Below are 288,358 nucleotides of genomic sequence, written 5' to 3'. Positions count from 1 at the left end.
ACGTCAGATTCAGTCTATTACGATTATTACATGTCACACTGTGTGATGTTAACAAATTAAAATCATAATATCAACTTGGCCAGATTGTACGATTTGCTTCAGTTCTGTCGAGGAAGTCTGCGATGGCTAAAATTGCAGAAAGGCTATGACAATGTTCTGGCAGTATGAGTGTTTGGCTGAAAATCTCCCTCCTGACAGAATTCTCCTCCACGCACATACTCAATTCTTCATTGCTGAGACTTCCTTGCTAGTTGAGATTTCACTAGTAATGTCTGCAGTTTTCGGGTTTGGCTATTTGTTTCAAGTGTATTAATTTTTTTTTAAATCTCTTTGCCAAAATCTGTCATCTCTCGCATGTCTATACTTTTAATATAACACACATTCATTTCGGTTGCCTATCCTGACATGAAGTTTGTTCCATAGAAAGTATGTGACTCTGATGTGTGCCACAGAAAGTATTTGACTGTAGTGACAAAATTAAGGAAATTAGAAGGGGGGGAGGATTTTGGCCAAAATCCCTCACCCCCTTTCTATCTTGGGACTGCAAGGCCTGACACACTTCATAATCATTTTGGTAGCTCATGTTGACCAGTAGTGTGTGCCACAGAAAGCCAAATTCGAGTATAAATAAACATTTATTTTATAAGCATTTTGTAATGTTTAAGAAAATAAAGATAATACTAGCACACAATAACACAAAAACATGGAACATTTATAATTAAAAGATAATGTATGCCTACCACGCTGCACCTTGGTCTTTATTTAACAACGGACGCAACACCTGTTGCATCATTTGAGGTAAAATACATTTAGAAATAAGGACAGAGGAGAATAAAGAGGATCAGGGGAGAATCAGTGTAACTTAAGCAAATCAAATGTATTTTTAAGTTATCAATTTGTACAATATATGCTGAAACGATACATACATGTTATGGTAAATGTCGTATTTCATGATGGAATCTACCATATTCTAAAATGTAACATATACAGTATATTATATGCCATATGACAAGTAGAAAACTGCTACCTAACCTGTTCACTGCTAGAGCCAAAGCACAACAAACATATGTTGTTATTATAAACAGAGCAACAGGTAGAAGTGTATTCAGCATTTACAAACAGCAAGGGACTTGGCAGTTATGATGCCTGCAGCTCAACTCATTCAACCAATTAGGCAACAGTACACAGCCAAGTCTTGGTGATTGTCCACTGAATCCTTAAAGAGAAGACAACTTCAAGAATGACACAATTGTAGATCACAGAGAAAGAACAACAGTACAGCACTTTATCCAGGCCGAGGGGTATTAAGGAGCTGGTCATTTTCTGGCCCTGTAGACTAGAATTAGAATCCTGAACATAATGTGAGCTGCAATAGGGAGCCCGTCCAGGGTGCAAATCAGTGGAGGGGAATCTGAGAATGCAGGCAGTCCAGCAGGGTGTGAGTTGAAGTTGTCAATTCTGGAGCTGACAACGCTCTGATTTAGCATCTTGGGGGCATCGCTGGGTGGTATGGAGGAAGAAGCAGAACGTTCAGGTTAGGGCAGGAATGTAAATGACGTGATCATCTCGGATTATCTAACATCTGAGAACGGGCAGGCATTCCCTCGGATGAAGAGCATCGCCGTCTTGCTGATTATGTGCTGTCATCCAGGTGGAAATCATCCATATCTGATGTAGGAAAATAGATACGTTGAGTGTCCCGTGAATAAGTTGATGTATATGTACTGTAATTGTGTATGTGTATATATCTCTTGGTATATATTTTATTTTAATTTTTATTATCATTATTGTGTTGAGGGGTGGGGGGTGGGGGGAGGTTGATGGGTATGGTGGAGGTGCTGGGGGTGTCCTATTGAGGGTTGATGGGGATGGTGGAGGTGCTGGGGGTGTCCTATTGAGGGTTGATGGGGATGGTGGAGGTGCTGGGGGTGTCCTATTGAGGGTTGATGGGCATGGTGGAGGTGCTGGGGGTGTCCTATTGAGGGTTGATGGCGATGGTGGAGGTGCTGGGGGTGTCTTATTGAGGGTTGATGGGGATGGTGAAGGTGCTGGGGTTGTAATATTGAGGGTTGATGGCGATGGTGGAGGTGCTGGGGGTGTCCTATTGAGGGTTGATGGGGATGGTGGAGGTGCTGGGGGGGTGATCAACAGAAATTGAATAATGTGTCCCTGAACAAATGGGGGGGTCAAAATCAAAAGTAACAGTCAGTATCTGATGTTTTAATCTTAGTAAAAATTCCCTGTCTTAGGTCAGTTAGGATCACCACAACATTTTTAAAAAATGTGAAATGTCAGAATAATAGTAGAGAGAATGATTGATTTCAGCTTTTATTTCTTTCATCACATTCCCAGTGGGCCAAAAGTTTACATACACTCAATTAGTATTTGGTAGCATTGCCTATAAATTGTTTAACTTGGGTTAAACGTTTTGGGTAGCCTTCCACAAGCTTCCCACAATAAGTTGGGTGAATTTTGGCACATTCCTCCTGAAAGAGCTGGTGTAACGGAGTCAGGATGTAGGCCTCCTTGCTCGCACACGATTTTTCAGTTCTGCCTACAAATGTTCTACAGGATTGAGGTCAGGGATTTGTGATGGCCACTCCAATACCTTGACTTTGTTGACCTTAAGCCATTTTGCCACAACTTTGGAAGTATTCTTGGGGTCATTGTCCATTTGGAAGACCCATTTGTGACAAAGATTTAACTTCCGGACTGATGTCTTGAGATGTTGCTTCAATATATCCACATAATTTTCCTCCCTCATGAAGCCATCTATTTTGTGAAGTGCACCAGTCCCTCCTGCAGCAAAGCACCCCCACGACATGATGCTGCCACCCCTGTGCTTCACGGTTGGGATGGTGTTCTTTGGCTTGCAAGCTTCCCCCTTTTTCCTCCAAACATAACGATGGTCATTATGGCCAAGCAGTTCTATTTTTGTTTCATCAGACCAGAGGATATTTCTCCAAAAAGTATGATTTTTGTCACCATGTGCAGTTGCAAACCGTAGTCTCGCTTTTTTATGATGGTTTTGGAGCAGTGGCTTCTTCCTTCCTGAGCGGCCTTTTGGGTTATGTTGATATAGGACTCGTTTTACTGTGGATATAGATACTTTTGTACCTGTTTCCTCCAGCCTCTTCACAGGGTCCTTGTTCTGGGATTGATTTGCACTTTTCACACCAACGTACGTTCATCTCTAGGAGACAGAACGCGTCTCCTTCCTGAGCGGTATGACGGCTGATTGGTCCCATGGTGTTTATACTTGCGTACCATTGTTTGTACAGATGAACGTGGTACCTTCAGGCATTTGGAAATTGCTCCCAAGGATGAACCAGAGTTGTGGTGTCTTTAAAAAAAATTCTGAGGTCTAGGCTGATTTCTTTTTAATTCCCCATAATGTCAAGCAAATAGGCACTGAGTTTGAAGGTAGGCCTTGAAATACATCCACAGGTACACCTCCAATTGACTCAAATTAGCCTATCAGAAGCTTCTAAAGCCATGACATCATTTTCTGGAATTGTCCAAGCTGTTTATAGGCACAGTCAATTCAGTGTATGTAAACTTCTGACCAACTGGAATTGTGATACAGTGAGTTATAAGTGAAATAATCTGTCTGTAAACAATTGTTGGAAAAAGTACTTGTGTCATGCACAAAGTAGATGTCCTAACAGACTTGACAAAACTATAGTTTGCTAACAAGAAATGTGTGGAGTGGTTGAAAAACTAGTTTTAATGACTCCAACCTAAGTGTACGCAAACTTCTGAATTCTGTACATGTAGGCAAGTAAAATGTAGGTAAGCAATAAACATTTCAGAACAACTACTAGTCGAATAAGACATGGGAGTTATTACGAATTTTGGCAAAGAGATTTATTTGTAGACTAATACACTTGAAACAAATAGCCAAACAGAAAACTGCAGAAATTACTAGTGAAATCGCAACTGGCAAGCAAGCAATCCTCGGCACTGAAGAGTGTGTGCGCGTTCACGCGAAGGGTTGCAGATTGCTGGCAGGGGGGAGATTTTCGGCACAACACCTGCCTACGCAATGAAACGTTGACCTTCAATTAATATTTAGTTTTACTGGAAGGCTATCCAACTACTACGTGGTTGGTGTCTCTTTTTGATCAAAATTAAACTGATATCTTGTAATTGAACAGAATAGTGAGGTGGCAAATAACTGGTATGCCGATAATACGGGACCTATTATTTTTGCTGAACGGTTTATCAAAAAGTTGATTGTAGGCCTAGTAGTATTTCCACTGAAATGTCAATCGTGCTAATTGCGAACCCGTTAGCAAATTTTTACGACCCCAATAATCTCAAAACATTGATGGCTTGATCACAAGATAACACTGTTGAAGGTAATATATTTCTGAAACGCTGTTGAATAGCCGATAATACGGGGCGCTCCACTATAGGATTTCAATCAAAAAAATCCTGAATCCAAAAGAAAATCCTATCAGATTTTGGAACCAGTCCTATTGGACTCCCAAAAGGATACAATCTGATCTGATATATCTTTCTTTTGGATTCTAATATAATTGTTTTATTGGAATACTATATGATTTTTTTTTATATTAGGGATAGCGATCTCATTCACCCGATCTCAACCCAATTAAACACTTATGGGAGATTCTGGTGCTGCGCCTGATACAGCGTTTTCCTCCACCATCAACAAAACACCAAATTGTGGAAGAATGGTGTAGCATCCCTCCAATAGAGTTCTAGACAAGTGTAGAATCTATGCCAAGTGCATTGAAGCTGTTGGGTCATCGGCTGCATTTCCACCTGAAACCAATCAGATCAGCTCTGAAAAACATATTTTGTGATTGGTTTTAAATACCGATTAGTGGTAAAACAATGTTTATCAGAACTGGGCTGTCTAAACACACCAAAGATCTACTAAGACGGTTTATGTTGACGTTTCCTTTATTTGGGCAGTTACCTGTACCTGGTGCAGAAGGGAGTCGCCCACACAGTCATTTTATCCACCACAATCTACGGAAGCGCGTTGTCACTTTATCGCTGAGCAACCTCTTGATACCAGCCGCTAACAACAAGCATAAACGTTTATTTATTATTACACACCAGGTAGGTTACTTTGTTTTTAATTCAGATTTGCGTTGACATGAAACGTTTACAACTTTAGAATCGCTTATGTTCTCCAATTCTCTTGATTGCCTTCCTCATTGAAAGTCGAAAACAACAATGATATCGTTGTGGATTTTTGTTTTTGTTAAAACAAAGTTAAGATGTTCTAATAGGATGTTGAATAAATGTGACAATTTAAATTGTATACAGTTGTTCTCTACATTAGAAAATATTTCCTAATTGAATTCCTTATCTTCTCAAATGTTAATTTACGAGATGTTGGGTAGTCATGAGTCACTCCCTCAAGTATTACCTTATCTCATGAGAGGTTTCCTGGGCCGTTTATAAACTGGAAGATAAGCCTTAGTCATGATATAGGGCCAGTTTCCCGGACAAAGATTACGTTTAGTCCTGGACTAAGAAGGGTTTAAAATGGAGATTCTCCATTTTAAAGTGTTTTTCTGTCCAGGACTAGGCTTAATTTGTGTCCATTCGTTTTCTGAGAAGTGTAAAGGAAAAGTAGGTTAACCCACGAAGGCTATAACTAGTATCTGTTAATTAAACCAGGGCAAAATAATGTTTTATCAGCTGACATGAGGACATCATCCATGCAGAAGGTTGTTTTATTGTAGGAGGGGGAAAATCTTGCCTGATGACTCATACTGAATGTAATTTGACTGCTCTATTGGTCATCATGGAGAAGAAATGTTAGTGGGTGAGGCATTTGGCCAGAGTGAGGTGGATTGGTAGCCAGGCAAGAAACAAATGTTTACCAGCTGAAACAATGGGCCAGTGTTTTGCATGGCAGGGCGCCCTGGTTGGGTGGAGATTTCACTTAAGGACAAATGGAATGGTCTAAAATGTTTAAACTCTGCCCAGCCGGGCACCGGCCCATACAAAACGAACTCCCTCACCCCTCTTTATTTTTGGGAGGCAACTAGCCTAGTGTATCACGTGGGGGAGGATAATGGAGAAAGCCCTTGGGCAAGATGAGACTGATGCTACTGATTGGCTGGAGATAGGAGGGCACTCCCTCATCTCTTTCTCTGCTCAGACAAGTTATTTGCAAATAAAGGCTAAATAAATAGAATAAACATTTGCGAGCGAGTGGTGAAATCAAAACCTGTATCAACATTAGAGAACATCTCTGGTTTAACTGCTGTGTCTCTCCACAGACCTCATTTGAACTATTAAACTGACACATGATCCCTAACTCTATCAATTTGGAGTGGAACGTTATCACAAACAGGTCAAGATTCCAGGCTATCCTAGGGACACGTATCGTAAGTTGAATGGCAAGTTTTTCCTGCCCCATATCTTTCTAGCATGGCGCACCACCCTGAGTTTAAGAGGGCCGGGAAGAAGCCTGGCCTCCAGGTGTGGAGAGTTGAGAGTCTGGACCTGGTGGCCGTGCCAGAGAGTCTGTATGGCGGGTTCTACTCAGGGGACGCATACCTTGTTCTTAATACCATTAAGCAACGTTCTGGGCATCTACAGTATGACCTTCACTTCTGGCTAGGTAAAACTTGATCTGGTGGAAATTACTGTATTTCTTGAAATGCTGTACAGTGTTTGTACACTTCAGTCCACTGATTGAAATCCATTCCATTATTTGTGAAAATAATGTTGGAAATCATTATTCCTCTGGTCCTGCAGGAGATGACTGTACACAAGATGAGAGTGGAGCAGCAGCCATTTTTACCATCCAAATAGATGACTACCTGGGTGGCAAACCTATTCAGTACCGTGAGGTGCAGGGTTACGAGTCAAGAACATTTTCAGGCTACTTCAAAACTGGACTGAAGTACATGGTAATGTTTCAAAACGAGTTAAAAGAAACAAAGGAAGTCTCACAGTCTGCGTATGCTCCCAACAATTTAATGGGTAAATCAACATTTTGGCACACAGTCTCTTCTTCAGTGTTCACAGTACCTTCTACGCAAAAAGGAACTGTGTGCTGGGTAGAAGGTACTGTGAACCAAAACGTTGGTTTTACCTGTTAAATTGTTGGGAGCATACTGTATGGATAGAGCATGTGATAATGTATTTATTTTTACAGTTTACTATTCCGTTAGCCAGCACCTCCACCATCATTTTGGGGTGTGCGTCAGCTCACGCTTTTTACTGGAATGTTGAAAGACATTCAATGAGTTTGTTAAATGTATTTACTTACCTCAAAATCTCCTCCACTTATCTTGTTGATTATCTTCCCAATATTTACCTTAGAAAGGGGGTGTGTCTTCAGGGTTCAAGCACGTGGTGTCCAATGAGGTTAAGGTGCAGCGTGTGCTCCAGGTCAGGGGTCGGCGTGTGGTTCGAGCCACAGAGGTTGCAGTCAGTTGGGACAGCTTCAACCTGGGAGACATTTTTATCCTCGACCTGGGCAACGTGAGTTCACTGAAATCTATAAGAGTTTCTACAGTATGTACAAATCAAGGAAACATATACTGGTTTAATTTAGTGACATTATTTGCAGATTTTAGTGAAATTGTCTTTGTATGTAGGCTAAGGGTGTATAGTCATTGCTCATGTTAGTAAGCTGTTATTGTAAGTAATCCACTTTGAAACCAATACTGTTTTGGTCATGAATAATGTAAAATATAATTTGTATACGTATGCTTTAACATAGTCAACAGGCAGAGGAGTTAGAGCTACACTATTACACTTGGTCCACTGTACTGATAGTCTTCACTTGTCTGTATTACAGGAGATTTATCAATGGTGTGGTTCCAAGGCCAATAACTTTGAGAAGCTGAAGGCCACTCAGGTGTCAAAGGATATCCGTGACAATGAACGATGTGGGCGGGCTGAGTTGTACATATGTGACGAGGGGGCAGAATGTGAGAAGATGTTGAAGGTGAGTCTTTCAATGAGGAGGAAGGGATGAAAAAAATAGTTCATTCCTATACACTTCAAATCATGCCATTGTTTATATGCTCCCAATAAACATCTATAGTTAGTTACCTTTTTAACATAAATGATGATCATTTTCTTTGAGATGCCTGACTCGTGGTCTCGTTCCAGATTCTTGGACCCAAACCCGAGTTGCCTGAGGCAAATGCAGACGACACAAATACAGACGTGTCCAATAGGAAGCTGGCAAAATTATACAAGGTCAGATCCATTTTCTAATTAAACAATTTAATCGTTAATTATTATGTAATAAGCAGTTTTTGAGCACACCTTCAAATACTAATATTACATTGAAATGTTTTTCCAAAAGGTGTCTAATGCCAGTGGGGATATGGGCATTGATATGGTAGCATCGGAGAACCCGTTTTCACAGAATGCCCTGGAGTCAAGTGACTGCTTTATCTTGGACAATGGCCCCAATGGCATGATCTTTGTCTGGAAAGGTATTGGTTTCTTCTCAGCAGCTGGTCTCTATGAATTATTTTGACTGTAAAACCCCAAGCTTTAATCTTCCCTTAGATTATAAACTACTTTTGAATACTGTTGTGCCTGGAAGTCACTTAGTTCTTCTGCCTTTGGAGTTTAATCATGAGTTTATTTGGAATAAAAACAGGTAAGGATGCTAACAAAGAGGAGAGAAGTGCGGTGATGAGTGCTGCCGAACAGTTTATCACAAAGATGGGCTACCCGAAACACACCCAGGTCCAGATCCTACCTGAGAATGGGGAGACCCCTCTGTTCAAGCAGTTCTTCAAAATCTGGCGTGACGCGGACCATACAGTGGGGTTGGGAACCGCCTACGTGTCCAACAAAATCGCCAAGATCAAGAAGGTTCCCTTCGATGCCTCCACTCTCCATCACTCGGATGCCATGGCGGCTCAGCATGGGATGGTGGACGAGGGGAATGGAGAGAAGCAGGTTTTTTGGCGGGGATTCTGGGGTTTTCTCAATAAACACCATATAGTATGATGGTAGTTACCCTTAAATATTGTGTTTCAAGGTTTAGGGTAGTCATGTGTCCTCAGTAAAGGGATACATACAGCCCCTAAGGGTTACCACCGTGGGCCTGCACACCCACCAAAAAGGTGTCACAATTTCACAAACAAGCCTTTGAGAAAAGAGCTGCAAGGGGTGTTACCTTTTTTCCATTCATTGACTACTACTACTAGCAAGAGCTGTGTTTACCTGTTAACCTCCGTAGATCTGGCGTATTGAGGGCGCTGACAAGGTGCCCGTGGAGCCCTCCACTTATGGACGATTCTATGGGGGAGACAGCTACATCATCCTCTACAACTACCAGCATGGAGGGCGTAACGGACAGGTCATCTACATATGGTAAGACAATGGAGATTATCCTTCTGGAAGCAACAGCAGGAAGCTTTGTGTGTTATTACATAGTTTGACAGCAAAAACTGCTAGCGTCCTTCTATCGTTACAGTAGGCTTCATCATTTATGAGCACCAGGGCTTTTGTTACATACTGTATTAGACACATCTAAAACAACTATATACTGTATGATATAACCTAAGCATAAATGTATGTTAATAGCACTTGAAAAGTACTCCTTCTTCACAGGCAAGGAGTGGATTCTAGCCAGGATGAAATTGGCGCCTCGGCATTCTTAGCTGCTCAGCTGGATGACGAGTTGGGAGGAGGAGCAGTACAGGTGACTGGATAGTTTTGATTTATCGCAGTCTGCCCCGCATAATACGGTCCAAATCATTTTTAATCAAGACGCACTGGAGTACAGAATTGAACCCTATTAGTCAGTTGTTTTGTCTGCAGACGCTGAACCTATAGGAATACGTTTCCATGGTCATGGATATCAACAGGGTCAGAGAGTTGGTCTGTAAAATGAAATGGAAATGAGGGAAGGTTAGGTTTAAAGCCAGGTATCTGACTCGCTCTGATTTTCTGTCTGTTTCTACCGTGATGAAGGTGCGGGTGATCCAGGGTAAGGAGCCTGCCCACCTCATGAGTCTTTTTGGGGGGCAGCCGATGGTAGTGCACCAAGGTGGTACCTCCAGAGAGGGTGGCCAGGCCCAGGCTGCAGACACACAGCTGTTCCAGGTGCGGTCCAACCCTGCTGGCTGCACACGTGCCATAGAGGTGAGTAACAGGAGATGGAAGGTGAGGTGGGAAAATCTCAATAAAATATGTTTTGTAGGTACATCTATTTGGTTACTTTTTGGCTGTATTCACTAGAATCCAAATGGACGCAAACAAGCCGAAACGGGGAAGGACTAATTTGAACTTGTCCAATAAGAAAGGCATCACAAAATGTCTTTGCTACAGTGTACACTAATACACCCCAGTAGATGGAGTAGCCAACCATTGTGATGTATGGTTGGTTTGTTGGTGACGCTGACTACAGTCCGTTTGCTACTGCTGAACTGTAGTTAGTACCTCCAGTGTACAGTATTTTTAACTGCCTCCTTTCTTCCTCTCTCCACTCAAGGTTGATGCTGCTGCCTCAAATCTGAACTCCAACGATGTGTTTGTGCTGGTGACCCCGGCATCCTCCTTCATATGGGTGGGAAAGGGGACAAGTGACAGTGAGAAGCATGGAGCTCAAAAGCTAAGTGACCTTCTAGGGGTCTCAGCCTCAGAGCTGGCCGAGGGTGAAGAAGCAGGTATGTTCCCTGTCAACAGTCTAATTCACTAGGAAATGGTGTTTAGCCAATAGCCACAGAATGTTACTTATTATGAAGATACAAGGCAAAGCTTTTCCAACCGCTCCATCTTCTTCCAGATCCACAATTGTATGTATGTGTTTGTGTGTCAAGATGACTTCTGGGATGCTCTGGGAGGTAAAGCGGACTACCGTACCTCAGCCAGACTGAAAAACAAAATGGATGTTCATCCACCACGCCTGTTTGCCTGCTCCAACAAAACTGGGCAGTTCATTGTGAGTCTGCCCTGTTATAACTGTAGTATAGCACTCTGCTGCATTCCTGTTTTCAGGTTTGACATGATTTGAATATCCATTTGGATAAATTCAGTTTCCTCTGCTAATGAAATAGCCTTTGATCCACATTTTATACAGAAGTGTGGGAAACTATTTCCATGTCCTCCTGAATGTGCAGTGACCTGGCCTGTTGTCAAAATACCACAATACTATTTATTTCCACAGATTGAAGAGGTGCCTGGGGAGATGACACAAGAAGACCTGGCCCCAGATGATGTCATGCTCTTGGACACCTGGGAACAGGTGACTAGTAGAGGGATTGTCAAGGTGCAACCAGGGCCACGTTCAGCAGCCGAACGTTGTAGAAATGCCAATAGAACAAACGCAATTCCTCATTCCACATGTCAGAGGGGCATGTATGTTCTACATAGCATATTTTGATCTGAACGTTCTGAAACGTTGCACCCTGCTGAACGTGCCTCAGGTTTTTTGCTAATAATGCACACCTATTGATTTGCTTAACACTTTCCATGTACCCTTCAGATCTTTGTTTGGATCGGAGGTGAAGCTCATGAGGAGGAGAAGACAGAGGGTATTGCCTCAGGTAAGCAATGGTGGTTTTAAAACAAGATCACATAATTACCTGATAAAAGTGCCGACGGGAACTTAAATATGCCGATTCATTAAATGAACTGTTCTTTCTTTCCTCACTGCTCCTGCCTATTTCCTGTTCTGTGGTCAGCCATTCGTTACATAGAGACAGACCCTACCAAGCGGGACAGCAGTACGCCCATAGTGAAGTTAAAGCAAGGTCATGAGCCTCCCACGTTCACTGGCTGGTTCTTGGGCTGGGATCATGGGTACTGGAGCAGTAATCCCATGGAACGGGCCATGGTTGGACTCCGTGTCTGAACTACTCCAGGGTGACGTTTCCCCTAGGGGCAACTTCACCCAAAGCCTCATGTGTGCAACTAACTGGGTATCTATCCCCTTTCCTTTCAACTGTTAGACTGCCCATGGATACCAATTTGTGATGGATAATATACTCTCTTCACACTATTGCTGTTTTGATCTTATGGTTTTCTTGAAGAGAGAATAGTCATGTAATCACACTACAGTTTAGTAATTTCCTTTTCTTACACACTAATACTGTTAGCCCATGTTTTTTTTAGCAGTATCTTACTACATTTGCAATAAATGCAATATCAGTTTTTTCGCTTCTGTACCATGCCATGTTGGGCAGAGTTCAGATATTCCTGTTTGAGAATCTTGTGCAGACTGAGTTTCCATAACGACCCAAAGGATATGTCATGTCTGACAGTGGATGGAAAAGCTTCAACAAAGCACAACTGGAAGTAGTCAAATACATTCACATAACTAAATAAACTGTATGATGCCCGATATGTTAATTGTAGTCAATAGCTAAGAGGCTTTGGTTTAGTGATTATCATGAAAACATGAATGAAGACCGGCCAATCAAGGCAGAGCAACTTGAAGCCAAGAGACATTTATTCTCAAAAATAAAATGGGATTCTATAAAAATGTCACCTGTCAGATTTTGCAAACATAATACAACTCTCATCTGAGTATTTACCAGATGCATTAAATCAAAGTGAATCATTATGGGGGGATGACATTGTAGCGTCTTACAGAAATCCAAATGAACATTTAGTTACAAATAAGTTGATCATCATTAACCACCTACATGAATCTTTAATTGTGAGACAGAGGGGCACACAGGGGCCTTAAGCCAGGCCCACGTGCTGTTTTCTTCAGCTGTTCTGAACGTCGCTGTAGTAGTCGCCATCATTATCAAATATCTCAGAGAGTAGGAAGAGCTTTTGAGGATCATTTCTGGACACCACCTCTCCTGACTTTATCAGAACTTTGAGGCGCTCTTCACAATTGGGGAGAACTCTACTGTTGAGGAAGTCAATGATTTCTGAAAAGAAAATACAGAAATAAAATCTGTAAACGGTTCCAGCAAACAAGGTGCGTGCCAAACGGCACCCTAGTCCCTATATAGTGTGCTATTTTTGACCAGGGCCCATGGTCAAAAGGAGTGCACTTTATAGGGAATAGGTGTGATTTGGGACTAGATCAAAGCTCTCTTCCCCAAAGCACCATTATATTTAAATAGTACGGTCAAGGAGGACCAAGCGACATTTGTCGTCACTGATCCACAACTATTCTAACGAAATGCTAAAAACCTAGCGATAGAGCATTTTGGGTGGTCGCCTGGGGTTGTACAGTGGTCTAAGCTGCTGCCTCAGGCTCACAGGTACTGTGTACTACCACTGTGAGCATGGGTTTGAATCTGACCCAGTCCTCCAGCACTCTCTCTATCCTGTCCAATAAACAAGAAATACAAAAGGAGTGGGACTGCCCTACTCTTTAAAATAAGAGGATAGTGTTTGTATGACAGTAGCTTACACCTACCACAGAAGGACATGCTCTGCCACAACGGAACGTTGGCTACCTTTAGCCTGTAGTAGTGTGTCTGTACGTAGCGTGGAGTAACATCCCTTAAAAATTATAGAAATGTTAGCACATAGCAATGCATTACATCACACTGACATGCACAATTGCATTACACACTCCTAGAAGATGGAAAACATTTGTAAAGGCTTTGTCATGCATTGATCTAATTCAATGACATCTCAGCGTTCTATTGAGAGACTTGCCAATGCTAAAAGTTAACACTGACACAATACAAACCTCCCTTAGTGAAAATGTCACAAACGCAACAAGGCAACATGACACATTGTCCAAAACATCTGTGTTCAATAACAACCTCTTACCCAATTGTGTGAGCAATTTCTTCCCAGTTGATATCTGCAACATCTTCCACCTGCATTGCATTCAAGCTGAAAATGCAACAGTTTCACATGCTGATATCAGGACCAAAAGTCTACCTTTTGTCCTGTGTATCAGGACAGTGCAGAAAGGTCCGAGTAACATCACTAGACCGGGCTAATAAATCTTAAACAAAGAATCAAAAAACAGATTCACCATCGCATAGATTGAATGGAAATCAACACACTTACGCTTTGATCAAATCCACTTTGCCCTGTAATGATTTCGTGTGTCCACTGAATACTGGTTGTCCATATACCATTTTGTGCTTCAAAACACCCAACCTGGAAAAGTTGTATCAAAGATACAGCCTCAAAAGTCAGACAAAAGTTCTGAATCAATGTTTGTGTAAACAATTCAATGACAATGGTTTTATTTTGTAACAGCTACCCCTGAAACTCCCCGCCCACCATTTTATTCGACACTGGGACCAGTGGCGCGTTTCAACCGTCTGGCACACATCTGTCCAGGGGATGTTGTTGTACAGCTGGTCTTTCCTGACGGTGGCCGGTCCACTGCCAGGCTCTGCCTGTCCCACCAGGTGCTTCCGCACAGCTTCCATTAGTCTTTTCAGTTCTTCCTCGGTCCACGCACCTTTGTTTGCGGCTGAGAAATACACACCAAACAAAGCGTGAACATTGTCCCACGTCAAACAACACGAACAACCATTTCCCCAAAAGATGAGTGGAGCAGAATGTCCGGCAAGGATGTCAGAGTCAATATATTAAAGCTGTAATCTGTACTTGGTGAAACTGCCACATTTGTTTGGGATATTACAACAAAGAAGTTACTTCCAACATCAGTTATTTTCCTTCGGCCATCCTTGCACACGTGATAGAACTGCAGAATATGTACTGTGATTATATTTTGTACCACGATGCTGGACATTCCTCTCTTCCATTTCATCAACAAGACAAAAACAATAACTAAGGCGCTGGGGGGGGGGGGGGGGGGGGGGGGGGGGGGGGCAGTGGCGATGAGTCACCTTATGCGGATTCCAGTTCCCAACGACTTACACATTTGAGCAAAACGTTTCTCTAGGGCCGATTCGCTTCGGCCAGTCAACGCCGAGATCTTCGCCCACTTGTTGCCGTGCAACGTCTGTAGTTTTTTCAAAGTGTGAAGCTCTTCTTCGGTGAACCTTCGGTAAGGAAATCAAGGAAATAAGCATTCAAAGTGCCTCAATGTCTGCAAATATTAGCAAACCATAAAGTGGTTCATATCAGAACAATAGCACAGTTGTGAACACTAATTCAAGAAAATGTCAATTCAATATTACTATACTTTCGTACACTGTATTTTGAGGCAACATAACGTAAGCCGGGATAGCCGTTTATAACCGTGAAGGTCATTTCCTTATAGTAACTAGCCCTGTCTTACCTGCCCTTGTAGTTGCTGCCATCAAACATTTTCCTCCCACGTATATAGACTTGATGCCAAGACCTGGGTATTCCTTCACCTGGAACAACAGGTTAGGAAGAGGTGAGATCAGTTTTCTGGGAAATTGCTTAGCATATTTTTGGGCCACTGTAGACAATGCTGAAGAACAGGGATGTAATGTGGATAAAAACTTCGTCAAAGTTTTCTAATCGAATGAACCTGGCTACAAGACGACACACCTATTCTTTCATGGAATCTGTGCTGCCTCTTCAATTTCTTGATATTCGCTTCTTCCTCTTTGAAGCGCTGTGGATGGAAGAGCTCAGAGCCACTCTGAATCCCAGTGAGAGACAGGAAGTCGTAGACGTTACTCCTGAGTCGTTCGTTCTCCTGCGCATTGAATCTTCCACTTCGCAGGGAAAGGCCTGGGAACAACAGAAGATTCCACATGGGCTTAAATGACTGGGTCTAAAATGCTAAAATATATGATAATACAATCAGTCACATCTCTAAACACAGTAACATCTTACATATCATTGCTACAATGTTACATGATGCTGCGATAAACACTTAAAAATATTGAACCATGAGTGACTGAAGAAGAAGCTTACCTTGTCTTCGGAATTCCTTGAATCGATCAAGATCATACTTTATCATCTTCTGGATCTCGTCAACAGACTTTGACTCAACGTTGGGAATGAACTCTTTGAGATCCTTCAGAGCCTGCCAGTCGTCCACACTGTAGCATAGTGAGGGGAGAGAATCATACACATGACGTCTAAACACACTTCTGAGTCGACAGAGCAAGAGAGACATGCCTTCCTCTCTCCACAGGAAGAGGCTCCAGATGAAATTCTGGTACACAGCATTCACAAAATGTCTGGTTTTCCCCCAGCAAATGCAACTGGGCGACTCCACAGTAACAGAGTGATGCAGGGACTCAAATTTCACTTTAAAATGTATGTCAAACAAGTTTTAACAAGTTCCACAGAAAATATTACAAACATACATTTATTTGAAAAACATTGCAGATGCAAAGATTGGTAACAGAATGAGGGTTTGTGCAGCTGGTGCACTCATTTGCATCTGCAATGTTCAACAAGTAGCTTAAATGTGTGTTTGTAAAATATTCAGTGGAAATGGTTAAACGTCATTGTTGTGCCTAGAGTTGTATGGATTGTTGAACTTTGCAATCATTGGTTTTTGTTGGGCATACATTACAATTATTGTGGATTTGCCCCACTGTCAATGGTTGTGTTCATTTGGGAAATCACTCTTAAAAAACACGCTAGATTCACACTTCAATACAAGTGAACCAGGTCTCCTACTCACAGGAGAGTTTCTTCCTTTAGGCAGGGTTTGTTGTGTTGGGTCCCTGTCTCAACCATGGTTGAATGGGCGCCCTCTGTCTCACCGTTTGCTCCAGCATCATGAGTCCTGTTGTCATTTGGAACAGCTAAATCCAAAACATCTGCTGCAGAGTGGACACTGGCCATTCCCTTGTCTGACACTCTGCGGTGTTTTTTCTTTCTCCCGCTGACCTCCACAGCGGCAGACCCTCCATCTGTTTTTGGCCTCTTTGACTTCAATTTTCTTTCAGTTTGTTCTTTTATACCTGGACGGTCTGCTTTATCTGGACAATCATTCAGTTCACTCTCTGTGTGTTTTTTCTTATTTTGTTTCCTTTTTTTTACATTCTCCTCTGCCTCAGTTACCACATTTTTACCTCTCTTGACCATTTCAGGGTGCAGTTCTATGATTTTTGGATCATCTGCTGTTCTTGAAACTGTCCGACAGCTTTCCGCTCCCTCCTCAAGTTCTGTTTGTCTGTTCTTGTGTTTCTTCTTACTCCTTCTGGTTTCATCTGGCGCAGTTACAGCTGAAACGTCTACTGCAGCCTTTGAGAGGACACTGTCTATCACCCGTTCTGGCTCAATGTCATTATGTTTTCTCTTATTCTTCCGGCTATTCCTATTATTCTCATCAGCAATCACTAAATCCACTCCCACCTGTTGTGTTTGAAGATTCTTTGACTTTTTCTTTGTTTTCCCTCCAGTTTGTTCCTCGGGATCTGGTACCTCCATTTCATCTTGAATAACATTTGGCTGCTTCTCTTCGTTTCCTTTTTTAAGTTTCTTCCTCTCTTTCTCCACCACTTCCAGCTCAGTCACTGTTTGCTCTTTATGTTTAGGGTCTTTACCTCTTTTCTCGACTGTCAACCGGTGACCATCCTTTTGATTATGCTCAATTGCCGGTTCTTCTGGTCCCTGTTCAGATAGTGCTTTATTCTTTTTGGCTTTTATGAATCCCTCGACTGTATCAGGTGCCACTGATGAGATTAATTCAGGAGTGTCTTCAAATTTAAGAGGGGATATTCGACACATCTCAAGCACTATGGGATTCTCCCTAGCCCCCTGTTCAGTGGATGTTGAAGTCCCCAGCATGGTGGCTACAGCATAACCTGTTTTCTCTATCTGTAACAGAAAGACAATATTCATGTTTTTCCATTGTTTCCTAAATGTGACAGCATGGATAGGCATGAACTTTAGCAGCTATGTAACGTTAACTAGCTACCATAATTCGATTAGCAAAATACGTTCATATTAAAACACAAGTTCACTTTTTTCGTACATACGCGCACAAGTGTGATCAATGTTGGGATAACGAGCTAGCTAGTGATAGTCCATTCAAATAGACTAGCTAGCTGTGTAAATCAAACATGATAAAACTCGTAAAGAAAAATAAATTCACCAGGTTGAACAAGTGGGGAAAGTAACACCGTAACTTCTTTGTTGACAAAAGCGACATAGCCGGAGATGTAAATATCTTCTTTTGTGTTAGCAATGTGTGTGACTGACCAAAGCTAGCTACTGCCACTCTGTGGTGGATGTATCGTAGAAATATAACATATTGAACGACTTTGGAACATCTCGCCCTGGCAATTTGACTGGTAAACTAAACTCGCAATGGCTGCCTGCCTGGTATTCTGATCACGAGTCTCCCATCTGCATTCCCGTGTAATTCCCAACAATTAGGATTTGTAGGTCTAGATTAATATTCCGCTATGCAGTTGTGGAAAAAGTACCCAAATGTTACACTTGAGTAAAAGTATAGATACCTTAATATTAAGTTACTCAAGTAAAAGTGAAAATCAGCCAGTAAAATACTACTTGAGTAAAAGTCTACAATTATTTGGTTTTAGATATACTTAAGTATCAAAAGTAAATGTAATTGCTAAAATATACTTAAGTATCAAAAGTAAAAGTAACATTTTAAATCAATTAAAATTCCTTATAACTTTAACTATTACTTCACTACATTCCTAAAGAAAATATTGTACTCTATACATTTTCTCTGACAACCAAAAGTTATTATTAATGTATCTATACTTTTACACAAGTGTGACAATTGGGTACTTTTTCCACAACTGCATAAATTCATGCCTATCCATGCTGTCACATTTAGGAAACAATGGAGAAAAAAGCTATTTAAGCAAAAGCAGATGGCACAATTTCCTTTAAAAAAATGTATACCCCAAAAAATTACTTAAGTAGTACATTAAAGTATATTGACTTCAGTACTTTACACCACTGCTGCTATGACAACACTATAGTTAGGCAGATCATATTTTGAAGATTTCAGATATCTGTTAATTGTGCTTCTCTTGATAAAATATTTGAGATTGGAGAACTTTTATGTGGTGATTTTAAGACGCTAAATACAGTCAGCAATGGCCAGCGATGAGTGGTGTGTGTTATAGACGGATATAAATAGATTTTGGTATGCTATTTCTATAGGCTTAACTCAGGTATAAGTCATTATAATAGCCTATATTTTTGTTCTAAAGTAAATGTAGATATACTTTACAGTATTAGTCTACACAGCCTGAAATTGGTTTGGATTGAAAAATCACACTTGACTCAAGTCATTAATAGCTCAGGTCTTGAAAATATGAGCCAAAAGCAGCACCAACCTTTTTCCCCTCAGTATCCAATGTGTATAAATGACCCTGTGAGCACCGCCTGACACCGATGGACGTCAAATGATTTGGTCATTTTGCTCACAGGGGAGACTCATATATATATACGATTTGCTTGTCAGTTTTTCCTCCCTGTACTTTCTTTCATTCAGTTTATTCTTCACATAGACAAAGAATGACTCCATGTTTCAGAAATGTTACAAAGCCTACTATCAATCCTTTCCACTGCATCCTCCTCCTATCCCACAACAAGTGAGAAGGGTGCAATTGCAACCCGCAATGTGGGCATTCCGGCATCTGCAGGAACCCCTCTTTATACTTCTATTGGTCCATTTTTAAATTAGGACAGGCGGGAGGCGGGGGTGCTCCAGTACAGAAGGTGCTGTTAATGCACAATAATGTTGGATGCCAACAGCCTATAAACCCCACAGAAGGGGGCAAAAATGGTAGCTAGCACCGGTAGACAGTGTCCTTCGCACCCGTCTGCCAGGCACTGTTTTCCCGCAGTTCTGTTAACAACGCTGAAGGCAGGTGTTCGGCAGGCGGGAGCGAAAGACACTGTGCTAACTTTGCCCATACAAAAAAAGATTGCAGTCATAGTGCAGTGTAACTGCAGTACACTGCAGTAAAACTGCAGAATGCTGCAAATACTGCATCCTGTACTGCAGTAATTATGCAGTGTAACTGCAGATACAGTGCATTACAACTGTCGATTGCAGTTATTGCATTTTTACTGCAGTTTCAATACTTTTTTTGTCAAGGAGCCAGCTAGCCTTAAAGACTCCATTACACAGCAGATGGGAGGCGATGCCGGGTGATAGCTAGCTAATTAGCAAGCACACAATGTCATTAACTATCAAGCTAGACAGTACCCAGTGTCGCCCTAGCCTCCGGCCTGCTGTGACACTGTGTGCCAGCTAGCTAACTATCAAGCTAGCACATGGTGCCGCTAACTATCAAGCTAGCTATTGCACTCTGTCACCCCAGCCTCCCGCCTGCTGTGTTAGCGGGAGGCGGGGACGACCGGTAGACAGGTGTGGAATCATGTAGTAACCAAAGAAGTATTAAACAAATCAAAATATATTTTATATTTGAGATTCTTCAAAGTAGCCACCCTTTACCTTGATGACAGCTTTGCACACTCTTGGTTTCAGAACCTCACGTTACAAAGCCTACTACCACTCCTTCCGCTGCATGTTTACCACTGTACATAGGCTACTTTGAAGAATCGCAAATATAAGCATCAGCATTAGTCCACAGGATATAATCAGTATGTGTCACGTTCTGAGTTCTTTTGTTATGTCTTTGTTTTAGTATGGTCAGGGCGTGAGTTGGGTGGGTTGTCTATGTTAGTTTTACTATGATTTGCTATTTGTGTGTTTGGCCTGGTATGGTTCTCAATCAGAGGCAGCTGTCAATCGTTGTCCCTGATTGAGAACCATATTTAGGGAGCCTGTTTTCTATTGTGTTTCGTGGGTGATTATTTTCTGTTTTCTGTTGTGTGTCTGCACCAGCCAGAACTGTTTTCGGTCGTTCTCTTTGTTAGTTTTGTTATTTCCGTGTTCATTTAATAAATATGGACACATACCACGCTGCACCTTGGTCCTCACCTTCTTCCACCATCAACGGCCGTTACAGTATGAGGTTGTTTGTCTATCTGTGTCTGCCTTTGCTGTGTGTTTTTGGATCCATGTGAATGTGTGTTTTTTTGATCTGTGCTGGGGACTTGCGATTGTGTCTTTTTAAATTTTCCATGGGAGGCAGGCTTCTGTGTCAGGTCCCCAGTAATACAGAGAGCAGAGAGGCTGTTGAACTGCTGCAGAGAGCTCTGGACTTGTACATCTGCTTCCTGGGGTCTGATCACACACTGACCAGAGACTTACAACAGTAAGACCCAGTGCAGGATTGAAAGTTTAGCCACACCTCAAACAGCAACTGGGTTGGTAAGAGAATAGCTGACCGATGCAATCGCTTGCCAAATGATCAACACTGCATATTGAACATAAACTATAGCAAACTGCAAAACATGGGGTCTAGACTGGAGTTGCTTGTTGTGTCCCAGGACCTCAAGTAAAGAATCTTAAACTAACAGAGTTGAACCTAGTCCATTTAGGGTTTTAAAAATAGAATCAAGGAGAACTTTGACTACTTGTGTCTTCAAGTCCAGACCCCTCTCCCACCTCTCCACTAGGAGACTAAGCAGGGGGACCAGACCCAACACAGCCACACCCCTCCACTCCCACCTGGCCTGGTAAAGGGGTACCACACACACCCCTCTGGACCCCTCCTTAAACAGATCCCTGTCAGCCCCATCCAACAAGACCCTCCACAGATCCAGAACAGGAACCAGTCAAGAACCACTGACAGAACCACCTGTCTTCTCTAAGACCCTGGCCTGCCTTCCAGACCAAAGTGTTCAGGCTACAGACTCAGAAACTTGATCTTAGAACTCAAACTCAGACCTGCTTCAGCACCGGGCCTTCGTTCTATAGACAGGACCCGGGTGCTGCATAGGGCAGGCTGGTGCCACCAACCAGGCAGGTACGTTCTAGAGGAACGGACAGTCATAACATTGAAAAGAGAGATTCGATTCCCTCTGTACATAGAGAAGCACACCGCTGGTGAGACAGACAGGACAGGGAGGAGAGACAGTCTTATTCCACCAGGTGGCACTAGAGACAAGGGAAAGAGTCAGAGCGAAGAAGACCACACTTTCATCATGACCACTGTTTTTCATGTATATTTAACTAGGCAAGTCAGTTAAGAACACATTTTTATTTACAATGACTGCCTACCAAGGAACAGTGGGTTAACTGCCTTGTTCGGGAGCAGAACAACAGATTTTTACCTTGTCAGCTCTGGGATTCAATCCAGCAACCTTTCGGTTACAGCCCAACACGCTAACCACAAGGCTACCTGCCGCCCCAATTTCTTTGAACCGCTATTGTTTAAATACATTCCTCTGATAAATGTCCCTATATGGACAATTGATTATTTCAAGATATCGAATCAAATCAATTCACATTTTATTTGTCACGAATACAACCGGTGTAGACCTTACAGGGAAATGCTTACTTACAAGCCTTTAACCAACAATGCCGGTTTAAAAATACCTATAATAAAAAATAAAAGTAACAAATAATTAAAGAGCAGCAGTAAAATAACAATATAAACTACAGGGGGTACTAGTCAATATCACCGGTTAGTCGAGGTAATATGTATATGTAGGTATAGTTATTAGAGTGACTATGCATGGATAATAAACAGGAAGTAGCAGCAGCATAAAGATGAGGGGGGGGGGGGGGGCAATGCAAATAGTCTGGGTAGCCATTTGAATAGATGTTCAGGAGTCTTATAGCTTGGGGGTAGAAGCTTTTTAGAAGCCTCTTGGACCTAGACTTGGCGCAGTGAGAACAGTCTATAACTAGGGTGGCTGGAGTCTTTGACAATTTCTGACACCGCCTGGTATAGATGTCCTGGATAGCAGGGAGCTTGGCCCCAGTGATGTACTGGGCCGTACGAACTACCCTCTGTAGTTGCCATACCAGGCAGTAATGCTCTCTGGTGCAGCTGTAGAACCTTTTGAGGATCTGAGGACCCATGACAAATCTTTTCAGTCTCCTGAGGGGGAATAGGTTTTGTTGTGCCCTCTTCACAACTGTCTTGGTTTGCTTGGACCATGTTAGTTTGTTGGTGATGTGGACACCAAGAAACTTGAAGCTCTCAACCTGCTCCACTACAGCCCCGTCGATGAGAACTATGAAATAACACATATGGAATTATGTAGTAACCAAAAAAGTGGTAAACAAATCAAAATATATTTTATATTTGCGATTCTTCAAAGTAGTTTGCCTTGATGACAGCTTTATTTATTTATTGAGTAGGGTATTGGAGGCTATTTTGTAAATGACATCGCCGAAGTCAAGGATCGGTAGGATGGTCAGTTTTACAAGGGTATGTTTGGCAGCATGAGTGAAGGATGCTTTGTTGCGAAATAGGAAGCCAATTCTAGATTTAACTTTGGATTGGAGATGTTTGATGTGAGTCTGGAAGGAGAGTTTACAGTCTAACCAGACACTTAGGTATTTGTAGTTGTCCACATATTCTAAGTCAGATCCGTCCAGAGTAGTGATGTTGAACAAGCGGGCAGGTGCAGGCAGCAATCGGTTGAAGAGCATGCATTTAGTTTTACTTGTATTTAAGAGCAATTGGAGGCCATGGAAGGAGAGTTGTATGGCATTGAAGCTCGCCTGGAGGGTTGCTAACACAGTGTCCAAAGAAGGGCCAGAAGTATACAGAATGGTGTCGTCTGCGTAGAGGTGGATCAGAGACTCACCAGCAGCAAGCGTGACATCATTGATGTATACAGAGAAGAGAGTCGGTCCAAGAATTTAACCCTGTGGCACCCCCATAGAGACTGCCAGAGGCCCGGACAACAGACCCTCCGATTTGACACACTGAATTCTATCAGAGAAGTAGTTGGTGAACCAGGCGAGGCAGTCATTTGAGAAACCAAGGCTGTCGAGTCTGCCGATGAGGATGTGGTGATTGACAGAGTCGAAAGCCTTGGCCAGGTCAATGAATACGGCTGCACAGTATTGTTTCTTATCGATGGCGGTTAAGATATCGTTTAGGACCTTGAGCGTGGCTGAGGTGCACCCATGACCAGCTCTGAAACCAGATTGCATAGCGGAGAAGGTATGGTGGGATTCGAAATGGTCGGTAATCTGTTTGTTGACTTGGCTTTCGAAGACCTTAGAAAGGCAGGGTAGGATAGAAATAGGTCTGCAGCAGTTTGGGTCAAGAGTGTCCCCCCCTTTGAAGAGGGGGATGACCACAGCTGCTTTCCAATCTTTGGGAATCTCAGACGACACGAAAGAGAGGTTGAACAGGCTAGTAATAGGGGTGTCAACAATTTCGGAAGATCATTTTAGAAAGAAAGGGTCCAGATTGTCTAGCCCGGCTGATTTGTTGGGGTCCAGATTTTGCAGCCCTTTCAGAACATCAGCTGACTGGATTTGAGAGAAGGAGAAATGGGGAAGGCTTGGGCGAGTTGCTGTGGGGGGTGCAGTGCTGTTGCCCGGAGTAGGGGTAGCCAGGTGGAAAGCATGGCCAGCCGTAGAAAAATGCTTATTGAAATTCTCAATTATAGTGTATTTATTGGTGGTGACAGTGTTTCCTATCTTCAGTGCAGAGGGCAGCTGGGAGGAGGTGTTCTTATTCTCCATGGACTTTACAGTGTCCCAGAACTTATTTGAGTTTGTGTTGCAGAATGCAAATTTCTGCTTGAAAAAGCTAGCCTTGGCTTTTCTAATTGCCTGTGTATATTGGTTTCTAGCTTCCCTAAAAAGTTGCATATCACGGGGGCTGTTCGATGCTAATGCAGAACGCCATAGAATGTTTTTGTGTTGGTTAAGGGCAGTCAGGTCTGGAGAGAACCAAGGGCTATATCTGTTCCTGGTCATAATTTCTTGAATGCTTATTTAAGATGGTGAGGAAGGCATTAAAAAAAAACAGGCATCCTCTATTGGATACCCGGCCAGGTCAATTAGAAAGGCCTGCTTGCTGAAGTGTTTCAGGGAGCGTTTGACAGTGATGAGTGGAGGTCGTTTGACCGCTGACCCATTACGGATGCAGGCAGTGATCGCTGAGATCTTGGTTGAAAACAGCAGAGGTGTTTTAGAGGGCAAGTTGGTTAGGATGATATCTATGAGGTTGCCCGTGTTTACGGCTTTGGGGTGGTACCTGGTAGGTTCATTGATACTTTGTGTGAGATTGAGGGCATCAAGCTTAGATTGTAGGATGGCTATGTGGGAACTCCTTCAAGACTGTACAACCAAATATAACTCTCTTTCTCTCTAACGCTCTCTCTCTCTCCCTCTCTTTCTTGCTTCTCCTTAATTTTGGAAGAAATGTATTTGTTAAAAACTGTTCAACTATTGTCTTTCTAGCTGTAGCTTATGCTTTCAGTGCTAGATTAATTCTCTTATATTTTGATTGGGTGGACAACATGTCAGTTCATGCTGCAAGAGCTCTGATAGGTCCGGAAGTTGTCATAATTACTGTGTAAGTCTATGGAAGGGGGTGATAACCATTAGCCTCATAGGTTTTGTATTGAAGTCAATGTACCCAGAGGAGGACAGAAGCTAGCTGTCCTCCGGCTACACCATGGTGATAACCTGCAGAGTGCTGCTAAGGCTACTGTAGACCTTCATTGCGAAACAGTGTGTTTTAATCAAATATTTGGTGACGTGAGCACATTTAGTATAGTTTTATCTAAAAAGGATACGTTTCTTAAGGTTTCAGTATTTTCACTTTTAAGAAATTCACTGAGGTGGATGGTCCTCCCGTTACTCCTCTGAGGAGCCTCTGCTGCTTTGAACGTGTCAATGGTGAATTGCATGTCCTTGGGTAAGTTTTTGTAGTTGTATTGTTGAACTGTTACATCAATTTGGTATAATGCCAACAAAAACATGACAAATGTTTCCTGCCATCATTTGAGAAAAATATGATGTTGAAGCATGTACATTCAGAGCATTTTAAGTGTTTAAACGGAAAAGGACGGAAATCATTTCTCATCAGTCATGCCAGAGGTTCATGTGACATAAAATAAAATCTGGATAGATATTTAGCATAACCTCTATTTACAAGGCCAAACCTAGCTAATCCAAATACACATTGCATAATAACATAATGATTATAATTGATCTGTATTAAATTATAATCTCGTGTGGCAGGGTAGTAATAGCATTGCCTATAATCATTCAGGTCATCTTTTCCATTTTCAGTGGGTGAAGAGGTTGCTTGAGGAGAAATACTATGTGTGAGACGGCACGTATACTACTACACCCAGGTTTGGAGATCACGAGTTCAGGAGAGGGTAGAGGAACTGACAGTGTGTGTGTGTGTGTGTGTGAGTAGCCAGTGTGGTTTTAGAATAGTGAATGCTGTGTCACAGACAGAGAGACAGAGTGTGTGTGTCTGCATGTGCAAATGTGTGTGTGTGTGTGTGTGTGTGTGTGTGTGTGTGTGTGTGTGTGTGTGTGTGTGTGTGTTAGAGCAAGAGTGCGGGAGAGCTGAAAATGTGAGACATGGTACGGAGTCACGTTCCTCTGTGGCTGCTGATGCCTGTGGAGTGAATGAACTCACAGACCAGCTGAGCTCTTCTCCATACCTCTCTATTTCATCTCTATGACTGAGGCTAAAATGACCCCACTTATTAATACCTAACAGCTGCTTTTTAACACACACACACACACACACACACACACACACACACACTACTGTTTATCCATTAATAATGAAATGGCGACTACTTTGAATGTCACTCCTAGTCTATCTTAAAAGTGTATTGGTTACAGTACACACACAGTACATGTCAATAACATTATTCCTCAGGGCTGCTAGCATGAGCCTTCTCACCCATTTACTCCCAACATGGCCTATTGTGTGTCATGTAATAGACATAAGTTGGCAACACTTACGCTCAATTATGACTCCAGATTCGAATGACCCCATACTTCCATGTAATGCAAACTTCAATGTGGCCGGCTCCATGCGTTTTACATGTAATGAAGTGGCCGAGACAGGACGTCTAAATTGACATCACCCACACATTACAGTCAATCGTCTTTCTGTCCTGCAGGAATCTGAGGCAACTATGATCTAGTGAGTTACCTCCATGGTAATAAAAAGAGAACCAGGGCAATCTCCCAGAAGCTTGGCTGGTGTGTAAGAGGGTGTGGTACTGCATGGTATCCAGAGGGTGTTACAGTAGTTAGTGAACATTGCCAGACACATGAGGTATGTGACATCATGGAACTGTAGCTTTCAGACATTCAGAGAGAAATGCAAGGGTGTTTCCCAATCACATGAGACCTAATGACTTCACAGCACCATTGATTCTGTACATGAATACATTAAACCATACTTTAGTTTTCCCACAAGTGAGAAAAGCGCAGCTGCTGATTTTCCAGGGCCTTTGAGCCTCTCGGTCTCTCACATTTGTTTCCACACTAGAGTCCAGGGATTATGTGTGATTACAGGAGTTAAACGATGTTTTTACTTAAGGCTTAAAGCAGGCCGTATATCCATCTCCCACCCATGAGTGCTTATTATGATAGTCATAGCCTGCTTCCAGAAGATTCAGACAAACGAGATTTGACACGATGAGTCTTGATGTGTGCGTGCGTGTGTGTGCATGCGCTGTACTTGTTACACTTTCTTCAACTATCCACTGCAACAAAGTTGCTGAATGCATGTCAGTGGCACTCCAAATCAAAACCTCTAGTAATCTTCAAGCCTGATAAAGTGAGTTACACCGAGCTACTGTATGTGTGTGTATGTGTGTGTATGTAACCATTTAATCTCAGTTGACCAGAGTTACCATCTCACTCAACCTCTCCCTCTCCGTCGCTCTCTTTTCTCTCTCTTTAACAGATTCCGAACCTCCCTGCCCTCTCAGACGATGGCCTGTCTCTCATCATTGTGAAAGAATTCCTGACCACAGAGATCGACGTGATCCTTGCAAGGTACAGAGTCTGCCCAGAAAATAACCCATGACACCTCTATGAGTGAATCACAAGGTTTAAAAACTACAAAGATGCATTTGGGTTGGCAATTAAGCAATACTTTCAACCTTGAGACCAATCTCTGTTCCTTGGTTATCTGTAGTGCTGAGTTCAAATAGAGCTTGAGACCAAGATTAGAAACCGAACTCTACTGCCAGCTGACCGATTAGAATTGACAACGTCTACTGTATATCAATGAAGTCAGTGTGAGAAGAAGTCTGTGCTCACACGCACAGACACACGAACATAGACATAGACACAAGCTGTAATAAACCATAGCAGCACTGTGATAGTGTGGGACCATAATCGGAGGACTTTTATTTTGATACCGGATGCTGGGGCTCTGGGGTGTAAAGAGCAGGGGTTAGCTCGAGTTAAGAGTTTGATGCCTTTGCAGGTTCCAGCTCTCTCTTCATAGGATTTCATCATTTATTTATCCCCTGAAGTCGTGTAGTTGCTCTAAGTAAACCTTGAGTCTATATCTAAAGTTGCAGTGTCCGTGGATAATCATCCTTTACCCTGGCCTTTACCCTGCCCCCCCCAAAAAAAACAAGCAGGGTGACAAGCAAAACAGCAAACTGAGACTAGTAAAGGAGTTTTATACAGTGTCTTCAGAAAGTATTCCTACCCCTTGACATATTCCACATTCTGATGTGTTACAGCCTGAATTCAAAATTGATTAAATATAACCACACAACACCCCATAATGACAAAGTGAAAATGTTTTTGCACATTTACATGAATATTCTCACCCGAGTCAATACTTTGTAGAAGCACCTTTGGCAGTGATTAAAGCTGTGAGTCTTTCGGGGTAAGTCTCTAAGCGCTTTGCACACCTGGATTATACAATATTTGCCCATTATTCCTTTTAAAATTCTTCAAGATCAGTCAAGTTGATTGTTGACCATTGCTTGACAGCCATTTTCAAGTCTTGCCATAGATTTTCATGCCGGTTTAAGTCAAAACTGTAACTAGACCACTCAAGAACATTCAATGTAATCTTGGTAAGCAACTCCAATGTAGATTTGGCCAGTTTTAGGTTATGGTCCTGCTGAATGGTGAATTCATCTCCCAGTGTCTTTTGGAAAGCAGACTGATCCAGGTTTTCCTCTAGGATTTTGCCTGTGTGTATATACTGAAGACAAATATAAACGCAACATGTAAAGCTATGGTCCCATGTTTTATGAGCTTAAATAAAAGATCCCAGACCTTTTCCATACGTACAAAAAGCGTATTTCTCTCAAATTTTGTTCCCAAATTTGTTTACATCACTCTTAGTGAGCATTTCTACTTTGCCAAGAAAATACATCCACCTGACAGGCGTGGCATATCAAGAAGCTGAGGAGTATTTCTGTCTGTAATAAAGCCCTTTTGTGAGGAAAAACTCATTCTGATTGGCTGGACCTGGCTCCTCAGTGGGTAGGCCTGGCTCCCAAGTGGGTGGGCCTATGCCCACCCATGGCCGCGCCCCTGCCCAGTCATGTGAATTCCATAGGCATGCCTGGTCTTTGTGGTTAAATCTGTGCTTGAAAGTCACTACTCGATTGAGGGACCTTACAGATAATGGTATGTGTGGGGTACAGAGTTGGGTTAGTCATTCAAAAATAATGTTAACAATTATTATTGAATGGTTTGTCCTCTGACAAATCAACTGTAAATGTCGGTGTTCCTCAAGGTACCGTTATAGGACCGCTATTGTTTTCACTATATATTTTACCTCTTGGGGATGTCATTTGAAAACATAATGTTAACTTTCACTGCTATGCGGATGACACACAGCTGTACATTTCAATGAAACATGGTGAAGCCCCAAAATTGCCCTCGCTAGAAGCCTGTGTTTCAGACATAAGGAAGTGGATGGCTGCAAACTTTCTACTTTTAAACTCGGACAAAACAGAGATGCTTGTTCTAGGTCCCAAGAAACAAAGAGATCTTCTGTTGAATCTGACAATTAATCTTGATGGTTGTACAGTCGTCTCAAATAAAACTGTGAAGGACCTCGGCGTTACTCTGGACCCTGATCTCTCTTTCGACGAACATATCAAGACGTAACATTGCAAAAATCAGAAACTTTCTTTCCAAAAATGACGCAGAAAAATGTATCCATGCTTTTGTTACTTCTAGGTTAGAGTACTGCAATGCTCTATTTTCCGGCTACCCGGATAAAGCACTTAATAAACTTCAGTTAGTGCTAAATACGGCTGCTAGAATCCTGACTAGAACCAAAACATTTGATCATATTACTCCAGTGCTAGCCTCCCTACACTGGCTTCCTGTTAAGGCAAGGGCTAATTTCAAGGTTTTACTGCTAACCTACAAAGCATTACATGGGCTTGCTCCTACCTATCTTTCTGATTTGGTCCTGCCGTACATACCTACACGTACGCTACGGTCACAAGACGCAGGCCTCCTAATTGTCCCTAGAATTTCTAAGCAAACAGCTGGAGGCAGGGCTTTCTCCTATAGAGCTCCATTTTTATGGAATGGTCTGCCTACCCATGTGAGAGACGCAGACTCGGTCTCAACCTTTTAAGTCTTTACTGAAAACTCATCTCTTCAGTGGGTCATATGATTGAGTGTAGTATGGCCCAGGAGTGTGAAGGTGAATGGAAAGGCTCTGGAGCAACGAACCGCCCTTGCTGTCTCTGCCTGGCCTGTTCCCCTCTCTACACTGGGATTTTCTGCCTCTAACCCTGTTACAGGGGCTGAGTCACTGGCTTACTGGTGCTCTTTCATGTCGTCCCTAGGAGGGTGCGTCACTTGAGTGGGTTGAGTCACTAACGTGATCTTCCTGTATGGGTTGGCGCCCGCCCCCCCCCCCCCCCCCCTTGGTTTGTTCCGAGGCGGAGATCTTTGTGGGCTATACTCAGCCTTGTCTCAGGATGGTAAGTTGGTGGTTGAAGATATCCCTCTAGTGGTGTGGGGGCTGTGCTTTGGCAAAGTGGGTGTGGTTATATCCTTCCTGTTTGGCCCTGTCCGGGGGTATTTATTCCAGTATTTATTCTGCAATAGTTTGTGTCGGGGAGCTAGGGTCAGTTTGTTATATCTGGAGTACTTCTCCTGTCTTATCCGGTGTCCTGTGGGAATTTAAGTATGCTCTCTCTAATTCTCTCTTTCTCTCTTTCTCTCTGAGAACCTGAGCCCTAGGACCATGCCTCAGGACTACCTGGCATGATGACTCCTTGCTGTCCCCAGTCCACCTGGCCGTGCTGCTGCTCCAGTTTCAACTGTTCTGCCTGCGGCTATGGAATCCTGACCTGTTCACCGGACGTGTTACCTGTCCCAGACCTGCTGTTTTCAACTCTCTAGAGACAGCAGGAGTGGTAGAGATAGTCTGAATGATCGGCTATGAAAAGCCAACTGACATTTACTCCTGAGGTGCTGACTTGCTGTACACTCGACAACTATTTTGATTATTATTATTTGACCATGCTGGTCATTTATGAATGTTCTGTGCCATGTTCTGTTATAATCTCCACCCGGCACAGCCAGAAGAGGACTGGTCACCCCTCATAGCCTGGTTCCTCTCTAGGTTTCTTCCTAGGTTCTGGCCTTTCTAGGGAGTTTTTCCTAGCCACCGTGCTTCTGCACCTGCATTGCTTGCTGTTTGGGGTTTTAGGCTGGGTTTCTGTACAGCACTTTGAGATATCAGCTGATGTACGAAGAGCTATATAAATAAATGTGATTTGATTTTGATTTGATTTATTGAAAACATAATGAGTCTATGCAACTTATTGTGCAATTTGTTAAGCACATTTTTACTCCTGAACTTATTTAGGCTTGCCATACCAAAGGGGTTGAATACTTATTGACTCAAGACATTTCAGCTTTAGATTTGTTTTTAATTTCTAAAATGTTCTACAAACAAAACTCCACTTTGACATTATGAGGTATTGTGTGTAGATCAGTGAAACAAAATCTCAGTTGTAAATACTTTCTGAAGGCACTGTATCTGGGTTGCATGATTCTACAGATTTTAGGATTTACTTAGCATTTCTTTAAAACAAGCGTTTTATTGGAAGGCAAAACACACACACAAATGTACATGTAGAAACCCCAATGAAAGTGGCTGACAGAGTCCTGCAAATAATTATAATGCATGAATTATCTTTCATGTGCAAACCTATACACTTTCACATTACTTTTCAGCCTGATAGTGTGTGTGTTGCTACACAACTCCTATGTGATGGAATGTAAATGTTATGACAGGGGAAGAGGGTGAACCCTGACACTTGGGGTTCTGGTCAAGTGTGTGAGGAAAGAAGAGTTCTGGGTTCTGTCAGTTTATCACCTGACCAGCAGCGATTGACATACTATAGATCTCTCCGATTTGTAGCTTTCTTGTCTCTTTCCCACAATCTCCAATGGACCCCTTTACACTATAAGACACACTGACATCAAGCACAGATACACACAACTTTTGGCAGCAGTAAGAAAGCCATCTCCATCTGTGCCCAATCAACATAGCCTGGATTTACGTTTTTATTACTTCTAAACAAAATCATTTTGGGGGGTTCTCATATGCTTACAATGATGTTTTGGTTATTGCTTGAACAGTCGCTAAGATTATATTTTGTGGTGATCTTTGCAAAATAACAGTTGCTAGCTAGAATGCTGAAGCTCATTGACACACGTTGTAGCAAACGCTTGCCAAAGAGCCATTTTACTGGTTGAAGTGTTTTTTTTAAGTGTAATGTAGTTGATTTGCAATGATGATGTGAACATTAAATTAAGCAGGACATTCACACGAGCCTTAAAATCCAATTACAATCCTAAAATAGTGTGAAACACACTCATAAGCAACATGTGAATTGAGACTTTTTTTGCTGGTATTGAGCACTTGCACGCATCGCCCCCGTGTGGCAATGTTTGCAAACACAGAAAGGGGTCTATACTCTCCATATGTGCATCTTTCCACGTCCTCCTATCTCTTCCCAGCTCCCTCTCTTACTCCCTCCTCTCTTCGATATTCCAAACCCTGCCTCTCTCCCCATCTATCTTGTTCCACCTCTCTCGTGTTAGTGGTTGACATCGACCCATAGCTGATTTACACCAAGCAAGCTGTATTTGTGAGATGCATACCATGGTAGTGAGAGGAAGATGAATTCTATGGACTAAGTACAGTTTTACATCTCTCCCGCTGACCTGTCCTGCGGCGTGTAAATGTTAATGTGTTATACTGTATAGACTGACAACAAAAACCAGACCAACACACTGACACTGTCTGATCCCATCACAGATTCCACTACGCTGTTAAAATGAAGTGCTTTGTAACACCAAAACTAGTGGCAATTGAGCTGCCACCAACTTAAAGGAGACAACCTTATCTGTGGTTCCAATTCCAAAGAAATGTATCATCTTACTGACCCTCCTGTTTCCAATCTGTCTAAATAAAGGACTGCAAAAATGAAGGTGGAATTCCACAAAAAAATACATGTCTCTTATCACAATATTTAGGCTATAAATAATTTGTATTTATAAGCCATTCTGTCACACCCTGATTTGTTTCACCTGTCTTTGTGATTGTCTCCACCCCCCTCCAGGTGCCGACCATCTTCCCCATTATCCCATGTGTAATTATATCTGTGTTCTCTGTTTGTCTGTTGCCAGTTTGTCTTGTTTGTCAAGTCAACCAGCATTTTTGTCTCAGCTCCTGCATTTCCCAATCTCTCTTTTTCTCACCCTCCTGGTTTTGACCCTTGCCTGTCCTGACTCTGAGCCCGCCTGCCTGACCACTCTGCCTGCCCCTGAGCCTGCCTGTCGATCTGTACTTTTGTCCCACCTCTAGATTATTGACCTCTGCCTATTCTGAGCCTGCCTGCCGTTGCCCCACTTCTGGTTTACTGACCCCTGCTTGCCTAGACCTGTCTATTGCCTGGGACTGTTGGATTATTAAACCATTGTTAATTCAATGTTGTCTGCATCTGAGTCTTACCTTCATACCTGATAGTACGAACTGGCCATGACTGACCCAGCAGACCCGGGCCAGCTGAGCAACGCCATCTCGTCCCAAGGAGCCTCCATTGGTAGGCACGAGGAAGTGCTTCTTGGTCTTATGGAGGAGGTTCAAACGTTGGCAGAGCGCCATGACCGGGCGTTAGACATGCTGCTGGAGTAATTCCGCTGGTTGTCTGGGGGGCAGCCTGCCACAGTGGTAACCCAACCAGCCCTCAGGAACTCGGCGGTTAGCAGTGCCACCCCACCCACTTCACCTTCCCGGGAGACCCATTTCCCTCCCCCGGAACATTTGAATTGAGAGCCGATCACCTGTCAGCGTTTTCAGCTCCGTGTGCCCTCATTTCTGAGCTTCAGCCCTCCTCCTTCCCCTCAGAGTGCTCCAAGATAGCCTATCTCATCACGCTGATGTCTGGGAGGGCTCTCCTCCGGGCTACCGCCATATGGGAACAACAGCCAGCCATGTGCGTGAGTCTGGATGGGTTCGTAGGAGAGGTAGGTTTTTGATGCCCCATTCTCTGGGAGAGAAGCTGCCTGGAAGCTAATCCAGCTCCGGGCAGGACGCCCGCAGAGTGGCCGACTATGCGGTGGATTTCCACAATTTGGCAGCGGAGAGTGTATGGAACCAGGAAGCACTGTTCCACATGTTCCTGCACGGTGTCTCAGAGGAGATTAAGGACGAGTTTGCTGCTCGGGAGTTACCCATGGATCTTGACTCCCTCATTGCTTAGACCATCTGCATTGATGAGTGATTGCAGGAATGATGGATGGAGAGGAAATTCGATTTCGTTCGCACGCCCAGGGATTCCACCTCACCTCTGAGTCATCCCGGAAGTCCCCAACGGTCCCGTTGCCGAGAGGACCCGAGGTTTCCCGACCTTCCTCGAGAGTCCCCCGAAGACGGCCGATGCACTTTTTCCCGAGCCTATGCAACTAGGCAGAGCTGGGCTGACGCCAGTGGAATGGCAACACAGATCAACACAAGGAGCTGTCTGTATTTTGGTCATTTTGTGTCCTCTTGCCCAGTAAAAGACCAGGCTCACCGGTAGGAGCGAGTACTCTGGTGGGCCATATGGAGAACTTTTCTGCTTCCCTTACTCGCACCCCTTTGCATGTCATTCTGCTGCTGGGAAACCAGTCCAAATCTCTCTGCGTCCTCATTGACTCTGGGGCCGATGAGAGATTTTTGGATGCCACACCTGCTTCCGAGCAGAACATCCCCACTCAGCTCCTCTCCATTCCCATGGATGTTAGAGCGCTGGACGGGCGCTCTATAGATCGGGTCACCCATAACACCACTCCCATAAACCTACATGTGTCAGGGAATCACAGCAAGACCATTCAATTCCTGCTCATCAAGTCCCCCAGATTCCTCTGGTTTTGGGATTCTCCTGGTTCCAGCGACACAATCCCCTTCATCAACTGGTCTTTGGGTGCTATCATGGGCTGGAGTCCGTTCTGCCAAGCCCCTTGTCTGAAGTCGGTGCAACAGACCCCTGGACGTCTTCCTGGGGGCTCGGAAGTTGCTCCGGACCTCTCTGCCATTCCCGCGGAGTACCAGGACCTCCGGGAGGTGTTCAGAAAGTCCACTTCCCTTCCGCTGCACCACCCCTATGACTGCAGGATTGACCTTCTCCCTAGCACCACGCTGCCCTGGGGAAGTCTGTACTCTCTGTCGGGACCAGAGACCAAGGCTATGGAGACCTACATTGGGGACACCCTAGCTACAGTATTTATCCGTCCCTCTTCCTCTCAGGTTTCAGGTTTCTTCTTCGCGGAGAAAAAGGACAAGACCCTGCGCCTGTGCATTGCCTATCGGGGACTCAATGACATTATTGTGAAGAACCATTATCCACTACCACTAATTTCCTCTGCCTTAGAGCTGCTCCAGGGGGCCACTGTTTTCTCCAGGCTGGATCTACGGAATGTATGCCACCTGGTGCTGATATGAGAGGGGGACGAGTGGAAGACCACCTTCAACGCGGCCAGCGGCCACTATGAATATCTGAATATCTATGAATACCCTTTGGCCTCACCAACACCCCTGCCTTGTTCCAGGCTCTGGTGAATGATGTTCTCCGCGACATGCTGAACCGGTTCGTTTTCGTCTATATTGATGACATCCTCGTCTTCCCCCGCTCCCCCCAAGAACACGTGCCCCACGACCGACAGGTTCTCTATCGCCTTCTGGAGAACCAGTTGTTTGTTAAAGCAGAAAAGTGTGAGTTCCGTCACTCCACCATTCCTTTTCTGGGCTGCATCATCTTTGCTGGGAGTGTCCAGATGGATCCCGAGAAGGTGAGAGCGGTGGTGGATTGGCCGCAGCCTACATCCAGGGTGCAGCTGCAACGCTTGCTGGGGTTCGCCAACTTTTATTGCAGCTTTATCCAGGGTTACAGCACTCTGGCCTCCCCCTGTCTCCACTCACCTCTACCAAGGTTTAGTTCACTTGGTCATCTACCGATGATCAGGCGTTCCAGGACCTTAAACACCGCTTCACCACTGCTCCTATCCTGGTTCATCCTGACCCTTCCCATCAGTTCATGGTGGAGGCTGCTTCGGATGTCGGAGTGGGGGCTGTCCTCTCCCAAAGTTCTGCCCTGGACCTTAAGCTGCATCCCTGCACCCTCTTTTCCCACTACGATGTGGGGAATCGGAAGCTCCTTGCGGTGAAGACGGCATTGGAGGAATGGAGGCACTGGCTAGAAGGGGCAGAACATCCGTTCAATGTGTGGACCGACCACAAAAACCTGGAGTATCTCCGCACCGCCAAGCACCTCAACTCCATCGAAACGAGATGAGCCCTGCTGTTGACCCGGTTCAACTTTTACCTCTCCTACCGGCCAGGGTCCAAGAACGTTAAGCCGGATGCCCTGTCTCGCCGCTATAACCACACGGTTACCTCCCCAGAGGCCGAGACCATCCTTTCACCTCGTGCCTGGCAACGGCACTCAGCTGGGGTATAGGGAAACAGGTCCCTTGAGGCGCAGCGGTCCCAGCCGAACCCGGGGGGAGCTCAGATAACCGGATATTTGTGCCTGACGCTGTCCTCTCAGGTCCTGGAGTGGGCCCATTCCTCCAGGCTTGCCTGTCACCGGGGCTCTCGCCGGACCCTGGCCTTCGTGCAACAACACTTTTGGTGGCCTACTATGGTTCCGGATGATGCCGTGTTTGTTGCCGCCTGCACGGTCTGCACACAGAACAAGACTCCTCGGCAAGCTCCAGCTGGTCTTCTCCAACTACTGCCTGTCCCTCACCGTTCCTGGTCCCATATATCCCTGGATTTCGTCACGGGTCTCCCCTTGTCTGAGGGCAACACTGCCATCCTGACTGTGGTCGACCGGTTTTCCAAAGCCACCCACTTCATTCCTCTCCCCAAACTACCCTCAGCCAAGGAGACGGCCCAGCTTATGGTGCAACACGCTCATTGGGTTGTCAGAAAGCCTGTCCTCCGGATTCCACCCCCAGTCCAACGGCCAGTCGGAGAGAGCCAACTAGGACTTAGAGACGGGGGGGGGGGGGGGGGCACTGTCACACCCTGATTTGTTTCACCTGTCTTTGTGATTGTCTCCACCCCTCACTAGGTGTCGACCCATCTTCCCCATCATCCCCTGTTTATTTATACCTGTGTTCTCTGTTTGTCTGCTGCCAGTTCATCTTCTTTGTCAAGTCAACCAGTGTTTTTGTGTCTCAGCTCCTGCTTTTCCCAGTCTCTTTTTCTCGCCCTCCTGGTTTTGATCCTTGCCTGTCCTAACTCTGAGCCCGCCTGTCTGACCTCTCTGCCTTCCCCTGACCCTGAGCCTGTCTGACCACTCTGCCTGCCCCTGAGCCTGCCTGACCACTCTGCCTTCCCCTGACCTTGAGCCTGCCTGCCGACCTGTACCTTTTGTCCCACCTCTGGATTATTGATCTCTGCCTACCCTGAATCTGCCTGCCATCCGGTACCGTTGCCCCACCTCCGGTTTACCTACCCCTGCCTGCCTTGAACTGTCTATTGCCTGCCCCTGTTGGATTATTATACCATTGTGAATTCGACATTGTCTGCATCTGGGTCTTACCTTCATACCTGACATTCATTATCTGAGAAACACATTTTTTGTGTTTTGATGCTGCCTTTTAAATGCACTGAAACCCCAAAAAGTGTTTTCACAACACTCTCTTAAGAACACCAATATTCAGGTTGAAGAACCACTTTGGGTGTTTCAGAGTCCTTGATTTTTTGTTTTTAAACACATTCTGTATATTAAAACACTTACATTGGGTTTACATTCAAACACCCTCCAAACACCAGATCTCAGGTTAGGGGCACTACTTGTCATGGTTTCATTACATAATCATGGTGTTTTGAGATTTTCTATTTTTACAGTGTAGGTTAGAGATGTTTGCAGCTACATTCTGTCACTAGAAGTTTTACAAACATGGTCTTAGTGGATAGATTGCTGTACTGCACTGTATCAGTCAATGACACTGAACAGTCAGTTGAATACACAACGAGGCCCCCAGAAATGTTCGCACAAGACCCAGAAACCCAGAAAGACAAATTGGATTTATCAGAACAATGTACTGGACTGAACTGGGGTGCTGCAGACTTGATATGTCTGATACAGGGCTAATAGATCTCTGTCACCATTTAGGCACTTGTGTATGATGCAACACCCTTGGGGGTTTTAACAGACACACACTGTCTCCCAAGTTAAGATTCCACAAGTCCTGTGACTTGATCTCCACGTGTCCGGGGACTCTTGATGTGTGTGACACAGTTTTAGCTGACTTGGGAACTCATATCAGGAAAGACGGCTGTAACATACTGAAACTACTCCTCGGATGTCACACATACTCTGAATAGACTGTGGGCATGGTCGGGTGTCCTGCACTCTGTAGAGGTTTGGATTTCTCTAGTTCAGTGGTAGGACTAGTCCCCTTTCCCCCCACCCCCCTTGCCCACCAACCAGCTGCCTTTTAGGTGGGCAGACAGCCCAGGAATGTGGCTGATTGCATGTGCCTTCTAGTTACTCATTAACTCTCCCTGTTAGGCACAACCTTTCGGATATTACATGAATCTAAATCATGTGATGTCGAGTATGAATTTTGCTCCATTCATTGGGACGAATAATGATTAACTAGCTGTTAGGAGTAGTAGAGTGAAGGACATTGGATCAATGCTGATGCATCATGGTCAAGAGAACTTTCACCCATCTATTTTTCCACTATGATGTCACCTTTGCCCAGGTTTACCAGATTCGAGGAAGGGGTGTTTTTTTCCCACATATTTCTCTTCCTTTAAGGAAATATTGAGTAATATGTATGATCTTGATACCTCTAGTTATATTTATTTTAAAATGTAGTAATATCGAAGACTGCTGGCAACTGTCATGTGGAGAGTAGATTTAATTCTGATTATAACTTCATTATTTTTCGTTTTGACAATGGCATCGATGTTGTTAACAATAACTGTTGTGAAGAGTTTCTCATACTGTACTCACACACACGTGAAGGTAAACATGCATACACACACACGCGCGCACACAAACATGCACGCACACACACACTTTCACAAATTAGAGGCACACACTAGACTTTATCTCACTACAATGTAGTTCTTTATTTTTTTACAGAGAATGAAAGACATTGTCTGACATTAACATTTAGGATTTATTTTTCTTTCCTAACAAAAGGTCACCTTTTAGGAGCATGGGAAATACGAGATAAATAGTGTCTTTGGTGACGTACATATATAAACATACAAAGATAACTTAAATATATTACTTTTCTTACATAGTACCGCTAATAATATATAATATGCACAAGTGCGCATGATATCATCTTCACTCCACTCATACTCATACAGATCTTTATCAAATGCAACATATACAATAACTCTCATCTGTCATTAAAAATAGACTTGCAATGTTTGAAATTCAAGTTGTGAGGAACTAACAACATTAAAGTGCTTTGCTCAGTTTGCTGTGACCCTAAAAGAGGCTTCTGACCTTAAGTATAATTAAACATTGAATGAGGAAAAACAGACTGGGATTGTGATGTGTCAGATCCCTGGCTAGGACGACTATACTATAAGTACCTACACATACACACTCACATATAGTCACATACACACTCACATACAGTCACATACACACTCACATACAGTCACATACACACTCACATACAGACGTGAACACACAACACAATCTCCTGCATCTCTTTACAACATAGGTTAAGTTAACAATGGCAGGCGATGGCAGCGTTACTTTTGATGTAAGACTGATGGAGAGTGTTTGTCTTAACACACAAGGGGAGGTATTAGTGGTCAAAGGTCGTAAATAATCTGGTGGTACGCAGTTTACCCAGACAAAACACTCAGCTATGCTTCTAGGAAAGGCTACGGACCCGCCAGTGACACAACACTGACGTGTAATTACAACACAGAGAAAAAGTACAGCAAAAACAACATGGCTTCAACAATAATCCAACAAACACGAGATTGGTTCCTGATCCTATATGTGGCCGTTCAGACACAAACACACACCTGTGACTGTGGTGGTTAAGAAGTCGAGAGATTCACCAAGGTTTTTAGCATTTGAAAAGCCTTTTAATGGTCTGTCACGAGACATTTATTAGCTCCATTACAGCAGAGACAATGGCATGTGTGTTTCACAACGCCTTTGAACAGATTAGACTTAAAGAACCAATGAACCACTGATTATGACCTGCGACCTGGCGCAGGTCATAATCTGAGATAGAAGCTGAGAGAGTGGTAGAGGGAGAGATGGTGAGAGAGCGAGTGAGACAGAGAATCACTCCACGATTAAATGAGCTAACTCTAAAATAAAATAAAGCCCCAGTTTTGATTAAGACGATTCAGTCCAAAAAGACAAAAATAAGTCAAACAAAATGAAAGGGGGATATGGATGGAGGAATATAAGACCACACTATAGTATGATGTAGATCACACAAAAAAACAAAATGACTGTCAAGTATTGTCAGATATTTGGTGAATTTAAACCACTTGCCCAACTAACTTAAATAGTTCTAGAATGACTTCATTGAGGCAACGCTGTGGTCAAAACAAAACAGTAAAAACCTGGACCCTAAAAGACTCTAAGCTAATTTTGGGAACTCCTGTGACTGTATAATTATGTCACGTTAACCTAATATTTACATAGTTATAGTCATAAATACATGAATGTGTGACTAATGGCTGACCTGGTTTATAACAGCAACATCAGCAAGTTTGGATCAGTTATTGGAAATCTAATAGTCTGAACGTTGAGGATGATTTAAACTATTCTAATCCTCTGACATTGAGGATATGAAACATTTGAATGTGTTGCAAAGAGCCAGGCTGCATGATTATTATGGGTATTAAAGTTGTCACGGAGACGTTGTGGCTTGTTTTTTCAGGTCGACAGACTCTGCACCTTTTGAAGGTTAGGCTAGTTTTTTGCATGCATGCTGAGTTGAGATTGTTTTTGGTTATTTCTAGTGAGGGCATCCGGCCCACCATTTCAGAGACAGTTATAACAAGGGGAAATGGGAATCTCAGGGCATATCTTTTTTTTAATGATATTTCGTGTTCAGATTTAAAATGTGGCACTCTGCCTCCCTTACTTTTGCTATCCGTGGTCTGTCATTACAAAGCCACAATGTAACAGTAGAGCACTTTGCTGTTGACTGTGCTAATTTAGACTCATTCGACATACTACAAGCATACAACGTAATGTATTGGTGTATACACACTAAACTACTAGCGTTTTTAGGATCTCAGTATTCATAACTGACCGGATTATTATTGATAATGACAAAGTAAGCCTCGAAATATTCCTGGTCAGTACTATTAATAGCAGATTTTGGGTTTGGGTTGGCAACTTGTGATGCTTTAGTTATACGGTCCCCTGGGCAAGGCACGGTCAAGGTTTCTTTTGTTTATAAATACAGCAGACTATGTGTACCGTGGCGGTACAACTAAAGAGATTAGGTCTGATTGGTTAAATTGCCGTAAACATAAAGTCGAGACTTAGTGGGAGAACTTAAGAATCACGTGAAGGGGATCATATTTCCCACTCAGACCCTGGGATAATGGCAGCAGGACTGTTCACTGTGTTCAAGAGCCAACCAATAGATATCACTGCTAAAATAGATCCGCAATGATTCATAATAAAAACATTGAAAATCTCCATCTTGTATAGGAACTGAGTCATTGAAATGTTTACCCTCTTCTTTCTCTTTCTATAAACAGTCTCTACTAGACAAGTCCAGAAGCAGATCTCCATCCAGCCACTGCTGAACTTGACTATTATGCCTGAATGCGGCTGTCAAGGCTGTGGTCTGTTGAAACATATACTTCACAGAACCACAGACTGCTTCTGTCGGGAACATCATTGGCTGCAAATGAGAAAGGACTTACAGTAGGTTCTTGTCTGTAAGGTCAGTGTCTGTCTGTGAGGTCAGTGTCTGTGTATGTCCACAAATGGTTGCTGGTGGTCTGTAAAATAGAGGATTACCCCAGATAGGTCAAACATGGTCCCTCAAATTGTTCTGGCAGATCTAAGGGGGCAGGGTTTAGGGTGGGGTAAAAGGGTTCATCGGGTCGTTTTGACGGGTCTTCGGGAATATATTCCCTCTGACAGGGATCTGATCCTAGCCCTGGTAGAAATCCACATGAGAGGCTTAAGTGTTTGATCAATGGGGCCAGAGCTAACTGCTGCTGTGGAGGTCATCAGGCATTATACAGACACGTCCAGTTGCGTTGGCTTGTGTTAAGTAGAAAGACAGGTGGACGGGAGCATTTATTCTTACATTAACAGGATTAGGAAGTCAAACTGAGCCCCTTGCAGCTCTTTGACTAGTCAGGAGGCCGGGAGAAACACAAAGACTTTGACGAGACCCAAATGTTCAGAGGATTTCTGGGTGACAGGTATTCGTTCCCAGGGGTGGTTGGTGGTGGGAAGCGTCGGCTATGAGGCTTTCATTCATGTCAGATTCCTTCTTCTTAAACAGCATGATGCGTTTTTGAGGTGTACAGAGGAGTAAGGCAAATGTCATTCAAAAAGTACATAAATTGTAATTTCAGGATCTAAAAAAGGTGTGGACTACATCTAATACTAATGCAAAGGCTATCTGTGATTCGTAAAATAGAGATAAATGTCTATATATTGAAGTTTGCTGGGGTGTTTATGTTTTCAGGGAAGAGAGGGAGAAGTATCTGTCAGTCGCTCATCCGTAACTATGCGGACTCCGGGGGTTAATGGGGGAGGAGTCTTCCCGTCCGCTCTGGCCAATCAGCTGATAGAGCCGGTGGCTGAGGTTCTGAACCTGGCAGGTTCCCAGGGCGCACCCCACTCTCATCAGCTGGGGGTGGTGGTGACCCCCGCGTGACCCTGAGTGGGCATGGCGACGACCTCTTGACCCCATCCGTTGTGGCTCCACGCCCTCCTCACGCCTCGCCCGTACCAGAGCTTCAAGATGGGCTGTGTTCATGACAGTGGGTGGTGTGTCTCTGCGGAGGTAGCCATGCAGCCATTTTGGAGATCTGATGGAGGACTGGAGGTCTGATGAAGGGCTGGAGTCTGTTGGGCTGGCGAGTTCGATGCCAGTTTCTGGAGTGAAGATCTCCTTCTCTCTCAGCGCATGAAGCTTCTTAAGCAGCTCCAACCTAGGAAGACAGAAAACAAATAAGACGTCGTTAAGATTGATGTCTGTATCTTTCCACTCTGGTTCAATGCTGACAATTGAATCAGAGAAGTCATTTTAGTTATTCTCAGACTAATGTGAAGCACACTTCCAACAGCATTTTATGTCGACACACACTGACAGTAAATGTTACACATATGGAATGGGCATGGTGAGGGTTGATGTGTCACCATCCTGCCTTAATGCATTTTAGAAGACTAATGGCCTTTCAGCACAGGAACAAAACAGCATGGGGACCTGGCTGCAGTCCATTTATTATGGTAATTTCAACATACTGGACGTCACAACTATTGAGACTTCATGTTCACTTTAGCTAAAGCAAACAGACAGAGTGGCTCTGGAGATTTACTGACTATTCCCTCAAGGGTCCACAGGACGGAGGCATCACTAAGTTTCAGGAACAGCCTGTTTAGCAAACACATCTCAGATTGACTCTGGCTTTAGCACTGAGGAGGAGGAGGCCCTGCCATCTGTTCTCTTCTTGATGATGACACTAGCTGCTCAACTCAAACTTGGCACTGGGGATGCTATTCTCTGAACTGTTGTGGGTGTGTTTGCTCAGAGGGCTTGAATTTGTGTCTCTGTGTCTTAGTTTGTTACAGATGCCATAAATAGGTAGAGGCTTGTGCACCTGGCGGATGTCATATTGACGAAGCACTGGCCACAGTGAGTCAGGGAATTTCATTCTCAAAATGGCGCCAGTGGGTGTAGGTATATTAAGCCTAAATTATTTTAAGTAGTAAGTATGACTTTTGTGTGCTAAATGTCCTCCCATAATAAAGTTAGAACAAGGAAGAGAAAACGTCCCTTTTGTATCCTTTTTCCGTTTTAAAGAGACACAGAAACATTTCCACAGCATCAGGTTCTGACCGGCTTCCAACTGCTCTTTAGGAGAAGCAGTAATGATAGTTGGCATACAGCGTAATTATAAAAAGAGCAGCGCTCTCCGTGTAAAATGCTGACTGGATTGTGAGAAATAACAGGGTAGGCCTACTGTAGAATGCCACTATGCCAATGGTAACCAACCAATCTCTGTACAGACACAGCGAGAAGTGGCTATATTAATGAACAGGGTTCCAAACCCTTCTCTGCCTCCTCAAGGCGGTCTCTTAGTTAATGTGTTCAGTGCCTTGGCCAGGCTCTTGCCAAACATGTTGTTCGTGGTCAAAATTCTGCATGACTGAGCATTTATGGGTTTGTTCAACCAATTTAACCTCAAACTGAGTTTTGTGTTGCGGGCTTGAAGCCTAACATAACTAGCCAATCTAGCTACTTCACAAACAAAAACATAGTGCTATTCCAGCAACAGCACCATGACTGGTCAGTCAGTGAAAGTTTCAAGGTATCATATTTGACATGTACACAGAGTTCCAACACAAAGAAAACACTGAATCACCTGTGTCTCCCTGCCATCCAGCCTGTTTGCCCATACGGGGCAGGGCCCTGGTGCCTGGTGATGGTGGGTGTCACTGGTAACCACTGTGGTAATGTCGAGGGAGCACTATTTCCAGGAGCACCTAGTCATTCAGCTCTGTCCTGTGGCCATGGCATTTCCCAGTCACACACGCCTTCTGTGCCAAACACCATGCTGCCAGACAGGCACAAATTGTATTTGACTGCGCGGAAGAAGCTACATTCATACAGTATACCGCATAAATACTGCAATGTGGTTGTTATAGAGATTTGGATAGTCTATATTCATTACAGTAAACTTGACCTTTCTGTACACAAAATGGCTGAAATACAATATTCTGTACAGGCTCATTCTTCTTCTGTGTTTGGAATCCATGGTGGAAAATGTGTTTCTCACACAGGAGGAAGGAGGAAACTTAATCCGTTCGGAAAGAAGAGATGGTGAATAAACAAAACAAAGGTAACACAGCTCCAGAACAGCTTCCTTTGGGAGTCCCTGGACAAAAACAGGACTGATGGGGTGTGTAGACTGCCAGTACCAAACAATGCCCACTGAGCACACACTGGTTGAATCAATGTTGTTTGAAATGACGTTCAACCAACATGGAATAGGTGTTGAATTGATGTCTGTGATCAGTGGGTGTGCTGTACCAAGCTTCACATCCATAGAAAAATTGATAGATTTTATTGTACACCGGATAGGTGTAGTCAAATGTGTTGTTTTACAGGGTCAGCCATAGTAGTACAGTGCCCCTGGAGCAAATTAGGATTAAGTGCCTTGCGCAAGGGCACATCAACAGATTTTCCACCTTGTCAGCTCAGGTATTTGAAACACCGACCTTTCGGTTAGTGGCTCAACACTCTAACCGCTAGTCTTCCTGCTGCCCTAAGACATTGTGTCAGTCCCAATCCACCCCATTGACCAAGTAGTTTGTGTGTTTGTGTGTGTGTGTGTGTGTGTGTGTGTGTGTGTGTGTGTGGTGTGTGGTGTGTGTGTGTGTGTGTGTTTCTAATGCCTATTTCCACCCCTGGTAGAGCAGTAGTGGACTTTGTGGCTCACTCAGCGCTGGAATCTCCCATAACACACCATGTCGCCCCGAGCCCGACCCAACGCAGCAGACAATGGCTGCTTCGCTAGTCAGGCTATTCTGGGCTGGCAGACAGCCATAAAGACCCTGTGATGTCGTTAAAAAACAATTTTCTTGGAGAATTAGTAACTGGACAGAGGCGGAGAAGGAGAAAAAAAGAAGAAAGAATGAGTCTGCTGTTTAAAGGAGGTTAACCGTGTTTGGGTTTCTGTGGGGTTCACCTCCCACCTAGGGAGTTTGTGGCATGTCCTTTTGTCCTCCTCTCCTCTCTGTTACACCATCTGACCGGACCGCCTTACTTCCACCTGACACTGATGCCCTTAGACTTTTATATAGCTTTTATATAATGGCTTCACAAGCAAGTTTGAACTTGTCTGTTTTGTCCCTTGGGCCAACCAGGACCCATTTGTATGTATCTGTGCTGAAGGGATCGGATGGATCTGAAGGGAGCGTTTTGGCCAAAGACTTTGGACCGGAGGTGTGACTGTGAGTCAGTGTGCCCAGAACACATGCTCCTCTCCAGTTTCGTTGGGATGTTGTTCTGATCCCACAATAAGCCTTTTGGCCACCGTGTTCTAGCCCACAGCCAGAAGGCAGCAGCACCATGTACTGTAGGCCGGCCCAATGTGGGAACTCTCTCACTGGATCACATCTGATCTGACAGCCCGTCTAATTTGGCTATTGAGAAAGTAATCCTGCAAATTGACAGTAATGGAGGTCTTTGTGATTGGGAGACGATCAAAGATATCAAGAGCTTCACATTCTTGGAAACATTCACTCACTCAACACTCGTTTTCAGCACCATCTGATCTGTGGACGATTATTTTTAAAAATATATTGTAACAAATCCACCTACTTGTTCTGTAAAAGTCACATTTTCATTGGAGTGCATTAAGCTAAAACTCACTCAGCCTGGGGAACTTTATTTATTTATTTTACCTTTATTTAACTAGGCAAGTCAGTTAAGAACAAATTCTTATTTTCAATGACAGCCTAGGAACAGTGCCTGGTCAGGGGCAGAACGACAGATTTGTACCTTGTCAGCTCGGGTATTTGAACTTGCAACCTTCCGGTTACTAGTCCAATGCTCTAACCACTAGGCTACCCTGGAATGGGCGGAGGGAGGGGGTTTTGAGGGTTCGATAAAAGGGTAAGCTGATCCCAACTCCTTTGTGCTGCAGTGTGGTGTTGTTCTTTCGTATTACTCCCACAGTTCAGACTGAGGTTTAGGTCTGGAATCACAACTGAGACCCACCAGTGGAACCACCACAATAGGGTGATTCCACACCAGCGGGAGTGGGAAATATTTTTGGTATTTACATTTGAGTCATTTGGTCATATCCAGAGCGACTTACAGGAGCAATTAGGTTTCTCAGGTTGTTCTGACAATTCTCACATAGAAACTTGATTGGGGGGCAGGATGTTTAACACAATTTTTTTTTTCTATCACAAGCCATTTTTTTGAAAATCATGATGAAATTAGCCATTTTATACCCTTTTTAGTATACATGCCTCCTATAAGACCCTATGATCTGTGAACTGTACAACATCTGTCATTATAGGCCTTATAGTGTTCTCTCTGAAATACACATTTTAAAAATGAATTTATTCAACATTAAAAATATTAATATTAATCTCAAAACTATCCTTTTTAGGCATTCTCTTCAAATACGTAACATTTCCAGAGTGGGTTCTCTGGTACCTTTAATGATATGACCAATTGTATACATATAAATGGACATGATAGGTCATTAACCAATCACAGCCTCATGTAGGATTGCACATTCAGCAAATCACCAGCAGAGGGAGTTCCCTTTGAATCCATTTTCCCATTCACTGTGTTAGTGGTGCTCAAAAAATTGATCATAACTTCAGAATTAGCAGAAAGCCCACACTGGAAATGTTATATACTTATATATATTGCTCCCAAAAAAATCATAAAATAAACTATATCAAAAAAGGTCAATTTGAGATATTAATATTTGAATGTTGAATAAATGAATGTGATAATTTTTTTATTTCAGAATCTAGACATACACTACTGGGAAAAAGTTTTAGAACACCTACTCATTCAAGGTTTTTCTTTATTTGTACTATTTTCTATATTGTAGAATAATAGTGAAGACATCAAAACTATGAAGTAACGCGTGAAACATGTAGTAACCAAAAAAGTGTAAAACAAATCAAAATATATTTGAGATTTGAGATTCTTCAAATAGCCACCCTTTGCCTTGATGACAGCTTTGCACACTCTTGGCATTCTCCAACCAGCTTCACCTGGAATGCTATTCCAATAGTCTTGAAGGAGTTCCCACATATGCTGAGCACTAAGTTTTAAAAAATAAAGAAAAACCCTTGAATGAGTAGGTGTTCTAAAACTTTTGACCGGTAGTGTACTCCATATTTTAGAGCACACTATAAGGAGTATAATGACGCCGAGATGTTATCTTTTCCATGTACAGTTCACAGATCATAGGGTCTTACAGGAGGTATGTTTAGGTCTAAAAAGGGCCTAAAATGGCTACTTTCATCATGATTTTCTCAAACATTGCTTGTGGTACAAATGTAAAAAGCAGTTCAAACATCTTTTCCCCAATGAAGTTTCAATGTGAGAATTGCCAAAACAATATGAGATACCAGAAATATGTTCCGCTGGCGTGGAATCGCCGATGTCCCACCAGCCCCAGCCTGATGCCCTCCTCTGCCCCAGTAAGGCCCCCTCAGAGAAGGGTAAGCCTTGGCCAGCACCAGACCCTTCATACATGCTTATACCCAGGGGGCTGGGCCTACCATGGGGTGCCTTAATCAACAGTAAATGTGGCACATTCATGCATAATCCTCGCCAGGCCCCATGCAGCTAACTGAGGACAGATTGTGGAGACAGAAATAAGCAAAAGGCGATTTATTTGTGAATGAACCATTGCCGACGCTTGTTCTCCATGCATTGGTGGTTTTATAACCTCTTGTGTTGACGATAAGTACGTGCTGAGGCGTGATTTAGCACTTTCCTCATCATGCACTGCATTGGGTGAAAGTGTACACAGTTGCTAAAGTCCATGGCTTGAAAGAACGACTGCCACATATCCACTTAAGTGTGGACTTAAGTGTGTAGTGGTTTGGGAATTGGGAGACGGACTTCAAACCACACAGTGGTTCCAATTGTACTGAGGCGGCCACTCACAGCTGCAGTGCTGACTCCTGATTGAGGCCTGATCTCCATCGGTACTGTAGGTATCCAGCCACACTACAAATGACTGTACTTAGCTAGAATAACACCTACATTTTCCTCAACCACCAACAAGAGTTTAGTCCTTCTCTCCTCAGACCTCAGAGCTCCATCTGTGTTCCTTCTTCAGCCTTTATCCTGTGTTATTTCTTTAACACTGACAGTATACACAGAGACAGACAGATATACTGTACAAGGATTGTCACGATTCCAGTACTGCGATTGTCAGAAGTATCGTGGCAAGTCACATTAGTTAATTTTGCAATCTATAGCACTCAAAATTTCACGTAAAGTAGGTTTTTATTGTACCATAGAGTTTTGTCTAATTCATGTTTTCTTCATTGCCATGGAAAATCTGGTATCGTAGTATCTCAAGACTGGTATCGTGACAACCTTAATCCATACATACACACACACACACACACACACACACACACAAGCATTTTGCCATGGTCAGGATATCAGTGCAGAGTGGAAGCATTTTCTTTATAGATGTGGACGGTGGAATTTAGGTCTTAGCCACTAATCCACTGTGGAATTCTGAGCTGCCTGGTGGGAGACTGGTCCCCCCTCTTCTTTAGGCCTGGTCATAATGACCCCCACGGAGCACAGAGAGAGAAGGAGAAAGAGAGAGAGAGAGAGAGAGGGAGGGAGGGTCATGGTAGTGTTTATGTGGTAGATACATTACATCTCCATACATCGACCTCTGTTTACAGTGTGGCCCACATCAGAGCAGCCATGCTTCCTCAGAGCAGAGGTCTAACCACAGAGTCATACTTACTGCCTCTCACAGAGCAATCTACAGGGCCAGCTGGGGTTATATCAGACTGTGAGGCACGCAAAGTGTATTTAAGTACATAAAAGATAACTGGAGTAAAGTTTAAGTATTTATGAGCCATATTAGTCAAGGTAATGTTCATGTTATGTCTTTGATATTGTATAAGCATATCTATAAATCTATATAAAGTTAATGTATATAGAGTTATACAATCTATCACCATCTAATGGATGCAAAGAGCATCTGATATATTACTCAGAAGACAACAGTATGTCCTCTGGGTGGTGGATGATGATGCAATGTGCCTGATTCTGGGGTAAATATTGTGTTGGGACAATGGATGGGTGTTGACGTCTGAATTACATGCAGGGGGCTTGGCCCTGACACTTGCCCCATATGGGGTGACAGAGGGAGTTAATGATTTAGGACGAGGATGGACAGACGGGAAAAACATTGTTTTTTTTCTGTCCATCCTGAGCAAATTCACACCCACAATACACACAGACTCAAATACAGACAGTCTCAAATACACACAACCTCAAATACACACAGCCTCAAATACACACAGACAGACCAGTAGTCGACACATACACAGCCCCTCTTTCTAAAGAGAATATGCTTTACACTAACACACACGCTCAATACACAAACTGTGTTCATCCTGTCCGGGATGTCTGACATGTCATATCATTGACCTCTGTCCCAGACTGTGTGGAAGTAGTGGGTCGTCATGACAACAAGCACATAACAGCACATCAGCTCCAGTAACATGCCTCTCTCTGGGGCGCCTTGCACCCCAGAGCTGGAATCCACAACGTAAAACTGCTTCGTCTCTAAAGCCATAATTAAGCCATATTGGTTTGGCTCTGGCCTTCAACTATTTTCTCTCAAGCTGTTACTATATGCACAATGAAGGGTATACTTTGTATTGTGAATGGCCATGATCAGGACATAAAGCGCTTTATCGGTACAGAGAAACAATGACCAAACACACCCATCACACCTCAGTCTGAAAAGGGGAAAGAGAGGAGGAGCAATGAGGCCTGTGTTATTGTTATCAGCCTGTGATGGGATCATCATGTGTGATGGGAAGGACAGAGCGTTTGGTATGGAGGGAAGAAAAAGTGGGACATTTACTGAGTAAATAAATAGATAAAAGGAGGGAAGAAAGCAGAGGGAGAAACCAGAATGAAAGAGGGAGAGAGAAGAGAGAAAACAGAATTGGAGAGAGAGTGAGGAAAAAGAGAGAGGACATTATGAATCGCCTTTCCATCACCAAGGGAACATCCCGAGGGGATTTCTAGGAACGATAACCCCTCACACAGCCACAGCTTGGACAAGACAAACAGACTCCCTCTTATTGAACTGTTTGTTTTTGAAAAGCTGCTGTGTTCACTCAAACACACTGATAGAGAGCACTGATGCAACCACAACCACATCCACCATTACCCACAAATTCTGTCCCTGCTGTTTTAAATGGAAAGTTAGTTCTGAGAGATTGAAGTCTTAACAACCATTGGGAAGCAGAAATAGCCCAACCCTGCTGGGAGCTCAGACTGACATAAACAGAGAGGTGTTTGAGTCATGTTTCCCTTTGCTTCGATTTGATTTCAGCAGCAGGTGTTTGTCCAATGCGCAGACACACAGGCACACAGACACACACGCGCACACACACCTGTAGACAGAGGTTGTTGAGCTAAGTCCGAACCTCCAGCGTTGGGGCCCTCCTGTCAGAATAGGGTCACCTTATAATGAGACTGTTGTCTGGCACATCCATCTCAGCCCTGCCAATCTAGTCCATGCAGGGTAAAAACAACCCCCTTTTTCCACATACTCATAAGTCAATAACCTCAATTATGGTCCATAAAGACTTGCCAGTCCATTCATGAATGCACGTCAGCAAAACGTGACATTTATCACTTTTCTGTTGAATGTTGATTCCCCTACAATGTCTGAGTGCAGATACAGTGCCTTCGGAAAGTATTCAGACCCCTTGACTTTTTCCACATTTTGTTACGTTACAGCCTTATTCTAAAATTGACTTAAAAAATAATAATCCTCAGCAATCTGCACACAACACCCCATAATGACAAAGTGAAAAAAGGGTTTTAGACATTTTTGCAAATATATATATAAATATATAAAACGTATTTACAGGAGTATTCAGACCCTTTGCTATGAGACATGAAATTGTGCTCAGGTGCATACTGTTTCCATTGATCATCCTTGAGATGTTTCTTGATTTAAGTCCACCTGTGATAAATTAAATTGATTGGACATGATTTCGAAAGGCACACACCTGTCTTTATAAGGTCTCACAGTTGACAGTGCATGTCAGAGCAAAAACCAAGCCACGAGGTCAAAGGAATTGTCCGTAGAGCTCCGAGACAGGATGTGTCGAGGCACAGATCTGGGGAAGTGTACCAAAAAATGTCTACAGCATTGAAGGCTCTTTCTAGAGCTGGCCGCCTGGCCAAACTGAGAAATTGGGGGAGAAGGGCCTTGGTCAGGGAGGTGACCAAGAACCTGATGGTCACTCTGACAGAGCTCTAGACTTCTTCTATGGAGATGGGAGAACCTTTCAGAAGGACAACCATCTCTGCAGCACTCCACCAATAAGGCCTTTATGGTAGAGTGGCCAGACAGAAGCCACTCCTCAGTAAAAAGGCACATGACAGCCCGCTTGGAGTTTGCCAAAAGGCACATTAAAGACTCTCAGACCATGAGAAACAATATTTTCTGGTCTGATGTAACCAAGATTGAACTCTTTGGCCTCAATGGCAAGTGTCACGTCTGCAGGAAACCTGGCACCATCCCTACGGTGAAGCATGGTGATGGCAGCATCATGCTGTGGGGATGTTTTTCAGCGGCAGGGACAAGGAGACAAGTCAGGATAGAGTCAAAAATGAACGGAGCAAAGTACAGAGAGATCCTTGATGAAAACCTGCTCCAGAGGACTCAGGATCTCAGACTGGGGCAAAGATTCACCTTGCAACAGGACAACGACCCTAAGGAGACAGCCAAGGGTCAGCAGGTAGCCTAGTGGTTAGAACGTTGGACTAATTACCGAAAGGTTGGACTAGTAACCGAAAGGTTGAAAGATCGAATCCCTGAGCTGACAAGGTAAAAATCTGTCGTTCTGCCCCTGAACAGGGCATTTAACCCACTGTTCCTAGGCCATCATTGAAAATAAGAATTTGTTCGTAACTGACTTGCCTAGTTAAATAAAGGTTTTTAAAAAATTTAAAAGACAATGCAGGAGTGGCTTCGGGACAAGTCTCTGAATGTCCTTGAGTGGCCTAGGCAGAGCCCGGATTTGAACCTCAGGAGAGACCTGAAAATAGCTGTGCAGCAATGCTTCCCGTCCAACCTGACAGAGCTTGAGAGGATCTGCAAAGAAAAATGGGAGAAACTCCCAAAATACAGGTGTGCCAAGCTTGTAGTGTCATACCCAAGAAGACTTGAGGCTGTAATCACTGCCAAAGGTGCTTCAACAAAGTTGAAAGGGTCTGAATACTTATGTAAATGTGATATTTCCATTTTTTAAAATAAATTTGCAAGGGGGTATTGTGTGTAGATTGATGAGGGGAAAAAACAATTTAATACATTTTAGAATAATGTGGTAACCTAACAAAATGTGGAAAAAGTCAAGGGGTCTGAATACTTTCCGAAGGCACTGTATAAAGCAAGATAACAGTGGTGTCACTGACCTAATATGAATAAGTCTCAACAAATGATCCTCTCCAGATCCCTTGGTTGATCATGTCTGAGTTACCAGGCCAACAACACAACTCATGGACATTTTTTGGAACCTGTCAGTGTGTCCTACAGTGCTAACCCACATTAGAGGAACATTCTAGATACAACCAAGTGCCTTACTTCACTTGCCCCAAAAAATGACTATCAGGTGAAAATGTTCCACTTTTAGCTTTGAACATCCCAGATTTCTATGTAAAGGCATAGCTCTTGGGGAAGGTAATCATGTGTTATAATTGGTTTCTCTCATTGATAGAGTCCAGGTTCCTGTCAGTCTCCCACCAGAAGAGGGCATGCAGACACTGACTCTACCCTCTGCTCTAGTTCTCACTGCACTAAAACACACCAGAGACTGGAGTCTTCTCCTTCACTTTGAACAGGCCCTTCTGCCCACCCAATGAAACAGGAAATGGGTATTATTGACCAATTCCCTGTGATCTTGGGATTTTACTACCACGTCACACATAGAAGAATAGCAGAGTGGGAAAATACAAGTGCCACTCATTACAGTATTACAGTACAGTAGCCAATGGCTAAAACGTGGCAGGAGTTCAGCTAAATGCCAACATGAGGAGGACTGTTTTTTCCACCTCTGCTATCATATGTCCCACATGAGGTCATATCCCACATGAGGTCATATATACTGCTGTGTTAGGAATATGACCTCATGTGACCTCAAACTACTTAAACCAAATCTAATTGGTAAGACAAACACACAACCATATATATATATATATATCTGTTGCATTCCAAAATATAGTCACACGTGAATAAGATAAAGTAGATGGTTTGGCGCAATAAACCTTGACTTTGAACGCTGACACAAGTAGCTAGCACTTTCGTTTAGGGACCTATAAAGAACTGTATTAAAGTATTTCATGACAACGGCCAGATTTGATGTAACATGTATCTACATGGGTAATATATCAATCAAATACTAACAGTGTGTAATGACGCGCCTAACCTGCGCTTCAGTTTGTGTTTGTAGCGCAGTGTGGAAAAATATGATGCAATGACGGTCGTATTGTCCTCTGTCCCATTAGTTAATGTGAGTTTTTGGACTAAATTCAGTTGCATCATATAAGAACACACATTCTGAAGAGTACGCTTTATTATGCAGATGGAATAAATGCGTAATTTCGTCAAGGTGCCCATTTTTCAACATAGTGGTCATGGATAAGATAGCACTCGTTAGCCTACACTATCATGAACTTTAAGTCAACACAAGTGTTTAAATCCCATAACAGACCTAGCCCAATGGAGAGAGCAGTGCAAACCAGAGACTGCGCAAGGCGCGCATGGATGAACTCTCAATCCATTCTAAAAACACGGATTCCCCTCAAACTTTACCACATTGTCATATCATAACTACAGAGTCCCCTGGTTATCTGAGCGGGAGCGCATGTTCCCTGTATTACGTTTGTCTTGCTCTGACCTTGCCCGCCAGGACTACTCTCTATCCGTTATCTCCCCGAAACAAACACTTCAGCGTACTTTATGCCATTAACCTCGACATTATATATTAAGTGGTTCATCGGTTTGTGGTTTGACAGTGTGATTTAATTTAAAAAAAACAGTAGGCTAAAAAAAAGGTGCACGTCAATTCACCAAACACCGGCAGAGTCATTGGACATTCAAGAATTATCAATTTCATAATACTGCATCTCATCCATCACTGTATTTTCCGAATCGTGGAATAAAATAAGACTACATGTGGCCTATATTTGAATTAGACCTCCAGATTTCCTATCGAAATAGCATCAGCTTTTATATATCCAATGTGCCCTCCAGAAGAAAATTTCTGTTCAATAATCATCACTTCCAGAAAGGATCACTCGTAGAAAGTGAAAGAGAAGGAACTGGAACGCACGTTCAATATTGGAAGGTAATGTAATGTCTTTCTTCCTACCTGCTTCTCTCCAGACGGTCTGCGACCGGGAGAGCCAGGAGCTGCTGGAGGGAGAGTAGGCTGATGCAATACACAGTAACCGGCAGAAGTGAACGCATCTCGGGACGAGTTCTCACACACACCCCTTGGGAAGGAGGGTGTTCCCAAACCACCTGGACGATGTTCAACTCCCGGGGAAGAAAAATTCCTAAATGTTTTGGTATTTAAGCTAGTACTGATATCCAGGCCACAATGCGTGAGACAGTCAAATGATCCTGTGATAAACAGAGAATAAAAAAAGGAAAGAAAAGTAAATACAATTGTCTAATTTGATCAGGATATTGATTAGGTTATATTATCGAAATATGCACGAAATACAGTTATTTTGCAACAAATATTCAAGAGTGCCTGTGGGACACCTGCAAGTGCATTATTCACTCACTATTCAGTAGCCTAATCATGCGTACAAAGTGTACGAACCACTCTATGTGTGGCCAATTGAAAGCTATGCATAAAGAAACCTCAAGCACTAAAGAAAACTTTTTTATATATATATCCAGCTAGACCCATTTTTTCATATTTTACACAACAATTATATTGCATTTCAAATTATAGCTATAATAACTCATATAAAATAGTACATTTTATGAATGTTAGTAATATCTTACGTATATGAGGATTTTCAGAAATATTCTCGTAGGTCTAAGTACTTTCCCACGGATCTAACAAGTGTTGGTCAAGATGAAATTCTCAGATTCAACTTCTGAAGTTGAGCGAGACGACATTGTGCGTATAAATACTGAGTGGGCGGGACTCATTCTGAACCGGTGTACCTGGTAGGCTCCGTGGTTTGGTCGGACAACTTATTCCTCATTCACTAAATGACATGGATGTGTGCATGTTGAAGTGTGCCATTTACAACGATGTTGTTGGTTTTGGTGGGAAATGCCAACTGAAATGCCAAAATGATGATGGTTCTTGACTGGTCAAAGACCTTCCAAGAACTTAGTTATAGATATGAATATTTAAGATAGATTTTTAAGAAAGATCCATACTAATCCTTAACCAACCATTGATCCAAATGTTGTTTTATTAACAATTTCCCATACTATATGTCATGCAAACAAATGGTGGCATATTCTCAAAATGATTTTCTCAGACTTCTATCATGTATTTTTCACCCCCTCCCTTTCCCTTCTCTCTTATCTTTGCCTTCAACACCAAGTGAGCCTGAGGGATAGGTATAGATAGTTCTCTTTCAAATTCCTCTGAATTTTGGACAGACACACCCATGGCTACACATTCTAAGTACTGCCCAATGTGCTATTGATACGTTAGATTGCTTCCTGATTATGCCACAAACATGTATTTATTCTACATTTTCCAGAACTATAAGGAAATATGACCTCACAAAGAGTACCATGTGACCTATGATAATGAGTGGTTACAGTGGCTATCATACAGATTGATGCCACCAGGGCTATAAAGATCACGTGCAGCTAATTTGTTTAGGACATTTTCTTCCTGTATACAATGAGGATGTTGTCATTTGTGTTTAGTAACCTTACTACGGCGTTGTAGATGTGTCAGTCACATGTTTATCCTAAAACGGACTCACACGAGTCATATTCCACTCAGTGTCCGTTGGGAAAGTGGGTGAGTCTGTATTGTCTCCCGAGCTTAGCAAGCATGAACACCTGCGCTCTATCCTGGTTGTGACATGTTTTATTAATTAGGCTGCATAGTCATAATGTACATACCTGATCCACACAAAACACAGAGGAGAGTTACGAAGTTATGCAACCATCATTTCAGAGAAAACTGACCAAATGTGTTGCCAAAGGTTGAGTGTCTTTCCTAGTTTAGGAGAGCCCCCTTGAGCTTCAGCTTGGGTTAATATAAACTATAGAGTGGGGAAAGTAAATGTAGGGAATATAGGTCTGAAACAGAGCACCCCTGAAGAATTACATACATTTTGTTTGTTAAGTCAGTCAGACAATTTTCCACATTTTGAAATTCTCTCTCCCCCCTCTCTGTTATGAATTGTGTTTTTAAGCCATGTTCATTACTCGCCAAATCGTCTGACTGCTGCCAATTTCCCAATTTCTCACCCTCCACTGTTGTCACTGTGTTTATTCCAGCAGTGTTGACGGCTTTGAAGTCCTCCATTAGTCTCTCATAATCATTATAATAACATTAGTATCAGTGCCCACACAGGTAATAGCCGCTAGCAGCTTAATCCAGCCTGGTCTGAAATTAAAGGATCCACCCTACAATCTACTATAATCTCTGGTTTGGTGTTATTTTCCCAGGGGGGGATCATAACAATGACACAGTAAACCAATCAGGAAGTCAACTCACCTTCTTCTTGACCTCGAAAGGCATCAGACAGGTCTGGCCTGTTACAGTGTTTAGTAAAAATGTACATTATACCATACATTACCCATCCATAAGCATGTTATAAACATGGCATTATAGCTACATAGAGCATTGTGATGTTCTGACCCTAATGAATGAGACATGTAATTCTCCTACTCTGTAGACGGCAATTAAAATTTGACCAAAGGTGAGTTCCCAATCAAGATTTGTTTTAAGTGACAAAAAGTCCAATAGTATATAACTTCACCCTTGCAAAACCAAGAGATGAATATCAACCGCAAGGATTCGGCAATGCATTACAGGTATCTGAATTGGTAACTGATTCAAACTGAGGTTAGGATGTATTGGATATCAAAACTGGACAGCTTTACCAGGATTTTGACCCATTTATGTAGCAATGAGCAGGCGTCATGTGACATCAGGCCTGTGAAGCAGTGCCCTCAGTGTACTGATGAACAGAGGGGTTACCGCCTGGTTTGATCTCTCAGTCTGTCACGACTCCCGCCGAAGTTGGCTCCCCTGCCTGTTCGGGCGGTGCTCGGCGGTCGTCGTCACCGGCCTACTAGCCGCCACCGATCCTTTTCCCTTTTCTGTTAGTTTAGTCTTATTAGTTGCACCTGTTCCTATTTGTGGTTTCTTGATTTGCTTACCTATTTAAGCTTGTGAAGCCCGCTCTTGTTTGTGCGGGATTATTTTGTGTTCACGGTTAGAGTTGGAGGTGTTGTTGTGCTCCGGGCCGTGTTACCCTGTGTTTTGGGTTGGTCAGTGTTTTTCGCCCGGTGTTTGGGCATGACCATTTTGTGCCGGAATAAATTGCCATTTTTCCTTGAACCCTCTGCTCTCTGCACCTGATTCCTACCTTCCACTCCTAGTCATCCGTGACACAGTCATGCACTGGCGTTACTGGTTGTGTAATTGAGTAAGTGCTCTGTGCAGCACACACTGTGCTTGAAAAGATCCTCCAACTTTTACTCACTCTGGCTTTGAAATGGACCGACAGAGTGCCATGATGTCCTGTCGAAACAATGTCTTGGTCAAGCAATCAAAGGACATGGATCTGTGATTGTGCGACCCTGCTTTCTTTTTATATATGTATATAATTTAAAACAGGGTACACATACAAAATTATGCACTTGATTAAGAATCATCAAGGATGAACACCAAAAAGTCTACGACTTATTCCCATTGTGGTCCTCATTTTCATGATAGCACGTAGAAAGTTTGGCATGTACCAGGATAAAAAAAAAACAGAAGCTAAAATTTAAGGCAAATTGGTTATTTAGTCATAACAACACAACATATCCATACTATACACAAAGGAATGTTATTTAGCCATCATCAATGGGCGTGGAGGGAATTCTCACAGAGGCACACTATCCAATAACTGGGATTTCACCTTCCTTTAAAAGTTACACAGATTGGGAATAGTTTTAACAGAGGCCGACTGTTCCACTCAGCGGCTCCTTAGTATAAACAAGTACCTTTCTCTGTCAGGCTTCTGAATATATACACACACACACACGCACACACACACAATCCTAGCTTTAGTGTTATGGTTGTGTGAGTCTCTAACATGGGGAAAGTAGTCAGACAAATACCTTGGGGCTGCCCCATGGATGATCCTATGTACCAGACTAAGCCAAGTCTGTGTGACCTTTGACTCAACGGGCAGCCAGTTGAGCTCCTGAAACTGGCTTCTACCAATATGAGTACGTGGGCTCAGATTCAACACCAGCCTAATCAACTTGTTCTGGGCTCTCTGAAGCTTGCTTTTTAGTCGATTAGTTAAGCCTACGAACCATGAAGTGCCATTGTAACGTGGGGGAAATGCACAGAAATATTTAATTCCTGTAGTCGTACTACGCGAGGTAGATCCTTGGGACTAAGCTAAACATAACAGGTTCTTTGCATCAAAAGGGGGAGCATGGGAATCAGACAACAACAATGTATTTTCATTGTCACAAGAAATGCACAATCTCCTGGCCTACGTAATGTCCATATACTATCATCAGCTCCAGGAGCGCCGTACAACTGTACTACAAGACAGATTTCAATATCACACAAATAACACTAGGTTTATACATTCCATTCACATACTCAAACAGACAATAATAATGTGTTGCCACGGTCACGGGGGCGTGCCCAGGGAGAAGGAGAGCAAGTCTAGGTGAAATATGGACGCCAGTGCCTAAACACACTACATGTACAATAATTCCTATTTCTCATACTTTATTAAAAACCACCATCACCGCTCCCGCCCTCACAAGGCAAGCCAACCAGCACATAGTGAGGGGATTCCCTGAATGACACAAACAGGAAGGGTTTTATACAAAAGGCCACACCCTTAAATAACAATCACACACACCTGGCGCAGGCAGACCAACAAGCGTGCGTTCAAAATAGGTAGACGGTTCTAACCCTTTACACTAGCATAGTCAAAATGAGTGCATTAGCTAGCCCTTTCTTAACACGTACCTTAGTGACCATATACTCCCCCTCCGATGTTGCCATCTAGTGTACATTCTAAGTAATTGCCGACTGTTTTGGCTGTGAGTACCTCTCCTGCTAGCTGTACCCTGATGCCCGAGGACTTATTTAGTTTCAATTTAGACCCCAACAGAATTGCTTCTGTTTTGCCAAGGTGCAGAGATAACTTGTTGTCTATGAGCCATGCATGGATGTTAGTGAGCTCTATATTCATTCTGCAGTGTGGTTGAGTTTTTGTGAGACACCAGGAGTGCAGAATCCTCTTCATACAGAAACAGGTTACATGAGCAAGCATCCTTTTTTATCATTAATGTACAGCAGGAATAACAGAGGCCCTAGCATGCTCCCCTGTGGCACGCCACAGTTTATGGATAGCCTTGGAGGGAAAACCATTTCCTTCTACCACTTGTTCCCTCCCCAACAAGTAGGACTCCCCCCATTCAAGAGTGGTACTGCCCAACCTCCTCTCTTCTTGTCACAGCCGATGTGACATTTTTGGGGTCACAGACTGGCTGATTGGTTGTGTAAACGTTCTGAAATTGCAAAATGTTTTACTATAATTTTACTGGAGCCCTTATAAACAGAGGCCCCCCAGGGGCGAAACAGAACATATTACACACCATAATCTGTGTAGAAATCATCTGTGCTGTCTAATGTTGTGTACATAGGGGGGTCAGGGGATATGTCTGCTTATGGTTTCTGAACAGGATGCACCACATAAACAAATTACAGAGCTGAAGTGTTCTGATCATTTCTCTCAAAGTAGGTGGCTTCGTTGCGAAACAACTTAATCGTTTTAGTTCCAGTAATGTGCAGTCAAATGGCAGAGAAGATGTGCATACAAACAAACAACACCTGTGGGCTGGGGGAAGATTTATGGAGTCTCCCAGAGTCCAAAAGTTCCCCCCAGTTTCTGAGAAAACCTCTTGATAGATCCCTAAAAAATGTTTTCTACGGATATTGTACTTCATTTTCCGTATGTACTGCAAACAGTTACAGTATAACCCACTAGGCACAGACATCAATTCAACGTCTATTCCACGTTGGGTAAACATAATTTCATTGAAATGATGAGGAAACAGCGTTGATTCAATTTCCCAGTGGGTACCCAATATCTGCTTTTCTTCCTTACACAGCAACTTGATCATAACTCAAGAATGATTTATCAAATATTAATTTCTACTTTATCCATCTTCCAAAAAAATTCCATTCATTCATTCATCAATTCACTCATTTATTAATTTACTTCCTGCTTTTTCTGTCGTTTCACTTAGTTAGTGCAGTTCACTGTTTGTAAGTGTCTGCACAGTACCAGAAACCTCACTGTATCTGGTTATCTTACAATTGCTGCCCCCTAGTGAACCTCCTATCAGTCGAATGTTCTTCAGCAGAGGACAGTTACTGAGGCCAGCTGCAGAGGCACACATAGCTGAGCCCAGTGGAGCTTTGCCAAGCACAAAGGCTTTGACCTCCAATGGGGCTGGGGACAGACCAGATTATGTCCCAGATAGAAGATAAACATAATTTGTCAGCATTTTTTAAAACACAAGAAAACAAACATGATCAAATTAGGACTTTTTGTAATGTCAAGCAGACCCTTGAACCCTAAGTATGAGGCACCATTAAATCCTCCGTGAGAAATCATTTTGGAGACATGGTCTTTCCCACTGGGATGAGCATCTCCGTCTCCCCTGTGTGCTCACAGGCATAGTGGCTCCCCCCATCAAATTTGTTTACACCGCTAGTTTGTAGGGGATTGGGGCACAACCAAGATTGTTTGCGTGGCTAGTCGTCTCTCTGACAGCTCACAGTCAAGTTTGTTTGTATGGCTCTTGTTACCAGCGAGGGGCCGAAGGTGACGGGGGTTGGAGGAGATGGCCTGATTGAGTTAGGGTTTTGCCCAGTGTGCCCATTTCATGGGCAAATGAGGGATCACTCCTATGTGTGGTGAAAGATGTTAGCACAGTGCTTGTTGCTCGGTGGGACAGTGGAGGCAGACAATAGTGGTGCTTCCAGAACTGACAGCGCCTGACTGGGCCCTTTTTAACTGGCGGCAGGAGAACAGGAGATCACAGTATCAAATAGCCAAACAAATAAAAGATTGATGATAGTATCATGGCTATGTACACTGAGTTTACAAAACATTAAGAACACCTGCTCTTTCCATTGGTATAGACTGACCAGGTGAATCCAGGTGGAACCTATAATCCCTTATTGGTGTCACTTGTTAAATATAAAGGGTTAAAGAAGATTATTAAGACTTGAGACAATTGAGACGTGGATTATGTATGTCTGCCATTCAGAGGGTGAATGGGCTAGACAAAACAATTAAGTGACTTTGAACGGGTTATGATAGTAGGTGCTTGGCACACCGGTTTGTGTCAAGAACTGCAATGCTGCTGGGTTTTTCACACTCAACAGTTTCCTGTGTGTATCAAGAATGGTCCACCACCCAAAGGACATCCAGCCAATTTGACACAACTGTGGGAAGCATTAGAGTCAACATGGGCCAGCATCCCTGTGGAATGCTTTCGACACCTTGTAGAGTCCATGCCCGGACACATTTAGGCTGTTCTGAGGACAAAAGGGCAACTCAATATTAGGAAGGTTTTCCTAATCCTTGGTATACTCAGTGTAGAATAAAACAAGGTTTAACCTACTGCAGTTAACCTACCTCATGCATTCTCTCAGAGGCATGCTTGGTTCATTAATACATTTACTTACAGACCTGGCAACGACCATGGGCAGGTGTTAAGTTTCTTTCAACTCCTTGAATGTACAGGAATTTTCAAAATACAACTTGCTTATAATATTTTTTTTATATACAGTAAATTCATGTGACCTTTAATTCACTTTAAATAAATGAACAGAAGAGTTCTTGCACCAAAGAGCTCAGGAGAGACATCTCTGACATATCTACCAGCCTTGAAGCTTTTTCTCTGTTATGAGTGAAAACACTAATAGTTACATAGCAGGAATATAGAGTTTACTGTACACAAAGCCCTTTTCTACATTTCCCATCGCCTGCGGGTGTGTGCGTGCTCCAGGCACCTGGGTACCATGGGGACTCTGTGGATCTCTGACCCCAGGGAAGTAGTGAGGAGCCTGAGCCTTGCAGCCTTGCAGGGCCTCTCCTATCAACCACAGACTGGTCCAATGACCACTTCATACAGGCTTCAGTCTGTCCAACACATGCATTTGGTTTGTTTTCTCAAATAGTAAATTCCCACGGCAGATAAACATCATAGGCTCAATTACTATTGTGTTTATGTACACTTAGATGGTATCTGCCTCCTTGAGAGGAAACATTCTGGATTATTGCAGCACTATAGACGTCAGTTGGATTGACATCCTGAACTATCTCTCTTCCTTCCACATTGGCAGCACTGCAGTATATATAGACCAGATTTGACCTTTACCAGAAAATCATAAAACAGTTCCCCTTATCACTTCTATTGTCAGATACAGTACAGTTTGAGACACTTGGGGAAGTGAAACCTTTTGATCTCTACTCTTCTTGTCCTCATTAAGGACATTTTCACGCTTGATTTATCTCAGAGGATGAGCAATTGAACGCTTGATGCCCCACGAGAGCTATGATTTGTAAGAGGCCTTCAACCCACTTCCTGTCTGTTGATTTGTTAGCAGGAAGTCAGGTGACTCGTCGCATCCGGCCTGACAGTTCTTCTCTTTGTGTTCTGAGTGGGCTGTGTGTCATGAGTTACAGAGAATCAGTGACAGGAGGAGCTGGCCCTCTCTGTCGCTGTTTCTGTCTCTGTCTTTTTCTCTGTTTGACAATTATAATTGATGTAGGAACTGAGACCAGGAACAAATACTGTAGCCAATTCTCTCTGCTTAAAAGTCTGTTTTCACACGCTAATGGCACTTTCAAGTGTAACTCAAAATATTAACTTATTAATTTTGCTTAGTAATATTAGCAACACACAACATAATAACAGTGTATGTATGCCAATCTGAGATGTTGCTATCTGTGCTGTCTACCCAGGGCATGGATGCTCCTAACAGGGGAGACACATGAGCAGTGAAAAGGACCAGGAATGTCAGCATCGCTGGGCTGGGTCTTCTTCAGAGGGGAACTGGAACTGGATGTGGAGATGAAACAGCTGCAACGGACAACTTCATTAGTTTGGACTATGGGAAAAGAAGGACCGAGCACGCCCCCATTCTCATCGACGGGGCTGTAGTTGAGCAGGTTGAGAGCTTCAAGTTCCCTGATGTCCACATCAACAACAAACTATCATGGTCCAAACACACCAAGACAGTCGTGAAGAGGTCACAACAAAGCCTATTCCCCTCAGGAGAATGAAAATTTTGCATGGACTTTCAGATCCTCAAAAAGTTCTACAGCTGCACCATCAAGAGCATGGTTACATCACTGCCTGGTATGGCAACTGCTCGGCCTCCAACCGCAAGGCACAACAGAGGGTAGTGCCTACGGCCCAGTACATCACTGGGCCAAGCTTCCTGCCATCCAGGACCTCTATACCAGGCGTTGTCAGAGGAAGGCCCTAACAATTGTCAGACTCCAGCCACCCTAGTCATAGATTGCTCTCTCTGCTACCGCATGGCAAGCGGTACCGGAGCGCTAAGTCTAGGTCCAAAAAACTTATTGTACAGTTTCTACCCCCAAGCCAAAAGACTACTGAACAGCTAATCAAATGGCTACCCAGACTATTTGCATTGCCCCTCCCCCCACACTTTTACGCTGCTGCTACTCTCTGGTCATTATCTATGCATAGTCACTTTAACTCTACCTACATGAACATATTACCTCAATTACCTCGACTAACCGGTGCCCCCGCACATTGACTCTGTACTGGTACCCCCTGTATATAGCCTCGCTATTGATATTTTACTGCTGCTCTTTAATTATTTGTTATTTTAATTTCAAATGTTTTAGTTATCTATTTTTTATTTACCACTTAGTTTTCTTAAAACTGCATTGTTGGTTAAGGGAATGTAAGTAAGCATTTCACTGTAAGGTCTAAGATACCTGTTGTATTTGGCACGTGACAAATACAATTTAATTAGATTTGTCTTTCTCAAGGCACTTGATCAGTGTATCCATTGTAACTAAGGCCAGAAGGCTCTAGGTCTTTCTCTCAGGTCTCTCTGTATCTACAACACCTTTATTTAAGCACCAGCAGGGTTACTGCAGTTAACAGGGCAGTGAATATTGCTACCTTAAAACCTAGTGCTCAACCAGGAAAGCCAAGGAGATGGATATTGTGTGTTTCCCTCCCTCCTGCCTACTGGCAGTTTGTCAATTGAAGTTCAAGGCCATGTGTCCCGTCAGCTGTAAGAAGCATAGACCATCCCCCTTGACCTGACTCACTACAGGCATAGGAAAATAGCATCACACTATTGTCAACAATGATTTATCTACAGTATATGCTATCGGGTTGACACTGTGCTCACTGAAGGGGGAAGGTATAGGGTGTTTCTTGACATACATGTTTTTGCCAACCACCCACAGTGACAGTCTATCATTCTAAGTCAAGGGGGGATACCAAGTGCAGTAAGAGAGAAGGCTATACAAAACAAAAACAAAAAACAAAAATGCTTAAGAGCCATGCCTGATTTTTAATCCTGGAGTGTTAAGTACTTTGGGTCAAAGGTCACAGTGCAGGAAGTGTTGGAATTTTCTCAGTGGTGTTATGGTGCCAGCAGCCAAGGACAGCAGGCTGCACGAAACAGGGCCTCTGTTTCAGAGGATGGATAAATGTCATGTAACAATGTCAAGTGCTCTGCAGTTTTACGCTGGAATTTGACATAGGCATGAATGTATTGTGTAACAGGTACTTTAGTTCTGTTCAGGCGATCATGAGGAGACAATGCGAGTGACGCTTGTGGTTAGGATCACACTGGCTATTCAACTGCACACAGAGGTGATGTTCTATTTAATCTCCCTCTCTCTCATACAAGCATACTGCGGAAAACTGAACATTTATAAATCCAATTTAATACAGATTATTTTCTGTATAGTCCAAGATTACATTTCAACTAAATGGGCTACCATCTGTTTTGACCACACACACACTGCGAAAGCAGGCATTCCTGTGGGCTGTCCTCTGATCAGTTCTGGCAGACCCTCTGATTCCAGAGTAATTTCAGCAATGACATGCGGGCTGGGGAACACTTGTGACAGATATGAGGAAGATCTGGTCTCTAGTTTAGATAACCAAAAGATTGACAGTGAGTGCACAGAAAGGTTATGATACAGTTTTGTCATTTTCACTGTAAAAAGTCAATTTGGGCTGTCAAAGACTTGTTTCAACGTGTTTATTTGATATGTTGTTGTGCATTGGTAGACTACATAAGTACCTTGCCTTGTAGCCAAGATGTTATTGATGCATGCTAAATACACTAATTGTTCAGAATCATTCTACCGCAAATATTGCATGTTTTCAGTAACATAATTGTCAGCATCTAGCTAGCAACGTGTTGCATTTCTAGGCAATAGTGGTTATAGTTTTTTTGCAAGAGATCTACACCCAACTACATTCATTAATGGGACGTCGTGGGACATTCTTGCCGTGCGCCCCTCCCTGTAACCCAGTGCGCAGACTCATCACACTCCGCTGTCAGCTCAAGGCATACTGACGGTATGGCGGTAGGATACAGCAGGAAGGATGCTACTGTCGCCCGTGATGTGTCTTTCGCCAACAGAATGTGAATGGAATATCGACGGTAAAGGGAAAGGATACCGCAATAAAGGCCTGTCTCCGTGAACTCCGAGATGGCCAGGCTCGCCGACTACTTCGTGGTGGTCGGTTACGACCTCGATAAGAGAGGTGAGTTTTGGGCTAGCTATTTTCCTAAGTGCTAGCTAGCTAATGCTGGCGTATTAGCCGCGGTTCAGCCCTGGTAAACATGAGGAGGCGGAGGAAAGGGAGGCGGGGACGGGCCGGGACAAAACGGCGTCCCACAGTAGTGGGGTGTCTTATCCGGCAGAGCACTGAACTATAAATCGCGGATGTCAAAGGCCTCTCGTTTGGTGTCATTTCAAACCACGAGGAAAGAGTTTGAGTGAATGTCTGCATTCCATTTTTTTTTGCTGTCATTCATCATTTTCATAGTCATATCTAGCAAACGAATAATTGAAGTGAAATTGCCAGCTAACTAGCTTGGTGAAGGATTCTTGTTAGCTTGCTAGCTAACGACTTGTTGGCGGCGTTGGTTAGAGTAGACTTCTAGTTAATACGGATTTATTAAATCAACTTGTTAACTAAAGCAAAACCATTTTCTGTCACCTCGCCAAGCTAACAGGAATGAGCTAGTAAAGCAAACGTCACACATTCGTGTCGATATTTTACATGATGAGGTCGAAATTATAAGGACCAGTTGGTCATTCTGAGAAGCAAAGCAAATCTTTGCTTGATAAGCGTACTATTTTGTATTATTTTTTATTGCCAATGCTTGTGAAAAACTAACGTATGTTTTAGAAATGAAAGTATTGTTGGTTGTTTTCTTTGTCTGTTTTTGTTTGTGGACTAACCTAGATGGCTTTGCCCCTCCCCAAGCCACTTGAACCAGAGTGGCCGGAACCGAGCCCAGTAGATGCTCAGTTTTCTTCCTGTTGTGTTTCGGACGCTGAGCGTTTGGGACCGTTATCTGACGCTCCCCCGGTTTGTGCGGTGTCCTAGATCTGTGCGGTATAATGGCCTGTTCACCATGAAATATTAAAGCCGCTTTATCCGATGAATATATTAAGCTATTTGGAAACTTGTAACGTCTTTTATTTATAGAATGGATTCTGTTTATGACTTATTTAGATGGAGCATGCGGAAACATCGTAGCATGACAAGTTCTCAGCGTCTAAAATCAAGCAAGAACTGGCTTGTGTACTTATTTCTTGGTTGGAAGGTTGAGGTTGGACAACGAACATTTAGTTTTTCTTTGCATACATTTAATGCATGTCTGTCTTTGAAGGGGCCAATCCCTGCAAGGTTGAGTGGCAGGATGTTATGATGTGGATGTTGCACACACTGCAGAATGTCTCTCCTTCCTGTATCTACCCTGCTGTTCTTGCTGCTGAATGCAGACTAGGCCTGTAAAGCATCTGGGAAGCAGACAGTAAAACCCCAAGTGCTGAGGTGATCAAGGAGAAACGAGGCCTCCGTACCCAATAAAAAAAACAAGACTCGGGATTATGATTTGTCTGTCGTTGAAACCCTTTTACAGCAGCCCAATGCTTAATAAATACATGCATAGTAAATAGCTTGCTGCAACATATGCATCTGACATTTTATTCTTTAAAGTATGCATTTTACTTTTCAGCAACACAAGCTTATTTTAGTCTTACCCCCTGTTCCTGAACACTGACCCCATACTCATTACCTAAAGTGGCTACCCACTCTTCTGCAATCAGATCGATACTCCAGTTTGATACTCTTTATTCTGTTAGGCTGACGCATGCTCCCAGGGGCAATGACATTGTCTTCTGACATCATTCTCGCATACCAGAGAGAGCTTGGTGCTCCCTGACATTTTGACAGAGCTGTAGTCCTGCCATGTCCTGAAAGCACAGATGTGGAGGTGTTGCTTCATCTGTGTTTTGACTGACACATTTACACAGGCCTGGAATGTTTCACAACTGCTGACTAACAGGTTGGGTGTGTGAGCTCATCTGTGTTTGCAAGTTACTTCCACTGTCTGAGTTGTTGAAATATCACTGTATTTCTAGAGAAGATGCTTCCTGGGGGGTTACATCATCAACATAACATTCAGTGATGGAGAAAAGCTTTTACCTGCAAACACCCATCCTTTTAATTGCATGTGACCATGCTTAGAATTAGAGTCGACAGTGTACAATGTAAAGCATTCATCAGTTGAATTATTAGAAGAGGATATCCAGAGAAACAAAACCTCTCTGCACCCTGTGGGGCAGGTTTTGTTACTGTACTGTTTACAGTCAATGTTGTGGTTGTAGGGCACGCCCCTGCCCTGATGACCACTGCCTACAGCTCCCATTCACACACCCCATTAGTCACTAAGGTGTCAGGTAGCTTGATAGTTGTGCTCAACCCAAACTCTCATCGATCAGATAGACTTCACATGGGGAGCCAAAATGGCCGGGATATGGTCAGCCTGACTGGGGCTTCTTGTGTAGCTCTGTTTTGACAGCCGTCCCCTTTTGTGCTGAGAACACTGCGGCGAATCGGATACTCCGTCCGCGGGGCTCCCGGCCCAAACAGGAAATAGGAGAGAGGACTCTTGGGAGATGTGTTTAGAGCGAGAATCCAGGTTGTCCCTCTGTTGTGTGTCTGTGTTCTATGAAAACTGGGAGAGGAGGGGGGGGGGTTGTTTTCTCATGTGGGTGGGGAGCTGTATGTAATTTTGTGGAAGCCAAGGTCTCATTCCATGATCAGCCGCAACACACTCTGCTCTCCGTTCTGACCCCTTTTCTACTTCCCTCCCAGGCAGTTGGAGGAGTGTTACTGTTTGTGTATGCAGCAGTGGGGGACTAGACAGAATGCACAGCAGTTATTTTTCACCCAGGAGTGACAACTCTGGCACTGTGAGAGAGCCTGGACCAGAGCTCAGCGTTGTGCCTCCGCTCCCTTTACAACAGCATGCAGCTCAGCTAGAGGTACACAGATCTGTATAGAGGAGAGAAACATGAAGAATGCCACCTACTGTAGTATTGTCTAATTCATTATAAAACAAAATACCTATCATCGACAAGTGAGCAGCATTCTTGTCATTGACAGCCAGGAGATTCACCCAATGCTTCTTTAGGTCAGGTGCATAGATATGCCTATGTTTTGCTGGACGATTTGAATCAGCTTTACATTTAGAGACCGCCAGAGTGAGACTGAAACACCACAACAACCATTGCAGCGGAAAAGGACATGAGAGAGAGGAGTGCTGGGATCTTGCCAGCACTCCTCTCGTCTCGATCTGTGGCTACCACTTCCCCCCCCTGGTTCTAGAGCAGGCCAGGGTGCAGCCACTCAGGGCTTCCAGAAATAGACCTCACAATCTGTCTTTCATAGGGGACGGGGGTGCTGCTGGAAGGGGGACAGAGCTGTGTGTGTGTCAGAATGTCTCTACCATGGGACTCGTCATGCCATGGTATCTTGGTAACGTTACTGCTTCCCTGTCTGTTAGGCTGTAAACAAACACTGCTTGTCTCGGTGTGAAACTACACTGAATAATGGCTGGTCTGGTGTCTCTCAGGGCTTGGGTCGGATACTTCTCTACCTGCAGACATGATGTAAAGTGACTCTCTGGTCCCTGCTCTGACCTGGATGTAAGCCTACTGCTCTTCTAGTGAAGGACTTTTGTTTATGTCCCTGCCCCAGCCCGGGGCTGTGTGTGCGTGTGTGCGTGTGACTGTTTCATCGCTGTCTGTCTGCTGAAATGAATGCTCCTTGTTCAGGAGGCAGACGAGTGCCCCAGGGCCCTGCAGCCTGACCCCAGTGACCCATTTCTAGAAGCTAGTGATGGGGATAAAAATGAATACAGTTACATATTGGGATATTATTTGACGATACATCTTATTGCTTTGCAAATTTCACAATATTATTTTTGCGCTAGTAGGCTGTACCTGCACCAATACTCCAGTATTTTTCCTTCATAGCTTGTTCTCAATCTACTTTTTAAATAGGGAGTCAATTGTTTAGAATCGCATTACATATTGTATTGGTACCTAAATATTGTGATACTATTCTATCGTGAGGTCTCTGGCAATTCCCAGCCCTGCTTTGCTTTGATGGTCTTCCATGGAATTTGGAGAATTTATCCCCCTCACCCTTCCTCTCCTCCTGCTGTTACCCCTCAGGGCAGGACTGGGGCAATCCTGTTCCCAGTCAGCCTGGGATTAGAGGAGTAATCGTTCCAATCCCCCCCAGGGTATATCAGCGGTGGGACTAGATTGTCTCTTAGGCCAGTACAGTTTTATCTATGACCAAGACCCCCTCCCCTTCTTCATCGTTGCCATCAAAGAAAGGAATTATAATCTGGTGGCCCACTGTGTTTGGCCTAATCCCGCACACAGCATCTGATTGGTTGAAAGGGACAGAGGAAGCAATGCTGATTGGTCCTGGGCCAGAAAAGGTTGATCCTGATTGATGATTATTCATCTCTGGTGAATGGATGATTACATTTTATTTTATTTTTTTAACAGTTGTCAACCCCACCCCCTTCCCTCTCCCAGGGAAAGCTGTTTGATTTCTGGGTTCCAGGTTATTACTGTGTGTTGTTCACCCCCCACCCCTGCTGTTTTTTGTATGCACCCATCCTTGTAGGTCACTCCAGATATGATTGTCTATTAATATGCAAATGTACTGTGTTCCTCAAAGTGTGGTCCACTGGCTCATTTCTCTGTGTCTCTGTACCCGTCTGTCTACTTGGCAGCATTTTCCAGTAGCGCCGGCCGGCGGCTAATCAGCGGGTTACAGACTCATTTTCAGCAGGCTGTTTGTGCGTTTGTCCGTACGTTAGTCACACGTGATAGCTGACACGATTTTGACGAAACTTGGTGAATGATGCGTCTTGCCATATAGATATGGCATTTACAAAATTACACACATTTTCCAGGTGGTGATGCTATAATGATATTGAAAATGCAAACTTTGAAAGGACCTAAACTCATGAAATTTGGTACAGATGTCCTTCTCACAAGGAACACATTTATCCCAATGTCCCATAAGGTCTGCCATTATGGTTCAGAATTTCTTGAAAAACACTTAAAACACTACTCTTCTGGCACCTAATGACCGATCTGCACCAAACTTGATATGTGGCATCTATGGACAACGGTCTCTCGACGCAATATTTTCCAGACTAGTACCTAAAGAATGATGCATCATGCCATAGAGATTTGTAATTTACCAAATTACAAGGATTGTCCCGAAGGGGGCCGTTGCATCATTCGTGGGGGACGACCTGTTTACTGTTGCCATTGTATTAAGTAGGCTACTTTTCATTTAAGTTTCAATTCTCTAGTCCGTCAAGCCATCGCCCGCTAGAAAGAAAGATCTGCATCTTCTAGTGATCTAATGATAGGATAGGTGCCTGTCAGTCACAAAGCAAGCGATGACAGGGAAATGCAGTCTGTTTTCTGTCCTGCCTCCTGGTACAATTTGTGTGTGCTGTGTTTGGTTGCAGTCAAATTTCTTTACACAGAGAAGGGAGAGAGCATGATGCTCGTGAATTTGCACGTCCCCATGTAATGTAAGCAGTAACGATGAGAGAAGTGACCATATGCACGTGGATAGGTATACGCCCACTAAAAACCACTTAGCTCCTCGAGTGATGGAGTAGCCACTATTAACCACAAAAAATGAGTGATGTAGGCGAAAACAGTGGCAGTGATAGTCATGGAGAAAAAAACAGCTTCCAACGAAGAAATGATTGATTAAAAGGGTTAAACTGTTTCAGTAATTTGGAAGTGGTTTGGCTTTTTGAAGTCCGTCAAAGAGCAGAGCAATCAATGTTCGATGTAAATTGTTCCGTAGACAGGTGGCTACAAAGTCTGGTAATACGTCAAACCTTTTTCAACATCTGAAGCAAAATCACTCTTTGGAACATGCAGAAAGTTTGAGTTTGCGCCTTGGTATTTATAAACGCCCATCAAGCACCAGCCAATCTAGGGATGTTTGCAAGCAAACCTTGAAAAGACAAAGACATCACAAATGCTATTATGCATTGCATTGGACATGCTACCAATTAGCACAGTCGAAAAGGAAGGTTTCAAGATGCTTATCAATTTAATTGACCCCAGGTACGTGCTCCCTGGCCGCAAATATGGACAATTTTTCCTTGAAGTATAATTTTATGTGTAGCTCACATAATTAAAAAAATGTCACCTTTATTTAACTAGGCAAGTTAGTTAAGAACAACTTCTTATTTACAATGACGGCCTATCGGGGAACAGTGGGTTAACTGCCTTGTTCAGGGGTAGAAGGATAGATTTTGTCAGCTCGGGGATTCGATCTGGCATCCTTTCGGTTACTGGCCCAACGCTAATTATCGTTATTGAATGAAAAAATATAAAGATATTGTGATAATTTATTTGCCATATCGCCCAGCCCTAGTTACATATCGCAATATTGTTATGGATGCTATATCCTGCCCTTCGTCACCACAAATGACTTCACATCATAGACCTCAATACAATAGAATTGTGAGAATTGCAATACATATCGCATCGGCACTTATTTAGTGATAATATCGTATCGTGAGGTCCCTGGCAATTCCCAGCCCTAATGAGTGAATCTTCTATCCCTCAGTTTACTTGCTTTAAGTGAAGGGTAGGGAGAGGGGTTTGATAAGTTTGATTGCTGTAAATCTATTGTTTGAATTTTCTGAGCCATCCACCCCTGTCCCACTCATTGGGAGACGGACGACAACATGGGCATTAAGCCATAGGCCTTCTATCTGTTGTGGCCAATCTCCGTGGTCAATGCCCTGTGTAACAGCTCTCCCCATAGTCACTCTGTTCTCTGTTAACTTAGGGCCAGGCGTCCTGTGAGCGGGACACCTGTCGTCAACTTCCGGTGAAATTGGAGGGCGCACAATTCAAATAAATAATCATAAAAATTATGGATATTAAACATCTAGGTACATACAAGTGTCTTATATCGGTTAAAAGCTTACATTCTTGTTAATCTAACTGCATTGTCTGATTTACAATAGGCTTTACAGTGAAAGCATGCCATGCGATTGTTTGAGGACGGTGGCCCACATCAAAATATTTTTCAACCAGCACAGGCTTTGTAAAATCACAAATGGCGATTAAAATATTTACTCACTTTTTGAAAATCTTCCTCTGATTTGCAATCCCAAGGTTCCCAGCTACAACATGCATGGTCGTTTTGTTAGATAAAATTCTTCTTTATACCACAAAAAGTCTGTTTAGTTGGTGCCATCGATTTGAGTAATCCACTCGTTCAACATGCAGAGAAAGGAATCCAAAAAGCTACCGCTAAACTTTGTTAACCTCTCTGGCGCAGGCGTTCTGCAAGCGACTCACCTCAACAACATCTGGTGAAATTGCAGAGCGCCAAATTCAAAATACAGAAATGGTCATACTAAACATAAATAAAAAATACAAGTGTTATACATCGGTTTAAAGATGAACTTCTTGTTAATCCAGCCGCAGATTTCAAAAAGGCTTTACGGCGAAAGCATACCATGCGATTATCTGAGCACAGCGCCCCGCTTACAAAAGCATACAAGCATTTTACAACCAAGTAAAGGAATTACAAAAGTCAGAAATAATCACTTACCTTTGAAGATCTTCATATTGTTGCAGTCACGAGTCCCAGCTACACAAATGTTTGTTTTGTCCCTCTTTTATATCCCAAAAACTCAGGTAGGTTTGCACGTTTTGTTCAGTAATCCACTGAACAAAACGGCGGTCAAAACATGCAGACGAATACATTCTAATAGTACCGGTAAAGTTCGTTGAAACATGTCAATGTTTATAATTAATCCTCAGGTTGTCAATTGTCTAAATAATCTATAATATTTCAACTGAACAATAGCGTATTCAATAGAAAGGAAAAACCAGCTCTGCATTCTTCCTCAATCCACTGACAGAAAAGTCTCATTCTTCTTCATTTTTCAGAAAACAAGCCAGAAACAATGTCTAAAGACTGTTGACATCTAGTGGAAGCCATAGGAACTGCAATCTGGGTCCGAACCCATTAGGTTCTCTATAGGCATTAAATTGAAAAGTACCCGCATAAAAACAAAAATCCCACTTCCTGGATGGATTTTCCTCAGGTTTTTGCCCGCCATATTAGTTATGTTATACTCACAGATATTATTTGAACAGTTTTGGAAACTTTAGAGTGTTTTCTATCCACTTCTACCATATGCATATCCTAGCTTCTGGGCCTGACTAATAGGCAGTTTACTTTTGGCACACTTCTCATCCAGATGTCGAAATACTGCCCCCAAGCCATAAGAAGTTAAAACAAGTCAAAATACATTTCTATTCAATCCTCGGGTACCCTAAAATGTAATTAAACTATAGTATTTCATACGGAAAGAAGTATGTTCAATAGAAAAGCTAAATTAGCAAGTGTGCATCCTCTTCATCGCGCGTGCGCACAAGACTGATTTCCAACTCTGACTCCATGTACCAAAACTCAAAAAGAAACAAGCTTGAAACCTTGAACAAAGACTATTGATATCTAGTGGAAGCCATAGGAATTGCAATCTGGGAGCTGGAATTGCATAGGACCCATAGCTTTCCAATGAAAGAGCATGGGCTCTCAAAAAAACAAAACAATTCTGGTTGGTGATATGCATATCCTGGCTTCTGGGCCTGAGTAACAGACAACAGTTTACTATGAGCATGTCAGTCAGACAGGAAGTGGAGGAAAAATAGACCCTAGCCTGAAGTTTTAAAGACCGCACCAATAAATATATACATTTATTAAACTTCACAAAGAGATTGAAAAACCATCCTGTCACTTTTTCAAAATACCTCGGTATAGGGTATATATGGTATACCGCCCTAGCCTTGTTGATGATCCCTGCTCTAGAAGTCACTGACCACTACAGGCCTAAAAACTGTAGGCTATTGCCGTTAGCATAGCATAGCACTGTGCTAACATGCTGAAGATTGTCACTGATTAAAGTTGGAGATATTTGGATCCTTTCCCCCCTAGTCTGTCTGCATACAGCTGTGATGTAAATGTGCTATGTGGGCAACACTAGTTTAGTAGCTTGTCACCTAACAGACTGTGCTGCTGCTGCTGGCTGGCCAGGAGTGTGTTGTGCGTGAGTAGTTCAATGTGTGTGTGTGTGCCATGCTCCACAAGGAATGTGACGCTTATGAACTGTTGCATGATCAGTTCTCCCCAAACCTGACCCCGTCCAAGATAAGTGAAAGCCAAAACACTCTTTCTATACCAGGGCACTAAGGGCTTTGAGACAGGGCAGGTAGATACTGTAGGCTGCTGTATTTCCATACCGGTAATGTAGAAAAGACAGGGGATCAAATGGAGAAGTCTGATACAGAACAGGCACTTAGTTTGGTATTAGAAAAAAGTCTGACCTCTGACATCACAGTGCTTAGATTCATTGGAAAGTTTACACGTGTGTGTGTGTTGGTGGTCATTGCCAGAAAGTAGTAGAGTAGGAGGAGAAGGAAATAGACCTCAGAGACAAGCGCAGACGACTGCAAAGAAAGCGAGTAATTAAAAAAAATATATATGTTTATCAGTTGACCATATTTGGAGGTGAACAGTGACTGTTTTGCTGCAAAACAAAAAGGGAAAAGTTAAAGTGAATACTTGTTGGCCACATCTCTCTTGTCTGAATGGTACCATATTCTCTATGTAGTGCACAACTTTTGACCAGGACGTGCATTTCGGGTTACCTACATAGGGTGCCATTTGGGGGACAACCTTCTCTCTCGCTCTCGTATTTCCTCTCCTTGAAAGGCTGTGTTTTTGTTTTGGGGGTTTGGGGAGGGGGCTGACAGAGAGGGCTATAAGTTTAGCATGAAGGATGTGTTTTTTCCCACAAAGAAATGGCGGTTTCCCTTTTTGGTCTGTCTGCAAGCCAGTGTTGGTTGCTGGTAGAGATTGCTTTAAAATGGATTGGGCTAATCTTTTTTTTGCCTAGTGATTATTTTTTTTCCCTGCTGACTACTATTTACAAATTCTGGGAAAAAACAAAACATTATAGAGATATTTGGATTCGATTTATTTATTTATTTATTTATTTGTTGCCATACTCTCCAGTGACCAGTCACATTGCATCCCACCCAGTGTCTCTGAGCCAAGTAGAGGTCTGGGCCTGCACTGCTGCTTTTAATCAGAGAGAGTGACTCTCACTTATTCATATTACACATCAACACAGTGTGTGTGTGTGTGCAGCATAGAGAGAGGACAGTGTGAGTGGGTGTGGTGATAGGCTTGAAAATGATATCATGTTGTTTATGTGTGCGAGGGAGAAAGAGTGCATTGTGCATCGGGCCTGTAATGGATCCACTTCTCTGGCCATGTGTGGTTTGGCCTCAGGAGCCTGAAAAATGCAGAGCTGCACAGTGCAGTAACCATGTCACGCTAACCTTGTTAGTGTCCTGCTGTCTTTTTTTAAAATCGGGTCGATACATATTTGATGTTGAAACTATGAAGATTAGATAAAATCATGACCTATGTGCTAAGGATAAGTGATGTAATGTGAAGGCAGGCACCAGAGCAGCTCCCCTCCTGTCACCATGCAGACACACACACAGTGTGTTAATTTAACCTGTCAGTTGCAGTAACCATGGTAACGAGCTGTCACATCATGGTGGTTTGGAGACGAAAGCGAGAAGCTGTTGTCTGTTCTGATGCCAAGAACACAACACGCACAGAGAGCCGTTATCAGCCTTCCATCAAATCTAATTTGATTGGTCATTCACATTTAGTAGATGTTATCGCGGGTGTAGCAAAATGCTTATGTTCCTAGCTCCAATAGTGCAGTAATACCCTTGACTGTCCATCCAAGACCATGATCATTTTCAGTCTACAGCCAGTCACTATTCCAACTTGTATATCCTCCAAGATCACTCGGTGTTTCATGGTCATCTAAGACCAGGTTTTCCAAACTCAGTCCTAGGCCCCCCCGGTGCACATTTTGGCTTTTGCCCTAGCACTACGCAGCTTATTCAAATAACCAGCACATCGTCAAGCTTTGATTAATTGACTCAGCTGTGTGGTGCTAGGGCTAAAACAAAGGGTCCTGGGGCAGTTTGGGAAACCCTGATCTAAGGCCACCATCTCAGCACCTTGTCAGCATAGGACCCCTTCCCAACTTCAACTCCGTCCCTGCTTCACCAGTTTCTTACCTCTCACCTTTCTCCACCTATCTACCCCACTCCCTTCCTCTCTTTCTCCACCTCCAGTAGTTTTTACCCAACAGCATGTCCTGCTGATAGTAGTGTGTCTGATATTCCCTCACGCTGCTCGGCTCAGTTCACATTCCAGTCACACTCCAGTCTGAATGCTCTGCAAGGAAACCCTGCTCTTACATCAGACTCTGTTACTTCGTCACCCAAAAGACAACTAAAGTCTAGTCTACCTGACTGTCCACGTTGGCCCAGACTCACTCTGCTGAGGTTTCACTGTTGATAAGCTCACATAGTTGTGCCCGAGCCAAGACAATCAGGGTCTCTCACCATATCTAATTTAGGCCCAAGAGCCCAGTTTTGAGAGTTCCTGCCTGTAACACACCTGATTCAATGAATCAACTGGGCTTTTGATGATTAGTGGAATCAGTTGTGTTAGTGCAATGCTGGAACAAAAGCCTGCACAGTCCCTGTGGGTACCCTGGAGTTAGGACCAGGAGTTAGAACTCAGGTTACTATGATGTCTATACAGGTTACTATGGTCTCTACAGGTTACTATGGTCTCTATACAGGCAATCTCCATGTCAGCTTTCTTTCTAAGGGGGAGGTCTAAAGAACTTAGAACTATGGTCAGGGCTGCTACCAACACGTCAGGTGTCAAGAGGTTACTTCTACCTTGGGACGCTAGGGGAAGCATTACAGTACCGTCTAGTGGATACTTCTACCTTGTGATGCTAGGGGAAGCGCTACAGTACTGTCTAGTGGCTACTTCTACCTTGTGATGCTAGGGGAAGTGCTAGAGTACTGTCTAGTGGCTACTTCTACCTTGTGATGCTAGGGGAAGCGCTACAGTACTGTGTGAGACATTTCCTCTTCTCTGGAAGAGCAGAACCACCCGGTCAACACCTAACATCCGCTAACTTTCTCACCTTGTGACCACGGACCAAAATAAACATCACCTGCTCATAGTTTCACTTCACCTCCACCGTGTCACACTTAGTGTGTCACTGGGCCTCTCGCAGGTGGGACCTACTGATCAATGGCCTGCAAACCTCACTCATGAAAATATCTGCATGTTAAAAGTTCACCAGGCATAGGCAAACTTTAATTTTGACATGCTGCTGCCAACTGCCTCTCCAGAACTGTAGCTATGATTCATATTTCAAATCATCATAATTTTGTTTGTGTTTGCAGTTAACACCCTCTACTGTAAATGTTGATAGTACCTCCAGGGCCTTCTTTTCCCATCAACCATACTCTAAATGGTTCAACTTTCACCTACAGGAGAATTAACTAAGGATTATGCAAGGGCTCCTGTTGTGCCACCGCTCACCAAAAATGTAGGTTTTGAGAATAACAGTAGCAAAATCATAGGTAAATGCCAAAACCAATAGCAACAGCCACTTTAAAGGGGTAATCTGCAGTTGCTACATGATTTTTTGATTAACAAATGAATTATATACTTAGTACCAATTGATTCGTGAAGAATGTAACTTATAAAAGACTCATAAGCTTAGTTAAACTGTCGTACCCCATCAGAACCCCAAATATATGCTTGTTTTACGCCAGTGTTTGTAAACAAAGTAAAACACTATATATCCTCAACATGGTTGTAACTATAATGTTGATATCACAGATGGTCAGTCCTTCCATATCTGTCTATGAATTTGAGAGCGGTTGCATTTTTTTCAGCCCCATCCCGCATATTATTACCGAAAAAACTATTGTTTCAACTGCTGATTGTCACTGTAAGGCAAACCGTAATGTTTAATCATTCATCTGACCATGTCATTGACATTGCTCTAGTACCTGGTGCCACCCTGTGCTGGCCAAGCCTGGTACACCTTTGTAGCACAGACCTTTCTAGGGACCAGGTCCCTTTGAATGTTTTAGACTTGCAGACAGTTGCCTGCCTATTGTTTCCTGGTTAAAAAATGTTGTCCATTAAAATAACATAAAATTGATCAGAAATACAGTGTCGACATTGTTAATCTTGTAAATGACTATTGTAGCTGGAAACAGCAGATTCTTTATGGAATATCTACATAGGCGTACAAAGGCCCATTATCATCAACCATCACTCTTGTGTTTCAATGGCACGTTGTGTTAGCTAATCCAAGTTTATCATTTTAAAAGGCTAATTGATCATTAGAAAACCCTTTTGCAATTATGTTATCACAGCTGAATTTTTTTTTTCTGATTAAAGAAGCAATAACACTGGCCTTTAGACTAGTTGAGTATCTGGAGCATCAGCATTTGTGGGTTCGATTACAGGCTCAAAATGGCCAGCAACAAAGTACTTTATTCTATAACTCGTCAGACTATTCTTGTTCTGAGAAATGAAGGCTATTCCATGCGAGAAATTACCAAGAAACTGAAGATATCGTACAACGCTGTGTACTACTCCCTTCACAGAACAGCACAAACTGTCTCTAACCAGAATGGAAAGAGTGGGAGGCCCGGTGCACAACTGAGCAAGAGGGCAAGTACATTAGTGTCTAGTTTTAGAAACAGACACCTCACAAGTCCTCAACTGGCAGCTTTGTTAAATAGTACCCGCAAAACACCAGTATCAACCTCAAACGTGAAGAGGTGACTCCGGGAGGAAGCTGCCATTTGAGGACTTGTGAGGTGTCTGTTTCTAAAACTAGACACTCTAATGTACTTGCCCTCTTGCTCAGTTGTGCACCGGGCCTCCCACTCTTTCCATTCTGGTTAGAGACAGTTTGTGCTGTTCTGTGAAGGGAGTAGTACTCTTAGTCCTCTTGCTCAGTTGTGCACCGAATATCTACCTATGTAGATATTCCGTTTAAAAATCTGCCGTTTCCAGCTACAAGAGTCAATTACAACATTAACAATGTCTACACTGTATTTCTGATCAATTTGATGTTATTTTAATGGACAAAAAAAAGTGCTTTTCTTTCAAACACAAGGACATTTCTAAGTGACCCCAATCTTTTGAACGGTAGTGTATATTGTCATGGTAAGCTTCATTACATTGCAGGCTTCTAGGCTCTGTTGTCCAGTACATAGAGACTATTGTTATGACAACCATGTTTATTTGAACAGTGGTTTGTTTTTGTGCAGTGGGTGTGTGCATACATGCTCTTCCATGATTCTCTATGCAATACTGTAGTGAAAGGCCTCTTTTTTTTATTTTTTAAATGAAGTGAAGGAGCCAATGACTTGAGTGTTGTAAAGTGTTTTAAAGCGGTGATATCCCACATAGACAGAACAAGCAGCAGAGAGGAGATCCATTAGCAATACCTCTGAAACACTATAAGCATCCCTAAACGTGTGTGTGTGTGTGTGTGGTCGGTCCTCCATGCCATGTATTAATGGAAATCCTAAGAGCCTGTTCTGTTTCACTAACTCAGCAACATAAATTTCCTGAAATGGCACCTGGGAATGTTGGAACCAGAGTGAGACTTTAGTATTCCACCATCAGCACTCAGGGAGTCAAGGAAGTCAGCTTGCGTGTCCCGTTCAGGATGGCTGGCTGAGCACACAGCCACTGACAATTCATCACATGGTCTCTGATAGGCTGAGGGAGAGTGGGGGACGGAAATAAGAAGAGGGACAGTATGATGGAAAGGAGGAGGAGAGACACTGGAAGTGATGGGTAGGATGACTCTGGTACACTGACGGAATGTACACTGACAGACTAACCGTGCACTTTCCACCAGACGCGGTGTTGGCAGGAGAATTTTGGGGGGACCTTAATTAACAATATGCAAACAATGTGTGTTTAGCTTTTCTATGCTTCAGATGTACAATGACAAGGGTGCGTTGCACATGCCCGTAAGGCCACTAATGCCATCATACTGTGGGCCTATGGCTGACAGCCCTGACTATTATGTTGCTATCACAGGAGGTTGGTGGCATCTTAATTGGGGAGGACGGGCTCGTGATAATGACTGGAGCAGAATGGGTGGAATGCTACCATACATTAAACACATGGTTTGCAGGTGTTTGATGCCATTCCATTAGCTCCGTTCTCCCCTCCACAGCCTGTTGTGGTTCCTGTTGACTCTGTCGGTCTTCATAATTTTCCCCTCTAGGAGAAATAATGACCTCCCGTAAAATCTAACTAGCTAGTAGACTACTCTCTCCCTTTCTGGCTGCTGAAGAGGCAAATCTGTTTGACCTCCTCCATGCCTGTTATCTACACATGCATTTGCAGCATGCATGTGTTTTTAATTTACAATGAAAAATACATCAAGATAACAAGCTAAAATGAAGTTAGCTAGCTGATGATATTTATCTTTGCTATACAGTATGTCAGGTTGGCTAGCTAGCTAGCACCTCATTGGCCTAAACACAGTTGCCTGCTGTAGCCAGCTAGCTACTAGGCGACATTCTGTTAGCTGTCTGAAAGCGCTTAAGAAACCATACTTCGGTGCGATGTGTTGTGCTGTTTGTCTGCCACAAATGTTTGCTTGCTGACTACACAGTGTATTTAAGGGACCACCCGCCTGGGCGTCTGACTGCTGCCATTTTTGTCCGTTTTGCAAATTATAGCCGCCACTTTGTTCAGAAGTGCTAAGTACTCTCGGCCGGCAAACACTTGAATTGTGTCTGTGTCTTAAGGCAGACTCCTTCCCTCAGCTCTGCTTGGTAATATCACCTTTACCAGATGCAGGATGTCCTGCACCCTGGCTTTGTACTCAGTGCCATAAACCAGCTTATCTGCACTATATAGCCAAGTTAACGTTATTCATTGTGTATTTATTCCTTGTGTTTTTTTTAATGGGGGCTGGGTCAGCTTTAATATTGCAGATTGTGGTTTTCCTTCTGTTACTTTTTTTCTACTATTTCTCACGTTTCTCTGCATTGCTGGGAAGGGCCCGTAATGAAGCATTTCACTGTTAGTCGACACCTGTTTTACGAAGCATGTGACAAATACAATTTAGATTTTATTCTATCCACCCCAATCACTGCCCAAGGCTAATAGCATATCTCAACCTTGTGGCAGAGGAATCACTCTGCCAGGGTGTGTACCTGACTGTGTCTGTTATGGTAACTGTAGTCTATTGTGAAACGTTATTATTATCAAAGGTCATTTTAGGTCACTAAGTTTGTATGGAGGGAAATGTTACTACTGGGCCCAGTTACTCCATTTCCACTGAAGATTTACCCTGATTTATCCTGGCTCCTGGGACTCACTGGGCCATGGTCTCAGTTGACCTGCTCTGACTTGGGGCCAAGGAAGCCCTAGCTTTGTAAATACAATTTCCCTAGTATAACATCAGGATGTCTGCGTTATTAGAGGTCGACCGATTAATCGGAATGGCCGATTAATTAGGGCCGATTTCAAGTTTTCATAGCAATCAGAAATCGGTATTTTTGGACACCGGTTTGGGCGATTTTTAATTATGTATATTTTTTTACACCTTTATTTAACTAGGCAAGTCAGTTAAGAACACATTCTTATTTTCAATGATGGCCTAGGAACGGTGGGTTAACTGCCTTGTTCAGGGGCAGAACGACAGATTTTTACCTTGTCAGCTCGGGGATTCAATCTTGCAACCTTACAGTTAACTAGTCCAACGCTCTAACCACCTGATTACATTGCACTCCACGAGGAAACTGCCTGTTACGCGAATGCAGTAGGAAGCCAAGGTAAGTTGCTAGCTAGCATTAAACTTAATCAATCATAATCACTAGTTATAACTACACATGGATGATATTACTAGTTTATCTAGCCTGTCCTGCGTTGCATATAATCGATGCAGTGCATATTCGCGAAAAAGGACTGTCTTGCTCCAATGTGTACCTAACCATAAACACCAAAGCCTTTCTTAAAATCAATACATAAGTATATATTTTTAAACCTGCATATTTAGTTAATATTGCCTGCTAACCTGGCTTGTTGCGAACTCTGCTAAGACTATATTTCTTCCCAACAAAGACAGCCAACAATCCCGCCAAACACGGGATGATTTAACAAAAGCGCATTTGTGAAAAAAGCACAAGCGTTGCACGACTGTACCTAACCATAAACATCAATGCCTTTCTTAAAATCAATACACAGAAGTGTATATACACTGCTCAAAAAAATAAAGGGAACACTAAAATAACACATCCTAGATCTGAATGAATGAAATATTCTTATTAAATACTTTTTTCTTTACATAGTTGAATGTGCTGACAACAAAATCACACAAATGATCAATGGAAATCAAATTTATCAACCCATGGAGGTCTGGATTTGGAGTCACACTCAAAATTAAAGTGGAAAACCACACTACAGGCTGATCCAACTTTGATGTAATGTCCTTAAAAAAGTCAAAATGAGGCTCAGTAGTGTGTGTGGCCTCCACGTGCCTGTATGACCTCCTTACAACACCTGGGCATGCTCCTGATGAGGTGGCGGATGGTCTCCTGAGGGATCTCCTCCCAGACCTGGACTAAAGCATCCGCCAACTCCTGGATAGTCTGTGGTGCAACGTGGCGTTGTTGGTTGGAGCGAGACATGATGTCCCAGATGTGCTCAATTGGATTCAGGTCTGGGGAACGGGCGGGCCAGTCCATAGAATCAATGCCTTCCTCTTGCAGGAACTGCTGACACACTCCAGCCACATGAGGTCTAGCATTGTCTGGCATTAGGAGGAACCCAGGGCCAACCGCACCAGCATATGGTCTCATAATGGGTCTGAGGATCTCATCTCGGTACCTAATGGCAGTCAGGCTACCTCTGGCGAGCACATGGAGGGCTGAGCGGCCCCCCAAAGAAATGCCACCCCACACCATGGCTGACCCACCGCCAAACCGGTCATGCTGGAGGATGTTGCAGGCAGCAGAACGTTCTCCACTGTGTATCCAGACTCTGTCATATGTGTTTAGTGTGAACCTGCTTTCATCTGTGAAGAGTGGCAAATTTGCCAATCTTGGTGTTCTCTGGCAAATGCCAAACGTCTTGCACAGCCCAACCCCCACCTGTGGACGTCGGGCCCTCATACCACCCTCATGGAGTCTGTTTCTGACCGTTTGAGCAGACACATGCACATTTGTGGCCTGCTGGAGGTCATTTTGCAGGGCTCTGGCAGTGCTCCTCCTGCTCCTCCTTGCACAAAGGCGGAGGTAGCGGTCCTGCTGCTGGGTTGTTGCCCTCCTACGGCCTCCTCCACGTCTCCTGGTGTACTGGCCTGTCTCCTGGTAGCGCCTCCATGCTCTGGACACTACACTGATAGACACAGCAAACCTTCTTGCCACATCTCGCATTGATGTGCCATCCTGGATGAGCTGCACTACCTGAGCCACTTGTGTGGGTTGTAGACTCCGTCTCATGCTACCACTAGAGTGAAAGCACCGCCAGCATTCAAAAGTGACCAAAACACCAGCCAGGAAGCATAGGAACTGAGAAGTGGTCTGTGGTCATCACCTGCAGAACCATTCCTTTATTGGGGGTGTCTTGCTAATTGCCTATTTCCAACTGTTGTCTATTCCATTTGCACAACAGCATGTGAGATGTATTGTCAATCAGTGTTGCTTCCTAAGTGGACAGTTTGATTTCACAGAAGTGTGATTGACTTGGAGTTACATTGTGTTGTTTAAGTGTTCCCTTTATTTTTTTGAGCAGTTTATTTTTAAACCTGCATATTTTGCTAAAAGAAATCCAGGGTAGCAGGCAATATTAACCAGGTGAAATTGTGTCACTTCTCTTGCGTTCATGGCACGCAGAGTCAGTGTATATGCAACAGTTTGGGCCACCTAATTTGCCAGAATTTTACGTAAGTATGACATAACATTGAAGGTTGTGCAATGTAACAGCAATATTTAGACTTATGGAACGGTTCCGTATTTCACAAAGAATAAACGTCTTGTTTTCGAGATGATAGTTTCCGTATTCGACCATATTAATGACCTAAGGCTTGTATTTTTGTGTGTTATTGTGTTATAACTAAGTCTATGATTTGATAGAGCAGTCTGACTGAGCGATGGTATGCACCAGCAGGCTCGTAAGCATTCATTCAAACAGCACTTTTGTACGTTTTACCAGCAGCTCGTCACTGTGCTTCAAGCATTGAGCTGTTTATTACTTCAAGCCTATAAACTCCTGAGATTAGGCTGGTGTAACCGATGTGAAATGGCTAGCTAGTTAGTGAGGTGCGCGCTAATAGCGTTTCAAACGTCACTCGCTCTGAGACTTGGAGTGGTTTTTCCCCTTGCTCTGCATGGGTAACGCTGCTTCGAGGGTGGCTGTTGTCGATGTGTTCCTGGTTCGAGCCCAGGTAGGGGCAAGGAGAGGGACGGAAGCTATACTGTTACACTGGCAATACTAAAGTGCCTATAAGAACACCCAATAGTCAAAAGGTATATGAAATAAAAATCGTAAGTCGAGAGAAATTGTCCTATAATTCCTATAATAACTACAACCTAAAACTTCTTACCTGGGAATATTGAAGACTCTTGTTAAAAGGAACCACCGGCTTTAATATGTTCTCATGTTCTGAGCAAGGAACTTAAACGTTAGCTTTTTTACATGGCACATATTGCACTTTTACTTTCTTCTCCAACACTTTGTTTTTGCATTATTTAAACCAAATTGAACATGCTTCATTATTTATTTGAGGCTAAATTGATTTTATTGATGTATTATATTAAGTGTTCATTCAGTATGGTTGTAATTGTCATTATTACAAATAAATGTAATAAATGTACACGGTTTACAAAACATTATGAACACCTGTTCTTTCCATGACAGACTGACCAGGTGAACGCTATGATCGCTTATTGATGTCACTTGTTAAATCTTCTCTCAATCTGTTGAGATGAAGGGGAGGAGACGGGTTAAAGAATACTGTTTACGCCTTGAGACAATTGAGACATGGATTGTGTGTGTGTGTGTGTGCCATTCAGAGGGTGGATGGGTAAGACAAAACACTTTAAGTGCCTTTTGAACTGGGTATGGTAGTAGGTGTCAGGCGCACCGGTTTGTGCTAAGAACTGCAACACTGCTGGGGTTTTCATGCTCAACATTTTCCTGTGTGTGTCAAGAATGTCCTTTGGGTGGTGGACCACTCAGCCAACTTGACGCAACTGTGAGAAGCATTGGAGTCAACATGGACCAGTGTCCCTGTGGAACACTTTTGACACCTTGTAGACTCCATACCCGGACAAATTGAGGCTGTTCTGAGGGGGTGGGCTCGATATTAGGTGTTCTTACTATTTTGTACACTGTGTATATTGTGAATCACCCATATGTTTGAAAAAAATCAAGATATGATTTTTAGGCCATATTGCCCAGCCCTAGACTAGTTGCATTGCAAACACAGATGTGTGAACACTGGCCAGGCCACGTGCATGTAGCAACAGACAGGTAAGGTCAAATATTCTACCGTAGACCGATTATTGGTCTCATAAGCTCTTACTGCACAGATTAACCCATTTAACATATACTACGTGCACTTACACACACAAGATGCATGAGGACTATATTCTTTGAGATAGACACACACACCTACCTGTGCTACGTGCTGAAGTTCTCAGAGCCAAACCTCAAGGAAGTTTTTTTATGAGCTCCTCTCTTCTGTCACAGTTTACAGTCCACCACTGAGGAGTACATGTAGAAAACACACCACCACCACCTGGCTGCCACTGAAACAATACGTTTCAATATCCACTCTAGCATACTACTTAAAATGAAGGAATGTATTTTACATGCAATTGTAAGTGGTATTCTAGAATGGATAATTTAGCCAGATGTACTATTGATAATCTACCACTAGCCATCCCGTCACTTTTTATGCTGCCTGCACATCACTTAATGTAGCATGAAGGAGGTCTAAATTAATAAACAGCAGTGCGGTAAAGTTGAAAATGTAAATTCCTTCCCGGTCCCTGACCGCTGCTCACGTCTGTTTAGACAGAACTTGAGTGATGTTTTAAACGAATGAGAGAGTACATGTAATATGAAAGGCTGGCTGCCTGCATTTCTGCAGCTCTGTGTTTGACTGGTCAAAGTGTTTTTGACACCAGAAAGGTTTTTAAAAAGTGGTCAGGAATGAAGGACAGCTGTTCTACTAAACACAACCCACTGTCTCATGACTCCCACCTTCTCACGAGAAAGGGAGAGTGAGATGGGGATGGTAGCAAAGGTGAGATGAGTAAGAGGAGATGGGTGAAGGGGAGAAAGAGAGCGTGCAGAAGAGACGATGAGTAGGCTATTTCCTTCCCATCTGTGTGTTTGGTTTTGGGAGCTGCCTGCCCTATAGTTGTTGTTTGTATTGTGACTGGGCTTACCGGGCTCTTGGTTTTGTTCCCCGGGATGACTGAGACTTTTGTTATTCTCTGACTGAGACTTTTTGTTATGCGTGAGACTTTTGTTATTCTCTCAGACTGATGCAGCATTCAACCACAAACTCTCTCTTCCTTCTTTACTTTGTGAATAATGTCTCTTTCAGTGATTGGTCTCATGCTGTGACATAAAGTGAATTCTGTGTGAAGACGACTGTCCGGACAGAGAAGCTCAAACGATGGTTAACAGAGTGATTTGTTGAGGTTACGTAAGAAGGCTTATGTCATTCTGCTAAGACGAGCAGCACTGACATCTTAGCTGAAGTCTGAAGATATATCATTCTGTGTTCCGGAATAATCACAAGGGCATTGTGCCAAGAAAGTGTGCCTATTAGTGAGGCAGCCTGGAACAAGGCCAGTCCCTTCTGGGTCATGATCCCTCAAGGCCAGGTTTAAGGCTCGCACACGTTACATGAATGTGGATCCAGCGTTCGTCTGCCGATCGTTCAGTGTGCCTTGTTTTAGGGACCACCCACTTTAGATGTCTGTCTGCCGACATTCTTCATGTGAATCTACAGTACATGTGAAATCTGTGCACGCTCAATTTGCAAATTACATGCAGAGGTGAAGTACTCTCGGCCAGCAAACACTGTTGGTGTGTCTGAGCCCTTAGACTGAAAGTACCTCAACCACTGTGTCAACAATAACTGTGTCATGAAGTAACAGTTTGTGGCATTGAGCTCATCTTTTTCTTTATGACAGACTGACAGTAAAGTGGGTGGGGGGATCAATAGTTACATATCACAATACTTTTTAGTTTAATTTATTGGCACCAAAGAAAATAAGTGATCAACAACAATACAGATAACAACAAATAAATAAATAAACTGTGTAGGTGTGGTTAGAAGCCTAAGGGCCTTATATACTGTACAAACCACACCACAAACTATATACAATACAAGTACAAAAATAGAAAAGGTTTGTTAAAACACATAACAAAACCCACTAATCATAAATGTACAAATGAACTGATCAGCAATCACAACACATTATAAACAGTATATGTTTTGTTTAAATGTCTGTTGGGCCATATGGAGGAGATTACTGAGTAGTTTGGTTCATCAGGCTGACCCCCAGTCTTGCCTTGAAGTTATTGAGGGATGATGATGTTTTGGCAATGTGAAGATAAGAATTACAGAGTATGGTACCTCTGTATCTGATAGAGAATTGGCTATGTGAGGTGTGACAGCTGGGAGGGTGAAGGTTATCGCAGTGTCTTGCTATATAGATAGATTTCAGAATTAACCCGGCAGAATCCATTGAAGGGTTTCAGTAAATTGTCTGGGAGGTATGAGGTTCTTAAATAAAGGTGCAAATCAAATCACAGTTTATTTGTCACGTGCGCTGAATACAACAGTGAAATGCTTACTTACAGGCTCGAACCAATAGTGCAAAAAAGGTATTAGGTGAACAATAAGTAGGTAAAGAAATAAAACAGTAAAAAGACAGGCTATAAAAGTAGCGAGGCTACATACAGACACCGGTTAGTCAGGCTGATTGAGGTAGCATTTACATGTAGATATGGTTAAAGTGACTATGCATATATGATGAGCAGAGAGTAACAGTAGCATAAAAGGGTGGTTGGCAGGTGGTGGGTGGGACACAATGCAGATAGCCTGGTTAGCCACTGTGCGTGGGCACTGGTTGGTCAACCCCGTGGATGGAGCCAGGTAATTAGAGGAGGTGGCTAGTCTTGGAAATGTATTTTCTATGATGAGTAATTTGTGTAGATGGGATCAAATCAAATGTATTTATATAGCCCTTCGTACATCAGCTGATATCTCAAAGTGCTGTACAGAAACCCAGCCTAAAACCCCAAACAGCAAGCAATGCAGGTGTAGAAGCACGGTGGCTAGGAAAAACTCCCTAGAAAGGCCAAAACCTAGGAAGAAACCTAGAGAGGAACCAGGCTATGAGGGGTGACCAGTCCTCTTCTGGCTGTGCCGGGTGGAGATTATAACAGAACATGGCCAAGATGTTCAAATGTTCATAAATGACCAGCATGGTCCAATAATAATAAGGCAGAACAGTTGAAACTGGAGCAGCAGCACGGCCAGGTGGACTGGGGACAGCAAGGAGTCATCATGTCAGGTAGTCCTGAGGCATGGTCCTAGGGCTCAGGTCCTCCGAGAGAGAGAAAGAAAGAGAGAAAGAAAGAGAGAATTAGAGAGAGCACACTTAAATTCACACAGGACACCGAATAGGAAAGGAGAAGAACTCCAGATATAACAAACTGACCCTAGCCCCCACGACACATAAACTACTGCAGCATAAATACTGGCGGCTGAGACGGGAGGGGTCAGGAGACACTGTGGCCCCATCCGAGGACACCCCCGGACAGGGCCAAACAGGAAGGATATAACCCCACCCACTTTTCCAAAGCACAGCCCCCACACCACTAGAGGGATATCTTCAACAGGAGGCATATGTTCAGTCCCGTGTGGCGCTTACAACGACAGGGTTGTGGGTTAGATTCCCACGGGGGTACCAGTACGGGGGAAAAAATGAAAATGTATCCACTCAATACTGCTCTGGATAAGAGCGTCTGCTAAAAGACTAAAATATAAATACTAGGGATGCACTGATATTACATTTTTGGCCGATACCGATATCCAATATTTTCCATGCCAAAAAACGATACAGATAACCAATATACACATTTTTTTGCTGCCTTTTTAAGAATTCTAGTGCAGTTAAATAGTTAGATCACTGCGTCTGTGTGTGTGTTAAGGCACTGCGTCTCAGTGCAAGAGGCGTCAATACAGTCCCTGGTTTGAATCAAGGCTGTATCACATCTGGCTGTGATTTGGAGTCCCATAGGGCGGCGCACAATTGTCTCAGCGTCGTCCGGGTTTTGTTGGGGTAGGCTGTCATTGTAAGAATTTGTTCTTTAACTGACTACTTAAATAAAGGTTATGCACACACACACGCACACGCACACACACACACACACACACCACACTGACCAAAAAGTTATTTTGTTGACATTTACGTATGTCCCCATTACCAGTAAAACATAATCAAAACCTATTTCTTTCACTTACTTGCTGTACTGTTTTGTTCATTTATTCAGTCGTTTCATTCTCAACCAGGATTTCATCATACATGTCAAGCAGTGAAGTTTCAGCTCTGTCTGTCCGTGGCCTCACTTCCTCGGTGCGCACTGTCATTGTGTCCATTTCCATCTTTCCATCTTGTCCAGCTGTGTATGTAACATTTCACGTAAACCCTGTTTCTTTTCTGCATCAAAGTAGCATTATTTGTACCTAGCGTCGAGCATGGTGGCGACACAGTAAAGAGGCTTATCGAGAATGCCACTGAATTGCTTGTTCACAGCCTCGAGTAGTTTTGTAAGTTTTAACGCCACAGTCTGCGTTGGCAGTTTCATTGAACAGGCATTTCAATGCCATGACAGGGTATCAAGTCTGCTGCAGACGCAGTTGACCTTATTTCTCCAGTCAGTTGTTTGAATGGAACTAGGAGTGTGTTAATGTTTCAAACATGTTCTCAAATGCCATTGAAATGGCAGCAGCGGTATGATAACCAGCACATTCTTGAGCGTGCAGTACGGCTTTCTTCAGTTCGAAATCAAATAATTTTATTGGTCACATACACATGGTTAGCAGATGTTGTGAGTGTAGTGAAATGTTTATGCTTATAGATCTGACAGTGCAGCAGTATCTAACAAGTAATATCAACATTTTCACAACAAAACCAAATGCACACAATCTAGTAAAGGACTGGGATAAGAATATAGAAATATATGGATGAGCAGTGACAGAGCGGCTAAGATGCAATGGTATAGAATACATAGTGTAGGATACAGTATATACATGAGATGAGTAATGTCATATATGTAAACATTCTTAAGTGGCATTATTAAAGTGACTAGTGTTCCATTTATTAAAGTGACCAATGATATCAAGTCTCTAATTAGGCAGCCACCTCTCTGTGCTGTTTAACAATCTGATGGCCTTGAGAAAGAAGCTGTTTTTCAATCTCTCGGTCCCAGGTTTGTTGCACCTGTACTGACTTCGCCTTCTGGATGGTAGGCAGTGGCTCGGGTGGTTTGCCCTTAATGATCTTTTTGACCTTCCTGTGACATCAGGTGCTGTAGGTGTCCTGGAGGGCAGGTAGCTTGCCCCCGGTGATGCGTTGTGCAGAACACACCACCCTCTGGAGAGCCATGCGGTTGAGGGCGGTGCAGTTGCCGTACCAGGCGGTGATACAGCCCGACAGGATGCTCTCAATTGTGCACCTGTAAAAGTTAGTGAGGGTTTTCGGTGACAAGCCACATTTTCTTCAGCCTCCTGAGTTTGAACAGGCACTATTTCAGTTTGTTGGTGATATGTACACAGAGGAACTTAAAACCTTCCACCTTCTATACTGCTGTCCCGTGGATAGGGGGGTGCTCCCTTTGCTGTTTCCTGAAGTCCACAATCCTCCCTTTTGTTTTGCTGACATTGAGTGAGGTTATTTTCCTGACACCACACTCCGAGAGCCCTCACCACCTCCCTGTAGACTGTCTCGTCGTTGTTGGTAATCAGGCCTACCACTGTTGTGTTGTCTGCTAACTTGATGATTGAGTTGGAAGTGTGCATGCCACGCAGTCGTGGGTGAACAGGGAGTACAGGAGGGGGCTGAGAACGCACCCTTGTGGGGCCCTAGTGTTGAGGAGGGGAGATGTTGTTTCCTACCTTCACCACCTGAAGGTGGCCCGTCAGGAAGTCCAGGACCCAATTGAACATGGCGGGTTCGAGACCCAGGGTCACAAACGGGGCGGTAGTCATTTAGTTCAGTTACCTTTGCTTTTTTGGGAACAGGAACAATGGTGGCCATCTTGAAAAATGTGGGGACAGCGTCCTGGGATAGGGATTGATTGAATATGTCCGTAAACACACCAGCCAGCTGGTCTACGCATGCGCTGAGGACGCAGCTAGGGATCCCTTCTGGGCCGGCAGCCTTGCGAGGATTAATACGTTTAAATATTTTACTCACGTCGGCCACAGGGAAGGAGAGCCCACAATCTTTGGTAGTGGGCTGCGTCAGTGGCACTGTATCAGCCTCAAAGCGTGCAAAGAAGGTGTTTAGTTTGTCTGGAAGCAAGACGTTGACGTCCGCGACAGGGCTGGTTTTCTGTTTGTAACCCGTGATTGTCTGTAGACCCTGCCACATACATCTCGTGTTTGAGCTGTTGATTGCGACTCGACCATGTCTCTATACTGACACTTTGGTTGTTTTGATTGCCTTACGGATGGAATAACTACACTGTTTGTATTCGGCAATATTCCCAGTTGCCTTGCCATGATTAAATGTGGTGGAACGTACTTTCATTTTAGTTCGAATGCTGCCATCCATCCATGGTTTCTGGTTAGGGAAGGTTTTAATAGTCAGTGGGTACAACATCTCCTATACGTTTCCTTATAAACTCGCTCAGTGTATACGTCAGTGTTATTCTCTGAGGCTACCTGGAACAAATCCCAGTCCATGTGATCGATGCAATCTTGAAGCGTGGAATCCGATTGGTCAGACCAGCGTTGGATAGACCTAAGCACGGGCACTTCCTGTTTTAATTTTTGCCTATAGGAAGGGAGCAACAAGATGGAGCCAGGGTCAGATTTTCCAAATGGAGGGCGGGGGAGGGCTTCGCGGAAGTTAGAGTAGCAAGGGTGGAGCGTGTTACTCACCCATGTACTGCATTCGATATGCTGATAGACTTTAGGTATCCTTGTTCTCAAATTAGCTTTGTGCTTTAGGGGGGATATACACAGCTGTGACAATAACCTAGGAGAGTTCTCTTGGGAGATAATACGTGATTCAGTGCATCGCGTCGACAGGACGGGGCTGTATGTATAATGATAAACGACTAATAATCGTAACAACATACAGGAACTCAGGTCCATTTGTTCACCTGACCTAGAATTCCACACAATCATATGCACAGCTGTGACAATAACCTAGGAGAGTTCTCTTGGGAGAACCCCTGAATCACGTTGGCTATACCGACTTCGACAGCCTATCCCAAGCTAGCCATGTTTCCGTGAAACAGAGTATGTTACAATCCCGGACATCTCTTTGAAAGCAACTCTTGCCCTGATTTCGTCAACTAGGGACTGGACATTAGAGAGTAATATACTCTGAAGCGGTGGGTGGTGTGCGTGCCTCCGAAGCCTCACTAGAAGACCGCTCCGAGTCCCTCTTCTCTGGCGGCATTGTTTTGGGTCGGCCTCTGGAATCAGTTCAAATACCCTGGGAGGTGCAGACTCGCTTTGGATTCGCTTTGGGGATTCGCAGATTCGCTTTGGGAATGTCGTATTCCTGGTTGTAGTGCTGGTAAGTTGACGTGTCTCTGATATCCAATAGTTCTTCCCGGCTGTATGTCGGGAAGTATTTCTTAACAATGTAAGAAATAATACATAAACAAAGTACTGCACAGTTTCCTACGGACTAGAACTGAAACTGCCATCTCTATTGGTGCCAAATCCTTGTCGACCCACTGTGCTGTCAGACTCGCTGGTCCAAATATGAGTTGTGACGCTAATAGCAGTGGATGTGTCTTTCAACAATACTGTGTAACTCCGGTAAGGCAACATCTGAAAAACCGGGGATCGATCGATCAGTCGGCAAAAGCCAACATCATCTACGACAGAGCACGGTTGATTGTCATGGGCAATAAATTCCATTATCTTGGCGTTAATGGATTTCGCCTTTGAGTTGTCTTGCTGAAATGTTCTTACTCTTTCAAATGACTGCTCGACTTGAACTTGTTTAGTTGCTGGAAGTGTACGCTTAGTATTTTTCTGCTTTTGTTCTGCGTAGCGCAATTTTTTTGGCATCATTACATCATCTACTTACGTTATATAATAAAGGTGAAAAATATATAGGTATGCACGTCAGCTTTGACATCGATTTTGTACATCGGAGTTAAACTAGACATCGGGCTGATGCCGATGTTGGCATTTTTATCTAATATCAGCCTATTCCAATATGCTCACCGATTTTATGTTGTGCATCTCTATTAAATACTGGCCCAGACAATATTACAGTAATTGAGATCTGGGTAAATTAAGCTATAGTAAAGAGGTAGGAAGCAATTCTGATGATACCAACAGATTTCATCACTTTGCTGTAGACAAATGTAATATGATCTTTCCAGGACAACTTTTCATCAATTAGAACTCAGAGGAATCTAGTGGATGTAACTTATTCCATTTCATTCCCACCAATTGCGATTCTGGCTTTTTAAAATTATTGTATACATTTTTTTTTATACAATATTTCTTATTATTAATAGTGAATACTATAAAGTTTGATTATTATTTTTTTTACATTTAACGATAAACTAGTTATCTGGAACCATTCATGAAATGTTGCCGTGCCTGAGTTGGCTTCATGAACTATTGAATCAAAATGTTTGTGATAAAATCAAATTGGTATCACCAGTGAAGAGCATGGGAAGTATGGTAGAGGACACATCAGCAAGGCCATTAATGTAGATTAGATAAGAAAGGTCAAATTTTCAAACCCTGTGGGACACCATAGGATATCTTGGCCCTGGTAGATGCACAGCTATTTGCGTAAACAAATTATTTTTGTTCATAAACATAACTATATAACCAATTATATGTATAATCATGAAAAACATAATGCAATTTAGGAAGTAATATTTCATGATCAACCATGTCAAACGCTTTGGCTAAATCTAGAAAGATGACGAGCCTATTAATTGTTAAGGGCTGGAAATATTTTATCCACAAGATGCAGAAGAGAGTTGGAGTAGTTTTTACAAAAACCATATTGATCCTCATATAGAATACAGTGTTGATTTAAAATGTTTCAACATTCTCTTATACACCAATTTTTCTTGAATTTGGGGTGATAATTTGTAAAAGATCTTGGATCCCCAGATTTATGGAGTGGGATAACTTTTCCAATTATCACATCTTTAGGAACAATACCAGTTTGTGTAGATTTGGTGAAGGTATACGTTGGCGCCTCAGTGATCAAGGAAGACATGGATTTCACCAAAGAGGCACCCACATTCACAAAGTGATTCAATTAACATGAAATAACATCAGGATCACTATATGTCTTATTTCCAACTATACATTTAGATGGGATAGTTGTAGATGCCCTTTTTTTATTCAACAGTTTATTGATGATTTTCCAAGTTGACTTAATATTATTGAAGGATTCTTGGAATTTGTTAGTAAAATATATATTTTGGGGGGATATCTAAAGTAGGTGAGTAAATTTGTTCATATACTTTTTGTAATTTGCAGAATTCAGGGGAGAGGGATTTGTGAAGGACTTTTTATACAACTTTTTTTTTATTTTTTTAACTGAGGATTTTTTGAGACCGGTTGTAAACCAAGGTTTCCAGAACCCTTCTGCTGCTCTCTTACGTGGTTTAACTAAGGGAAAGCAGTGGTGAAATGAAAGATGTGAGAAAAGTCTGGAAAGCAGATTCCACATCGGCCTGATTTACAAACATTTTCCTTTGAAATATCATCAATCAACATCTTAAAGCGCTCACAATTACTTGAGTTAAACATTCTACATGTAATGCTTCTAATCATTCCCACCTGTTCATTTCCAGTTGCCAACGAGAAGTGGAAAATTGGAAAGTGGTCAGAAATATCAGTATGAAATATACCTGTATTAGCCACTTCTGGTAAATTTCAGGAAATTTAAATCTGAATCAACAACCATATTTCCCATTCACTTCATTAATATCTAATGGGTTAAGGATCATGTTATCAGGGTTGATATCCTGCCCAACTAGGAGAGAGACAGAAGTGCATGTCTCATGTCCAATACAACCATACATTTGTGTTAGTTTTATCAATAGGGGTGCACTTCCTTTGGAATGCACATGACACAGTCCACATAAAACCACTAAGGACTTCAGAGGGTTATGACATTTAGAGCAGTGTATGTTTGGTCATGAGGTTAGCTGAAACACATGAACAAAGTTCTGTGTGTGTGTGTGTGTGTGTGTGTGTGTGTGTGCGAGCGCGCGCGTGCGCTTGTCAAATCAGTGGACTATAGCTGACTCGAAGTATCAACTTGTAAAAATGAGCGTTAGCGCTAATCGGCTGTAGCTGCGCTAGGGTACAGCCTCTATTTTTATTATTTTTTAAATACATTTTTTAAAACAGTGAGTTAACATATTTTCAGCACTTTAGTTTCCAACTAATTTTCTCATGCTCTCTCTTGTCTCTGTGCAGCAATATAGTGAGGAAATATGTTTGGAACATGAAATCGCAGTGTTGAATTGCAATACATATAGAATCATGAGAAACGCAATGCATATCGTACCGGCACCTAAGTATTGTAATAATATCGTATGGTGAGGTCCCTTGCAATCCCCAGCCATACAGTAGTGGACTAGGCCCTGACAGATAACTTGGCTCTCTGATCAAGAGTTCCGACCTGACCTTTGTCACCCTCTTTTCTCTCTCTTTCTCCAGGGGGCAGTGAGGGCCAAGGTCACATTCTCCAGCGCTTTCCTGAGAAAGACTGGGAGGACAATCCCTTTCCACAAGGCATCGAACTGGTATGTAACTAACATTACTCTCACACAAACAAATGCACAATAGCCTACATATTTACCCGATGCTACATGCATCATCCGTAACCTGAAGAAAGGCTGCATCGTGAAGGGATCAACATCACCCTGAATAATTTAGTGTTAATGTGTATTTAATGTCTCCCAAATAACCCTTATTCCAGTATTGATTACCTCATTATTGTCTTGTGTGTTTTGCCCGAGTCAGCATTGAAGAATTCCTAAGTGTTCATAATGTTTTATAAGATGAATGCCTACAGAACAATGGTTATTCCTTGGTTTGCTTCTAGCCTATTTCTCACCCCGATCCAAAATAAGGGTGTAAGGTTAATCATTTCTGACACGTGGAAAGTTTTCTTAACTTGGTGTAGCCTAGTGGTGGAAAATAACTAAATGATAGGCTAGAGATCAGAGGTGAGTCACAGAGATGCAGAGTAGGGACATGTGACATACCACACTGGGATACGGCCCACTAATACTGTATGTTCCTCTCCTGTCATCGCTCTCTCTCTCGTGCTTCCTCATCTATCTCTCCCTCCTGTCCTTCTGTCCCTTTCACCTCATTCCCTTTTCCCTCCTTCTTCCCTTCTTTCTCGACCCCTGCGCCCATTGACTCATTTTCTGTTGATCTCACCCTCTCCCTCCTCCTCCCTCCTCCTCTTTCTCACCATCTCCTTTTCTTTCTCAGTTCTGTCAGCCAAACGGATGGCAGTTAGTTCCAGAGAGGGAGCGTCCGTCGTTCTTTGTGTCGGTTCTGACCGACATCAACTCAGAGCGTCACTATTGTGCCTGTTTCACGTTCTGGGAGGGCCTGGACAACCCACAGGTGAGAGACTAGAGGAGAAAGAGAAGATTCCCCCTGGCCACACTATTCCTCACACACTGAGCCAATGTCATTATGAACCAATAACAGTATCCTTATCCTTACTAGAGGTTGACCGATTATGATTTTTCAACGCCGGTACCGATTTATTGGAGGACCAAAAAAAGCCGATACCGATTAAATCGGATGATTTTTATTTATTTATTTATTTGTAATAATGACAATTACAACAATACTGAATGAACACTTATTTTTAACTTAATATAATACATCAATAAAATCCATTTTTAGCTGTTCAATTTGGCTTAAATAATGCAAAAACAAAGTGTTGAAGTAAAAGTGCAATATGTGCCATGTAAGAAAGCTAACGTTTCAGTTCCTTGCTCAGAACATGAGAACATATGAAAGCTGGTGGTTCCTTTTAACAGGAGTCTTCAATATTCCCAGGTTTATAGGACTATTTCTCTCTATACCATTTGTATTTTATTAACCTTTGACTATTGGATGTTCATATAGGCAACAGCCACCCTCAAAGCAGCGTTACCCATGCAGAGCAAGGGGAAAAACCACTCCAAAGCTCAGAGTGATTGACGTTTGAAACGCTATTAGCGCGTACCCCGCTAACTAGCTAGCCATTTCACATCGCATTGTTACACCAGCCTTATCTCGGGAGTTGATAGGCTTGAAGTCATAAACAGCAGAGCTGCTGGCAAAACCCACGAAAGTGCTGTTTGAATGAATGCTTATGAGCCTGCTGGTGCCTACCATCGCTCAGTCAGACTGCTCTATCAAATCATAGATTTAATTATAACATAACAACACACAGAAATACGAGCCGTAGGTCATTAATATGGTCGAATCCGGAAACTATCATCTCGAAAACAAGACGTTTATTCTTTCAGTGAAATACGGAACCGTTCCGTATTTTATCTAACGGGTGGCATCCATCAGTCTAAATATTCCTGTTACATTGCACAACCTTCAATGTTATGTCATAATTACGTAACATTCTGGCAAATTAGTTTGCAATGAGCCAGGCGGCCCAAACTGTTGCATATACTCTGACTCTGCGTGCAAGAGAAGTGACACAATTTCACCTGGTTAAAATGGCCTGCTAACTTGGATTTCTTTTAGCTAAATATGCAGGTTTAAAAATATGTACTTCTGTGTATTGATTTTAAGAAAGGCATTGGAGTTTATGGTTAGGTACACGTTGCAGCAACGACAGTCCTTTTTCGCGAATGCACACTGCATCGATTACATGCAACGCAGTACACTCTAGATAAACTAGTAATATCATCCATGTGTAGTTATAACTAGTGATTAAGTTTAATGCTAGCTAGCAACTTACCGTGGTTTCTTACTGCATTCGCGTAACAGACGGTCTCCTCATGAGGCAGGTGGTTAGAGCGTTGGACTAGTTAACCGTAAGGTTGCAAGATTGAATCCCCGAGCTGACAAGGTAAAAATCTGTCGTTCTGCCCCTGAACAAGGCAGTTAACCCACCGTTCCTAGGCCGTCATTGAAAATAAGAATGTGTGCTTAACTTCTTATGGCTGGGGGGCAGTATTGAGTAGTTGGATGAATAAGTTGCCCAAAGTGAACGGCCTGCTCCTCAGTCTGTTGCTAATATATGCATAGTATTATTAGTATTGGATAGAAAACACTCTAAAGTTTCTAAAACTGTTTGAATGATGTCTGTGAGTATAACATAACTCATATGGCAGGCAAAATCCTGAGGAGAAATCAAAACAGGAAGTGAGAAATCTGAGCTTTGTATGTATTCACCACAGTCCCCAATGAAATGCCCCTGATATATTAATGATGTTGCACTGCCTAGGGGTTCCACTAGATATCAATCATCTATAGAAATGTGAATGGGACCTCTGCTGTGCTGTGTGAGTGAATGAGAGCAGAATCTATCAGGTGTCTGGCAGTCAGCCATTTTCTGATCACGCGCATTCCTCATGGTATCCACTTGCGTTCCATTGCTCATGAAGACACAAAGGAATAATCTGGGTTGGAACTTTATTGAAGCTATATGTTAAAAACATCCTAATGATTGATTGTGGACCTGGGATTCCTGGAGTGCTTTCTGATGTAGATCATCAAAGGTAAGGGAATATTTATCATGTAATTTCTTGTTTATGTTGACGTCAACATGGCGGCTATTGCGACATTCTTCTGAGCCCCGTCTCAGATTTTTGCATGGTTTGCTTATTCCGTAAAGTTTTTTGAAGTCAGACAGAGGTTGCATCTATAATTCCATGTGTATAACTTGTATTATCATCTACATTTATGATGAGTATTTCTGTTGAATGATGTGGCTATGCAAAATCACTGGATGTTTTTGGAACTAGTGAATGTAACGCGCCAATGTCAGCTCATATTTTGATAAGTATGTATTTATCGTATTTGAAATCGGACACTGTGGTGAGATTCACAACAAGATTAGCTTTAAAATGGTATGAGATACATGTATGTTTGAGGAATTTTAATTGAGATTTTTGATGTTTTAAAATTGGCGCCCTGCACTTTCACTGGCTGTTGTCATATCGCTCCCGTCAACGGGATTGCAGCCATAAGTTAACTGACTTGCCTAGTTAAATAAAGATTAAATAAAGGTGTAAAAAAATAAAATAAACGGCGTCCAAAATTAACGATTTCCGATTGTTATGAAAACTAGAAATCCGCCATTCCGATTAATCGGTCGACCTCTAAGCTGTACTGTATAGCAAGTGTTTATCCCTACATTTTACGCTGTTGTGGAAATGAGACGATCTGATCATATGAGAAACCGATAACGATTTATAAATGTTCCAAGCAGTACTTGCCGTCTGATATTACATTTGATCTTTAATGATACATCTATAGAACATTTGCACAGGGTAGGCTACGTTCTGTACACTGTATGATATTCTGTGTCTTTCTGTGTGTGTAGCTACAGAAAGCTGAGGCCAGTGAGGTGGATGAGGACGAAGTCCCAGGGCTGGTCCAGCCGGCCCAGGTCTTTGCCCCCAAGAGCCTGGTGCTGGTGTCCCGTCTGGACCACACAGAGGTTTTCAGGGTACAACGCACCTCAAAACAATACTCCATGTCCCTGTCTGATACTCCCATTACACTTCTCATCTCTGTTTCTTGTTACAACGAAGTGTGTTTGAGGCAAATCTAGGCTTGATTTGGCTGTATTTTGCTTTAAGTAGTAGATGTGTTATTTTCCACACAAACCTCATTTGTCATTTCACTACAAGTCAAGGAAAGGTTGTTCTTGTCTTCTGACTGAGTGCCTCCCCTGTGCAGAACTGTTTGGGGCTCATCTACACCGTGCACGTGGACAGCCTCAGTGTTCCCTTGGAAACAGTGATCGGAAACCTCCTCACCTGCGTCATCCCCGTTGCTGGTGGTTCTCAGGTAAACACACCTCCTGCATGCATACCGACTTGTACGTATTCTCCTGAGCAGTGCAACACTCCAATCCAGCTAGCCTATTAGCTTGTTAGCCCCATCCAACCTGCTAGCATATTAGCTTAGCATATTGGCCGATGCAGACTGCTAGCACATTAGCTTAATCAACCGGTTAGCGTTGTAGCTTAGCATTAGCGGGTGTGCTATACTAACCCACAGTGCCGAGTCAATTTCGGTTTCCATGTGTCTGATGCCGTTCCAGCCATTATTATGAGCCGTCCTCCCCTCAGCAGCCTCCACTTCTACACACTATGTATAGGAATATCTACTTAGCGCTTGTATTCACCCTATGTGCACAATTTAAACGTACTGTTTGTCTCAAACTAATTGAAGGATGCTAAAGCATGAAGCAGTGTAACATACAGTACTACTACTATATTGGGCCTATACGTACATTTCTGTACATTTTGTTCCCTTGTGTAACATGCCATTGAACTCCGCTGTACATTGGTTCCTCCTGTGTGTTACAGATAAATGAGTCCCCAGTATGTAGTTTAAATCTTTCGGTTCCTCAGGCCCTAGCCTGTGACTGGCTACTGGGCTGCTTTCAGGACCAGGTAACATCACCTTCCGGCAGCTTCTTACCAATCCGCTTGCCTCATTGTGATTTTTTTTTTATAGCTATTTAGATAAACATGACGATTCTAAAAAGTATGTTTTGTATTTCCTGTAATCATCTCAAACCATGCTGATTAATATTCACTCAGTGGTTTGTAGTTTGCACTAATCTGCTTTTGTGGGTTTTGTGGCCTAACGATGCTGCATATTCCATGCTACATTAACCTGTCAGTCATTTTGATCATTTTTGAGACCTTTTTAAAATCAATGAACTATTTTGATTCTATGTGCCGTTGTTTGTCGTGGATCGATCTGACGTGTTCACCATTGTTGATCTGTTATAGAAGTGTGTAGACTTTTCACTTGATGAGGAACACACATTGGTTCTCTGAGGGTGACCATATGGGGCACCAGATGGCCTCATAGCAGGCAGTGCTGTGGTCTGAATGAGAGAGAGGACTAAACAGCATTAACACAGACACGCGCAGATCTTGCAAACAAAAACAAACATACACTTGACTTACACACACTCAGAGACCTTCATGCATTGGATAGTGTAGTACAGAGTGTTTTGTAATAATCTCAGCAAAAAAGAAACGTCCCCTTTTCAGGACCCTGTCTTTCAAAAACAATTTGTAAAAATCAAAATAGCTTCACAGATCTTCATTGTAAAGGGTTTAAACACTGTTTCCCATGCTTGTTCAATGAACCATAAACAATTAATGAACATGCACCTGTGGAAAGGTCGTTAAGACACTAACATCTTAAAGATGGTAGGCAATTAAGGACACAGTTATGAAAACTTAGGACACTAAAGAGGCCTTTCTACTGACTCTGAAAAACACCAAAAGAAAGCTGCCCCTGCTCATCTGCGTGAACTTGCCTTAGGCATGCTGCAAGGAGGCATGAGGACTGCAGATCAATAAATTGCAATGTCCGTACTGTGAGACGCCTAAGACAGCGCTACAGGGAGACAGGACGGACAGCTGATAGTCCTTGTAGTGGCAGACCACGTGTAACAACACCTGCACAGGATCGGTACATCCGAACATCACACCTGCGGGACAGGTACAGGATGGCAACAACAACTACCCCAGTTACACCAGGAACGCACAATCACTCCATCAGTGCTCAGACTGTCCGCAATAAGATGAGAGAGGCTGTACTGATAGCTTATTGGCATGTTGTAAGGCAGGTCCTCATCAGACATCACCGGCAACAACATTGCCTATGGGCACAAACCCACCGTTGCTGTACCAGACAGGACTGGCAAAATGTGCTCTTAACTGACGAGTCACGGTTTTGTCTCACCAGGGGTGATGGTCGGATTCACATTTATTGTTGAAGGAATGAGCGTTACACCGAGGCCTGTACTCTGGAGCAGGATCAATGTGGAGGGTCCATCATGGTCTGGGGCGGTGTGTCACAGCATCATCGGACTGAGCTCATTGTCATTGCAGGCAATCTCAACGCTGTGCGTTACAATGAAGACATCTTCCCCCCTCATGTGGTACCCTTCCTGCAGGCTCATCTTGACATGACCCTCCAACATGACAATGCCACCAGCCATACTGCTCGTTCTGTGTGTGATTTCCTGCAAGACAGGAATGTCAGTGTTCTGCCATGGCCAGCGAAGAGCCCGGAACTCAATCCCATTGAGCATGTCTGGGACCTGTCGGATCGGAGGGTGAGTGCTTGGGCCATTCCCCCCCAGAAATGTCCGGGAACTTGCAGGTGCCTTGGTGGAAGTGTGGGGTAACATCTCACAGCAAGAACTCGCAAATCTGGTGCAGTCTGTGAGGAGGAGATGCACTGCAGTACTTAATGCAGCTGGTGGCCTCCCCCTTTGTTTGGGACACATTATTCAATTTCTGTTAGTCACATGTCTATGGAACTTGTTCAGTTTATGTCTGTTGTTGAATCTTATGTTCATACAAATATTTACACATGTTAAGTTTGCTGAATATAAACTCAGTTGACAGTGAGAGGACGTTCCTTTTTTTGTTGAGTTTATAACAGTACATGAAAAGCTATGGTAGGTGTTTGTTACGGTGTAATAGCAGTAACTTCTAATCACACATGCCTTTTTATTAGACTCAGGTCTGGACTTGCTAGGACTCTCCCCAGTCATGCCACATCAACCACTGTCATCCCAACATGCATTGCAACATATCCACTTTACTACTGGAACTGGCAATCATCTCAACTGTCAGATACGCACTCCTGGCATACAGAGTAGCAACCTTTCGCCCCAATACTGTACACTGGAATATATATGAGTCTGATATGGAACCTGCCTGAACGTTTGTGTGTGCGTACATCTGCCCGTCTGTATGAGTGATTGAATAGATAATTGTAAATGACTGTCTGTCTAGTCTCCACAATGTCTTCCCATGAACCAGCCCATTCTGTCAATGGGCCAAGCTCCATCAATAACTTAATTTCCTGAAATATTAACTGTAAAACATTAACTAAGCAAATTTCCCTTTTTAAATTAACTTTACTGAAAATTGTCAATGTTACACAAGTTTAATATTTCAGTCCTCAGTTATTTCATCCCATGGTCATGAACACATCGTCTGACTAATTCACATGTTGGATGTACAGTTGAAGTCGGAGGTTTACATACACCTTAGCCAAATACATTTAATCTCAGTTTTTCACAATTCCTGACATTTAATCCTAGTAAAAAATCCCTGTTTTAGGTCAGTTAGGATCACCACTTTATTTTAAATAAGTGAAATGTCAGAATAATAGTAGAGTGATTTATTTCAGCTTTTATTACTTTCATCACATTCCCAGTGGGTCAGAAGTTTACATACACACGATTAGTATTTGGTAGCGTTGCCTTTAAATTGTTTACCTTGGGTCAAACGTTTCGGGTAGCCTTCCACAAGCTTCCCACAATTTTGGCCCATTCCTCCTGACAGAGCTGGTGTAACTGAGTCAGGTTTGTAGGCCTCCTTGCTCGCACACGCTTTTTCAGTTCTGCCCACAAATTTTCTATAGGATTGAGGTCAGGGCTTTGTGATGGCCACTCCAATACCTTGATTTTGTTGTCCTTAAGCTATTTTGCCACAACTTTGGAAGTATGCTTGGGGTCATTGTTCAGTTGGAAAACCCATTTGCGACCAAATTTTAACTTCCTGACGGATGTCTTTAAATTATGTGGATATTTCGAAGCAACATCTTTCCTGCCTCATGATACCATCTATTTTGTGAAGTGCACCAGTCCCTTCTGCAGCAAAGCACACCCACAACATGATGCTTCCACCTGCGTGCTTCATGGTTGGGATGGTGTTCTTCGGCTTGCAAGCCTCCCTCTTTTTCCTCCAAACATAACAATGGTCATTATGGCCAAACCATTCTATTTTCGTTTCATCAGACCAAAATACATTTCTCCAAAAAGGTTGGTCTTTGTCCCCATGTGCAGTTGGAAACTGTAGTTTGGCTTTTTATGGCAGTTTTGGAGCAGTGGCTTCTTCCTTCCTTAGCGGCCTTTCAGGTTATGTCGATATAGGACTTGTTTTTACTGTGGATATAGATATTTTTGTACATGTTTCCTCCAGCATCTTCACAAGGTCCTTTGCTGTTGTTCTGGGATTGATTTGCACTTTTTGCACCAAAGTACGTTCATCTCTAGGAGACAGAACGCGTCTCCTTCCTGAGCGGTATGATGGCTGCCATGGTCCCATGGTGTTTATACTTGCGTACTATTGTTTCTACAGATGAACGTAGCACCTTCAGGCTTTTGGAAATTGGTCCCAAGGTTGAACCAGACTTGTGGAGGTCTACAATGTTTTTTGATTTTCCCATGATATCAAGCAAAGAGGCACTGAGTTTGAAGGTAGGCCTTGAAATGCATCCACAGGTACACCTCCAATTGACTCAAATAATGTCAATTAGCCTATCAGAAGCTTCTAAAGCCATGACATTATTTTCTGGAATTTTTCAAGCTGTTTAAAGGCACAGTCAACTTAGTGTATGTAAACTTCTGACCCACTGGAATTGTGATACAGTGAAATAATCTGTCTGTAAACAATTGTTGGAAAAATTACTTGTGTCATGCACAAAGTAGATGTCCTAAGCGACTTGTCAAAACGATAGTTTATTATCAATAAATTTGTGGAGTGGTTGAAAAACGAGTTTTAATGACTCCAACCTAAGTGTATGAAAACTTCTGACTTCCACTGTATGTAGCTGTGGATGCTTCCATTTTATTTCCCCTAAGTTGATAGCTGGTTTGACTCTGTGCCTTATGTTCATTTTGCTGCGCACTCATGTCATAATGCCACGCTGTTACCGTCTGAATATATTTGTAATGTTAATGTTTTGTCATTGTTTTGCCATGTTTTTGTTTGGATCCTGTTGTCTCTAATTTGTGTGTTCTCCTATGGTGTATTTCTCTCTCTCTCTCGTTTGTGTGTGTGTGTGTGTTGCTGGACTTGTGTAGCCGGGCCAGGAGGAGAGAGAGGAGAGCTTGGTACGCCGCCTGACTACTTTATTCTCCTTTCAACCAATCAGCTCCTAGCTTTCCCCAATTCTGTCGGGATTCTCCTATGTCTTTGTAACTCACATACCTCTCTCAGCCCATCCTACTCTCCTCCTCTGCCAGTCAAAATAGTTTTACCTTGAGGGGTCTGCAATCAAATCACTTTAAGGCTCAATCTGTTACCCGATGGCTGATCCTTTTACAATCTGTTATTGGTAGCCTGGAAAAATTCAACGATATCTAATTTGTTGTTGACCAGATGAGTGACTGTGAAATGGTGATCAATAGCTGGGTCACTGTGTTCTCAGTGCTGCTGTTGAGAGCATGAGCTAATGCCAACCTTTCCTTCTAAGCTATACACAGATATACCTGGTCCCTGTATTTTATGTACTTTGAGATGAAGATTTGGCTGCAGTAGATTCCTGCTTCTGGAGTTTATTTTAAACGGCTGTATTTTCGAAGAATTTCTGTACTAAAAATAATTTGCATTCCTACTTGTCAAGTGTGGTATACAGCCTCTGTAAGCAGTTCCAGTTGTTTCTGTATATTCTGTTGTATTACTATGTGATGTCTGTCCTCGAGGCTGCTGTGGTTGTGTTTCTTTGTGATGTATTGGATGCCTTCTTTGACCTTGTGCTACCTGTCCTGTATGCAACTTTTTGCAATCTGTCTTCATTTGCAGGCAAGACTCACTGTGCTAATCATGCTGTGCAAATTATGCCTTAATTCATGTCGGCTAACAGGCTTTTTCGGTCTTGCAAATACTTAAAAATCCAAAAGTCATTGAAATTTCATGCAACATAAAGATCACACTTACAAATTATGGCAATTTATATCTTACACCAACTACTACAACTCTCTTGAGCTATAAATGTATGTGCTGCAATGTGAAGTTTACATGGCTAAGATCAGATGTTTCATGAATGTTACAATCAACAACAAAAATCATTGTCTTTCACTTTCCTTCTGCGTCACATGGCCGTAAGAGCTATCCCGTAAACACTAAACGAATAAGACACTAAACCAATAAGACATTTCAAATGGTAAGACCCCCTGAAATCCTTCAAACGTATGAACTCTGCCCTTTCCATACTGAAAACACAATGGAAATCTTTCTGTATGGACAATCTGGCATGTCATTGATATTTGACTCCCATAAAAGCTCATTAAATATAGTGGGCTGATTGAGTCTGTGGTAAGGCCCATTTCTATGGGTTTCTCAGTTCAGCATAGGTCAGTTCTCTCATGTTCAGCTGTGAATGGCTGGTTACTGTGGAGTTCTAATGTACCTGCTAAACCCCTGTGATTCTCCCCATCTGATTTCTCCTCTCCTCGATACCTCTGTGATTGTGCTGATTGTTACTGATCCCTTTTTTTTCCAAGAAAGGGCGTTCACATGATCTGTTCTCTTTTTCCATGCGTCCCTCTTTCTCTCTTTGTCTCTCTAGAGGACTATAACATTGGGTGCGGGCGATCGACAGGTCATCCAGACTCCTATCAACGACTCCCTCCCTGTCAGCGGCAGCAGCGTAGCCCATCTCTTTAGACAGCTTGGTACGGCAAATCACGATGCAGTTTATTCAGCCCTGGACCGATGGGGCACTTTATGATTAGTGATATGGACCAATCAAAGTCCAATGTTCCTTTGAGAGAAGACCTTCCCCAATTGTTGAATTTCTTAATGAACGCAAATCACAGGCCTATATTTGATATGAGTTAGGGGACAAGGCAAAAGTGTGTGTGTGTGTGTGTATATCTCTATACTACCGTTGAAAAGTTTGGGGTCACTTAGAAATGTCCTTGTTTTTGAAAGAAAAACACTTTTTTTTGGCTATTAAAATAACATCAAATTGATCAGAAATACAGTGTAGGCATTGTTAATGTTGTAAATGACTATTGTAGCTAGAAACGGCAGATAAAAAATAAAAAAGGCCCATTATCAGCAACCATCACTCCTGTGTTCCAATGGCACGTTGTGTTAGCTAATTCAAGTTTATCATTTTATAAGGCTAATTGATCATTAGAAAACCCTTTTGCAATTATTTTATCACAGCTGAAAACTGTGGTGCTGATTTAAAGAAGCAATAAAACTGGCCTTTAGACTAGTTGAGTATCTGGAGCATCAGCGTTTGTGGGTTCGATTACAGGCTCAAAATGTCAGGAAACCAAATAATTTCTTCTGAAACTTGTCAGTCTATTCTTGTTCTGAGAAATTAAGGCTATTAAATTAACGCTATTCCATGTGAGAAATGACCAAGAAACTGAAGATCTCGTACAGCGCTGTGTACCACTCCCTTCACAGAACAGCTCAAACGGTCTCTAACCAGAATAGAAAGAGTGGGAGGCCCCGATGCATAACTGAGTTAGAGGACAAGTACATTCGTGTCTTGTTTTAGAAACAGACACCTCACAAGTCCTCAACTGACAGCTTCATTAAATAGTACCCGCAAAACACCAGTCTCAATGCAGTGAAGAGGCGACTTCGTGATGCTGGCCTTCTCGGCAGAGTTGCAAAGAAAAAGCCATATCTCAGACTGGCTAATAAAAATAAAAGATTAAGATGTGCACATTTTTCATTTATTTTACCTTTATTTAACTAGGCAAGTCAGTTAAGAACAAATTCTTATTTTCAATGACGGCCTAGGAACAGTGGGTTTGTACCTTGTCAGCTCGGGGGTTTGAACTTGAAACCTTCCGGTTACTAGTCCAACGCTCTAACCACTAGGCTACCCTGGACAGAGGAGCTCTGCCAGCATCCTGGAGTCGCCTCTTCACTGTTGACAGTTCCAGCTACAATAGTCATTTACAGCTGATCAATTTGATGTTATTTTAATGGACAAAAAATGTGCTTTTCTTTCAAAAACAAGGACATTTCTAAGTGACCCCAAATTATATATATATACATACATTACAGCCTCATTCAAAAATGTATTTAATCGTTTTTCCCCCTCATCAATCTACACACAATACCCCATAATGACACAACAAAAACAGCTTTTCAGAAATTTTGTCCAAAAAATATACATTTTTGCACATGTATAAAAATAAAAAACTGAAATACCACATTTACATAAGTATTCAGTCCCTTTAATCAGTACTTTGTTGAAGCAACTTTGGCAGCGATTACAGCCTCAAGTCTTCTTGGGAATGACACTACAAGCTTGGCACACCTGTATTTGGGGAGTTTCTCCCATTCTTCTCTGTAGATCCTCTCAAGCTCTGTCCGGTTGGATGGGGAGTGTCACTGCACAGCTATTTTCACGTCTCTCCTGAGATGTTCGTCCGGGCTCTGGCTGGGCCACTCAAGGACATTCAGAGACTTGTCCCGAAGCCACTCCTGCGATGTCTTTGCTGTCTCCTTAGGGTCGTTGTCCTGTTGGAAGGTTGACCTTTGCCCCAGTCTGAGATCCTGAGCGCTCTGGAGCAGGTTTTCATCAAGGATCTCTCTGTACTTTGCTCCGTTCATCTTTGCCTCTATCCTGACTTGTCTCCCAGTCCCTGCCGCTGAAAAACATGATGCTGCCACCCATGCTTCACCGAAGGGATGGTGCCAGGTTTCCTGCAAACGTGACGCTTGCCATTGAGGCCAAAGAGTTCAATCTTGGTTTCATCAGACCAGAGAATCTTGTTTCTCATGGTCAGAGTTCTTTAGGTGCCTTTTTGCAAACTCCAAGCGGGCTGTCATGTGCCGTTTTTCCTGAGGAGTGGCTTATGTCTGGCCAGTCTACTATAAAGGCCTTATTGGTGAGGTGCTACAGAGACGGTTGTCCTTCTGGAAGGTTCTCCCATCTCCACAGAGGAACTCTGGAGCTCTGTCAGTGACCATCACCAAGTTGTAGAAACCTCTCAAGGATGATCAATGGAAACAAGATGCGCCTGAGCTCAATTTTGAGTCTCATAGCAAAGGGTGTGAATTCTTGTGTAAATAAGGTATTTCAGTTTTTTATTTGGTATAAATTATCAAAACATTTGAACAACCTGTTTTTGCTTGGTCATTTTGGGGTATTGTGTGTGTGTGTGTGTGTATATATCAGTCTTTATGCCTGCATGTTTGATAATTTGTTTGAAGATACATTTGATCTTTACAATCCACGCAGTCGGTCTTTCCCTGCAGGTGAAGTGAATACTGTACTTCTGTTATGTTGTTGCTCTCAGGTATAGTGAACGTCCTGTATCTGTTCTGTGCTGCTCTGACGGAACACAAAATCCTGTTCCTGTCCAGCAGCTACCAGAGACTAACAGACGCCTGCAGAGCACTACTGGCCATCATGTTCCCCCTCAAATACAGGTGTGTGTGCGTGTTAGCGTGCGTGCCTGCGTGTGTGTGTTATTCATTGTAAAATAGGGTCATAGATGTCTTTTTAAATAGGGAGTTTACAGGGATTTGATTAATACGATATTGGTCTGTTTGGGGAATTTTATGATTTCCTCACACTTATCATATCATCTCCTAATCTGATTGCTTGTAAATCTGTTGTCCTCTTGTTTTCCCTCCCGTCAGTTTTACGTACGTCCCCATCCTGCCGGGAAAACTCCTGGAGGTGCTGAGCACGCCCACGCCTTTCATCATCGGGGTCAATTCTTTCTTCCGTTCCGAGACCCAGGAACTGGTGGGTAGCATGACCGTATGTTCCAATCTACAATACTTCTTTTGATTTATTTTCTATGTGATGTTTATATATTCCGTCAGTGTATGCTTTTGTAAAGCCTATCTGCCAGTAAAGACTGTCTTCATTCTGTGTTGCCCCCCCCATACTTTGACAGCATGTAGTACTATCTTGATTACTAGATATGTGTTTGTCAGTTCTCTGGCCTTCCTTCCTTATCTATAATTAATCTCACTCAACAACCCAGACCTGCTGTGTTTTAGCCATCTGAAACCTCTTTTAGCTTAAATATCTCGCAGTACTAACACAACGGTCTTTGTAACCAATGCCAAGGCACATTCGCAATATACCTGACGCGTAAATTAAATATCTTCATTCTATATTCAGTGGCATGTTGGATGACTTTGAAAGTGTTTCCTTTGTTATTAAGGACAAACTAATGATTAAGATGAATAATACTAATAATACATTTATTTTGTATATCGCTTTTCATTAGTTATCTCAAAGCTCTGAGGAAAAAATAATACAAAAGGATATTCAATAAAAATAAGGTACATTTTTAGAATGAAGGCAGGTAAATAGCAGTAGTGGGCTAGGCACTAAATACATTTCAGATTGGGACTAGGACTATGAAAAGACAGCCATTTTAGTGTCATGTTTCTGAGGTCTAGGTTAGGGTGCGTCAAACTACGTGGTCCCTCGCCATGCTTTGTTATGTAATGACTTTAACAACAGACCGCCTGTCTGTATAATATAGTATACGATACAGTCACATGGCTCTGATAGATCGATTTGATCATGGAGTGTAAGGGGTGAGAGGTTATCGCTTCTCACCCCTTAAAATGTACCCAGTAAAAGGTACATTTCACTGCTGCAGTAGGTAAAGTTCTGTAATGAACAGCTGTTGACAAGCCTTTGTCTGGCTCTGTCAGTCACTACTGTTATCAATCAGCACACTTAGCCTCATGTACAGTTTACAGTACAGTGATCTCTTGCAAGATCAATCAAAGATATCGTACTGACTGGGCCATCCGTGTGTGTTGTTCTACAGTTGGACGTGATCATCGCTGACCTGGACGGAGGCACAGTGACCATCCCGGAGTGTGTCCACATCTCCCTGCTCCCCGACCCCCTCTTGCAGCAGACCCAGACCGCTCTCTCCATGGTAACTACCATGACGACAACACTCACACCCCACCACAACACCCTTCAGACTTCTACACCTTCACTTCATACAGCTACATCAGTCACCAATACCAGTACAGCACGTTAACCCAACACAGGGACTCCCACTATGCATTACCCTGAACCATGTACAGCTATAGTGGTTTAACCACAGCATCACATTGAGATGTTGATTTACTACTTCTGAACCAACTCCTTTTCTAAATAAGATCAAGTTCCTCATTGTAATCGAGCTTCTCACTGCCAGCACAATCTGGAAATTCCTCTTGTTCAGATAAGATCCATGTTATGTAAAACTAATCTGATTTCCTGACTGGTCCTGCCTATCGTTGGTATCTGCCGGCTGTCTTAAGCATTTGTTCCTATGTGGAGTAGAGGCGAGCCATGCCATAGCTTTCCCATCAATAGCTACAACAAACAAATGGTGGCAGAATTTATTTATTGAATGATTCTCGTTGATATTGTATGCAATCATATGTTTGTGGGAAATTACTTTGATCACAATCTTAAATTCTAATTGTAAGAGATTGGCACTACCATTACACACCCCTATAAAACAATATCATATTTTACAATATTGAAATGACCCATGAGTCACATCTATAAAAACAATACAGTCTTGAACTGTTCATGAGGATATGTCCGTTTTTAGTTTCACAATTGGTGTGAGTTGCCACGTGCTGAGTTTACTGTAATGTGCAGAGTTTACTGTAATACACAGTAGTCCGATAAAGAATTATGAAATGTATCTTCCCATTTTCAATGAATGAAATTATTCTGCAGCCAAAAGAGGAGTTTTTTTGTTTGCCTGTATGACATTGGCATTGATTCCCACAGCCCAAACAGTGTGTGTTTGTGTTATCAGAGTTAGACCAGAGGGAGAAGATGAATTATAGAATCTGACATGCAGTCCCACATGATAAATATTTAGGAACATATTATTCCCTAGATGTAATTGTCTTCCTCCCCTCATTTCTTTATCAGGATAAGAGTCAAGTTGTATGTTTTAATATGAAGGAACATTTGATATGGACTTGGCGTAGATTGCTCAGAATATTGCCAAACAGACATTGCTCGGGACTTCTCAAAATGCGTACTTCATTAGTTTTTTGGCACATTTCTTAACTGTTTTAAATTAATTCCAATTTGGGTTGTTTTCTGACACATGTCCGTGGTGAATTATATCTTAGTACATGTGACTGTATACAGTGTTTATGCTTTTGTAACTCTCCAAGGCTGTCTGTCTGAGACCAATGGGGTTTATATCAGGCCGGTCTCTATGATCTCTATTGGCTGGAGGGCATGAAACATGAGCCATACTCAATCTGCACGGTTACTAGCCAATTTGTTACGGCTAGACTGAACAGGAGAAGAGGGAGGGAGGGTAAGAGAATGAGACTGGGTTAGGCTGTTATTGTGTCCTCTCGGTCAGAGGTACATTGAAAAGGACCTGCTCCTAAACCGGTATACTTTTCCATTGTCCGTCATTACCATGTTTAAACATTTCTTGGTGTTTGATGAACAACACAGTAGAAAGAGCTAGGTACCAGCTAATACCTGCTCTGGTAAGTAATAGGGACTGTAAAATTGTTCCATCTCAGAACAACCGGTCCTCTGATGGGACCTGACCATTCTACAATACAATATACAGGCCTCTCCCTCTTCCCCCTGTTCTTTCCTCCTTTCTTCCCCCTGTCTCCCTCTGTACTAACCTGTGTGGGCCATAGAGACTTGTAGTGCTGGCCCGGTGACCCTGCATGGCTGGAATGAGACCAGAGCCCGATAATGCAGGGAGAATTTCACTGGAAGTGCTAGTCCTCTGTGTCCTGAGTCAATAAAACACTTTGCGTTCATGTGACATGTATGCACACATGCTTCCTTCCATAACCAATGAAGCACATTGTGAGTGTGTGTGATCGTGGGGTCCATTTCACCCTGCATTTGTCTGTCTGCACTGTCAGTCTGTGCGGCTCCAGCCCCAGGACCCATGGCCCTGTCAGTCTGGATGGGGTCTGTCCTACGTTGTCAGGGAGGGACACATTTCCCCAGTCCCAGCCTCCGCCTCCCAGCTGGCTCACGTAACATAACAGGCCTGAGTCTAAGTGACCTTCACAGAGAGGATAATTGCCGAGCGTGAAAAGCGATAGCTTTTGCAACTGGAGGGATAATTAATTTGTTTAATCATCTGGAAAAGTTATGTGGGTGGTGGGGGTTGGTGGAGTGCAGTGTGTGTGTGGGTGGTGGGGGTTGGTGGAGTGCAGTGTGTGTGTGGGTGGTGGGGCTTGGTGGAGTGCAGTGTGTGTGTGGAGGCGGGTGGTGGGTGTAGGTTGTTGCTGTGATGCATCTAGAGATAGTTGGGCAGCAACCGTTAGGTGTGGGCTTATCTAGGTACTCTGCTGCTCTCAGCGATTAGCTGAATTTATTCACATCACCATCCCCAAATATAAATAGGACTGTGAATAGGAGCTGCTGCAGCTAATTTAGTTAATGGGTGTTTGCTGCTTAGTCTAAAGCCACATGTCTCATTTATGAGAGGGGCTTCCTAGAATTCTCATCTTCTTAAAAGCTTCTGACCGCATATTGTAATTTATGGTACCCGATGAAGCAGTGTCCGAAAGCCAAAATATAGCAGCAGCTGCTGTAGGATTTATGTACTGAATAATATTGATGAACTGAACGGATGTAATGAGAAGACTGTTAGATTATATTTCTGTCCATGTTATTGTAATGTGATTCCTGCCATCTTGTTGCGTTTGTAGGTGTTGGACCCAGAGCTGGAGATAGCTGACCATGCCTTCCCCCCTTCCTCCACACAACCCTCCACACTCAAGATTCAGGTAATGTAGAGCCCTTCCATCCTCGGTGGAAGATGTTTGGAAAAAGTATGAATAAAATTGCACTCACTACTGTAAGTCGCTCCGGATAAGAACGTCTGCTAAATGACTCAAATGTAAATGTGAGAAAGTCTCTGTCCCTTTGTTTGGGGCAATGCTGCAGCAAGGTCTCTGGATTTCTGAGCTTTCTCAGGCTTACTGTCCAGCTGTCCCATACTTACCCCTCAGTATGTTATAATTCCCTGTCTGTGTGTTGCAGGATAAGGAGATCCGGGCGGTGTTTCTGTGGCTGTTCGGCCAGCTGTTCCATGGCTATCGCTGGTGTTTGCACATCATCCGGATCCACCCTGAACCAGTCATCCGCTTCCATAAGGTACACATCACCTTCTATCTCTCTGAACTTTATTCCTAAGGTGATATATTACATTGTGTTCATACAAGCCTGCAACTAACTACGATCTTTATGAACACAATGGAATATATCACTTTAATGTCTGCCTGGAGGAGAAAAACATTTAGCTCTAAACAGACCTGCGAACTGTCTGTTTTGAGTCTAACACTTAGAGAGGAAGAGTGGAACAAGAATCTCAGGCTTGATGAGAGTGTGTGTGTGTTCCTCCAGGCTGCGTTCCTGGGCCAGAGGGCTCTGACTGAGGATGACTTCTTGATGAAGGTTTTGGACGGTATGGCGTTCGCTGGGTTCATATCGGAGAGAGGGCCACCTTACAGACCCACAGACCTGTTCGACGACGTGAGTATCCCCACACACACACACACCTTCCCAATCTGTGGTAAAGATGTGAAGGATAAAGCATTCTAACTTCATGTTTTTCTTTTCCTGTGGACAGCTGATCGCCAATCAGGTGGAGCGTATTCGCCAGGAGGAGTGCAGTCCTCACAAAGTCATGAACCATATCAAGGAGCTAGCCGAGCAGCTTTTCAAAAACGTATGTTGTCCATAAAAAAAAATGAAAAACATGTTTATTGATTTTATTTACAGATGCAGGATCATGATTTTATCACCCTTTTGTTGCTGAGAAATTATGCTGATGAGCTTCGTGATTTATGTAAAATTCAATGAAAACCCAAACAAACGTGGTTATTTTAACAGTATAGGCCGATTTTCACGCCAGCATGGTCCAGGAATATTTTTGGTATCACAGATAGTTTGTTTTGAAAATCATGATGAAAGTAGCTGTTTTAGACCCTTTTTAGACCTAAACATAGCTCCTGTAAGACCCTACGATCCGTGAACTGTACATGGAAAAGATAACATCTCGGTGTCATTATACTCCTTATAGTGTGCTCTAAAATATGGGGTATGTCTTGATTCTGAATTATTTTTTATTTTTTTTAAAATTTATTCAACATTAAAACTTCTGTTCATATCTCAAAAGTATCCTTTTTGATTTTGTTTATTTTAAGACATTGCTTGGAACTATACTCTTAAAACACAGCAAGTTTCCAGTGTGGTGTCTCTGCTGCTTTTGAAGAAATGATCCATTCAGGTAATGTAGAGCCCTTCCATCCTCGGTGGAAGATGTGTTTGGAAAAAGTATGAATAAAATTGCACTCACTACTGTAAGTCGCTCCGGATAAGAACGTCTGCTAAATGACTCAAATGTAAATGTGAGAAAGTCTCTGTCCCTTTGTTTGGGGCAATGCTGCAGCAAGGTCTCTGGATTTCTGAGCTTTCTCAGGCTTACTGTCCAGCTGTCCCATACTTACCCCTCAGTATGTTATAATTCCCTGTCTGTGACAGACCCTTTTGATTGTCATAAAAGGTCATTAACCAATCACAGCCTCATGTAGGATTGCACGTTTAGCAAATCACCAGCAGAAGGAATTCCCTTTGAATTCATTTTCCCATTCATTGTGTTGGTGGTGCTCATAAAATGTTTCAGAACTTTAAAAGTAGCAGAGAGCCCACTCTGGAAATTTGATATGCTTGTAGACAATATTCCCTCTATGCTCCGGTCGTGCGCAGGTGCGCAGCTCCCCGGGACTGCCGTGCAGAAGAAATATCAGCTTGCGCAGAGAAGCACGAGATTGAACTTCAGTCAACTTGCTTTTTCCCTTTTAGTTAACACGATCAACAAGTCAGGCCCATACTCCACACACAGACTGGTGCGCCATAACCAATCAGAGCTGCAGTATCCCTATATGCAAATAGATCATTGCCATATATGGATCTGTGCTTTTCCCTTTTAACTGGACTGTGTTTACAGCATGAGTGATTGTGTGCAGATATGCTTGTTTTGCATTTGTCCTGGTGTGTACATTTGTTCATATTCTTGGCTATTAAGTGAGTTATTAGCACATTTCTAGTCAGCAATGGGGGAGTGGTTGCTTCTGACAAGAGCACATAATGTGTGCATTTCTAGCCATCTTTGAAAAGCAAGTCAGGTGAAGAGCTTTTTTTCTGTCTTAAAGGGGCAGTGTTGTATTTTGAGACAGGCTTGAATTAGCTAAGGCAGAGGGTAGTATAATTTGTCTTATTCTGTGTAATAATGGTATGGGAATAATAATACATTTTATTTTGTATCAAACACAACATTTTCAGTCACCTCCTTGTCTGAAGGACAAGTGGATAAACAGGTTAATGGAAATCCCTACATGTTTTTATTTTATTTTTAAGTCTCATAGAATTTAGGCCTATGTTGAACACCACACATTAGCTGCTATTGTTGGCTGAATGATAGAACAGCTATTGCCATGTTAAAATGTTATGGGATGCATTTTCTCCATAGTTTTTTATGGTAGACCACTCTGATAGGCCTACATATGATCAAATAGCCACAGAAGCTTACTTGGCCACTGTTAAAACGGTAACTTAAAGCCGGTACAGCCGCAGTGTTCACAGTAAACGCGCACCAGAAGTTGCACAGAATTTACACAACGTTTGCACTCAGCAGACCTGAAATTTGTTCAGTGCCTAATTTTTTGGGAGGTAAAATTGCTTGTAGAGTAAATTGTTTAAAACAATGTCTAAAAATGTTGAATGAATTGATGTGTAAAATTGTATTTCAGAAAGTATCGATATTCCATATTTTAGAGAACACTATAAGGAGTATAATGACACCAAGAGGTTATCTGTATCATGTACAGTTCACGGATCATTGGGTCTTACAGGGGAGGCATTTACAGGTCTAAAAAGGGACTGAAATGTTGGCTTTCATTATTTTCTCAAAATGGTTTGTTACAATGTACAAAGAGTATCAACCATCCTTCCTCCCAATAAAGTTTCTATGAACTATTTTTGGGCCATGCTGACATGGAATAGTCCTATTGCATTTTTCATGTAGCCTATTTTTGGCCAGCTAATAGCCTAACCACCGATGAAGTAACATTATGGACTAAGCGTTCAAATCCTGTTGCTGTGACAATTAAGGTCAAATTAAGATCCTCATCTGTATGTAATGTAGTAACTAAAATTACAGGCGGCCACTTACCTCTTTTCTTTGCCCTTTCTCCCCCTACACCTTTATGGTCGCTCACCTTTTATTCTCCCCCCATCAGGAGAACCCATACCCTGTCGTGGCCATGCATAAGGTGCAGCGGCCAGCTGAGAGCCCTGGTCACAATGACCCCAAGAACTTGGCCATCTTCCCTCCGCTGGATGACGTCACTGTCCAGCTCTTCATCGACCACGCCGCCGCCAAGCTCAAGACCGCCCCGCCCGTGGTCAGGGCCGAGCTCAATGGCATGGTGCCCTCCGGACCCCCACTGGGTGAGTGTGCCAGGCTGGGTGGGAAAGACTGAGTGGAGGGGATAGTGTGGGCTGAGGGGTAGAGCACTCTTGACCCAAACTGCTACAGACCTATATCTATCCTAGCCTGCCTTTCTAAAGTCTTCGAAAGCCAAGGCAACAAACAGATTACCGACCATTTAGAATCTCACCATACCCTCTCTGCTATGAAATCTGGTTACAGAGCTGGTCATGGGTGCACCTTAGCCACGCTCAAGGTCCTAAACGATATCTTAACCGCCATCGCTAAGAAACATTACTGTGCAGCCGTATTCATTGATCTGGCCAAGGCTTTCGACTCTGTCAATCACCACATCCTCATCGGCAGACTCGACAGCCTTGGTTTCTCTAATGATTGCCTCGCCTGGTTCACCAACTACTTCTCTGATAGAGTTCAATGTGTCAAATCGGAGGGTCTGTTGTCCGGGCCTCTGGCAGTCTCTATGGGGGTGCCACAGGGTTAAATTCTTGGACCGACTCTCTTCTCTGTATACATCAATGATGTCGCTCTTGCTGCTGGTGAGTCTCTGATCCACCTCTATGCAGACGACACCATTCTGTATACTTCTGGCCCTTCTTTGGACACTGTGTTAGCAACCCTCCAGGCGAGCTTCAATGCCATACAACTCTCCTTCCGTGGCCTCCAATTGCTCTTAAATACAAGTAAAACTAAATGCATGCTCTTCAACCGATCGCTGCCTGCACCTGCCCGCCTGTCCAACATCACTACTCTGGACGGCTCTGACTTAGAATATGTGGACAACTACAAATACCTAGGTGTCTGGTTAGACTGTAAACTCTCCTTCCAGACCCACATCAAACATCTCCAATCCAAAGTTAAATCTAGAATTGGCTTCCTATTTCGCAACAAAGCATCCTTCACTCATGCTGCCAAACATACCCTTGTAAAACTGACCATCCTACCAATCCTCGACTTTGTCGATGTCATTTACAAAATAGCCTCCAATACCCTACTCAACAAATTGGATGCAGTCTATCACAGTGCCATCCGTTTTGTCAGCAAAGCCCCATATACTACCCACCATTGCGACCTGTACACTCTCGTTGGCTGGCCCTCGCTTCATACTCGTCGCCAAACCCACTGGCTCCATGTCATCTACAAGACCCTGCTAGGTAAAGTCCCCCCTTATCTCAGCTCGCTGGTCACCATAGCATCACCCACCTGTAGCACGCGCTCCAGCAGGTATATCTCTCTGGTCACCCCCAAAACCAATTATTTCTTTGGCCGCCTCTCCTTCCAGTTCTCTGCTGCCAATGACTGGAACGTACTACAAAAATCTCTGAAACTGGAAACACTTATCTCCCTCACTAGCTTTAAGCACCATCTGTCAGAGCAGCTCACAGATTACTGCACCTGCACATAGCCCACCTATAATTTAGCCCAAACAACTACCTCTTTCCCTACTGTATTTATTTGATTTATTTTGCTCCTTTGCACCCCATTATTTGTATTTCTACTTTGCACATTCTTCCACTGAAAATCTACCATTCCAGCGTTTTACTTGCTATATTGTATTTACTTTGCCACCATGGCCTTTTTTTGTCTTTACCTCCCTTATCTCACCTAATTTGTTCACATCGTATGTAGACTTGTTTCTACTGTATTATTGACTGTATGTTTGTTTTACTCCATGTGTAACTCTGTGTCGTTGTATGTGTCGAACTGCTTTGGTTTTATCTTGGCCAGGTCGCAATTGTAAATGAGAACTTGTTCTTAACTTGCCTACCTGGTTAAATAAAGGTGAAATAAATAAATTAAATAAAATAGGCATGAGATGGTGCAATTTAAGTAGTGGAGTGAATGGATGGTTGAAAGACTGATGCAGACATTCCTATTGGGTTGTGGGTTAGAAGTTAGCAGAGATGCCAAAATGAGATTGTCTGATGGATTGGCTTGATGTCTGGTGTAAAGAGGCTGATACAGGCCACCCGACAAGCCTCCAGACAGTCCACTGTGTTAGATGGGTCACATAGGATGACCTCTATCTCTCAGCATGGGTTTAATTGAGCTGGATTCAGTGGAGCTTCAGCGTAGACTGAGTGTGCCGGGTTCACCCGACAGTCTTCCAGTCCACCCGACAGTCCTCCAGTCCACCCGACAGTCCACTGTGTTTGGACGACCTCTGTGTGACCCATCCATCTCTCAGCATGGGTTTAATTGAGCTGGATTCAGTGTAGCTTCAGTGTAGACTGATGAGTGTGATGTAATAATCGCTGATTTGTGGTGTTCCTCCAGGAGACATTGTGGACAGGCATGGTCATGTCCTGGCTAACAGCGCTCGCAGGCTGGAGGTGGTCAGGAACTGCATTACCTACATATTTGACAACAAGATGCTGGAGGCCAAGAAGGTGAGAGACAAGGCCACAACAGCATCTCCATGCTCGGCCATTTTAGAATGATAAAAGTTGTTTTAAACGTTTAACAATTTATAGCTGATTCATAGTAAAGGTCGACTGATTAATTGGAATGGCCGACTAATTAGGGCCGATTTTTAAGTTTTCATAACAATCGGTAATCTGCATTTTTGGACACCGATCATGGCCGATTACATTGCACTCCACGAGGAGACTGCGTGGCAGGCTGACTACCTGTTATGCGAGTTCCGCAAGGAGCCACGGTAAGGTGCTAGCTAGCATTAAACATATCTTATAAAAAACAATCAATCTTAACAAAATCACTAGTTAACTACACATGGTTGATGATATCACTAGTTTATCTAGCTTGTCCTGCGTTGCATATAATCGATGCGGTTCCTGTTAATTTATCATTGAATCACAGCCTACTTTGCCAAACGGGGGATGATTTTAACAAAAGCGAATTTGTGAAAAAAGCACAATCGTTGCACGAATGTACCCAACCATAAACACCAATGCCCCTTAAAATCAATACACAGAAGTATATATTTTTTTAAACCTGCATATTAGCTAAAAGAAATTCATGTTAGCAGGCAATATTAAACTATGGAAATTGTCACTTCTCTTGCGTTCATTTAATGCAGAGTCAGGGTATATGCTACAGTTTGGGGCGCCTGGCTCGTTGCGAACTCATTTGCCAGAATTGTAAGTAATTATGACATAACATTGAAGGTTGTGCAATGTAACAGCAATATTTAGACTTTTAGATGGCACCCGTTAGATTAAAATACGTAACGGTTCCGTATTTCACTGAAAGAATAAACGTTTTGTTTTCAAAATGATAGTTTCCGGATTCGACCATATTAATGACCTAAGGCTCGTATAACTGTGTTATTATATTATAATTAAGTCTGTGATTTGATAGAGCAGTCTGAATGAGCGGTGGTAGGCAGCAGCAGGCTCATAAGCATTAATTCAAACAGCACTTTGCTGTGTTTGCCAGCAGCTCTTCGCAATGCTTCAAGCATTGCGCTGTTTATGACTTCAAGCCTATCAACTCCAGAGATTAGGCTGGCAATACTAAAGTACCTATTAGAACATCCAATTGTCAAAGGTATATGAAATACAAATACTCTCTATAGAGAGAAATAGTCCTATAATAACTACAACCTAAACTTCTAACCAGGGAATATTGAAGACTCATGTTAAAAGGAACTAGCTTTCATATGTTCTCATGTTCTGAGCAAGGAACTTTAACATGAGCTTTTTTACATGGCACATATTGTGCTTTTACTTTCTTCTCCAACACTTTGTTTTTACATTATTTAAACCAAATTGAACATGTTTCATTATTTATTTGAGACTAAATTGATTTTATTTGTATTATATTAAGTTAAAATAAGTTCATTCAGTATTGTTGTAATTGTCATTATTACAAATATATATATATATAAAAAACGGCCGACTCAATCGGTATCAGCTTTTTTTTTTGGTCCTCCAATAATCGGTATCGGCGATGAAAAATCATAATCGGTCAACCTCTAATTCATAGCTAGTTTAGAGGTTTGACCTACATGATAGTCTAGTGACTTCATCTTTTGAAAACATAATTTTGCTTTTATTAAAAAAAATTAAGTTCCTGCACATGACACCTAACCATAAATATCTTCCTAAAGTTGCCATCTCCTAATATTGTTGTCCTGTGTCTGCTTCCCCCCCAGCTGATGCCAGCAGTACTGCGGGCGCTGAAGGGCCGGGCGGCCAGGGTGTGTCTGACCCAGGAGCTCAACCAGCACGTCCTGCAGAACCGAGCTGTGCTGGACGACCAGCAGTTTGACTACATCGTCCGCATGATGAACTGCACCTTACAGGTACATGCCGACGCCACAAAAATGTCTCTCTCTTCTACACAAAGTTCTATTGTAGACCGCAGCACACAGTTGGGTTCAGTACATAGAACGGCTGTATTGAAGGAGTTCTGAAAGCAATAACTTTAACTCCTTGGGACTTTTTCAAAACAGTGCCATGCTAGCTATTTTTACACTGCGATGGAGGCCTTTATATTTTCATAAGATCATACACTGAATAATGGAGCCTAATCGGTGGCGTTTGCATGACTGACATTGTATGGCGATGTTGACCTCTTACTCTCCTACTCAGGACTGCTCCCACATGGATGAACACGGTATTGCTGCCATCCTCCTTCCCCTGGTCACGGCCTTCTGCAGAGTAAGTCACAAAAACAAGCCATCCTTATTCAACACAAACATCATTGTCCTCGTATCTTTTAAAGTGGTCTGTTTCTAAAGCTTCTGTGTGGCCTTGTGTGTTTGTGTCTGGCAGAAACTAGGCGCGGGCATCACCCAGTTTGCCTACAGCTGTGTGCAGGAGCACATGGTGTGGACTAACATGCAGTTCTGGGAGGCCATGTTCTACAGTGATGTCCAGAACCACATCAGAGCCCTGTATCTGGAGGCAGACGGGGGGGAGCAGTCCGTCGCTGTAAGAACGGACCCTACAATTACACAACAAGCAGGGCCTTATTTAAGCTAATGCTCCTGTATATTAGCATCAAACACAAACACAGCAATAAAAACATAACCGAGGCCTTTTCTTTGATAATAGTACTTAATCCTTGGAGTACATCCTTACATTGACCCCATCTGATCTTCCCCCTTCCACCCCCCCAGTCTCACGGTCAGCAGGAGTCTGGTCCAGCAGCGGGAGGTCAGGAGCTGCTGGGTGCTCTGGAGCTGGCGTCAGAGCAGAGCAGGCTGTGGCCCACGCTCAGCAAGGAGCAGCAGAGTGAGCGCGTGCAGAAAGAGGAGAGCACAGTGTTCAGCCAGGCCATCCACTACGCCAACCGCATGTCCTACCTGCTGCTGCCCCTGGACACCAGCAAGAACCGCCTGCTCAACAGGTCCGGGATAGGGGATGTGGAGAGTGTTAGCAACAGCTACGTCACCAACAGGTACACCAACAGGTGGGGGACGCGCACACACACAAAAACACACTCGACAACAGACAGACTAACACACCCAACAGCTTCATCACTAACAGACATGTTAAAAACAGCTTGTCAAACGGTGGGCAGCTTTGTAACATCTTACAGTGGAACCAGCAACAAACTTATGCCAAGCGATACGACTTTAACTTTGAAGTTCAAGCTCACAATGGTCGTTCCTAAGATGCCTTTGTTGTTTTTATTTAGCATTGCTGGCAGCATGGCGGAGAGCTACGACACAGAGAGCGGCTTTGAGGACGCTGAGAGCTCTGACGTGGCCAACTCTGTGGTGCGATTTATCAACCGCTTCGTAGACAAAGTGTGTAATGAGAGTGGGGTGACCAACGAGCACCTCAAGGCACTACACACCATGATACCAGGTAGGAATCTCCATTTTGTGTTTTCGGTGCTCATGTTGTGAACTTTCCTTGACAGATCAGGGTTGTATTCATTAGGCACTAAATGGAAGAAAACGGACTGATGGGGAGGGATTCCCTGAACTTGTCCAATAAGAAACACTTGTTTTAGTTTTCCTTTGCAAAGCGTTTTGCTACTGTGTTCCCTAATGAATATGACTCAGGTTTTCTAGAGTTCAAATTGCCTCCTGTGTTGTTCCACAGACATCGTTCAGATGCACATCGAGACGCTAGATGCAGTCCACAGGGAGAGTAAGCGACTGCCACCGATCCAAAAGGTAACCAATTCCTTATTTTACATTACGCTGGAAAAAAGCCACGCAGATCCCCGCCCCAGGCCAGCCCCGCTCAACCCCCTCTCCACCAATCCCTGCTCAGTGTCACAGTGCCACGCCCACGGCAGGTACGTCTGTCCCAGCGACAGCACCATGTGTGACTCACACTACTACGCCTGAGCCGTGCATGCTGGGTTGATGTAGTTCCCCTCTCAGAAGCCGGGGTCTCGTTCATTTGGAACTAAAATGGGAGAAAATGTTTTGAAAACGAGGTACTACCTAACTTTGTCCAATACGAACAAGAATGTGGATTTCCTGTTTCAGTACATTTTCTCCCATTGGTGCCTACTGAATGTGGACTTGGAAGACGACTACAGCCCGAGCAGTGCATGCTGGGGGTTGTAGTTCTCAGTGACCTGGTTGACTTCCGCCTGCGTCACTGACTCTTGTGCCTTCAGACAGAAGGGTGCAGTTTGCTCTGGTTGTTCTGTGGAGTTTTCTGGCAGCAGTTGGAGAGGGATAGTAGCTTGGCACGGCATCATCGGCATGTCTGTTGTGTTAATGGCATCTAAGCATTGTCCTAGCATATGCATCAACCAAGAGCTCAGGGATGCCCTGTATCAGATATCAGTCCAATTGGATCTCACCTTTTGTGCGTTTTCTGTGTTTATCCCATCTTATAATTTGACCTGATCCCACCTCCCAGAATGCGCTATTTTTTTTTTTCTCCCTGCATGAGCATTCATGTCATATGAGTTCCAGTTAAATCCTCTCCCAATGAGCTGGACCCAGGGCATTAGGAGTTGCACAACAGATTATGAAATGAGTTACAAAACGAGTCCCTTAACAAATGTTCTATTATGAGTTGAGCTGCTCTGTTTGGTGTAGTTGCCCCAGCATAGGCCTCTCCAGCATCGCTGGGCACAGGAAATGATGTCATGCTCTGAGCCAGATGTTCTATTGGTCTTTAACAGAAACTGGACCTGCCGCTCGTCATACTTTGAATACTTCTCTATACATCCAAGAATGCTGTGAGAGGATTTTGTGAGAAAATATACAAATGGTTGTAAACATGTTACCTCTTTTGGAGGGGAAAACCCTAAACCACTCAAAATTGCAGTTGATATTATACTAGTCTTAAGAGATTTGAATAGTTTCATATCCAACTTGTTGAGCATCAGGGATGTCTTTGCCAAGATCCCACCAGCCAATTGAGATTTAGGCAAACCGTTTATGTTATGTAACATTAACAAAAATAACAAATTGCAATCAAATGTCTCCATTTTGATATATCAGTTTTCAACTGTCTGTCGTGTGATACATTTGTGCTTCAGCATGCGATCTGGATTGACGTGTGCCATTTGTTGTGGTGAATTTGGTTTGAAATATAGAACCACCAATGTAAGGATGGCTTATATATTTGCGTTCTGTTAGACATAAAGCACTAGCAACTGTCTCCCCCCCCCCCCCATCCTTACCTACCTTGTCCCTCTACTCAATCTGCTTGCTCTTCTCCTTCCATAAATTATCAACTCTTCTCGCTATTATCTACCTCTTCCTTATCTTCCTCTGCCCTCCCTCTCTCTTCTTGTTCACAATCTCTTCCCCCTTTCCTTTTCTCTCCTTCACTCCTCCCTCTCTCTGTGCTGCAGCCCAAGCTTCTGAGGCCCATTCTTCTGGCGGGAGAGGAGCTGGTGATGGACGGCATGCGGGTGCACCTGATCTCAGACGGCCGCGAGGAGGCCACGGGGGTCTTGGGGGGTCCAGCCCTCCTTCCTGCCGAGGGGGCCATCTTCCTCACCACCTACCGCCTCATCTTCAAGGGCACGCCCAACGACCCGCTGGGTAAGAGGGTGTTGAAAACACAAACATGCACGCGCGTTAATACACACACACACACTTTCTCTCTAACCCTGAGTGTTGTTGTGCAGTGGGTGAGCAGGTGGTGACTCGGTCGTTCCCCATCGCCTCCCTGACTAAGGAGAAGAGGATTTCTGTCAGTCTGTCCATGGACCAGTTCATACAGGAGGGTCTGCAGCTACGCTCCTGCACCTTCCAGGTACACCTCTACCCTCCGTCCTGCCACCCTCGTATCCATCACCCTACTGCCTAAACACCAGGCCCATAGGCCTTCATAGCTTCTCCTCCCTCCACACACTCTCATTCTGCATCGTAACGCTCTCCATTTAAAATTTGACAGTACACTCATTCATTTGTGTTTTTCTGACATTCCTCCTAATATCGCCCTCCTCCTCCTGTAGCTGCTGAAGATAGCGTTTGATGAGGAGGTGGCGTCGGACCTGGCCGAGGTGTTCCGGAAGCACATGCACAAGCTCCGCTACCCACAGCACGTCCAGGGAACCTTCGCCTTCACCGTGGGCCAGAGTGGCAAGACGTTGGTCGAACACAAAACCAAGGACAAGAATCAGTCAATAAAGTAAGACCAGACCGATATAACACACACTCACGTCAACCACAAGAACCAAAACAACACTAAAAGGAAACAGGAAGAGCATACACACGCCAAACGCATTTCAACACACATCAGCGTAGTATAAAACGTCAGTACCGCTCCAGTTTTATTGTCAGTTAGCAGAGTAATGTGAAAATGTAAATCTGTAAGACGTTTCACACCTCTCACATCCTCCACGTCAAGTACAGAACATCCATTTCAAAAGTGCTTACTCACTAAAGGATGTGGGTCACGGGTGACACCCCAGCACTGTAATGTGAGCTGAATATACGGCCTGCTCCAAGCAGCAGCCTCTGGAGATATAGTAGTCCACATTATTGCCATACATTTCATAGCCGTCCTGACAGTTTAAAGAATATATCTGACGGTCTCTGATTTAAAGTCAGTGTTTGGTGTGATGTATTAATAAAAACAGGATTTATAGACTTGTTGCTTGCGAGTGAAAGTGCTTCAGTGAGTGTGAACCCTTGTTCTTGTGTAACCACCAATGGGCCGTATAGCATGCAGACTGTCTAGTTCTGCTCGCTGCACACTGACTTATTTCAGGCAGGGTCAGTAGAGAGGAATGCAACTTCACATCCTACACTCTATTCTGTCCACTGTTACTGCCAGTAGACCCCCAGAGTTCCCTTTTGCTTTATCATCCCCCACTCTCTCCATTTCTCCCTCTCTCGCTCTCTCACTCTGTCTGTGTGTATCCCCCCCATCACTCCTTCCTTTTTTCTCTCTCATGTGGGGTATGAAAAGAGCATGAGCTCTCTGAGAGCTGGCTTCTATCTGTTGAATAATGCAGCAGTGGAAACAGTGACGGCTCCTCCGTGTTTGTCCCTGGTGTTTCCATCTTCTCCCCGAGTCGTCACGCCAGTAAAAGACTCCATTCATTCACTGATATTAACCTCACGACAATGCGGGCCCAACCCCCCTGCAGCAGTGAGCAAGCTCAACTAGCACTCTTTTAATGCATTCATTAGCTTTAATTATGCATACAGACTACCGCCGAGTCTGCATTAGGGATGTGCCTTGGATTTAATTGACCGGTTATTTAAACTTCTAAGTGCCACTCAGTGCTTTTGTACCTTTAAATTTATAACCAGGGTTGTATTCACTTGACATGAAATGGAAGCAAACGGGCCAAAACAGGGAGGTACAATCGAAACTTGTTCAATAAGAAACACTTGTTTTCATTTTCCGTTGCAAAGTGTTTTGCTATGGTGTGCCCAAATGAATATGACCCAGGAAGTAGACGTCATTAAGTTTTGCTTTAATTGAAGTTAACTATGTTGTGAACCCTTTTCTCTCTCTTCCCCCTCTCCTTCCCCTCTCACTTCCTCACCCCTCCACCCTTCCTAAGAACACTTTCCAAAAACCTGGTGAAGAGTGCCAAGAGGACAATCGGTCGACAGTATGTGACCCGGAAGAAGTACTCACCTCCCACCTGGGAGAACAGGAGCAGCCTGCAGTCAGAGCTGGACGAGGATGAGATCTCCGGTAGGACATGGTGTTGACAACTCAAGCAGCAACGTCAAGGTTTAGGGCGGCATTTTGACTTAAAATCCACGCACTCCCGTTGACATAAATACATGTCTTATGTAAAAGTCTTGAGTTGCTGTTGAATGGTCTCTACAGTGTTTGATCTGAGGTAGTAGGCCAGTGTACGCTGTCTCTGACTGTCTGTGTGTCTGCTACAGTCTCAGAGGAGTTGGACCAGGGCTCCCTCACCCTGTCTTCCACCATCCGCTCCTCGGACAGACAGACCATGAGCAACGTGGTGGAGCGTGCCTGTTGCCGTGACTACCAGCGGCTAGGACTGGGCACGCTCAGTAACAGCCTGACGCGCTCCAAGAACGAGCCCTTCCGCATCTCCACCGTCAACCGCATGTACACCGTCTGCAGGAGGTAAGTTCACGGTCCAACCGCAGATAGAATATGTTTTTACGACAGGTTCACGGTCAAATATCATGTGGGACTCCCTAAAAACACGCCACTTCGACACTCTTCGTTTTTAGCGGATATCAATCGCATGTGGTAGGTTTATGGTCAAACCATACATGGACCATGTTTCAAGTAACTTCCTGAGTTTAGTCTCAAAGCACTGCATTCAGGTTGAATGCCGTCTTGATTGAAGTACACGTTTGATCTTAACATTTATATAAATAAACATTCAGTCATGTTACTTTGATGTGACTTGATATGCAGAGTGAGCCAATGAGCAAACTATATTTTAACACATGACATTATCTTGTGGTCATGACATCCTGCAGTGACATGAACAGAATGTCATCTCAACCCTAACTCCCTCTGCTCTCTCACTCTCTCTCTCTGTGTGTTACCAGTTACCCCGGCCTGTTGATCGTGCCCCAGAGCATTCCAGACTCCACCATCCAGCGCATCTCCCGCTGTTACAGACAGAACCGTTTCCCTGTGGTGTGCTGGAGGAACTCTCGTACCAAGGCTGTGCTGCTGCGCTCTGCAGGCCTCCATGCTAAGGGAGTGGTGGGCTTCTTCAAGTCCCCCAATGCCCCCAGCGCCGGTACGACACAAACTAAAAGTTAGTTAGATGGTGTTTTTAAGGGAATGACTGGGGATGTTGGGCTTTGTTTAGGCATAATAAAACACGCCAAACCACTCCAAAGCCAGTTATATCAGTAGCAATGTTGAAAGTATAAGAATGTGCTCCAGAAAGTCTCAACTCATCAGAAACAATGAGCAAATAAACCAACACTTTAGATGCATAGAAATGCACAATGCACAGCTCATGCCCCTTACAGCTTGAGCAGCATTTTTTAGTCTTCAGCATTTTATACCCAGCATGCAAATCTGCAAAAACCAGTGGTGATTGACAGTTGGGATCCTTCCCCAGGCCCCTCCCAGGCCGACTCGACCAGCCTGGAGCAGGAGAAGTACATGCAGGCGATCATCAGCTCCATGCCCTCCTACTGTGAGCCCAGTGGCAGGAACACACTCGGCGGCTTCACCTCCACTCATATGAGCACCTCAGGTAGGACACACACACACACACACCCACCAGGGTTTCTGTTAGCCTGCTAAAATACGGCTTTTGGCCCAATTTTTTTAAATGAAAATCCAATAGAATTGTCCCCCAAGAAATAAAATAATCCCATTTCAAAATAACGCCGTTTAACCTATTCATTGCTGGAAATAACAGTCGATGGAAATACATTTGACCGGTCATGCTTATCGGTCTTTTGTTTAATTTGCATAATTTAGTGGTATTAAATTGTCTTGTGTGTATTTTCTTTAGTTGATATGATTCTTATTTATCACACACACTTTTTTGGGGGGGAGAATCTGTAAAATAGTGCCAGTTGCTGCTGGTGTGAAATGTGCTTTTATAAGCCCAATCATTGCACAGCAATTCTAAATGCGATCGCATGTTAAAAACAGTCACCATTAAAAAAAGCTACTATATTTCTCAACTGGTAATTGAAGCACCATTCAAGTGCTTAGGCAACAGTAGGCATGATTCTGCAGGTCACACACCACTTTAGAATGTGAGCTGGAGATGGAATACATTTTGAAAACATGTATACTTAATTGTGTGAAACCTTAACGTTTTACTTCATATTATGTGGCACGTCTTACCTTGCTTCCATGTAGCTGAGCCAAAATCTGTTTCTATAAACGTGGATATATGCCATATGCCAATGAAACAAGTAGCCAAATGTTATTTTTTCCCCTTTTTTTCCCCAAACTGTTTTTCATTGTCCAGTAGCCAAAAACACAATCCTAATCATTTTATTTGATTTCATACACTCTCATAAGCCAGAGTTTGTGACCCTTTGCTTGTGTCTATCTCCAGACTCGTCAGATAAGCTGAGGCAGCCTAAGATCGGAGCTCTGATGAAACAGGTGATGGGAGGCAAGGAGGACGTACCTGGAACCTTCAGCCGCGGAGGTGAGATTGTGGTTTTACTGTGTTTGTGTGGGTGTATGTGGTTGCGTTACTTGCATCAATTAGTTCGTAGAAACTTCCTTTGCAAGGAATGCCTGATATTTCTAGGTTTGGTTTGGGTTTGTATTGTGGCTCGCCCTACAATTACCTGCCAAGGAACATTCACTGGAACTAACCCAAAAGAGGAATGGTGGTTGTTACCTTAATAATAACCAATCTCCATAGTGTATCCATATTTGGGCCTGTGTGTATGTATAGCTGTGTGAAACCTTCTCCCCCTATGGTCTATGGTGTTGGTTAATGGGCATTATCTCTGTGTCATTTGACCTCAGCTCTGGGTCAAAGGGCGAGAGTCATCTCCCTTTCTCAGCCCAGAGTTTCAGGCAAGGCCAGAAACCCCCCTGGAGGTACAGTATGCACCGACCCCTGTTTCCCAAATCTAACCAATCAGGACTCTTAACAGTTACGTCAGTCTGTCTGCGTTGGCTGGCGTCCCCGCCCGTCGGTCCCTCTTTCCCTGTGATGTCCTAGTGTGTCTCTCTCGCTCTCAGGACTAACTTTTTGTTGTCCAATCTCTTTGTTAGAGAGATTCTCTTCTTCTTTTTAGGCATCTGTTTGCATGCTTTTCTAGTGGGCTGTCGACTCTACACACTGCTGCAGATCGTCCTGTTTGTCCATGTTTCTGTTCTGTGTTTGATTACTACTGTGTGCTGTGAGTGGTCTGATGACTCATGTTTTCCCAGCGCTGTTTGGTTTGGAGCATAATTTTTACATATAGCCTATTTAGCAACATAGATCAATCTTATTATAGTTGTTCAATTATTCATACCTTGGTACTTTTTTTTCAGCATGGCTTTCAGTTAGTCTAGTGGTATAGAGTACAATGAATGTATCTGCCACTGCATAAATGGCTTGTGTGTGTTAGTAATGGCAAACTTGGAGAGTGCACACTGTATGTGTGTGATAACCCCCTCTAAAACCTCTCCCTGTGTGTGTGTGTGATAACCCCCTTTAAAACCTCTCCCTGTGTGTGTGTGTGTGTGTGTGTGTGTGATAACCCTCTCTAAAACCTCTCCGCGTGTGTGTGTTAACCCCCTCTAAAACCTCTCGCTTGTATGTGTCTGCTCTAGGGAAGTGGGGCAGTATCCGGGGTAGTGGGCGTCTGAGTGCCTACAACCCAGAAGTGGGGAACAGGCTGTCCAGTAAGGAGTCTCCCCAGCCCAACGGGGGCCCCAGCGAGGCCCTGTTCCTCAGACAGCAGAGGGCCTACCTCTACATCATCGGCGACAAGACACAGCTCAAAGTAACTGCCAATACACAATACTACACTAGACTGTCTACTTATTTAATATTGATTGACTCAATATCCCAGAAGTCTTTGGAGGTCTTAGTGTCATTGAACCTTCAATCAATCAATCAAATGTATTTATAAAGTCCTTCTTATATCTCAGTGCTGTACAGAAACCCAGCCTAAAACCCCAAACAGCAAGCAATGCAGGTGTAGAAGCACGGTGGCTAGGAAAAACTCCCTAGAAAGGCCAGAACCTAGGAAGAAACCTAGAGAGGAACCAGGCTATGAGGGGTGGCCAGTCCTCTTCTGGCTGTGCCGGGTGGAGATTATAACAGAACATGGCCAAGATGTTCAAATGTTCATAGATGACCAGCAGGGTCAAATAATAATAATAATAATAATCACAGTGGTTGTCAAGGGTGCAACAGGTCAGCACCTCAGGAGTAAATGTCAGTTGGCTTTTGATAGCCGATCATTCAGAGTATCTCTACTGCGCCTGCTGTCTCTAGAGAGTTGAAAACAGCAGGTCTGGGACAGGTAACACGTCCGGTGAACAGGACAGGATTCCATAGCTGCAGGCAGAACAGTTGAAACTGGAGCAGCAGCACTGCCAGGTGGACTGGTGACAGCAAGGAGTCATCAGGCCAGGTAGTCCTGAGGCATGGTCCTAGGGCTCAGGTCCTAGGGCTCAGGTCCGAGGGAGAGAGGTAGGGAGAGAGAGAGAGAGAACGTAAATTCACACAGGACACCGGATAAGACAGGAGAAATACTTCAGATATAACAGACTGGCCCTAGCCCCCTGACACATAAATACCCGAGACTGAGACAGGAGGGGTCAGGAGACACTGTGGCCCCATCCGACGATACCCCCAGACAGGGCCGAACAGGAAGGATATAAGCCCACCCACTTTGCCAAAGCACAGCCCCCACACCACTAGAGGGATATCTTCAATCTTCACCATCCGAGACGAGGCCGAGTATAGCGCACAAAGATCTCCGCCACGGGACAACGCAGGAGGGGGCGCCAACCCGGACAGAAAGATCACGTCAGTGACGCATGGAAGAGCACCAGTAAGCCCCTGTAATAGGGTTAGAGGCAGAGAATCCCAGTGGAGAGAGGGGAACCGGCCAGGCAGAGACAACAAGGGCAGTTCGTTGCTCCAGAGCATTTCCGTTCACCTTCACACTCCTGGGCCAGACTACACTCAATCATAGGACCTACTGAAGAGATGAGTCTTCAATAAAGACTTAAAGGTTGAGACTGAGTCTGTGTCTCTCACATGGGTAGGCGGACCATTCCATAAAAATTGAGCTCTATAGGATAAAGCTCTGCCTCCAGCTGTTTGCTTAGAAATTCTAGGGACAATAAGGAGGCCTGCGTCTTGTGACCGTAGTGTATGTTTAGGTATGTACGGCAGGACCAAATTGGAAAGATGGGTTGGAGCAAGCCCATGTAATGCTTTGTAGGTTAGCAGTAAACCTTGAAATCAGCCCTTGCCTTAACAGGAAGCCAGTGTAGAGAGGCTAGCACTGATAATTATTTTGGGTTTTAGTCAAGATTCTAGCAGCCGTGTTTAGCACTAACTGAAGTTTATTTAGTGCTTTATCCGGGTAGCCGGAAAGTAGAGCATTGCAGTTGTCTAACCTAGAAGTGACAAAAGCATGGATTAATTTTTCTGCATTATTTTTGGACAGAAAGTTTCAGATTTTTACAATGTTACGTAGATGGAAAAAAGCTGTCCTTGAAACAGTCTTGATATGTTCGTCAAACAAGAGATCAGTGTCCAGAGTAACACCGTGGTTCTTCACATATTTATTTGAAACGACTGTACAACCATCAAGATTCATTGTCAGATTTAACAGAAGATCTCTTTGTTTCTTGGGACCTAGAACAAGCATCTCTGTTTTGTCTGAGTTTAAAAGTAGAACATTTGCAGCCATCCACTTCCTTATGTCTGAAACACAGGCTTCCAGCGAGGGCAATTTTGGGGCTTCATCATGTTTCATCCAAATGTACAGCTGTGTGTCATCCGCATAGCAGTGAAAGTTAACATTATGTTTCGGAATGACATCACCAAGAGGTAAAATATATAGTGAAAACAATAGTGGTCCTAAAACGGAACCTTGAGGAACACCGAAATTTACAGTTGATTTGTCAGAGGACAAACCATCCACAGAGACAAACTGATATCTTTCCGACAGATAAGATCTAAATCAGACCAGAACTTGTCCGTTTAGACCAATTTGGGTTTCCAATCTCTCAAAAGAATGTGGTGATCGATGTTATCAAAAGCAACACTAAGGTCTAGTAGCACAAGGACAGATGCAGGGCCTCGGTCTGACGCCATTAAAAGGTCATTTACCACCTTCAGAAGTGCAGTCTCAGTGCTATGATGGGGTCTAAAACCAGACTGAAGCGTTTCATATACATTGTTTGTCTTCAGGACAAACCTTGACCCCTGTTTGTCCCATGTCATCAGGGTGGGAAGCAGGACTCGTTCCAGCAGTGGGAGGTGGTGCCCATCGAGGTGTGTGATGTGCGTCAGGTGAAGAACAGCTTTAAGAAGCTGATTAAGGCCTGTGTTCCCAGCTCAGCCACCTCTGAACCCAGCATGACCTTCCACCGCTGCCTGGAAGAGTCCGAATGGATGTGCCTGGTAATGCTCCCATTCATACAGTGTGTGTGTATGTTTGTTAGCGTGTGCAGCTGTAAAAGCGTATGTATTGTGCAATAGAGAGACCTATGGATGCATTTTATTTTTGTATGTTTATCCTGACTCTGCCTGCATAAGGTAATGTGTGTATGATTTAAGTGTGCTAATCATGACGTGTGTGTCCAGCTCCACAGAGTTCTGCAGGTGTCTGTCCTGGTGGTAGAGTTGTTAGACACGGGCTCGTCAGTCATGGTCAGCTTGGAGGACGGCTGGGACGTCACTACTCAGGTATAACACACGTACTCACTAAACATACTCACAATGCAAACACACCTCTCACAGCTAATGTAGGTCAACTTGTACATACATGTGATATATCGTCTCTGCCTGTGCTACCGATCTGTCTCCTCACTCCGCTGTTTAGGTAACCTATAAATTACGATCATCCTGTCTATCTGACTGTCACACCGATTCTTGGTCTCTCTCTAGGTGGTGTCTCTGGTCCAGCTTCTGTCAGACCCGTACTACCGGACCTTCGATGGCTTCCGCCTGCTGGTGGAGAAGGAGTGGCTGTCGTTTGGCCACAGGTTCAGTCATCGCGGTGCCCAGACCCTGGCCAGCCAGAGCAGCGGCTTCACACCTGTGTTCCTGCAGTTTCTCGACTGCGTGCACCAGGTATGTACGTGTGGGGGTGGGTTTTATGAGTGCAGGTGTGACAGTAAAGTGTGTGTGTATTTGTCTAACTGGGTGTTTACATGTCAGCTACTTTACCCATATCATCTGGATTCTGCTATTTATCTGTATAGGTGTGCATCTGTGTGTCTGAGTAAACATGTGCGTGTGTTTACCTGAGTGTGACAGTGAATTTCTTTTTTTTCCTGGCCAGTGATGTGGACTCGCATGTGTGATGCGTCTCTGTCAGAGGGTTTCAATAGTCCTGTCTGTATTTATGATCCCAGCTTCACAATGGCTTGCTCTATTTAACCCCCTGTTACACAGGGACATACACTGTGTGTACAAAACATTAGGAACACCTTCCTAATATTGAGTTGCTTGCCGGTTTGCACTCAGAACAGCATCAATTTAACAGGTGACATTAATAAGGGGATCGTAGCTTTCACCTGGTCAGTCATGGAAAGGGCAGGTGTTCCTAATATTTTGTACTCTGTGTTATATGGGTTGTCGTTCCCACAATGAGTGCCTTTTGCATCCCTTTGATATTTTAAGTAGAAATTGTACACAAATATTGAATTTTAAAATCCTATTATATTAAATGAAGTGCCCTTGAATATCGACCAAATGGAAAAATCAATACATTTTGTGCGTCCTCTGACTTGTAGGAAGCTTTTTACCCACTCAATCCCAATATCATTGTAAAACACTAGTTACTTTTGTTGCTTTGATAGTCATTTCTGAAGACGATTAATTTGAAGGTCAACCCTGCTACGTGAACGCTCTTTTTAGTATGGTGGGAATCAGGCCCTTGAAACTGTTTTCATTGATCATCCTTGAGATGTTTCTACAACTTGATTTAAGTCCACCTGTGGTCAATTCAATTGATTGGACATAATTTGGAAAGGCACACACCTGTCTATATAAGGTCCCACAGTTGACAGTGCATGTCAAAAACCAAGCCATGAGGTCGAAGGAATTGTCCGTGGAGCTCAGAGACAGGATTGTGTCGAGGCACAGATCTGGGGAAGGGTACCAAAACATTTCTGCAGCATTGAAGATCCCCAAGAACACAGTGGCCTCCATCATTCTTAAATGGAAGAAGTTTGGAACCACCAAGACTCTTCCTAGAGCTGGCCTCCTGGCCAAACTGAGCAATCAGTAGAGAAGGGCCTTGGTCAGGGAGGTGACCAAGAAACCGATGTTCACTCTGACAGAGCTCCAGAGTTCCTCTGTGGAGATGGGAGAATCTTCCAGAAGGACAACCATCTCTGCAGCACTCCACAGGCCTTTATGGTAGAGTGGCCGAATGGAAGCCACTCCTCAGTAAAAGGCACATGACAGCCAGCTTTTAGTTTGCCAAAAGGCACCTAGAGGACTTTCAGACCATGAGAAGCAAGATTCTCTGGTCTGATGAATCCAAGATTGAACTCTTTGGCCTGAATGCCAAGCGTCACGTCTGGAGGAAACCTGGCACCATCCCCTCGGTGTTGCTGCCACCCATGCTGTGGGGATGTTTTTCAGCAGCAGGGAAAGGAAGACTAGTCAGGATCTAGGGAAAGATGAACGGCGCAAGTACAGAGAGATCCTTGATAAAAACCTGCTCCAGAGCGCTCAGGACCTCAGAGTGGGGCCAAGGTTCACATTCCAACAGGACAACAACCCTAAGCAGATAGCCAAGACAATGCAGGAGTGGCTTCGGGACAGGCCTCTCAATGTCCTTGAGTGGCCCAGCCAGAGCTCGGACTTGAACCCAATCGAACATCTCTGGAGAGACCTGAAAATAGCTGTGCAGTGATTCTCCCCGTCCAATCTGACAGCTTGAGAGGATCTGCAGAGAAGTATGGAAGAAACTCCCCAAATACAGGTGTGCCAAGCTTGTAGCGTCATACCCAAGAAGACTCAAGCCTGTAATCGCAGCCAACGGTGCTTAAACAAAGTACTGAGTAAAGGGACTGAATACTTATGGAAATGTGGTATTTCAGTTTTTTATTTTTCATACATTTGCAAAAATGTCTTAACCTGTTTTTACTTTGTAGTTATAGGGTATTGTGTGTAGATTGAGAAATTATTTAATCCATTTTAGAATAAGGCTGTAACAAAATCTGGGAAAAGTCGGGGTTAGGAATACTTTCCAAATGCATCCTACCTGAGTTCTTCGCGGAAGAGTTCTGATATCTGCCACACCCCGATTGAATCAGCTTTTGTCTTTTCGGAGGAGAAAAGTATATCCACGTTTAAAAACAATATGCTTCTTCTATCTATAAAATGTCTTGCACAACTAGCTATCGTTTGTTATATCACATAATTCACCGATGACGCGTGAGTGGAGAGGAGAGTCTTAATTTCAATTTCTCCTCGATGACCTTTGACCTTTTTCTAAAGGAGGCGAGAGAGGACGCAGGAGCTGCGCAAATCCAATTGAGGAAGGGCCAGTGAATGTTTGATCAAGAAGTTGAGCAGTAAACACAGGAAGGGCAACTGACGTGTTACCTTAAATCCTGTCCCCCTTCAGATCCACCTGCAGTTCCCCATGGAGTTTGAGTTCAGTCAGTACTACCTGAAGTTCCTGGCCTACCACTACGTGTCCAACCGCTTCAGAACCTTCCTGCTCGACTCGGACTACGAACGCATTGAGCTCGGTGAGCCTTTTATCCGTTCTACGCATAAGGGCAGGAGGTTTACCTTATCAGATGGCCTCCAGATTCAGGTTACATGGTTAGGAGAAACTCCAGACCCCATAGATACTATCTGAATTCTTAGAAGTAGGTTATTTCAGTACACGTTTGGGTATTTGAGTGTGACTTATATGCCAGGTGAGTGATTGGGTTCAGTGAGTTGATGAATCTTCTGTCTGTGTTAAGGGGTTCTGTACGAGGAGAAGGGGGAGAGGAAGAACCCGCAGGTGTGTAAGTCAGTGTGGGATTACATTGACCGGCTCAACAAGAAAACACCCATCTTCTTCAACTACATGTTCTCACCAGAGGATGAGGAGGTGAGTGAGCCTGGAACACAACTGGGTTACATTAGACTGCCCCCTGGTGGGGAAGTTTACTGAAAATTCAAGTGGCTATCACATTTTTAATCAAGTGGAGGTTTTAGACTTAACCTAAGATTTACTAGCCGATCTTGAAGTTAGAATTATTACTTTTAATTACATGCACATTTTGTGGTAACAAAAATAAATCCATGTGGTCCCCAGGTGCTGCGGCCGTACAGCTTCATCTCCAACCTGAAGGTGTGGGACTTCTACACAGAGGAGACGCTGTCTGAGGGCCCGTCTTACGACTGGGAGCTGGTGCAGAGGGGCCGGCAGGAGAGGCTGGCTGAGGAGGTGCCTGACAAACCAGACACCACCACCCCCAAATCCCAGCGACACATTGTCTGGCCCTGCTACGACAGCCGCAGCCGAGTGGTACCCGACGCCATCACCAAACTGCTGCAAGTTAGTGGAGATTACTTACACATTACGTACCATCAGTATACTGCTGTATACTGTATAACCCTAACTTGTTGTATAAATTATCATACATGAATCTGACTTGCTCTGTGTATTCTGTCCTAGGACCTGCAGAGTCTGGAGGCTGAGTTGGGGCTGCCACCAGAGAAATGGAAGGACACTTGGGACAAGATCAAGGCCAACCAACGGGCCGAGGCCAAGCTGGAGAACAGGGTGAGAAACGCTGGACAACCAGAAGCTAACCTAGGATTTCACTAGCTATTAGGATGCCATCCTTCTGACAATTAAACTTAGACACTTACTTAGACTTTTTGAAAATAACTTGTTGTAGATTTATAGTAATGTGTTCTACTGACCTCTTGTGGAAACTATTTGTGTTTTATTGAATAGATTAGCCCTCCCTAATCTAATCAGAGGATATCCCCCCTCTTCCTCCGTTCTCTCACTCTTTCAGCCGTCGTTCAACAGCTCCTTGCTGATGTCGTCCAACCTGAGTCACCAGCGGCGGTCTCAGGGGGTGTACCTTCCGGAGAGTGGGGTGGGCTCCTCCATTAACCTGGCCATGGACCGTGAGACCAGCACCACCTCCACACCTGTGGCCGGGCGCCCCAGCACCAGCACCCTATACAGCCAGTTCCAGAGCACGGAGAGTGAGAACAGGTCTGTACCCCCACCCTTATCGCTGCCCCAGCAACACATTACCCCTCGGTGTGTTACGAAAGTGGCTGACTGGGTTTCCTCTACCTTTGACTCCCAGGAGTTTTGAGGGCATCCTGTTTAAGAAAGGTGCGTTGCTGAAGCCATGGAAACCTCGCTGGTTTGTGCTGGACAAGACCAAACATCAGGTAAGAGGAGGGAGGTGGACTGATGGTGATGATGGACTGATGGTGATAATGATCTCTCTCTCTCTAGCTGAGATACTATGAGACCAGGCAGGACAAGGTGTGTAAGGGGGTGATTGAGCTGGCGGAGGTGGAGTCCGTCATTCCAGGCACGCCCACCATGGGAGCGCCCAAAAATATAGAGGAGAAAGCCTTCTTCGATGTGAGTTACCAGAGGCCTCAGGGTGATGTTTTTTATGACATGTAATGATCAGTGAATGCGTTTGCTAAATGACTAAAATGTAAATCTACGAGGTAACTTAAGAATGGTCACAGTCTTAACCTCTCTCGTTCTGTTTCTACGGCAGCTCAAGACGACCAAAAGAGTGTATAACTTCTGTGCGCAGGACAGCCCCAACGCACAGCTGTGGATGGACAGTATTCAGAGCTGCCTCTCTGATGCCTAGAGAGATGCACGGCTCCACCATAACAGGAACCAATGAGCAGTGCCGAGGCACCTGATGGACATCTCTGCTGGCCAATCACAGGAGTTCCTCTCCAAAAGGAGGAATTGAGACAGATGGGGGAGGGTCCTTTCCACAGTTGAGCGCCGTTCAGTGTCGAACTGATGTCACGTTTCAGTGTTGTTATCAAAATGAAAATTAAGTAAAGTCCCTGAATAACCACTCGCTTTTGTCTCACCGTGTTGCTGGCTGCAGCCTGTCACCTTGATAGTACAACCACTATTTGCGCTGGATGTCTATGCAAAATGGAGCTAAAAGAAACAAAGCATGATGTAGTTTGTTGTGTGAGCTTGAAGATGGACAGTTTCTCACCAGACTAATCTAACTGGTGCCTCCAGCATGCATATGTAGCCAGACCCACCCATCCCAACACTCCAGGGAGGAAGTACATTATCCAGCCATGCAGAGGCTCCTGCCTGTAGTCAATGAAAACTGGAAGTGAATTGGAGTGTTTCCTTTAACAAAAGAACACAGAATCGGCCCCAACTAATACAGGACAGTCGTCATGGTCACCTGCTAGCTGACGTTGAAGCCTCCCCTGTCACTGCCTGATGTAGCTGAGTCTTACCCGTGAGGAGTTGGACACTCACAGATCCCCTCTAAGATGTCTCTTATTCCCTAGACACACCACCAAGGGAGCCCTCTCAACGGTTTATGAAGGATTTCTATTTTTGGGTCACTCAAAATTGTCAGAGATATCAGTCCTCCTAGTTATCACCCCCAGAGCAGTTGATGGTGATATGCTGTTATTAGTCCTCGTGATCAAACCAGGAGAATGGCAGTCGGAGATTCTAAATCCGCCGGTTAGGGAGTCTGTCTGTCTGCAGAACAATATTAGTGTTTACACAAGAAGCTAAAGTTCTTCCTCTATTTATCAAAAACAAATAACCACTATTACAGTTCAGAATGTTAAGGGATGCTGAAGGAACATGTTTTTGTGAAGATTAATTTATGCACAAAATGATAAAACAATGTTCAAAGGTGATGGGAGGAGATTATGGGATGGATGACTAGTCTGTTTACATGACACAGTGCTGAGACTGGATCTGACTAACATGACACGACCCCCCTCCCCCTCTGTTTCTATGGTCAGGTTTAATGTTGGACAAATGGTATCAGTTATACAAGTGCCAGTGGATTTTAACATGTGACAAGTATTAAACAGTTAGATTGGAATATGCTCTAAACAAGTAAAAACAACCAATTTGTTCATGTAATACAGTTCTTGACCAGAGGGGGGCGTTAGTGGTCAAGGCACTTAGACTAATACATTCACATTTCCAACAATAATTACAGCCAATTAATAGCATTGAAAGTCTCAAAAGCATGTGTCTGAGCATAAGATATCACTCGGTGCACCTTACTCAGCCTTTGTGTGGTGGTCTGTGAGTCACAGCTTGGCTTCTGAACAACTGCATCTACGTGAACAGTAATACTTCAGCGAGTCCCGACTTTCTCGCCGCTGCTCTTCTGTCTAAACCAGTGTTTTTAGCTAGAGGCTGGTACATTCTATTCTTAAGCCTGTACATAGGAGTCAATGTTTGTTAGAGCCTTGTAGAGAGAGTATGTTTAGCTGGAATTTGTGAGATTGCAATTAAGTCACTTGTTAGTTTTTTTTACGCTACAGAGCAGTATCGGTTAGCCTTCATTTTGAGCCCCCAAGTTACGAAAACGGACACATACTCCTCGTTTAACACACACATTGCTGTGTAAAATATGGTTATACTGCTGTCTTGTTGAACATAAAATTTGAATTGTAGATTTGTGTCTAATAACTCATTTTGTATATACTACTCAGATTTGTATGTAACGTTTATGGTAGTAATTTATTTAACTTTGTCTCCTCGGTAAGAAAAGTTCCTCAATTACCACTTTTTTAAAATTAGGAATCCAATGTGCCATTTGTTTTTCTGTGTTAACGTGACTAATGCTACTACTTTTTGGAAAATGTGTTGTGGAAGTAAATCCTAAATGTCTTCTTTTTTTACATTGTCCTTCCCCAATATCAATCCCTAAGCAGAGTGGAAATGGTGTGTTTGTATGAGCAAGAACTAGCCTCCCTAGTTAAGGTGGAGTTTCTGGAATGGAATCTCATTTAGCTGCACAGGTGGGGTGTTTTTAAAATGTCACACCCACCCCAACACACACTTAAAACCCAGCTCACCCAATTTACTGCAGTCTACTCATCTCTCCTGATTTGGGTAGATTATATCCACAACATAATCTTATTTATTTAGGAATTTCCTTCTGAGCTGGGTCTGTCAATCATGTAATATATTTTTTAGAATTAAAACACTGTGGGTTTAAACATCACTGTTTTGGTGTAGGTTTGTCCTTTTTTCTCTCGTCCAAGATTAAGGATCAGTTATGTAGCACTACATGAGTGCAAAGACAGCACCAGCCAGGTAAAACCAACCTCATTCCCTGGTTGAGAGCACCAGTCTGAAGAATAGAGGGTTATGATCAATCCTGTATCTATGCATGTGCGGATGGTTGTGTCCAAAGGGGCCCCACCCTGTTGGGAGTAGTTAGTGGTATGGGCAGGGAACACCATTCTGAACTCTTTATATAGCCTTCCTAAAGCCACTGTTAGACTTGGCAGGAGAAACATATCAGACTCGCCAAGTTAGAACATGCACTTTTTGAAGAAAATGCTGTCAGGTCAAAGGCAAGTTAGAATCTACTATTTCACCGTTCAACCCTAAACTTAACCAAGGCAAAAACATACTATTAATGACAAGAGTGTGAGGAAAGCTGATGCTATGACAATTAACCTGTTAATACAAAGCATAATTATTTGTTCTACACTCACACTATATATTTAAATTGTAACAAGTTGGTATTTTGATTCGCCAGTCCCAAAAGGAGGGTGTTGGGGGGGGGAACTAAAATGCATCCTCCTCTGCCTGAAGGAAACCATACATGATTGGATGGGTGAAAGCACTATAGTTGTCATCCAGCAAAATCTCAAAGGGAAGGATGCATTTAGGTACTTTGCTATTCATGTGATCAACCATAGTGTCAAATGAGTAAGTACACTACTGCAGTGGTTCTTAACCTTTTTCGGTTGCTGTACCACCTGAATTCAGCTCTGCCCAGAGTACCCTCCCATGTGAATTTTACCAGTAGACCTATGGTGTCAGGTATACCCTGGTTGGGAACCACTGCACTAGAGGTATTTAGCAGAACCCAATGTTGACTCTCTCAAAAAGACAGCTCCTGCCCTGTAAGTGTTTAGGAATAACAGAACATTAACACAGTGCTCAAGATTGTAAAATTTACTTTAAAATGTAGATATTTGAATATAGGTAGATCATGTTTGGTTGATTTTAAGGGGGATAGCAAATAACAAAGTCAAATACAATCAGGTCTCAGCTCACTAGCTAGGTCAACGGAGAACCGGTTATACATGCAGTAACAAATCAAAACCTTGTTCAGTTTATATCCAAATTAGTTGGCCCATATAACTATACCGAATGAGTCTTCCTTCTGACAACACTAAAAGTTGATTTAAATAAAATGGCTAATTGTCATTATTGCACATGAGCAGAAGACTAATACTATAGAACTGTTTCTTGACCCACCCTTTTCCTTGGACACTTTAAAACATTCAGAACTAGTGAGGTACAAGAATAGATGTTTTTCCATGACAAAAAAACCCCAGGTTTGGTTAAAACCTTGATCTGAGAGAGACAAGATGGCAGAACACTTAACATTGTCCTATAATGTACAGTAAAAATGGCTGCATAAGTGCCTTTTTAAGCTCAAGGAAAACATTTTCAGAAAGGTATTTATTGTTGAGGCATCATTTCGTTAAGTTGACCTGTGCTATCCGCTCCTTACTACTCAGGTCCAACCATTTGAAAGGAGTACGAGAACAAATCCTTCAGAAAAACGTTATACTCCTCTCAGATTTCGGTTGTTTAAAAGAGATCACTGCTACAATAAAACCACACGTATTTATGTGCAACATTAGAAAAGGCTTTGAAGACAATTTCCTCTACACTGTTCTGCCTGTTGGTTGGGATGATTGGTTGCTTTTACATGTCTCCTCTCCCCATTATTGGTGTTGATTGGCAGTGTCCAGGTCCAATAACATGGCAGCGTGATTCATTAAAACACTGTAGGTTGCAGTGAGGTTATTTGGGAGGGGGTGGTCTCCCTGGAAATGGCACAGTCTATCACACCAGTCTGGGGTATAGGACTGTCTGCCCCTCAGACAGGCCCGTTGACTGCTGGCATCTCTGGGCACTGGGGTGGATCCTCTCTGGAGGGGGGAAGAAGGTGTAGAGAAGATGGGAGACAAAGTGAGGGGAGGGTGATAACATAATCCTACATTGCAGACCGCCTCTCCTTCTCTGTCAGGCTAGAGTTCACAGTAAATACTTCTACAGGCACGCAATGCTATTGTTCAACATCCAGATGTCTTGGCTCTGGCTTGGAAAAGGAAACCCGGGTGCTAGAATATTATTTTGCCCTAAACTGCCTGGGATCTCTACGTGCAAGCATGCATTATTTGTACAAACATGAGCTGGCACCTACTTGTTGTCTGTCTGAGAGGTGGGGGCCAAGGCTGGCAGTGTGTCTGCTGCAAGCTGTGCCTTTGGGGGGGACTTGAGAGTGTCTGTGAGGGACAGCTTTTCCAGAGGGATGGGGTTCTCCTCACTAGCAGAGGAAAGGTTAGGTTGCTTGTTAGTAAGTCTTCAACAGAAGCGTTGTTCAACTGTATTTTGGTAGCTACACCACTCCAACTCTTTAAAAAAAATTGTTTTATTTTTATAAATGCTAGAGATTCTTCCTCTCCAGTAAAGTACATTCATAGTTCATGGGAAGCTCCATGGATTTCCAAACTCTGAATCCAGTCATTTAATTTCAAGTCCAGTGTATAATTACTTCAATGTGGTAGTTATGTTTCAAATATAGATGTTTATTTACATGGGTACTAAGGCTTGAGTGGACTTCAACAGAAAATGTTTTCGCATTGACTGTGCATGAGTTTAACTCTTGTTAAACAAACCTTTTGACTTCAGCATTCTTGATGGTTTCCGTGGCGGTGGCGGCAGTCTTGTCATCGTCCTCGCTGTCGGAGCCCCCGGAGGAGCTGCTATCTGAGGCTACGAGGGGAGCCTTCCTACCCTCACCCACCGGCCACTCACCACCGGCAGAGGGGCTCGCACCTGGACACACAATCACTTTACCTAACGCACAAGCCAAAGCGATAATGAAAGCCGTGTAACATGTTTTGTTCTCAATGCAATAGTGAATGTCTCCACAGGGGGGAGCTAGGTCAAGTGTCAGGTGGCTGAAACCTCCCATCATCCCACACTCACCACTCTTGTCCGGACCCAGTTTGACTTGTTTGTCTGCGTCACTGCTGCCTACGGGAGAGCTACATCTGGGGCCAACCTCTGGGCTGCAGGGAGAGGAGGTAAGCTTCAGGTACAGAGAACTGACAACACACCACTAGGTATGTCACACAATGAAGTAAACAACATCTTATGTTGGTGATTTAAAAAGGGCTTACTAAAAACATGATAAATTGACAAGTTACAATATCCCAGACACTAATATCAAATGTATATAAAACTGTATGGAGAGTGTTTGGTTCCCACCTGCTGAAAGGTTGGAACTCTGTGAAGTTGGCCCAACCTGCCTCCTGTTTGTCTCCTCCACTCCCCCCTGGGGAATCCCAGCCTGCAGGACCCGGAGAGGACGAGTTACCCCCAGCTTCCCCGAAACTCGCTGTCCAGCTTGGACCTTCACATGATAACATGGTAAGAGGAAAAAGTCTACAATAATGTTTTTTGCAAAGTGGAGACCATTAATGATTGTATAATTGGTTGAGTAAAAATGGGTAATAAGCATAGTTTACAAGTAGCTGATTGATTGCCAGGTGTACTGGGAGTGTTGTCCTTGCTCTCCTCCAGGCTGCCTGGAGCTGAGGCACTCTGTCTGGAGGAGTCGTCCTCGTCAGAACCCGACCCGCGGTCCCGCTCCCGACCCCCGTTCTCCAGACTGCTCTCTGAGGTGTGGGACACCCCAAATCTGACACACACACGGGAGAGAAAGAGAAGAGCGGTTTGATGAGAAATCGATGGAGAGCTGCACATTGACATAACATCCCCTACTTTGTTTTTGCATCTTGAATTTTTACCAACCTTGTTCTGGATTTGACTTGTGTTGCATAGTTAATCTCCTTCTCCTCCCAAATGTCGTCCTCCTCTTCAGCATCGTCAAACTGACGTATCCTCTCTTTACAGCAGGCCTCAAAGGCAGTAGCGTTGGCCTGTATTCACACACATGGAGAGGGAAACGCATGTACACATTTAACTTTCACTACACACACAATGAAGCTGGTAGACATAATACAACAACTTACACTATTATCATCAGCATCTAGATTGAAGTTTATTTCTGCAATCCGGTCAAATGTGGCACTTAGGAAAGGAAGGAAACAAAATAGCAGCTGTTAGCCCCCAGAGGTCTTTGTCAAAGCTGATTTCTGGTTATTGGAGAAGGAATAGTGGAACGGATGAGTAAACTCACTTGATGTTTTCATCATGCTCACTGAACTCCTCATCGTTGAACCCAAACTGATCCACAAAGTTGGCAGTCATCTGCTGGATCTGATAGTCTGAGAAAGCCTGGGGGGGGGGGGGGGGACATGAATTTAGTCTTTTCAAAATTATATTTCCTCATGGGTAGACAAATATGGCTTCCTACCTGTTGGAGTGACAGATCGTTGGGGAAGGGACTCTCCATATCATCATCTTCACTGGAGGAGTGCAGGTTATGGGTGCTCACCTGGGACACACAGGACAGACAGAGAATTAGAGTGAGGAAATGACAATGTATAGAAGGGAATGCTTGCGTGATTGAGCAAGGGAAAAAGCATCTGTGTGTGTGTGGAGAGAGATGGTGACTGAATGGTTGATACCAGTTCCACTGTGTTTCTCCTGTTGGTCTCTCTCAGAGTCTCATCCACAAAGCTCTCCCAGCGTCCTCTGCAGTCCTCTGGCAACTCTGCAATATCACAGACCAGTTCTAAGCACTCACCCAGGCACAGTAACATTCTTTGCTATTCTTTTCTGAATACAGAAGTGTTAATCTGGCAGCTCATCAAAACACGCATACCTTTGATGAGGTCACTGATCTGGGACTGAACTGGTCCTTTCTCTAGGTTCTGTACCACCATGTTGGCCATCCTGGTCAGGTGACCCATGTTACCTCTCCTAGCGCCACCCTCCGCCCTGAGAAAAAAAACACACACCGGTTAATGACCTCTAAGACACTACTATCATGTTCGATACCACTATTGTAGTGAAACAATACTGGACTATAGCAAAAGCTGTTGTTCCCCAGATTTGAGCATCTGACATGTTGTCTTACTGTATTTGATCGTTCTCCTCCCAGGCGTCCAGGATCCTCTGTACCAACCGACACGTCTGGAAGAGCTGAGGAAGACAATGTTTAACACTCTCGGACCAATAAGCTCCGGGATGGCTTCTACCCCCTAAATAGTCTTAAAGGTACCCAAACTATCTGCACTGACTCTACACACACTCACTAGACCCCTCAAACTCACTGGATCTCCACTGTATTGTTTCATTGTTCCCCTCTACTCAGGGACTGATTTAGACCTGGGACACCAGGTGGGTGCAATGAATAATCCGGTAGAACAGAAAACCAGCAGGCTCTAGACTTCGTAGGGTAAGAGTTGAATACCCCTGCACTACACTATATAGCAAATAAATGTTTTACACCCGGCTATTACTGCACATAGACAGACAGAGCTGCCAAGCCACCTACATGTGCCACCAGGGTGTTGTGAAGGGTGGTCTCCTCCACTGAGTCACTGGCCTTGGCTGGCTCCCCAGCTTCACCTCCTGCCTCCCCCTGGTTCTCTGGGCCTGCTGGGGGCTTCTCCTCGTGGTTCTGGAGGCCAGGGATGGGCCGCTCCTCTGGGACAGAGTGGTTCAGGATGGATGCCACACACAGCTCCACTTGGAAGTGCAAGAAGTTATTCCATGAGTACTTGAAGAACAGGTCCTGTAGAGAGCAAAGAGCGAGAGAACCGTGGTGACCGATGGTAGGTGACTGAGTGACAGAACAAGAATGTGAACTACAGAAAGGAGAGGTAAAGAAAAGTGCCAGAGTGTGAACAAATGAATAAATGCGAAAGAGTGAGAGATAATGACAAGTTGATGAGTCCCGGCAGTGCAGACACACCAGTAGCTGGTCCATGGTGGTGAGCTTGCAGAGCTCCTGACAGACACTGGGGGCGCTGGTCTGCAGCAAGGCGGCCACCAGCCGGGCCACGTGAAGGCGGGCGTTCCCCAGCGGCTCCTCCAGAAGGCCAACGGTCGTCAGTATTGCACTTTTCTACACACACCATGTTCAATTCAATTACTAAACAGTCATTGTATACAGGAAGAACTGTTGAACAAGTTGATTCAATTGTGTGTTAATGGTTGGTAAACCCCCCGAACAGTTTGTATAAAATTATGGTTGGAATTGTCTGCAGTCTGTTGGCCTCCAACATAATCAAATAAGAACATTAAAAAAAAGTATTATTTGTATGTTTCATGACAGTCTCTCGTACCCACTGACCACTGTAAATTGATCAGCCACAGGCATACGGCCTTACTGTATGACCTTACCTTGGGGGGATTCAGGAGAAGCTGCTGGAAGTCCTTTAGATGGGGCTCAATGGCATGTAGAATACTGCTGTTGACAGTGTAAGACCTTTCATATCCCTGAGAATAGAGATCCATCAGCCCCTCCAACCTGACGGAGAGAGAACGAGGGTGTTCACATGCTGGAGAGATGGTCCCCGTCTAGAAACAACCTTTAGCCCCTGCCTTAAGCATTTGTGGTGATAAATCCAGACAGCCTATCAGACGGCAAGGATGTATTACCATATTGCTTAAATCTATCATGTCTTTTTAAGATGTCCACAAGTGGCATGAGGTTGTTTCTGGACAAGGCAATGGAAAGAGATGAGGGAGGGAGAGTACATATGAGGAGAGAGAACAGTTGTTCCACTCACCCGGACCTCCTGGTCTCCAGTAAGGTAAGTAGCACTTGAGTTCCGTTAACAATGGAGGCCTCACTCCTCTCCCCCTCAAACATGGTCTTCAGGAGCCCAGCTACGCTCTCCTGCGACTCTAGAACAGCCAATAAGGGGTCGGTCTCAACATTCTCCTGCATCTGATTGGCCTGGTCTCGACTAAGGCGGATGATGTCACAAAGCGTCTGAGACGCATTTGATTGTCTCTGGAAAAAAATAAAGATTCATGCAAATCAGGATTCATACTTCTGACCAGATAGTTAATATCAACTGCCATGCCTTGTCCAGGAGAATACTGAAATATCAGACTACGGTCTATAACTCACTTCCTCGTCTTTGCCTGTATGGATGAGCTCTGTGAGTCTCTGAATCAGCTTCTCTTCGCTCAGCCACTGAGATCAGGAAAGAAAAAGTATGACAGGGAATGAAAGAGAAATACAAGACACCCAAGTCAATAAGAAATTATATTTATAATTGAACAACATTTATGAGAACAGGAATGGCTGGCAGACAGTGGCAGCTTACATTAAGGACCTCTTGTCTCAAGGGGGCAGGCTCCACACAGCTGATGAGGCGAAGCAGCAGGTCCATCATGGCGGAGGCGTCGATGTGTTTCAGCACCAGGCCGATGAAGCCATCCTTTTTCCTCAGGAAGGAGATTACCTGGAGCAAAAGAGACGTTTGGTGAGCTCCAGGTAGGTCCTTACACTTTCTTTATCCACCTTTATAACTTCTTGGGCATTGAGGTTACCTGTTCTGTTTTCCTAGCGATGAGGTTGCCGATGGTCTTGCTGAAGAAGCTGGCTAGTAGCGGGTTGAGGGGCGGGTCCTGCTCCAGGAAGTGGTAGAGAGTCTCCAGGAGTGACGTGTCCCCGCCCAACTTGTCGTTGATGAGGGACACATCTGATGTCAAGAGCTCACAGGCGATGTTAGGGAACCTGTGGGAGGGAGGTGTACAGTGTATTAATTCTTGAAATATTACTTTTACGATATTTGGAAATATTCTGACAATGCTCATTGTCAATTCTGAATTCATGTTTATTGGACTGAGTATGCTGAAGACCACATTGTGTATGCTATGTTAACAGACCCAATCAAGACCAGGGCCCAGTTTCCCAAAAGTATCTTAAGACTAAGTTCTTAGTTAGAACCATAGCATCCTATCCTAACTCAGCCTTAAGATGCTTTTGGGAAACAGGGCCTATTTGGTGTTCTTTGTGTCTTGTAAGCTACTTTAGAGGGTGAGATGTTGTCCACGAGGGCATGCATACGATTAGGAATTAGAAGAGTAATGTAATAGGATCTCTGGGCATGTTTCAAACCCAACGCCACCTGTTGTACTCTTCTGTTACATTAAAAGGAGCAACCTAAAAACATGAACTAATTCAGAGGCATCTATCATGGCACTGGGAGTTCTGTTCCCAGTTCATGACGTTGAGTTCAAAACAGTGTTTCTGTCAATTATCAATCTTCAACCTTAAAAAAAGCATTCAAAAATATATCTTGGCTCCCACTAAGTTCAGGATTCAATCCAATTACGAGTTATAGGCATTGTGGCTTTTAAAGGCTATGTTCCCATTTTTGCAGAGATCCCTTTCATCTATTTAGTCAGTTAAGAACAAATTCTTATTTACAATGACAGCCTACCCCAGCCAAACCCGGATGCTGGGCCAATTATGCACCGCCAATCACGGCCGGATGTGATACAGCCTGGACTCAAACCAGGGACTGTAGTGACACCTCTTGCACGGAGATGCAATAATGTAATGTCTGCTCAATCGAAATTGCCTTTAAAAAGCCACAATTCCTATTATATAGGGATTGAATCCCAACTTTTAGATTTAACATTTTCAAAGAAATGTCACATTCTGGAGGAAACAGTGGGTGAGGTAACAACCTGGCCTCACATCTAAATTTGTGGGTTCAAATCTAGCAGGCTGTGTTATTGTTTAAACAATTCTTAACATCAAATATTCAAAGAGAACTGTTTTTTGGGGAGTATGAGGTAAGACCATTGCCTCAAGCATTGGGTAAAATGTTTGAATCTAGCTGGTTGTGCTTGTTTGTTCTACTCAACCTCAACTGTATGAAGAGAACATGTATAGTGAAGTAGTCAGTGGCTCTGGCCTAAGAACCTTTCCTCAAACTGATGTTCGTGGGTTCAAAGCTAACTAGTTGTGTTTGTTGGTGCTTTCACAATTCTCAATGTCAATCATATGCAGAAGCACGTATGAACTGTGAAGGTGTTGTAGCTCTAGGATAAGAACCCATACTGATGGCTATGGGTTCAAATCTAACTGGTTGTGCTTTCTCAATGTCAAACATATGCGTTTTCAGTGTGAAGGAGTTATGGCTCTGGGGTAAGAACCTTTCCTCTGGTGGTTTTATTCATGTTCTCGGGGAGTGGCTGCCACAAAAAAATGGTTGGAGGGCAGTGATGTTGGGAGTGATGAGCAGATGGGATAAACCCCCCGGGGTTACAAGACGAAGACTAGACCCCACAGACAAGCTCTTTCGCTCTAGACAGGGATCTCTTCGTTTGTTTGACATTGAGAATCACAGGAAAACAAAGAATGTAATACTGTATGCATGCTGGTCTTAGGTTGGCACTTATCCACTGAGCATAGAACCCAGGCCATGTCAGAGCATGTTACGGAGAAGCCCCTTTCATTTTGTACAACTGGTCTTTAGAGGAAAGGTCAGTACGTGATAGCTTAAGCATAGGGTGTATTTGAATATTTATTTAATTAAAACTATTCTTTGTTAAGCACAGATTATCTTACAATAATGAAATAGTATACAGTGGGGTTAAAAAGTATTTAGTCAGCCACCAATTGTGCATGTTCTCCCACTTAAAAAGATGAGAGGCCTGTAATTTTCATCATAGGTACACTTCAACTATGACAGACAAAATGAGAAGAAAAAAAATCCAGAAAATCACATTGTAGGATTTTAATGAATTTATTTGCAAATTATGGTGGACAGTAAGTATTTGGTCAATAACAAAAGTTTCTCAATACTTTGTTATATACCCTTTGTTGGCAATGACAGAGGTCAAATGTTTTCTGTAAGTCTTCACAAGGTTTTCACACACTGTTGCTGGTATTTTGGCCCATTCCTCCATGCAGATCTCCTCTAGAGCAGTGATGTTTTGGGGCTGTTGCTGGGCAACACGGACTTTCAACTCCCTCCAAAGATTTTCTATGGAGTTGAGATCTGGAGACTGGCTAGGCCACTCCAGGACCTTGAAATGCTTCTTACGAAGCCACTCCTTCGTTGCCCGGGCGGTGTGTTTGGGATCATTGTCATGCTGAAAGACCCAGCCACGTTTCATCTTCAATGCCCTTGCTGATGGAAGGAGTTTTTCACTCAAAATCTCACGATACATGGCCCCAATCATTCTTTCCTTTACACGGATCAGTCGTCCTGGTCCCTTTGCAGAAAAACAGCCCTAAAGCATGATGTTTTCACCCCCATGCTTCACAGTAGGTATGGTGTTCTTTGGATGCAACTCAGCATTCTTTGTCCTCCAAACACGACGAGTTGAGTTTTTACCAAAAAGTTATATTTTGGTTTCATCTGACCATATGACATTCTCCCAATCTTCTTCTGGATCATCCAAATGCTCTCTAGCAAACTTCAGATGGGCCTGGACACGTCTGGCACTGCAGGATTTGAGTCCCTGGCGGCGTAGTGTGTTACTGATGGTAGGCTTTGTTACTTTGCTCCCAGCTCTCTGCAGGTCATTCACTAGGTCCCCCCGTGTGGTTCTGGGATTTTTGCTCACCGTTCTTGTGATCATTTTGACCCCACGGGGTGAGATCTTGCGTGGAGCCCCAGATCGAGGGAGATTATCAGTGGTCTTGTATGTCTTCCATTTCCTAATAATTGCTCCCACAGTTGATTTCTTCAAACCAAGCTGCTTACCTATTGCAGATTCAGTCTTCCCAGCCTGGTGCAGGTCTACAATTTTGTTTCTGGTGTCCTTTGACAGCTCTTTGGTCTTGGCCATTGTGGAGTTGAGTGTGACTGTTTGAGGTTGTTATCAGTATAAAAGGCACCTGTCCACAAGTTCAAACAGGTGCCATTAACAGGTAACGAGTGGAGAACAGAGGAGCATCTTAAAGAAGAATTTACAGGTCTGTGAGAGCCAGAAATCTTGCTTGTTTGTAGGTGACCAAATACTTATTTTCCACCATAATTTGCAAATAAATTCATTAAAAATCCTACAATGTGATTTTCTGGATATTTTTTCTCATTTTGTCTGTCATAGTTGAAGTGTACCTATGATGAAAATTACAGGCCTAATCTTTTTAAGTGGGAGAACTTGCACAATTGGTGGCTGACTAAATACTTTTTTGCCCCACTGTACATGGGCTGACTGTGGCCGCTCAATATACATCCCCTCTTTCCCCCGGGGTGACCCTTTTCTCTCACTTAAAGCGGCTCTTCTCCTCTAGGTCAGCAGGGGGCTCTGTGGTGATGAGGTTGACCAGCTCTGTCATGCAGTGGTCCTGGGAGAGGAAGAGCAGCAGCCGGCGGTTCTGTGCCTTGCACTCCTGCAGGACATCATCCTCCTCCATGAGCTCCCGCAAAGTCACGTCCTCCCGGTCCAGCAGCTGGTCGATGTGGGACGTGGTGTGCAGGTCAAACTTCCAGAACATGGTGGCTGCTTGGACAGGGGGCACAGCCCTAGGAGAAGGAACAAAAGAGTCAGAGAGAGAAAGGGACGCAATATTGGCATGGTGCCCTTGTAGTAGACTAAGCAGAGAGCTCCTTTAAATATTGGTTTTAATTGTTTTTATTTTTTTATTAGACGTTTAGTTTTTCTGCACATTTCTGGTGGTTATGTAGCCCTCTACAAGATCATCACCATCTCCCTGACTACAGTCCTCTGAGCAAGCCATGAACTGTCCCTCTCCATCTTTAAAGGATGCATGCACTCTATTGTTTGAACTAGCCAACTATAGCTAGGCTACTCATGACGATGACTTATTGGTTGACCTAGCCAACTATAGCTAGGCTACTCATGACGATGACTTATTGGTTGACCTAGCCAACTATAGCTAGGCTACTCATGACGATGACTTATTGGTTGACCTAGCCAACTAAAGCTAGGCTACTCATGATGTATTGTTTGACATAGCTAACTAAAGCTAGGCTACTCATGATGTATTGTTTGACATAGCTAACTAAAGCTAGGCTACTCATGATATTGCTTGTTTGTTTTTTGAAGCGCTTTGAGATGAAAATAAATCAAATTAATGAGGAAGAAAAAGGAGGAGATTAAAAGAGCTGAGGAGATTAAAAGAGCTGAGGTTCATGCATGGTAGGGAGGGTAACAGGGGAAATACAAAGAAACAGATGAAAACAATGAAGCAGGAACATCTAAAAACATCAAACACGGTCACTGACTCGGTCCACACTTGGACAACAAACTCATTACAGATATCATTTGAGATGTAACATCCAGTAACTGTGCTTACCAGCAGATTAAATGTGGGTATCTTTAATCAGACCTCCCTCAAAGGCAGGCATTTGTGTTTGTGCAGACAGCAGAGAGCGTGGCAAGGCCTGGCATTTATCAACATGGGTCTCCTCTTAGAACACGGGCATCCTTAGTACACAACACACTGAAAGGCTCACCATAACCTGAGAGAGACAAGGGGATGGGGATTATAATTAAATTCACATAGGACCTTGCATCTGATCGCAAAGTCATCTATTATTAGTCAGCAGCAGTATTATATGCATCTTGTGTTTAAAGATGACTGTGTTGCATCAGATTTATTCAATATTACAAGGAGGATTCTGAACAGAGCTTTTCGAGAAAGACGTTTGTCTGGCTGTCATTAGTTATAGGGTCATGACCTAGCCTTCTAGTTAGTAGACTGCTAGTGAGAACGCTGTAGCGGGGTTTGACTTTTGAAATCTTAGCCTAGAGTAGCCAAACCCTAAGTCAACCTGCTTCTATAGAACTCTTCGCTTTCAGTTTTATGAATGAGACAATGAACTGATGTGCCAACAGCCTGTCCTGACTTGCCTTGTGGCTTATAAAAAAAGAGAACAAGGCCTAGACTAACATTATATATCAACTCAACTTAGCCTAACAACGGTGAAATGTGCAACGCTTAGTGTTGTGTCGTCAAGAACACAAACAAAAGAACTCCAGCTAACTTAATTACTTGAAGATAGTAGTGAATGGTATTTTGGCCAACAATTGACAGGCTCACACAGAAAAATGGGCATGCCATCAACTAAGATGCCGGCTGGAAAATCTTAAACAAAATTCCAGATACATGCTTCGGGTCTTGTTAGGCCTATGCAAATGCTTTATGAAATGAGGCAAGCATTTTTAAATGGATTATAGGCTTGCATAGGCTACCAATTAGTCAAATTCATGAGTATTTTGTCTTAAGTCTGATGTATGAACACTGGGCTGACTAGCAGGGGTTGCTGCCTAGCTACTACAATAAATATTATTACCTGTCTGCTTTAAAATATATGCAGAAGTAAAAGCATCTAATGCACACTATCCTTTCCTGGACCCTCACTCATACATCACTAATGTGAAAAGGTTGTGGTTAGCTCTAGCTACTTCACTGTTCTTGACGTCAGCATCTCACACTAAACAACCTAGCTATAAGCTATAGCCTAGGCAACCACAACTACAGACAGGAAATGAGAATAGTTTAGAATAATCTGTTGTCTATGGTTGCTATGATAAACACACTAACTAGCCTATCAAGACCATTATTCAGGCATGTTAGAAGGGACAAAGTCAAACTAACTTGCTTAGTCAACAAAAGACGAATGTGCTGGCCTGTGCAATACAACACTGACTGGCCGCCCACACAACACAATAATGGGTCTGAAAAAGGAAATCAAAGTGTTTCCTACTTTTTCCTCTTATTTGGACAATCTTGCACGTGCGAGAGAGTCCATCTGGCATACATTTATACAGAGCACACTAGTGCAACTATAACCCCTAGAGTGCTCCACCGTGAACGCTACACAGGAAAAAGCTAAAACTTGACTTCTCATCTAAAATAGAAGTCACCAGGGGCATCTTCAACAAAACAGTCCACTGGCTAATAGAGTAAATGACGAAAAGAACAATGGTTGAAGAGCAATCAACTGGATGCTATGACCTAACAGTAGCCTGTCATTAAGCAAAGCAAGTGGCTTATGGGGCAGCGTAGTAACGCAGCGTTCGTTCACATGCTCGTCGGAACTTCCTATTTCCTAGTTGTGATGTCTCGAAGATAAATGGGAGAGCCTGGCTATGTCCCAATTCCTAATTAGGTGCTTATCGGTCTCACTTGGCTGCACTTGTTGTCTGTAAGCCTATGAAGAACCTCAGACTGTTCTCCCCACTTCCATTATTTAGATGCGGACAGTATACTTACCCTGCCCCCACTCTCCAATGGACATGTATGTATACATTGCTACAGTTGTCAAAGTGTATATTATTATTATTTGTAGGATTGTCTCAGGTAAACATAACAATAATAGAAAAAATATTATATACATCAACCCCCCAAAATTCTACTTTTACGTGTTGATAATTTCTCTGAAAATAAATTGGTAAGATGGTTTAGGGTCTATCCCTCCTTGTCTGACAATGCAGGGGCAAGTGCTCTGTAGAGCTGTAAAATTATATGGTGGTGGCCTTGGCAAGAAATGCACATCAACTGCTGAGTGTTGGAAGCTCACATTTCTGTTTACTTCAAGTCACTACAGTAGTACTTGCTGGCTACTTCTATTCACTACTTGGAGACTTGACATCTGATTATTTATAAGGTAACGCTGCCAGTGCCAAACCCTTGCCCTGCAGTTGGAAACGGGGTTGAGTTTGTTTGTTCAATGGATAGAAATTCCAAGACCGTCGATTTGTTTCTAGACAACTATAATTTTACAACGGTGTGGAATTTTCCGCAACAAGTATATCTTCACAAATGCAGGAAGTAACATGGTTTGGTAGTTAACATTTCTTGCAACCGAAACATTATTTTGATTGAACATTACTTCACTTCTCTTTTTGGTCTTGCTAACGTCGAATGTCTGAACAGCAGCTAACGTCAGCTAGTATTAACGTTAGCTAGCTAGGACATAGTTACCTAATTCAGTTAGCAAAGTAGATTGGCTAAACCAGAGGGATTCGACACAGTTAAAGGCGTAGAGAATCCTGAGTCGCTAGCTATCCAGGAAGCTAGCTAACTTAACGTTACCATACAATTTAGCTAGCGTTAGCACAAGGAGTTGAGCAAATTATCATCAACTTTGTCGCTAGTTAGTTACAGGGCTAGTTGTCGGCGTTAGTCTCTCTCGGAGTCCGATAACTAGCATCTAACGTTAACATTAACACAACTTTAGCTGGCTAAATTTGCAAAAGCTAGCTAACCCTCTTTAGCTAACTAGGTACTGATAGCTTAACCAGGTATTTTAAGTCGCCAAGCACAAATAACTCACCAGCTTTAGCTAGCCAACGATGGTCCTGAGAAACTTACCGTTTTGTTCAAAGTTAGCAATCCACTCGTCTGTATGGCTAATGTTGCGCTACCTACCTTCGTTAGCTAATAGCTAACGTTAGTTAGCGAACTAGCCAAACGTGATTTGTTTTGATGGGTCAGTCTGACGAGGAGTATGAGCAAAGTATCTGTCAACCTGGTAACACGGATATTTGTCTCTTGTGACGTGGCAACGGACAGGCCTCACATTTGTACCTTGTATATTCAATATTATTACGCGTAATATATATTTATATATTCTACAGTACATAAATTCATAAGCTAGCCTCTTCCCAGCTCAAGCATGCAAAGCAGGAAAACTCCTTCATATTTTCGAATCAAAATGGCGAATATTATCGCGGAGGCGCGCAGGCGAGTGCGCATTGACTTCTTCTGTGGCTGGGGTGTCAAACAAATTTTGCTAGGTCCGGAGGGCCGCACTGAAAATTGGTAATATTCCTGTGCCTCACCATCTACATTTGCAAAATGTAGTTCTCTATCCATCGTTTTTGGAACACCCTGTCTACCTTTAATTTCCGTCATTATTAGGGAACTGGACACATCCAATAAACTGTATTATAAAAAGGCCATTATCATTTTCTACAAGGTTTCGAGTTGGTTTTAGTAATTTTAATAAAGTATACTGATCAAAAATATAAACGCGACTATTTCAACGATTTTACTGAGTTACAATTCATATAAGGAAATCAGTCAATTTAAATAAATTCATTAGGCCCTAATCTATGGATTTCACATCTGGGAATACAGATATGCATGCACCTGTTGGTCACAGATAACTTTTCTTTTTTTTAAGTTAGGGGCGTGGATCAGAAAAGTTAGTATCTGGTGTGACCACCATTTGCCTCATGTAGCGCAACACATTTCCTTCGCATAAAGTTGATCAGGCTGTTGATTGTGGAATGTTGTCCCACAATTTTCTTCAATGGCTGTGCAAAATTGCTGGATATTGGCGGGAACTGGAACATGCTGTGCCTGTGGTACATGTCAATCTAGAGCATCCCAAACATGCTCAATGGGTGACATGTCTGGTGAGTATGCAGGCCATGGGACATTTTCAGTTTATGTACAAATCCTTGCAACATTTCTTTTTATTTTTTATCCTTTATTTAACTAAGCAAGTCAGTTAAGAACAAATTCTTATTTTTCAATGACAGCCCAGGAAAAGTGGGTTATTCAGGGGCAGAACAACATATTTTTACCTTGTCAGCTCAGGGATTCGTTCTTGCAACCTTTCGGTTACTAGTCCAACCACTATGCTACCTGCCGCCCCGTGCATTATCATGCTTATGCCTGCCCATACCATAACCCCACCGCCAGCATGGGGCACTCTGTTCACAATGTTGACATTAGCAAACCGCTCACCTACACGACGCAATGCACGTAGCCTGCGGTTGTGATGCCGGTTGGACATACTGCCAAATTCTCTAAAACTACGTTGGAGGTGGCTTATGGTAGATACATGAGCATTACATTCTCTGGCAACAGCTCTGGTGGACATTCCTGCAGTCAGCATACTGCATGCTTACTCAAAACTTGAGACATCTGTGGCATTGTGTTGTATGACAAAACTTCTTCTGTGACAAAAGCTTCTTGATATGCCACACCTGTCAGGTGGATGGGTTATCTTGGCAAAGGAGAAATGCTCACTAACCAGAATGTAAACATATTTTGGGACTAACAATTTACATGTTGCGTTTATATTTCTGTTCAGTGTATATTGAGTCATTTTAAAGTATTTACTCCCTAACAGTCTAGCTTGAATTTCTGTGATTATTAGCAAGCTGGACACAGTCGAGAAACTGTGTAAAAAGGTCCATTATCATTATCTCATTTACTCAAACCACTTGCTTTTAAACCACAAACTTTAAGGTGCATACTGCCACCTACTGTGCTGGAGTGTGTGGTCAATCACGGTTTACATTAGATCCACCTACCTAACTGTACTATTAAGAACATTTAAAAGAGCCCTGCTAACTTCTAACAGACCCTTCCCCAGCCCTTCCAAATTCGTCCAACCTCAATGACAAACCATGCATGCCAACCAAATTTAATGACGAGTTCAATGTCCTAGACACAACTGAGCAAACACCACCTCTTCCTTCATTATCTGACCTTTGAATCTTGGTCCGTCTAACATTTTTGGCGCAAGGACTTCAGAGAGAGACGAGGAATAAACTATAAAACTTTGCATCTGTTTCCTGTCAAAACTGTCGATTTATCAAACAATATAATTTCAATTATTACATTATGATTGGGATAAACAGTATATTTAAAAAATAATAATATTCACCAGGTCCTGGCTACATGCATGAGGAATTTTATGTCTGTCTACTAAAGTTTTCAATACATTGGGACCAGGTTGGGGCTTAAGTGGATTGTTGACAACAAGCTGCAAATTAATGTAAATAAATCACAAATATACAGTATATGACATTTCCTGTCTGCAACATTACTGTCTAGGATAGTGGACCTAATGGTCTTGGCCTGCTCCTCTGATAAGGCCCTTTTCCACTAGATTGGACTAGAGGTCTTCGATAATCCCATCAAAAGATAATCAAGTGATTTACCACTAATTACCAGTTGAATACAGAAATTACCATGCATCATCTGCACTGTGTATGGAATAACTTTTATTGTTCATGTATGCCTACAGATCTAATACAATGTTCAAACATACATTTTTCTGCACAAACACAATGCGTTACATTTGCAACTCAGTTATTATGTATGATAAAGATATTGACTTTAATTTGTTAGATTTGCATATTTTATTATATTTGTTAGATGCTGGGATGAATGCGGAAGATGGAATTTATGGCGCATGGCAAGATGAAGCGAGGCTGAAAGAAGAGCGTGAGGTTCAAACCCAAACCAACATCTGCGAAATACAAGCACAGTACTTTCTCCTTTGAGTCAAGTACAGAATAGATAATTACGTGCCTGAAACCCCTGAGCAGTCAACAGATAGTGAACTCTCAGAAATTGAACCTGACAGAAGTGAAGAGGAAGAACCTGCACCGACAGGTGATGTGAAGGCTTCCGAGCCTCACCCTAATGATCAGGAAAATGGCCGAGATGACTCTAGCCCAGTGGGAGTACAATTCTTGGAGAAAGTAGATCCATGCCTTTTGGCACAGTTTGCGGTATCAGGATGTGTGAAGAAGGAGTTGGTTCTTGTCAATTCAGTCAAAGTATCCAGAAGTGGACTTGAGTAGAGTTTTTTTGTGTGTCTGCTGCCCAGAGGGAGGGGGCGCTATGCGACTCGGGATGAGAGCTGTGTCCTGCTTTGCTCTCCGGAGTAGAGCACTGCTGAAAGGAGTGATAACTGGGGTAGCGTTGAGTGTTGAGGTGGATCGACTGATGCAGACCCGGTGGCAAGCACAAGCCTGAGGAGACCCTGCCTGTCCTTCTGAGTTTGTATGCATTCACACCCTTTGACTTTTTCCACATTTGTGTTACTGTACATCCGGAGAGCTTTTGTTTCAAACCCACTATGGTGTTTCAGGTGCCAAGTTTATGGTCATGTTGCAGCAGTATTTAGGAGGGAGATTCCGAGGTGTGAGAAGTGTGCAGGAGGGCATGGGAGAGTGTGTAGGTTTGGTGGAAAAGGTGGAATGCTTCAATTAGGGGGTGGCCATGTTGCTTGGGATCAGAAATGTCCTATGTAAGTGAGACAGGTTGATGTTTCCAGGGTGAGAGCACTGCAGCAGTAGAGATGTTTTTGGGTGTCAAAGATTTTAGTGCAGAAGAACTAAAGGGGGTTTTGAGAGACGGGGTTACAGCCAAAGTAGTGGGAAGGGATGGTGGGGTGTATTGGGGATAGTGGTATTTTTTAAATGTTTTATTTAACCTTTATTTAACTAGGCAAGTCAGTTAAGAACAAATTCTTATTTACAATGAAGGCCTACCCCGGCCAAACCCAGACGACGCTGGGCCAATTGTGCGCCGTCCTATGGGACTTCCAATCATGGCCGGATGTGATACAGTCTGGATTCAAACCAGGACTGTAGTGACAGCCTCTTGCACTGATATGCAGTGCCTTGGACGCTGAGCATTTCGGGAGACCAAAAAAGGATATATACAGTATCTGGTTAGATGATGGTGCATTTTCCTTTTTCCCCATATCCTCTTTTTTGTGAACAAATGTTTTAAAATTCAAAAAGGCACTCACACATCTGATCAATCTTTTTTGCAGGTGCATGGCAACAGTTGAACAAGATGAAGGAAAAAGGAAACCGCACACTGCTCTTGATAGAATCACTGATCTTAAATAAGCTTATGTATCGGCCTCACAGCCTCGTCAGAGCTTTTGTGATAAAAAAAAATAATAATAATTACACCCTTATGTAGACCTAGCCCCACCCACATCCGTTCCACGCATCGACAGGGGTTGGAGGCGAAGGAAAATCAAATAAGTGCAACCAAATATAACAATATGCATTTCATAAATATTCGAATAAAGTGTGTAAATAAGACGTATTAAACACGTCTGTAAAATCACAATGAGGACATAGCAAGTTCTCATTAATAATTTGGTACATCGTACGAAAAACAGAGTAATCTTAAATAGGGACATAATTCATGTTCAAATTCACAACATAACATACTTAGGCATTTCATCATTAAGTCCTTTAGGAAATAATGTCTGCAGGGTGAAAATCCCAAAACATTATATTTTACTCAGAGTATTATTATCACCTCCCCTGTCTGATATCTTAACTTTCCCTATGCCACAAAATCTAAAGGTAGAAATGTCATGCTTTAGGTCATTAAAATGTACTGCGACTGGATAATCCCTTTCGTTTCTCCTGATTGAACTTTTATGTTCACTAATTCTCGAGAGGTTTTACCGACAGAGATAGGCCCACATGGACAATAAATAATGTAAATAACATGGGTGGTGTAACACGTAATAATGTAATTTATTTGGAACCGTTTTCCTGTGTGTGGGTGGCAGAAATATTCACACTTCATCATATTGTTGCACTGTGCGCATCCTCTGCATTTATAGCTATAATTTCGAAGAGGGTGTAAAAGAGCCTGGCTGATTTTCTTTTGTGGCTGTCAGTTGGCATGAACCAATTTATCCCGTAAATTGCGACCTCTCCTATACACAATCAGTGGTAGATTTTTAAATTCAGCCGGCAAAACCGGGTCCGATGATAAAATATGCTAGTGTTTCTTGACCACATCTCCCACTTTTCGCGAGTTCAAAGTATATGTGGTTGTGAACATTACGGAATGTTCTTTAGCGGGTCTTTTTTTTAGCAGTTCAACTCCTGTTTTTCCTAATGCCAAATTAAGAGCTTCATCCACATATTGTGGCGAATAGCCTCTTCTTAGAAACCTAATGCGCATCTCCGCTTCTTTTTCTAGATAATCGTCTGTGGAGTGGCACATACCGCGCAGTCTGAAATACTGGCTTCTTGGAAGTCCTCTTTTTAAGCTCAGGATGGAAGCTGTCCCCCTGTAATATAGTATTTCCACCCGTTTCTTTTCTATACAGAGTTGTAAACAGGGTTCCATTTGATTTCTCAATCCACATATCGAGGTAATGAACACGTTGAGTGTCACATTCAATTGTGAATTTGAGATTGGGGTCAATGTCATTGAGTAGCGCCATAAAATCTGACGGCTCTTTTTCCGTTCCTTCCCATATGCAAAAAAATGTCAATATATCGATACCATTTCAGGACTTTATTCAAAAATGGATTTTTATTTTCATTATTAACAAAACGTTCTTCAAAAATACCCACATAGAAATTAGCATAGCTCGGAGCGAATGTGGAGCCCATTGATGTTCCATTCGTTTGGAGGGAGTATTCATCATCAAACCTGAAATAGTTATACGTCCAAACATATTCAGCCAGCTCTAGAGTAAAGTTTGTTGGTGGATATTCGTTAGTATCGGTCTCCCAAATAGTGTGCTAGTGATGCCAACCCCTCACCCACACGGGGAATGCTGGTATATAGACTCTCGACATCTAATTAGAACAAATGTGCAATGAACTTTCCGAACTGTGAAAAGCAGCAACACACAACAAAGCGTCTAGCCTCCCGGATGAAATGAAGAAAGGAGGAGCTGCATTGAACCAGAGTTTTTAAACCCAGAGATGCAACATCAGGTGACTTTGGTTTGAGAAGTCAATAGAAGTGAAAAATTATTCCTTAGTTGTCAATTTTCTTAAAATCTTAATTTGAGCCAATGTCTTTAGTAGCTAAAGATGTTATAACTACAACCTCAACAAAGTCAAAAACTGACACGTTTTCATTTTCGTCAAAAACGACTTAATATTGAAGGAGAGCCTTTGATTTGGCAGCATGCACATGCGCAGTTTGTTTCTGCACATGAGTTTGGCTGCATTCCAAACACGTAAAAGACGAGACGTTTTATGATGTCTGACGAGTTTACACTTGCAGGGCGATGGAGGAAGGAATTATTATTTATTTTTTTAAGGGGGGAGGAAGGAATTAGTTTTAAATGGACCGCCCTTGCCCGGAAATTCGTCACTCAAGGTTGTGTTTTCAGCCACTGGTCGCTTTTGGGTGCTTTATATGGCTACAGTCAATTATGATTGCATGTCTACTTATATTAACTATATAATTATTAATATACACCTACTGTATGATAGCTAGCAAATTAATTAGCTAACTAATGTTAGCCTGCCTAGTTACTACTGAAGAAGGAAAAAAATGTATTTCTACAATTTCCAAAAGCTAACCAAATAAAAACATTATTACTTTTACGAGATGTGTCTGTGCATTAGTAGCACAACTTCTAACTTATTGACTTACACTTGAATGTTGACTCCATATTGACATTGAAGTTTTGGAGGATGTACAATCATCGCGAATTGAATTATGGGGCGTTTCAGGCCCGAAGTGAACATAATTGAATAACTCGCAAACTCCATTAAAAACGAGAGCTGAGGAGTTTATGTTGCAAACTTCTCTTGCTTATCATTTGGACCGAAGACAAATATGGCCGCGGGGATTCCCCCAAGGGCACAAGGCGAGGGTGTGTCTTTAATGAGTTTGAAACGCGGCCTTTAGCTAGCCAATGTCGCAATGACATCGCCGACAAGCGTGCTCGGGGATTTCTATTAAAGAAGCCGTTTCTGCCTATCTTCATACTGTACTGTCTTTGGTTGAACTCTCGTTCTTTACACATCAGTGATGGTTTCCACTAGTTATTACCACACCACAAAGTAAAAATAGACTATATCGTAAAAATGAATGAAAACAGAAATGTGCTTTTTCGGGTTAGCAGTGTAGTTAGGTTTAAAATGAGATTTTAAGAAGGTCAATTGTAGAAATGGGCGGGGGTTAAGACTTTGTGGCTGTGGTAACGACCCCTCAGTGGTTGAACTCCACTCCTCCCCTTTTATTATACTTTCCCATACAGCATTGCGGTGAATTATGGACCAAAGTGGTAAGAGACTATTTACTCTCCAGTTTCAGCTGTATTTTAGTTTTATTTGTGTATCAGTAGATTTAACTTGATACACAGCGAAATAGATTTAATTTGTAATCTTATTCATGTTCAGTTATACTTTACAAGTATTATCAGTGGAGTGTTTAAAGTACAAAAATTGAGGCCTTGTAGCAACCTCTCGTTGCCAGCCCACTGCTAGCTAAATAGCTAATATATTGCTAACTTTAGTTTCCGCAGATCTGTGTTGCCACAGTAGTAGCTAGCTAGCTAGCTATACTTTTTAGAATAAAGTGACGGTTGTAGTTGATCTGCCAGTGCAAAGCTAATAACTTAAATTGTCAGGACAGTACTCTAACCACAAAATATTCAAAATAAATAATGCGATGTTTGTAGCTTAGATTAAGTGCTAGCTACGGTCTGCATTCTCCATCAATTTCTGCAACTCCAGACACTGTTAGCGTTGGCTAAAATGAAACATTAGCGCTTTACTGAACTATTTATCACGGTTTTGATCACCTATGGATTGTCAACTTATAGTGTAATTGCTAGTAGCAAGTATCATGTAAATGTTTGCTTGGTAGCAAATGACTGACTCAGGTCACTGACATTTTGAATGATCCATCGTTTTCCCACAGACAATGACCTGCAAGGCACGGACGGCTCGGGGAGTCTTGGGGGCCCTGATGTCCGCAGACGCATCCCCATCAAACTCATCTCCAAACCAACCATCAGGAGCAAACCTGCTCCCCGGACACAAAGACCCATGGGCAGGCAGCCCTCCAAACCCCAGGCTGGGGATGAAGGTTAGCCAGCCACAAGTGCTTTCTCATTTTCTCAGTTTTAATTCCCATGGGCTAGATTTGGGGTAGGAAAACCTGTTTCTATGTCATAGAAGCAAGCTTTCATATGGGAATACAGTAAGGCAACATATCTGTGTTTTCTAGAGAGTTTTAGCTTCAAGCAAGAGGAGAGGTTCGACAGTGGTACCAAGGCTGGGGATGTGTTTGCAAGTCAACGGAGGTTCCCCCAGCAAATGTTTTGGGACTTTAAGGTAGTGTTTCAAAATCTATTGTTGGGGGGGGGGGGGATGCATTCCACCTACATCATTACTGTGTCATAGACCTCTTGGTATTTTCCCCACAGTTGAATTTGATAGGTGAAAAGGATGACATTCCAGCACACTTTTGTGACAAGTGTGGTCTGCCCATAAGGATCTATGGACGCATGGTATGTCTCTTCGATCACGTTTTACATAGTGTGTTATGTGGCTCTTAAAAATGTTTTATAGTAAGAGGCTATGAGTGCAGCAGCTTATGTTATTACCTGTATTTACTCACCAGATTCCATGCAAGCATGTGTTCTGTTATGAGTGTGCTTTGCTCCACGAGAAGAAGGGAGACAAGATGTGCCCAGGGTAAGCTCTTGACTTTTATTTTTTTAACCAGTGGTTCTCAACTGGTTTTGCCTCTGGACCCAAATTGAACCAGGTTGTCTCAGTCGCAACCCAATATTCGCATTGTGAAACAAAAAATATCCCAAATTTTATTTCTTTTTTATTAAACTTTATTTAACCAGGTAGGCTAGTTGAGAACAAGTTCTCATTTGCAACTGCGACCTGGCCAAGATAAAGCATAGCAGTGTGAACAGACAACACAGAGTTACACATGGAGTAAACAATTAACAAGTCAATAACACAGTAGAAAAAAATTAGAGTCTATATATATATATGCAATCTGGAAAAATATCTTCAATGCTGTATTGATAGTAAAGGTAGAAATTATATGACAAGGGAAAGACATTCCCACATTTTTCATTGTCAATAATACATTTTCCCCCATATTCTTGATGAAGAATGTTAATAAGCTCACTGGTTTGAGACCCCAAAATCAACCAGCTCTGCCAATAGCGATGTAAAAAATACTTTGATTGAACAAAAATAGAAAAGAGAGTGTTTTTATTATAATTATATAATTTCTACACACTTTCTAACTGGTTGTAGTTGTTTAAGTTCTGACTGGAGTATTTATACATTTTTACTCAAGACAGCCGTGTCTAGTGGCGTTACTTTTGATACCGGAGCCCCGGGGCATCGAAATCGCTAAGCAGCTTGCTTCTAAACAGTGTGCCGAGGCTTGTATCCCTTTATCAGAAGCACGCGATCAATGACGTTCGGCGCTTCGTTTTGTCGAACAACCACCTGATTGGTTTCGGTAGAAGACAAAGCGTGAAGGCATGTGTGATGTCATGTATACCAATTTGCCTGTTCTAAATTATTTTGACCATTAGGTGCCACTAGTGTACACAGTGTTGATCAAAGCCTCCCGTAATGAACCTATTTTCTACACAATTGGCTGGAAATGTTTCCCCATTACTACCTGCGACCCATTCAAAATGTCCCACCAGTTGAGAATCGCTGCACTAGTGTATTCAACTGTCCATATGCAGGTCTCTTGAGTGGCGCAGCGGTCTAAGGCACTACAGACACTAGTTCGATTCCAGGCTGTATCACAACTGGCCGTGATTGGGAGTCCCATAGGGTAGCGCACAATTGGCCCAGCGTCGCCCGGGTTAGGTTTTGGCCAGGGTAGGCCGTCATTGTAAAAAATAATTTGTTCATAACTGACTTGCCTGGTTAAATAAATAAAACACAAATATACTATCTGTATGTGTGGTTGCTGTCTGCACTTACTAACTAAACCTTTGTGTTGTTTAGTATGCAGCTCTTCAGCTGCACAGACCCGGTCCAGCGCATCGAACAGTGTCTGCGTGGCTCCCTCTACATGTGCAGCATCGTGCAAGGCTGCAAGCGCACCTACCTTTCCCAGCGTGACCTGCAAGCCCACATCAACCACCGCCACATGAGGGCAGCCAAGGCCTTGGCAAGCCGCCAGGACGCCCTGCACCTTCCCCCATCCACAGAGGTGCCTGACCGCTTCCGTGTGCCCCCCCCTCACCTGCCCAAGACTCAAGGGCACCTCCCGCCCTCCCTCCAACACGGGGGTCATGACCCCTACAGTCAGCCACCACAGGCTTCCCATGATGCACCTCCTCTTTCCCAGGAGACCTTTCGCATCGCCACGGTAACTACACGCGCACGCAGCAACCTCATCACCGTGCCAATCCAGGATGACTCCGGTTCTTCCTCCACCTCTTCCTCCCGTGACCCTCTCCCTCCTGGCCCGGGCCCTGCTCCACCCCCACACCACCACCCTGACTACCCTGGTCAGCCTGTAGTGTCCCACCCCCACCACATGATGGCGCCACCGCAGCAGCACTATGGCCCTCCGCCTCCTCCCCCTCCACCCATCAACCACCCCATGCAGCACCCGCCCCAGGGCTCTGGGACACCCCACATGGTGTACAACCAGGCCGGCCCTCCCCCGCCCATGTCCAACGCACCTCCTCCCATTACACCCCCGCCAGGACACATCATGGGTCAGATGCCCCCCTACATGAACCACCCTCCTCCAGGCCCCCCACCTCAACACGGTGGTCCTCCAGTCAACGCTCCCCCTCCCCACCACTACAACCCTAACTCCATGCAGCAGTTCCCTGAGGACCAGGGCACACTCAGTCCCCCTTTTAACCAGCAAGGGGGTCTGAGCCCTGGGATGTGGCCTGCCCCTAGAGGGCCTCCTCCTCCAAGGATGCAGGGCCCCCCACCTCAGGGCCAGATGCCTGGACCCCATCACCCCGATCAGTCCCGCTACCGCCCTTATTATCAGTAAACTCTCAACTCCCCACGAAGTCGGGGGCATTGTTTGACTTGTCCCTATTCCTCTTCACTGGTTTGAATAATGTGAACATGAGTCTCTGGGTTCTGTATGACTGGCATTTCTATGGAAACACTTAAGAGACTAGTCTATGGTGAATGTATGTATGTAGCTGTTCACTTTTATTGATATGAACCTTTTGGACTGTCAAATGAGCAATGATACATTTGAATCGCTCCTGTATTGGTCTCTAATGGACATTGTATCTGGAACATTTTTGGTTTGATGACGTCTCAATAAATATTTTCTAACCAAGTTAAATCTCATTATTTTTCAATATTATTAGTTATGGAAACGGTTTCATCCATATCAATAGGGGGCGGTGTATAATCTAACATTTGACATTGTTTGTGTAGGGAGCCCTGTGTTTTGGTTAATCTCATGACCTGGATTTTAAACTTTATTTAAAGCTTTTTCATCAAACTTCCCCATTTTTTTTTAATGTCAGATGGTCCAGCACTATCCTTCAGACAATGCTTCATTTTTTTCTTCTAATTCTCATTTCTGGAAAAGGCTTAAAATAAAAGTTAAAATCCAGGTCATGTGACATGATTGACCAAAACATGGCCCTAGTTATGTAGCTGCTGGGAGAAAATGAATACATTTTTGAGGGGTGGCACTGTAATTATGACAAAACACCAAGATTACTTTATTAACCATTTCACATTTATGCCTTAACTGTGTTGCAGTGTGCTATTTGATGTCACCCTCCTTAGCAAATACTTCAGGGGATTATTTTGCTATATAAAATTATATCAACCTACTAGTAGTGTTTTGCTGTTGACTATTTGCTTTGTTGATTCCAAGGATTAGTGAGGCTATTTGAAAATAAGTAACTTTATTGTATGTTCATAAAAAAATGGCTTTGCCACACAAAAGTATACACTGAGTGTACAAAACATTAGGAACACCTTCCTAATATTGAGTTGCACCCCCCCTTTGCCCTCAGAACAGCCTCAATTTCTCGGGGCGTGGACTCTACAAGGTGTCAAGCATTCCACAGCGATGCTGGCTCATGTTGACTCCAATACTTGCCACTGATTGGTCTTCACATTATTAATAAACAAACATCTGGAATCAGCCTATAAGAGGGTGGCTTTGTTGGTAGAGCATGGTGCTTGTAACACCAGGGTTGGGGGTTTGATTCCCATGGGGGATTAGTATGAAAATGTATGCACTCGCTACTGTAAGTCACTCTGGATAAGAGTGTCTGCTATATGACAAAAAGTAACAGGTTTTGGGTTTCAAATCGACCATTACAGCATACTTGATTGCTGGGAACCTTATTATTGCTAAAATAATGTGTTCTTTGTCAGATCTTCCCTCCCGAAGTTCCATGACTCCCGGTTCGCAGGAGAGTAGACCTGTTATCAAGCTCATCCCCAGCCGGAGGATAGAACTCCCAATTAATGTTGGACACCTGAGGATGACTTCAATAAAAATTTAATAATTAGGGGGTGCTCATATAGTCCTGTTTCACTGTATGTACAAGTGGGTAACCTGCACAGGTGTGAAATTGTTTTTTTTTGCATATTACACTCCCACTGAGAGTGGGACCACAGCCAGGGGATCAGCCATTATTGACAGCGAGAAATGAATTTTACTTTGTCAGCTCGGGGATTCAATCCTACAACCTTTCAGTTACTGGCCCAACGCTCCTTACCTGAAGTTTATTGTATCGTTTTGTACTTTTCCACTGAGAAATCCAGCAGAGTTACAGTTGAAGTCGGAAGTTTACATACCCCTTAGCCAAATACATTTAAACTCAGTTTTTCACAATTCCTGACATTTAGTCCTAGTAAAAATTCCCGGTCTTAGGTTAGTTAGGATCACCACTTTATTTTAAGAATGTGAAATGTCAGAATAATAGTAGAGAGAATGGTTTATTTCAGATGTGATTTCTTTCATCACATTCCCAGTGGGTCAGAAGTTTACATACACTCAATTAGTATTTGGTAGCATTGCCTTTAAATTGTTTAACTTGGGTCAAACGTTTCAGGTAGCCTTCTACAAGCTTCCCACAATAAGTTGTAACTGAGTCAGGTTTGTAGGCCTTCTTTTTATGTATATATATATACACTGCTCAAAAAAATAAAGGGAACACATAAACAACACAATGTAACTCCAAGTCAATCACACTTCTGTGAAATCACTGTCCACTTAGGAAGCAACACTGATTGACAATAAATGTCACATGCTGTTGTGCAGGTGGAAATTATAGGCAATTAGCAAGACACCCCCAATAAAGGAGTGGTTATGCAGGTGGTAACCACAGACCACTTCTCAGTTCCTATTCTTCCTGGCTGATGTTTTGGTCACTTTTGAATGCTGGCGGTGCTTTCACTCTAGTGGTAGCATGAGACGGAGTCTACAACCCACACAAGTGGCTCAGGTAGTGCAGCTCATCCAGGATGGCACATCAATGCGAGATGTGGCAAGAAGGTTTGCTGTGTCTGTCAGCGTAGTGTCCAGAGCATGGAGGCGCTACCAGGAGACAGGCCAGTACATCAGGAGACGTGGAGGAGGCCGTAGGAGGGCAACAACCCAGCAGCAGGACCGCTACCTCCGCCTTTGTGGAAGGAGGAGCAGGAGGAACACTGCCAGAGCCCTGCAAAATGACCTCCAGCAGGCCACAAATGTGCATGTGTCTGCTCAAACGGTCAGAAACAGACTCCATGAGGGTGGTATGAGGGCCCGACGTCCACAGGTGGGGGTTGTGCTACAGCCCAACACCGCGCAGGACGTTTGGCATTTGCCAGAGAACACAAAGATTGGCAAATCAAATTCGCCACTGGCGCCCTGTGCTCTTCACAGATGAAAGCAGGTTCACACTGAGCACGTGACAGACGTGACAGAGTCTGGAGACGCCGTGGAGAACGTTCTGCTGCCTGCAACATCCTCCAGCATGACCGGTTTGGCGGTGGGTCAGTCATGGTGTGGGGTGGCATTTCTTTGGGGGGCCGCACAGCTGCATGTGCTCGCCAGAGGTAGCCTGACTGCCATTAGGTACCGAGATGAGATCCTCAGACACCTTGTGAGACCATATACTAGTGCGGTTGGCCCTGGGTTCCTCCTAATGCAAGACAATGCTAGACCTCATGTGGCTGGAGTGTGTCAGCAGTTCCTGCAAGAGGAAGGCATTGATGTTATGGACTGGCCCGCCCGTTCCCCAGACCTGAATCCAATTGAGCACATCTGGGACATCATGTCTCGCTCCATCCACCAACGCCACGTTGCACCACAGACTGTCCAGGAGATGGCGGATGCTTTAGTCCAGGTCTGGGAGATCCCTCAGGAGACCATCCGCCACCTCATCAGGAGCATGCCCAGGCATTGTAGGGAGGTCATACAGGCACGTGGAGGCCACACACACTACTGAGCCTCATTTTGACTTGTTTTAAGGACATTACATCAAAGTTGGATCACCATATACTAGTGCGGTTGGCCCTGGGTTCCTCCTAATGCAAGACAATGCTAGACCTCATGTGGCTGGAGTGTGTCAGCAGTTCCTGCAAGAGGAAGGCATTGATGCTATGGACTGGCCCGCCCGTTCCCCAGACCTGAATCCAATTGAGCACATCTGGGACATCATGTCTCGCTCTGCTTTAGTCCAGGTCTGGGAGGAGATCCCTCAGGAGACCATCTGCCACCTCATCAAGAGCATGCCCAGGCATTGTAGGGAGGTCATACAGGCACGTGGAGGCCACACACACTACTGAGCCTCATTTTGACTTGTTTTAAGGACATTACATCAAAGTTGGATCAGCCTGTAGTGTGGTTTTCCACTTTCATTTTGAGTGTGACTCCAAATCCAGACCTCCATGGGTTGATAAATTTGATTTCCATTGATAATTTTTGTGTGATTTTGTTGTCAGCACATTCAACTATGTAAAGAAAAAAGTATTTAATAAGAATATTTCATTCATTCAGATCTAGGATGTGTTATTTTAGTGTTCCCTTTATTTTTTTGAGCAGTATATATATATATATATATATATATATATATATATATTACCCCTTTTTTCTCCCCAATTTCATGGTATCCAATTGGTAGTAGTTAAAGTCTTGTCTCGTCACTGCAACTCCCGTACGGACTCAGGAGAGGCGAAGGTAGAGAGCCATGCGTCCTCCGAAACACAACCCAACCTAGCCACACTGTTTCTTGACACAATGCACATCCAACCCGGAAGCCAGCCGCACCAATGTGTCGGAGGAGCTGGCCAAACAGTTCTATTTTTGTTTCATCAGAACAGAGGACATTTCTCCAAAAAGTATGATCTTTGTCCTCATGTGCAGTTGCAAACTGTAGTCTGGCTTTTTTTATGGCGGTTTAGGAGCAGTGGCTTCTTCCTTGCTGAGCGGCCTTTCAGGTTATGTCGATATAGGACTCGTATTACTATGGATATAAATACTTTTGTACATGTTTCCTCCAGCATCTTCACAAGGTCCTTTGCTGTTGTTCTGGGATTGATTTGCACTTTTCGCACCAAAGTACGTTCATCTCTAGGAGACAGAACGGGTCTCCTTCCTGAGCGATATGATGGCTGCGTGGTCCCATGGTGTTTATACTTGCATACTATTGTTTGTACAGATGAACGTGGTACCTTCAGGCTTTTGGAAATTGCTCCCAAGGATGAACCAGACTTGTGGAGGTCTTGATTTTCCCATGATGTCAATCAAAGAGGCACTGAGTTTGAAGGTAGGCCTTGAAATACATCCACAGGTACACCTCTAATTGACTCAAATGATGCCAATTAGCCTATCATAAGCTTCTAAAGCCATGACATGATTTTCTGGAATTTTCCAAGCTGTTTAAAGGCACAGTCAACTTTGTGCATGTAAACTTCTGACCTACTGTGTCACGTTCTGACCTTAGTTATTTTGTTATGTCTTTGTTTTAGTATGGTCAGGGCGTGAGTTGGGTGGGTTGTCTAGGTTCCTTTTTCTATGTGTTTGGCCTGGTATGGTTCTCAATCAGAGGCAGGTGTCATTAGTTGTCTCTGATTGAGAATCATACTTAGGTAGCCTTTTTCCCACCTGTGTGGTGTGGGTGATTGTTTTCTGTCTTTGTGTATGTCACCAGACAGGACTGTTTCATTTCGTGTCATTCTCTTTGTTATTTTTGTTTTAGTGTTCTGTGTTTAATAAAATCATCATGAACACGTACCACGCTGCGCATTGGTCCTCCGATCCTTCCTACTACTCCTCCTCAGAAGAGGAGGAAGACGAGCGTTACACACTGGAATTGTGATACAGTGAATTATACAGTGGGGCAAAAAAGTATTTAGTCAGCCACCAATTGTGCTACAGGAAATGGATGATTTGAAGTGTGTGTTCCTAAAGTCACTGGCATATCAAGCCAGTGTTTCATCTTATAGGATATGATAAACTTTATTATCCCTGTGAGGGGAAATTTGTCTTGAAAATTAAAGTCATACACTTAGTTTACAAAACATTAGGAACACCTTTTGCCCTCAGAACAGCCTCAATTATTTGGGGCATGTTTGACTAGGTATCCCCCTTTCCCTTTCTACAAGGTGTCGAAAGCATTCCACAGGGATGCTCCAATGTTTCCCACAGTTGTGTCAAGTTGGCTGGATGTTCTTTGGATGGTGGACCATTCTTGATACACACGGGAAACTGTTGAGTGTGAAATGTTTTTGCAGTTCTTGACACACAAACAGGTACGCCTGGCACATACTACCATACCCCGTTCAAAGGCACTTAAATATTTTGTCTTGCCCATTCACCCTCTGGATGGCACACATACAGTACACAATCCATGTCTCAATTGTCTCAAAAGGCTTAAAAATCATTTTCAACCTGTGTCCTCCCCAATCATCGACACTGATTGAAGTGGATTTAACAGGTGACATCAATAGTTTTCACCTAGATTCACCTGGTCATTCTATGTCATGGAACACTCAGTGTATCCAATCATCAACAGAGATCAGGATGATGATTCCTTCATAGTCTGTGCCAAGTTTATACTGTACCTCTAGTTCTTCTTCTTACTAACAATGGCTTCTTTTTACACCTCAAGACACGCAATGGGAACTTTGAATTCATTGATGAATTTCTTTAGCAAAAGAATGAAGCATCATCTCAAAATGTTTTGTTAGTTTGTTTAAGTGTTCTTCGTTAATTAAAGAAGATTCTTATCACGCTGCGCCTTGGTCTCATCATTACAATGAACGTGACAGAATAACCCAACAAATAAGGACCAAGCAGCGTGTGAATGAGGAGCGGACATCCTGGGCCCGGGAGAAAGATGAGTGGAAGACATCCTGGACCTGGGAGGAGGTAATGGCAGGGGACAAGACCCTGCCATGGAAGCAGGTGGAGATAGCACAGGAGGAAAGGCGACGATACGAGGAGTCAAGGCAACCACAGAAACCCCAATGTTTTTTTGGGGGGGGACACAAGGACATGTCAGCGGAGCTGAGGAGTAAACCAGCCCCAGTCTGGGAGAAGGAGGATTCGGAGGAGAGAGAAATGGGGGAGTTGTTGAGTTGGTGGAGGACGCACGGATTTGGAATAAAAGAACGTGTTGTCAGTTTGGTGCCACCTGAGTCAGCTCTCCGTACTTGTCCTGAAATGTGTGTTAAAGTTCCGTAACAATTGATGCCGGCTATACACACCAGGTCCCCAGTGTACCTTCAAGACCCAGTGTGTCCTGTGCCAACTCTCCTCACTCGCCCTGAGGTTTGTCACCAGCCCGGTACCACCAGTGCCGGCACCACGCACTGGGCCTCCAGTGCGCCTCCAGTGTCCAGTACGCCCTGTTCCTGCTCCTCATACTCGCCCTGAGGTGCGTGTCCCCAGCCCGGTACCACCAGTGCCGGCACCACGCACCAGGCCTACAGTGCGCCTCGGCAGTCCAGTACGCCCTGTTCCTCCTCCCCTCACTCGCCCGGAGGTGCGTACCACCAGTGCCGGCACCACGCACCAGGCCTACAGTGCGCCTCAGCAGTCCAGAGCGTCCAGCGACAGTACCCAGTCCAGAGCGTCCGGCGACGGGCCACAGTCCGGAACCTCCAACGAGTGGCCACAGTCCGGAACCTCCAACGACGGGCAACAGTCCGGAACCTCCAACGAGTGGCTACAGTCCGGAACCTCCAACGACGGGCCACAGTCCGGGGCCTCCAGCGATGGTCCCCTGTCCGGGGTCTCCAGCGCCGGTCCCCAGCCCAGAACATCCGGCCATGGTCAACACAGCGAGGGTCCCCAGCCCGGGGCCTACGGCGAGGACTCAATGTAAAGAAGGGGGGCGGCGTCCAGAACCAGAGCCGCCACCGAGGTTAGATGCCCACCCAGACCCTCCCATATAGGTTTAGGTTTGCGGCCGGGAGTCCGCACCTTTGGGGGGGGGGGGGGTACTGTCACGCCCTGACCTTAGTTATCTTTGTTTTCTTTATTATTTTGGTTAGGTAAGGGTGTGACGAGGGTGGTATGTGTAGTTTTTGTAGTGTCTAGGGTTTTTTGTATGTCTAGGGGTTGTTGTATATCCAGGTGTTTATGTCTATGGTTGCCTAGATTGGTTCCCAATCCGAGGCAGCTGTTTATCGTTGCTCTGATTGGGGACCATATTTAGGTAGCCATATTCCTTGGGTATTTCGTGGGTTATTGTCTATGTATAGTTAGTTGCCTGTGTCAGCAGTCGTTGTTATAGCTTCACGTTCGTTTTGTTATTTTGTTAGTTTGTTAGTTTGTTTAGTGTTCTTCGTTTATTAAAAGAAGGATGTATTTTTATCATGCTGCACCTTGGTCTCCTCATTATGATGAATGTGACAATAACTCTTATTCAATATCTGTTACAGGACGTTCAGATTTCCAAATACCGTACTGCTAATATTGCTTCATTTCTTGCTGGCGGAAATACTTTGTGCTAAGAAGTACATTTATTTTACACATAAAATACATCAAAGTAAACATTCCTATAAAATCCCTATGCACACATATAAAACGCAACATGGTCGAGCTATTTAAAAAGAAATAAATGAATGACGTTTTCTGATATTTCTTTCAAAATCTCATAACACTTGCCATTGAGTATCTGTTTGACAGTACAAAAAACATTCAAATATATTTCATGTACAATTATTAGCTCAATAAGTGGTGTCCTGTGTACATATGGTTACTGTATGGTGTCCATTTTAGGACAGCATCATGTGTCTTATGTCAATTATCACCAGAAAGCACAGCGATCACAGGAAATGTATGCCATCCCAGGAAATGAAAGTACTGTACACATCACTACACTCTTAGAAAAATTGCTTCAGCTGTCCCCATAGGAGAACCCTTTTTGGTTCCAAATATAACCCTTTTTGGTTCCAGGTAGACCTCTTTTGGGTTCCATGTAGACCCATCTGTGGAAAGGGACAATCGAAGAACCCTTAAAATACTGACATCTGAGAGTGTAGTTCTGGAACTAGAACTTGGTTTCTGACTCTGAGACCTGGGGAAAGCAAAGAGATTTAGATTTTATTTTGTCAGCTCATCTTACTGTCATTTTATTTTTATGAATGATTTTTATGAATTACCTGTACCTCCACATGAGTTGCAACATTACGAGAGTTATCATTTTAAAGGGATTGGTGATTATTCATTACAAATTTAGAAAAGACAATGACAAATAGATTTGATGGGTCTCTGTTACTTACATGTACAAATCGGTCCCTGCTACGCAAACTTGACACACCATTGCATTGGTTGCCATGGATAGTGGCTGTTGTTATAACCTGTAAGACAACATGATTCAAAAGAATGAGACAAGTTCCTGTGTATGAAGCGATGTAGGCCAAGATAAGGTTTGGCACCTCTTATCTAGTCTGTAAGGGTGGAAACATCAATAGATACACAGTATTTTTCTACAGGTAAATGTGATACCTTTTCACAGACTTTTGTGTTTTCAGAGTTTACTGGATGTTTGTCCAGGATATGCAGCATGGCATCGTGGAGAGTCAGGAAAAACATGGATGACTTCACCTCGTCGTCAAAGAACATACAGCTGTGCAGTTTCTTCAGGATGTACGCTTTGGACAGAAGAGATAGATATCGTTAGATCAATCACTTCACCTCTATTTGTTTCAGAGTGATTGAAGTCAGTGTTGAAGAGAAAAAGGGAGAAGGAATAGATGGGACAGATGGCTTGTCTTAAACCAGGCTTACCGTCACACGCCACAATGTAGACCTCAACTTCAACCCGAATGAGCTCTTTGAGTGCCTATAGAGCACAACAAAATATCAGTACCCGGCGAGTAGAAATACTCTGGTGAAATATACAATCATCCCCACATTCCCCAGGCTTGTAACGGAAGAGTTTTGTTTCACCGCTTTGAGTCCCTTGAGGGCAGAGATGTCGAGGAAGGAGACGGCTGAGAAGTCCAGGATCAGGCTGTGGACGTCTACTCTGGGGACTTGGATGTTGGCAGGAAGCTCAGAGTTCCAGTTCACCTGGACAGGAAGGTCCTTGAAGTCAGTGGGCTGGTCCAGATCCTCCATGTTGCTCTCATCCTCAGACTCCTCAATGGGACCAGAGCTGGTGAGCAGTAGGCCTTTCTGCACCGGGAGAACCACAACATTACCACAACCTCTTATTGTGAAAACCTGACTACATGTAGAAGGTGATCTTTGGAGGTCCACCCACCACTATGGGATGATGATTAATTTGCTTTTCATATACATGCAACCCCAAGACCATACTGATAAGGCAGGTACGGGGACGACTACCTATAGGTAGGAACTGCAGCGTGTGCTGTTGATTTTGGATTGCTAAAAGTATGTTGTTGCCAGGTGTGAAACTAATGTTTTGGGCTAGACTGATTTATGACATACTTATGGCCATTTGAATGAAACTTTATGATACAGGGGGCTCTTGTAAAGTGTTAACGGGGTAACTTTGTGAGTGGAAGTTATGTTTTAATGTGTTTCTAAGGGCACCACTACTCACAGATGTCATCTGCAGCTCTCCTTTCTTTAGAAGTTTCCTGATCGTCCTCAGGGCTTTGTTTCTCTTCCTCAACACCCTCAAAGGGTTAAAGCCCACCTGAAAACACATCAAAGTCAAGTTGAACCCGAATTAGCAATTGCACACATGAATGTGGGAGTAACTGTTACACATGGGCTTTATTGTGACTGGGACATGTTGTTTACCAGTGCCTTGGCCATCATACAGATCAAGGTTAATCTTATCTTATCTTATCTGCATGTGCCTAGTGTTTAGTAAGGTGCAAGTCAAACTTCAGTAACACCAATTTGTATGGGCACTATTGCTATACAACCTGGTATACTATATTACCTCATACATTGAGGTCGTATTGACCTTCATTAGTTTATTTGACCATTCTTTAGGACCTCTTTCCATTGGATCAAATCCGATGAGAAAATAAGATGTCTTAATAAGTAGATCCATGAATCATTCAAAACCTTATTTGACCATGTCATGGAAATTGTAATGCAAAAAGGCCTACGTGTAAATGTGTTTGGAATAATTCTTCATTTTACACGTCTAATTGTGTATAATTGCTTACGTACAGCTTCCACCAGCTTGCCCCGGAAAAAATCTATATTGGCAAAGAAGATGGGTGACGGTATCCTGAAGATCTTCACACCCTCTGGCTCATAGATCTGGAAAGAGATATATAAACAATAGAACAAGGGCCATGTGTAGACATACCATCGTCACAGTCTTGTAAGATGAAAAGATAATGGTGAGTATCTTTAGTTCACATTACAGCTTACTCACACTCATGTAATCCTTGCGCTCTTTGTAGATATCTGTTCCTGTGATATTGGCCAGGACACTGCAACGTGGGCTGGAATAGAATGTATGCAGAAATGTCACTATGACATTGTGTTCCAGGGTTGGGGTTCATTCTGAATTGAGTTGTGAATTGGTCTTTAATTCCAATTCAATTATTGAATTTGAATTAAATGTGAATTGGCCACATCCCGCAGGAAGCAGCGTTTTAACGGAATTTGAATTAAAGGAAGTAGAATTGAATTCAATGAAATTCATTGTAATTCAAATGGATCATTTATTCCATACATCATTATGCACATGTTAATTTTGACATGATGCATGGTTATCAATACTTGAAACATTTCATTTTTAAAACTCATCCTCCTAAAAAGAGTATTAAATAATTAACAGTGGTCTGGAAATATTCTAAGATAATTTTGTCATAATTCACTTACACGTTATTAAATATTTAGAAAAATACATTTCCCACAATGCATTAAATCCAACACTCCACAAAGAAGGGAACAGCTAAACATTTTAGGGTAAAAAATACAAATAAAACACTGAGTTATAATCCCATTTTTCTTGATGGTATCTGTATTCTTGAGTAAGAGGTGGCAGATTGTTTTGGGCAAAATATTTATCAAAGGAATGAGACTCGTCTGTTTCATGTCTCAGTTGAATTTCTTTGAATTGCTCCGAATTCAATTATACTTCCTTTCATTAAAATTCAATTCAAATTATGCTTCCTGTGAGGTGTGGCCAATTTGAATTTCAATACTTGGGTTGAATTGAATCAAATTCCGAAATGTTGAATTGACCCCAACCCTGGTGTCCACCTCCAAATAACATTGAAAACTGACAAAGAATAAAAACAGACACAAGTTCAACTTTTTTTGAGGTATTTGGAGATTTGTGCCCACACTCACAACTGAGCCCTGAAGACAACGGTGAGCAGCTCGATCCCTAGGCCTACAGCCAGCCCCAGATCCAGCCCCAACAGGATGGAAGCCAGGCAGGTCACCAGCCACACCACCTGGATAAAGACATGGAGGGGAGACAGGACAAGGGGATGCAGGATGGAAGGGATTGGGGGAAATATGAGTTCATTATTACAGTTGGTAAAGACATCACTCCGTGTTTCCATTTTAGGTGTAGTTCAGTGGGAGTGTCTCAGAAGACTCACACAGTCGGGCCGGTCTCTCCTCCACAGGTAAGGGACTTCTCTGATCTGCATCAACATCCCCTTCAGGTTGACTATGACCACTGCCCCCAACACCGACTGTCAACACAGAGGGAAAAGGTCAGGCAATGACATCTTTGATGATCAGTCACAAGAGTTGCACAAGACTTCCATCTAAATTCCAGTGCTCCTATCTACTTCATACAGTGTGATTCAATGCATAATGTTCTAATCTTAGATGTTAAGTCCCCTATATGGGGGACTTTGAGCGGTTCTGGACTGGTTCTGACTGACATTTTGGTGAACGCCTTAGGGTCCAGTGCAATATAATGCCAGAAAGACCCATCTGTCTGCTCTCCGCTTCCGCTCTCTCAGCGGAGCTGACTTGAAGTGTCAGGTTTCAGACCCCACATTTGCATAGGAAGTGACATGTCACATTTTCTGACCTATCCAGACAAAGAATCGATTTAAATGACAGAGCCCATATAAGGTGAAAGTCTAGTGAATCCAACGGTTGTCGTTTCATCTCACTTGAATATTCTCAGCTGGATTTAAGAGCTCTCAACATGAAAACATACTAAATTGTTTCATAGAATTGAAACAAGAACACTTTCTCTTGGTCGCAGACAGACAAAATCACTTAGTGCTTAAAGCTGAAGTTGTAGCGAGTCTGCACACATTTGAATGGTGTCCCTGCGCTGCTCAGTGGACTTTTATTAAATAGTGTTATATGAAACTGTGCAAACATTGTATTCCCACTAAGTATGATCATACTTATTTTACAGTTATAAGAAAGGTGAAATCTTATGGTAAGTAGTTTATCATTTGATTGTTACTATATTTAGGAAGCATTTCAGTATTTTCAGGCCCTATTGCCCCACTTTTGTTGAATAAGAAAAACAAATGTGATTTTCAATATTTTCACATTATATTTGTACTGTGTACTTAAGCTTGTGTCCTCAAAAGTGAGTACACCTCAGCAATTTATACAAAAATGTTTTACAGACAGGTGAGTTCCAGAACTTTCTAAAACTATGCAATATTACCAGTTATTGTTTATGGCCTTCTCATGAAAAATAATTACATTTGGGTATGTCTTTTTAGGCAGAAATCAAAATGTTGCCCTATCATTCAACTCCTAAAGCCAATTATATTGTAAATACTGAGTGAGTTTTACCTTTGGGAGTGGCTCCAATAAGAACCCGATAGCCAAGGTGACGACCATCACGATGAGCGCTGACAGTAGACCAGCGATCTGAAATGATGAAATTACACTTTATTTGACTCACATTTAGCTATTCACAAAACAACTACAGATAAGCACTGTTTAAGCAGTGTTTCCCTTTGATATATTTTATATATATATATATATATTATCATTATTTATTAACTTGGTGCATTGTAACTCTGAGCCAATTCTATCATTCCTCACTATGTACTGTAGGTCACGAGTCACGACAAACTATTTCACATTCTCTCTCCCATTTGTACAATTCTATCTGGTTTGGACTATGATAAGTTATCAGTTATTATTACAATAAAGATAGGGAGACCCAAATAGGTCAATATTTCATAACGTTTACAGCTACATCTCTTGGATAAAGAACTTGTACAGGAAGGAACTCTAAGTATGGTTGTGTGTCTGTATTCTCAGACAGCCTCTTGGTTTAGTAGTTTACCTGGGTTTTGCCACCTGTACTCTCCTGTACCGCACTCCTGGAGAGAGCTGTGCTTGCTGCAAACGACTTAAAGGCTGCTCCAATGATGTTACTGGCCCCAAAAGCTATCAGCTCCTAGAGAGCAAAACAAGCACAAGTACATGTTCTGGAACTGTTGATATTAGTTCAAGTCTTATGTTGATAGTTTGTATTAGGCTGACACCCCTCATTCACAAGCAACAATAATCACATTTTTCTGTACCACCTCGGCTTCCAACCCCTCCTCCTAATGTTCTGGTTTTGGGACTCACCTGATTTCCGTCTATGATGTAATCGTGTTTGACTGAGTAGACCTTGGCGACAGAGAAGGCTACAGCAAAGCCCACTATGGCCATAGGGAACGCCTCAACAGCAGTCTGCCCGAAGATCTGCATGTTCGGGCCCATAGGGGACTCATACCTAACATATTGAGACGGAGAGATATTGTTAGATTCTTTTCCCATCTATTCTCAGCCATTTTAACATGCAGCAAACATCTTTTTACATGTGCTTACCCCACTGGAATACGGCCGACAACATCAACTTTATAATTCACCCGGAAGTTGAATGCATAGGAAACGCCACAAGCGATGACAGTCTGCCAAAGTCATTACCAAAATCAATGTATCAGTTATTAGCATGACTAATGCAATCTGGTGATAAAACAGTATATTTCAAGAGAATCTGGTTACCTTGTCAACTTTAACACAAAGCTGTGGCACACTGCAGGCCTATAGTACATCAGTACAAGTTCATGTATTTTCCTACAAGTCACCTGATTGTCCTCATCTGCCGTACTGTGAGTCAGTGTGAGAATAAAACATCAATAATGTACATTTCGCAAAAGCTGGCTCCTTGCTACAATGGCATTGTACTTTGGATCAATACACTCTTAGAAAAAAGGGTTCCAAAAGGTTTTTTTGGCTGTTCCCATAGGAGAACCCTTTTTGCTTCCGGGTAGAACCCTTTTTGCTTCCAGGTAGAACTCTTTTGGGTACCATGCAGAACCCTCTATGTAAAAGGTTATACATGGAAATCAAAATGGCTCTACCTGGAAACAAAAAGGGTTCTCCTATGGGAACAGCCGAAGATCCCTTTCAGGTTCTAGATAGCACATTTTATTCTAAGAGTGTACTAAGATAGGAACAAGAGAGTGACTGTTCAGGATAAGAATAGCAATGCTTCCCGATGCTTATCTGTGATAATATGATCTGTACTTTGTGCAAGTGCATACTCACATTCAAATGTATATTAAATCGTGAGACACATCTCCATAAACAGTGCCCGGCATGGCAACACCTTTTTCTTATCTCTTTGAAAAAAAGGTGCTATCTAGAACCTAAAAGGGTTCTTCGGCTGTCCCAGTAGGATAAACCTTTGTAGAACCCTTTTTGGTTCCAGATAAACTCCATTGGGTTATTTTTTCTAAGAATGTAAATTCAATGGTGCCCCGTATGAGGCTTGTTCTCGCCACAATGTTTCCCAATTCTGATCTGTGTATGCTGTCATATACTGTAGACCTATAGCCCCGGTTGTGATGACATAGTGCACACATTGCCACTCACCATGATAACCTCTATGGGAATTGGAACAGGCAGCTTGGCTTTGTATCTATCGTTGATCTCCTTCACTATGAACACCACCACCATGATCAATATGGACGTCACCAGGTCACACACGTTGGTCTTCTCAATCTGGACAAAGATCTTCTCCAGGGTCTGAGGAAGACGTCAGTTAATATTGATGACAGTAATGAAGAACCAGTTACAGGGTGTGAGAGTTAAGTCAGAGGTCTCTACACCAAGCCATGACTCATGAATTATAGCTTTTTCTGAAATCTTGTGGGCACTTGAGGAAGACCTGTGCTTAACTGTGTAAGATAAGATACAATGAGACAGTTGTTTAGCTTATCAACACTCTTTTATTCCTCAGAGCCTTAGAAACTGATCAGATATGAGGGATAAGATTTGAGGGAGTTAATGAATATATATCTGTCATAGCTAAGCCATTACATATTTGGACATCAGTTGAAAAAAATCAGACTGTTGCATTGAAAGACATTTGACCTCATCCTGTCTCTCTTCCTGGACTCACATAAACGATGGACAGCGGTCCACTGAGTCCCGGCACCACCAGACCCAACACAAACTTCAGCTGGGACACCAGGATGTGGACAGCAGCCGCGGTGGTGAACCCAGACACCAGCGTGTCTGACAGGTACATGACGATGAAGCCTACCTGCAGCAGACCCATGGCCAGCTGGGAGAGAAGCAGAGGACTCATGTTAGAATATGGGAGAATTGTTCATTTTAGATTCAGATTACAGAGAGATACCGTATGAGTAATGTACAGTACATGAGTGATAATGTTGAGGTAATGATGGTGTTTTACCTGCATTATCCCCATGAGGAAGGTGACAGAGGCGGCCACCATTACTCTCTGCTCATCGCTGGTCAGCCCCTCAAACCCAGTGATGTTGACTGGGGGGCCTTCATCAGGCACAAGCCTCGTCACCACTGCACCCACCATGAGGCTCAGAACAGGGAACGCCCCTGGAGTGAGTGGGGTGAGGAAAAAGAGAGAGGAAGTGAAGATGAGGAAGCAGTGGATGGAAATTGGAGAGGTGGGCAGAGAGAGGGCGGTAAGTACAGTAAAAATGTGTGATAGCTTGTGATGGTCAGAGCAAAACACGGTACACGCACACACACACACACACACACACACACACACACACACACACACACACACACACACATGCACAGTACTTACCTACTGAGATATGTCTGGAAGTGCCAAGGAAGAAGTAGACGATCACTGGGAAGAAAGCAGTGAAGAGTCCGTACCATGGAGGGAGGGAGGCCAGCAGGGAGTATGCCAGACCTGTCAATCAAACAAAAACAATGAACAACAATTTACAGCGCATGCTAAATAACTCCACCATTAGTCACTAGAGACTACGACAGCATTCAAGAGTCATCATGATCCAGATGTATCTATTGGCTCTACTGTGTGCCAATGCTAATACTGTGATAACAACGCCTGCTAATAAAGATACGTTAACATCTCTTCTTTCAATAAACACCTATTAATAGGTGTCTAGGATCAGATAATGTATTTTAGGTGATACCACCATCGGACCTGATCACCGTTCTGTAAAACCACAGTTCATCAATATTCTTCAATTTCAATAACAGCCCTCTCTCTCTCTATCAATGCTCAAAGTGTATGTTTTTGTGACGTTAATGAGGAGGTCTACAGTTCTGTATCAAATGATTTCTCAAAAAGTGCTCTAGGAACTGCTTTGATAGATCTGAAGGTGGACACTGGTTGATTGAGGTGGGTTAGAGTGGGTGTTAGCTTCACCTTGTAGAACAGCTACCAGTCCAGTGCTGACCCCAGATACAATATCACTCAGCAACCATTCCTTCAGCTGGTAGATTCTCATCCAACCAATGAAAGGCAGCAGAGAGAGCGCTGCGTTCTTAGCGCGCTTGAGGTCACAACTACAGTTAACACACACACCATTTTTAGTTAGTCTCCACAGGCATGACTTACTAATAGTTGATAACATCTAAGCATCTTGATGCACATATTTTTTAGGCATAGAGTATATAAGATGATAGGGCTGATCTTTAAAAAAGACGTATGCTTTTAAAGAACAGTTACCGTATCTGTAAGCAAACTAAAGACAATCAGGGTGTCTCAGGTAAAATGTCATGTGGGCCCACCCGTCCACACCAAACAAAGACTAAACTCCTACAGTGATTTGAGTCGTGATAACCGACAACTGCAGTTTCATTGTCAAATCAGCAAACAACTTCCGGCAGTATACCTATCGCGGACATTGCCATTGGACACGCTGAATTGCATGAATTATAATCCCAAGCAACCTTGTTACAAGTTGGTACACTGGAATGTGTGTTGTAATAATCGTGACAATGACCAAAGGAGCAGCCGCTCACCGATTTGACACCTCTTAATGCAGTTACATGTCCGACTCTGCCAAAACACCAGCTATGCAAGTGTCTGCTATCGCTGGTTAACTCTTGATCTGATTGAATTTAGGCCGAAGTGTTGCATCCATGCACTGCAGCCCATCATAAGGCTACCTTCAGTGTTACACAAAACAACACAAGCAAAACAACAGAAGAAACTTGATTGGTTCTTACGTGAAATACTGCTTGACATGGTGCCGCACGGTCTTATGGTGCCTGTGGATCTTCTCATGTACGTCTGCGAAGGCGTCCTCTGAGTAGAGTGGCCTGGTGACCATGTACTGCTTCATCTTTACCCTCTTCGTCTTGAGTGGTGCGGCACCTGTTCCTCACAGGGTCTCTGAGACCCATCAATCACATTTTAGTACAGGCTCCTGTCATATCTTTCTCTCCTGCCTTTGAAAGTAACTTGACACAGACGATCACTGTGGAGCTGCTGCACAACAAAGGTATAGCTACCGTCACACACTAACTACATCAGCCTGTGTCATTAATGTCACAGCTCTGTGCTGTCCAGTGGACCAGCTGCGACTGGCATGGCTGGGCAGGGCCTGTGCTGCCTGTCAGCTTTGACCAGGTTAGAGTGGTCTGGGTTAAATAAGGGTTCTGATACCATTATAATACACAGGAGAACACAGGCAAGGTTGTCCTTTATTACAAACAGTTTTTACTAAAGGTAATACAAAATAAAAAACTCTTAAGAAAGTGTTATGTCACCAACTGCCATATCCAGATATCAGATGGAAAGATAAAGAATAGATAAAAAAGAATAGATAAAAAAGATAGATAAATTAAGATACTTTCTATCTTTAATTGTAATAAATGATAAGCAAGGTACTAGAATAATACATAACACTAACTCTTACCTGACTAGTTTATCTGTGTACGCAGCTTCAGTGTATCCAAACTTTTCCTGTCTTTCTCTCTCTTTCTCTCCGCACAGAGGAACACCCTACGATTATCTGGGACCGGGACCCTTGGGAATGTTGCAATTAACAAATCCCCTCTACCGGGTTGCTTATCGTTCCTAACTGTAATTATTAACAGCAATTATGATGCAGTCATCACACGCCAGCCCAGCCCTATCCTTGACCATTGTTCTTATGGATAAATGCCCTGGCACAGTGCCTCAACTTTCAATGATTACTGAGTGTGTCTGAGATCCCCACTTATGGGCAGGGTGGGGAGGGCTGGACAGTGGTCGTGGCTGTACACTGGAGATCAGTGGACGTTTCGTGGTAGAGGTTCAGGTTAGGGTTGAGGTTAAACATGGATGAATGTGATGAGGGGTAGCAGTACTACTATGCAATAATAACCCGCTCTCAACTTTCAAACTGGCTAATGCTGTGAGACTCATTGCAGCGACACAGAAGGGATATTGCTGTTCATCTGGGGTTGTGGTGTCAGTGCAGGGGGATGTCTTGTTATACGTAACAGTAGGTCTTACATGAATCCTATCAAAAGTATACATCTGAAGAAATTCAAGAATAAACAATGTAAAAATATAATAGTAGTTGTTTTGTTCTGTTATGACCCAATTTCATCATACCTATAGTACATGCTGACCCCTTGTCATACAAAGTCCTACAGCATACCTATTTACAGCCTATCTACACCATATATATATATATACACCATATATATACACCATAAATCAGGGGTCCTTAATTACATTTAGACGCAGGACAATTTATTCTTGAGTGAATGGTCGGGGGGCTGGAACGTAGTCGTAAATAATTTGTACACTGCAAATTTACCCAAAGAAGCACAAACAGATAAAGTATTTGACAAAAACAGAATCATTTCAAACCTTGATTGCATTGGGATACGATCACAAATGCCTCTCTATTTATGTGTGGGCATACTTGGGAACAGATTTCCTAACCACAGGCGGGCCGAATATGGCACCAGATCAAACTGAATTTTCCCTCTCTATGAAAACATATTACCTTGACCCAGATGTTGTTGTGTGACCAGTTGATAAGCTACAGGTATCTCTGCTTTATGTTATCATCAGAGTTTTATTACAGTAAAATAGTACATGTTTTTGATGGCTTTCAAAGCTGCATTCCAGTCAAGCGAAAATAGCATGTCTGTGGGAATGACCTCATAGGTGTGTGTGTGCATGTGTGTGTACAATATGTTTATGTGTGTGTATTGGAAGGTTACTTTATTCTCTGTTTTTATTGTATATTTATTACTTACAGTACCCGAAGAAACATAATTGGGGTGTATGTTTCGCAGGTTGACGTTTAATATCATGAACCTTGCACAGGAGGCAGAACTGAGCGATTTCCTTTAGATGGGCCAGCTGCAAAGTCAAAATTGTCTATATTGTAAAAATCCACAAAAACAAAAATTTACATTTTGGTCTTAATTTAAGGTTACGGTTAGGCGTTACTGTTAGTAGTGTGTTTAAGGTTAGGGTTAAGGTTAAGGTTAGGTTTCAATTCTGATTTTATGATTTTGTGACTGTGCCAGCTAGTGACCACCAGTGCCCCCAGAACTAGATTCATGACAAAAAAAATGCTAACCTGCATCTATTCTGACCTTCTCATGTTTACATTTAAAAAAAAAATCAAGATAGCGTTTCCTAAATCAAAAGAAGCACATCCTCATATTAACATTATTAATTGTTACTGCCTCGTCATGCAAATTTGTTCTGTTTGTTATAGACCGGGCCTTTGTTCTCCAAGACTTTGACATGTGTGTTGTCAGATTTGGAATGGCTGATAAAGGCTGGATTGCTCCGTTAACGACTCCAAGGACAAATAGTTTCCACTGATTCCCTACTCCTGCCCTTTCCACTCAGAAAGGCAGATTACAGAAAAGATAAGTCTCTCACAGAGCAAGGTGAGCTGAGTGACTTCGTTGTGACCTATTTTGACAGTGATATGATTGAGGTTTGTGAAGAATTACTAATATAACTGTTTAATAACTGTTTGTGATGGTCTGTTTGCATTTTAGGTTTTTGTGTGTAGGTTTTTGTAAGTAAGTAAGTCATTTAAAAGTACAATTATTGTTGATTCGTCATATGTGAATACAATTGACTTCTGGGAAGTTTTAAGTTCCTCGGCATACACATCACGGACAAACTGAAATGGTCCACCCACACAGACAGCGTGGTGAAGAAGAAGCAACAGCGCCTCTTCAACCTCAGGAGGCTGAAGAAATGTGGCTTGTCTCCGAAAACACTCACAAACTTTTACAGATGCACAATCGAGAGCATCCTGTCGGGCTGTATCCCCGCCTGGTACGGCAACTGCTCTGCCCACAACCGCTAGGCTCTCCAGAGGGTAGTGCGGTCTGCACAAACCATCACCGGGGGCAAACTACCTGCCCTCCAGGACACCTACACCACCCAATGTCACAGGAAGGCCAAAAAGATCATCAAGGACAACAACCACCTGAGCCACTGCCTGTTCACCCCGCTATCATCCAGAAGGCGAGGTCAGTACAGGCGCATCAAAGCTGGGACCGAGAGATGGAAAAACAGCTTCTATCTCAAGGCCATCAAACTGTTAAACAGCCATCACTAACATTGAGTGGCTTCTGCCAACATACTGACTCAACTCTAGCCACTTTAATAATAATTGGATGTAATAAATGTATCACTAGTCACTGTAAACAATGCCACTTGATTTAATGTTTACATACCCTACATTACTCATCTCATATGAATATACTGTATGTACTCTATACCATCTACTGCATCTTGCCTATGCCGCACGGCCATCGCTCATCCATATATTTATATTTATATTTATATTCATATATTTATATTTATATTCATATATTTATATTTATATTCATATATTTATATTCATATATTTATATTTATATTCATATATTTATATTTATATTAATATATTTATATTTATATTCATATATTTATATTTATATTCATATATTTATATTCATATACTTATATTTATATTCATATATTTATATTTATATTCATATTTATATTTATATTTATATTCATATATTTATATTCATATTTATATTTATATTCATATATTTATATTTATATTCATATATTTATATTTATATTTATATATTTATATTTATATTTATATTTATATATTTATATTTATATTTATATTCATATTTATATTCATATATTTATATTTATATTTATATTTATATTCATATATTTATATTTATATTCATATATTTATATTCGTATATTTATATTTATATTTATATTTATATTCATATATTTCTATTCATATATTTATATTTATATTCATATATTTATATTCATATATTTATATTTATATTTATATTCATATATTTATATTCATATATTTATATTGATATTCATCTATTTATTTTCATATATTTATATTTATATTCATATATTTATATTCATACATTTATATTTATATTTATATATTTATATTTATATATTTATATTTATATTTATATTCATATATTTATATTTATATCCATATATTTATATAATATGAACATATTCTTATTCATCCCTTTACACTTGTGTGTATAAGGTAGTTGTTGTGAAATTGTTAGGTTACTTGCTGGATATTACTGCACTGTTGGAACTAGAAGCACAAGCATTTCGCTACACTCGCATTAACATATGCTAACCATGTGTATGTGACCAATACAATTTCATTTGGATTTGAGCTTGGCATGGCCTAGATCATATATAATAATAACTATAGAACAACCAATAAACAGTACGGTAGTCTTCAGCATAGAGAACTGAGAACCTTTTACAATGTGATGATAAACATTTATGCTTGGGAGAGAATCTCAGCGAAAAAACGATGTATGTCAGGTTGTCCCCAGGAACAGGTTCCACATGGGAGAATCCTAGCAACTAAAGCACCGACTAGAATGTGCTATCTACTTTTACGGGTGTTTTTACAACGTAGACTATAAACCCAAGTAATAAATATCTACAGTCACAACCACCGGTGGAGATTAGAACACAAAGTTTACAGATGCTGTCAAATATTAATTACTGATAATATAATTATAATTTTCATCATGATGCCATGAAAGCAGATCAGGTGATGGATGCTCTAAGCCCCATTGATACCCGGCACTGACATGAGTCCTTTGTTCTGATCTTGTCTACATTCTGATTGTGCCCATATTTCCAGAAATGTGTCTGTTATCTGTCCACTGGGTCTGCATTATGACCACATTTTCTAGTCCCTTCCCTTCCTTTACGTAAATGATTTCACAGCTATTCTTTCAGAAATGTTATTCATTTATTTATTGTTGGACACATATTGATGTAATCAGCCAATGGTGCCACCTGTCAATGATTTTATAGGGCGGAAATAATGATGATATAAATAGTTTCTCTTCCCAGAGCTGTCTACACTTGTAAGATATCCAGACACAATGTGTGTCTGACTGCCAGAGGTGGACAGGATGACATGATCACAATCAGATCACAATGTGTGTCTGACTACCAGAGGTGGACAGGATGACATGATCACAATCAGATCACAATATGTCTTTTGATTTTCTACATCTGTCTCAAAAATGTGGGCACAAACAGAACGTGGACAAGATCAGGACAAAGGACCCAAGCTAGAACCAGGTATAAATGATCGTTTCACAATCATTAAGAATGGAGCAACCTGTACGTACTGAAACAGTAACCTGCTTATAGATAGAACACCTTGATCTGAATAGATGCAGCAGTCAAATAGTGAGGTAGTTGCTCACTGAAATAGGCTGAATCTGAAAAAAAGGTGTGTGTGAGTCTTACAGTAGTGACTATGTTAGAGACTGAACGGGAAGCAATACTTATTTTTAAAGCTTGCTTTACACTACTCACCCCACGGTACAAGTTCTTGCCTCTCCCATCTAGTAAGACTGTACTTCCAAGTTATAAAATGAAATATAACTCTTAAAAAAAAGTGTTGAATATATCTTATTTGACGTACATAGAACGTTGTGTTCAGACTCACCCAGCCACTGTAGTCCAACATGTTGAAGAATGAATGCCGAGTGTGTGTGTGTGTGTGTGTGTGTGTGTGTGTGTGTGTGTGTGTGTGTGTGTGTGTGTGTGTGTGTGTGTGTGTGTGTGTGTGTGTGTAAAGGGAATGTGTACATACGGTGATAAATGCCTTTACACAATTCCCACAATTAGTAACACAACACTATCCAGCTTACTTCACAGTAACCCACACAGGAACATCAGGGGAACGCTAGGGCAGTAGTCTGCACAGACAACTCCTACCTCGCACATGGCCAGAGGCAGATAAGGATATTTTGATTAACTGGGAAAGGAAATATGACACTAAATGTAATATTCCACAAAGCTTTAATTGTACAATCAAATCCAGAAATATTACAAAAATCTTTTCGAAGTCAGCAGTAATGCTTGCAGTCCATATTTAGACATGATTAAAAGAAAAACAACTTTACAATTCTGCTCTTGGTATTGCTAGTACACATTTTTTACAACAGTCTGCCTTTTATTGTAGAGTTGATGGCTGAGAACGCAACATTGCCTCATTCATCTCTTAATGGCCTTAATAAAAAGCAACCAACCAAACCCTTTAAACCAGAGAGGAAGAGGAAATGCGAAAGGTTTTACTCTGCCCAAAATCTGTCCACAAAAATAAGCCAACGAAGTGAGGAATTTTTGTATCAAATTTGGTCAACAAAAAATGGAATTGATAATTTGCTATGGGAGGCTTATTTGATCGAATAGAAGTTTCATGATGCTCAGAATGCAAGTTACTCAAAAACAACTTTATATCGGAGTTGTGCCAGTTGTCAGAGATGGATAGACTCATCATGGATATAACTCATTTTAGCATGGACATTGCCATTGAGGGCTTTCACCGTTTTACACTAATCAACTGGGTGGTGATTCCTATGAGTTGGGTTGCCTGGCTACCTAAACTCCTTGCTCCAGCCAAACGCTTACTCCACGCCCGCAGATGTTATTTTCTTCTCTGCAATGAGTCTGGATCTAAGTAACTCCTCGACAATTTCTAGAATGGAAATCCGTTTTAGACCATCTGATTGGTCCCAAAAAACGATGGGTTGGCCCAGAGCCAGAACACACGTGGGTAAAGCGGTGTTTGAACATTCGTTATTGGCTTTGATACTCCTCTTGCTTAGAGATGATCTAATCGCTGAGGACTTGTTTTGTAAAACACCCCTCATTGTGACATCACCGCAAACAACTTCAATGATGGCAGTCTCAGACTGAAGTATGTAGCAAATGATAGAGCAATGGAACAATTTAGTTTGAGTCATCAGGCAATGAGTTTAAACTTTAAAATGGAGATAGCTTCAATGGCGCTGCACATGCTGGTACAGACATTATGATTGCGCCGATACAAAGATGAGTCCTCTATCTATCTCTATGGCCTGTTGTTCACACATGTATCTACCCTCTCATTGGCTAGAAAGGTCTCACCTGATCTCGCCACCTTCCGCCTGCCTTCCATCTTTGAGGACATGTATTTCCATTGTTAGAGCAGTCACTCTAATATCTTGTCAATATAATAGACAGTCATTATTTACACACACTTCAACTCTTCCTGTATGATATCACTTCCTGTGCAGTGGATGGGTCTAGGAGAAAAAGGATTTGAGAGGTAGTACCACTCGTTTCTCTTGTTAACTAAGTAGGCCACAAATAAAACAGAAGTGTCTCTCCTTCCGTCTTCCAGGTTCAGCCGAGGTCCTCTGATGTCCCTTCCGCCCCATGGGAGTGCTCATCTCGGGAGGGAGGAAACTGAGTGTTTATAACGCAGATCAACTGTGACTGCGCGGATGAGCAGGACTTCTGTATTTATGCATTTGTTCTTCCGAAAGCCCTCGACACAAACAATAGTCCTGTTGTCAAAATGTGCCCAAGGAAAATGACATGCCTAACTCCTGTTGTACTTCATCCCTGTTGACATTATTTACACTTGTAAAAGAGAAGTGCCTTGACATAGCAGAGCGTTTACAATAATCTAAATATATACATCTAAAAGAGTTTATTATTCATTGATATAATTAAGACACTTTACGATTGTTAAAGAGAGATATCAATGATTGGCTGCCTCAAATCACCCTCTTAGTCCACTCCAACGTTACACTCAGTTGGCTAAGTGTAGCTTCCCCTGAGTTTGAGCTGTAGTCTGGGGAAAATCCATCGTCAGTGTCCCCTGATTTGACCGTGGTCCCTTATGGAAAGTAACTTATACTGGTTGATCCTCCGTTCACAGAGAACACAGATACAGGGTCAGCTCTTCTGCGTTTCTGTGTTAATTGGAGAGTCCATGGATTGCCTATGGATGAGAGACTTGGATGAATAAGGGACAAAATTATGGCTGTCAAACATTCTGATGCGATTGACAATAAAAGAGAATGGAGTGATGAATAGTTCTCACTCTATGCTAGTTGTCATAGGTCTCAATCAGGTCCTCTTCCTCAGTGAAAGGTGGTGGCTCCTTGCAGTCCTGCCTTAGAGAAAGCTTGCAAAGACAAGATAGCAAGGTAAATACAGTTTTAGTCAGTTGTTTGAGCATCAATTAAAATCAGAGAATAAACCACAGATTTCCTGGTCCCTCACCCCCTCAACCATGGCATCCTGCATGCTCCCATTGGCTGTCTCCAGTTTGATGAAGAGGATGGCATCGTGGACAGAGAGAAAGAGGAGATCTCGTATGACCTCCAAGTCGAAGAAGGCCAATGCTTCCATTTTCCATACAATTTCATCTGGAGTGTTAGATGCCAGTTAGAGAGACCAATAACAACAGCAAAGAACCCAATGCAGAAGGCAGGGGCTGTCCAGTGCTGAAACAGACTGGCACAGACACCACCAGTTATCAGAATGTAAACCTCCAAGCAGGCCAACAAAACACAACCATTATTATGACATGGACATTTTGATAGTACAATCTGCTTTTAGTTCATTCTAATCCACTTGGCAGAATTGAACAAACATTTTACAGCAGAATATTTTGTAAGAAAGTAATAGCACTGTCCCAATAACACTGCTTACTATGCTCAAGACTTTAAATAGTGACATATACTGTATTTTTTCATCCCAAACCGTACCATCACAGCCTGCGATGTAGACATTGACTCCAATGCGTAGGAACTCGTCAATGACTTGTAGAGGACAGAGGGGGATAGATTAGTGTGACACCATGCCATTTATCTCACAGGGTTAAGCTCTGATATCACTAAACACACAAACCCTCTAAACACACAAGCACATTCCTGTGCCCTGAGATTGCTACAGTAAACAAAACAGCCACAAGGCATTATTTTAAGTACACTGCTCAAAAAAATAAAGGGAACACTAACATAACACATCCTAGATCTGAATGAATGAAATATTCTTATGAAATACTTTTTTCTTTACATAGTTGAATGTGCTGACAACAAAATCACACAAAAATTATCAATGGAAATCAAATTTATCAACCCATGGAGGCCTGGATTTGGAGTCATACTCAAAATTAAAGTGGAAAACCACACTACAGGCTGATCCACTTTTGATGTAATGTCCTTAAAACAAGTCACAATGAGGCTCAGTAGTGTGTGTGGCCTCCACGTGCCTGTATGACCTCCCTACAATGCCTGGGCATGCTCTTGATGAGGTGGCAGATGGTCTCCTGAGGGATCTCCTCCCAGACCTGGACTAAAGCATCCGCCAACTCCTGGACAGTCTGTGGTGGATGGAGCGAGACATGATGTCCCAGATGTGCTCAATTGGATTCAGGTCTGGGGAACGGGCGGGCCAGTCCATAGCATCAATGCCTTCCTCTTGCAGGAACTGCTGACACACTCCAGCCACATGAGGTCTAGCATTGTCTTGCATTAGGAGGAACCCAGGGCCAACCGCACTAGTATATGGTCTCACAAGGGGTCTGAGGATCTCATCTCGGTACCTAATGGCAGTCAGGCTACCTCTGGCGAGCACATGGAGCGCTGTGCAGCCCCCCAAAGAAATGCCACCCCACACCATGACTGACCCACCGCCAAACCGGTCATGCTGGAGGATGTTGCAGGCAGCAGAACATTCTCCACGGCGTCTCCAGACTCTGTCACATGTGCTCAGTGTGAACCTGCTTTCATCTGTGAAGAGCACAGGGCGCCAGTGGTGCCAATCTTGGTGTTCTCTGGCAAATGCCAAACGTCCTGCACGGTGTTGGGCTGTAAGCACAACCCCCACCTGTGGACGTCGGGCCCTCATACCACCCTCATGGAGTCTGTTTCTGACCATTTGAGCAGACACATGCACATTTGTGGCCTGCTGGAGGTCATTTTGCAGGGCTCTGGCAGTGCTCCTCCTGCTCCTCCTTCCACAAAGGCGGAGGTAGCGGTCCTGCTGCTGGGTTGTTGCCCTCCTACGGCCTCCTCCACGTCTCCTGATGTACTGGCCTGTCTCCTGGTAGCGCCTCCATGCTCTGGACACTACGCTGACAGACACAGCAAACCTTCTTGCCACAGCTCGCATTGATGTGCCATCCTGGATGAGCTGCACTACCTGAGCCACTTGTGTGGGTTGTAGACTCCGTCTCATGCTACCACTAGAGTGAAAGCACCGCCAGCATTCAAAAGTGACCAAAACATTAGCCAGGAAGCATAGGAACTGAGAAGTGGTCTGTGGTAACCACCTGCAGAACCATTCCTTTATTGGGGTTGTCTTGCTAATTGCCTATAATTTCCACCTGTTGTCTATTCCATTTGCACAACAGCATGTGAAATGTATTGTCAATCAGTGTTGCTTCCTAAGTGGACAGTTTGATTTCACAGAAGTGTGATTGACTTGGAGTTACATTGTGTTGTTTAAGTGTTCCCTTTATTTTTTTGAGCAGTGTAGTATTCTGAGGCTGTTGAACCGGGGAGGACCACCCTCCTCAGTGAATTTCATAAAAATGTTAGCATTTTTACATAAAACTACACTAAATATATTCACATGTCACCAAATAATTGATTAAAACACACTGTTTTGCACACTGATGTCCACAAGCGAAGGGAAAAGGTGAGAGAAAGAGAGCGTGTAGATGCGAAAAGGAATTATACAACTGGCAAAATGATCATGCTGTTTGTATGTGACTGCTATGAAAGTGAACTGTTTTTGCGTGTGATCAGGGCTGTATTCATTCCACCCATTCTGTTGAAAAAAACGTGTCGTAAACGGAAGCAAACGTAACGAAAGAGGGATAAACATACCTACATTTGTCCAAAAGAATATCTAATTTGCAACTGTTTGACTAATGATTACACCCTAAATCAGCTAGATGCATGCAAGATTGTGCGATGCAGTATTGAATGTGTCATTGTCTGTCACCTTGATTATTCTCATTTTTCTCTCGATCGGTGTTGTAAACTGTCCTGATGGGTATAGGTAAACGTTTTGTATCATGTAGTAGCCTAAACCTATCGCTGTTACATTGAGCTGGGTGAATGGAATATGAATGACAATCATCCAATATGCTGTGATAGTAATAAGGCCATGTTCATAAAAAAAAAAATCATCCTCCCTCATCTTAAACGTCATCGACCTCCATTGAACCATACAGAGGGTATTTGTTCCTTTAGTTGTGTCATTTGTGCATTGTCATGAGCTGGGGCACTGTGTATAAGCTGTGACATGATGCCTCGTCATACAGTAGATCACTAGTTCAAATTATGTCAGAAAGATGACTCACTATAACACTGTAGTAAGGGATCTTTTGTCTTTGAATGAACTGTAGTCTGTTAAATCTATTCTATAGAATATCATATGGATGGTACCAGTAGTAGAGTCCGCCCCACCTGTCTGAGGGACTTGACGGCCACCACGTCTAGGAAGGACACGGCTGAATAGTCCAACCAGGCTTTGGAGCTGGACCTTAGGTACCGACACCCTGACTGGCAGCTCCATGGCCCAATCCACATGGACCTCCACCTGCCCGGGCTCCCGCCCACTGTCCCGCTCGCTCTCGAAACCCTTGTTGTCGACACCCAGGGAAACCTCGGATACCACCTCCCCGGTCTGGGGGAACGGAGGTTCAACCAATCAAGTCAAATGTAGCTCCACAACCAATCATAAAATCCTAACTGGTTACCAGGTACTGGAGCTCACATTACAGAGCAAAACTAAATGAGTGTAAAGGATTGAAAGGAGACTGAAGATGGAAATTCCCTGTTTCAAAAGATTCTGAGCCGAACAGATGAATGTTATCAATAAATCAGACTGTATCGTACCTCTGTCGCCCTCAGTTTCCCTTTCTTTATGAGTTTTTGAATCTTCTTGAGGGCCTTATTCCTCTTCTTGAACACTCTGACAGAGTCAAACCCCACCTGCATGTCAAAGGTCAAACGCACAACAAACTTTCATCTTGCCTGCTTGTAGAATGATAAGGCCTATCCCCAATCTATACAATGCCAAGGGGAAATACAACGAGTTCAATCACCGTGGCTCTCAATCGCTCTTTGAAGTAGTCAATGTTGGCAAAGTAGATGGGAGCCTTGCACTTAAAAATCTTCATTCCGGGAACTTCTGTAATCTGAGGAAGGCCTAATTATTGCATTTACTTCTGGCATCCATTTCTGGTATATATTAATTAGAGTTCAAACATGTCAGATGTCTTACATTCTTGTAGTCTTTCATGCTCCTGTATATGTTTGTGCCGGGTATGTTTCCAAGTGTAGAGCATGCAGGACTATTTTTTATATAAATAACATATATTTTTCTTAATGCCATCCTAATCATTTCTATTTTGTAGACAGACAATATAAATAATGACCGTTTAAACTAGGACACATCAAGCATATGAATCCTATAATGTCTTTGCAGTTATTTTGAATGCTCATTTGCTTTACGTTATACATCAGTGGGTTTGGGAAAGTCGATATTTCTAATGACACGAGCTGAAGACTTCAAAGCCATCCTAATAGCCTTTGATTACAGAAGAGGCCTGCTCAGTGTTACTCAGTCTTGCCGACTGACGTTTATAGACTCTTATCCACGCAGCGGTGAAGAGCATGTGGTCAAACACGCAAGCCAGGGAAATCTTTTGATCTTCTGATTCAGGGTTAATGGATTTACAATACAGGGTAGATACTGTAGTGTACATAACAATATCTACATCAAAATATGACATCTAATCTAGGCCTTCCCAGAACGCATCTAGTAATGTATGTGATTGGTACTATGTAGTGTGTTACGTGCTATAGGTGTTATGTGTCACTCACAACTGTGTCCTGACCAACACAGTTCCCATCTCAAACAGCAGGCCAGCCAGCAGTCCCACGTCCAGTCCCGACACCACAGAAGCCAGGCAGGTCGCCAAGTTTCAGTTTTAACTTATGATGAGATCCAGCAGAGAAAGTCCTAGTTCAATTGTTACATTGAAGTGAAATACAGTGGATTGGGTGACATCAACACACTGCGGTATCTTTACTGCCAGTGATTACATAAAGTTATTCCATGTACACCAAGTTGATCATGCTTTTATGTCATCTACAGTACTTCAGGGGATTGAATGTGGACGGCGCTCTACAGTGTTACTCACACAGTCTGCGCTGTTCTGTCTCCACAGTGTGGGCACCTCTGTCACCTGCATGAACATTCCCTTCAGGTTGGCGATGACAATGGCTGCCAGCACTGACTGTGGGACCAATACAGAGCTGTATCAGTTGTGTTAGTCTACACCAATCCCATTTCACACTCTGCATGATCCCTTTCCTAACCTTCTGCAGGGGTTCCAAGAGGTGCCCCAGAGCCAGGATCACAATCATTACCATCACAGCTGATATTATACCAGCCATCTGTAGGAGTAGTACACACGTTTGTAACGGCACCAGTGATTGTGTGTGTGTGTGTGTTTTTCTTGCCTATAAGTACTGTATAGTGTACGTGACTCTTGCCGCCGGTGCTCTCCTGTACAGCGGTGCGGGACAGTGCAGTGCTTGCCACAAAGCTGGAGAAGCAGCCACAGAACACATTGCTGAACCCGAACGCTATCAGCTCCTAGGAAACTGAGGGAGAGAGCCTGGTCAATCTACTGCAAATGACACATGGAGCATCACACACACGTTACAGCTGAGAAACCAGTGTCAATCTGCAAATGTTTACGACGATTCTCGTTGGTGGAAGGAGAGGAGGACCAAAATGCAGCGTGGTAAGTATTCGTCATATTTTAATTGAAAAACTGTTGACATGCGGGAGACTCCGGCAGCACCGTAGTGAAGGGAGACTCCGGCAGCGCCGTAGTGAAGGGAGACTCTGGCAGCGCCGTAGTGAAGGGAGACTCCGGCAGCGCCGTAGTGAAGGGAGACTCCGGCAGCACCGTAGTGAAGGGAGACTCCGGCAGCACCGTAGTGAAGGGAGACTCCGGCAGCGCCGTAGTGAAGGGAGACTCCGGCAGCACCGTAGTGAAGGGAGACTCCGGCAGCACCGTAGTGAAGGGAGACTCCGGCAGCGCCGTAGTGAAGGGAGACTCCGGCAGCGCCGTAGTGAAGGGAGACTCCGGCAGCGCCGTAGTGAAGGGAGACTCCGGCAGCACCGTAGTGAAGGGAGACTCCGGCAGCACCGTAGTGAAGGGAGACTCCGGCAGCACCGTAGTGAAGGGCGACTCCGGCAGCACCGTAGTGAAGGGAGACTCCGGCAGCACCGTAGTGAAGGGAGACTCCGGCAGCACCGTAGTGAAGGGAGACTCCGGCAGCACCGTAGTGAAGGGCGACTCCGGCAGCACCGTAGTGAAGGGCGACTCCGGCAGCACCGTAGTGAAGGGCGACTCCGGCAGCACCGTAGTGAAGGGAGACTCCGGCAGCACCGTAGTGAAGGGCGACTCCGGCAGCACCGTAGTGAAGGGCGACTCCGGCAGCACCGTAGTGAAGGGCGACTCCGGCAGCACCGTAGTGAAGGGCGACTCCGGCAGCACCGTAGTGAAGGGCGACTCTGGCAACTCAGGACAGACGGGCGGCTCTGGCAGCTCAGGACAGATGAGTGAACCTGGAGGGAGGAGACGGAGAGACAGCCTGGTGCGTGGGGCTGCCACAGGACCCACCAGGCTGGGGAGACTGTAGGCCTGGTGTGTGGAGGAGGCACCAGATGGACCGGGCTGTGGGGGAGCACTGGAGCTCTGGTGCGCAGCCTTGGAACCACTCCTCCAGGCTGGATGACCACTTTAGCTCGGACCCTCCAGAGTGCAGGCACAGGTTGAACCGGGCTGTGGGGGAGCACTGGAGATCTGGTGCATACCACTCACACCTCTCCCTTAGGCTCAATGCCCACATTCGCCCAGTACGGGCGGAGCGCAGGCATAGGACGCACTGCACCCTCCCAGCTCCCCGGAGACACAGCACGCAGAGCCGGCGCAGGATACCTTGGGCCGAAACGGCGTACCGGAGACCAGACACGCTGATCTGGCACAACACGCCCTGGCTGGATGCCCACACTCGCATGGCACTTGCGGGGGGCTGGCCTATAGCGCCTTGGGCTATGAGCGCATACTGGTGACACCGTGCGCTTGACCGCATAACACGGTGCCTGACCAGTACTGCGCTTCCTCTGGTAAGCACGAGGAGTGGGCTCAGGTCTCCAACCTGACCCTCTACACTCCCCGTGTGCCCCCTCCCAATTTTGAGGGGGCTGCCTCTCGTGCCTGTCGCGCTGCCATGCTACACCCTCATATCGCCGCCGCTCAGCTCTCGCTGCCTCCAGTTCTTCCTTGGGGTGGCGATATTCCCCAGCCTGTGCCCAGGGTCCCTTACCATCTAAAATCTCCTCCCATGCCCATGAGTCCAGAGAACGCTGCTGCTCGATACCACGCTGCTTGGTCCTTGGTTGGTGGGTGTTTCTATAACGATTCTTGTTGGTGGAAGGAGAAAAAAAACTGAACACTACACAAAATAACAACGAAGCGAAAACGAAACAGTTCTGCCAGGTGAACAGACACTAAACAGAAATGAAACACCCACAACCAAAATGGGGAAAACAGGCTGCCTAAGTATGATTCTCAATCAGAGACAACGAACGACACCTGCCTCTGATTGAGAACCATACTAGGCCAAACACATAGAAATATAACAACATAGAAAAAAAGAACCTAGACTATCCACCCCAACTCACGCCCTGACCAACCTAACACAAAGACATAAAAAAGGAACAGAACGTCAGAAGGTCTGAACGTGACAATGTTGTTCTTGAACATACTGGGCCTGATTCAGAAAACATATGCGTTGGTGCTAATTTGCAATATACAAATCCAGATTTGGTAGGGAGTGTTGAGTTACTGTAAACCCATTGAATGAAGCATTTAAGTGATACTTACTATGAAAACCAACACAGTGTTTTAGTGGTGTCCTGACTATGTGTGTGTCTGTGTGGAGTGACTCCAAAAAATAGATTTTGGCCACACTGCTCACATTGTTTCAGAGAGACATTAGGAAGGTCATATTAAACTCTTGGTTATTGACACTCTCACATCACAGGTCGACTCCCACAGCGTGAGAGAAATTCTGCTTAGGGAAAGAACATGATTGGCAGGAAGTTTGGAATGTAACACACACACACACACACACACACACACACACACGCACACACACACACACACACACACACACACACACACACACACACACACACACACACACACACACACACACACACACACGCCTGATTGCCATCGATGGTGTAGTCGTGTTTTGCAGCATATACCTTGGCCACAGAGACAGCCACTGCATAGCCCACTACCGCTGTAGAGAAACTAGAGCCCAGAATGTTCCACAGCAGCTCTATGTTGGCTGGCTGACCTGGAGCAAACCTGTGGAAAGTTACACAAGTTACATTGGGATTTTTTTTTTTTTTACAGTTTTGATATTGTGTTCGATTTAGGAAGTGTACAGTACTCAATTTAACTGAATTGAACTCACATTGTTATTTAAATAGTCTTTGTTGAAACCATTTGTTAATACTCTGACGGTAACACTACAAGCCAAGGCAGTCTAGTTTGGACAGCGCCTGCTGAATGACTTTAACGAGGAGGACCATACGATTCTAAGTCTGTCAATAAAAAACTCCAGAACATCCTCTGCTTTGGGGACAGGAAACAGGAAGTACCACAGGAAGGGCTCTCACCCCCTGGGGATGCTGTGCACAATGCTGGCGCTGTAGCGCGACTCCAGCGCCGTGGCGTAGGAGATTCCAGCGGCAACCACGGTCTGGGAGAGAGGGGGGTGGATTGGGGTGGAGATAGAGACAGTTGGACACAGGAGAGGTGAGAGATGAGTTACTGTTATACTTAAACATGTATCACACATGTAACACATGTGGGACACAGTAGATCCATATACAGTCATTTCATCTTTAGGTTATAGTTATTTTATCACTTAGGATGATGTAACTTGGTGGAGAAGTTCTAAAAACACCCCATTAATAGTAGCCCATAATATCCTCAGAATTCTCTGTTTGGATATTCTGCATTTCACAGAATCTCAAACACCGATCGTTATCATTTCAAAACAGTAAAATATGGACCGTGAGCCATGCCATTTCCTACCACAATCACTTTGATGGGGATAGGGACAGGAATCTTGTGCCGGAATTTGGTGTTGACCTCTTTTACGGCCATGACGATGACAATGGTGAGCAGCCCGGCCACCAGGTCAGCTCTGTTGGTCTGTCTGATGTTGGTAAACACGTCGATGAGCGTCTAAACAGAATAATTGGTCATATGTGGTGATCTTTATGTCTGACTCTATCCCTGAGATGTGCATTTAGTTTAATGCAAAGTAGGCCTTCCAATGAACCTAGTTGGATAGAATGACCGCTACATAGAAAGTTGTTATTTTGTCAATAACCACGTGTTATTTAATGGAAAGAAAATTCTAGGCTGTTTTTTTCGGAATGAATTCTCCGACACTAACAGCCTATCAAAAGAGATCTAGACAGATGTCCTTCTACAGTGTGTATTAGAGTACGAGACCCTCACGCAGAGGATGGAGAAGCAGCCGCTGTGGTTGTTAGTGGGGACGTAGAGGACTATCTTCAGCTGGGAGATGAGGACGTGGAAGGCAGCGGCCGTGGTGAAGCCGCCCACCAGGGGGTCTGAAAGGTAACGGACCAGGAAGCCCACTTGGAGCAGCCCCATTACCACCTGTATGGGGAGGAACACCTGGTCACCATGGAGATACAGTATACCACATGACTCTGGATCCAAGTTAAAGGCTATCAGGGCCCAGAGTTGGTCCTCAAGACCTTATATTAATATGAACAGAATGATATCAGATCATTGTGGGACATCAATGTCTTCCTCTTTGCACTGAATCTTTAACTCAATAGTTACCTGGAACAGCCCGACCAGCACAGTCATGGACGACGCCACCATGATCCTCTGGGCCTCCATGGCCTCCACGTCCACCACAATCCTATCAGCCTTTGTTCCATTCACACCGGTGCCATTCCCAGGAAGCAGGAAGTGGTCATCGGGGGCGAGGGTCAACACGACGGAGCCTACCATTAGACAGGTGACAGGGAAGAGACCTGAGGGGTGGAGAACAGGCAAGGGAGACACCTGATAAGTGCACACGCAATTGATGCCAACTTTGTAAATGCATTGTTACATATATGACTTGATAAGTCTCTGCCTCATTCATTAAACGTCCAATCACAGGAGTTCATTAGTCATTGGTCAATAGTCAGTCCAAGTGTCAGTCAGGTGAAGGGCCCTACCTACAGAGATGTGTCTGGAGGTGCCCAGCAGGAAGTAGGTGAGGATGGGGAAGAAGGCAGAGTAGAGTCCATAGACTGGAGCCACGGACACAAGCAGGGCATATGCCAGGCCTGTGAGACACAAGGAAATATACCCCAGGACATGAGCAGTGTTAGTGTTCTCTCGTCTGTATGAGAATTGACGAGGGGCAACTGCAGCCTGACATGTTTACTCTGTCAAGATGGATGACTTTCAGCTTCAACAGCATGTTACTTCAAAGAGCACTAAACCAAACTGTCTAAGCATGAAATGGTTCAAAGCAGCTTGCCATGGGTGATTACAGTAGTGAGGAAAGGAACGCCATTTGGTCACACTGGATAATCATGAAGTTTCTATTTGTGGAATCTACACTTCGACTACAGTCGGTTTAGAGAAACTGGGACACACCTTGTAAACTGCACACCAGACCAGTGCTAACACAAAGAGAGGACATCACCGGGAAGCCACTCTCTTATTGGGTATCTGGAGAACCAGTCAATGACAGGAAAGACTTCTTTCACAACCTTCAGGGCCTGCCTACCTGAGCAGCTGCATTGGAAAAAACACATAAGTAATGTCAAACATTATTACAGACAGGCAGGCAGGCAGGCAGGCAGGCAGACCAAACATACAAAATGTTGCCTGTCTTCCTGTCAGTAAGACTATTAAAACCTTGTCCAAACTGACCCACAGGTGCGGCTGAGTCTCTCCCTCAGGGTCCTCTCCTCCCGGGCCTGCCTCTTGTTGTCCTCCTCAAACGTGGGGTTGGAGTAGATGGGTCTGGACACGGTACAGGTTCTCTGGGAGAGGGCATCCATACCGCTCCGACTGCTGAGGAGACAGACATGATGGAGATATTTACATGGAACACAACCAGTGCCTTCCCTTATGAAGTGTAAACATCTTGAGTTAGAAAGAGTTTCTGAAGATTTGCATGAAAGAGGAATACAATGGAATAAAGCTGGTCTTTAATTTTTTTTTTAACAATCTTCATTAGGAGCTGTCATTTTATTGTGAGTAACTGCAGTTTCATCAGAATTTTTTCTTCAGTTTTATCCTCCGTTATGTGAGTGATCTTACGGTCCCATTCAATCAAACCTGGCACTTCCATGGTATTGAGAAAGCCCGTTTGAATGTATATGCTGTTCTCGCTTTTATTTCTCTCTGCTTATCACCATACATTTTTGGGGAATGGCACACATAGTCAGCCAGTGAAACGTTTGCTTTATCTTATCAAGTGTGAATTATAATGACACAATTGTTTAGTAACAATTAAACAAAGTAGGGACCTGATATAGCGACTGCAGCAAAAACAGTTGTCAAATCTAGCTTGGGGGCCTCCTCCATGTTTTTATCTAAGAGGCCCTTTGATTTGTATCTTTCCAAAACAGTCAATAGAATATAATTAATTACATGATGTCTGAGGTCTGAGCTTATCGCCACTAGTACTCTAAGGTCAAAGGTCAGTGACCTCAGCAAATACACAAACAGGACAGTTCTATCGTTTAGGCACAGTCACGTTAGGCTATAGTATCCATGATCCAAAATTAGCACATCTTGTCATGTTATTCAGGTTCTTTGAGAGGAAAACTCCTTCATACATGGTGTTTTTGATTGCGCCAGAGTGTTACAATGGGACAGCTAGACAAAGTTTTGGTCATAAGATCTCTCTCTGTGTTTTTGACCCAGTTGTACTGCGTGTTTCAGCATCGCACCATAGCCAAGAGCATCCTTAGCTTGGTGTCACCCCAAAGCTGTCACTAAGGAACAGGGTTACCAATGACATAGCTGTGGCAGGCTAAGAATACATCCAAAACACCAGAGTCAAATCTGGGGAAAGCTAACCCCAGATTATGAAATATATTTTTTAAAGCGCATGTTAGTCTGCAAGTGAATAAGATACACTTCTATGACATAGGAAAACACCGGATGGCCGGGTAGGGGTGGGTCTGATATTCTACACCTAATTTGACACCAGAGGCTCGAGTGAAAGATGGAGTTTGTGTTCAACAAATAACAAACTCTCTCTTTCATTAACTGTACATTTACGAGTCAGTAGATCAGAACCAGAGTTCGGGGCTTGTCCCCCAATCAACACCATTGTAAGTCACTTCGAATAAAAGCATCAGCTAAATGGCATATGTTATTGTCATTGTTATATAAAGGCCACCAACACAGGGCTTTCAAAAGGTGCACTACAGACCAACTTAGATATCCCTCTTTGATACCCTCTATTTTAATTCAGTGTTTTATTTTAGGATATTTTTAATTATATTACTTTCATTATTTTCTGATAATGTCTGAATAACTGTGTTCACAATTTGACCATGATGTCTGTCCAGTTCATTTTGCTGTTGGATGAACACACAGTTGCATAAATATTTACAAATCCACAGGTCACAAATTAAAACATTTAAAAAAATCATTCTATTTCTACAAAAGTATTGTGTCATAATCACTTACCTGATCTCCTTGTGTGAGAGACTCGCTAAATCATTCCCAACCCCCCCAGCTTGTCGGTCTCTGACTCCTCCTTGCAGACCACCAAGCATTGGAAGGTCTATGATACTCATATTCAAACAGCATGTTTCTAGCCAAAAGGCATACACAGGGGTAGTTGTAATTATACTGCAACATGCTATATAGTATGCTCGTATTGTAGCATGTACAGGATAGTACTGCTGTCAAATTTTTCTGTTTGATCAACTGACCTCTGATCATTAACTCCCTCTGGTGGAGATTTAAAATAATGGTAAAACAAATTCAGACGGAAAATAACTACACTGATTCGTCTGGCTGGGGCCCCCATTATTCAACACCCTGGATGTTCTGAACAGTTTTGTGACATTTTTGATAATTTATATTTAAAAAAAAACTGAAACATCACATTTACATAAGTATTCAGACCCTTTACTCAGTACTTTGTTGATGCACTTTTGGAAGCGATTACATCTTCAATTTTCTCCCATTCTTCTCTGCAGATCCTTGCAAGCTCTGACAGGTTGGATGGGGAGTGTCGCTGGACAGCTATTTTCAGGTCTCTCCAAGGATGTTTGATCTGGTTCAAGTCCAGGCTCTGGCTGGGCTACTCAAGGACATTCAGAGACTTGTCCCGAGGCCACTCCTGCGTTGTCTTGGCTGTGTGCTTAGGGTTGTTGTCCTGTTGGAAGGTCAACCTTCGCCCCTGTCTGAGGTCCTGAGCTCTCTGGAGCAGGTTTTCATCAATGATCTCTACTTTTCTCCATTCATCTTTCCCTCGATCCTGACTAGTCTCCGAGTCCCTGCTTCTGAAAAACATCCCCACAGCATAATGCTGCCACCACCATGCTTCACTGTAGGGATGGCATCAAGTTTATTCCAGACATGACGCTTGGCATTCAGGGCAAAGAGTTCAATCTTGGTTTCATCAGACCAGAGAATCTTGTTTCTCATGGTCTGAGAGTCTTTAAGGTGCCTTTTGTCAAACACCAAGCAGGCTGTCATGTGCCTTTTACTGAGGAGTGGCTTCCGTCTGGCTACTCTACCATAAAGGCCTAATTGGTGGAGTGCTGCAGAGATGGTTGTCCTTCTGGAAGGTTCTCCCATCTCCACAGAGGAACTCTGGAGCTCTGTCAGAGTGACCATCAGGGAATTGGTCTCCTCCCTGATCAAGGCCCTCCCCCGATTTCTCTGGGCGCTGATATGTACTGTTAACTGTGGGACCTTATAAACTGTAGACAGGTGTGTGCCTTTCCAAATCATGTCCAATCAATTAAATCCACCACAGGTGGACTCCAATCAAGTTGTAGAAACATCTGAAGGTGATCAATGGAAACAGGATGCACTGAGCTCAGTTTAGGGTCTCATAGCAAAGGGTCTGAATACTTATGTAAATAAGGTATTTCTGTTTTTTGGTTGTAATAAATTTGTAATAACGTTTTCACTTTGCCATTATGGGGTATTGTCTGAAGATTGCTGAGGAAATTGTTTTATTTAATACATTTTTGAATAAGGCTGTAACGTAACAAAATGTGGAAAAAGTAAACGGGTCTGAATAATTTCCGAAGGCACTATATGTGCACCACGTCATTGCTCTCTCTCTCTAGCTCCACTGTATGTGCATCTTGCTAGCTGACACTCAAATGGTAAGGGGCTAAAGCTCATTGGCTAGAACTCAAATTGTTAGGGGCTGGCCCACGTGGGGGAAAATGTAGGGAAATTGGCACTGCAAAGCTTCCAGTAAAAAGTACTTTCAAGCTATGGATTTTTTGGATAATTGAGTTAAGTATTTCTGCTCGTAGAACTACACATTAACATATCCAGCCCAAAGCGAGAGGTTTAAAACATACTTACTTGTTGGCAAAGTTCCGGAGCGTGTCAACTGAGATTTACCCATAATTTCCCTGATTGCAAAGCCTTGATTTACCAATCAAATGAGGAGCATACACATCAGGTTGTCCATCACCATGGTGATATTAACTCTAGTCTTGGTCATTGGCCAACAGAAGAATATCGAATTGTAATTTGAATATTTGATGTTGCCAACCAGAAGTTAAATTGTACTTTTACTAATGGGATATTACAAGCACTTTCTTACTGTATAACAACTTGTGTACTTAATGACTCATATTTTGGTGTCAAAAAGCATTATTTTAAATAAATGTACATGGTACATTTCAAATCATGTCAACTTTATGACTTACTTTGACAACCGTTTAGGTGCATTTATTTAACATCAATGTCTGTGTCTTTCAGGACATTTTTAGGAAATGTGATGTTAACAATATATCATCATAATATTACATACTATACTAAATTACATATACTTTACTCAATGTACATATGTGGAGTCTCCCATTCAGGTTGTTTGATTTACCATATTGGGACATAAACACACTCTTGGTGGGTCCACTCCTTCTAGAAGGATCTGGACAAGAGGAAAACCTATGTGAGAATGTTATTCATCGACTACAGCTCAGCATTTAACACCATAGTACCTTCCAAACTCGCCATTAAGCTCGAGACCCTGGGTCTCGACCGTGCCCTGTGCAATTGGGTCCTGGACTTTCTGACGGGCTGCCCCCAGATGGTGAGAGTAGGAAACAACATCTCCATTCCGCTGATCCTCAACACTGGGGCTCCACAAGGGTGCGTTCTCAGCCCTCTCCTGTACTCCCTGTTCACCCATGACTGTGCGGCCATGCACGCTTCCAACTCAATCATCAAGTTTGCAGACGACACTACAGTGGTAGGTTTGATTACCAACAACGACGAGACGGCCTACAGGGAGGAGGTGAGGACCCTCGGAGTGTGGTGTCAGGAAAACAACCTCACACTCAAAGTCAACAAAACAAAGGAGATGATCGTGGACTTCAGGAAACAGCAGAGGGAGCACCCCCCTATCCACATCGACGAGACAGTAGTGGAGAAGGTGAAAAGTTTTAAGGTCCTCGGCGTACACATCACTGACAAACTAAAATGGTCCACCCACACAGACAGCATGGTGAAGAAGGCACAACAGCGCCTCGTCAACCTCAGGAGGCTGAAGAAATTTGGCTTGTCACCCAAAACACTCACTAACTTTTACAGATGCACAATCGAGAACATCCTGTCGAGCTGTATAAGCTTACCACCGCCTGGTAAGGCAACTGCTCCGCCCACAACCGTAAGACTCACCAGAGGGTAGTGAGGTCTGCACAACGCATCACCGTGGGCAAACTACCTGCCCTCCATGACACCTACACCACCCGATGTCACAGGAAGGCCAAAAAGATCATCAAGGACAACAACCACCTGAGCCACTGCCTGTTCACCCCGCTATCATCCAGAAGGCAAGGGCAGTACAGGTGCATCAAAGCTGGGACCAAGAGACTGAAAAGCAGCTTGTATCTCAAGGCCATCAGACTGTTAAAAAGACATCACTAACATTGAGTGACTGCTGCCAACATACTGACTCAAATCTCTAGCCACTTTAATAATTAAAATTGGGATGTAATAAATGTATCACTAGCCACTTTAAACAATGGCACTTTATATAATGCTTACATACCCTACATTACTCATCTCATATGCATATACTGTACTCGATACCATCTACTGCATCTTGCTTATGCCGTTCGGCCATCGCTCATCCATATATTCATATATTCATATGTACATATTCTTATTCATCCCTTTACAATTGTGTGTATAAGGTAGTTGTTGTGAAATTGTTAGATTACTTGTTAGATATTACTGCATGGTCGGAACTAGAAGCACAAGCATTTCACTACACTCGCGTTAACATCTGCTAACCATTTGTATGTGACCAATACAATTTGATTTGATTTGATTTCAGCAAGTCAACAAGGAGGAGGCTTGATGAGGTTGACTGACACAAGGGTGTGTTCAAAGAAGGAGGAGATCAGATCCTCTTTCTGAACACTCCAGCTACAGTACTTCTCCACCTGTCTGCTCATCAAAGCCAAACCATCCTTGGAGAGAGAGTAGGAGCCAAAAAGGTACATTTCATTTGACTTTTACTAATGAGATATTACAAGCACTTTTTACTATATAACATCTTACATCATGACTGATATTTTGGTGTCAAAAAGTATTTATTTTAAAGTTGTTATCTAGTAAATATGCCTAGTTTGGATAACAGTGTCTTTATCAAGCACAAAATAAGTCAGAAAATGTGTTTTGTTGCTGCATATGTAAAGGGATTATGTATTGACATATACAGTATATCACAAAAGTGAGTACACCCTTCATGTTTTTGTAAATATTTGAGTATATATTTTCATGTGACAACACTGAAGAAATTATACTTTGCTACAATGTAAAGTAGTGAGTGTACAGCTTGTATAACAGTGTAAATTTGCTGTCCCCTCAAAATAACTCAACACACAGCCATTAATGTCTAATCCGCTGGCAACAAAAGTGAGTTCACCCCTAAGTGAAAATGTCCAAATTGGGCCTAATTAGCCATTTTCCCTCCCGGTGTCATGTGACTCGTTAGTGTTACAAGGTCTCAGGTGTGAATGGGGATCAGGTGTGTTAAATTTGGTGTCATCGCTCTCACACTCCCTCATACTGACTGGTCACTGGAAGTTCAACATGGCACCTCATGGCAAAGAACTCTCTGAGGATCTGAAAAAAATAATTGTTGCTCTACATAAAGATGGCCTGGGCTATAAGAAGATTGCCAAGACCCTGAAACTGAGCTGCAGCACGGTGGCCAAGACCATACAGCGGTTTAACTGGACAGGTTCCACTCAGAACAGGCCTCGCCATGGTCGACCAAAGAAGTTGAGTGCACGTGCTCAGCGTCATATCCAGAGGTTGTCTTTGGGAAATAGACGCATGAGTGCTGACAGCATTGCTGCAGAGGTTGAAGGGGTGGGGGGTCAACCTGTCAGTGCTCAGACCATACGCCGTACACTGCATCAAATTGGTCTGCATGGCTGTCGTCCCAGAAGGAAGCCTCTTCTAAAGATGATGCACAAGAAAGCCCGCAAACAGTTTGCTGAAGACAAGCAGACTAAGGACATGGATTACTGGAACCATGTCCTGTGGTCTGATGAGACCAAGATAAACTTATTTGGTTCAGATGGTGTCAAGCGTGTGTGGCGGCAACCAGGTGTGGAGTACAAAGACAGGTGTGTCTTGCCTACAGTCAAGCATGGTGGTGGGAGTGTCATGGTCTGGGGCTGCATGAGTGCTGCCGGCACTGGGGAGCTACAGTTCATTGAGGGAACCATGAATGCCAACATGTACTGTGACATACTGAAGCACAGCATGATCCGCTCCCTTCGGAGACTGGGCCGCAGGGCAGTATTTCAACACGACCCCAAACACACCTCCAAGACGACTGCTACCTTGCTAAAGAAGCTGAGGGTAAAGGTGATGGACTGGCCAAGCATGTCTCCAGACCTAAACTCTATTGAGCATCTGTGGGGCATCCTCAAACGGAAGGTGGAGGAGTGCAAGGTCTCTAACATCCACCAGCTTCGTGATGTCGTCATGGAGGAGTGGAAGAGGACTCCAGTGGCAACCTGTGAAGCTCTGGTGAACTCCATACCTAAGAGGGTTAAGGCAGTGCTGGAAAATGATGGTGGCACACAAAATATTGACACTTTGGGCCCAATTTGGACATTTTCACTTAGGGGTGTACTCACTTTTGTTGCCAGCGGTTTAGACATTAATGGCTGTGTGTTGAGTTATTTTGAGGGGACAGCAAATGTACACTGTTATACAAGCTGTACACTCACTACTTTACATAAGAGCAAAGTGTAAATTCTTCAGTGTTGTCACATGAACAGATATACTCAAATATTTACAAAAATGTGAGGGGTGTACTCATTACTGTAATATTGCAACAACATACCAACAATAATTTTATCATGTCACTAATCACTTCATCAATGACATAGAGCACTGTATTCTGCCTGATTCCTAGCCAGCTTGGGTGGAATTGAACTCATAAGTCAGGGATCAGCCTTTAGTCCTATATAACCTTTGGTTCACACGATCTGCAGCTAAACCCACTACAATGACACACCAGATTATGTATCACTTTGTCAAATATTGGCATTACAGAATATTTCTTCCTGAGGATTCAGAGGAAGAATTTTTGCAAAAAACAAGTTTTCCTGTAAAGGTGACAGACAAATGTCAAGTTAGTCCTGAATGCAAACAAAATCATCCCAAACAATATATTTTATGTAATAATATGTATATTTAAAAGCATCACAACATTAAAAACGTGTACAGAAAAATTGACGGGACAGAAGTGGGGGAGAAAGGTTGAATCCAGCCACTTCAGTCACTCTTTCCAAGAGTATCAGACTATTTGCTTAGTTAAATCCACTGGCTATTTTACATAGCTTTTACATGAATCTCGGCAGCCAGAACCAAATCAGCTACTCAATGTTAAGGCTGTCACGAGAGACTTCTTTTCCATAACAGTTTGCATTCAATATCTATTTTTTCTATCAGAAAATCCTAATATCATCTTGTTTCTTATACATCTCCATAAAAGGTTTTATAAAACAGACAAACACCTTCTTTACCCTTTTACATCTTTTCAGTGGCTATGTGGCTCCCAACAGCAGTGGTACTGTTTCTGGGTAAGAATTGTTTTATCTTTTCCCCAACATCTTTAAAGTAAAAACAGCACATAATTTAGACCATGTATACTGACCACAGTATGTTGATATAGTTACCTTGCTTTACTGTGACACATATCCATGTTTTTATATCTCACTATCTATGTAGTTATGCATGTGTAACAGATTCAACATACACATGACCTTTTGGGGTCTTTCTCGTTCAATTTACGGTATTGGAATGTTTAGACTGTTTTCTTTGCCCAGGTGCAGCACCTGACCTCTTCTTCAGCCTGCACTTCCGTGACATCAGAGCAGTCGAACCATGTGAGTTTACATGCTTATATGCTATAAAATACGTGTCCTTTATGGTTTAGTGTAAATAATATAATATTGTAATATTGAGCACGAACAAGGCCATTTCTGTCATTTTTTGGTAGTCTATCTTTTTAATAATTTATTCGTAATCCCAATAAACCACATTTGCCACTATTCAACAGCTCACTGCTCAAAGGGATTCATGGTTGACAAAGACTTTTACATGAACAACATTCTGATGGTATATGAACAGGACCTACATCATTGCCAGCTTGCCTGCACTCAGAACCCCGGGTGTGCCTACTTCAGCTACGTGGTTAAAAAGTATAATCTATTTGAGTATTTGGGTTGTCTGTTTGAGTGGTGGTCACCAGGTCACCCGATTTGTTCTGGTAGATACTGTAGTTGAGGGATGGGGCTGGAGAAATGTCAGCACTCGCAAATGCAAAGCTATCGACTCATGGACTGACTATTCATGAGATCGAAATGATATACAGTATTTGTTTACAAATACATTGTTTACAAAAAAAATGTGTAAAACAGAGACATGACAGAAGTGCATCAGTATTTTATTTTGCTTTCAAAACAGGTTCCGCTGCTATCAGAAGTATTCAGATGGTCAACCAACTATGATAAACAATCCAGAAGTCATATCTGGTTACTCTAGGAAGGGCTGCAGTAAAGGTATGGACTCATCTAACCTACTGTACAAATAGTACTTACAACTGTTAAACAAATAAGAAGAAAAATAACAAATAATTAAAGAGCAACAATAAAACAACAATAACAAGGCTACAAACAGGGGGTACCGGTGCAGTCAATGTGCGGGGGCACAGGTTAGTCGAGGTAATTGAGGTAATATGTACATGTAGGTAGAGGTAAAGTGACTGTGCATAGTAATAAACAAAGAGTAGCAGCAAATAGTCTGGGTAGTCATTTGATTCGTTGTTCAGGAGTCTTATGGCTTGGGGGTAGAAGCTGTCAAGAAGCATTTTGGACCTAGACTTGGTGCTCCAGTACCACTTGCCGTCCGGTAGCAGAGAGAACAGTTCATTATTAGGGTGGCTGGAGTCTTTGGCAATTTTTAGGGCCTTCCTCTGACACCGCCTTGTAAAAAGGTCCTGGATGTCAGGAAGCTTGGCCCCAGTGATGTACTGGGCAGAAGCACTATCCTCTACCCCGAGCAGTTGCCACACTAGGCAGTGATGCAACCAGCCAGGCTGCTCTCGATGGTGCAGCTGTAGAACTTTTTGAGGATCTGAGGACCCATGCCAAATCTTTTCAGTCTCCTGAGGGGGATTAGGCGTTGTCGTTCCCTCATCACAACTGTCTTGGTGTGTTTGGACTATGATAGTTCATTGGTGATGTGGACACCAAGGAACTTGAAGCTCTCAACCTGCTCCACTACAGCCCTGTCGATGAGACTGGGGGCGTGCTCGTCCCTCCTTTTCCTGTAGTCCACAATCATCTCCTTTGCCTTGATCACATTGAGGGAGAGGTTGTTATCTTGGCAACACATGGCCAGGTCTCTGACCTCCTCCCTATGGGCTGTCTCATCGTTGTCGGTAATCAGGATTACCACTGTTGTGTCATCGGCAAACTTAATGATGGTGTTGGAGTCGTGCTTGGCCATGCAGTCATGGGTGAACAGTGAGTACAGGAGCGGACTGAGCATGCACCACTGAGGGGTTTCTTTTGTCCAGGTCAATGCAATAGAGATTGAGTCATCTGTGGATCTGTTGGGGTGGTATGCAAATTGGAGTGGGTCCAGGGTTTCTGGGAAAATGGTGTTGATGTGAGCCTTGACCAGCCTTTCAAAGCACTTCATGGTTACAAACATGAGTGCTACGGGTCGGTAGTCATTTAGGCAGGTTACCTTGGTGTTCTTGGACAAAAGGACTATGGTGGCCTGCTTGAAACATGTTGGTATTACAGACTCGGTCAGAGACAGGTTGAAAATGTCAGTGAAGACACTTGCCAGTTGGTCAGCGCATGCTCGGAGTACACGTCTTGGTATTCTGTCTGACCTTGCGGCCTTGTAAATGTTGACCTGTTAAAGGTCTTACTCACATCAGCTACGGAGAGCGTGATCACACAGTCGTCCGGAACAGCTGGTGCTCTCATGCATGTTTCAGTGTTATTTGCCTCGAAGCGAGCATAGAGGTAGTTTAGCTTGTCTGCTAGGCTCGTGTCACTGGGCAGCTCTCGGCTGTGCTTCCCTTGGTAGTCTGTAATGATTTGCAAGCCCTGCAACATCCGACGAGCGTCAGTACAATTCGATCTTAGTCCTGTATTGACGCTTTGCCTGTTTGATGGTTCGTCGGAGGGCATAGCGGGATTTCTTATAAGCTTCCGGGTTAGAGTCCTGCTCCTTGAAAGCAGCAGCTCTAGCCTTTAGCTCAGTGCGGATGCTGCCTGTTACCCATGGCTTCTGGTTGGGGCATGTACGTACAGTCACTGTGGGGACGACGTCATCGATGCACTTATTGATGAAGCCAGTGACTGATGTGGTGTACGCCTCAATGTCATCGGAAGAATCCAGGAATATATTCCAATCTGTGCTAGCAAAACAGTCCAGTAGCTTAGCATCTGCGTCATTTGACCCCTTCTATTTTGACTGAGTCACTGGTACTTCCTGATTTAGTTTTTGGTTGTAAGCAGGAATTAGGAGGATAGAGTTGTGGTCAGATTTGTCAAATGGAGAGCTTTGTACGTGTCTCTGTGTGCAGTAAACGTGGTCTATACTTTTTTTCCCTCTGGTTGCACATGTAACATCATGGTAGAAATTAGGTAAAATTGTCACGCTCTGATCTGTTTCACCTGTCTTTGTGATTGTCTACACCCCCCTCCAGATGTCGCCCATCTTCCCCATTTCCCCCTGTATATTTATACCTGTGTTTTCTGTCTGTCTGTTGCCAGTTTGTATTGTTTGTTCAAGCAGACCAGCGTTTTGTCTCATCTCCTGGTTTTCCCTAGTCTTTTTCTCGTCCTCACGGTTTTTGACCTTTGCCTGTCCACTGTCTGTATCTGACCCTGAGTCTGCCTGCCATCCTGTACCTTTGCCTCTGCTCTGGATTATCGACCCCTGCCTGCCTTAACCTGTCATTTGCCTGCCCCTGTGGTTACAATAAACAATGTTTCTTCAAACAGTCTGCACTTGGGTCTTCCCTTGATTCCTGATAGTACGAACTGGTCATGACTGACCCAGCAGACTTGGACCAGCTCCGCCACGCCATCTCCTCCCAAGGAGCACTCATTGGTAGACCCGAGGAGATGCTTCGGGGTCTGATGGAAGGGTTCCAGGATGTGGACTAACATCACAACCTAGAATTGGACACTTTGCTGGACAATTCCGTGGGTTGCCTACTAGGCACCCTACCACGACGGTAACCTCCCAGCCCCTCAGTAACCCAGCTGGTAGCAGCGCCGTCGCCCTTGATTCCTGGGAACCCTTCTTATCTCCACCAGAGCGCTACAATGGAGATTCCAGAACCTGCCAGGCCTTTCTCTCCCATTGCTCCCTTGTTTTTGAGGCTCCGGTGTCCGGGAGAGAAGCTGCCCGGAAGTTACTCCAGTTTCGGCAGGGCTCCCTCAGTTTGGCAGACTATGAGATGGAGTTCCGCACGCTAGCAGAAAGGGTAACTGGAACCCAGAAGCGTTGTTTGACACGTTCCTGCACGGATTATTGGTGGGGGTAAAGGACGAGCTTGCAGCCTGGGAACTACCGACGGATTTCTACTCACTCATCGCCTTAACCATCCAGATCGATGGATGGTTATGGGAAGGCTGCCTCCAGCCGAACGCGTACGTAGACTGAACACCCATAGCTGTCTGTATTCCAGTACTGTCGGTCATTATGTGTCTACCTGTCCCTTCAAAAGACCCAGCTCATCCGTTGGAGTGAGTACTCTGGTGGGTCTTAAAGATAATTGTTCTTCTCCCCTTACTTGCCCCCCTCTCCATGCCACCCTGCTGTAAGTCTCTCCAGGTACTCATCGACTCGGGGGCTGATGTGAGTCTCATGGACGTTACCCTGGTGTCCAAGCTGGGCATCCCCACTCAACTCCTCTCCATTCCCATGGGTGTTAGAGCACTGGACGGGCACTCTATATACCGGGTCACCCACCAGACCACCCCCGTCAACCTACGAGTATCAGGGAACCACAGCGAGACGATCCGATTCCTGCTGGTTGAGTCTCAGCAGGTTTCCGTGGTATTGGGGTTCTCTTGGCTCCAGCAACACAATCCCTCCATTGACTGGGCTACTGGTACCATCGTGGGCTGGAGCCCATCCTGCCACACTCATTGCCTGAAGTCAGCTCTGCCTGCCCCGGGACATTTTCCTGAGGGCTTGGAAATTGCCCCGGACCTCCCCGCCTGCGTCGCAGAGTACCAGGACCTCCGGGAGATGTAGAGTAAGGCCTGGGCCACTGTCACGCCCTGATCTGTTACACCTGTCTTTGTGATTGTCTCCACCATCCTCCAGGTGTTGCACATCTTCCCTGTACAAAATAAGCTACAAATAACGCAAAAAACACACAAAATAGCACAATTGGTTAGGAGCCCATAAAATGGCAGCCATCTCCACCTGAGCCATTACAGAAAAAATCCAATGTAGTTTTACAGTGCATTCGAAAAGTATCCAGACCCCTTCACTTTTTACACATTTTGTTACGTTAGAGCCTAATTCTAAAATGGATATATAAAAAAAACACTCATTAATCTCTATTAATCTATAATGACAATGTGGAAACAGGTTTTCAGAAATGTTAGCAAATGTATTAAAAGGAATTGTCCGTAGAGCTCAGAGACAGGATTTTGTCGAGGCACAGATCTGGGTAAGGGAACCAAACATTTCTGCAGCACTGAAGGTCCCCAAGAACACTGTGGACTCCATCATTCTTAAATTGAATAAGTTTGGAACCACCAAGACTCTTCCTAGAGCTGGCCGCCCTGAGAAATCGGGGGAGAAGGGCCTTGGTCAGGGAGGAGACCAATTACTCGATGGTTACTCTGACAGAGCTCCAGATTTCCTCTGTGGAGATGGGAGAACCTTCCAGAAGGACAACCATCTCTGCAGCACTCCACCAATCAGGCCTTTATGGTAGAGTGGCCAGACAGAAGCCACTCCTCAGTAAAAGGCACATGACAGCCTGCTTGGAGTTTGCTAAAAGGCACCTAAAGGGCCCTCATACCATGAGAAACAAGACTCTCTGGTCTGAAGAAACCAAGAGTGAACTCTTTGGCCTGAATGCCAAGTGTCACGTCTGGAGGAAACCAGGCATCCCTCATGACCTGGCCAATACCATCCCCACGGTGAAGCATGTTGGTGGCAGAATCATGCTGTGCGGAATTTTTTATTTGGCAGGGACAGGGAGACTAGTCAGGATAGAGGGAAAGATGAACAGAGCAATGTATGGAGTATGGAGAGATCCTTGATGAAAGCCTGCTCCAAAGCTCTTAGGACCTCAGACTGGGGCGACCGTTCACCTTCCAACAGGACAATGACCCTAAGCACACAGCCAAAACAGAACAGGAGTGGCTTCGGGACAAGTCTTTGAATGTCATTGAGGGAACCCGATCAAACATCTCTGGAGAGACCTGAGAATAGCTGTGCAGGGACGCTCCCCATCAAACCTGACAGAGATTGAGAGGATCTGCAGAGAAAATCGGGAGAAACTCTCCAAATACAGGTGTTCCAAGCTTGTAGCATCATACCCAAGAAGACTCGAGGCTGTAATCACTACCAAAGGTGCTTCAACAAAGTACTGAGTAAAGTGTCTGAATACTTATGTAAATGTTTTATTTAAGTTTTTATATTTCTAATAAATTTGCAAAAATGTCTAAAACCCTGTTTTTCTTTTGTCACTATGGGGTATTGTGTGTAGATTGATGAGGGGGAAAAAACGATTTAATCCCTTTAAGAATGAGGTTGTAACGTAACAGAATGTGGAAAAAAGTGAAGGGGTCTTGAAAACGTTTTGAATGCACTGTATATTAACCATTGCTGTCTGTCTGTGATTACCCACGAAATGAGGACATAAAAAACAGTGACATTTAATAAATTGTAATACATAGAAGGGTCCTTTGGATTGTTGACATATGTTTGACATTGGTGCCTTAGAGCCTACTTGAGAAACTGAAGTTGGAATATTTGTGACATTTTATGCCTCACCCAGGGCTCCTTTAGGACTCCATACCTTCATCTGTAGGCGCCACAAAGTAAAAGGTGGTGTCATATGAAGCTTTACCGCTTGCTCTGTTATATGAGTAGTATTTTGATTTCAATATCAAATTTCTTACATACGTTTATGAATGTTGTAAAATCTAAAACATGAATATTGAAAATATATAATTTTTTCTAAAATAAAATCATTATTTTTTGACAAATGTACTGTATGTGCTCATGTGGCTTCTGTTATGAGATAATATTTCCATACTGGTAAACATAGAACACAGAGGGTTGCTACTACACAGTTCAAAAGTCATTTACAGCCTTTAAAGGACATTGGAAGAAAAGCTACGTATTTATTGTAAATAAGCTGAATCTCATTTGAGTGGCTGCCTCATCTTACCATTTCTATGTCCCTCTAGAAAAGAGAATCAAGCAGACCATTGTAAGGATGTCTCTGAAATCTAATACAGGAGCTGACCTCAATGACCCAGTGGTAAAGGAACAGATGTTGGAGCAGGTACAGTAGTCCTACATCTCCCACATCAGAAATCAATGTCATGCTCACTCATTTCACTGTTCTCACATGATCTCAAGTTTATGTTCCTATTGGTCATATTAATAAACTGAAATTCCTGACTTAAATTCTGCTGCTGGCTTTATCTGGCTTGATCATTTTCTCATAGATCAGAAAGGAGTTTGCTAAGGACGGGAACTTCATCCTAGGCCCACACTGGAGAGAACTGCTGAATGGAGACGTTTTTCTCAAAACAGTTAAACTTGGAAGCCCTGAAGAAGGTACACAATTTTTTGTTCCACATTTATGAAAAAGACCCTCCTCATGTTTAGTCTGTTGTTCAGAGTCCCTTGTTCAGTGTGTTGTTAGGTTTTGCATCCCGTTGACAGTGTGGAAATCAAGTACTGTAAGGTGTTCATGAACTATTTGTACAACTTTGTACTGTTGTGTTTGTTTTCTAAGGTCAGTGTGGGTCAGGATGAAGAGGACCAGCCATGATGATGCAACAGGAGAGGGATGGAAGTCCCAAGAAAACTAAAATAGTCAAGCTTACTGTAAATAACCCTAGTACTTTTTAATATATGACCGTATATCAATAACATTATCTTAGATCATGGGCCATGTTTTTCTTGAATGATAGATAGCTTTATGCTTATGAATGAAAAATATGATGTCAAGTTATATTAGGCTAGATTTAAACTCTACAATGTTTTACTATTGTAATGTAAAATTATAATGTACGATTTTTGTTGGTGTATGAATGTAATGTAATAATATTTGTTGTACATCAGGGCAATTTGATTAGTGAAGAGAAGAGGAATAAAAAGGACATTTGTGGTTTTTCAAGTCTGTTGTTAAAACATGTATGGTGAAGTTTCAGTGAGGTTTCAGTGAGGGATCTTTTCAGTGAGGGAGTTTCAGTGAGGGATTTTCAGAGTGTAAAATTCTTGATAAGGATGTTACTCACTTATGGATGTAGCTGTTGACGTTCTTAAATAAAATATGTTTGATTAGTGACAACAATATTACCATTATTTTCACCCTCCAGCAAGAATGGTGAGATGAAGGCAGTAATCACATCAATGTAGAATGATGTGCCCACTTCCAGGTGGCATCGTTCAGAGAACTGTAAAGATGGAGACAGACAGACTGTTGTGGGTGTGACAGAATGACAGTATCCATGTTATGAACCTAAGCAACATTTGGATGTTATAATTTTCCCTGTTATCATGGTGTGTTGACTGTGTCAGCTATAACAGTCATAAACACATGGTCATGGATAGCAGGGGAGAGGTGTGGGGTTCTTGCCCTTATTAATGTAGTTGATGGCTGTTATACATTAAACAACTTGATAAACCAAACACCACGAATCAGAGAGTGAATGTTCAAAAGATTTGACATCCAGGTTTCTAGCCAGAAGGCATACACAGGAGTTAGCTGTAATTATACTGCAGTATGCTATGCATTATGCTCTTATTGTAGCATGTACAGGCTACTGCTGTCTAATTTTGAAACATCTTGATCAACTGACCTCTGGTCTTGAACTCCCTCTAGTGGAGATTTAAAATACTGGTAAATAATTTTCAGACTCCCAAACATCTTATTGATTGATTGGTCTGACTGGGGCCCTTATACTTCCCCTCACCTAGATGCTCTGAACACTGAGGTATGAGTTATGATTGTAATGTAATATGTGGTTATCATATTGTTTAATATGTGTGTCCATCACCTTAAAAGGCAAATGACAATGACCATGCATGCTTGATAAGTTATTTAACACAGTCACCAAAGGAAACCTAACCTAGCCAAGAGTGCCCACAAATACTATAACTCTACTTGAAATACAGATTTAGGGTTAATACCATTACAGGTGGAGAACTGACACAATTTACTCATCATTACCCTGAGTGCAAAGCCTTGATTTACAAATCAAATGACGAGCAGGACTTATCAGGTTGTCTAAATTGAGTTTACAAAATATTAGGAACACTTTCCTAATATTGAGTTGCAGTTCTCGACACACTCAAACCGGTGTGCCTGACACCTACTACCATACCTCGTTCAAAGACAATGAAGTATTTTGTCTTGCCCTTTCCCCCTTCGAATGGCACACATACGATCTGTGTCTCAATTGACTCAAGACTTAAAGACTCTTCTTTAATCTGTCTCCTTCCCTTCATCTACACTGATGGGAGTGGATTTAACAAGTGACATCAATAAGGGATAATATTGTTCACCTGGATTCACCTGGTCAATCTATGTCATGGAAGGGGCAGGTGTTCCTAATATTTTGTACACTCATTGGATATCACCATGTTGATTTGAACTCTATTCTTGGTCGTATGCCAACCAAAGAATATCAAGTTGTAATTTGAGGATGTAAACTATAAATTGTTATCTTTATGGGAAGTATTTACGAAATGTTGGAATTTTTCAAATGTGTTGGCTGCTACCAGATCAGATATTTTTTTAAAGTGATAGTAACAATATATCAAAATATTATTACATACTATGCTACAACATATTTATTAAATATAATTTACTCAATGTACATATGTGGACTCTCCCATTCAGGTTGTTTGACTTACCATATAGGGACATTAACACAGTCTTGGTGGGTCCACTCTTTCTAGAAGGATCTTTCAGCAAGACAACAAGGAGGAGGCTTGATGAGGTTGACTGACACAAGGGTGTGTTCAAAGAAGGAGGAGATCAGATCCTCTTTCTAAACACTCCAGCTACAGTACTTCTCCTCCTGTCCGCTCATCAAAGCCAAACAAGCCTTGGAGAGGGAGAGAAGGATTCAAAGAGGTACGTTTCATTTTACTTTTACTGATGAGATATTACAAGCACTTTATTACTGTATAACATCTTACATCATGACTGATATTTTGAAAGTTATTACTCAGCAAATATGTCCAGTTTGGATCACAGTGGCTCTCATAATGGGATATTTATCAAGAACAAAATAATACAGAAAATGTGTTTTGTTTCTGCATATGTAAAGTGATTATGTATTGACATATAATACTGCAACAGCATACCATCAATCATTTATCATTTCACTAATCACTCCATCAATGAGATAAAGTACTGTTTGTTTCTAATCGATCAGCCCTTAGTCCTAAATAACTTTTGGCTCACACGATCTGCAGCTGAACCCAATACACTGACACACCAGATAATGCACCACTTTGTCAAATATTGACATTACTAGATTGATGCCTCAATACAGAATATGTTTTCCTGTTAAAGGTGGCAGGAAAATATAAAGTTAGTCCTGAAATCACCCAAAATCATCAAAACCCCTATTTTATGTAATAATATGAAAATGTATTTGCATCACCAAACTACAGTGTTCACATTTTTTGGTAGCAGAGAAGGGGGAAGAGGAAGGTTGAATTCAGCCACTTCAGTCACTATCATACTCTATTTGCCTAGTTAAATCCACTGGCTATTTTACATAGCTTTTACATTAATCTCGGCACCCAGAACAAATTCAGCTACTCAATGTTAAGTCTGTCATGAGAGACTTATTTTACATAAGAGTTTGCATTCAATATCTCTTTTCTCTGTCAGAAAATCCTAATATCATCATGTTTCTTACACATCTTTATTAAAAAAATCTAAAACAGACAAACACCTTCTTTACCCTTTTACATCTTTTCAGTGGCTATGTGGCTCCCAACAGTGTTGGTACTGTTTTTGGGTAAGAATTTAATTCCCTGTCCCATTCCAGATCTAAAGAAAAGCATTTCATTTCAACCCTGCATGCTGACCAAAGTATACTGATATAGTTGCCTTGCTCTACTGTGACACATATCCATGTTTTTATGTCTCACTATCTACAGAACCTTCAGAAAGTATTCAAACCCCTTGACCTATTCCATATTTTGTTGTGTTAAAGCTTGAATTAAAAAAATGATTACATATAAAAATGTTCTCACCTATCTACACACAATACTCCATAATGACAAAGTGAAAACATATTTTTAGAAATTGTAGCAAATATATTTAAAATAAAACACTGACATATACAATTTACATACGTTTTCAGACCCCTGAGTCAATACTTTCTTTCTGGGTAAGCCTCTAAGAGATTTCCACACCTGGATCGTGCAACATTTGCCCATTATTCTTTTCAAAATTATCCAAGCTCTGTCACATTGGTTGTTGTTCATTGCTAGAACAACCATTTTCAGGTTTGCAAAATATTTTCAAGCAGATTTAAGTCAAAACTCTAACTTAGGCTATTGTCCAGCTGAAAGGTGAATTCATCTCCCAGTGTCTTGTGGAAAGCAGACTGAACCATGTTTTTCTCTATGATTTAGCCTGTAATTAGCTCTATTCAGTTTATTTTTTATTCTTAAAAACTCCCCAGTCTTTAATGATTACAAGCATACCCATAACATGATGCAGCCACCACTATGCCTGTAAATATGCATAGTGCTACTCAGTAATGTGTTGTATTGGATTTGCCTCAAACATAAAACTTTGTATTCAGGACCAAAAGTGAATTGCTTGTCAAATTTCTTGCGGTATTACATAAGTGCCTTGTCGCAAACAGGATGCATGTTTTGTAATATTTAATATTATTCTGTACAGGCTTCCTTAATTTCACTATTTCAATTAGGTTAGTATTATGAAGTAACTACAATGTTGTTGATCCATCCTCAGTTTTCTCCTATCACAGCAATTGAACTCTGTAACTGTTTTAAAGTCACAATTGGCCTCATGGTGGAGTCCCTGAGCGGTTTCCTTCCTCTCCGGCAACTGAGTTAGGAAGGGTGCCTGTATCTTTGTAGTGACTGGGTGTCTTGATACACCATCGAAAGTGTAAAGTGTAACTTCATCATGCTTAAAGGGACATTCAGTGTCATTTAAAAAAAATATACCAATAGGTGCACTTAATTGCGATGTATTGGAGAACCTTTCTGGTCTTTGTAGTTGAATCTGTGTTTGAAATTCACTGCTCGACTGAGGGACCTTACATGTAATTGTATGTGTGGGGTACAGAGATGAGGTAGTCATAAAAATGTTAAACACTATTTGTAACGATTGTTGTCGGGAAAAGGAGAAGAGGACCAAAGTGCAACGTGGTACGTATTCATAATAATTTTAATAAAGATGTATACGGAACAAAAACAACAAACCGACAAACGAACAGTTCTGTAAGATGCAACAAAAACACTAAACAGAAAATAACCACCCACAACCCATAATGGGAAAACAGGCTGCCTAAGTATGGTTCTCAATCAGAGACAACGATTGCCAGCTGCCTCTGATTGGGAACCATACTAGGCCAAACACATAGAAATAGAAAACATTGAACACAAAACATAGAATGCCCACCCCAACTCACGCCCTGACCAAACTAAAATAGAGACATAAAAAAGGAACTAAGGTCAGGACGTGACACTATTACTGCACACAAAGTGAGTCCATGCAACTTGTTAAGCAAATGTTTACTCCTGAACTTTAGGCTTGCCATAAGAAAGGGGTTGAATACTTATTGAAATTTCAGCTTTTGATTTGTTATTCATTTCTAAACATTTCAAAAAACATAATTCCACTTTGACATTATGGGGTATTGTGTGTAGGCCAGTTACAAATCTCAATGTATATTTATTCTGGCTGTAACACAACAAAATGTGGAAAAAGTCAAGGCTTTCGTATACTTTCTGAAGGCAATGCATTTACAAATTATACATGTTTTACAGATTCAACATACACATTACTTTTTGGGGTCTTTCTTGTGAAATGTACAGTATGTGTCATGTATTGTCATGTTGTGTCCTGTTCCTGTTCTTTCTCTTCACCCTGTCTCCCTCTGCTGGTCGTATTAGGTTACCTTTTCTTCCCCTCTTTCCCCCAGCTGTTCCTTGTCTTCTCTAACTACCTCGTTCACCCCTTTTCCCACCTGTTCCCTTTTTCCCTCTGATTAGGTCCCTATATCTCTCTCTGTTTCTGCTTCTGTCTTTGTCGGATTCTCGTTTGTGTTACTCATGCCTGAACCAGACTATTGTCGTGTTTGCTGCAACCTTGTCCTGTCCTGTCGGAATCTGCCTGTCCATCTGAGCCTAGGTGTGTTTCGTCATTAAAGAAACTCTGTTTTGTTAATTCGCTTTTGGGTCCTCATTCACGCACCTGACAGAAGAATCCGACCAAGAATGGACCCAGCGACTTCGGATCCTCTCCACTCAGCCGTCGAGATCCAGGGAGCGATGCTAGGCAGACACGAGCAGGAATTGTCTGCTGCTCGACATGCCGTTGAGACCCTGGCCACCCAAGTCTCCAACCTCACAGAACAGGTTCACCATCTCCGCCTCGATCCACCGGCCACTTCCAGGGCTTTCGAATCTCCGGAGCCCAGAATCAATAACCCGCCGTGTTACTCTGGGGAGCCCACTGAATGCCGCTCGTTCCTCACCCAGTGTGATATTGTGTTTTCTCTCCAGCCCAACACTTACTCCAGGAGCACTGCTCGTATCGCCTACGTCATATCTCTCCTTACTGGACGGGCTCGTGAGTGGGGCACGGCAATCTGGGAGGCAAGGGCTGAGTGTACTAACCAGTATCAGGACTTTAAGGAGGAGATGATACGGGTTTTTGATCGATCTGTTTTTGGGGAGGAGGCTTCCAGGGTCCTGTCTTCCCTATGTCAAGGTAATCGATCCATAACAGACTACTCTATTGAGTTTCGCACTCTTGCTGCCTCCAGTGGCTGGAACGAGCCGGCTTTGCTCGCTCGTTTTCTGGAGGGTCTCCGCGCAGAGGTAAAGGATGAGATTCTCTCCCGGGAGGTTCCTTCCAGCGTGGATTCCTTGATTGAACTCGCTATTCGCATTGAGCGACGGGTTGATCTTCGTCACCGAGCTCGTGGAAAGGAGCTCGCGTTCTCCGTTGCCCCCCTCTCCGCATCACTACCATCTTCCTCTGCCGGCTCGGGTGCTGAGCCTATGCAGCTGGGAGGTATCCGCATCTCGACTAAAGAGAGGGAACGGAGAATCACCAACCGCCTCTGTCTCTATTGCGGTTCCGCTGGTCATTTTGTCACTTCATGTCCAGTAAAAGCCAGAGCTCATCAGTAAGCGGAGGGCTACTGGTGAGCGCTACTACTCCTGTCTCTCCTTCAAGATCCTGCACTACCTTGTCGGTCCATCTACGCTGGACCGGTTCGTCAGCTTCCTGCAGTGCCTTAATAGACTCTGGGGCGGAGGGCTGTTTTATGGACGAGACCTGGGCTCGGGAACATGACATTCCTCTCAGACAGTTAAGGGAGCCCACGGCCTTGTTCGCCTTGGATGGTAGTCCTCTCCCCAGGATTCAGCGTGAGACGCTACCTTTAACCCTCACTGTCTCTGGTAATCATAGCGAAACCATTTCTTTTTTAATTTTTCGTTCACCTTTTACACCTGTTGTTTTGGGCCATCCCTGGCTAGTTTGTCATAATCCTTCTATTAATTGGTCTAGTAATTCTATCCTCTCCTGGAACGTCTCTTGTCATGTGAAATGTTTAATGTCTGCTGTCCCTCCTGTTTCCTCTGTCTCTTCTTCACAGGAGGAGCCTGGTGATTTGACAGGGGTGCCGGAGGAATATCACGATCTGCGCACGGTGTTCAGTCGGTCCAGGGCCACCTCTCTTCCTCCACACCGGTCGTATGATTGTAGTATTGATCTCCTTCCGGGAACCACTCCCCCCCGGGTTAGACTATACTCTCTGTCGGCTCCCGAACGTAAGGCTCTCGAAGATTATTTGTCTGTAGCTCTTGCCGCCGGTACCATAGTCCCCTCCTCCTCTCCCGCCGGAGCGGGGTTTTTTTTTGTTAAGAAGAAGGACGGGTCCCTGCGCCCCTGCATAGATTATCGAGGGCTGAATGACATAACAGTGAAGAATCGTTATCCGCTTCCTCTTATGTCTTCAGCCTTCGAGATCCTGCAGGGAGCCAGGTTTTTCACTAAGTTGGACCTTCGTAACGCTTACCATCTCGTGCGCATCAGGGAGGGGGACGAGTGGAAGACGACGTTTAACACTCCGTTAGGGCACTTTGAATACCGGGTTCTTCCTTTCGGCCTCGCTAACGCTCCAGCTGTCTTTCAGGCATTAGTCAATGATGTCCTGAGAGACATGCTGAACATCTTTGTTTTCGTTTACCTTGACGATATCCTGATTTTTTCACCGTCACTCCAGATTCATGTTCAGCACGTTCGACGTGTCCTCCAGCGCCTTTTAGAGAATTGTCTTTTTGTGAAGGCTGAGAAGTGCACTTTTCATGCCTCCTCCGTCACATTTCTCGGTTCTGTTATTTCCGCTGAAGGCATTAAGATGGATCCCGCTAAGGTCCAAGCTGTCATTGATTGGCCCGTCCCTAAGTCACGCGTCGAGCTGCAGCGCTTTCTCGGCTTCGCGAACTTCTATCGTCGTTTCATCCGTAATTTCGGTCAGGTGGCAGCTCCTCTCACAGCCCTTACTTCTGTCAAGACGTGCTTTAAGTGGTCCGTTTCCGCCCAGGGAGCTTTTGATCTCCTCAAGAATCGTTTTACATCCGCACCTATCCTTGTTACACCTGACGTCTCTAGACAGTTCGTTGTCGAGGTTGACGCGTCAGAGGTGGGCGTGGGAGCCATTCTTTCTCAGCGCTCCCTCTCTGACGACAAGGTCCACCCTTGCACGTATTTTTCTCATCGCCTGTCGCCGTCGGAACGTAACTATGATGTGGGAAACCGCGAACTGCTCGCCATCCGCTTAGCCCTAGGCGAATGGCGACAGTGGTTGGAGGGGGCGACCGTTCCTTTTGTCGTTTGGACTGACCATAGGAACCTTGAGTACATCCGTTCTGCCAAACGACTTAATGCGCGTCAGGCGCGCTGGGCGCTGTTTTTCGCTCGTTTCGAGTTCGTGATTTCTTATCGTCCGGGCTCTAAGAACACCAAGCCTGATGCTTTATCTCGTCTCTTCAGTTCTTCAGTAGCCTCCACTGACCCCGAGGGGATTCTCCCTGAGGGGCGTGTTGTCGGGTTGACTGTCTGGGGAATTGAGAGGCAGGTAAAGCAAGCACTCACTCACACTCCGTCGCCGCGCGCTTGTCCTAGGAACCTTCTTTTCGTTCCTGTTCCTACTCGTCTGGCCGTTCTTCAGTGGGCTCACTCTGCCAAGTTAGCCGGCCACCCTGGCGTTCGGGGTACGCTTGCTTCCATTCGCCAGCGTTTTTGGTGACCCACCCGGGATCATGACACGCTTTGTTTCGTGGCTGCTTGTTCGGTCTGCGCGCAGACTAAGTCCGGTAACTCCCCTCCTGCCGGCCGTCTCAGGCCGCTTCCCATTCCCTCTCGACCGTGGTCTCACATCGCCTTAGATTTTGTCACCGGACTGCCTTCGTCAGCGGGGAAGACTGTTATTCTTACGGTTGTCGATAGGTTCTCTAAGGCGGCTCATTTTATTCCCCTTGCTAAGCTTCCTTCTGCTAAAGAGACGGCACAAATCATCATCGAGAATGTTTTCAGAATTCATGGCCTTCCGTCAGACGTCGTTTCGGACAGAGGTCCGCAATTCACGTCTCAATTTTGGAGGGAGTTTTGCCGTTTGATTGGGGCTTCCGTCAGTCTCTCTTCCGGCTTTCACCCCCAGTCTAACGGTCAAGCAGAACGGGCCAATCAGACTATTGGTCGCATCTTACGCAGTCTTTCTTTTCGCAACCCTGCGTCTTGGTCAGAACAGCTCCCCTGGGCAGAATACGCCCACAACTCGCTTCCTTCGTCTGCGACCGGGCTATCTCCTTTTCAGAGTAGCCTCGGGTACCAGCCTCCGCTGTTCTCATCTCAGTTCGCCGAGTCCAGCGTCCCCTCCGCTCAGGCTTTTGTCCAACGTTGCGAGCGCACCTGGAAGAGGGTCAGGTCTGCACTTTGCCGTTATAGGGCGCAGACTGTGAGAGCTGCTAATAAGCGTAGAACTAAGAGTCCTAGATATTGTCGCGGTCAGAGAGTTTGGCTCTCCACTCAGAACCTTCCCCTTAAGACAGCTTCTCGCAAGTTGACCCCGCGGGACATTGGTCCGTTCCGTATTTCTCAGATCATTAATCCTGTCGCAGTGCGACTTCTTCTTCCGCGATATCTTCGTCGCGTCCACCCGGTCTTCCATGTCTCCTGTGTTAAGCCCGTTCTTCGCGCCCCCGCTCGTCCCCCCCCCCCCCCCCCCCCCCCCCATCCTTGTCGAGGGCGCACCTATCTACAGGGTCCGTAAGATTTTGGACATGCGTCCTCGGGGCCGTGGTCACCAGTACCTAGTGGATTGGGAGGGGTACGGTCCTGAGGAGAGGAGTTGGGTTCCCTCTCGGGACGTGCTGGACCGTTCGCTGATCGATGATTTCCTCCGTTGCCGCCAGGTTTCCTCCTCGAGTGCGCCAGGAGGCGCTCGGTGAGTGGGGGGGTACTGTCATGTATTGTCATGTTGTGTCCTGTTCCTGTTCTTTCTCTTCACCCTGTCTCCCTCTGCTGGTCGTATTAGGTTACCTTTTCTTCCCCTCTTTCCCCCAGCTGTTCCTTGTCTTCTCTAACTACCTCGTTCACCCCTTTTCCCACCTGTTCCCTTTTTCCCTCTGATTAGGTCCCTATATCTCTCTCTGTTTCTGCTTCTGTCTTTGTCGGATTCTCGTTTGTGTTACTCATGCCTGAACCAGACTATCGTCGTGTTTGCTGCAACCTTGTCCTGTCCTGTCGGAATCTGCCTGTCCATCTGAGCCTACGTGTGTTTCGTCATTAAAGAAACTCTGTTTTGTTAATTCGCTTTTGGGTCCTCATTCACGCACCTGACAGTATGGGAATGTTTAGACTGTTTTCCTTGCCCAGGAGCAGCCCCTGACCTCTTCTTTACCCAGCAGTCCTTGAATGAGTCCTTCAGTGATACCCGAGCAGGTGAACCATGTGAGTGTATATGCTTATATGCTATATACGACGTATCCTTCATGGTTTAGTGTAAATAATCTAATTCATGTCACTTTGTGGTAGTTTATCTTTTTAATATTTTTTTTGTTATCCAAATGAAAACCACATTTGCCCCTATTCAACAGCTCACTGCTCAGAGGGATTCATGATTGACCTACTATTTTACTGGAACAACATTCTGATGGTGTATGAACGGGACCTACATCATTGCCAGCTTGCCTGCACTCAGAACCCCGGGTGTGCCTACTTCAGCTACGTGGTTCAAGAGTATAATCTATTTGAGTATTTGGGTTGTCCGTTTGGGTGGTGGTCACACTACTTTTTTGGTAAATAGTTGAAGGATGGGATTGGAGAAAGGTCACCTCTCTCAAACGCAAAGCTATGGATTCGGGACTGACTATCCATGAGATCAAAATGATACGCAGTATTTGATAACAAAAAAATGTAAATGAAAAACAGAAATGACATAGGAAGTATATCGGTATTGTCTTTTACTTTCAAAACAGATTCCACTGCTATCAAAAGTATTCATTTGGTCAACCAACTATGATAAACTATCCAGGAGTCGTATCTGGTTACAGTAGGAAGGGCTGCAGTAAAGGTATGGACCAATTTAACCTGCTGTATGAATAGTACTTAAAACTGTTAAACATGTTTCCGCATTCACAGTGTCAAGGAGTTGTAAATAAGCTCTAAATTGAGATGACTGAGTGATCTAGCGCAACAACATTAGGATGAAAATAGGTTTATTTTGCTTAAAATAGTTCAGTTCCTTTATAAATCCAATGTAGTTTTCTGTCTGTGGGTCATTCTTCATGAAACTAGAAAAAAAATACTAAATTTAATCCCTCGGAGGAAGGATTCTTGACCTATATTTGACATTTATACCTAAAGCATAACTGAGAAATAATGAACTGAAGTTCGATTATTTATGACATTTTGGTCTTCCTTTAAGACTCCATAATCTGTAGGTGCTACAAAGTAAAAATTTGTGTCTGAAGGAGCTTGCTCTGTAATGTGAGTAGTATTTGTGTTTCAATAACACATTTCTTACATACATTTATGAAAAGAAAAAAAAACATAAACATGAATATTGAAAAAACAAAAAATGGCACATCTTTCAATATCTGACCCCTCCATCAATCCCATAATGCTAATAGTAGCAGAGGTCCTATTCTGGGACTTTGATATGGATGTTGAGTATTTAATCTTCAACAATATAAAGAAACATTTGCCAAATGAGGAATTGTATATTTTCTATATTCATTTTTATGTTTTTCAGTATTCATAAATGTATTCAAGAAATGTGTTTTTGAAATCAAAATACTACTCAAATTACAGAGCAAGTGGTAAATCATCCAAACCTCTTTTATTTAAAAATATGAAGATTTATAAGCATCACAAAACTACAAAATGTTCACATTTTTGGGAGAGGAGAAAGGTTGAAGTCAGCCACTTCAGTCACTATCATACTCTATTTGATTAGTTAAATCCACTGGCCATTTTACATAGCTTTTACATTAATCTCGGCACCCAGAACCAAATCAGCTACTCAATGTTAAGGCTGTCACGAGAGACTTCTTTTCCATAACAGTTTGCATTCAATATCTATTTTCTCTGTCAGAAAATCTTAATATCATCTTGTTTCTTATACATCTCCATAAAAGGTTTTCTAAAACAGACAAACACCTTCTTTACCCTTTTGCATCTTTTCAGTGGCAATGTGGCTCCCAACAGTGTTGGCACTGTTTCTGGGTAAGAATGTTATACCCTGTCCCATTCCAGATCTAAAGAACAGCATTTCATTTCGGCCATGCATGCTGACTAAAGTATACTGAAAGCTTCATATGACACCAACTTTTGCTTCGTTGCGCCTACAGATGACACACTATGGAGTCTTAAAGGAGGCCTGGGTAAGGCCAAAATGTCACAAATATTCCAACTTCAGTCAATTATTTCTCAATTCTACTTTAAGATACAAATGTTGAATATACACTGGGTGTACAAAACATTAGGAACACCTTCCTAATATTGAGTTGCATCTCCTTTCTGCCCACAGAAAAGCCTCAGTTCGTCTCAAACGTTGGCTCCGATGCTTCCCACAGTTGTGTCCTGTTGTCTGGATGTCCTTTGGGTTGTTGACCATTATTTATATACACTGGAAGCTCTTCCCCGTGAAAAACCCAGCAGCATTACAGTTCTTGACACACTCAAACTGGTGCTCCTGGCACCAACTACCATACCCTGTTCAAAGGCAGTTTCATCTATAGTCTTGCCCAATCAGCCTCTGAATGGCACACAAACACAATCCATGTCTCAATTGTCTCAAGGCTTAAAAATGATTCTTTAACCCGTCTCTTCCCTTTCATCTACACTGATTGAAGTGCATTAAACATGTGACATCAATAAGACATCATAGCTTTCACCTGGATTCACCTGGTCAGTCTACGTCATGGAAAGAGCATGTTTTGTTCACTCAGTTAATGTCAACAATCCTTCCTCCAAAAGGACCATTCTATGGATTATATTTAGTGAAAATGCCCCAAATCCTGATATTTCTTTACTCTAGTTTATGGAGGAATAACCTCTGTGCTTTGTCTGTCCACACAGGTCCACCAGTAGAGCTACCAGTGTTTACTCTGGTTAGTGAGGAGAGGAGCATGGCTGAAGCCCAGAAGTTCTGCAGGGAGTACTACGATGAACAGGCCACCATCTTCAATGCTGAGGACCAGATAGTAGCTCTGAGAGCAGTGTCAGCACAGAGCCTCACTGACGCAGTCTGGGTCCACTCCCAATACCGTGCCTTTTGGCCCCAACTGGCCTATTGGAATACACCAAATGCAAAGTGTGTTGTTCATGGACATACAGCAAAAGTTTGGATTTTGAGATATTGCACAATTTCATGTCACTTTGTGTGCCAGAAAAGTAAGTGGATTTTGCATCCCTTCTCTCCCTTGTCTGATATTTGTAAACTACTACTCCAAAGTAACATTAACACTTTAATTGAAGGGGGTTAGTCATTCTTAACACCTTGTACAGTACATAATACATTTCATATCACCTTTATGAGTTACAGTATCCTTTGACAACCGTCTAGGTACATTTATTTAACATCAATGTCCATGTCTTTCAGGGCACTTTAAGGACAATTGTGTATTTTCTGTCCTTAGGCACACAATTAAACTCAGAGCTTAAATACTACATGGGTCAAGGTTCATTGACGTGGGAGGGGGCACAGACGGCTTGCCGAGCCAATGGAGATGACTTAGCGAGCATCCTCACCCAAGAGGATTACACAGCATTCCAAAGCATAACAGAGACACAGCAGTTTGAAATGTGGATTGGACTCTACTGGAAGACTTCTATTAGAATGTGGGAGTGGTCCAATGGGGACCCCTTTCCATACTGTGTGTCTGAGCCTCAACTGGGTGCTAGTAACTGCTGCTCCCTGACCCTTAAGGACCATTGGCAGACTGAAAATGTCACCCTGGAGAAGATAGACTGCTCTCTGAAGAGACCGTTCCTTTGCACTGGAAGTAAGACTGACATCTTTATTGAACAGATAGAGAGAGGAAAAGATAGACAGATGTTGTGTCAAAGGTCACTAGGCTGGATTCAAACCTATTCTGACACCATAGACATGTGTGCCAGAGGCTGTGGCATTTCCGCAAGACCAGCCAGGCTACAAGACTGCCATCTTATTGGGGTTACTGGGGATCATAAGACAGGGAGGGACAGGGATGGCATTTTAGCCCCAATAGGGTCCCACTGCAGCAAACACTGTCACATGTCTGACACAGAGATGCTACATGTAGCCTACTCCATCCACCTCTCTCTCCCCACCTTTCAGATATATATGTGCTCATGTGGTTTCTATTATGAAATAATATTTCCATACTGGTAAACATAGAACACAGAGGCTTGCTACTACACAGAAAAGCTACTTATATATTGTAAATAAGTTGAACCTCATTTGAGTGAATGTTACCATTCCTATGTCAATCTAGAAAGGAGAATCAAGCAGACCATTGTAAGGATGTCTCTGAAATCTAATACAGGAGGTGACCTCAATGACCCAGTGGTAAAGGAACAGATGTTGGAGCAGGTACAGTAGTCCTACATGTCCCACATTAGCAATCAATGTCAAGGTCACTCATTTCACTGTTTTCAGGATCAGGAATGGAAACCTGACATCACATAGTATTACATTTAGGATGCTGTATTCAAATGAGGGCTACTGACATTATCTAGTTTGATCATACCTTATAGATCAGAAAGGAGATTGCTAAGAACGGGAACTTCATCCAAGACTTGCGATGGAGAGAACTGCCTAACGGAGATGTTTTTCGCAAAATAGTTGAACTTGGAAGCCCTGAAGAAGGTAAACACTTTTTTTGTGTCAGCTTTGGAGAAAAAAAACTCATGTTTAGTCTGTTGTTCAGAGTCCCTTGTTCAGTGTGTTGTTAGGTTTTGCATCCCGTTGACAGTATGGAAATCAAGTACTGTAAGGTGTTCATGAACTATTTCCAGTGAGAGTCTTTATACTGTTGTGTTTGTTTTCTAAGGTCACTGTGGTTCTGGATGAAGAGGACCAGCCATGATGATGCAACAGGAGAGGGATGGAAGTTTACTGTAAATAACCCTATTACCTCATTATAGATGACCGTATATCAATAACATTATCTTAGATCATGGTCAGTGTTTTTTCTTGAATGAGAGATAGCTTTATGCTTATGAATGAAAAATATGATGTCAAGTTATTAGGCTAGATTTAAACTCTACAATGTTTTACTTTTGTAATGCAAAATTATAATGTAAGATTTTTGTTGGTGTATGAATGTAATGTAATAATGTTTGTTGTACATCAGGGCAATTTGATTAGTGAAGAGAAGAGGAATAAAAAGGACATTTGTGTTTGTTCAAGTTTGAAGATAAAACATGTATGGTGATAAGTTTCAGTGATGGTTTTTCAGAGTGTAAAATTATTGATAATGATGTTACTCACTTATGGATGTAACTGTCAACATTCTTAAATAAAATATGTTTGATTAGTGACAATGGTATTATGACTATTTTCACCTTGCAGCAGGAATGATGAGATATAGGCAGTAGTCACAACAATGTAGAATGATGTGTCCACTTCCAGGTGGGAGTAGAGGTCGACCGATTAATTGATTTCAAGTTTTCATAACAATCGGAAATCAATATTTTTGGTCACCGATTTGGCCGTTTAAAAAAACGTTTTATATGTTATTTTTTACACCTTTACTTAATCTTTATTTAACTAGGCAAGTCAGTTAAGAACACATTCTTATTTTCAATGACGGCCTAGGAACGGTGGGTTAACTGCCTCGTTCATGGGCAGAACGACAGATTTTCGCCTTGTCAGCTCGGGGGATTCAATCTTGCAAGCTTACAGTTAACTAGTCCAACGCTCTAACCACCTGCCTCTCATTGCACTCCACGAGGAGACTGCCTGTTACGCGAATGCAGTAAGCCAAGGTAAGTTGCCAGCTAGCATTAAACTTATCTTATAAAAAACAATCAATCAATCAATCATAATCACTAGTTAACTACACATGGTTGATGATATTACTAGTTTATCTAACGTGTCCTGCGTTGCATATAATCGATGCGGTGCATATCGTTGCTCCAATGTGAACCTAACCATGAACATCAATGCCTTTCTTAAAATCAATACACAGAAGTATATATTTTTAAACCTGCATATTAGCTAAAAGAAATCCAGGTTAGCAGGCAATATTAACCAGGGAAAATTGTGTCACATCTCTTGCGTTCATTGCACGCAGAGTCAGTGTATATGCAACAGTTTGGGCTGCCTAATTTGCCAGAATTTTACGTATTATGACATAACATTGAAGGTTGTGCAATGTAACAGGAATATTTAGACTAATGGATGCCACCCATTAGATAAAATACGTAACGGTTCCGTATTTCACTGAAAGAATAAATGTCTTGTTCTTCGAGATGATAGTTTCCGGATTCGACCATATGCTTTGAGGGTGGCTGTTGTCGCTGTGTTCCTGGTTTGAGCCCAGGGAGGAGCGAGGAGAAGGACGGAAGCTATACTGTTACACTGGCAATACTAAAGTGCCTATAAGAACATCCAATTGTCAAAGGTTAATGAAATACAAATGGTATAGAGAGAAATAGTCCTATAATTCCTATAATAACTACAACCTAAAACTTCTTACCTGGGAATATTGAAGACTCATGTTAAAAGGACCCACCATCTTTCATATGTTCTCATGTTCTGAGCAAGGAACTTAAAAGTTAGCTTTCTTACATGGCACATATTGCACTTTTACTTTCTTCTCCAACACTTTGTTTTTGCATTATTTACAACAAATTGAACATGTTTCATTATTTATTTGAGGCTAAATTGATTTTATTCATGTATTAGATTAAGTTAAAATAAGTGTTCATTCAGTATTGTTGTAATTGTCATTATTACAAATACATTTAAAAAATTGGCCGATTAAATCAGTATCTTTTTTTTTGGTACTCCAATAATCTGTATCGGTAACGGCGTTCAAAATCAGAATCGGTCGACCTCTAGTTCAGAGAACTGTAAAGATGGAGACAGACAGTTGTGGGTGTGACAGTATGACAGTATACATGTTATGAATCTAAAACATTTGGATGTTATAATTTACCCTGACATCATGGTGTGTTGACTGTGTAAGCTATAACAGTCATTAACACAGGCTCATGGATAGCAGGGGAGAGGTGTGGGGTTCTTGCCCTTATTAATGTTGTTGATGGCTGTTATACATGAATCAACTTGACTAACCAACCACCACAGATCAGTTAGTGAAGGTTCAAAAGATTTGACACCCTACATTTAATGTACTCTATTATGTACAGTTGAAGTCGGAAGTTTACATACACCTTAGCCATATACATTTAAACTCAGTTTTTCACAATTCCTGACATTTAATCCTAGTACAAATCCCCTGTAATAGGTCAGTTAGGATCACCACTTTATTTGAAGAATGTGAAATATCAGAATAATTGTAGAGATCATTATTTATTTCAGCTTTTATTTCTTTCATCACATTCCCAGTGGGTCAGAAGTTTACATGCACTCAACTAGTATTTGGTAGCATTGCCTTGAAATTGTTTAATTTGGGTCAAACGTTTTTTGGGTAGCCTTCCACAAGCATCCCACAATAAGTTTGGTGCATTTTGGCCGATTCCTCCTGACAGAGCTGGTGTAACTGAGTCAGATTTGTAGGCCTTCTTGCTCACACACGCTTTTTCAGTTCTGCCCACAAATATTTCTATATGATTGAGGTCAGGGCTTTGTGATGGCCACTCCAATACCTTGACTTTGTTGTCCTTAAGCCATTTTACCACAACTTTGGAAGTATGCTTGGGGTCATTGTCATTTGGAAGACCCATTTGAGACCAAGCTTTAACTACCTCACTGATGTCTTGAGATGTTGCTTCAATATACCCACTTCCCTTTCCTCCCTCATGATGCCATCTATTTTGTGAAGAGCACCAGTCCCTCCTGCAGCAAAGCACCCCCATGACATGATGTTGCCACCCCTGTGCTTCACGGTTGGGATGGTGTTCTTCGGCTTGCAAGCCTCCCCCTTTTCCTCCAAACATAATGAAAATTATGGCCAAACAGTTCTATTTTTGTTTCATCATACTGATAGAATAATTTGTATGTTTTAAGATAATGGCTAAAGTGTTTCACTCTGAAATTGTATAACAGGGTGAAATGTTTGAGTTGGGAGTAGTCTAAAGATGTGTGTGTGTATTATAAAAGGACTGGGTCCTCATTTTTGGCTTTAGAGCTCTCATGAATAAACTGTACAAACCTTTTGCAGAATTTGAGTCTTTGCCTAATTATTTTCCCCCTAGCTTTACAACCTAGGGGGAATTGGTCAAAGCTATAGTGATTGTTATCATCACTGGGATTGAAAATTCTGGTGACAATTGGTCCTTCGAGTCGGACCTCAATACCCGTTAACTGTCGTTCCAGGGGACACTGAACACCGTGCACCTCAATACCCGTTAACTGTCGTTCCAGGGGACACTGAACACCGTGCACCTCAATACCCGTTAACTGTCGTTCCAGGGGACACTGAACACCGTGCACCTCAATACCCGTTAACTGTCGTTCCAGGGGACACTGAACACCGTGCACCTCAATACCCGTTAACTGTCGTTCCAGGGGACACTGAACACCGTGCACCTCAATACCCGTTAACTGTCGTTCCAGGGGACACTGAACACCGTGCACCTCAATACCCGTTAACTGTCGTTCCAGGGGACACTGAACACCGTGCACCTCAATACCCGTTAACTGTCGTTCCAGGGGACACTGAACACCGTGCACCTCAATACCCGTTAACTGTCGTTCCAGGGGACACTGAACACCGTGCACCTCAATACCCGTTAACTGTCGTTCCAGGGGACACTGAACACCGTGCACCTCAATACCCGTTAACTGTCGTTCCAGGGGACACTGAACACCGTGCACCTCAATACCCGTTAACTGTCGTTCCAGGGGACACTGAACACCGTGCACCTCAATACCCGTTAACTGTCGTTCCAGGGGACACTGAACACCGTGCACCTCAATACCCGTTAACTGTCGTTCCAGGGGACACTGAACACCGTGCACCTCAATACCCGTTAACTGTCGTTCCAGGGGACACTGAACACCGTGCACCTCAATACCCGTTAACTGTCGTTCCAGGGGACACTGAACACCGTGCACCTCAATACCCGTTAACTGTCGTTCCAGGGGACACTGAACACCGTGCACCTCAATACCCGTTAACTGTCGTTCCAGGGGACACTGAACACCGTGCACCTCAATACCCGTTAACTGTCGTTCCAGGGGACACTGAACACTGTGCACCTCAATACCCGTTAACTGTCGTTCCAGGGGACACTGAACACCGTGCACCTCAATACCCGTTAACTGTCGTTCCAGGGGACACTGAACACCGTGCACCTCAATACCCGTTAACTGTCGTTCCAGGGGACACTGAACACCGTGCACCTCAATACCCGTTAACTGTCGTTCCAGGGGACACTGAACACCGTGCACCTCAATACCCGTTAACTGTCGTTCCAGGGGACACTAAACACCGTGCACCTCAATACCCGTTAACTGTCGTTCCAGGGGACACTGAACACCGTGCACCTCAATACCCGTTAACTGTCGTTCCAGGGGACACTGAACACCGTGCACCTCAATACCCGTTAACTGTCGTTCCAGGGGACACTGAACACCGTGCACCTCAATACCCGTTAACTGTCGTTCCAGGGGACACTGAACACCGTGCACCTCAATATCCGTTAACTGTCGTTCCAGGGGACACTGAACACCGTGCACCTCAATACCCGTTAACTGTCGTTCCAGGGGACACTGAACACCGTGCACCTCAATACCCGTTAACTGTCGTTCCAGGGGACACTGAACACCGTGCACCTCAATACCCGTTAACTGTCGTTCCAGGGGACACTGAACACCGTGCACCTCAATACCCGTTAACTGTCGTTCCAGGGGACACTGAACACCGTGCACCTCAATACCCGTTAACTGTCGTTCCAGGGGACACTGAACACTGTGCACCTCAATACCCGTTAACTGTCGATCCAGGGGACACTGAACACCGTGCACCTCAATACCCGTTAACTGTCGTTCCAGGGGACACTGAACACCGTGCACCTCAATACCCGTTAACTGTCGTTCCAGGGGACACTGAACACCGTGCACCTCAATACCCGTTAACTGTCGTTCCAGGGGACACTGAACACCGTGCACCTCAATACCCGTTAACTGTCGTTCCAGGGGACACTGAACACCGTGCACCTCAATACCCGTTAACTGTCGTTCCAGGGGACACTGAACACCGTGCACCTCAATACCCGTTAACTGTCGTTCCAGGGGACACTGAACACCGTGCACCTCAATACCCGTTAACTGTCGTTCCAGGGGACACTGAACACCGTGCACCTCAATACCCGTTAACTGTCGTTCCAGGGGACACTGAACACCGTGCACCTCAATACCCGTTAACTGTCGTTCCAGGGGACACTGAACACCGTGCACCTCAATACCCGTTAACTGTCGTTCCAGGGGACACTGAACACCGTGCACTTGCAGATGATAATTCTATAATAACAAACACCTGCCCTCTAACATTGAGGGTCCATTTCAGGCCGGTGGCGAACTGGTACACAACAGAAAACGGGGACGAGATCCAACCAAAATTAAATCTCAGCTGCAAGGAAAAGGTCAGTAATCTTTATTCATAAGTTTGGGGGTTAAGTTAAGAAACCTGCTTAAAAAAATGGACTTTAATGGACTGAATTCTAGAGCATTAGTCAAAATAGAGTGGGAAAGGCTTGATTCTTAAAACTAACGGGACTGATTTGTATCGGGTACACCGACTATATAATCTAACGTAGAGAAAGTTTAATTACAAAAGTATATACGTTCATGTTAGACAGCACTGGGTAACAGATCATTGAAATTTTGAAAGGATACGGACGTGTCTGTAATGACTCGTAGAAGTTGAGGCCATTACTAAAATTAAACTACCTTGTGCTGAGATAGTCTGAGCAGGGACTATTTAAAGTATGCAGGGAGAGGTATAAACACCTAAAACCTATAAGACAAACGTTATACTATTAAAAGGACGATTGTATGTAAGAATACCAAGGAGGCCTACAAACCTGACTCACTTACACCAGCTCTGACAAGAGGAATAGGCCACAATTCACCCAACTTATTGTGGGAAGCTTGTTGGAAGGCTACCTGAAACTTTTGATCCAAGTTAAACAATTTCAAGGCAATGCTACCAAATACTTATTGAGTGTACGTAAAGTTCTGTCCCACTGGGAATGTGAAGCTGAAATAAATAATTCTCTCTACTTTTATTCTGACATTTCACATTCTTCAAATAAAGTGGTGATCCTAAATCCTAAATGACAGGAATAGTGAAAAACTGAGTTTGAATGTAATTGGCTAAGCTGTATTTAAATTTCCGACTTCAACTGTATTTAGCATTTATACATATCAACAAGAAGACAGGGAATTAAAACCACATCCTAACTACTTGTGACACTAAACTTAAACTAAATAAGCCATCAGGAACTATAGGCTTTTATGCATCCAAGATGACATTGCAATTTGTTAAGCCCATGTAGGATCAAAATGTCCTAAGATCAATGTTTCCTAAACACTTTACATAAAGATGACAACGTATGCTTGGCATCATCAAATTGCAATTGGCTATTTTTTGGATGACATATGACCAAGTCTAGAGTTCAAATCACCATGGTAATATACACTGAGTGTACAAAACATTAGGAAAACCTGCTCTTTCCATGACATAGACTGATGAGGTGAATCCAGGTGAATTCTATGTGCCCTTATTCTATGTGCCGTGTTTAGCACTAACTGAAGTTTATTTAGTGCTTTATCGGAACGCCAGAAAGTAGAGCATTGCAGTAGTCAAACCTAGAAGTAACAAAAGCATGGATTAATGTTTCAGAATTATTTTTGGACAGAAAGATTTCAGATTTTTGCAATGTTACGTAGATGGAAAAAAGCTGTCCTTGAAACAGTCTTGATATGTTCGTCAAACAAATCAGTGTCCAGAGTAACACCGAGGTTCTTCACATATTTATTTGAAACGACTGTACAACCATCAAGATTAATTGTCAGATTTTCTGTTTTGTCTGAATTTAAAAGTAGAACATTTGCAGCCATCCACTTCCTTATGCCTGAAACACAGGCTTCCAGCGAGGGCAATTTTGGGGCTTCATCATGTTTCATCGAAATGTACAGCTGTGTGTCATCCGCATAGCAGTGAAAGTTAACATTATGTTTCGGAATGACATCACCAAGAGGTAAAATATATAGTGAAAACAATAGTGGTCCTAAACGAAACCTTGAGGAACACCGAAATGTACAGTTGATTTGTCAGAGGACAAACCATCCACAGAGACAACCCAATATCTTTCCGACAGATAAGATCTAAACCAGACCAGAACTTGTCCGTTTAGACCAATTTGGGTTTCCAATCTCTCCAAAAGAATGTGGTGATCGATGGTATTAAAAGCAGCACAAGGTCCAAGAGCCCGAGGACAGATGCAGAGCCTCGGTCTGACGCCATTAAAAGGTAATTTAACACCTTCACAAGTGCAGTCTCAGTGCTATGATGGGGTCAGTGCTATGATGGCGTTTCGTATGTATTGTTTGTCTTCAGGATGGCAGTGAGTTGCTGCGCAACATGAACACACTCTTGTGCATCCAGTCTATTTAGAATGATCTTTCAGCAAGACAACAGAGAGGAGGCTTCATGAGGTTGATTGACACAAGGGTGTGTTCAAAGAAGGAGGAGATCGGATCTTCTTTATAAACACTTCAGCTACAGCACTTCTCCACTTGTCTGCTCATCAAAGCCAAACAAGCCTTGGAGAGGGAGAGGAGACAAAAAAGTACAGTACGTTTTCATTTAATTTTACTAATGGGATATTACAAGCACTTTCTTACTGTATAACATCTTACATCATGACTAATATTTTGGTGTCAAAAAGCATTCTAGGTTATCTAGAAAAAATGTCTAGTTTGGATCACAGTAGCTCACATTATGGGATATTAATCAAGAACAAAATAAGTCAGAAAATGTGTTTTGTTTCTGCATATGTAAAGTGAATATGTATTGACATATAATACTGCAACAACATACCAGCAATCATTTTATGATTTCACTAATCACTTCAGCAATGACATACGGTAGTGTTTCTTTCGAGTCTATATAGGTCAAGTTTAAAAAAGAAGGGATTCTGCCCTCAAAATATACTGTTTTACTTTGAATATTCAACACAGCATCAATGTATGATCCCTAGCCAGCTTGGGTGGAATTGAACTCATAAATCAGTGATCAGGCCTGTGTCCTTAATAACATTTGGTTCAAATGGTCTGCAGCTAAACACACTACAATGACACACCAGATTATGTATCACTGACATTAATAGATGAATGCCTCATTGTATAATATTTGTCCAGAGGATGCTGAGGAGGAAGAATTTGAGAAAAAAAACGAGTTTTCCTGTTTCAGGTTACAGGTAAAGGTCAAGTTAGTCTTGAAATCACTGAAAATCATCCAATCCACTATTCTATATAGTTATATTTATAAGCACCACAACACTACACACGTTTAATATTTTTGGGAGAAGAGTCATTGGAGGAGAAAGGTTGAGTAAATCCACTTCAGTCACTCTTTCCCTGTCAAATGAGCCAGAGTATTATACTCTATTTGCCTAGTTAAATCCACTGGCCATTTTACATAGCTTTTACATTAATCTCGGCACCCAGAACCAAATCAGCTACTCAATGTTAAGGCTGTCACGAGAGACTTCTTTTCCATAACAGTTTGCATTCAATATCTATTTTCTCTGTCAGAAAATCTTAATATCATCTTGTTTCTTATACATCTCCATAAAAGGTTTTCTAAAACAGACAAACACCTTCTTTACCCTTTTACATCTTTTCAGTGGCTATGTGGCTCCCAACAGCAGTGGTACTGTTTCTGGGTAAGAATTGTATTCCCTTTTCCCCAACATCTTTAAACTAAAAACAGCACATAATTTAGACAATGTATACTGACCACAGTATGTTGATATAGTTACCTTATTTGATCTATTGTGACACATATCCAATTCATACAGTGATTTTCAGAAACATCCCTTGTCTTATTCCACATTTTCTTGTGTTACAGCCTGAATTCAAAATGGATTAAATCAAAATAGAATCTCACCCATCAATACGTTTTGAGAAATTGTAGTAAATTTATTCAAAATTAAATACAGACATATTTCATTTACATAACAATTCACGCCCTTGACTCAATACTTTGTAGAAGCACCTTTGGCAGCGATTACAGCTGTGAGTATTTCTGGGTAAGTCTCTAAGAGATTTCCACACCTGGACTGTGCAACATTTGCCCATTATTCTTTTCAAAATTCTTCAAGCTCTGTCACATGTATTGCTGGTCATTGTTAGAAAAACCAAGCAAACTGAACCAGGTTTTCCTCAACGTCTGCTTCTCATCTTAATGTCATTTTTTTTATTATTCTGTCTGTAACACAACAAAATGTGGAGAAAGTCAAGTCGTGTGAAATCTTTCTGAAGGCAATGCATTTACAAATGATACATGTTTTACAGATTCAACATACACATTACTTTTGGGGGTCTTTCTTGTGAAATGTACAGTATGGGAATGTTTAGACTGTTTTCTTTGCCCAGGTGCAGCCCCTGCTCTCTTCTTCAGCCAGCAGTCCTTAAATGAGTCTTTCAGTGACACCAGAGCAGTTGAACCATGTGAGTGTACATTATATGCTATATCACATCAAACTTTATTTGTCACATGCGCTGAATACAAGTGTAGACCTTACCGTGAAATGCTTACTTACAAGCCCTTAACCAACAGTGCAGTTCAAGAAGAGTTAAGAAAATATTTACCAAATAAACAAAGTAAAAAATAATACAAAGTAACACAATAACGAGGCTATATACAGGGGGTACCGGTACCGAGTCAGTGTGTGGGGGTACAGGTTAGAGGTCATTTGAGATGTATCCTTCATGGTTTAGTGTAAGTCAATCTAATATTGGACTATTGAGCGTGGACAAAGCCATTTCTGTCACTTTTGTGGTAGTTTAGGATTTTAGTAATTGACTTGTTATCCAAATGAACCACATTTGCCCCTATTCCACAGCTCACTGCTCACAGGGATTCGTGGTTGACAAAGCCTTTCCTTGGAACGACATTCTGATGGCGTATGAACGGGACCTACATCATTGCCAGCTTGCCTGCACTCAGAACCCCGGGTGTTCCTACTTCAGCTACGTGGTTAAAGAGTATAATCTATTTGAGTATTTGGGTTGTCTGTTTGGGTGGTGGTCAAACCACTTGTTTTGTTAAATAGTTAATGGGTGGGGCTAGAGAAATGTCACTGCTGTCAAATGCAGAGCTATGGATTCAAGGACTGACTATTCACGAGATCAAAATTATATACAGTATTTGTTCACAATTACATTGTTTACAACACATGATTGTAGAACAGAGGCATGACAGAAGAATTCCATCAGTATGACTTTTACTTTCAAACCAGATTCCGATGCTATCAAAAGTACTCAGATGATCAACCAACTACAAAAGACATTCCAGGAGTCATATCTGGTTACACAAGGAATGGGTGCAGGGAAGGTATGGACTAATCTAACTGTAAGAAAAGTACAACTGTTAAACATATTGTCAGCATTCACATTGTCAAGGAGTTGCAAAAAAAGCTCTAAATTGAGATCATTGAGATAAATTCAATGTGGTTTTATATTAAAACCTCTACAGGATCGGTGGGTCCACACGGGACGGTTGAGCTAACGTAGGCTAATGCGATTAGCATGAGATTGATTCCCAGGACATAGACATATCTGATATTGACAAAAAAATGTAATTCTTGTTTATCTAACTGCACTGTCCAATGTACAGTAGCTATTACAGTGAAAGAAAACCAAACCATTGTTTGAGGAGAGCGCACTGTTATGAACTTGAAAGTTACTAATAAACAAATTTGGCACATTTGGGCAGTCTTGATTCCACATTTTGAACAGAAATGCAATGGTTCATTGGATCAGTCTAAAACTTTGCACATACGCTGCAGCCATCTAGTGGCCAAAATCAAAATTGCGCCTGTAGCTGGAATAATACATTATGGCCTTTATTTGATGATGGTACAAATAAATACAAAAATACATTTTTTACTTTGTATTATCTTCTACCAGTTAGATTTAGGTATGTCATTTTAGGCGAAAATTGAAAATGAGTGGATCACTCAGTCCATGGGTGATTGCTCACAAAACTAAAACAAGAAATGTCGTCCTTTGGAGGAAGGATTGTTGACAAATATTTGTAATTTGTACCTTAAAGAATACTGGAGAAACTGAAGTTGGAATATTTGTGACATTTTGGCCTCACCCAGGGCTCCTTTAGGACTCCATACTTTAATCTGTGGGTGCTACAAAGTAAAAATTGGAGTCAAATGAAGCTTTACCGCTTGCTCTGTTATATGAATAGTATTTTGATTTCAATATCAAATTTCTTACATACATTTATTCATATTGAAAAATATGACCATGAATATTCAAAATATATTATTTTAGATTATGCACATTTTTCAATATATGATCCCTTCATTCACCCCATAAAACTAATACAAGTAGAGATTCCACTGGAAATCTAATATGGATGTAGAATACAGATGCTTCAGAAAGTATTCACACTACTTGACTTTTTAATTTTGTTGTTGTTTTACAGCCTGATTTTAAAATGGATTAAAAATAGCATCTTTTTTGGTCACCGGCCTTTACACAATACCCCATAATGTCAAAGTGGAATAATGTTTCCAGGAATTTTTACAAACTAATTAAAAATGAAAAGCTGAGATGTCTTGAGTCAATAAGTATTCAAACACTTTGTCATGGCAAACCTAAATAAGTTCAGCAGTAAAAATGTCCTTAACAAGTCACAGAATAAGTTGCATGGACTCTTTGGGAAATACTTGTTACGGTTTTCTTTAGGTGAAAGAGAGTCAGACCAAAATGCAGCGATGGCTATTGCGATCCATGTTTAATGAGACAAAGTAAACACGATCAAATATAAAAACAAATAAACGTAACACGAAAACCGAAACAGCCTACTACTGGTGCAAAGTAACACCGCAACAGAACAAGGACAATCACCCACAAACACACAGTGAAACCCAGGCTACCTAAATATGGTTCCCAATCAGAGACAATGACTAACACCTGCCTCTGATTGAGAACCATATCAGGCCAAACATAGAAATAGACAAACCAGACACACAACATAGAATGCCCACCCAGCTCACGTCCTGACCAACACTAAAACAAGGAAAACACACACAAACGATTGTCAGAACGTGACAATACTATTGTTTAACATGATTTTTGAATCCTATAACGCTGAAAGTAGCAGAGATCACAGTCTGGAACATAGGTATTGGTGTAAGTTATATTATGAGTTGAACCCCCTTTGGCACTTCGAACACCCTCAATTTGTCGGGGTATGGAATCTACAAGATGTCAATTGCGTTCCACAGGGATGCTGGCCCATGTTGACTCCAACGCTTCCCACAGTTGTGTCAAATGGTCTGGATGTCCTTTGGGTGGTGGATCATTCCTGAAACAAACAGGAAACTGTTGATCTTGAAAAGCCCAGCAGTGTTACAGCTCAAGACACACACAAACAAATGTGCCTGGCACCGCCTACGATACCCCGTTCAAAGGCACTTAAATATTTTGCCTTTCCCATTCACCCTCTAAACGTCACACATACACAATCCATGTCTCAATTGTCTCAAGGCTTAAAAATCATTCTTTAACCCGTCTCCTCTCCTTCATCTACACTGATTGATGTGAATTTAACAGGTGACATCAGTAAGGGACCATAGCTTTCACCTGGATTCACCTGATCATTCTATGTAATGACCTGAAAAAGTTCCTAATGTTTTGTACATTAAGAGTATTTCAGAAGTCCTTCCTCCAAAGGACCATTCTATGGAATATATTTAGTGAAAATCCCAAAGAGTTATGAACTTCTTTGGTTATAGTTTCATGAGGAATCACCCCAGTGCTTTGTCTGTCCACACAGGCCCACCAGTAGAGATACCAGTGTTTACTTTGGTTAGCGAGGGGAGGAGCATGGATGAAGCCCAGAAGTTCTGCAGGGAGTACTACGATGAACAGGCCACCATCTTCAATGCTGAGGACCAGACAGCAGCTCTGAGAGCAGTGTCAGCACAGAGCCTCACTGACGCAGTCTGGGTCCACTCCCAATACCATGCCTTTTGGCCCCAACTGGCCTATTGGAATACACCAAATGCAAAGTGTGTTGTTCATGGACATAAAGCAAAAGTTTGGATTTTGAGATATTGCACAATTTCATGTCACTTTGTGTGCCAGAAAAGTAAGTTGATTTTGCATCCCTTCTCTCCCTTGTCTGATATTTGTAAACTACTACATCAAAGTAACGTTAATACTTTACTTGAAGGGGGTTATTCATTCTTAACACCTTGGTACAGTACATAGTACATTTCATATCATATCACCTTTATGAGTTACAGTATCCTTTGACAACCGTCTAGGTACATTTATTTAACATCAATGTCCATGTCTTTCAGGGCACTTTAAGGACAATTATGTATTTTCTGTCCTTAGGCACACATTTAAACTCAGAGCTTAAATACTACATGGGTCAAGGTTCATTGACGTGGGAGGAGGCACAGACGGCTTGCCGAGCCAATGGAGATGACTTAGCGAGCATCCTCACCCAAGAAGATTACACAGCATTCCAAAGCATAACAGAGACACGGCAGTTTGAAATGTGGATTGGACTCTACTGGAAGACTTCTACCAGAATGTGGGAGTGGTCCAATGGGGACCCCTTTCCATACTGTGTGTCTGAGCCTCAACTGGGTGCTCGTAACTGCTGCTCCCTGACCCATAAGGGCCATTGGCAGACTGAAAACGTCACCCTGGAGAAGACAGACTGCTCTCTGAAGAGACCGTTCCTTTGCACTGGAAGTAAGACTGACTGATCTTTTACAGATAGAGAGAGGAAAAGATAGACAGAGGTTGTGTCAAAGGTCACTAGGCTGGATTCAAACCTATTCTGACACCATAGACATGTGTGCCAGAGGCTGTGGCATTTCCACTAGACCAGCCAGGCCACAAGACTGCCATCTTATTGGGGTTACTATGGGTCGTAAGACAGGGACAGGGATGGCATTTTAGCCCCAATAGGGTCCCACTGCAGCAAACACTGTCACATGTCAGACACAGAGATGCTACATGTAGCCTACTCCAGCCACCTCTCTCTCCCCACCTTTCAGATATATATGTGCTCATGTGGTTTCTATTATGAGATAATATTTCCATGCTGGTAAACATCGAACACAATGGCTTGCTACTACACAGTTCCAAAGAAATATAGAGCCTTTAAAAGAACATTGGAAGAAAAATGAATTATTTATTGTAAATAAGGTGAACCTCATTTGAGTGAATCATACCATTTCTATGTCCTTCTAGAAAGGAGAATCAAGCAGACCATTGTAAGGATGTCTCTGAAATCTAACACAGGAGGTGACCTCAATGACCCAGTGGTAAAGGAACAGATGTTGGAGCAGGTACAGTAGTCCTACATCTCCCACATCAGAAATCAATGTTATCCTCACTCATTTCACTGTTTTCAGGATTAGGAATAGAAACCTGACATCACATGGTATTACATTTATGATGCTCAATTAAAATGGGTGTTGCTGGCTTCATCTAGTTTGATCATATCTCATAGATAAGAAAGGAGTTCGTGAAGAATGGTAACTTCATCCAAGGCCTACGCTGGAGAGAACTGCCGAATGGAGATGTTTTTCGCACAACAGTTGAACTTGGAAGCCCTGATGAAGGTAAGCACTTTTTGGTGCTACAGTTATAAAAATGACCCTACTTTTGTTTAGTCTTGTGCAGAGTCCCTTGTACAGTGTGTTTTTAGGTTTTGCATCCCACTGACAGTTTGGAAATTAAGTAAGGTGTTCATGAACTATTTCTTTGTACTGTTGTGTTTGTTTTCTTAGGTCAGTGTGGTTCTGGATGAAGAGGACCAGTAAAGGCAATGCAGAAGGAGAGGCATGGAAGGTCCAAGGAAACCACATTATATATTATATACCTTATAATACGTAATACAATATTATTCTTGTTAATGTCATTCAAGTTATGATAGTTCGATTTGTCGTATGAAGGTAAAATGATGAAGTCAATTTACATTAGGATTGATTTAGACTTTACAATGTTTGACTAATATAACACCAAATTATAATCTAAGATATTTGTTGGTGTATGAATGTAATGTAATAATGTTTGTGTAATGTAATTTGGTTAGTGAAGAGAAGAGGAATTTAAAGGACATTTCTGGTTTTTCAAGTCTGTTGTTAAGGACATTTCAGGCAGGGACTTGCATTGTAATGAGAAAAAGCATGTTACACACAATTATGGATGTGACTGTTGACATTCTTCAATAAAAGATGTTTGATTAGTGACATCAGTATTACCATTATTTTCACTCTCCAGCAAGAATGGTGAGATGGAGGCAGTAATCACAACAGAGTTATGTAGAATTATGTGCCAACATGCAAGTGTCACGCCCTGGTCGAAGTATTTTGTGTTTATCTTCATTTATTTGGTCAGGCCAGGGTGTGGCATGGGTTTTTGTATGTGGTGTGTTGGGATTGTAGCTTAGTGGGGTGTTCTAGTTAAGTCTATGGCTGTCTGAAGTGGTTCTCAGAGGCAGGTGTTTATCGTTGTCTCTGATTGGGAACCATATTTAGGCAGCCATATTCTTTGAGTGTTTCGTGGGTGATTGTCCTTTGTGTCCTGATTCTGTGTTTATGTGCACCAGTATTAGGCTGTTTCAGTTTTCGTTACGTTTATTGTTTTGTAGTGTTTGTATTTAGATTCGTGTTGCTTCAGTTTAATAAACATGGATCGCAATCTACACGCCGCATTTTGGTCCGACTCTCTTTCAACCGAAGAAAGCCATTACAGCAAGCAGTAACCTTCAGGGAACAGTACATACAGAGACACACACAGACAGACAGACTGTTGTGGGTGTGACAGAATGGCAGTATCCATGTCATGAAGCTAATCAACATTTGTATATCATTAGAGTTTTCCCTGGTGTCATGGTGTGTTGTGGCAGCTATTACAGTCAAACACAGGCTCATGGATAGCAGGGGAGGAGTGTGGGGGTCTTGTCCTTATTCGTGTAGTTGATGGCTGTTATACATGAATCAACTTGATAAAAGAAGCCATGTAGGCCTAGTTATTTAGCAAATGGTTTTATCCAAATTGACATAGACCAGGAAGTAAAACCACATCCGAACTACTTCTACCGTAGCACTAAACTCCAACCAACTAAGCTACAACGTGTTCATACCAGGAACTATGGGCTCTTGTACATCCAGAATTACATTGCACTTGATTTACAAAATTGGGGATTAGGCTGCCATAACCCTGCAGGTACCACATGAAAACAAACCTTAATTGAAACTTTATAAACTCACCTCTCTTTCCCCGGTCTCCCCATCTCACAACCAAACTCTGGGGAGGGAAGAGGACAGCTAACTGGGTAGGTGTGACATCATTTCAAGCCGCATTAAACATCTTGGATCAATTGAAAACATCAAATGATTTTGCACTCCTCTTAAAGCTCCCCTGAATTATTTCAACATTTTGTTAAAAATCGCGCAACATTTCAACGTCTTGCTACTCATGCCAGGAATATAGTATATGCATAGATTAGTATGTGTGGATAGAAAACACTCTGAAGTTTCTAAAACTGGTTAAATAATGTCTGTGACTATAACAGAACGTGAACAGCAAGCGAAATCCCAAGAAAAACCTGGTCACAAAAACCACAGAAAAGTATTCATCCGCCAGTCTCTGAATTGTTTATTGCAAGCAAAAATAGTTAACGGTGAGGTTGCAGTACCTACAACTTCCACTCGATGTCGCCAGTACTGGCATTTTCATTTGTTTAAATTCTTGGTGAAATGACAAATAGGCCCTTCCTGTCATCCAGTAAACAGGAAGAGACTTATGGGAGAGAGACAAAGGACCATGATTTCAAGAGTAGCTGCAATTGAATACAGATCGCCCAGTGATCAATTTGATCGATTATTAACGTTTACAAATACCTAAAGTTGGGTTACAAACGTAGTTTGAAGTGTTTTGTAAAAGTTTATAGGCAACTTTTTTAATTTAAAAAAATGACGTTGCGTTTTGGAACGGAGGTTTTCCATGATTCAGACGGGCTATATAAATTGCCATTTTGGGTATACATGGACGGATTTAAATCGGGAAAAAGACCCAATTGTGATGTTTATGGGACATGTAGGAGTGCCAACAAAGAAGCTCGTCAAAGGTAATGAATGTTTTATATTTTATTTCTGCGTTTTGTGTAGCGCCGGCTACGCTAATTCTTTTGTTTACGTTCCCTTCAGGTATTTCGGGGTGTTGCATGCTATCAGATAATAGCTTCTCATGCTTTCGCCCGAAAAGCATTTAAAAAATCTGACATGTTGGCTAGATTCACAACGAGTGTAGCTTTAATTGAGTACCCTGCATGTGTGTTTTAATGGAAGTTTGAGTTTTATCGAGTACGATTAGCATTTGGCGTTGCGCATTTCCGCAGATTATTGGCCAGGAGAGTCTCTCTAGCCTTAAGAGGTTCTTTTAAGAGATACTCACATAACCTTTTGTAACTTTTTCGTATAGTATCTCCTTTAAATGATTTGAATGGAGCTCTTTGTTTAATATTCTGACTAGAGGTAAAATCTAATATTAAATCAAAGTTGTTTATATATATATGTATATTATGCATATCATAGACAATGTGGGAATCAATAGATTTAGAGATGAAAATATGTTGAAATTAAAGCTCCATCACATCTTTTACCTCGACTTGGATTCTAAATGTATTTGCTACTTTCAAAGTACGTGTTCGGTTAATCGAAGTGTATACCATGTCAATCAATCAATCAAATGTATTTATAAAGTCTGTACTTATCCGCCGATCTGCACAGAAACGCAGCCTAAAACCCCAAACAGCAAGCAGTACTTGCAAATGGTGGTCCTGTTGTAATCACATAGCTGACACAACAATCACACAAGAAAACAAATGCAGATGTATAAGTGGAGTTGTGATGGTGAACTTCACCATTTTAGACCTTAAGCCTGCAGACAGTGGGAGCTACTGCTGCAGAGCAGAGATCTCTAGCGGGTTAAATAGTCCTTTAGAAGTCTACAGTCTGGGCGTAGTGAAAGGTATGTGTTGCACTTCATACTACTGGTTGTCAATGGATTTTGTTCAGTGCAGATGTCACCATACAGTAGAAAGGGACATGAAGGGTTGATCGGCTTGTGTGTATTGTGATGTGAACAAGCCAACTCTTTTCATGGTTAATGCTGTCTGTTCCTGAATCCTAACATTTTGTGTGTGTATTGAATGTTTGAGCATACCTACCACTTCCATCAAAAAGGCGAAAGTCAACCATTTGTGTCTTGATCTCTATGTATGAAAGTTACATTTATACATCACTATTGTGTTCTTTCCCTAACAAAGTCTGTAATGTTGTTTTGCTGGTGCCTAGTGATGCTTTATCCTGTGTCCCTTCTGACGGTCTGTGTGGTGAAATACTTCCATTATCTGGGGAACAATATTGAGAATCAGCCAATCGCAACCCAAAATGCAAGTCGGTGCAGGCAGGAATGCACCAATAATGACAAGTGCCAGTACTTTAAATTTAACTGGAATGAGACAGAAATTAGGTTGGAAATTTGGAAGGAGGTTGTGTTAGTTTCTCCATGGCCTTGACACGTGCTCTGCTGCTTTCATCAATTAAATCTACATTACTCTGCTATCAAACAGTATGTGTTGCCTATATTTTATAATCAATAGTGGAAGATGAAGATGGTCATGTTTGCCAGTCGACACAACAAGCAGTCTGATAAGCATTTTCCTCTGTATTTTAAACAGTCCCCTACTCAGTCAAGAAGTACAGCCTCGTCCCTGAGAAGAAAAACTGGACCGAGGCACACGAGTACTGCAGACAACACTACACAAACCTGTCCATCACACACACAGAACAGGATTGGAAGGCAATTCAATCCACTCTGAGTCATTTAAATGGTGATGTGTGGATTGGGCTCCATAGAGATAAACCTGATCCAGATGAAGAGTGGAGGTGGTCTGATGGGGAGGAGTTGATGTTCTTAAACTGGGATGCTGACTTTGGCAGCCATCCCAACATTCACTGTGCCGTTTCAGTTTATTCTCGTTTTCAACAACAGTTGTGTGACACCTCATTTACCCTACATGTGTCAATACGGTATGGGCTCTCTCTTTCTATCTCTAAAACAACTATTGTTTCCACTTCAAATCACTGGATGTCGACCTCAAAATATCCCCTATAATTGACTTCCTGTATATTATTCTAATTAAGTGTCTCATGAATTCTGATAAATCACTTTTCACCTTTCTTCCCATAAGTTCGTCATGACAATGGAACAACAGAGAAGGTGTATAAGCTGATGACCAAACCAAAGAACTAGACGGAGGCTGTAACTATCAACAAGGAGAACCAGCCAGTATCTGTAACCAGAAAGAGCAGGATGCCTTTGATCAGGTGACTAAAGGGATCACCTGGATTGGACTAAAGAGTGAGAACAACACATGGAATTGGTCCAGTGGGGAACCATTTCAGAAATGGGACAATCCAATGTGTTTGGGAGATGGAAACTGTGTAAAGCTGAACTATTACAGAAAATAGACAGTAGAAAATTGTTCTAAGTCATTCTCTGTGCTATGGGGGTAAATTGAACCCTGTGAGAGTGTTGTCAAACTCGTGTTGACAGTCAATCATAATTTATGATTAGTTTGTATAGATCCTCCCAAATAATACAAATGTAAATGTTTTATATAGAGTACATTGTTTTAATTTCATTGATCAACATGACAGGAAACAGGCACTTATTTGCATGTGTTCTATTTAATTTTGACAGGTGAAGGTCAAAGTAACACCACTGGGGATGTGGCCAATCCTGCTACTCCTGAAACCACCACCTCTACTTCAACTGGATCTCCCTCTGCCAAGATGTCCACCTCACCACCTACCACTGCTAATGGACAGTCCACCATCTCACCACCTACCACTACTAATGGACAGTCTACCACCTCACCACCTAACACTACTACTGGACAGTCCACCACCTCACCACCTAACACTGCTAATGGACAGTCTACCACCTCACCACCTAACACTACTACTGGACAGTCCACCACCTCACCACCTACCACTACTAATGGACAGTCCACCACCTCACCACCTACCACTACTAATGGACAGTCCACCACCTCACCACCTACCACTACTAATGGACAGTCCACCATCTCACCACCTACCACTACTAATGGACAGTCCACCACCTCACCACCTACCACTACTAATGGACAGTCCACCACCTCACCACCTACCACTACTAATGGACAGTCTACCATCTCACCACCTACCACTACTAATGGACAGTCTACCACCTCACCACCTAACACTACTACTGGACAGTCCACCACCTCACCACCTAACACTGCTAATGGACAGTCCACCATCTCACCACCTACCACTACTAATGGACAGTCTACCACCTCACCACCTACCACTGTTAATGGACAGTCCACCACCTCACCACCTACCACTACTAATGGACAGTCTACCACCTCACCACCTAACACTACTACTGGACAGTCCACCACCTCACCACCTAACACTACTACTGGACAGTCCACCACCTCACCACCTACCACTACTAATGGACAGTCTACCACCTCACCACCTAACACTACTACTGGACAGTCACCTCACCACCTAACACTACTAATGGACAGTCTACCACCTCACCACCTAACACTACTACTGGACAGTCCACCACCTCACCACCTAACACTACTACTGGACAGTCCACCACCTCACCACCTAACACTACTACTGGACAGTCCACCACCTCACCACCTAACACTACTACTGGACAGTCCACCACCTCACCACCTAACACTACTACTGGACAGTCCACCACCTCACCACCTACCACTACTAATGGACAGTCCACCACCTCACCACCTACCACTACTAATGGACAGTCCACCATGTCACCAACAACCACTACTATTGGACAGTCCACCACCTCACCACCTACCACTACTAATGGACAGTCCACCACCTCACCACCTACCACTACTAATGGACAGTCCACCATGTCACCAACAACCACTACTATTTTACAGTCCACCACACCACCAACCTCAACGTCCAGTGGACAACTGACCTCATTAGGTCCCACTTCCCCAGACAGGAAGCCCACATCCTCCCCCAGTATTACAACTTTTCCACTCAATCCCGGTGAGTGTCAAACATGGAACTACATTCTGCACAAAGGTGTACAAATGACAGTTGTTGGACATTTAATGGAAGATAAGACCTTGTCATACTTGAGTAAGAGTAAAGATACCTTAAAAGAAAATGACTCAAGTTAAAGTGAAAGTCACACAGTAATATACTACTTGAGTAAAAGTCTAAAAGTATTTGGTTCTAAATATACTTAAGTATCAAAAGTAAATGTTATTGTTAAAATACACTTAAGTATAAAATGTAAAAGTATGAATCGTTTCAAAATCCTTACATTTTCATATATTTTTAAATTACGGATAGTCAGGGGCACACTCCAACACTCATTTACAAATGAAGCATGTGTGTTTAGTGAGTCTGCCAGATCAGAACCAGTAGATGTTCTCTTGATAATTTGACAATTTTCCTGTCCTGCAAAGCATTCAAAATGTAACAAGTACTTACAGGTGTCAGGGAGAATGTAGGGAGTGAAATGTACTTGTCTTTAGGAATGTGGTGAAGTAAATAGTAAGTAATGTACAGATACTCAGATACTACTTCAACGAGTCCAAGAGCTGGATAAATGCCCTGAAGTTCTGTAAAAGTTGTGGCTCAGAGTCCAACTTGGTGCACATCACCAACCAGACCGTGGAGGCTGACTTGAGGGGGGGGGGGGGGGGGGGGGGGGGTGGAGGATTGGTCTGGAGCGGTCCATCTTTGAGTGGAGCGCCCCCTGGCTGTGGACCAGTGGTGATGTTGATAAGGTGGTGAAGTACAGAGAGTGGCACAGCTGCTTCCCCCTCAACCCCATGAATTGCCACTGTGGTAAGATGGTCCGGGTTGGTAACAGAGAACTGAAGTGGCTGGATGCTTCCTGTCATCAGGAATTACCCTTCATCTGTCAAGGTGCATTGCTCAACTTTGGAACTCCTATTATGGGGCTTGTTCAGTGGGGTGGAACATTCAGAACGTTGCAGATATTACACAGAATTGTCATGGTTTAATGCGGAATAGAGATTTACTGTCTTGACTCTCATGTCAGCTCTATGCAATGTATGATTTTATGTAAAGCTCTGATTATACCTCCCCATTGAAAAAGGCTCAACATACATCCCAGACACCCCCTCTCTACAGCTGGCTACTATCTGAATTGCTCTTTTCTCCATTTAACTCCCTCCCTTTTACACAGTCTAGACTCACTCTACTAGTAATAGTCCTTAGAATGAGCCAAAACATAATGACAAGGCCTGGTCGTATAAGATATTGTACATTGATGTCCTCTCGTCCAACAGATCTCCACTAGAGGGCTCTCCATGGCAGCCTGGACAGTCTGCAGACAGACACCACACTGATCTGCCAGAGAGACTACCACACTCAAGGTCTGGAAGGAACCTGCATTTCAAATAATTATAATTTTAAACCACTATTATTAATAGTATTACTACTATTATTTATATTATTACTACATTTACTTATTATCATCTCAATTACATGATGAGACTGTACTTACACATACTGACACATAAGAGTTGTTATTTGACCTGTAATTTACTTTAATGCTTCAATTGTAAAGAAAGGTAAAGTAAAAGTTATTAATTGAAAATATAGTGATAGGTACTGTTTCAGAACACTATTTAGTTAGAATGTAGTTATTGTTATTTTGAATTTCCTTTCATTTCTGTTTGATCAGTGTGGAATTTCATTCTTCATAGAAAGTGCATTGAGTGATGAATCAAAAGCTATTAAAATGGTCATAATGTACCCTTATTATTTGAGAGGTATTAAGTGGTGTCTAGTCTAAATCGACTTGCTCAATATTTCCAGCAAGACTGAAGGAGTCCATCTCAACTGTCAGCAACAATGAACCTGGTATCTCAGAAAACAACTTTTCATGGAGGCGAGATGTCTGTGACATCTGTAATGTTGACACACTATTGCACTGATGGGCTGTATTTATGCAACACTGCTCTCTAAACCATAAGCTCAAATCTATTTTTCCCAGATGCATTCCCTGACCTCTTCTTTAGCCAGCAGTCCTTGGATGAGTCCTTCAGTGACACCTGAGCGGTCGACCCATGTGAGTGTTTATGCTTATATACTGTATCCTTAATGCTTTAGTGGAAATCAATCTAATATTGTAAAATTGAGGACAGACAATCAGTCTCAACTGGGTGGTAGTAACTGCGACTCTCTGACCCGTAAGGGCCATGGAGAGACTGAACACTCCTCCCTGGACAATAGAGACTGAACACTCCTCCCTGGACAATAGAGACTGCTCTCTGAAGAGATCGTTCCTTTGCATTGGAAGTAAGACTATCATCTCTATTTATTTATTTATTTATTCAAATTATTTTTATTTTAAGTATATATTTTCAATAAACAAATAGAAATAGAGTATGACAGTAGGGAAAGTTACACAGAGGTTGCATCAAAGTGCACTAGGCCAGATTCAAACCTACGACACCAAAGGCGTGTTCCAGAGACTGTGGCATTACCGCTAGACCACATACTCCCCAAGACTGGTATCTTATTGGGGTTATTGGGGTTATTTATATCTGTAAGACAGGTGCAGGGATAGCATTTTAGCACCAATAGGCTTCTACTTTAACAAGCACTGTCAGATGCAGGACACAGAGAGGCATTCATGTAGACTACACCACTATCAGATGGATTCATGTAGACTACAACACTGTCAGATGGATTCATGTAGACTACACCACTGTCAGATGCCACCTCTCTCCCAACACTCTCACTAAGGACTAATGCAAGTGTGTGTTCATGTGGTTTATCTTATGAGATAATATTCCCATACTGTTAAACAGAGTCTTGTTATTACATAGTTCCAATGTAATTTACAGCCTACAAAAGGACATTGAAGGAAAAGTGACTTATTTATTGTCCCTCTAGAAAAGAGAATCAAGCAGACCATTGTAAGGATGTCTCTGAAATCTAGAAAGGAGTTTGCTAAGAACGGGAACTTCATCCAAAATGACCCTCCTTATGTTTAGTCTGTTGTTCAGAGTCCCTTGTTCAGTGTGTTAGGTTTTGCATCCCGTTGAAACTATGGAAATTAAGTAAGGTGTTCATGAACTAATTCCAGTGAGAGTCTGTGTAGTGTTGTGTTTGTTTTCTAAGGTCAGTGTGGGTCTGGATGAAGAGGACCAGCCATGATGATGCAGCAGGAGAGGGATGGAGGGTCCAAAAAAATCACATGACATGTTATATACCTTATAATACATAATAGAATGTTATTTTACTTAATGTTATTCAAGTAAGTTATAATAGTTTGATTTGTCTGAAGAAAGTAAAACATAAAGCAAATTTATGAGGATAGATTTAAACGTTCCAATGATTTACTATTGTCATATCAAATTATAATCTAAACGTTTTGTAGGTGCATGAATGTAGTGTAATAATAATGTTTGTTGTACATAAGGGAAATTAGATTAGTGAAGTGAAGAGGAATAAAATTGACATTTCAGTGAGGAATTTGCAATGTATAATTCTTCATATGGATTGACTTGACATTCTCAAATAAAATATGTTTTAGTGACAACAGTATTACCATTATTTTCACCCTCCAGCAAGAATGGTGAGATGGGGGCACAAACCTCAGTCATTGGCTTCATCAATAAGTGCATCTACGACGTCATCCCCACAGTTCCCCTGCGAACATATCCAAACCAGAAGCCATGGATTACAGGCAAAATCCTCATAGAGCTAAAGGCTAGAGCTGCCGCTTTCAAAGAGTGGGATGCTAATAAGAAACGCTTATAAGAAATCCCGCTATGCCCTCAGACAAACCATCAAACAAGCAAAGCGTCAATACAGGATTAAGATTGAATCCTACTATACAGGCTTTGACGCCTGTCGGATGTGGCAGGGCTTGAAAACTAATACGGACTACAAAGGGAAACCCAAACACGAGCTTCCCAGTGACGCGAGCCTTCCAGACGAGCTAAATGCCTTTTATGCTCTCTTCCAGGCAAGCAACTCTGAAGCATGCATGAGAGCACCAGCTGTTTTGGACGACTGTGTTATAACACTCTCCGTAGCCGATGTGACCAAGACCTGACAAATATACCGGATCCGGGATGGGTAGTTCTAAGAGGTTTTAAACAGGTCAACATTCACAAAGCCGCAGGGCCAGACAGATTACCAGGACGTGTACTCAAAGCATGCGCGGACCAACTGGCAATTGTCTTCACTGCCATTTTCAACCTCTCCCTGAGTCTGTAATACCTACATGTTTCAAGCAGACCACCATAGTCCCTGTGCCCAAGGAAGTGAAGGTAATCTGACTAAATGATTACCGCCCCAGGGCACTCACGTCGGTAGCCATGAAGTGCTTTGAAAGGCTGGTCATGGATCACATCAACAGCATCGTCCCTGATACCCTGGACCCACTCCAATTTGCATTCCGCCCCAACAGATCCACAGCTGACGTAATCTCAATCGCACTCCACACTGCCCTTTCTCACCTGGACAAAAGGAACACCTACGTGAGAAAGCTGTTCATTGACTACAGCTCAGCATTCAGCATCATAGTGCCCACAAAGTTTATCACTAAGCTAAGGATCCTGAGACTAAACACCTCCCTCTGCAACTGGATCCTGGACTTCCTGACAGGCCACCACATGTGGTAAGGGTAGACAACAACACATATGCCACGCTGATCCTCAACACTGGGGCCCCTCAGGGGTGTGTGCTTAGTCCCCTCCTGTACTCCCTGTACAGGAGCGTGGTCAAACACAGCTGCGTGGCCAAACACAACTCCAACACCATCATTAAGTTTGCTGACAACACAACAGTGGTAGGCCTGATCACCCACAACAACGAGACAGCCTATAGGGAGTTAGTCAGAGACCTGGCACTGTGGTAGCAGGACAGCAACCTCTCCCTCAACCTCTCCCTCAAAGACAAAGGAGCTGATCGTGGACTACAGGAAAAGGCGGGGCGAACAGGCCCCCACTACCATCGACGGGGCTGTAGTGGAGCGGGTCGAGAGTTTCAAGTTCCTTGGTGTCCACATCACCAGCAAACTATCATGGTCCAAACACACCAAGACAGTCGTGAAGAGGGCACGACAACACCTTTTCCCCCCCAGGAGACTGAAAAGATGTGGCATGGGTCCCCAGATCCTCAAAAAGTTATACAGCTGCACCATCGAGAGCATCCAGACCAGTTGCATCACCGCCTGGTATGGCAACTGCTCGGCATCTGACCACAAGGCGCTACAGAGGGTAGTGCGTGCGGCTCAGTACATCACTGGGGCCAAGCTTCCTGCCATCCAGGACCATTATACTAGGCGGTGTCAGAGGAAAGATTAAAAAATTGTCAAAGACCCGAGTCACCCAAGTCAGACTGTTTTCTCTGCTACCGCACGGCAAGTGGTACCCGAGCGCCAAGTCTAGGACCAAAAGGCTCCTTAACAGCTTCTACCCCCAAGGCATAAGACTACTGAACAATTAATCAAATGGCGACCAAACTCTTTAGATAGACATTTTTACACTGCTGCTACGCTGTTTATTATCTATGCATAGTCACTTCACCCCTAGCTTTTTATTTTTTTATTTAACTAGACAAGTCATGTACAACTTACCTAAACTAACCTGTACATCTGCACATTGACTCGGTACCGGTACCCCCTGTATATAGCCCCGTTATTGTTATTTTATTGTGTTACTTTTGTTTATATGGTAAATATTTTTTTTTACTCTTTCTTGAACTATACTGTTGGTTAAGGGCTTGTAAGTAAGCATTTCATGGTAAGGTCTAAACATGTTGTATTTGGCACATGTGACAAATAAAGTTTGATTTGATTTGAAATCACATCAATGTAGAATGATGTGCCCACATCCAAGTGACAGCCTTCAGGGAACTGTAAGTATCGAGACAGACAGAGACCGTTGTGGGTGTGACAGTATGACAGTATCCATGTTATGAACCTAAGAAACATTTGGATATTATCATTTTCCCTGGTATCATGGTGTGTTGACTGTGGCAGCTATTACAGTCATAAACACAGGCTCATGGATAGCAGGGGAGGGGTGTGGGGTTCTTGTCCTTATTCATGTTGTTGATGGCTGTTGTACATGAATCAACTTCATAAACCAAGTCATGTAGGCCTAGTTATTTAGCAAATGGTTTTATCCAAATTGACATAGACCAGGAGGTAAAACCACATCCTAATGTATCTACTTGTACTGTAGCACTGAAATCCAACAAAATTACCCAACATGTCCATACCAGGAACTATGGGCTTTTGTACATACAGAAACACATTGAACTTTGTTTACACAATTGGGGATTAGGCTGCCAAAACTCTTAAGGTACCACATAGAAAACAGGACTTTATTTACAATGCATTGGGATCTCGGAAGGTTCCCTGCTTTGCCTGGAACTGGGAGAACTCACTGACACAGGTTACAATGATATATTTGGTGTTTTCTTTGTTTCTTTAACCACATATCTTCATGTCTCATCAATCAGAGGTCAGTGGATATTGTACTGAACCATGCACTTTAGTGAAGCCATTGTCCAGCGCCAATAATCATGAGTTGATTCCTATTTACCAAATGTACTGCAAATTATTGTCACAAATGTGAACTTGATACACTAACAGAAATTTACATTTGATCAAGCAACGTAGATGTACTGTATTTCTAACACTGTATAAAGTCCACTGTAATAACAGAGAAAATACATTGGGTCTATTGGTCAGTGTTTGTTTATGTGGAGGGAGGGGTTGGAGCTGAAGTTTCAGCATCTCCTGGGTGTGTTCACCTGGTCAGCAGAGAGGGAGGGGAGAAACTCTATAAACTCACCTCTCTTTCCCCGGTCTCCCCATCTCACAACCAAACTCTGGGGAGGGAAGAGGACAGCTAACTGGGTAGGTGTGTCATCATTTCAAGCTGCATTATACATCATTATCCTGATCTTATGCATATCATAGAAATTGTGGAAATCAGTAGATTTAGAGAGACTTGAGACACTTTTAAATCTCATCACATTTACCTCAAATTAGACTATATTTTTTACTTCTTTCAAAGTGCATGTTTGGTTACTCAAAGTTTATTCCATGTAATGTTTTCATAGAGTAACTGCAATGCTACTTTGGTAGTCAAATCACCTTAACATCACTTTGTCATTTTGTTTAACTGGAAAGGTACAACACTGCCTGTTAACTCTCAGAAGGAAACTGTGCACATTAGTTCAGACTTCAAATCAAACAAAGAGACAATTCCTTCTTAAATATTTTGTTCTACATTAAATCTTTCAAACAGGTCTGGATTGATAAATGATTGTGTTTTCACATTTGTTCACAACAACAAAGCTTCTCTTGAGTTGCAATATAAGGGTTGGGAGCATTAAACCATAATCTCTTCACAGTGGCCATGACACAGCCAGTACTTCTACTCCTGCTACTGGGTAAGAGATCAGATGGGATGAATATTCCTCTGTTGATATTATAGACCAACCTGCTATGACTTATCTAGTTGACCATGTATTCAAAGTAGTTGGGTAGAGTTTCAGAACCTGTCAACATCTATTTATGTACAATGAGCTTCAGTTTAAACAACATTTTAGATGACATCTACAGAACTCTCTCCTTGAGTTGACACATTCATATTTTAGTACAGTGATTATGAAGTTGAAATGCTAGTTCTAATGTTGATGTCGGTGTCACAATCTAAACAGAGAAAGAGATTGACCATCCTAAAAATAACATCTTTCTGATGTGACATTTATCCCCACAGCAGCCATGTCCTCACCAGTGTTTGGGACTGAGGTATCAGTACTAGAGGGAACCTCTGTTACCCTTGTCTGCACATACCTAGGGGATAAAAAGCTTGAGACATGCTGGGACAGAACTTGTGGAACTTTTCAGTGTACTGATACCATAATGGAAGATCAATCCAAATATAACATTAATGCTCAAGTTGGAACAGTGAATCTCACCATTTTAAAGCTACAGCCGACAGACCGTGGGAGCTACTGCTGCAGAGTCTATGTCCCTGGATCTGGATGGTTCAATGATCTTAAACAATTCTCCAGCCTGAGGGTAGTCAAAGGTAAGTGTTGCTCACATCAGACGATGGGTTAACAATGAGTTTTGCTCAGTGCCGATGTCACCTTACAGTAGGAAGGAACATGAAGGTTTAAAGTCTTCATCTCCATGTATGAATGTTGTATTAGTGCATCACTATTGTGTATCAGTTTGTTCTCTCGCTAACTGTTAGAGGAATTAAATTCCTATATGTTTAATACCCAATTAAATTAATACACTCAGCCCATTTCTAAGGATTTGTAAGAAACGTATTTGCATAAAATGGGCGGAGACCAGTCTCAAAATCAAGCACTAGCGTTTATTCTCGAGAGCACTGAACATGATACAATTTACAACAGGTTATAAACTGAAAATGACGTCATTAGGTTTCGAACTGTCCCGTGTCTCCTCCACTCCGGTACAATGGCAGTATAGTTCTCAAGCTTTCCTACATCGTCTCCCACCAATTTAGATAATTTATGACCAAGTCAAGGTCTTCCTGTGTAGATAAGCATTCTAGCCAGTCTGACGATAAGTTCATTCATTTCTACCAAGGAACAGACAGTCATTGTTCTAATTCTTGATTATAATTACACACATTATATTCAGTACTGGGATTAAAAGAAAATTCATACATCTATACAGTAACATAATAGTATTCTGATTAGTCAGTCCTGATTGAAATGTATACATAATTAGTCATTATTGATTAAAAAAATCCCTTAACACGAACAAAGTCTGCACTACTGGTAATATCCTTTTGCTGCCTAGTTTATCTTTATCCTGTGTCCCTTTCTGATGGTCTGTGTGGTGAAATACAGTATGTCTTGGTTACAGGTTGTGTGAGGGACCTACTGGACAAAGTCCATTTTCTGGGGAACAATATTGCGAATCAGCCATTTACAACCGAAAATGCAAGTCAGTGCAGGCAGGAATGCACCAGAAATGACACATGCCAGTACTTCACATTTGTTGATGAAAACGCAGGAACAATAGTCCACAGGTACATGCTCAAAAATTATATTTTTTATGCTTGGGCAAATAAAGGCAGCAATATCATTTTTGAATCAGCACCATTCTGGTAACTACTACCACATTTTTTGGGATATTTATCCCACAGAAACAAATGTTTCCTGAAGGCCTCAACTGGTGATACGCCTGAAATTACAATACAGCACCTCCAACATGGAACCTCAGGCTACTCTCTGAGAAACTGCAGTGGTAAAGGTGAGTACACACAATGACATGACTTGATTCATCATTTGTTTTGGCCATTGAATATCTAGCCAATATCTAATAATCACAGAGGTAAACTTTGTTAATAGGCCCTCTTCAACAGGATAACATAGACATGGATATCAAACTCTGTCATGTTGTGTTTCTGTTGATTCCATCATCTCTGTTGAAGGTGTAACTTATTGAACGTCATCAATCAAGCATCAGAGCTCTTTGAAGAGAGCCGTTTCAGACCAATGATGTGTAAACTCTATAGAATACTATCACTACTATGTACTCACTTTCAGTCATTGATGCACAGGACACGTCCATATTCATAAAACAAATTGGTTGGAGGATTGAATGAGTCTGCAAATGTATGAATTTGCCTCTGTCATGTCTTTTTTACTCTGCTATAAAACAGTATGTGTTTCCTATATTTTAGAATAGTGGAAGCTGAAGATGGTCACGTTTGCCAATCAACACAACAAGCAGTCTGATAAGCATTTCCTCTGTATTTCAAACAGTCACCTACTCAGTCAAGAAGTACAGCCTCGTCCCTGAGAAGAAAAACCGGACCGAAGCACAAAAATACTGCAGACAACACTACACAAACCTTGCCATCATACGCACAGAAGAGGATTGGAAGGCAATTCAATCCTCTTTGGGTGATTTCAGTGGTGATGTGTGGATTGGGCTCCATAGGTCTGGTCCAACTGAAAAGTGGAAGTGGTCTGATGGAGAGGACTTCATGTTCTTTAACTGGAAAGAAGGTTTTGGTGTCCATGCTGAGGGTCATGACTGTGTCTTGTCTATTTCATCTCATTGGCAACCAGTGACTTGTGCAGCTCAAAGACAGTATATGTGTCAAAGAAGTAAGGACTGACTAACTCACTCACTGTCTCTTTCTTTCAATGGAAAATCCAACTTGTCATTTAACAAATGGGATTGACTGATTGATTTAACAACCCCTACCCTAATACTGTATTCTTCATCTAATCAGATCTCAAACACTTTATTAATTAGGTTATCACCTGTAACTTCCAAGTTAATTTCTTATTGTGTTTAGTCATTAACTGTCTCATGAAATCTGATGTGTCACTTTTCACCTTCCCTCCTGTAAGTTCGTCATGGTAATGGAACAACAGAGAAGGTGTATGAGCTGATGCAGGAGCCAAAGACGCAACAGGATGCTGTGACAGACTGCAGGAAAATAAACGGCAGAGAACTGGCGAGCATCTGTAACCAGAAAGAACAGGAAGCCTTTGATGAGTTGACTCCAGAAGCCACCTGGATTGGACTTAAGCACAACAATAAACTATGGGAATGGTCAAACAGAGAACCATTTCAGGAAAGCGAACCTACCTGGGTAGGTAGAAACTGTCAACAGCTGAACTCAGACAGAAAATTTACTCCAAAAGATTGCTCTAATCAAAGTGCTTTCTTTTGCTATGGAGGTGAGTTCAACATTGTAAGAGCGTTTTCAAACTTTTCAAACAGTCAGTGATATGACTAAGTTGTATATAATCTCCACAAAGAAAATCCTAGTTTACTAGAAGTACATTGTTTTTGTATCAATGATCAAAATGACAGGAAACTTCAAATGTACTTAAATGTATATGTATTCTACTTCATTGTGACAGATGAACATCCACTTAACACCACTGGGGATTCAACCACTCCTGTTACCCCTGAAACCACCAGCCCTACTTCAACTGGACCTCCCTCTATCAAGACGTCCACCACAACAACTAACACTTTACTACCTACCACCACTAATGGACAGTCCACCACCTCACCAACTACCACTACTATTGGACAGTCCACCACCACACCAACTACCACTACTATTGGACAGTCCACCACCACACCAACTACCACTACTATTGGACAGTCCACCACCTCAACATCCAGTGGACAACTGACCTCATTAGGTCCCACCTCCCCAGACAGGAAGTCCACATCCTCCCCCAGTAGTACAACTTCTCCACTCCATCCTGGTGAGTGTCAGACATGGAGCTACATTCTGTACCAATCTGCACAAATGTGTACACGTGACAGTTGTTGGGCTTTTAATGGCAGACAAGTCCTTGAGAGAACTTGTGGTTTTGTGTTAGTGCACTTCCATTAACATTTGTGCAATTTCATGTTTGTTTCTTGTCCATGCAGATTACCTGACCTACTTCAACGAGTCCAAGAGCTGGATCAATGCCCTGGAGTTCTGTAAAAGTCGTCGCTCCAACCTGGTGCACATCACCAACCAGACTGTGCAGACTGACTTGACCCAGCTCCTGGCCAATGTGGAGCTGCCATGTGGGGGGGTGTGGATTGGTCTGGAGCGGTCCATCTTTGAGTGGAGCGCCCCCTGGCTGTGGACCAGTGGTGATGTTGATAAGGTGGTGAAGTACAGAGAGTGGCACAGCTGCTTCCCCCTCAACCCCATGAATTACCACTGTGGTAAGATGGTCCGGGTTGGTAACAGAGAACTGAAGTGGCTGGATGCTTCCTGTCATCAGGAATTACCCTTCATCTGTCAAGGTGCATTGCTCAACTTTGGAACTCCTATTTTGCGGCTTGTTCAGTGGGGTGGAACATTCAGAACTTTGCATATAGACAATTATTACTTAGAAGTGTCATGGTTTACTGCAGAATAGAGATTTACTGTCTCGACTCTCATGTCAGATTTATGCATTGAATTACGTTATGCAATGCTCTGATTATACCTCCCTATTGAGGCTCAACATACATCCCAGACACAACCTCTCCACAGCTGGCTACTATCTGAATTGCTCTTTTCTCCCTTTAACTCTCTCCTTTTTACAGTCTAGACTTACTCTACTAGTAATAGTCTTTAGAATGAGCCAAAACATAATGGCTTCAAGGCCTGGTCATATAAGATACTGTACATTGATGTGCTCTAATCTTGTGTATGATGTTTCAACAGATCTCCACTAGAGGGAACTCCATGTCATTATGGACAGTCTGCAGACAGACCACACTGATCTGCAAGAGAGACTACCACACTCATGGTCTGGAAGGAACCTGCATTTCAATTCATTATATTATTACACTACGATTATTAATATTACTACTACATTAACTTATTATTATAATCTCTATTACATGATATTGCATAATGATCCTCTACTTACATATACAAACTTATAAGCATTGTTATTTGACCTGTAATGTACTGTAATACTTTAACTGTTTAAAAACAGAGATAAGAAAGGTAAAGTAAAAGATATTAACTGAAAATATAGTATAACTCCTGTGTGATCTGTACGGTTTGAGAACGTGATTTAGTTAGAATGTAATTGTTATTTTTGTACTTTCTGCATAAACATCCATTTAGAGTTTGATCAGTGTGGAATTTTATTCTTCGTAGAAAGTGCATTAAGTGATGAATCAAAAGCAATTCAAATGGTCATAATGTATCCTTATTATTTGAGAGGTATTAAGTGGTGTCTAGTCTAAATCGACTTGCTCAATATTTCCAGCAGGACTGAAGGAGTCCATCTCAACTGTCAGCAACAATGAACCTGGTATCTCAGAAAACAACTTTTCATGGAGGCGAGATGTCTGTGACATCTGTAATGTTGACACACTATTGCACTGATGGGCTGTATTTATGCAACACTGCTCTCTAAACCATAAGCTCAAATCTATTTTTCCCAGATGCATTCCCTGACCTCTTCTTTAGCCAGCAGTCCTTGGATGAGTCCTTCAGTGACACCTGAGCGGTCGACCCATGTGAGTGTTTATGCTTATATACTGTATCCTTAATGCTTTAGTGGAAATCAATCTAATATTGTAAAATTGAGGACAGACAATCAGTCTCAACTGGGTGGTAGTAACTGCGACTCTCTGACCCGTAAGGGCCATGGAGAGACTGAACACTCCTCTCTGGACAATAGAGACTGAACACTCCTCTCTGGACAATAGAGACTGCTCTCTGAAGAGATTGTTCCTTTGCACGTCCTTTGCAAACAGAAAAAGAGGAGGACAGTAGGGAAAGAGACAGAGCTTGCGTCTAAGGGGCACTATGCCAGATTCAAATCTACACTGGCACCATAGATATGTGTGTCAGAGGCTGTGGCATTACCACTAGATGGACCAGTCAACAAGACTGCTATCTTATTGGTGTTAATATCTGTAAGACACCTGAAGGGGTGGCATTTTAGACCCAATAGGGTCCCACTTTAACAAGCACTGTCAGATGCCGCACAGTAATGTAGCCTAATCCACTCTAAAATGCCACCTCTCTCTCCCCACTCTCACTAGGGATTAATGCAAATATGTGTTCATGTGGTTTCTAATATGAGATAATAGTTCCATTCTGGGTAACATAGAATACAGAGGCTACTGCTACTACACAGTTCCACAGTAATTTGCAGCTGTATTCATCGACCTGGCCAAGGCTTTCGGCTCTGTCAATCACCACATTCTTATTGGCAGACTCAACAGCCTTGGTTTCTCAAATGATTGCCTCTTCTGGTTCACCAACTACTTCTCCGATAGAGCTCTGTGTGTCAAATTTGAGGGCCTGTTGTCCGGACCTCTGCCAGTCTCTATGGGGGTGCCACAGGGTTCAATTCTCGGGCCGACTCTCTTCTCTGTATACATCAATGATGTAGCTCTTGCTGCTGGTGATTCTCTGATCCAACTCTACGCAGACGACACCATTCTGTTTACTTCTGGCCCTTCTTTGGACACTGTGTTAACTAACCTCCAGACGAGCTTCAATGCCATACAACTCTCCTTCCGTGGCCTCCAACTGCTCTTAAATGCAAATAAAACTAAATGCATGCTATTCAACCGATCATTGCCCGCACCTGCCCGCCCATCCAGCATCACTACTCTGGACGGCTCTGACTTAGAATACGCGGATAACTACAAATACCTAGGTGTGTGGCTAGACTGTAAACTCTCCTTCCAGACTCACATTAAGCATCTCCAATCAAAAATTAAATCTAGAATTGGCTTCCTATTTTGCAACTAAGCTTCCTTCACTCATGCTGCCAACATACCCTCGTAAAACTGACCATCCTACCGATCCTTGACTTCGGCGATGTCATCTATAAAATAGCCTCCAACACTCTACTCAGCAAACTGGATGTCGTCTATCACAGTGCCATACGTTTTGCCACCAAAGCCCCATACACTACTCACCACTGCGACCTATACGCTCTCGTTGGCTGGCCCTCGCTTCATACTCGTCGCCAAACCCACTGGCTACAGGTTATCTACAAGTCTCTGCTAGGTAAAGCCCCGCCCTATCTCAGCTCGCTGGTCACCATAGCAGCACCCACTCGTAGCACGCGCTCCAGCAGGTATATCTCACTGGTCACCCCCAAAGCCAATTCCTCCGTTGGTCGCCTTTCCTTCCAGTTCTCTGCTGCCACTGACTGGAACGAACTGCAAAAATCACTGAAGCTGGAGATTCCCATCTCCCTCACTAGCATTAAGAACCGGCTGTCAGAGCAGCTCACAGATCACTGCACCTGTTCATAGCCCATCTGTATACAGCCCATCTATCTACCTCATCCTCATACTGTATTTATTTATTTTTGCTCCTATTTATTTTGCTCCTTTTGCACCACAGTATCTCTACTTGCACATGTAACAGCTTTCTTCCTGGGAAAGAGAGGACCAAAGTGCAGCGTGGTGAGTGTTCATCTTCTTTACTAATAAATCCCAAATGAACACTTCAAATTACAAAACAACAAATGTGAAAACCGAAAACAGTCCTATCTGGTGCATAGACAAAGACAGGAAACAATCACCCACCCACCAACCCCAACACAAAACAAGCTACCTAAATATGGTTCCCAATCAGAGACAATGACTAACACCTGCCTCTGATTGAGAACCATATCAGGCCAAACACAGAAACAGACAAACTAGACACACAACATAGAATGCCCACCCAGCTCACGTCCTGACCAACACTAAAACAAGGAAAACACACAATAACTATGGTCAACGTGACAGCACATCTACCATTCCAGTGTTTAATTGCCATATTGTAATTACTTCGCCACCATGGCCTATTTATTGCCTTAACTCCCTTATTTGACCTAATTTGCACTCACTGTATATAGAATTTGTTTTCTTTTTTTCTACTGTATTATTGAATGTATATGTTTTGTTCATTCCATGTGTAACTCTGTGTTGTTGTATGTGTCGAACTGCTATGCTTTATCTTGGCCAGGTCGCAGTTGCAAATGAGAACTTGTTCTCAATTAGCTGACCTGGTTAAATAAAGGTGAAATTTAAAAAAATAAAAAATGTACAGTCTTCAAAGGATATTTACTGTAAATAAGCTGAATCTCATTTGAGTGTCTGTTACCATTTCTATGTCCATCTAGAAAAGAGAATCAAGCAGACTATTGTAAGGATGTCTCTGAAATCTAATACAGGACGTGACCTCAATGACCCAGTGGTAAAGGAACAGATGTAGGAGCAGGTACAGTAGTCCTACATCTCCCACATCAGCAATCAATGTCAAGGTCACTCATTTCACTCTTCTCGGGATCAGGAATAGAAACCTGACATCACATAGTATTACATTTAGAATGCTCAATTAAAATGCGTGTTTCTGGCATTATCTAGTTTGATCATATCTCATAGACCAGAAAGGAGTTAGCCAAGAACAGGAACTCCATCCAAGGCCTACGCTGGAGAGAGCTGCCGAACGGAGACACTTTTCGCAAGACAGTTGGAAGTCTTGGAAGCCCTGAAGAAGGTCAAATGTTTTTGCGTCACAGTTATGAAAATGTCCCTCCTTCTGTTTAGTCTATTGCTTAGAGTCCCTTGTTCAGTGTGCTGTTAGGTTTTGCATCCCATTGACAGTATGGAAATTAAGTAAGGTGTTCATACACTAATTCCAGTGAGAGTCTTTGTACTGCTGTGTTTGTTTTCTTAGTGTAATCCTCTCACCAGACTCGAATTTGACTCTCAGGATATTACCTTACTTAGAATATCTGAACAGCTTGGGACATTAGGTGAGAAGGACATCTCCAATAAGAATCCTTATTGTAAACTCGCTAGGGTGATGACAACTAGGGTATTAACTAACTTCAGATTGAATGATTATAGATGTGTTATTATATAAGGATATGCTTTTCTATGCATTAAATGAAACTGAAACAGTAAATCACTCCGATGCAACAGACATAAGGTTCAAGATCTGTATTATCAAATCTTCAATGTACCACGTTAAAATAAATAACAAATAATAAACCCAAATGAGTCGTGCACAACCCATGTCCAAATGACTTGCAAGCTTGCTTAAACCCGTTGGCGAACGTTGGAGCTAAAAACAAAATGACGACAAAGTCCCGAAGCACCCCACCGTTGTAGTTACTCACTACTCATAGATATCTCCTCAGCGAAGTATAGCAGTTTCGTGCAGGTGTCCTCACGAGATCCACAGCAAGCACAGTTATCAATGCAGACAGTACTCCTTAGCAGCAACAGATATCCCACGGAAACATGAACTCGTTAATCTTCCACAAGCAATTCTCTCCAGGTCTCGCACAATGCTAGGCTAACCTCGAGGCTGTCAAATACCTCCACGATGAGACGGTAGCTTCAGTCTCTACTAAGTCGTCTCTTATAAAATAAAATCAGTATTTCCCTTCAAAACTCGGTAGGTATAGGTTTTGCTCTATTTTTAGTCTTCTTTCAACATTTTTCTTCACCAACACTGATAAGGTCTCTCCATCTTTCTTTCTTTCCAACCCCTCTTTTTTTTGCCCAGGCCTCCTGTTAACCAGGTCAACTCGCCCTTTGGCCAAAACTTAACAAGCTACCTCATTGGTCAAACTTAAACTTAAAAGTAAACCAACCTATTCACTTGTACATTAAATACATTTTTCTTCAAAATCAAAATGCATTAAGGACATTACAATTCAGGAGCAATTCAATCACCTTTTAAATCTAAAACCAATTAATAATGTAATGACCTGACTAGATCGTAAAGGAACAATGGTTTATTAACTCAACTTTACACAGGCTACTGTTTGGCCGTAGCCCACGCCAAATAAATGAAAGATACCCCACAAACCAACCGTGACCTTCTCTTGTGAAGTCCAGACGTAAGAGAGAGAACAATGGCTAAACCTGGTCTTAACTTCCAATGCTCCATCCCCCTGCCCAACCCCCCTCCACGCCACTCCGCCAACCGCCAGGATGCCCGGCATCAGAACATTCCAGGCATTCCCTTGATTGGCAGATAGCAGGTTGATTGGCATGTCGGACCCCGCGAACACTGGTAAGTACAACACAACCCACTAATATCCTAACACATAACACACAGCTGTCTGTGCGGGTTGCTACAATAATAACAAATCAACTCTATACTTGGTTTTAACAAGGGTATTACATTAGGTTAGTGTGGGTCTGACTGAGGACCAGTTATACTGATGCAGCAGGAGAGGGATGGAAGGTCCAAGAAAACTAAAATAGTCCATTATAAATAACATATGAAATAAGATTATTAAATAATATTTTGCTTACATTATTCCCGTTTTGAAAGTTAATTTTCTCTTATGAAATATGAAAGAATTAGGTTAGATTTAGATTTACAAATGTTTTACAAATGCAACATAAAATTATAATCTTTATTTTTTATTGGTGTTTGGCTGTATTGTGATAATATAGCTTGTTGTACATAAGGACAATTTGATTAGTGAGGAGACAAGGATTTTCAAGTTTGTATATAAAACATGTGTGGTGACAACTTTCAGTGAGGGATTTTCAGAGGGTAAAATTCTTCATAATAATGTTACTTATGGATGTAACTGTCAACATTCTTAAATAAAATATGTTTGATTAGTGACAACGGTATTATTATTATTTTCACCTTGCAGCAGGAATGGTGAGATGGAGGCAGTAGTCACAACAATGTCCACTTCCAGGTGGCATCGTTCAGAGAACTGTAAAGATGGAGACTGACAGACTGTTGTGGGTGTGACAGAATGACAGTATCCATGTTATGAACCTAAGAAACATTTGGATATTATCATTTTCCCTGGTATCATGGTGTGTTGACAGTGTCAGCTATAACAGTCATAAACACATGGTCATGGATAGCAGGGGAGGGGTGTGGGGTTCTTGCCCTTATTCATGTTGTTGATGGCTGTTATACATTAATCAACTTGATTAACCAAACACCATCAATCATGTCGTTATTTAGCATTTATCCAAATCGACAAAAAGACAGGGAAGTAAAACCACAGCTTTTGTACATCCAGAATTACTCTGCACTTTGTTAACACAACTAGGGATTGGCTGGCAGAGCCCTGTAGGTACCACATATAAAACAGTACTTTATTTACAATCACTGGAAGGTCTGTGATACTCATATATTCAATCTAGCCAAAAGGCATATGCAGGGGTTAGTTGTTAATATACTGCAGTATGCTCTTATTGTAGCATGTACAGGCTAGTTCTGCTGGCTAATTTTGAAAGATCTTGATCATCTGACCTCAGATGTTGAACTCCCTCTAGTGGAGAATTAAAGAACGGGTAAATATATTTTCAGACTGATTGATTGGTCTTGCTGGGGTCCCTACAGTATGCTTCCCCTCACCTAGATGCTCTGAACACTGAGGTTTGAGTTATGATTGTAATGTAATATGTGGTTATCATATTGTTTAATATGTGTGTCCATGGCCTTAAAATGCAAATGACAATATAACAGAGTCACCAAAGGAAACCTAGTTTAGAGGGCCCACAAAAACTATACCTCTCCCAGAAAGACAGATTTAGGGTTAATACCATGATAGGGGGAGAATTGACATGAACATTTTCAACTGAAATTCACCTATCATTTCCCAGAGCGCAAAGTCTTGATTTACCAATCACATGAAGAGCAGGACATATCAGGTTGTCTAAAGTGAGAGGACAAAACATTAGGAACCGCATCCTAATATTGAGTTGCAGTTCTTGACACACTCAAACCGGTGTGCCTGGCACCCACTACTATACCCCGTTCAAACTCACTTAAATCTTTTGTCTTTCCCATTCACCTTCTGAATGGCACACGCATACAATCCATGTAAAAATCCTTCTTTAAACTGTCTCCTCACCTTTATCTACACTGATTGAAGTGGATTTACAAGTGACATTAATAAGGGATCATAGCATTCACCTGGATTCACTTGGTGTCTATGTCATGGAAAGATCAGGTGTCCTTACTGTTTTGTAAACTCAGTGTATATCACCATGGTGACTTGATCTCTAGTCTTGGTCATATGCCAACCAAAAAAATGAGTTTGTAATTTGATGACGTCGACCATAAATTGTTATCTTTATGTAAAGTATTTAGGAAATGTTGGAATTTTTCAAATGTGTTGGCTCCTACCAGATCTTAAAACATATTTAAAGATGAACAATAAATCAAGAATATTATTGCATACTATGCTACAACATACTTGTTAAATATAATTTACTCAATGTGCATAAGTGGAGTCTCCCTTTCAGGTTGCTTGATTTACAATATAGGAACATAAACACAGTCTTGGTGGGTCCCCTCTTTCTAGAAGGATCTTTCAGCAAGACAACAGAGAGGAGGCTTGATGAGGTTCACTGACACAAGGGCGTGTTCAAAGAAGGAGGAGATCAGATCCTCTTTCTAAACACTCCAGCTACAGTACTTCTCCACCTGTCTGCTCATCAAAGCCAAACCATCCTTGGAGAGGGAGAGAAGGATTCAAAGAGGTACGTTTCATTTTACTTTTACTGATGAGATATTACAAGCACTTTATTACTGTATGTTAATCTTACATCATGACTGATATTTTGGTGTCAAAAAGCATTATTTTAATGTTGTTATCTAGTAAATATGCCTAGTGACTCTCATAATGGGATATTTCTCAAGCAGAAAATATGTCAGAAAATGTGTTTTGTTGTAAGGTGATTATGTACTGACATAAAGTACTGCAATAGCATACCAGCTATCATTTTATCATATCACTCAGCACTTGATCAATGACATAGAGTACTGCTTGTTTCTAATCAATATGAGTCAAGTAAAAAAAAGAAGGGATTCTCCCCGTAAAATATGTTGTTTTACTTAAATAGTCAACAGAGCATTCATTTCTGATCCTTAGCCAGCTTAGGTGGAATTGAACTCATAAATCACTGATCAGGCCTGGGTCCTAAATAACTTTTTTCTCACACGGTCTGCAGCTAAACCCACTACAATGACACACAAAATGATGTATCACTTTGTCAAATATTGGCATTAATAGATTGATGCCTCATTACAGAATACTTGTTCCAGAGGATTCAGAGGAAGAATTTGAGCAAAAAATAACTTCATCAACTTTTTGGAGGGCAGAAGGGGTAGGGGAAAGGTTGAATCAAGCTGCTTTAGTCACTCTGTCCTTGTCAAATGAGCCAGAATATCATACTGTATTTGCCTAGTTAAATCCACTGGCTATTTTACATAGCTTTTACATTAATCTCTGCACCCAGAACAAAATCAGCTACTCAATGTTAAGGCTGTCACGAAATACTTCTTTTCCATAACAGTTTGCATTAAATATCAATTTTTTCTATCACAAAATCTTGTTTCTTATACATCTCCATAAAAGGTTTTCTAAAACAGACAAACACCTTTACCCTTTTACATCTTTTCAGTGGCAATGCGGCTCCCAACAGCGGTGGTACTGTTTCTGGGTAAGAATTGTATTCCCTTTTCCCCAACATCTTTAAACTAAAAACATCCCTTCACCTTGAACACTGACCACAGTATGTTGATGAAGTTACCCTTGCTCTACTGTGACACATATCCATGTTTTATATCTCACTATCTATGTAGTAACAGATACAACATACACATTGCTTTTTGTGACCTTTCTTGTTACATTTACAGTATAGGAATGTTTAGACTGTTTTCTTTGCCCAGGTGCAGCACCTGATCTCTTCTTCAGCCAGCAGTCCTTGGATGAGTCCTTCAGTGACACCCGAGAAGTCGAACCATGTGAGTGTATATGTTTGTATGCTATATAAGACATATCCTTCATGGTTTAGTGTAAATCAATCGAATATTGTAATATAAAGCATTACCATGTCACTTTTGTGGTAGTTTATATTTTAATAATTTACTTGTAATCTAATTGAAAACCACATTTGCCCTTATTCAACAGCTCACAGCTCAGAGCAATTCGTGGTTGACAAAGACTTTTTCGGGAACGACATTCTGAAGGTGTATGAACGGGGCCTACATCATTGCCAGCTTGCCTGCACTCAGAACCCTGGGTTTTCCTACTTCAGCTACGTGGTTAAAGAGTATAACCTATTTGAGTGTCTGGGTTGTCTGTTTGAGTGGAGTTCACACTACTTCTTTTGGTAATTAGTTGAAGGATGGGGTTAGAGAAATGTCACCGCTCACAAATGCAGAGCTATGGATTCATGCACTGACTATGCATGAGATCAAAATGATACACAGTATTTGTTAACAATTACATTGATTACATTGATTACATTTATTTTTGTGTTAAACAGAAATGACACAGGAAGTGCATCTGTCATGACTTCCGCCGAAGTCGGTCCCTCTTCTTGTTCGGGCGGCGTTCGGCGGTCGACCTCACCGGCCTTCTAGCCATCGCCGATCCACTTTTAATTTTCCATTTGTTTTGTCTTTGGTTTACACACCTGGTTTCAATTCCCCAACTACATGTTAATTATTTAACCCTCTGTTTTCACCATGATTTTTGTGAGTGATTGTAAGTTCGGTCCGTTGTTTGTGGGCTTGGTATTTCTTCATGTATTTGGACATTTTGAATAAAGTTAATTGTGTTACTCATCTCTGCTGTCCTGTGCCTGACTCCTCTGCACCAGCAACACCCAGAACCTTACAGCATCGGTATTGTCTTTAACTTTCAAAACAGATTCCACTGCTATCAAAAGTATTCAGATGGTCAACCAACTATTATAATCTATCCAGGAGTCATATCTGGTTACTCTATGAAGGGCTGCAGTAAAGGTATAGGATAATCTAACCTACTGTACGAATAGTACTTACAACTCTTAATAAATATGTTCTAATATGTTCTAATAAGCTCTAAATTGAGATGACGGAGTGATCTAGCCCAACAACATTAGTACGTACTTCAAATAACTTCAGTTCCTTTATAAAGCCAATGTAGTTTAATATAAAACATATACACCATAATATAAACCATGAATATCAGTTCGTAGGGGATTTCTACCAGAACTAAGACAAAAATATATATTTTTTAATGACATTTCATCCATAGAAGAGTCCTTTGGAGGAAGGATTGTTGAAATAAACAGTAGTTGACATTTATACCTTAAAGCATAATTGAGAAATACCTAACTAACGTTGGAATATTTTGGCCTTACTCAGGCTTCTTTTAAGACTCCAAGTGGAATTATGTTATCAATTTTTTTTTAAACAAATTAATAAACAATATAAAACATTTATGTCTGGAGTCAATAAATATTCAAACACTTTGTTTTGGCAAGCCTAAATAAGTTCAGGAGCAAAAATGGCATTAACAAGTTACATAAGAAGTTGCATGGACTCACACGTTACGCAATCATATCATATAAAAATGTAATCCCATAACGCTAAAAGTAGCAGAGATCACTGTCTGGAACTTTGATATGGACGTAGAGTATATTATGAGTCGCACCCCCTTTTGCCCTCAGAACAGCCTAAATTCGTCAGGCCGATTGGTCAGGGACTCTACAAGGTGTCAAAGCGTTCCACAAGGATGCTGGCCCATGTTGACTCCAATGCTTCCCACAGTTGTGTAAAGTTGGCTGGATGTCCGTTGGGTGATACACATTGTTGATACACACAGAAACTGTTGAGTTTGAAAAACCCCAGCAGCTTTGCAGCTATTGACACACTCAAACAGGTGTGCCAGGCACCTACTACCATAACCTGTTCAAAGGCACTTAAATGTTTTGTCTTTCGCCCTCTAAATGGCACACATAAACAAGCCATGTTTCAATTGCCTGAAGGCTTAAAAATCCTTCTTTAACCGGTCTCCTCTCCTTCATCTACACTGGTTGAAGTAGATTTAACATGTGACATCAATAAGAGATCATAGCTTTCACCTGGTGAAATGTCATGTTTTGTTCACTCATTTAATGTCAACAATCCTTCCTGCAAAAGGACCATTCTATGGATTATATTCAGCGAAAATCCCTAAAAGTTCTGAACTTTTTTGGTTCTAGTTTCATGAGGAATCACCCCGGGTACTTTATTTGTCCACACAGGTTCAACAGTGGAGATCACAGACGATGGTACAAAAAAATATGAAAAGACGTATGTTTTTTACTTTGTATTATCTTCTACCAGTTCTAATGTGTTATATTCTCCTACATTCATTTCACATTTCCACAAACATCAAAGTTTTTCCTTTGAAATGGTATCAAGAATATGCATATCCTTGCTTCAGGTCCTGAGCTACAGGCAGTTAGATTTGGGTATTTTTTTGGGTCATTTTAGGCAAAAATTGAAAAAAAGGGGTGGATCACTCAGTCCATGGGTGATTGCTCACAAAACTAGAACAAGAAATGTCATCCATATAGAAGGGTCATTTGGAGGAAGGATTGTTGACATATATTTGACATTTCTACCTTAAAGCCTACTTCAGAAACTGAAGTTGGAATATTTGTGACATTTTATGTCTCACCCAGGGCTCCTTTAGGACTCCATACTTTCATCTGTAGGCGCTACAAAGTAAAAGTTGGTGTCATATGAAGCTTTACCGCTTGCTCTGTTACATGAGTAGTATTTTGATTTCAATATCAAATTTCTTACATACATTTATGCATATTGAAAAATATGACCATGAATATAAAAAAACACTTTTGTTTAGATTATGCACATTTTTCAATATCTGATCCCTTCATCCATCCCATAAAGCTAATACTAGTAGAGATTCCACTGGAAATTTGATATGGATGTAGAATACAGATGCTTCAGAAAGTATTCACACTACTTGACTTTGTCAAAATGTTGTTGTTTTATAGCATGACTATAAAATTGATTAAATTTAGATTGCTTTGTCACCAGCCTATACACTATACCCCAAAATATCAAAGTGGAATAATGTTTCTATACATTTTTACAAACTAATTAAAAATGAAAAGCTGAGATGTCTTGAGTCAATAAATATTCAAACACTTTGTCATGGCAAACCTAAATAGGTTCAGCAGTAAAAATGTCCTTAAAATAAGTTGCATGGACTCTTTGGGAAATACTATTGTTTAACATGATTTTTGAATCCTATAACGCTGAAAGTAGCAGAGATCACAGTCTGGAACATAGGTATTGGTGTAAGGTATATTATGAGTTGAACCCCCTTTGGCACTTCGAACACCCTCAATTTGTCGGGGTATGGAATCTACAAGATGTCAAAAGCGTTCCACAGGGATGCTGGCCCATGTTGACTCCAACGCTTCCCAAATTGTCTCAAATGGTCTGGATGTCCTTTGGGTGGTGGATCATTCCTGAAACACACAGGAAACTGTTGATCTTGAAAAGCCCAGCAGTGTTACAGCTCAAGACACACACAAATAAATGTGCCTGGCACCGCCTACGAAACCCCGTTCAAAGGCACTTAAATATTTTGTCTTGCCCATTCACCCTCTAAACGTCACACATACACAATCCATGTCTCAATTGTCTCTAGGCTTAAAAATCATTCTTTAACCCGTCTCCTCTCCTTCATCTACACTGATTGATGTGAATTTACCAGGTGACATCAGTAAGGGACCATAGCTTTCACCTGGATTCACCTGATCATTCTATGTAATGACCTGAAAAAGTTCCTAATGTTTTGTACATTGAGTATTTCAGAAGTCCTTCCTCCAAAGGACCATTCTATGGAATATGTTTAGTGAAAATCCCAAAGAGTTATGAACTTCTTTGGTTATAGTTTCATGAGGAATCACCCCAGTGCTTTGTCTGTCCACACAGGCCCACCAGTAGAGCTACCAGTGTTTACTTTGGTTAGCGAGGAGAGGAGCATGGCTGAAGCCCAGAAGTTTTGCAGGGAGTACTACGATGAACAGGCCACCATCTTCAATGCTGAGGACCAGACAGCAGCTCTGAGAGCAGTGTCAGCACAGATTCTCACTGACGCTGTCTGGGTTCACTCCCAATACCGTGCCTTTTGCCCAAACTGGGCTATTGGAATACACCAAATGCAAAGTGTGTTGTTCATGGACTTGTAAAATAAACTATGGGGTTTGAGAGAATGCACAAGTTCATGTCACTTTGTGTGCCAGAAAAGTAAGTTTATTTTGCATCCCTTCTCCCTACTGCTCCAAAGTAATGAAAACACTTTACTTGAAGGAGGGTAGTCATTCTAAACATCTTGGGAAAGTACACAGTACATTTCAAATAACATCACCTTTATGAGTTAATGTATCCTTTCACAACCGTCTAGGTGCATTTATTTAACATCAATGTCCATGTCTTTTCGGGCTTTTTGAAGACAATTATGTATTTTCTGTCCTTAGGCACACAATTAAACTTAGAGCTAAAATACTACATGGGTCAAGGTTCATTGACGTGGGAGGGGGCACAGACGGCTTGCCGAGCCAGTGGAGATGACTTAGCGAGCATCCTCACCCAAGAAGATTACACAGCATTCCAAAGCATAACAGAGACACGGCAGTTTGAAATGTAGATTGGACTCTACTGGAAGACTTCTACCAGAATGTGGGAGTGGTCCAATGGGGACCCCTTTCCATACTGTGTGTCTGAGCCTCAACTGGGTGCTAGTAACTGCTGCTCCCTGACCCGTAAGGGCCATGGACAGACTGAACACGCCACCCTGGAGAAGACAGACTGCTCTCTGAAAGGACCATTTCTTTGCACTGGAAGTAAGACTGACATCTTTTATTGAACACATAGAGAGGAAAAGGCAGGATTCTAACCGATTCTGACAAACCTATAGACACTTGTGCCGGAGCCTGTGGCATTACCGCTAGACCAGCCAGGCCACAAGACTGCCATCTTATTGGGGTTACTATGGGTCGTAAGACAGGGACAGGGATGGCATTTTATCCCGAATAGGGTCCCACTGCAGCAAACACTGTCACATGTCAGACACAGAGATGCTACATGTAGCCTACTCCATCCACCTCTCTCTCCCCACCTTTCAGATATATATGTGGTTTCTATTATGAAATAATATTTCCATACTGGTAACCTTAGAACACAGAGGCTTGCTACTACACAGTTCCAAAGTCATTTACAGCCTTTAAAGGACATTGGAAGAAATATTTATAATTTATTGTAAATAAGGTGAACCTAATTTGAGTGGCTGTCTAATCTAACCATTTCTAAGTCCCTCTAGAAAAGAGAATCAAGCAGACCATTGTAAGGATGTCTCTGAAATCTAACACAGGAGCTGACCTCAATGACCCAGTGGTAAAGGAACAGATGTTGGAGCAGGTACAGTAGTCCTACATGTCCCACATCAGAAATCAATGTCATGCTCACTTATTTCACTATTCTCACATGATCTCAAGTTTCTATACCTATTGGTCATGTTAATAAACTCTGATGCTTGATGAAAACGATGAGTACTGCAGGCTTCATCTGGTTTGATCATATCTCATAGATCAGAAAGGAGTTTGCTAAGAATGGGAACTTCATCCAAAATGACCCTCCTTATGTTTAGTCTGTTGTTCAGAGTCCATTGTACAGTGTGCTGTTAGGTTTTGCATCCCGTTGAAACTATGGAAATGATGTAAGGTGTTTATGGACTAATTCCAGTGTAAGTCTTTGTTCTGTTGTGTTCAGTGTAGGTCTGGATGAAGAGGACCAGCTACGATGATGCAGCAGGAGAGGGATGGAAGGTCCAAGAAAATCTAGTGACATATTATATACAGTTGAAGTCGGAAGGTTACATACACCTTAGCCAAATATAATTTAACTCAGTTTTTCACATTCCTGACATTTAATCCAAGTCAAAATTCCCTGTCTTATGTCAGTTAGGATCACCACTTTTTAGAATGTGTAAATGTCAGAATAAGAGTAGAGAGAATGGGGCCTCCCGGGTGGCGCAGTGGTTAAGGGCGCTGTACTGCAGCGCCAGCTGTGCCACCAGAGGCTCTGGGTTAGCGCCCAGGCTCTGTTGGCCTAGCGTCGTCCGGGTTAGGGAGGGCTTGGCCGGTAGGGATATCTTTGTCTCATCGCACACCAGCGACTCCTGTGGCGGGCCGGGCGCTGTGTGCGCTAACCAAGGTTGCCAGGTGCGCGCTGTGTTTTAAGAAGCAGTGCGGCTTGGTTGGGTTGTGTATCGGAGGACGCATGACTTTCAACCTTCGTCTCTCCCGAGCCTGTACGGGAGTTGTAGCGATGAGACAAGATAGTAGCTACTAAAAAACAATTGGATACCACGAAATTGGGGAGAAAAAGGGGTAAAATTCAACAACAACAAAAAAGGCTGGTCATGGCTCACATCAACAGCATCCTCCTGGATACCCTAGACCCACTCCAATTTGCATACCTCCCCAACAGATCCAAAGTGGAAGCAATCTCAATTGCACTCCACACTGCCTTTTCTCATATGTGAGAATGCTGTTCATTGACTATAGCTCAGCATTCAACACCATAGTGCCCACAAAGTGTATCACTAAGCTAAGGACCATGGGACTAACATCTCCCTCTGCAACTGGATCCTGGACTTCCTGACAGGCCGCCCTAGGTGATAAGAGTAGGAAACATGCCACGCTGATCCTCAACACTTGGGCCCCTCAGGGGTGTGTTCTTAGTCCCCTCCTGTATTTCCTGTTCACCGACGGCTGCGTGGCCAAACACGACTCCAACACCATCATTAAGTTTGCTGACAACCAAACAGTGGTAGGCCTGATCACCCACAACAATGAGACAGTCTATAGTGAGGTCAGAGACCTGGCAGTGTGGTACCAGGACAACAACTCTCTCTCTGCCGAACAGGCCCCCACTACCATCGACAGGGCTGTAGTGGAGCAGGTCGAGAGTTTCAAGTTCCTTGGTGTCTACATCACCAACAAACTATCATGGTCCAAACACACCAAGACAGTCGTGAAGAGGGCAGGACAACACCTTTTCCCCCTCAGGAGACTGAAAATATTTTGCATGGGTCCCCAGATCCTCAAAAAGTTCTACAGCTGCTCCATCGAGAGCATCCAGAACGATTGCATCACCGCCTGGTATGGCAACTGCTCGGCATCTGACCATAAGACACTAGAGGGTAGTGC

General features: G+C 42.8%; 11 protein-coding genes and 2 long non-coding RNA genes across 68 annotated transcripts; 8 read left to right on the top strand and 5 right to left on the bottom strand.

Moving 5' to 3' along the window:
* Positions 1–4,854: 4,854 nt before the first annotated feature.
* LOC110500098 (gelsolin) lies at positions 4,855–12,313 on the top strand. The gene is made up of 16 exons (XM_021577265.3): positions 4,855–5,091; positions 6,417–6,610; positions 6,748–6,902; positions 7,318–7,479; positions 7,799–7,948; positions 8,116–8,205; positions 8,315–8,447; positions 8,618–8,922; positions 9,206–9,339; positions 9,580–9,670; positions 9,943–10,113; positions 10,463–10,637; positions 10,791–10,912; positions 11,138–11,215; positions 11,456–11,516; positions 11,655–12,313. Exons 2-16 carry the CDS (start codon positions 6,418–6,420, stop codon positions 11,822–11,824), a joined length of 2,190 nt encoding a protein of 729 aa, XP_021432940.2. The 5' UTR covers positions 4,855–5,091; position 6,417; the 3' UTR covers positions 11,825–12,313.
* A 75-nt stretch (positions 12,314–12,388) lies between these two features.
* Positions 12,389–26,860, bottom strand: LOC110500097 (transcription termination factor 1). Of its 4 annotated transcripts, none has more exons than XM_090214027.1 (11): positions 26,612–26,739; positions 16,481–17,622; positions 15,760–15,887; positions 15,388–15,573; positions 15,149–15,227; positions 14,785–14,909; positions 14,179–14,374; positions 13,960–14,052; positions 13,714–13,779; positions 13,352–13,437; positions 12,389–12,854 (listed from the first exon to the last, which is right to left on the bottom strand). In XM_090214027.1, the coding sequence occupies exons 2-11, from the start codon at positions 17,590–17,592 to the stop codon at positions 12,685–12,687; spliced, it is 2,241 nt and encodes a 746-aa protein (XP_090070153.1). In that variant the 5' UTR covers positions 17,593–17,622; positions 26,612–26,739; the 3' UTR covers positions 12,389–12,684. The 4 variants fall into 4 exon arrangements, with proteins under 4 accessions (XP_090070153.1, XP_021432938.3, XP_021432939.3 ...); XM_021577263.3 differs by lacking the exon at positions 26,612–26,739 and adding an exon at positions 17,900–18,163; XM_021577264.3 differs by lacking the exon at positions 26,612–26,739 and adding an exon at positions 17,784–18,033.
* A 12,369-nt stretch (positions 26,861–39,229) lies between these two features.
* On the bottom strand, positions 39,230–56,285 carry adm2a (adrenomedullin 2a). Its single transcript, XM_021577262.3, has 3 exons — positions 56,160–56,285; positions 55,513–55,766; positions 39,230–43,304 (listed from the first exon to the last, which is right to left on the bottom strand). The coding sequence occupies exons 2-3, from the start codon at positions 55,608–55,610 to the stop codon at positions 42,866–42,868; spliced, it is 537 nt and encodes a 178-aa protein (XP_021432937.2). The 5' UTR covers positions 55,611–55,766; positions 56,160–56,285; the 3' UTR covers positions 39,230–42,865.
* Positions 56,286–66,880: 10,595 nt separating this feature from the next.
* Positions 66,881–143,952, top strand: LOC110500094 (SET binding factor 1). Of its 50 annotated transcripts, none has more exons than XM_090213988.1 (44): positions 66,936–67,172; positions 97,951–98,036; positions 98,737–98,874; positions 101,813–101,938; positions 102,172–102,282; positions 102,807–102,893; positions 107,348–107,377; positions 108,835–108,940; positions 111,542–111,674; positions 111,888–111,996; positions 113,045–113,158; positions 115,938–116,015; positions 116,272–116,385; positions 116,635–116,763; positions 116,861–116,959; positions 119,532–119,742; positions 122,018–122,130; positions 123,858–124,007; positions 124,297–124,365; positions 124,480–124,638; positions 124,827–125,107; positions 125,348–125,520; positions 125,761–125,834; positions 127,484–127,676; positions 127,763–127,890; positions 128,093–128,268; positions 129,656–129,792; positions 129,993–130,200; positions 130,638–130,834; positions 131,165–131,302; positions 132,125–132,220; positions 132,550–132,624; positions 133,348–133,520; positions 135,989–136,165; positions 136,349–136,450; positions 136,652–136,837; positions 139,350–139,476; positions 139,699–139,829; positions 140,037–140,279; positions 140,400–140,507; positions 140,749–140,954; positions 141,052–141,139; positions 141,207–141,338; positions 141,484–143,952. In XM_090213988.1, exons 1-44 carry the CDS (start codon positions 67,118–67,120, stop codon positions 141,580–141,582), a joined length of 5,865 nt encoding a protein of 1,954 aa, XP_090070114.1. In that variant the 5' UTR covers positions 66,936–67,117; the 3' UTR covers positions 141,583–143,952. The 50 variants fall into 50 exon arrangements, with proteins under 50 accessions (XP_090070118.1, XP_090070120.1, XP_090070116.1 ...); XM_090213985.1 differs by having other exon boundaries at positions 130,638–130,852; XM_090213986.1 differs by having other exon boundaries at positions 124,827–125,119.
* Positions 143,953–144,908: 956 nt separating this feature from the next.
* Positions 144,909–159,976, bottom strand: LOC110500095 (serine/threonine-protein phosphatase 6 regulatory subunit 2). Of its 2 annotated transcripts, none has more exons than XM_021577258.3 (23): positions 159,220–159,976; positions 156,196–156,361; positions 155,147–155,401; positions 151,461–151,647; positions 151,235–151,372; positions 151,036–151,101; positions 150,689–150,915; positions 150,300–150,426; positions 149,869–150,021; positions 149,449–149,688; positions 149,029–149,093; positions 148,774–148,889; positions 148,577–148,662; positions 148,363–148,443; positions 148,186–148,283; positions 148,019–148,076; positions 147,798–147,925; positions 147,512–147,684; positions 147,252–147,396; positions 146,970–147,052; positions 146,657–146,816; positions 146,182–146,304; positions 144,909–145,906 (listed from the first exon to the last, which is right to left on the bottom strand). In XM_021577258.3, exons 3-23 carry the CDS (start codon positions 155,371–155,373, stop codon positions 145,855–145,857), a joined length of 2,733 nt encoding a protein of 910 aa, XP_021432933.1. In that variant the 5' UTR covers positions 155,374–155,401; positions 156,196–156,361; positions 159,220–159,976; the 3' UTR covers positions 144,909–145,854. The 2 variants fall into 2 exon arrangements, with proteins under 2 accessions (XP_021432933.1, XP_021432936.1); XM_021577261.3 differs by having other exon boundaries at positions 147,252–147,333; positions 159,220–159,908.
* Positions 159,977–160,167: 191 nt separating this feature from the next.
* LOC110501036 (E3 ubiquitin-protein ligase Hakai-like) lies at positions 160,168–170,703 on the top strand. Of its 2 annotated transcripts, none has more exons than XM_021578535.3 (6): positions 160,168–160,268; positions 167,311–167,478; positions 167,620–167,726; positions 167,819–167,902; positions 168,016–168,089; positions 169,389–170,703. In XM_021578535.3, the coding sequence occupies exons 1-6, from the start codon at positions 160,253–160,255 to the stop codon at positions 170,401–170,403; spliced, it is 1,464 nt and encodes a 487-aa protein (XP_021434210.3). In that variant the 5' UTR covers positions 160,168–160,252; the 3' UTR covers positions 170,404–170,703. The 2 variants fall into 2 exon arrangements, with proteins under 2 accessions (XP_021434210.3, XP_036813279.1); XM_036957384.2 differs by lacking the exon at positions 160,168–160,268 and adding an exon at positions 166,098–166,672.
* A 7,627-nt stretch (positions 170,704–178,330) lies between these two features.
* On the bottom strand, positions 178,331–189,212 carry LOC110500093 (chloride anion exchanger). The gene is made up of 21 exons (XM_021577256.3): positions 188,934–189,212; positions 188,242–188,407; positions 187,436–187,575; positions 186,842–186,952; positions 186,464–186,624; positions 186,167–186,331; positions 185,638–185,790; positions 184,588–184,670; positions 184,345–184,492; positions 184,055–184,168; positions 183,553–183,630; positions 182,379–182,474; positions 182,122–182,228; positions 181,196–181,265; positions 180,985–181,077; positions 180,401–180,496; positions 179,782–180,009; positions 179,620–179,674; positions 179,338–179,483; positions 179,112–179,189; positions 178,331–178,906 (listed from the first exon to the last, which is right to left on the bottom strand). Exons 2-21 carry the CDS (start codon positions 188,355–188,357, stop codon positions 178,880–178,882), a joined length of 2,265 nt encoding a protein of 754 aa, XP_021432931.3. The 5' UTR covers positions 188,358–188,407; positions 188,934–189,212; the 3' UTR covers positions 178,331–178,879.
* A 5,149-nt stretch (positions 189,213–194,361) lies between these two features.
* LOC149973004 (uncharacterized) lies at positions 194,362–199,118 on the bottom strand. The gene is made up of 3 exons (XR_016490201.1): positions 196,634–199,118; positions 196,452–196,535; positions 194,362–196,349 (listed from the first exon to the last, which is right to left on the bottom strand). It is a non-coding gene; the product is annotated as an uncharacterized LOC149973004 (long non-coding RNA).
* A 37,218-nt stretch (positions 199,119–236,336) lies between these two features.
* On the top strand, positions 236,337–238,362 carry LOC149973003 (uncharacterized). Its single transcript, XM_090214984.1, has 4 exons — positions 236,337–236,697; positions 236,943–237,308; positions 237,780–237,877; positions 238,042–238,362. Exons 1-4 carry the CDS (start codon positions 236,433–236,435, stop codon positions 238,237–238,239), a joined length of 927 nt encoding a protein of 308 aa, XP_090071110.1. The 5' UTR covers positions 236,337–236,432; the 3' UTR covers positions 238,240–238,362.
* Positions 238,363–248,079: 9,717 nt separating this feature from the next.
* LOC149973002 (uncharacterized) lies at positions 248,080–249,042 on the top strand. Its single transcript, XR_016490416.1, has 3 exons — positions 248,080–248,155; positions 248,551–248,692; positions 248,947–249,042. It is a non-coding gene; the product is annotated as an uncharacterized LOC149973002 (long non-coding RNA).
* A 2,475-nt stretch (positions 249,043–251,517) lies between these two features.
* LOC110501034 (uncharacterized) lies at positions 251,518–253,944 on the top strand. Its single transcript, XM_090214983.1, has 5 exons — positions 251,518–251,819; positions 252,071–252,436; positions 252,941–253,038; positions 253,203–253,314; positions 253,483–253,944. Exons 1-5 carry the CDS (start codon positions 251,555–251,557, stop codon positions 253,500–253,502), a joined length of 861 nt encoding a protein of 286 aa, XP_090071109.1. The 5' UTR covers positions 251,518–251,554; the 3' UTR covers positions 253,503–253,944.
* A 1,555-nt stretch (positions 253,945–255,499) lies between these two features.
* Positions 255,500–266,547, top strand: LOC149973001 (uncharacterized). Of its 2 annotated transcripts, XM_090213982.1 has the most exons (8): positions 255,500–255,827; positions 257,442–257,793; positions 257,955–258,090; positions 258,467–259,857; positions 261,135–261,221; positions 261,845–261,919; positions 262,046–262,149; positions 262,978–266,547. In XM_090213982.1, the coding sequence occupies exon 4, from the start codon at positions 258,559–258,561 to the stop codon at positions 259,780–259,782; it is 1,224 nt and encodes a 407-aa protein (XP_090070108.1). In that variant the 5' UTR covers positions 255,500–255,827; positions 257,442–257,793; positions 257,955–258,090; positions 258,467–258,558; the 3' UTR covers positions 259,783–259,857; positions 261,135–261,221; positions 261,845–261,919; positions 262,046–262,149; positions 262,978–266,547. The 2 variants fall into 2 exon arrangements, with proteins under 2 accessions (XP_090070108.1, XP_090070107.1); XM_090213981.1 differs by having other exon boundaries at positions 262,046–266,547.
* Positions 266,548–266,628: 81 nt separating this feature from the next.
* LOC110500092 (uncharacterized) lies at positions 266,629–272,469 on the top strand. The gene is made up of 10 exons (XM_021577255.3): positions 266,629–266,734; positions 267,235–267,273; positions 267,603–267,917; positions 268,730–268,895; positions 269,013–269,119; positions 269,635–269,982; positions 270,232–270,564; positions 270,751–271,107; positions 271,277–271,645; positions 272,052–272,469. Exons 2-10 carry the CDS (start codon positions 267,240–267,242, stop codon positions 272,060–272,062), a joined length of 2,040 nt encoding a protein of 679 aa, XP_021432930.3. The 5' UTR covers positions 266,629–266,734; positions 267,235–267,239; the 3' UTR covers positions 272,063–272,469.
* The last annotated feature ends 15,889 nt before the right edge of the window (positions 272,470–288,358 follow it).

This window comes from Oncorhynchus mykiss, chromosome 21 (assembly GCF_057628025.1).
Source record: "Oncorhynchus mykiss isolate SJ-2025 chromosome 21, ASM5762802v1, whole genome shotgun sequence".
In the NCBI taxonomy this organism is placed as follows: domain Eukaryota; kingdom Metazoa; phylum Chordata; class Actinopteri; order Salmoniformes; family Salmonidae; genus Oncorhynchus; species Oncorhynchus mykiss.
Note: the sequence above shows the minus strand (reverse complement) of the source record. Positions and strands in the feature narration are given on the sequence as shown.

What these genes read in the sequence shown, in the direction of transcription:
- adm2a (XM_021577262.3), bottom strand. Translation starts at nt 55,610, where the DNA reads ATGCGTTCACTTCTGCCGGTTACTGTGTATTGCATCAGCCTACTCTCC. An exon ending in GACCGTCTGGAGAGAAGCAG is followed by an intron (nt 43,305 to 55,512) that starts GTAGGAAGAAAG and finishes CTGTCTTCCTAG; the next exon opens with GTTGGAGCTGCTTAAGAAGC.
- LOC149973001 (XM_090213982.1), top strand. Translation starts at nt 258,559, where the DNA reads ATGTCCACCTCACCACCTACCACTGCTAATGGACAGTCCACCATCTCA.
- LOC110500098 (XM_021577265.3), top strand. Translation starts at nt 6,418, where the DNA reads ATGGCGCACCACCCTGAGTTTAAGAGGGCCGGGAAGAAGCCTGGCCTC. An exon ending in AAACTGGACTGAAGTACATG is followed by an intron (nt 6,903 to 7,317) that starts GTAATGTTTCAA and finishes TATTTACCTTAG; the next exon opens with AAAGGGGGTGTGTCTTCAGG. An exon ending in GCTGCACACGTGCCATAGAG is followed by an intron (nt 10,114 to 10,462) that starts GTGAGTAACAGG and finishes TCTCCACTCAAG; the next exon opens with GTTGATGCTGCTGCCTCAAA.
- LOC110501034 (XM_090214983.1), top strand. Translation starts at nt 251,555, where the DNA reads ATGGATGAAGCCCAGAAGTTCTGCAGGGAGTACTACGATGAACAGGCC. An exon ending in TCACTTTGTGTGCCAGAAAA is followed by an intron (nt 251,820 to 252,070) that starts GTAAGTTGATTT and finishes TTCTGTCCTTAG; the next exon opens with GCACACATTTAAACTCAGAG. An exon ending in ACTTGGAAGCCCTGATGAAG is followed by an intron (nt 253,315 to 253,482) that starts GTAAGCACTTTT and finishes TTGTTTTCTTAG; the next exon opens with GTCAGTGTGGTTCTGGATGA.
- LOC110500094 (XM_036957368.2), top strand. Translation starts at nt 67,118, where the DNA reads ATGGCCAGGCTCGCCGACTACTTCGTGGTGGTCGGTTACGACCTCGAT. An exon ending in ACTACACACCATGATACCAG is followed by an intron (nt 125,521 to 125,760) that starts GTAGGAATCTCC and finishes GTTGTTCCACAG; the next exon opens with ACATCGTTCAGATGCACATC. An exon ending in GCTGGGACGTCACTACTCAG is followed by an intron (nt 136,451 to 136,651) that starts GTATAACACACG and finishes GTCTCTCTCTAG; the next exon opens with GTGGTGTCTCTGGTCCAGCT.
- LOC149973003 (XM_090214984.1), top strand. Translation starts at nt 236,433, where the DNA reads ATGGCTGAAGCCCAGAAGTTCTGCAGGGAGTACTACGATGAACAGGCC. An exon ending in TCACTTTGTGTGCCAGAAAA is followed by an intron (nt 236,698 to 236,942) that starts GTAAGTGGATTT and finishes TTCTGTCCTTAG; the next exon opens with GCACACAATTAAACTCAGAG. An exon ending in ACCGTTCCTTTGCACTGGAA is followed by an intron (nt 237,309 to 237,779) that starts GTAAGACTGACA and finishes ATGTCAATCTAG; the next exon opens with AAAGGAGAATCAAGCAGACC.
- LOC110500095 (XM_021577258.3), bottom strand. Translation starts at nt 155,373, where the DNA reads ATGTTCTGGAAGTTTGACCTGCACACCACGTCCCACATCGACCAGCTG. An exon ending in TCGCTAGGAAAACAGAACAG is followed by an intron (nt 151,373 to 151,460) that starts GTAACCTCAATG and finishes CTTTTGCTCCAG; the next exon opens with GTAATCTCCTTCCTGAGGAA. An exon ending in ACTGGGTCCGGACAAGAGTG is followed by an intron (nt 146,817 to 146,969) that starts GTGAGTGTGGGA and finishes TTGTGTGTCCAG; the next exon opens with GTGCGAGCCCCTCTGCCGGT.
- LOC110501036 (XM_021578535.3), top strand. An exon ending in TAAGGATCTATGGACGCATG is followed by an intron (nt 167,903 to 168,015) that starts GTATGTCTCTTC and finishes TTTACTCACCAG; the next exon opens with ATTCCATGCAAGCATGTGTT. An exon ending in GGAGACAAGATGTGCCCAGG is followed by an intron (nt 168,090 to 169,388) that starts GTAAGCTCTTGA and finishes TGTGTTGTTTAG; the next exon opens with TATGCAGCTCTTCAGCTGCA.
- LOC110500092 (XM_021577255.3), top strand. Translation starts at nt 267,240, where the DNA reads ATGACACAGCCAGTACTTCTACTCCTGCTACTGG. An exon ending in ACAGTATATGTGTCAAAGAA is followed by an intron (nt 269,983 to 270,231) that starts GTAAGGACTGAC and finishes CCCTCCTGTAAG; the next exon opens with TTCGTCATGGTAATGGAACA. An exon ending in AACTTCTCCACTCCATCCTG is followed by an intron (nt 271,108 to 271,276) that starts GTGAGTGTCAGA and finishes TTGTCCATGCAG; the next exon opens with ATTACCTGACCTACTTCAAC.
- LOC110500097 (XM_021577263.3), bottom strand. Translation starts at nt 17,956, where the DNA reads ATGTCGCTTTTGTCAACAAAGAAGTTACGGTGTTACTTTCCCCACTTG. An exon ending in GAAACGTTTTGCTCAAATGT is followed by an intron (nt 14,375 to 14,784) that starts GTAAGTCGTTGG and finishes TGTATTTCTCAG; the next exon opens with CCGCAAACAAAGGTGCGTGG. An exon ending in AAAGTGGATTTGATCAAAGC is followed by an intron (nt 13,780 to 13,959) that starts GTAAGTGTGTTG and finishes TTGCATTTTCAG; the next exon opens with CTTGAATGCAATGCAGGTGG.
- LOC110500093 (XM_021577256.3), bottom strand. Translation starts at nt 188,357, where the DNA reads ATGAAGCAGTACATGGTCACCAGGCCACTCTACTCAGAGGACGCCTTC. An exon ending in ACTGGTAGCTGTTCTACAAG is followed by an intron (nt 186,953 to 187,435) that starts GTGAAGCTAACA and finishes TTTGATTGACAG; the next exon opens with GTCTGGCATACTCCCTGCTG. An exon ending in GCAGGGACCGATTTGTACAT is followed by an intron (nt 178,907 to 179,111) that starts GTAAGTAACAGA and finishes TGCTTTCCCCAG; the next exon opens with GTCTCAGAGTCAGAAACCAA.